Source organism: Lates calcarifer, linkage group LG1, assembly GCF_001640805.2.
Source record: "Lates calcarifer isolate ASB-BC8 linkage group LG1, TLL_Latcal_v3, whole genome shotgun sequence".
In the NCBI taxonomy this organism is placed as follows: domain Eukaryota; kingdom Metazoa; phylum Chordata; class Actinopteri; family Centropomidae; genus Lates; species Lates calcarifer.
In genome coordinates this window covers 190,827-408,756 of record NC_066833.1, presented here as the reverse complement: position 1 = coordinate 408,756, position 217,930 = coordinate 190,827, and the positions used below count along the sequence as shown (strand labels likewise).

Here is a 217,930-nt window from a genome sequence, read left to right as displayed (position 1 = left end):
ACAGAGTACAAAACTCAACTGAATAATCAGCAACACTGCGCATACCTTGGCAAAGGGAGAGTAACCTTTTGGAGACATCCTGGCCACAGGAAAACCCTCCTCATCTCAGCGGTAAAAGGCAGTGTAGGTAGCGGTGACTGGAGACTGTTTCTACCACAGAGCTGTAGCCCAGGCCAAGACCTTTCCACAAAGAAGCCCAATCAGGTAAGCAATTCTCAACTGCTCTGTAGAGTATGAATGAAGCTGTTGAGGGAACACAAGATCACATTGAAATAGGAATGCATGACATAATCCAAAGTCACCTTCAAATTGGACGGGGAAGGAACCCATGGCTCCTTAATGGGTACAGGAGTTGGTGCTGCTGGGATAGGAGATGGGGTCTGAACCTCGGGACTTGGGGGCTGATTAATTTGGTCTCGAATCTCCATAACCTTAGTGGTGAGATCTCTGAGGCCCTCCATAACCCGATCAGTGCCTGGGTGTGCTGGCTGAGCAAGATTCCATGGTGGGAGACAGCCTGGTGGACAGGGTCAGTGTCTGCGGGGTTCTGCATGGCCGGATCATACTGTCACACCTGTGCAAGGAACCCCAAAAAGCAGAGCACGGACTGCAGAACAAATAAAGTTTTATTTAGGAACTTGAGGTAGAGAGCGGAAGGGTGTGTGCTGGTCCAAAGAGGGGTGCGGTGGCAGGTGAAAGAGTCCTGGGGGAAGTTGTGCAGCTGGGGTGCAGGTCCTGATGGGAAAGTTGAGCGGCTGGCAGACTGGAGGGAATGGCAGGCAGGCAGGAACTGAATGGGAGAAACAGGTTAGGTTAAGATCTGACGGGCACAACTGCTAGTGCAGAAGCTGGAGCTAAGATGAGCTGAAACGTCTCTCTTCACAAACCGTGTGCATGGAGTGACGATCCGGCAGGAGCAGGGATTAAGTGCAACCTGGGCGATGAGCTGATGGGAACCAGATGAGCTTGATTGCAGCAGCAAGGCAGATGTGGAGTGGCAAGCAGGCAGACCCAGCAGAAGTGACAGAGTGCAAGGGGAGGGGCAGGCAACACAGAGACAGACACAAACAGACAGACAGACAGACAGACATTGACAGAACAGGTCAAATAACTGACCTTGTGACACAGTGTACAAAATGAAAATAAAAGGCCACCTCAGAGACAATAACCCACAGCAGATGTGGCAGGGAATCCAACAAATTACAAATAATAAAGGTAGCAAAACTCAATCTGTGCACACTGATGTCTCATTAGCAGAGGAACTGAACAGTTTCTTTGCCTGGTTTTAGACAAACAGACCATCAGCGCCTACACCAGCACCTCACTGACCCTCCAACAACACATCAGGTGAGGAGCACACTCAGATCAGTGAACCCCGAGAAGGCAGCTGGTTCTGATGGAGTAAAATCACTGGCACCTCTCTGTCACACTCAGCACTCCCCCTCAGGGCTGTGTGCTAATCCACTCTTATACGCACTGTATACTCATGGCTGCACCCTCGCCCTTCTAACCACATCATAAAATTCACTGATGAAACCCATGGTTGGGCTCATTTCTGGAGGAGATGAGGCAGCCATGACGCAGCAGCTGACAGCAGCTGAACAACCCATAATAGACTTCAGAAGGAAAAGGGTGGGTCATGCTCTCTCTACATCAATGGGGATTGTGTAGAGAGAGTGCCATCATTTAAATTCCTGGGAGTACACATCTCAGAGGAGCTCTCCTGGTCCATCAACACCACTACAGTCATCAAGAAGGCCCAGCAGTGACTACACTTCCTGTGAATACTCAGGAAGATCAATCTCAAACAGGAGCTGCTGACATCCTTCCATCGCTGTGCCATCTCTTGAGAACCTCTCTGCCTCTGGATGCCTCAGCAGGGCCAACTCCATCATCAGAGACGACTCCTATCCAGCAAGTCACATGTTTGTTTCATTGGTGTCTATCACTGATTTTATATATGTTTATTTTTTAGCACTATGAGCCACAGATAATTTGTTATACTTGATACTGAGTATTAATTGCAATGACAATAACGATTCTGTCCATCTATCTGGAAAGGAGACAATATGGACATATTTTGAGAAATATTGAAGGGCAAAGCAACTGATTTTCTAGGTTAATCTTATAACCTGATAAAACACTGTAAGAAACTATACAGTTCAGAACCACTGGAACTGATTTTTCAGAATTTCTAAACTACAAAAGGATGTCATCTGCAAATAAAGAAATTTTCTTCACCCAATCTGATCCCGTTAATGTCAGGGTTAGTCCTGATGGCTTCAGCCAAGGGCTCAATCAAAAATGTAAATAACAGAGGTGACAAAGGCAACCTTGTCTGCAACCTCTGCACACTGGAAATCCTTCAGATAACAAGCCATTTGTATGAATAATAGCTAAATGGTTTAGTGTAGAGAATTTTTATCATATTGATAAAATTTGAACCCAAATCAAATTTTTCTTGGACTGAAAACAAAAAAGACCATTCCACATGATCAAGAGCCTTTTTCAGCGTCTAAAGAAATCATCAGTGCTAGGTTCTTATGAGTATTAAGATAGTGTATGACATTGAGTGCACAATGTGCACTATTTGTGCCATATCTGGATTTCACAAATTCTGCCTGGTCTGGTTTATGATTCTAGGGAGCACTTTGTCAAGCCTACAGACCACATCTTTTGCTAGTATTTTATAGTCCACATTAAGCAGACTAATAGGCCTATATGATGAACAGTTCAGAGAAGACTGATAGAAGCATATCTCCAAGAGGGTGGAATAGTGCCTTTCAAAATAACATTAATGGATCAGAATTTCTTATAGAACTCTGATGGAAACCAGTACAGGCTTGGACAGTTCCCATTGAGTGAATGCAGCATAATAAGAGGAATAATCCTCCTCCACACTAGTAGGTAACAAAATATTATCTAGGTAAGAAACAATGTTAGAGCTAGAATTCTCCAAATTGTAAAGAGACTGTAAGAGAATTGTAAAGAGATATATAAAAATCTTTAAATTCATAAAATCATATTATCGATTGTCAGAGGGTCAGAGATGCAGTCAGTAGGTCCGTCGATGTAATCCTCATGTGACTCACAGAAAACATCCCAGTCTGTGAGGAGAGAGATTCCTCTGCTTCCCGGGACCAACATTTCACCATCCTGGTGGTGACAGGGATCCTTTTAACAACAAGAGTATAGATGGGAGAGAGATGAAGAAGACTGTGGTCAGATCCACCAAGGGGAGCCAGCGCTGTGGATTTATATGCATCCCTAACATTAGCATACAGAAGATCCAGAATCTTTTTCCTCTTGTAGGACAGTCCACAAACTGTTTAAAAGTGGGCAGAGTACTGGTGAGGCGTGATTGAAGTCTCCTGAGAGGAGAATGAATGAGTCCAGGTATCTTGCTTGTAGTCTTGTGATAGTTGTGTGAACTATATCACAAGCAGTTTCAGCGTGTGCAGAGGGAATGTAAACATTAATGGCGATGACCACAGTGAACTCCCACGGCAGATAGTATGGTCTTAAACTAACTGCTAAGAGTTCAATGTCCTTGTTACAGATCTGTTCAGGGATCGTAACATGTCCAGGGTTACACCATCTGTTGTTGATGAGCAGAGCAAGACCCCACCTTTCCTCTTACCGCTCGTTTTGGTGTCTCTGTCCCCCATATCATCAGGAAGCTGAGATGCTGGTGTTGCTTTCCAGAGTGCAGTCCTTAAGCCACGTTTCTGAGAAACACATAAGGCTGTTCTCCCTGTAGGTTCTCTGGCTCCTGATGAGGGTCTCTAGCTCATCCATCTTGTTGTTTGCATATCGAACGTTCCCCATAATAACAGACAGAAGAGCCAGTTTATACGTTTCTCTCCATGCCCTCTCCCTCTGCCTCCTGTTTCTTTTCGCTCTGGCATGCATCCCCGACGTCTCCTTCACAGCAGTTCCACCAGGATGTTGTGTCTTGTAAGTAGATAGATACTTTATTAATCCGCATGGGAAATTCACAGTTCCAGCAGCATCAACACACTTAAGATAAAAGGTCAAAGGCATGCAATAAATACTGGGAATAATAATAAAACACGGCTAATAAAAACACAGTGAAGAAACTTCAAGTCCAGTGCAAAGTCCAGTGCAAACACAAATTGTACACTGTACACCATTTAAGGTGCATGGAAGGTGCATGGTGTACAGTGTGTACGTATGTAGTGTGTATGTTTGTAGTGTGTAGTCCGTCAGAGCGGTTGACATTAACGTTCTCCCCTTCGTGGAATAAAAGAGCCACATGGCGTGGGGGAGGAACGATCTGCAGCAGCTTCTTGCAGATGTTGCAATCCGTGCATCCGGTTTGCAGTCCAGTCCAGTTTATCATCCAGCAGCACTCCTAGGTATTTGTATGTCTGTGGCAAATTCCACACAGTCACCTTAATGCACACAGGTTCCAGGTGAGGCCTGGGCCTCCTGAAGTCCACCACCATCTCCCTGGTCTTGGTGGTGTTGAGGTGCAGGTGGTTGGAGTCACACCATGTGACGAAGTCCTGGATCATATGACCTCAAACATAGTCAGGATACTCCTAAGACCTTTATGATTAAAAGCTATTAAAAGCTGGCAGAACCTCAAATTTCAATGCCTCGCCATGACACAGGAAGTTGCGTTTAACTTGCTGAAACTCAGCCACAAGTTGTCCAATCTACCCCAAATTTCACAGGTTTGATAATGGTCCTGGCTGAACACACCCATGTGTCAATATTAGTATACCATAGTTGCGGCACTAGTGGCAACAGGAAATGACATATTATATATACTTTGAAGTACTGTTACTACTTGACCCAACCCACTTCAAATTTAGTCAGGAGAGCCTTAAGCCCTTCATAATGCCTCAATGTGAAAGAGGAGTCTCGGTGTCTCGGCGCGGTGGAGTTGATGTTTCTCCATGGAGTGATAACTCAGATATACAATGTCCAATCTGGCCAAAACTTATGTTTGATCAGAGTCCAACCCTGAAGACATCTACATGGGTCTTGCTCAAGGGTGTGGCAAAATGGCTCAATAGCACCCCCCTGGAATTTTTCAACAACCCCTTGCCATTGTGCTTAATTTGTCCTAGGTGGATGAAATTAGGTACACATATGTAACATACAGAGACGCATAAAAAAGTCTTTTGAAGTCCTACCCTAAACGAACACAAAGTCTGACATTTTTATTTCAATAAACAAATTCTGCTGATTTTTCACTACTGGAGACGTTGTATTTGAACAAACCCCTAAAAATTTTATCATATCAACCTCAACCTTGGTCAGTACGCCCTTAAAGCCTTTGTGATTAAAAGTTATCAAAAAGATCTACTAGATCCTGAAGGCCTCAATGCCTCACCATAAAACAGGGAGTTGCGTTTAATCCAGCCACTTTGTCCAATCTGCCCCAGTTTTTATAAGACTGATAATAGTCCCGTCCTGCACATTCCCACATATCAATATTCATATGAAGTTACAGCGCCACCTACTGGCAATGAGAAATGACATATTTTATACTTTGACATGCTGGTACTAGCTGGCTGACCCAACCCACTTCAAATTTGACCTTCATGATGCCTTATTGTAAAAGTTGTAGTGATGTGTTAAAGGTGGTGCCTGTAGAGTCTTGGCAAATTTCGATGTTTCACTATGAACCAGGAAGTTGATTTAACTCATGCATACATTGTCCGATCTGCGCCAAACTTCACATTTGACAAGTGTCCTGTCCTGAGTACCTCACCTCTATAAGCCAATATTCAATTATAAACATATGGCCTATATATGAGTCTTCATGACAGACCCTGACTGTGCTACCATGGGGAGTTTTGATGCTTCACCATGAAACAGGAAGTTGGCCCCAAACTTTTTCATGGCCCGAATACATCTATATGACAATACTCAGCTGCAGTTATAGCACCACCTACTTGAAACAGGAAGAGACACATCAGCAGCCTGACACAGATCTATTTCTATCTATTCTATCTATTTCTTCATATCTATTTCATGTGTGGCTAGAAAGTGATGAGGGTACTTGTCAAATATGAGGGAAAAAGGACAGGTTTGTGCATTTGTTTGTGCGTTTGTCTGGTAGCAACCTTACACAAAAAGTTCTGAACAGATTTTGATGAAATTTTCAGAATTGTCAGAAATGACCTTATCGTTGCAAGATAGGACTGTGTTTTAACATTGTTGCATGTAACTCCACAGAGAATGCTCAGGATGTTTGACAGAAAATATAGGAAAAGCTCACAATATCTCTATGTTTGAAAAAGATCTTGGCAATAATCCTACGATCCAGAACAATTAAAATTAGGGGGACTGTGGAATATTTGACACTGTAAGGTAAAAAAATAAAGGTACAGACCTGTAACTAACACCACATTGAAGCTGAAGCTCTGCTGAAGCAGCAAGATGCCAACGGATTTGATGGATCTTCAATAGGTATGGAACTAGATCCAGAAGAAAACCGCCATTAAGGAAATATATATAAAAACTATTAAACTAATGATGATATCAATGTGAATCCAAATGCCAAAGGTACATTTTCATGGTCAAGGAATCTAATAATGTAGATAAAATCAATTTAGTACTATTAATTTTGGGTGAACACTGTACACAACACAATAGAGGGGTTGATGTCAACTGTACGTTTAACTGTAAATTTCAAATACGTGGCTTTATTTAAATCTAAAGCTACTCTAACTTAAGTTTCAATTATTTGGAAACAGATTAGTAACACAATGTTATCATTGCAAGTAACACACCAAAATACAGGCTAATATCAGCAATGCACCTAACACAACAAAGATGCTGACGTCAGCACTGCACTTAACACAATAGAGATGCTTGGATTATTATTATTCATCAATATCAAAAACAAAACAATGCATATGGGGGAAACAAGCTCCCATGGTGCAGGTCTGTGCTCTCTGAGTGCTTTCTAGTTCATTCTGTGTGTGGCGGCCACGCAGTTGTGGAACTGGGGTATGGGGTGTGTGTGTGATTTTATACAGAATACTGAGATATTGCAAATCTCTGTTCAAGTGTAGAATTGTGAAACGGGAGAGAGAGAATCCCCATCCCAAAGTTCTTCTTAGGTGTGAGGTGTTGTGTGTGGTGGGGTCTGAGGGAAAAAAGGAGAGAGGTGGTAGGAACCATTTAGGAGGAAGTAGCATCTCTCCAGCAGACACACATCTAAACAGTGTGTTTTTATATAGATATATCAATGATAAATATTCTCCATTTGTACATATCCCTTGAAGCTTGATATGTACTGTTAAGTTATTCATATATTCCACTACTTTTGGGAAGCTATGACTTTGGTAAACCCATTTCAAGCACCAAAATATTCATTCATGAGCAGAGGTGTGTTTTCATAAAAGATACAACAAATTTTTTAAAAATCAAACTGCAATTTTTCAACATTTGTGTAAAATGATCTCATGCCACAGGACAAAAGGGAGCCTCAGTGTAGATAGAGCTGTGATTGTTCTACAGAGTTTGAGTTTAAACACTTGCATATTATGTGCTTTGCAAGTACCTTTAAAAGGTTTAAATGGTCTTAATCATCTGGTCTGTTTGTTGTGGAGAGTCATTACATTGTGCAGCAACATTAACTTCATAATGATAAGTTTGAGTCTGTTTTGACTTTATGAAATAGTCCTGTAATATCAAAAATATCAAATTCGGTGCAGTATATCAACTAGTTCAATACAAGCAGCAATCTCCTAAATATGCTGAACATATGAAAACAGGAACCATTTCTGTCAGAGAAGAAAAAAAAAAAAAGGTGCACAGAAAAAGAAAATGTTTTGACACACATTTCAATGAACTGGGACACATCATCACTGATAAAACTTGAAATCATCAAGTGTTTTGGCTCTTTAACCATCACACACCCTTTGGCAGCAGCAGTGCTTTTAATTTTAAAATAAACTAACAAACATCTGCACTTTCATTAAAAACCTGCATTCTATCCTTACTTTAACATTAGCAGCAATCAGTCAATTCATGTTGAAGTGGGGCTGGGGGATGTCACTTTAATCTACAGTATGTTGGCCTCAGAGGAGCCAAGCCGCAGAATCTGAAGAGTGACAATGTGTTTTACAGCTTTTCTAAACCAGGGGTAGAAGAAGGCGTAGATGACAGGGTTCAGACAGGAGTTAAAATACATCAGAAAGCTCATAAAGGCCTCAATTGGAGAACCAATTAACATGTTGCTGTCTGTGAGATAGAGAACATAGTATGGACAGCAGCAAATCAGAAACGCAACTACAACAACACCAAGAGTCCTGGCTGCTTTCAGCTCAGACTTCTTCACTGTCACAGTCATTGAATACTGGACTGTGGCTGCAATATGAGAGCGCATGGCACGAGCCTGAGACACTGCCACCACAAACACTCTAATATACAGAGCTGTGGCGATCGTAGTGCAAATGAAGAAGGTCACAAGATCCACTTCTCCTACAACTTCAACCACACACTCCCCATAGCAGGAATTATATCGGCCTGGTTGTTTCAGGTGATCAAATAAAATGAAAATGCCGTAGAAAAAAGCAAAGATCCAACACAGATAAACAGTAATGCTAATGACTTTATCAGTGATCCTGGTGGAGTAATGCAGGGGATGACAAATTGCCACATAGCGATCAACTGATACGAGCACCATACTAAACCCAGAGGCATTGATAAAGGTGTAAGGTAGGAGGAAATACAGAGCACACATGAGGTCACCCAGGACCCAGCACGATGCTGTCATGAAGATAGTAAATGGGATCAGGAGGAAACCCACGAAGAAGTCTGAGACCGCCAGAGAGAGGAGGATGAGGTTGGTGGGGGAGTGGAGCTGCCTGAAACCACAACACATCAACAATATTATCAAGAAGAGAAGAAGAAAAACTCAAAGCCACAGATTATCAGAGTAAGAGGGAGGCTGAAGTCACTGCTATGGACTCTGATCAGGTTTTGTATCAGCCTCTGTAAAATCTCTGCAGGAGAAACTGATGTCTGGAAAAGATTTCTAATTGTAAAATGTCAAATAAAATTTGTGCACAAATAAACCAAGGCTGCACAGAAAGTGAGAGAACATCTGACATTTTCAACTACAACTTTTTTTCTGCAGAATAACAAACTATTTTTCATAAGTTTACAAAAGATCATATCGACACAACCTGTGACACGAAATAACATAATTTCACAAGACCTTCAGGACAGTGTAACAATCAATCTGAGTCTGCTGTCTCTTTCTATCTACCTGTAGTGGGAGATGGAGATGATGACCAGCAGGTTGAGAGCAGCAGTGAGCACAGAGATGAAGAACAGCAGGATGTAAATGAACACAGTCACAGAGTCAGGAGGCTTCGGCTTCTTACAGGAGGTGTTGAGGAGCTGTGGGAAGCAGAGTTCATCTTCTTCCATCATCAGAGAGGAGAAGCTGCTGAGCTCTGACAGCTGTATGACCACAGCTCTGTATACAGCTCATTTATCTCCTCTCTCTCATCTCCTGACACAAACACCCCTCCTCCCTCGCTCCATGAATTCAACTCTTCATCTGCCAATTTCCTATCATGACCTACGTCACCTTTTTTTTTTTAATGATTTTTGAATATAACAACAAAACATACAGAGTAACTTATATATTTAACAACACAAATACAGCAAAAAGAAGAAAAAATAAAAATAATGCTGCAAGCAGCTTTGAACAGGCCTTTGCAAATTCTCATATGTTCTTATTGATAATCTTGATCTCCTGTACTTCAACTGTGCCTTATGAAATATCACATGTTCAGCTCTTTTGCAGCCTGTTCTACAAATCAGCAAGTGGATGGATAGTGGAGACCCCAAATCTGTGAACAAACCATCAGATCATGGGGGCCTCACTCTCTGTACACCAGCGAGGATAAACTGGCAGGGCTCCTCATCCTGTCAAGGACAGGAAGTGATAAAGTGACTGCACAGCTGTGTGGAGGTGTTGGAATATTCCTCTAAGGAATTGCAGAACCTCCTCAGCTTCTCTAGTCCAAATTGTCTGGATGTCATTAAATCTCTTGGACTCTTACGTCGCCCCAAGTACATCCACAGGGGCTCACGGTGCAAGTTTATTTACTCCAGCTCACCCATTCCCTCCATACTGTCTGTCAGCCACTCCGGAGCTCCACAACGTCATCAAAACAAACCCCATGTGCACACCTGCAATCTGTGGCCCTTGGTCTGTGACGTCAACAAAGCTCCTCAAACTGAGCCTGCCTCAGCCAAGGACTATGACGTTTTGTTCATGCTGCTGAATGCACGAGTACAGACGGAAATATTGATATCCTCTGTATTTCAGAGACATGGCTAAATAAACGAGACTTCACTACATTAAATCAAGCAACCCCCCTGGTTATGCTTACATACATAAGCCTCATATCAAGCACACAGCAGGGCAGGACTCCAAATGCAGGACTCAGACACAATCACAGTTCAGGTTCTTTATACCGAGCAAAAGTCCAGTACACAAGTAGGCAGTCCGATCAGGCAACAGTATCAAAAGGCAACAGGCAAAATCCAAAATCCGGTAATCAAGCAACGGTCAAAAACACAAAGAGTCAAAACTGGAAACAATGCTGAAAAGCTGACACGAGGGACAAGACAATCTGGCAACTGGCAAGAGGAAGAGACACTGACTAAATACACCAAGACAAGGCGATAACGAGACACAGGTGAAACACATTAGGGCGGGGACAGTAATCAAGATAAGGAAGTAAAGAGAACTGGAATAACCAAGGAACAGGAAACAGGAAGACAAGACAAAAATACCAAAATAAAACAGGAAAACATTCAAACCCTGACACCTCGCTCACAAACGATCTGTTTATTGCTGCTGATTCCAGCCGCATCAGCATCCTCATACTCTTGGACCTCCCTGCTGCATTTGACACTGTTTCCCACACCATCCTCCTAAATCACCTCTCCATGCACTTTGGTCTCACTGGTACCACTCTCTCCTGGTTTCAGTCCTACCTATCCGACCAGCAACAGTTTATCACCATTGATAGACTCACCTCTAACCCTGGCCCAGTGAACCATGGTGTACCACAAGGCTCTGTCCTTGGCCCCCTCCTCGTCACTATCTACATGCTCCCCCTTGGTAAAATCATCCGCCGCCACGGTCTGCAGTTCCACTGCTATGCAGACGACACCCAGTTGTACCTCAGTACATCACCATCCACTCAGCTTCCTCCACAGTCCCTCATCAACTGTATCCCCGAAATAATCCTTCAGTATGACAACCCCCACCCTCTGGAACTCTCTCCCAATGAAGATTTGCCATGCTACATCTTTGGTCACTTTTAAGTCTGCTCTGAAAAGTCACTTATTCACCCAGGCCTTAATTTTGTTTTGTTTGGACATTGTCTTTGTGAAATGTCGTTGGGTCTCGTGAAAGGCGCTATATAAATTTAAGATAATATTATTATTATTAAGATGTCGTCAGACCAGGACCCTTGTGAAATGTGTGAAGTTTGGTGCAGATCAGACAATGTATGCATGAGGTACATCAACTTCCTGATTCATGGTGAAAGATGTCTCAAGTAAGTTGTTTAAATCAGGAGTGAGAAAAATGCTTAAGTATCTGCAACCTCTTCTCGCTAATGTCAGCCTAGCTCTTTGCCATCTCCATGACACCGTCAGTAAACAACAGCGGGCTCATCCAGAAGGAGCACACATAATAGCTAGAGATTTCAATCAAGCAAGCTTAAAAACTGTTCTTCCAAAATTTAAGTAAGTATTACTATATTATCAGCAGAGGCAGGCAGGCCAGTCACAAAATCCAGGGCAAGGTGCGACCAGGGACGTCAGGGCACAGGCAGGGGGCGCAATAATCTGGCACTAGACTGAGTAGGAGACTTTTTTTGTGCACAAACATGACAAGCAGACGCACATGACATGACATCATAACAACATCCACCTCCATAGATGACCACCAAAAACGTTGCCTAAGAAAGGTAAGTGTTTGATTTACACCTGGATGACAGGTTAGTTTGGATGAATGCAAAACTGAGGACTTAATAAAATCAGGGATTAACAGACAACCTGGGGGGTATTACCTGTATCAGGTTGAGTCTGCTGGGCTACTTTAACCTCCTCTTTAATCCTAAGAGACACCGTCGCAATGATCCAGGAGCCTGGAAGGATGGGTTCCGGGGACTTGATGGGACTATCCTCCCTTCCATACATGCAGGACAGGCTGTTGGGTTTGGTGTTCTTAGAACCGGGCCTGTAGGTCAGAGTGAAGTTAAATCGCCCAAAAATGAGAGCACACCTGGCCTGACAGGCATTAAGCCTCTTGGCAGACTGGGTGTATGCCAGGTTCTTGTGGTCCGTCCACACCGCAAAAGGCTGCTCAGATCCCTCGAGCCAGTGCCGCTATTCCTCAAGAGTCAGCTTCACTGCCAGGAGCTCCCGGTTGTCCACATCATAATTCCTCTCTGTTGGAGATAAGCGGTGAGAAAAATAGGCACAAGGGTGAAGCTTACCATCCTTGGCAGAGCGCTGAGAGAGGACAGCCCCCACTCCAATGTCCGAGGCGTCCACTTCAACTATAAGGACATCATTTACCAGGGCCTGGAAGACAGCGGGGGCGTTGGTGAGCCCAAACGGTATAACCAAATATTCAAAATGGCCCAGAGGAGTATTAAAGAAGATCCAGAATTTTATTTCCTCTTGTAGGACAGTCCACAAACTGTTTAAAAGTGGGCAGAGTACTGGAGAGGCGTGATTGAAGTCTCCCGAGAGGAGAATGAATGAGTCCAGGTATCTTGCTTGTAGTCTCGTGATAGTCGTGTGAACTACATCACAAGCAGTTTCAGCGTGTGCAGAGGGAATGTAAACATTAATGGCGACGACCACAGTGAACTCCACAGCAGATAGTATGGTCTTAAACTAACTAATAAGAGTTCAATGTCCTTGTTACAGATCTGTTCAGGGATCGTAACATGTCCAGGGTTACACCATCTGTTGTTGATGAGCAGAGCAAGACCCCACCTTTCCTCTTACCACTCGTTTTGGTGTCTCTGTCCCCCATATCATCAGGAAGCTGGAGATGCTGGTGTTGCTTTCCAGAGTGCAGTCCTTAAGCCACGTTTCTGAGAAACACATAAGGCTGCTCTCCCTGTAGGTTCTCTGGCTCCTGATGAGGGTCTCTAGCTCCTCCATCTTCTTGTTTACATATCGAATGTTCCCCATAATAACAGAGGGAAGAGCCGGTTTATACGTCTCTCTCCATGCCCTCTCCCTCTGTCTCCTGTTTCTTTTTCGCTCTGGCACACATCCCCCAATGTCTCCTTCACAGCAGTTCCGCTGGGATGTTGTGTCTTGTCTCAACAAATTTGGAGAAAGGAGCAAAGTCCAAGAGCTCCTGTCGAGAGTAAGCAATAGCCGGCCGGTCCTGCTGCTCTCCTAGGAGAAAACGTCCAAGTGAAAAACAAACTAGTAGAGGTATAAACCACTCCATACTGGTAGAACTATTCTGTTTTTGAAGCGAAAGTAATAAATACACACAAGAGACACACTAAGAGGTGAAAAAAGTCAGGAAAATTGAAGAAAAAACACACTAATATAAAAACACACTACAGAGCTGCTGCAACAGGCTGCCACACCACCGGCACCATCTTGGACTATTAAACACTAATAGGCAGGAAACATTTGTAGAGAAGTTGTTGGGAAAGTTGTAGCAAGGTCTCTTGATGCCGCTTCGCCTGAGTATGATGGCAAGAACTTTTCAGTCAAAGACCCCACTGGTAAGTGAGCTGACCAAACACAGTATGTTGCAGGACTAGCAGAATATGATCCTAGCTGCTTGCCTGGTGGCATATCTGACCATGTGTCACAACCACTGCGCTGCAGCCCCACAGTCCATTCCTTCAAGCCCTGCAGTTTCTCTGCTTCTCAGGTGGACAAAAATTATTGAGTGCAAACTGCCCCCACTTGCGTACTGAACTCTGTCTCCACACTCCATACATTCTTGAGCTACCAATTTCTGCCATTAAACAGGTCGGTCTCACCAGCTGTGTGCATTGGGTCATGCTCAGAGGAAGCTGATAATAATGCTCTCTTGTATGTTCAGTTTTCTCTTTTGGAGGGAACCCAGGTTGCCACATCTGAAACTACAAAAGATCCCTATGCTATGGAAGACATCATGCATAGTCCTGGTCCCCAAGAAGAGACTCCCTGCTGATTTTAACGACTATAGGCCTGTAGCTCTCACTTCTCACATCATGAAGACGCTTGAGATCTCTCTTATTTAAGACACAGGATGAGGGTGTACGTGGATCCTCTACAGTTTGCGTATTAGCCCAATATTGGAGTGGATGATGCCCTCACCTACATGCTGCAGAGGACCCATAGTCATCTGGACTCCTCCAACGCGACTGTGAAGATTATGTTTTTTGACTTCTCAAGTGCCTACAATCCAGCCGGGATACAGGTGGAGTCTCCACTGGTTGTCTGAACCATGGACTATCTGACCTGTTGACGACAGTATGTCCGCCTGAAGACCTATGACTCCAGTCAGCTCTTGAGTAGCACAGGGGCCCCTCAAGGAACTGTCCTGTTCTCCCTTTTCCTCTTTACGAGACATCAGACATAGACATCAGACTTCCAGTACAGCTCAGACACCTGCTTTCTTCAGAAATCTTCTAATGACTCAGTGGTTGTCGGTTGTATTGCTACCCCATGAAAATTCACGTCTCATACAGGTGTGCCCTGAGTGGGACCCAGCAGATGCTGATTTAGTTTGTTAAATAAACAGACATGGGGAAAATATCACAGCAGAAATACGACGTGAGGAGTACAGGGGCATGATCATAGACTTTGTGCACTGGGTCAACCTCAATCACCTCCAGCTGAATATCTCCAAAACAAAGGAGATGGTGATTGGTTTCCAGAAGAAGAGATCCACACCGGCTCAGGTCACCATTGGGGGCAAGGAGAAGAAGGATGTTTCCAGCTACAGGTATCTGGGAGTGCAGATGGACAACTAGCTGAACTGGTCCAGTCTTACGGAGGTGGTGTATAAGAAGGGTCAAAGTAGATAGATACTTTATTAATCCGCATAGGAAATTCACAGTTCCAGCAGCATCAACACACGTAAGATAAAAGGTTGAAGGCATGCAATAAATACTGGGAATAATGATAAAAACATTGCTAATAAAAAACACAGTGAAGAAACTTCAAGTCCGGTGCAAAGTCCAGTGCAAACAAAAATTGTACACTGTACACCATTTAAGGTGCATGGTGTACAGTGTGTATGTTTGTAGTGTGTATGTATGTAGTGTGTAGTCCGTCAGAGCAGGTTGACATTAACGTTTCTCAGCAGGACTCCTAGGTATTTGTATGTCTGTGCAAATTCCACACAGTCACCTTTAATGCACACAGGTTCCAGGTGAGGCCTGGGCCTCCTGAAGTCCACCACCATCTCCCTGGTCTTGGTGGTGCTGAGGTGCAGATGGTTGACGATGTGACGAAGTCCTGGATCATACTGACCTCAAACATAGTCAGGATACTCTTAAGACCTTTATGATTAAAAGCTATTAAAAGCTGGCAGAACCTCAAATTTCAATGCCTCACCATAAAACAGGGAGTTGCATTTAATCCAGCCACTTTGTCCAATCTGCCCCAGTTTTTATAAGACTGATAATAGTCCCGTCCTGTACATTCCCACATATCAATATTCATATGAAGTTACAGCGCCACCTACTGGCAATGGGAAATGACATATTTTATACTTTGACATGCTGGTACTAGCTGGCTGACCCAACCCACTTCAAATTTGACCTTCATGATGCCTTATTGTAAAAGTTGTAGTGATGTGTTAAAGGTGGTGCCTGTGGAGTCTTGGCAAATTTCGATGTTTCACTATAAACCAGGAAGTTGATTTAACTCATGCATACATTGTCCGATCTGCGCCAAACTTCACATTTGACAAGTGTCCTGTCCTGAGTACCTCACCTCTATAAGCCAATATTCAATTATAAACATATGGCCTATATATGAGTCTTCATGACAGACCCTGACTGTGCTACCATGGGGAGTTTTGATGCTTCACCATGAAAGGAAGTTGGTTCCAAACTTTTTCATGGCCTGAATACATCTATATGACAATGCTCAGCTGCAGTTATAGCACCACCTACTTGAAACAGGAAGAGACACATCAGCAGCCTGACACAGATCTGTTTCATGTGTGGCTAGAAAGTGATGAGGGTACTTGTCAAATATGAGGGCAAAAGGACAGGTTTGTGCATTTGTTTGTGTGTTTGTGTTAGCAACCTTACACAAAAAGTGTAAATGAATTGTCAGAAATGACCTTATCGTTGCGAGATAGGACTGTTTTTTAACATCGTTGCATGTAACTCCACAGAGAATGCTCAGGATGTTTGACAGAAAATATAGGAAAAGCTCACAATATCTCTATGTTTGATCCGGATCTTGGCAATATTCTGAATCCTACGATCCAGAACAATTAAAATTAGGGGGACTGTGGAATATTTGACACTGTAAGGTAAAAAAATAAAGGTACAGACCTGTACCTAACACCACATTGAAGCTGAAGCTCTGCTGAAGCAGCAACATGCCAACGGATTTGATGGATCTTCAATAGGTATGGAACTAGATCCAGAAGAAAACCGCCATTAAGGAAATATATATAAAAATTATTGAACTAATGATGATATCAATGTGAATCCAAATGCCAAAGGTATATTTTCATGGTCAAGGAATCTAATAATGTAGATAAAATCAATTTAGTACTATTAATTTTAGGTGAACATTGTACACAACACAATAGAGGGGTTGATGTCAACTGTACGTTTAACTGTAAATTTCAAATACGTGGCTTTATTTAAATCTAAAGCTACTCTAACTTAAGTTTCAATTATTTGGAAACAGATTAGTAACACAATGTTATCATTGCAAGTAACACACCAAAATACAGGCTAATATCAGCAATGCACCTAACACAACAAAGATGCTGACGTCAGCACTGCACTTAACACAATAGAGATGCTTGGATTATTATTATTCATCAATATCAAAAACAAAACAATGCATATGGGGGAAACAAGCTCCCATGGTGCAGGTCTGTGCTCTCTGAGTGCTTTCTAGTTCATTCTGTGTGTGGCGGCCACGCAGTTGTGGAACTGGGGTATGGGGTGTGTGTGTGATTTTATACAGAATACTGAGATATTGCAAATCTCTGTTCAAGTGTAGAATTGTGAAACGGGAGAGAGAGAATCCCCATCCCAAAGTTCTTCTTAGGTGTGAGGTGTTGTGTGTGGTGGGGTCTGAGGGAAAAAAGGAGAGAGGTGGTAGGAACCATTTAGGAGGAAGTAGCATCTCTCCAGCAGACACACATCTAAACAGTGTGTTTTTATATAGATATATCAATGATAAATATTCTCCATTTGTACATATCCCTTGAAGCTTGATATGTACTGTTAAGTTATTCATATATTCCACTACTTTTGGGAAGCTATGACTTTGGTAAACCCATTTCAAGCACCAAAATATTCATTCATGAGTAGAGGTGTGTTTTCACAAAAGATACAACAAATTTTTTAAAAAACCAAACTGCAATTTTTCAACATTTGTGCAAAATGATCTCATGGCACAGGACAAAAGGGAGCCTCAGTGTAGATAGAGCTGTGATTGTTCTACAGAGTTTGAGTTTAAACACTTGCATATTATGTGCTTTGCAAGTACCTTTAAAAGGTTTAAATGGTCTTAATCATCTGGTCTGTTTGTTGTGGAGAGTCATTACGTTGTGCAGCAACATTAACATTAACTTCATAATGATACACATTCACATTTCGATGAACTGGGACACATCATCACTGATAAAACTTGAAATCATCAAGTGTTTTGGCTCTTTAACCATCACACACCCTTTGGCAGCAGCAGTGCTTTTAATTTTAAAATAAACTAACAAACATCTGCACTTTCATTAAAAACCTGCATTCTATCCTTACTTTAACATTAGCAGCAATCAGTCAATTCATGTTGAAGTGGGGCTGGGGGATGTCACTTTAATCACAGCACAGTGTCTCTACAGTATGTTGGCCTCAGAGGAGCCAGGCCGCAGAATCTGAAGAGTGACAATGTGTTTTACAGCTTTTCTAAACCAGGGGTAGAAGAAGGCGTAGATGACAGGGTTCAGACAGGAGTTAAAATATATCAGAAAGCTCATAAAGGCCTCAACTGGAGAACCAATTAAGATGTTGCTGCCTGTGAGATAGAGAAGATAGTACGGAGAGTAGCAAATCAGAAATGCAACTACAACAACACCAAGAGTCCTGGCTGCTTTCAGCTCAGACTTCTTCACTGTCACAGTCATTGAATACTGGACTGTGACGGTTGTAACATGAGAGCGCATGGCACGAGCCTGAGACACTGCCACCACAAACACTCTCATATACAGAACTATGATAACTATAGTGCAACTGGTGAAGGCCACAAGTGTTATGGTTTGGGTTAGTTTGTCTTTGTGTTGTGCTTTTTCTCTCTGTTCCCCCTTCCCTTTTTTCTGTTTGGTTGCAGAGCTGGTGTGTTGCTAGGGGTGTGGCTGTCTCCTCCTGCTGGCTGATTACACACACCTGTTTCCACTCCGCTCGTTCTCCCTTCGCCTTCTTAAGCCCGGCCTTCACCCCAGCCCTTTGCCAGAGTATTCCTTGCTGTATCCAGTGTGCAAGCTCTCAGCGCTACCTGTGTTTTGGATTCTCCTGTTCTCTGTGGCTACCTGTGTTCTCCAGTGGCAGCGTTTTCTGTTCCTTGTGTCTTCAGTACTTTCTTTAGTCAGCCAGTCGCCTGCCACGCTGCCTGCCTATTGTTCCTGTGTTTTTCATCGGTGCCTGATTAAAGAGCCATCTGTTGGTACCTACCTGTGTGTGTGTTCTCTGCATTGGGGTCCTATACTAGAGTTCATAACAGAATACTCTGGCCAAGCATGGACCCCGCAGAGATTGAGAGGGTAAAACTCGCTCTCACCTCTCAAGGAGCACGGGTGGGCCAACATGAGGATGCTCTGAAGGATATCACGGACAAGCTGCTCTGCCTGGCCTCCAGCATGACCCAACTCGACGCCCGCCTGGACCAGGTCTCCACGCAGCTTACCTCTCTGGCGGCTCCTGTTCCCTCTTCGGCTCCACCAGTCCATCCTCCAGCCCCGACTACTTCTCCTACCCTGCCCAGCCTTCCTCGTGAGCCCTTTATCCCCACTCCGGTCAGGTATTCAGGAGAAGTAGGGTCTTGTAGTCAGTTTCTCCACCAGTGTTCATTAGTTTTTGACCAGCAGCCCTTATCCTACTCAACCGACAGGTCCAAGATCGCTTTTGTTAGCAGCTTACTTTCAGGGAAGGCGTCAGCATGGGCAGTAGCCACAGCTAATGCTAACTCACCTGCTTGGCAAACATACCATTCTTTTTGCTATGAGTTCCGTAGAGTTTTCGACCACCCACTCCGGGGCAAGGTAGCTGGTAACCGGCTACTCTCCCTACGTCAGGGATCCCTCACGGTAGCTGCTTATTCAGTAGATTTCCGCATTCTCGCTGCCGAGTGTGGGTGGGATGAAGGGGCTTTACAAGGGTTATTTCTGCGAGGGCTCAGTGAGGAACTCAAAGATGAACTTGCTTCTCGGGATGAGACCTCTTCTCTGGAGGAGCTAATCTCCTTGGCTATCCGTTTGGACAATCGCCTTAGCGAGAGACGCAGGGAAAGGGCAGTCAGAATTAGGGCCCCTTCCCTTCGATCAAAGTCCCCTCGACCCTCTGGTCCCATGGTACCTTGCCCTCCTCCGGAGCCACCTTCTGCCTGTACATCTCCCCCAGCTGCCTCTTCCTCCCCCTGCAGAGAGGAGCCTATGCAGTTGGGGAGGATGAGACTCACCCCCACTGAACGTCAACGCCGCTTCCTCCAGAGACTGTGCCTCTACTGTGGTGGTGAGGGTCATGTCCTCGCTCTCTGTCCCTTACGACCAAAAGATTTGGCTCATCAACCTCTAGGGGAACGTTGGTGAGCCGAACTTCTGCTGTTCCCCCATCCTCCAAACGTTTTTCTCTGAAAGGGACTGTTTCCTGGTCTAAAGAGGGCATTCCTCTCCCTGTCCTAGTGGACTCTGGTTCGGACGACAATTTCATAGACTCTGGTATTGTTTCCCGTTTTGACATCCCCTCAGAACCCCTTCCTGAACCCAAGGACGTTTTTGCCCTCGATGGTCGCCTTCTGGCCCATGTCACTCTCCGAACTATTCCTGTGTCCCTGCTCCTCTCTGGCAATCATCGAGAAGATATTTCCTTTTTCATAATCCCCTCACCATCTTCTTCTTTGGTATTAGGCCTTCCCTGGCTCAAGCTCCACAACCCACACATAGACTGGTCCACTCTATCCATTACTAATTGGAGTTTATTTTGTCACTCCCACTGTCTCCACTCGGCCATTCCCACCACCATCTCAGCTCCTGGAACCCCTAAACCCATAGATCTTTCCTCAGTCCCCCAGCAGTATCATGACCTCCAGGAGGTGTTCAGCAGGGACCGGGCTCAATCTCTGCCTCCTCATAGACCTTATGACTGCAGTATTGATCTGCTCCCTGGAGCCCCCTATCCATCCAGCAAGCTCTATAACCTCTCCAAGCCTGAAAGGGAGGCTATGGAGACCTACATCTCTGACTCTCTGGCAGCAGGTCTCATCCGTCCTTCCTCTTCGCCCTTGGGAGCAGGATTTTTTTTTGTAGAAAAGAAGGACAAGACTCTTCGGCCCTGTGTAGACTACAGGGGACTTAATGAGATCACTGTTAAGAATAAGTACCCTCTTCCCCTGATCGATTCTGCCTTCGCTTCCCTCCACCAGGCCACCATCTTCACCAAGTTGGATCTACGTAATGCTTACCACTTGGTGCGGATCAAGGAGGGGGATGAATGGAAGACCGGATTCAACACTCCTCTCGGTCATTTTGAGTACCTTGTCATGCCTTTTGGGTTAACCAACGCACCTGCTGTCTTCCAATGTCTCATCAACGATGTCCTCCGTGATATGCTCAACCGGTTTGTTTTTGTCTACCTGGATGACATTTTGATTTTCTCCCGCACCCCTGATGAACATGTACAACACGTCCGGCTAGTTTTGCAAAGACTTTTGGAGAACCGTCTTTTTGTTAAAGCCGAGAAGTGTGAGTTTCATGTCCCCTCAGTCAGTTTCCTGGGCTTTGTGGTGGAAAAAGGGCAGGTCAGGTCTGACCCTGCCAAGATTAAGGCAGTGGTTGAATGGCCCACTCCCACCGACAGGAAGCAACTACAGCGGTATCTTGGGTTCGCTAATTTCTACCGCAGGTTCATTCGCGATTACAGTAGAGTGGCTGCACCTCTTACTAAGTTAACCTCTGTCAAATCACCTTTTGTTTGGTCCCCTGCGGCTGAGGCCGCTTTTACTAAGTTAAAGAGTTTATTTTCCTCTGCTCCCGTGTTGTGTCACCCTGATCCCTCTGTCCAGTTTGTTGTAGAGGTTGATGCCTCGGACTCTGGTGTGGGAGCGGTCCTGTCTCAACGGTCCACCTCTGACCAGAAACTCCACCCCTGTGCGTTCTTCTCCCGCCGTCTCACACCTGCGGAGAGGAACTATGATGTGGGGAATCGGGAGCTGCTGGCAGTGGTGCTGGCCCTCCAGGAGTGGAGGCACTGGCTGGAGGGTTCTACACACCCTTTTATTGTTTGGACTGACCATAAGAACCTGTCTTACCTCCGTTCTGCCCGCAGACTCAACTCCCGTCAGGCTCGGTGGGCTTTGTTCCTGGGCCGATTTAACTTCACCCTCACCTACCGGCCAGGCTCCAGGAACGCCAAGCCTGATGCCCTCTCTCGCCAGTTCTCTTCCCCCGTTGAAGGTCCTGCGGTGGACACCATTCTGCCTTCCTCCTGTGTGGTGGGAGCTGCCAGGTGGGAGATTGAGCAGCTGGTCCAGGAGGCCCTGTCTGATCATCCTACCCCGGAGGGTGGTCCTCCCAACCGCCTGTTTGTCCCAGAGCCTGTCCGTTCCCCTGTGCTCCAGTGGGGGCACTCCTCCAAGGTGGCATGCCATCCTGGGTTTCACCGGACCCTGGCTCTGCTTCGTCAGCGTTTCTGGTGGCCCTCCATGTCCGCTGACACTAAGGAGTTCGTCTCTGCCTGCTCAGTCTGTGCCCGGAACAAGTCTTCTCATCGTGCTCCTGCTGGTCTCCTACGCCCTCTTCCCATACCCCATCGTCCCTGGTCTCACATTGCCGTGGACTTCGTCACTGGACTGCCACCATCTGATGGTAACAACACCATTCTAACTGTTATTGACCGATTCTCCAAATCTGTCCATTTTATCCCGCTCTCTAAACTTCCCTCTGCCCTAGAGACTGCTAATCTACTCATTCAGCATGTGTTCAGGCTTCATGGAATCCCCCAGGACATTGTCTCCGACAGAGGACCTCAGTTTTCCTCCAGAGTTTGGCAGGCTTTTTGCCGAGCTGTGGGGGCTACAGCCAGTCTATCCTCTGGTTACCATCCCCAGACTAATGGCCAGACTGAGCGGGCCAACCAGGATCTGGAGGCAGCCCTTCGCTGTGTTGCCTCTAATCACCCAGTCTCCTGGTCTTCCCACCTTCCCTGGATCGAATACGCTCACAACTCCCTGGTCAGCTCAGCCACAGGTATGTCTCCTTTTATGGCTGCTAATGGCTTTCAGCCTCCTCTCTTCCCTGCTCAGGAGACCGAAGTGGCAGTTCCCTCGGTGCAGGCGCACCTCCAGCGTGCCCGCCAAGTCTGGCGTGAAGCCCAAGCAGCTCTAGCCCGTACTGCGGCTCGGAACCAGAGGTTGGCTGATCGTCACCGCACTCCTGCTCCCCTGTATCAACCCGGCCAGAAGGTCTGGCTTTCCACCCGTGATCTTCCTCTCAGGTCTGACTCCCGCAAACTCTCCCCCAGATACATCGGCCCATACACTATCGACCGCATCATCAACCCCAGTGTGGTGAGACTCCAGTTGCCCCCCTCCCTCAATATCCACCCGTCTTTTCATGTCTCCCTGCTCAAGCCTGTCTCCACCAGTCCTCTGTGCCCTCCGGCCGAACCCCCTCCACCCCCCCGGATCATCGATGACCACCCTGCGTTCACTGTCCGGCAGCTGTTGGATGTGCGGAAGCGGGGTCGGGGCTTTCAATACCTGGTGGACTGGGAGGGGTACGGGCCAGAGGAACGTTCCTGGATCACTCGCTCACTCATCCTGGACCCTGAACTCATTAATGACTTTTACACCAGGCATCCCGACAAGCCTGGTAGGCCGCCAGGAGGCGTCCGTTGAGGGGGGGGTACTGTTATGGTTTGGGTTAGTTTGTCTTTGTGTTGTGCTTTTTCTCTCTGTTCCCCCTTCCCTTTTTTCTGTTTGGTTGCAGAGCTGGTGTGTTGCTAGGGGTGTGGCTGTCTCCTCCTGCTGGCTGATTACACACACCTGTTTCCACTCCGCTCGTTCTCCCTTCGCCTTCTTAAGCCCGGCCTTCACCCCAGTCCTTTGCCAGAGTATTCCTTGCTGTATCCAGTGTGCAAGCTCTCAGCGCTACCTGTGTTTTGGATTCTCCTGTTCTCTGTGGCTACCTGTGTTCTCCAGTGGCAGCGTTTTCTGTTCCTCGTGTCTTCAGTACTTTCTTTAGTCAGCCAGTCGCCTGCCACGCTGCCTGCCTATTGTTCCTGTGTTTTTCATCGGTGCCTGATTAAAGAGCCATCTGTTGGTACCTACCTGTGTGTGTGTTCTCTGCATTGGGGTCCTATACTAGAGTTCATAACAACAAGATCCACTTCTCCTACAACTTCAACCATACACTCTCCATAGCAGGAATTATATCGGCCTGGTTGTTTCAGGTGATCAAATAAAATGAAAATGCTGTAGAAAACAGAAAAGATCCAACACAGACAAACACTGATAGTAACAACTTTATCAGTGATCCTGGTGGAGTAATGCATGGGGTCACAAATAGCCACATAGCGATCAACTGATATGAGCAACATGTTTAACCCAGAGGCATTGATAAAGGTGTAAGGTAGGAGGAAATACAGAGCACACATGAGGTCACCCAGGACCCAGCACGATGCTGTCATGAAGATAGTAAATGGGATCAGGAGGAAACCCACGAAGAAGTCTGAGACCGCCAGAGAGAGGAGGATGAGGTTGGTGGGGGAGTGGAGCTGCCTGAAACCACAACACATCAACAATATTATCAAGAAGAGAAGAAGAAAAACTCAAAACCACAGAATATCAGAGTAAGAGGGAGGCTGAAGTCACTGCTGTGAAAAAACTCTGCAGGAGATATTGACATCTGTGGATGTGTAAAAAGACAGAGACAATACTTCAACAACTCTTTTCTACAGAATAGCAATTTGTCAAGTTTACAAAAGCTCACATACGACACAAACGGTGAAATTAATTGACATCATTTCACAAGACCTTCAGGACAGTGTAACAATAAATCTGAGTCTGCTGTCTCTTTCTATCTACCTGTAGTGGGAGATGGAGATGATGACCAGCAGGTTGAGAGCAGCAGTCAGCACAGAGATGAAGAACAGCAGGATGTAAATGAACACAGTCACAGAGTCAGGAGGTTTTGGCTTCTTGCAGGAGGTGTTGAGGAGCTGTGGGAAGCAGAGTTCATCTTCTTCCATCATCAGAGAGGAGAAGCAGTTTGACCACAGCTCTGTATACAGCTCATTTATCTCCTCTCTCTCATCTCCTGACACAAACACCCCTCCTCCCTCGCTCCATGAATCCAACTCTTCATCTGCCAATTTCCGATCATGACCTACATCACCTTTTTTTTAATGATTTTTGAAGATAACAACAAACATACAGAGTATTAAAAAAGTAACTTATATATTTAACAACACAAATACAGCAAAAAGAAGAAATAATCTTGATCTCCTGTATTTCAACTGTGCCTTATGAAATATCACATGTTCTACAAATCAGAAAGTGGATGGATAGTGGAGACCCCAAATCTGTGAACAAACCATCAGATCATGGGGGCCTCACTCTCTGTACACCAGCGAGGATAAACTGGCAGGGCTCCTCATCCTGTCAAGGACAGGAAGTGATAAGGTGGCTGCACAGCTGTGTGGAGGTTTTGGAATATTCCTCTAAGGCACATGTGTCAAACACAAGGCCCGCGGGCCACATCTGGCCCATGAATGAATTATCTTTGGCCCGCATGACAAAATCTGTTTACTATTAGAGCTGGCCCACCGGTATATCGCACGCACCACCATAATACTACAAGTCCCATAATGCACTGCCTGTGCGGCGGCACGTCAATCACGGGCCGGGAAAGCGTGCCCCACTCATTCATCAGCAGTTTTATGGTATTACACACTGCTCATGTCAACTCTCAGCTATCCTTCTCCCCCAAAAAATGGCTAAAGGAGTGGACTTTGAAAAAAGGGGTTTTCAAGACAGGTGGGAGGCACAGTATAATGTCCGCGGATGTAAAGGGCAAAGCTGTGTGTCTTCTGTGTAGCTGACATTGTAGCTGTAATGAAACAATACAACATAAGAAGACACTATGAAACGAAGCACCACGACAGATACAAGCATCTGGACACGACACAAAGGCCAGAAGGTAGAAGAGTTCAAAAGAAGTCTGGTTTCACAGCAGGCTATGTTCACTGTAGAAAATATTTTCACTTGAAATTACTGTGGAAAAACTGCAGAGAGAGCCATAAGGAATTAATGAAACTGGTTTTATTTCTTTTATTTTTATTTATTTATTATATGTTGTTTTTATTTCATAATTAATGTTGTTTTATAGGCAGCAATCTATCGGCCTTCTTAGTTCCAGGTTCAATATGCGCAAAAAGGTTGTTTCAATAAGTTTTCAATAAACGTTGAACCCGTCCGGCCCTTGACTTGTAGCAATTTTTTCATTTCGGCCCACTGTGTATTTGAGTTTGACACCCCTGCTCTAAGGAATTGCAGAACCTCCTCAGCTTCTCTAGTCCAAATTGTCTGGATGTTATTAAATCTCTTGGACTCTTACTTCGCCCCAAGTACATCCACAGGGGCTCACGGTGCAAGTTTATTTACTCCAGCTCACCCATTCCCTCCATACTGTCTGTCAGCCACTCCAGAGCTCCACAACTTTTGGACCTCCTCCACCAGCATACCCCTTCATGGAACCTGCGGTCCTCTGACTCAGGCCTTCTATCTATTCCCCGCACCAAAACGTGATCCTTTGGGGACAGGGCCTTCAGTGTTGCAGCCCCCACCCTCTGGGACTCTCTCCCAATGGAGATTCGCCATGCTACATCTTTGGTCACTTTTAAGTCTGCTCTGAAAAGTCACTTATTCACCCAGGCCTTTGGCAGTTGGTCTTAATTTTGTTTTGATTTGACATTGTCTTTGTAAAGTGTCCTTAGGTCTCATGAAAGGCGCTATATAAATTTAAGATAATATTGTTATTATTATTAAGATGTCCTCAGACCAGGACCCTTGTGAAACACGTGAAGGTTGGTGCAGATCAGACAATGTATGCATGAGATACATCAACTTCCTGATTCATGGCGAAGCATTGAAATTCACCACACCTTTCAACAAATCGCTACAATTTTCACAGTAAGGCATCATGAAGACCATAAGGCTTTCCTGACCAAATTTGAAGTAGATCAGGTCAATCTGCTAGTAACAGCATATCAAAGTATAAAATAAGCCATTTCCTGTTGCCACTAGGTGGTGCTATAACTTTATGTGAATATTAACAAGTGGGTGTGATCACGCCCGGACAATTATCAAACCTGTGAAATCTGGGGCAGACTGGACAAAGTATGCCTGCGTTACAGCAAAATAAATGCAACTTCCTGTTTCACGGTGACACATCAAAATATGAGGTGCTGCCATAGCCACAACCTTCGATATTTTGTAAAGCTTTTGATAACTTTTGATCACAAACTCATTATGAGTATCCTGACCAAGTCTGACATTGATATGATAAAAAATGTACTTTTATGTGTTTTTGCATTACATTTATAACAGAGGTTTGAACTATTGGGCAACATTTTCTGGAGGTGAATAGGTGCATAAGAAGTCGTGTGAAAAAAATAGACTTTTTTTCATGAAAATTGGAATGGAAATTGAGGTACATTTTGGAAAAATACTATCGCAAATGTTGGACCAGTCTGCAGGACTAAATGTCAAACCTAGGTCATGCTCCCAAAGTGGCTTCAGGGGAGTACAGCAACAATTTACGAATCTTTGACATTATTCCCTTCAAAGATCTGGCCGAGATCATAATATTTTCAAATTCAGACAATTTCAAATGGATCTCATTTTTCCGCATAAGAGATTCTAAAAAATAACGAATTTGGAGATCTTTAAATAAATCTTTGTGAGAAATATTAATTCTAATTTGTTCAAATGACTGAAACCTATGCTCTTGAATCATCAGCACTGAAGCTCTCCACCACCATGCTTCACAGTTGGTATGACGAGTTTGTGCCGATATCTTGGGTTTGGTTTTCACCAAATGTGGTACTGTGTATTATTACAAACATCTCCATTTGAGTCTTGTTTGTCTAAAGGACATTGTTCCAGAAGTCTTGTGGTTTGTTCAGATGCAACTTAGCAAACCTAAGCCATGCTGCCATGTTCTTTTTAGAGAGAAGAGGCTTTCTCTTGGCAGCCCTTCCAAACAAGCCATACTTGTTCAGTCTTCTTCTATTTGCATGAATTTTAACATTTAACATGCTGACTGAAGCCTGTAGAGTCTGAGATGTAGCTCTTGGGGTTTTTGCAATTTCTCTGAGGATTGCACAGTCTGAACTTGGGGTGAATCTGCTGGGACATCCACTCCTGGGAAGATTGGCAACTGTACTGAGTCTTTTCCACTTGAATTATCTTTCTTACTGTACAATGATGGACTTCAAATTGTGTGAAAATGAACACTGAGCTTTTCTGCTGGATTTAAACACTTGCTCTGTTTATTTTGGAGAGCCATTACATTGTGTAATCAACAGTTACTTCACATTTATGTTTAAGGCTATTTCCCTTTAAGAAATAGCTAGAAACATTCAAAATTTCAAATACTGTGCAGTTTATGAACTAGCTCAATACACGCAATACCTAAATATGCTGCCCATGTGAAAAAAGGAACCAGAGAAGATTCATGGCCAAAAATGAAAGATGCACAGAAGAAATTTCAATGAACTGGGAGACATCATCACTGATAGAACCTGAAGTCATAAAGTGTTTTTGCTCTTTCAACATCATACATCCTCAACAACAGCAGTGTTTTTTTTTAAGTTTCTTTATGTTTCTTTCTTACAATAAACTGACAAACATCTATGTGTGTGTGTGTGTATATATATATATATATATATATATATATATATACACATAATCATTCTAATCTAATACCACTTGGTGTGAGGGGGTTAATCACAGCACAGTGTCTCTACAGTATGTTGGTCTCAGTGGAGTCAGGCCGCAGGATCTGAAGAGTGACAATGTGTTTTACAGCTTTTCTAAACCAGGGGTAGAAGAAGGCGTAGATGACAGGGTTCAGACAGGAGTTAAAATACATCAGAAAGCTCATAAAGGCCTCAGTTGAAGAACCAACCAAGATGTTGCCTGTGAGAATAAAAATGTAGTATGGACAATAGCAAATCAGAAACACAGCTACAACAACACCAAGAGTCCTGGCTGCTTTCAGCTCAGACTTCTTCATTGTCAGGGTCATTGAATACTGGGCTGTGGTTTCAACATGAGAGCGCATGGCACGAGCCTGAGACACTGCCACAAAAAACACTCTCATATACAGAGCTACAATGACTGTAATGGAAATGATGAACGTCACAAGATCCACTTCTCCTACAACGTTAACCAGACACTCTCCATAGCAGGAATTATACCGACCTGGTTGTTTCAGGTGATCATATGAAATGAAAATGCCGTAGAAAATAGAACAGATCCAACACACACAAACACTGATGCTAACAACTTTATCAGTGATCCTGGTGGAGTAATGCATGGGGTCACAAATAGCCACATAACGGTCGACTGATACAAGCACCATGTTTAACCCAGAGGCAACAACAAGGATGTAAGGTAAGAGAAAATACAGAGCACACATGAGGTCACCAAGGACCCAGCAGGTCCCTGATGTGAGGATAGTAAACGGAATCACCAGGAGGCCCACGAAGAAGTCTGAGACCGCCAGAGAGAGGAGGATGAGGTTGGTGGGGGAGTGGAGCTGCCTGAAACCACAACACATCAACAATATTATCAAGAAGAGAAGAAGAAAAACTCAAAACCACAGAATATCAGAGTAAGAGGGAGGCTGAAGCCACTGCTATGGACTCAGATCAGGTTCATAAGACTGAGAGTTTTATATCAGCTTCTGTAAAATCTCTGCTGGAAGAACCGACATCTGTGGATGTGTAGAAAAAACAGAGAAAATCTGACATCTTCAACTACAACAACTCTTTTCTACAGATTAACAAACTGTTTTTCACAAGTTTACGAAAGCTCACAAAACTCACAAGCTGAAAAAATAATCAAAATCATTTCAAAAACTCTTCAGGGCAGTGTAACAGTAATCCAAGTGATAAAAATGAATCAATATCTGTTTTCAAACATTAGTTGTGCTTCAGTGTCTCACACAGTGTGGGATCATTTCACAAACTCACAGTCTTACTGAGCCTCACATGATTTTCAAATGTTAAAAACAGTCAGTTAGTTGCATGAGTTATGAAAGCATCTCTGTGTGATGCAACATAAAACATATTCAAAGAGACATTGCTAAAGACAGTGCTCATGGTTTTCAGACATTCTGACATCTTCAACTTCAGTAACTCACACAGCTCACACATCACACAAGCTCTGAAATTCACTGACATTTCACAGTTGAGAGGTTTCTATCTACCTGTAGTGGGAGATGGAGATGATGACCAGCAGGTTGAGAATGACAGTCAGCACAGAGATGAAGAACAGCAGGATGTAAATGAACACAGCCTCAGAGGGAGGAGGCTTCGGCTTCTTGCAGGAGGTGTTGAGGAGCTGTGGGAAGCAGAGTTCATCTTCTTCCATCATCAGAGAGGAGAAGCTGCTGAGCTCTGACAGCTGTATGACCACAGCTCTGTCTGTGTACACCTCATTTATCTCCTCTCCCGACGTAAACTCTCCTCCCCCCTCGCTCCATGAATCAAATTTGCCAAAGTTGTTCCTGTCATGTGTCACCCCACCACCCTACACTGTGTATAAGTCTACATCATCTTTTTCTCTGCTTTTATGTCTGTCACTTCTTTTCTTCTACTAAAGTTAGCATACTAACCAGCTAGTCCAAGCCCATCTCCTCTTTTTGATAACAACTCACTGCCTAAACTGCCCTTTCACTTGGTACAAGACAAAGTATGGGATATCACAGCCTTGTGTGGCCTGACTAAAGATATCTCTATTCACACCTTTAAGGCAGATGACCTGTGACAGGTCACCTGCATATCAAGTCAAGTCAAGTCAAATTTTATTTATATAGCACCAATTTACAACAGAAGTTATCTGGAGGCTCTGTACATATAGAGCAGGTCTAGACCGTACTTTTTATCTTATAAAATTTACAGAGAGAAACCCAACAGATCCACCATGTGCAGCACTAGGCGACTGTGGCAAGGAAAAACCTCCTTTTAAGAGGCAGAAACCTCGAGCAGAACCGGACTCAAGGTGGGCGGCCATCTGCCTCGACCGGTTGGGTTTAGACAGAGAGGGGGGGTGGGGGGATGGGGTAAAAGAAAGACACCATTGCAGATACACAGACTAGGTCAAAATGTAAATAGTAGTAGTAATAATAATAATAATAGTAATAATGATGATGATTATTATTATTATAGCTAAAGGAATAATAATGACAAGTGAAACATTAGTAGCACTAACTTTATCACTAACACTAGTAAATGTTTAATTATTGTCGCATCATGGGTTGAGCTGGATCATGGGAGCAGCAGGAGACTCTCCAGCTCTGGAGGCAGAACCCTGCAGTAAGAGACAGTAGCAGAGAGCATGATGCATTGAGACTGACCCAACCCGCCAAGGGAAAAATGGTATCCTGAAATAGGAACCAGAATAATGTGCTAGTTAAAAGTTAAGGCATAAAGATGAGTTTTTAGTTTGGATTTAAAGGCCTGAACTGAGTCAGCCTGTCTAATATCACTGGGGAGGTTGTTCCAGAGGAAGGGGGCCCGATAGGAGAAGGCCCTGCAGCTTGCTGACTTCTTTTTAACTCTGGGGACAGACAGCAGCCCTGCACTCTGAGAACGCAGAGCACGGGAGGGAATATAAGGGTTAAGAAGATCAGACAGGTATGAGGGGGCTAGCCCATTTAGAATTTTAGTCATTAAGAGAACTTTAAAGTCTGATCTAACATGAATAGGGAGCCAGTGAAGGGAGGCTAAAACCGGGGTAATATGGTCAAACCTTCTCGATTTGGTCAGCATTCTAGCTGCAGCATTCTGGACCATTTGCAGACTTTTAGTGCTAGCACGTGGTAGTCCTGAAAGCAAAACGTTACAATAATCCAGTCTAGAGGAAACAAAGGCATGAACTACAATTTCAGCATCTGCCATGGAGAGAAAAGACCGAATCCTAGCTATATTGCGTAGGTGAAAAAGGCGGTCTTTGTAATGTCTTTAATATGCTGATCAAAGGAAAGAGCAGGATCAAGTGTGACACCCAGATTTTTGGCTGTTGTACTGAGAAATCACACAGTTGTCAAGGGATATAGTTACTTGATCAAACTGGTGTCTATATCGTGCTGGGCCAGTAACCAGCATTTCAGTTTTGTCTGAGTTAAGAAGCAGGAAGTTTTGAGACATCCAGCTTTTAACAGATGACAAGCAGATCTCTAATTCCCTAATTTGAGAGGCATTGTCAGCCTTTATAGGCACATATAGCTGGGTATCATCAGCATAACAGTGAAAATTAATTCCAGGACTCCAAATAATTTGGCCAAGAGGAGAAATAGAAAGAGAGAAAAGCAGGGGGCCAAGAACAGAACCCTGGTATGGTGTTATTACCACAGACACACTGAGTTCTGTCAGATAAGTAAGATTTTAACCAGTCACCCATGATTAGAATGTCATCACTATATGTGACAAGACATGATAAAAAATTTCCAAATTCATCCGAAAACTGTGAGTAGGGGCCAGGTGGTCTGTAAAGTACCACAAGGTGGAGTGGTGGCAATCTATTTCCCTGGTGATGGAGATCTGAAGCCACTGGAGAAGGTTTCAATACTACAGCCTCAAAGGAGTTAGAATCAACATTAAGAGCTGAGGTTAGACCAAAGAAAGACTTATAAATTAAAGCGACACCCCCACCTTTTTGCGTAGCCCAAGCAACGTGTGCATTTGTATACTCAGGTGGGGAAGCTTCATTTAATGGCAGAAACATATCTGGTTTAAGCCATGTTTCACATAGACCAATCATATCCAGATTATGTTCAAGAATCAAGTCATTTATCAATAATGCCTTGGTAGAAAGTGAAAGTGATTTAAAATGTCAACAGTCTTCTTTCAGTTGTTACACTCTTCACCTCACTAAAAACATCTCAATTGTGTTGGACTGGCTAGCTGTTAGCTAACTAACTCTGTTATTTTGAGCTACTGCCAGCTTGGAGTGATCTTAATTGCCCCCATTGATGTTAGCCTTTGCTGACTTAGATGGTGAGCAAGCAGTGTTTTTGAATGAACACCAAGTTTAGGCAGGTGAAGAAGAAGTCCTTTGTTTGCTCGTGTCCTCTGGAGTGCAGCTTCTCTCTGCACAAAGAGAACCAGCATAAAGTCTGTCTCATCTGTCTGGGCATTTGGGTCAGTGCTAGTCAAATCTGAGCCTTAGTCCTAGTGGTGTTAGCCAGCCACAGCCTGATCTAGCCATTCACCTGTCAGCTTATCTGGCCACATCTCAAGACCCTACTTTCCAAACACTGCAGGTTCTTCACTTCTCAGCTGGACTAAACTGCTCGTGTGCTGAGCTCTGTCACCATGTTACAAACATATCAGACAATGTCTTTGTCATAGCTGGGAACATAAGGTGCCCCCTGACAATTCACTAGATAAGAGTTTCCTTGGACTACATACTTTGTGCCCTACAGCACTCTCTCTGTGCAGAGGGTTGTGTGAGAGGGTAGGTGGAGTATGACAGGCATTTTTAAGACCAGCCAACAGTTGCCAGAAATCAGATTATGGATGGAGGCGTGTCTATCTTACCTGGAAGACACAGTACACAGAGCAGCCTTGGACATAACACTGTCTGCCGTAACAAGGTTGCTCTAAAGCAGCCTCCCAGTTAACAAGATACAAGATACAATGGATGCACTCACCACCTCAAATGGGAATCAGCAAGCACACTGTCCTTCCAACTGACTTGCCGGAATAAACTCCATCACATTAAACAACTGTTTTTGATCTTGCTGTGAAAAACAAGAGGGTTATGATTTACGTATACCACAGAGGTCTGACTGGAAGAGACGTATCAAAACAATCCAGGGCTAGAATAAGGTTCCAAGGCCTCCTTCTCCATGGTGGAATAATGTTTCTGATGCAAGCTTCTGAGAAAACAGAAGGATGTTTAACTGCCACTGAGTCATCCTGAAGAGGAACAGCCCCAACACCAGCATCACTTGCATCAATAGCTAGTTTGAAGGGCCTGAAGGGGCACACCAAAGTTCGCAATGGCCTCTATTTTGGCCTCAATGGAACATACCTTTCCACGTCACCAGGTTCAAGGTCAAATTTGCAGAAACAATCTTATGTAAAACCTCTTCCAACTGAGCTACATGATGAAACCAGGAAGAGTTGTAAATCACCACACCACACTCACTGACCCAATGCTTTACCACTTATGGATGGCTATACTAGCCTGCAAAGCAGATCCTGAGAGTGCCAAAAGCACCAATATTTTGTCCCCTGGAGACAATGCCTGATGCCTTGCCTTTTTATCATACCATCCTTTCAGTGAATTTTCAGGAGCGCTCACTAACCCTGAGCTGGGAACCTGTTGGTTGGGAATGAAGTCATCTGCCATTTGGGCCTGCAGCTTCTGCAGTCATAGAAGCAAAACGCAGATGTGGGAGGAGTTCCAGGAGGCTGTAGAGAAGGACTTTCAGTTGGCCTCAAGGTTCTGGCAAACCATTCAGGGAGGCTGTGTTCAGCTGGGTGGGAGAACTGCTGACCTGGACTGAGCTCCTGAACCTGACCAAGATGGCCTCTGTGTCTAAGGTAGAGTCTCGAGGGAAGTCCTACCCATACCCCTGTTTTGTGGAGTTGGAGAAGGCTTATGACTGTGTTCCCCAAGGGACTTTGTGGGGGACACTGGGGGATTATGGGGTACTGGGGCTGCTGAAGACAATCATCAGGTTCTTGTAAAACCAAAGTGGGAGTCGTGTCTGCATCCTCAGCACAAAGTAAAACATGTTTTCAGTGGGTGTTTGACTCTGTCAAGGTTGCTCCTTATCTCTGATCCTGTTTGTGATGTTCATAGACAGGATTTCAAGGCAAAGCCAAAGTGAGGAGTGTGTCTGTTGTGGGAATATTAGAATTAAGTTGCTGCTCTTTGCAGGTGATGTGGTTCTGTTGGCTTCATCTGACCTAGAACTCCAGTGGAATGGTTTGCAGCCAAGTGCCAAGTGGCCGGGATGAGACTCACCACCCACAAGTCTGAGGCAATGGGTCTCTGCTGGAAAACAAGGGATTGTTCCCACTGGGTGACTGGAGAGTTGCTGTCCTAGGTGAAGGAAGTCAACTATCTTGGGGTCTTATTCACAAGTGAGGGTAGGATGGAGCAGGAGATTGACAGGTGCACTGGTCAGCAGTCATACAGACGTTGTACTGGGCTGTTGTGGTGATGAGGGAGCTAAGCCAGAAGGCAAAGCTCTCAGGAAATGAGAGCATAAACATCATGCAAAGACTCTGCTGGCTATACAAATGTATTTTATTATAACTGAAGTTTATGCATCGAAGATGTATCATTAGATAATTCTTTACAGTGGAAAGCTTTCCATCAAACTCTGCACAACATGTTGTAAACTTTCTTACTGCCCCCTTTGAATTGTCCATGACTGCAGAAAGGCAGCAGAAGGGGTTCGTGCTGACCAGCATGACTTCTCAGACGAGGTAAAGTTGCCTGTTGCACTGATGATGGAGGAAGACAAACTGACAGAGGCTGCACAGCTGTTTGCACAACTTTGGGATGAGGAGACTGGAGAGGACCTGGGTGACATTCACAGAGAACTGATACTGGAGCTATTCAAGTTTGTGTTTGACATCATTGAATACGTGGAAGTTCTGTGAGGGAATCATAGATGTCCGGGGGTATTTGGGGGATTGTGAGTGTGAAAAGGACTATAATGAATAACTTATGAACATAAGCAGTAGCATGGTACTACTGTTGTTGTGATTTGCTGTGAATAAGGGGCAATAGAACGTTTAATCATTTTTCCAGTGTTTTTTGCTTTGTTTACTTTTCAGTAAAGCACTCAATAATTCTCTTTGATTATTTCATGGAAAACAAAGAGCTAAGTCAGTATATGTATGTTAAGATAAAACCCCCAACCCCTTGAGCAAATTTAGGTTTTCCAGCAGCAGAACAACAGAAATTGCACCAAGTAGAGCCAATTATGAAATGAACAGTGGGTAAGAATACAAAATGAAAATGCACAAGAGAAGCTAAAGTGGGGGGAAAAAATCTAAAGTGACGCAGTATACATAAACTTGTGCCAATAATGCAGTACAATCTAAAAGCTAAATGAAAGTAGCAGCAAAGTAAAGTACATGTAGGAGGTGGAAACATCTACTGTAATAGCACACAACAGAGTAGTATATATATAACGTGCTAAATAACATACATAAGATGTCTCATCACATAATCAAGAGTTTTTACTAACTCTTCCTGTCCTCCATGAGTGCCAACATTGCTTGCATGGTTAAAATATTTAATTAGTCTATATTTCCTCCAAAGATCTTCCAGTTTACAGTACAAGTAGACACGTCAGCTTCTCGTGTCATATTAAACATCCGCAGTTGTCAGTACATATTTAATTCAGCTGATTGCAGTAAAATATCGTAGTATTATTCAAAGGGAAATTCTGAATGAAAATATGCGAGAGCAGTAGTGCATGTAATCAGTTAATGGTAAAATTTTTGAATCGATACATGTTGCCACAGTGGCATAGATACCCACATTGTTGTTTACTAATTAAACAAGTCAACAACAAAACTGCTTCCACACACATCTGGCAGCAGCAGTGTTTTTTTTTTTTTTTAAATTGAAATCTCTTTACGTGTCTCTCTTACAATAAACTGATAAACATCTGCACATTAAATAAAAACCTGTATTTGACATTTACACTAACATTAATACCAATGAATCAGTAACTAAAGTGTTGCCAATTTAATTACTGATTATTTTTGGATGTCTTTGGGAGTGTGCATTAACGTAAAAATATCTCAAATACTATAATGGACATAATGGATAAATCATATGTGGACATACATACACCATCAATGCATTAAAATATGTTACCAGCAGTGCCACCATATGGCCACGCCTAAACTCATGAATCCATTACAACAAAAAGGAGGTTGTATTTTCACACATGAACACTCAACAGTTCTAGAAAATTCATTTGACCTGTATGTAAACATGTAATGAGCTGGTTATCAGCTCTCAGAGTACGACAGAGTACGACTGTGGATCCTCAGTGTTTGAATTTGCTGTAAATCTGCTGGATTTTCACCTGAAAACACACATTCTCATTGTTCCTGTCACAATAGTAAAGTTTAGTTATCAAAAAAGAAAAGCACAGCGCAGTGTCTCTACAGTACGTTTGCATCACAGGAACCAGGCTGCAGAATCTGAAGAGTGACAATGTGTTTTACAGCTTTTCTAAACCAGGGGTAGAAGAAGGCGTAGATGACAGGGTTCAGACAGGAGTTAAAATACATCAGTAAGCTCATAAAAGCCTCAGTTGAAGAACCAACCAACATGTTGTCTGTAAGAACGACAATATAATATGGAGAATAGCAAAGCAGAAATGCAATTACAACAACACCAAGAGTCCTGGCTGCTTTCAGCTCAGACTTCTTCATTGTCAGGGTCATTGAATACTGGGCTGTGGCTGCAACATGAGAGCGCATGGCACGAGCCTGAGACACTGCCACAAAAAACACTCTCATATACAGAACTATGGTGATCATAATGGAAATGAAGAAGGCCACAAGATCCACTTCTCCAATAACTTCAACCAGACACTCTCCATAGCAGGAATTATACCGACCTGGTTGTTTCAGGTGATCATAAGACATGAAAATGCCGTAGAAAAAGGAATAGATCCAACACACACCAACACTGATGCTAACAACTTTATCAGTGATCCTGGTGGAGTAATGCATGGGATGACAAATAGCCACATAACGGTCAATGGATACAAATCCCATGTTAACCGCAGAGGCAACAGTGACAATGTAAGGTATAAGAAAATACAGAGCACACAAGAGGTCACCCAGGACCCAGCAGGTCCCTGACGTGAGGATAGTAAACGGAATCACCAGGAGGCCCATGAAGAAGTCTGAGACCGCCAGAGAGAGGAGGATGAGGTTGGTGGGGGAGTGGAGCTGCCTGAAACCACAACACATCAACAATATTATCAAGAAGAGAAGAAGAAAATCTCAAAACTCAAATGCAAAACTCAGAAGGAGAAGTCACAGCTATGAGTTTTATATCAGCCTCTGTAAAATCTCTGCAGGAGAAACTTATGTTTGTGAATGTGTGGAAAAAACAGAGAGAAAATCTGACATCCTCAACTACAACAACTCTTTTCTACAGATTAACAAACTGTTTTTCAGTTTACATAAGATCACATACGACACAAGCTGTGAAACTAACATCATTTCACAACATCTTCAGGACACTGTAACAGTAATCCAAGTGACAAAAATGAATTATGCATATTTTTACAACTGAAATCATCAGTTGTGCTATAACATACACTGATCCTTGTTTTCAGACATTTTGACATCTTCATCATCAACAACTCTTTTCTGCGGATTAACAAGATTTAAGACATTAAATACAGAGGTTTCTATCTACCTGTAGTGGGAGATGGAGATGATGACCAGCAGGTTAAGAATGACAGTCAGCACAGAGATGAAAAACAGGAGGATGTAAAGGAGCATGGCCTCAGAGGCAGGAGGATTTGGCTTCTTGCAGGAGGTGTTGAGGAGCTGTGGGAAGCAGAGTTCATCTTCTTCCATCATCAGAGAGGAGAAGCTGCTGAGCTCTGACAGCTGTATGACCACAGCTCCTGTCTGTGTACAGCTCATTTATCTCCTCTCCTGAACCCCTCTCCACCCTCGCTCTATGAATCAAACTCTCACCATCCCACGCTGTGTCTAAGACTATGTCATCTGTTTCATCTGGTCTTCACCAGGGTCTCGAACTATTCATATCTAACCTCAGATGTAGAAAAAATACACACTGTATCGTTATTTCTTTTTTTAAATGAAGACAAAAAGGAGAAGCCATGTGTGAAAAACTAAAACTACCCCCAATGATTCAATAGCTTGTAGAGCCACCAACTGTAGCAATAACTTTAAATACATGTTTTCTGTATGACTTAATCAGTCTTCAGTTTTTTTTTCTGCAGTTGACCTGGGTGAGAGGCACCAGGAGGCTATGGGGACCCTCACAAGTCCGTGGCCGAGTGCCTCTGTGTCGAAGCCCTGCCCAGGGAACGAGAGGGTCATCTCTATGCAGCTGCAAGTCCACTAAAGGGTCTCTCTAACAGACAAAGGTCTCTGTCTGTTGTGTGTGCATATGCACCAAACAGCAGCTTTTAGAGTCACTGGGCAGTATCCTGGAAGGGGTCCTTCCTGGTGACTCTGTAGTTCTACTGGGGGATCTGAACCCGAGTGGTGTATTGTTATTGGACTAGCCATAATTTTGTGATTGTATCATCAGATCTGCAACTACATGTCTTGGACATTCAGGGGCAGAGCTGTTAACTGAGCATCATTTGGTGGAGAGTTAGATCTGTCAAGCCGAGACTAAAAGGCAGGACTCAGACGCAGAGATGACGTAAATAAAACAGACTTTATTTACAACTAAGGTTCTCTCACTGAGTGACAAAGAAACAGAGGCTATAAAATTATCCTAGGGCAGATAAGAAAACAACAACAAAAAGTCACTCTCAAGAGGAGGAAAAAACAAATGAACGGAGGCTAATAAAGTTGGAACAAATCAAAATCACTCACAGAGGAGGCAAACAAAAGGCTATGAACAGATTTAACAAAAAACGCTCCAACAGGAGGAAAACCAGAAAAGCTCTAAATAAAACTCTTCTAAAAAACAGAGGACCTAAGATAGCTACGAACATAAACGAGTAAAACAAAATCGCTCCAAAAGGAGGAAAACAAACAACTATGAAAGTACTCTAAGGCTAAGGCGGGAAACTAAGGTATCAAAATTTACAAACAAAAAAAATCACTCTTACAGAGGAACAATGGCTTACTGGAGGCAACACTGTGGCTGTGGATACAAGGCTGGAGGTGAGTCGGGTGAACGGACGAAGACACTCTGGCAAAAGACAAAGGAGACACAGACTATTTAAACACGCAGAGGTAATGGGAAACAGGTGGAGACAATGAGTAATCAGGACACACAGGTGACACATGAGGAAGGGCAAGTGCTCTGAAACGAGAGGAGAGTGAATCCTTCAAAATAAAACAGGGAATGACAAGACCAAAATCCCAAGACAAGACAAACCTCACCGCCGTGTGACAAGATCAGGGGAAGGCTGCCAGATAGACCAGGTAAACCTGATAATGTGGGTGAACTTGGATTGTTTAGCAGAGGCCCCTGCCCATAGGGTCTTCAGTACCCACCTCCAGATTTTTTTCATGTATCCCGAGGGAGGTCAGGGACATGGAGTCAGAATGGATGATGTTCAAGGCCTCTATTGTGTAGACAACAGCCAGGAGCTGTGGCTGGAGGGTAGTTGGTGCCTGTTGAGGGGGCAACCTGGGAACCTGTTGGTTGGGAATTAAGTCATCAAGCTGAAAAGCGAGGCCATTTGGGCCTGCAGCTTCTGCAGTCATAGAAGCAAAACACAGATGTGGGAGGAGTTCCAGGAGGCTGTAGAGAAGGACTTTCAGTTGGCCTCAAGGTTCTGGCAAACCATTCAGGGAGGCTGTGTTCAGCTGGGTGGGAGAACTGCTGACCTGGACTGGGGATATTGTCGGGTGGTAGAAAGAGCTCCTGAACCTGGCCAAGATGGCCTCTGTGTCTAAGGTAGAGTCTCGAGGGAAGTCCTACCCTATACTCCCGTTTTGTGGAGTTGGAGAAGGCTTATGACTGTGTTCCCCAAGGGACTTTGTGGGGGGCACTGGGGGATTATGGGGTACTGGGGCTGCTGAAGACAATCATCAGGTTCTTGTAAAACCAAAGTGGGAGTCGTGTCTGCATCCTCAGCACAAAGTAAAACATGTTTTCAGTGGGTGTTTGACTCTGTCAAGGTTGCTCCTTATCTCTGATCCTGTTTGTGATGTTCATAGACAGGATTTCAAGGCAAAGCCAAAGTGAGGAGTGTGTCTGCTACCTCCACAACCCAATCCCAGATAAACAGTAGAAAGTGGATGGATGGATGGATACAATATTATTTAATTTCATTATGATTTCCAGGCATTCATTTATGCACAGCACTCTTATGGTCCCGCCACAGCATTTGGATCGGGTTGAGGTCTGGACTTTGACTCAGCCGTTGCAACACCTTGATTATTTTTTTTTCTAGCCATTCAGTTGTAGACTTGCTGGTGTGTTTGGGATCATTGTCCTGTTGCACAATCAATTTACACCAAGCTTTAGCTGCCGGACAGATGGCCTCATATTTGACTCTAGAATACTTTGGTATACAGAGGAGTTTGAGGTGGACTCAGTGACTGCAATGAGCCCAGGTCCTGTGGCAGCAAAACAAGCCCAAAACATCAGCCCACCACCACAGCACCTGACAGTTGGTATGGGGTGTTTGCTCTGATATGCTGTGTTTGGTTTTCTCCAAATGTGGTAGTGTGTATTATGGCCAAACATCTCCACTTTGGTCTCGTCTGCCCAAAGGACATTGTTCCAGAATTCTCATGGTTTGTTCAGATGCAACTTTGCAAGCCTAAGCCATGCTGCCATGTTTTTTTCAGAGAAAAGAGGCTTTCTCCTGGCAAGCATTCCAAACAAGCCATACTAGTTCAGTCATTTTGTAAATGTACAGTCCTGAACTTTAACATTTAACATGCCAAATGAAGCCTGTAGAGTCTGAGATGTCACTTTTGGTTTTTTTGTTTGGAAATGGCCTTGTAGCTCTTCCAGACTGATGGGCAGCAACAATTGTTTCTCCAAGATCATTGCTGGTGTCTTTCCTCCTTGTTAACACACACCTGAATGCTCCAGACCAACAAACTGCCAAAACTTCTGTTTTTATAGAGGTAGTCACACTCGATGATGATTAGTTGATCAAAGGCATCTGATTAGCAGCACCTGACTGCAACTTACCTATGATAGCAGTTAGGGTGTACTTAACACAGTTTCTGCTGTGTATACAGCACCAGACAAAAGTTTGGACACACTTTCTCATTCAATGACTTTTCTTTGTTTTTGTTACTTTTTACACTGTAGATTAATACACACCACATACATCCATAAACACTGTCAGCAGAGACTCCATGTCATCCGTACACTCAGGTCCCTCTCAGTCAAACCCCACCTTCTGCCTCTTCTGCATCACAGCATTATTGAATCCCTCTTTTTCTACTTTGCCATGTGCTATTTCATTATGCTCCTCAGTAACAATAAAAACAAGCTTTTGAAAATCACTCATACATGCTCCAAAATAATCGGCCTCCGTACCCTTAATCTACCAGCCCTGCTGCCATTGCTCGCAAGACACAGATCATAGCACACGACCCCTGCCACCCCCTGTACCCATGTTTCATACCCGTCCCCTCTGGTATCAGACAAATAACCTGCAAAAAACACATTATGGGAAAAGTTTCATTCCATTTGCCATCACAGATTTAAATAATCTGAGTAGAAGGTAGCAGTGTTCGTTTTTTGTGGTATTTTTTGTCTACATAAATTGGTTTGTTTTTTTTTCTGTTGAATGTTATTTGTTAAATGTGTGTACAGACTGTGAAAACAAATGTCCCCTCAGGGACAATAAAGTATGAATCTGAATATAGTACAGTCATATAGTCATAACATGTCATTATAATCGGTACCAGAATGGTTATAAACAATTTAGAGATGTGCTATAAATGTTGTTGTCCCATTTGTTTCTTGTGATTTTCAAACCTGGAGAAATATGTCATTATAATCAAGGTCATCTGTCACCTGACAATGGTGTCATATTCCTTTTGTTCAGTGTCAGCTTCATGCTTGTCAAAAGCATCAAAATTGACATTTTATTGAGTTTTCAGCCTCATTTTTAAGATACTCTTAAGATTATGATTGTTTTCAACTATATATGTTAACCAGATGAAAACCTTTAGTTATCAGCCATCTGGATCTGAAGTTATCAAAGACACAATTTTGCATCACAATATGTTATTATTAAAGGAAACACACACAGTTCTATCAGACAAGAAGATTGTAACAGATAAGGTCCAGGTAGAGATGTCAATTTGATTTCATTGATTTCATAATGATAAGCTGTAGTCTATTCTCACTTTAAGAAAAAGTCTTGTAGCATTCAGTATTTCAAATACTGTACAGTATGTCAATCATTATGCTGCACATATGAAAACATGAACCATGTGTTTCAGAGAATAGTCATGGCAAAAAAAAAAAAGAGTGAAAAACCCTGCACACATCTGGTAGCAGTTATGTTTTTAATTATTTTAAATCTCTTTACGTGTCTCTCTTACAATAAACTGATAAACATCTGCACATTAAATAAAAACCTGTATTTGACATTTACACTAACATTAATACCAATGAATCAGTAACTAAAGTGTTGCCAATTTAATTACTGATTATTTTTGGATGTCTTTGGGAGTGTGCATTAACGTAAAAATATCTCAAATACTATAATGGACATAATGGATAAATCATTTGTGGACATACATACACCATCAATGCATTAAAATATGTTACCAGCAGTGCCACCATATGGCCACTCCTAAACTCATTTGACCTGTATGTAAACATGTAATGAGCTGGTTATCAGCTCTCAGAGTACGACAGAGTACGACTGTGGATCCTCAGTGTTTGAATTTGCTGTAAATCTGCTGGATTTTCACCTGAAAACACACATTCTCATTGTTCCTGTCACAATAGTAAAGTTTAGTTATCAAAAAAGAAAAGCACAGCGCAGTGTCTCTACAGTACATTTGCATCACAGGAACCAGGCCGCAGGATCTGAAGAGTGACAATGTGTTTTACAGCTTTTCTAAACCAGGGGTAGAAGAAGGCGTAGATGACAGGGTTCAGACAGGAGTTAAAATACATCAGTAAGCTCATAAAGGCCTCAGCTGGAGAACCAACCAACATGTTGCCAGTGAGAAAGACAATATAATATGGAGAATAGCAAATCAGAAATGCAATTACAACAACACCAAGAGTCCTGGCTGCTTTCAGCTCAGACTTCTTCACTGTCAGGGTCATTGAATTCTGGGCTGTGGCTGTAACATGAGAGCGCATGGCACGAGCCTGAGACACTGCCACAAAAAACACTCTCATATACAGGCCTATGATGATTGCAGTGCAAACAATGAAGGTCGCAAGGTCCACTTCTCCTATAACCTTAACCAGACACTCTCCATAGCAGGAATTATACCGGCCTGGTTGTTTCAGATGTTCAGAACAAATGAAAATGCTGTAAAAAAAGGCAGAGATCCAACACACACCAACGCTGATGCTAATGAATTTATCAGTCATCATGGTGGGGTAATGCATGGGATCACAAATAGCCACATAACGATCAACTGATACAAGCACCATGCTAAAGCCAGAGGCAAGAAGGAGGGTGTAAGGGAAGAGAAAATACAGAGCACACATGAGGTCACCAAGGACCCAGCAGGTCCCTGACGTGAGGATAGTAAACGGAATCACCAGGAGGCCCATGCAGAAGTCTGAGACCGCCAGAGAGAGGAGGACAAGGTTGGTGGGGGAGTGGAGCTGCCTGAAACCACAACACATCAACAATATTATCAAGAAGAGCAGAAGAAACACTCAAAACCACAGAATATCAGAGTAAGAGGGAGGCTGAAGTCACTGCTATGGACTCAGATCAGGTTCATAAGACTGAAAGTTTTATATCAGCCTCTGTAAAATCTCTGCTGGAGAAACTGACAATTGTAGATGTGTAGAAAAGACAGAGAGAAAATCTGACATCTTCAACTACAACAACTCTTTTCTACAGATTTCACAACTTGACAAAAGCTCACATACGATGCAAGCTGTGAAATTAGCATCATTTCAAAAAATCTTCAAGTAATTCAAGTGACAAAAATGAATCAATGTCTGTTTTCCAACATAATTTGTGCTATAACTTCAGTGTTTCACACAGTGTGGGATCATTTCACAAACTCACAGTCTTACTGAGCCTCACATGGTTTTCAAGTGTTAAAATTGTTATTATTAGTTGCATGAGATATAAAAGCATACATAATGAAAGAATCATTGTCACTGTTTTCTGCAAATTAAAAACTGTTTTTCACAAGTTCACATATGATACAAGCTCTGAAATTAATCAGCATCATTTCATAAGATTGCCAGAACTGTGTAACAGTAAATCTGAGTCTGCTGAGAGGTTTCTATTTACCTGTAGTGGGAGATGGAGATGATGACCAGCAGGTTGAGAGCAGCAGTGAGCATAGAGATGATTAACAGCAGAATGTAAAGGAGCACTGCCTCAGACGGAGGAGGCTTTGGCTTCTTGCAGGAGGTGTTGAGGAGCTGTGGGAAGCAGAGTTCATCTTCTTCCATCATCAGAGAGGAGAAGCTGCTGAGCTCTGACAGCTGTATGACCACAGCTCTGTCTGGTGTACAGCTCATTTATCTCCTCTCTCTCCCGTGCTGATACAAACACCCCTCCTCCCTCACTCCATCAAACAAATTCTTCATTTGCCAAATTTTGTTCCTGTCACGTGTCACCCCACCACCTACACTGTGCTTAAGACTATGTCATCTTTTTTCTCAGCATCTACAGTATGTCTATCACTTTTTTTCACTGAAGTTAGTAGCATGCTAACAAGCTACCCTGGGCCAGTCATGTCATTTTCCGATAGCAGATCACTGCAGCAACTGTCAGGTGATCAAACAAAACAGGCCGTTACAGTGATTAAAATGACAATTTCTCTAGGTTTGAAATGTACTGGAAACATTTGGGATAATGTAAGAACACAACTCAACAACATATAAAACATGGGTCTAGTTGATTTTGAACGTTTTAAAGTGGAAAAGTTACAAATTATATCAAAATGTTACAACTATAACTTCTGTTCCCTTTCAGTTGATTCACTCAGCACAACAAATAAAGTATAGGATATCACACCCCCTGTGGTCTGACAGAGAGCATCTCTATTAAGTCTTAAAGGCAGATGATCTGTGACGGTGTATGCAAGGCCCCATTGGGACATAAATACAGTTCATCCATCCAAACGGTCATCCTTCAATTCTTATGCTCTTCACCTTGCTAAGACTACATCTACTTGACAGTGCTGGCAGAGACACCTGTGGCTGACCCTCTCTGACAGTCCAGATAGGGACAGGGCAGTGTTTTGGGAAGAGCTAGTGTTGGCTGAGGGATGCAAAACAGAAGCACACAATCCTGAGCACATGCCATCACGTGGTTTCATCCACAGCCCTGGCTGACACCAGTCCCATGAGTGTTGTGGCTGACTCCAGCTCCTCGTCTCCTGTCAGTGGCCTGACTGACACCTGTCCCATCAATGGTCTGGCTGACTCAGACTTCTCATCTTCTGTTGGCAGACCATCTGACACTAATCCTGTCAATGGTCTGGCCAACTTCTGCTCCTTGTCTCCTGTTGGCCATCCAGCTGACAGCAGTTCTTGAGTTCTTGAGAAGATAATTTATGGTCGCGTCTCTCTCTCTGCTTCTTGTTTCACAGTGTGTCTCTGCGTATGCACAGGAGCGAAGAGCCCCAGAGGAGACAGGTAGGTGGACAACACGCCGTTAAGTGCAGGAAAAGAGTATCATATAGTGGTAGAAAAACGTTTTCAAACACCCTTAAAATTTTACACAATCTCAAATATTACCATGAAATATTTGGGGAATTTTTTTTTTATGTTTCAAAAGGTATGGCTGCATTAGACAGACACAAATAAATACAGAGGATACTTTTTTGTTTATTGTTTACAAGAAAAACTAACAAAACTAAATTCTTGACCGTTTCAATACGTCAGTTCTCAACATTGTTGGTATCAAAGTCAACAAATAACAGAATGTGTTCAAAACTGAACAAAAAATAAATAAACATCACATCATCAAATTAATATTTAGTAGTTCTGCCATTAGCACGCAGTAGAGCTCTAATCCTGGCTGGCATGTTCCCCACGAGCCTTTCACACTGTTGAGGGGTAACCTTGTCCCATTCTTCTTGAATTGCTGCTGTTAATTCTTCTAAATTCTTTGGTTTACGCTTTGAAACAGACCTTTTGATAATCCACCACAGATTTTCAATGGGGCTCATGTCCGACGATTGAGCTGGCCACTCTAAGACCTGGATAGCAGTGCTCCTGCAGCCAAGTTCTACTGGCCCTGGATGTTTCGAGAATGGCACAATACTTGGCAGAGTTCAATGTGCCATCACAGACAGTGAGATGACCAACACCAGCAGCACTCATGCATCCCCAAACCATGATACTGCCTCCACCATGCTTGACAGTAGGTACTGTACATGCTGGAGATAAAGCTTCGCCTGGCCTTCTGCGTACCCTCACATTATCAGGAGGAGGATAAAGCTGGAAACTGGACTCATCACCACAGAATCCTCTTCCAATTCCTGGCTGTCCAGTTCTTGTGTGCTTGGGCCCAACGACACCAGGCTAACCTCTGTCTCTCACTGATCAGCGGCTTCTCGACAGCCTTGTATAACACTGGACACCAGTTTGGTTTGACCACTGCTGCTGAAGCTCCTGTGATGACATTTGGTGGTTTTCCCTGCACATGCGTATCAGGATGTGGTCATTTCTTGCTGAAGAAACCCTTGGACGCCCAGATCTTGGTTTGTCTTCCAAGCTGTTGGTTCGTCTGTATTACTGCAGAGTGTATCCAACTGCTGAAGGACTGCATCTGCACTTCCTGACTATCTGGCAGCAGCTGTATCCTTCCTGGCTGAGAATCTGTATCTTCAGGCATGTTTCCTGCGTTAGGTTCCTTGTTTTAGCCATTTTTGTCTCTGAAGAACTTTCTAATGTGCTGGCTTTATATAGACACGAAGCACGGCAACAAAAATTGTGTCTTTTAATAAAAAGCACAACCTTTATTAGTGGCATCACTGGTACCAAAATGACCCAATACTCAAAATTTCTTATGCATTTTTATGGAACCAATCAATTTTTAAGTGTTTAATGGCTTTTTTAGGATTTGTTTGGTATTTTGGCTGTGACTGTACTGAAAGAAATTGCAACTTGAAGACCTAAGAGTGATTCTTAATGCAATATTTCACAATTGCATGGGGTGTCCGAAAACTTTTTTCCACCACTGTAGATGGACAGATGTTGACCATTGACAAACGTCTGAAAGTCAGACCAAATTATTTTTCATTTTTATACGCGCTATCTGCCAACTGTAGCTTTGTTGGCAGGGAGGCTAGCCCTAGTCCTCTCCTCCAACATGTATGTGTAACCGTAATATAACTCCCACCCCACCCCCCACCCCAGTCATTTGAAGGGAAACACTGTGCTCTTCATCTCCTGTCAGAAACCAGGCTGACACCTGTCCTGTCAGCAGTCGGGCACACTCCTGCTCCTTGTTTCCTGTCTGTGACCCGGCTGACACCTGTAACTGTTACAGACTCAGCCCATCTAAAATCAGTTGGGAGGTTATTCCAGAGAAAGGCACTGCATAATTCTGAACCATGTGTCTTTTAGTCTTTTAGTACTAGCAAGTGGCAGGCCCGAAAACAAGACATTACAATAATCAAGTCTCAGCGAGACAAAGGTGTGGATTAGGATTTCAGCATCATAAACCCTGATGACACAGGTAAATTTGAGTTGGAGCACCACCCACGAGGATGGTGGGCCCAGGCATACCGATGCCCGACATTGCAGACTGTCTTTGGGGACATGAGTGTTACAAATTAGATAAAGCTGGCCTCACCTCTACTCATAGCACAGGTTCTGGAACCAAACTCATGGGCTGCGGTCGAAGGAAGGTTCTTAAATGACTGAAATGACCCGGACATATCTCAGTGGCAGCCATGATAAGATGTTAAGTAGCTTCAGTGCTTGGGAAAGGAGAGAATGCCGTCCCATAATTCCTTGCAACAGCAGCATTTAAAGTGATGCACCGTCGTAGTTACACTGTAGCAGATCCACGAACATGTAGATCCAACAGAGCACCTGTTTTATGTCTGTGACATGATCCAAAACTTCTGAAAATCCTTCCCCTCTCTAAAACAAATATTTTCTCTACTACAAATGTATTAAAAACGTAAAAGCGCCCATGAAAGACAACCATACATTTCAAGATACACCGAACCCGTCGCACAATTCCTATTTTAACAGCTCAACTTTCTCAACTTTCTCAATGTTATTTTATTATTAGTGATGGACAGGAAACCTTATTGACTTGTAACTGAGTTTGTCACTGTACATGTCTTCCACATGTTATAAATAAAGTTGGTTTTCTTTTCCTAATTCCTTATCAATCCTTCCTTCACGTCTTTCCTTCACCTCACCTCATTTTGTTGACAGACCTGGAGAGGGAATGGACTCTCCTTTGCCAGAGCTGCCCAGGCTGAGAGGTGCTGGGTGGATGTAGGGAAGCTCACAAGTCCCTGGCTGAGTGCCACCGTGTTGGGAGTTCACCCTTGGTAGCAAGAGGGTCACCTCTACATGACTGCAAGTCACTGAAGGGAGGACTCTGGCTGTTGTGTGTGCATATGCACTAAACATGATGGAGAAACCTGGAAGGGCATGACTGCGAGGAACGACCAATCTAATCTGAGCCTGAGTGGTAAATTGTTATTGAACAAACACTATGTTCAAGCATAAATGTACTTGGTACAAGAACACCTAAGGCCGAAGATCAATGATAGATTTTGTGATCATATCATCAGATCTACGGCCATATGTCTTGGACACTCAGGTGAAGAAAGGGGCAGAGCTGTCAACTCATCAACATGTGGTGGTGAGTTGGATCAGATAGTGGGGCAGACTGCCAGTCTGAGAGTAATCAATGGTCTAGGGTATCAACTTCACAATAAGCTTCTATTTTAACATTTGCACATTGATTAATCACCTGTATTCTGTATTTACAATAACATTAATATCAAATAATTAATAATTAAATAGTTGCCACTTAACTAACTTATTATTTATAGGACGTCTTAGGGACTGGGCATAAAGACTACACATGGTGTAGAAATAAGATAATCCTTTATTAGTCCCACGGCGGGGAAATGTACAAATTTTACATTTTTGGTATATACCTACCCACTTAATTCATTAAAATATGATACCAATAATGTGGCCAGTTATGAAGCACTGCAACTCTTACAGTGAGAAATCAAGTCCAACAAAATGTGGGTTGTTTGTTCGCACATAAACACGAAAAAAGTTTCACTTGTATGTAAACATGTAATGAGTTGGATATGAGCAATCGAATTATGCACTACTGTTTGAATTCAGTTCAATTATCATAAAGAAAATCCCAGCACAGTGTCTCTACAGTACGTTTGCATCACAGGAACCAGGCCGCAGAATCTGAAGAGTGACAATGTGTTTTACAGCTTTTCTAAACCAGGGGTAGAAGAAGGCGTAGATGACAGGGTTCAGACAGGAGTTAAAATACATCAGAAAACTCATAAAGGCCTCAGTTGAAGAACCAACCAAGATGCTGCCGCTTGTGAGTGTGAGACAATAGTATGGAGAGTAGCAAATCAGAAACACAACTACAACAACACCAAGAGTTCTGGCTGCTTTCAGCTCAGACTTCTTTGTCGTCCGAGTCATTGAATACTGGACTGTGGCTGCAACATGAGAGCGCATGGCACGAGCCTGAGACACTGCCACCACAAACACTCTCATATACAGAACTAGGATGATTGTAATAGGAATGATGAAGGCCATAGCAAGGTCCACTTCTCCTACGATGTCAACCACACACTCTCCATAGCAGGAATTATACCGGCCTGGTTGCTTCAGGTGATCATAAAAAATGAAAATGCCGTAGAAAGTAGAAAAGATCCAACACAGACAAACACTGACAGTAACAACTTTATCAGTGATCCTGGTGGAGTAATGCATGGGGTCACAAATAGCCACATAACGGTCGACTGATATGAGCACCATGCTTCCCACAGAGGCAGAGATAAGGATGTAAGGTATAAGAAAATACAGAGCACACAGGAGGTCACCCAGGACCCAGCAGGTCCCTGTCATGAGGGTCTCAATTGGAATTACCAGGAGGCCCACAAAGAAGTCTGAGACCGCCAGAGAGAGGAGGACAAGGTTGGTGGGGGAGTGGAGCTGCCTGAAACCACAACACATCAACAATATTATCAAGGACTCAGATCAGGTTCATAAGAGTTTTATCTCAGCCTCTGTAAAATCTCTGCAGGAGAAACTAACATCTGTGGATGTGTAGAAATATTAACATCCTCATCCATAACAACTGTTTTCTACAGATTAACAAAGTGTTTTTCACAAGTTCACAACAGTAAATCTAAGCCAGTTGAGAGGTTTCTATCTACCTGTAGTGGGAGATGGAGATGATGACCAGCAGGTTGAGAATGACAGTCAGCAGAGACATTATGAAAAGCATGGTGTAAATGAACACAGCCTCAGAGTCAGGAGGTTTTGGCTTCTTGCAGGAGGTGTTGAGGAGCTGTGGGAAGCAGAGTTCATCTTCTTCCATCATCAGAGAGGAGAAGCTGCTGAGCTCTGACAGCTGTATGACCACAGCTCTGTCTGTGTACAGCTCATTTATCTCCTCTCTAACCTCACATGACACAACCTCCCCTCCTCCCTCACTCCATGAATCCAACTCTTAATTTGCCAACTGTTGTTCCTGTCATGTGTCACCCCACCACCTACACTGTGTCTAAGACTACATCATCTTTTTCTTTGCTTCTGTGTCTTTACTTCTTTTCTCCTACTAAAATTAGCATGCTAACCTGCTAGCCCTGACCTGTCTCAACACTTTCTGATAGCAAACTGCTGTAGTGTCCAGACTGCCCTGAAAGTTCCCATTCAGTTTTGCTTATCAATTCCAGTTCTACAGGTTATTGTCAGATTGAAGTTAGCTACTGCTTGCCTTGATGAAAATAGGTGTTGGACATTGGTATGGAAATTCATGGTTTGTTGAGAGGATGACAGGAGGCTTTGTATTTGGGCCAGTATGTTGCCACTGAAGCTTCAGTTAGTGAGGACAACATTCTTCTTCTCACTGTACCGCTGTAGCACTGAAAAAGGTGGAGTGGCCTTTTCCCCCGCTGCTCAGAAACCATCATGAATCACAAGATTTTTTCCTTCCCCCTGAGCCCAAATGGTTATAAACCACTTGCCCATCTTCCTGAACGTTGTCATGAAGTTTACATTGCAATGCCTAGCTATGGACAATATTTGGATTTGGATGGAGTGGAGAAGGCCAGTTTGTTCAAGTACCCACTGATGGAATCATCCCTGGTGGCTTTTCTGGCCCCGTCTCACGTTGCCTTAGTTGGTGAGTGTGGCTGACCACAGAGTGCTAATTTTGAGTTTTCTGTTTGACCACAAGCTTTGTGTTCTGGCAGGGGGGGACCTGCTCACTTCCCGTTAAAACTGTCTTAACCTCTGTTGCTGTGGTGCAGTGTTCATTTCCCGTCTGTCAGAGTCAGGGCTTCCTGAGCCTGGGGGTAGATCTTCCTGTCCAGCGAGGGTCCTCTTTTGAAGGAGCGAAAGCTGCATCCACTGATCATGGCATTCTCTTGCTTTCCATTACAGACCACCATGCACCATTGAGATTGGATACGCTGGTGCACCCATGGCCCAACAAGCTCAAACCAAACATACTACCTGTTCTGAAGAGGGTGCCCTGGCAGGACCAGTTCCTGATCCTGGTGGCTCTGCAGTGGCCAGCAAAGTCGTCGTGCCAGCTTCCCCTTCACAGGGACCTCCTGTCTCAAGCAGGATGGGAAGTGATTCATCCATGCTTAGAACTGTGGCACCTGCATATCTACTTGTTGAGAGATTACTAAAGGTTTGTCCCACAAGTGTGGTGGCTATGATCATGTGGCTATGCAAGAGCATAGTCCACTAGAGGCCTTTACTCCTATAAATGCCAGGCATTTGAACAGTGGTGTACTTTAATTTCAAAGCTCTATTTTTGACATTTAGACGTCTTTTTGGGCGCTGCTGAATAAGGGTCTCTCCTTTGTCATGATGAAGGTCTATTTGGCAGCTCTATCTGCTTGTCACATTGGCTTTGATGAGGTGACATCAGGCCCTCAACCTTTTGCCATATGATTTTTAAAGGGGTCCATTGGCTGAGGCCCGTGCTTAAATTTAGCATCCCCTCTTGGGAAGTGGTTTGGGAGTGTGTGTATTGAAATTTCTTTCATGCAAGAATGTGCTGCTTCTTGCTTTGACCTCTGCAAAGCTGGCTAGCAACCTTCATGCTTTGTCTGGCATCCCTTGAGCACCGAGTTCAGCTCAGATGGCCCCAGGATTGCATTACACCCAAATAAGGCATTTTTGCGGATGATTTTGTTACCCTCTTTGATCTGTGGAGCAGAGGAGGTTGCATTCCTTTTGTCCTGTGCAAGCACTCTACACCTACACAGACCACAGTCACAGTGTGCATTTATGTGATCAGTTGTCTGTTTTGCCAACCCAGCCAGGGGTAAAACTCAGTCTAGACAATACCTCATTCTCATTGGATTGTGGGGGCTATCTCTGGTTTATGACAGTTGGGGCCTCCAGGCGTGAGGGTGCACTTCCCACCGTGGGCTTGGCAACGTCATAGGCATTGTTTCGAGGGGTTTCTGTGGATGATATCTGTGCTGCAGCTAGTTGGTCATTGCCGCACACTTTTGTTTGGTTTTACTGCTTGGATGTGACAGAACTCGGATGGCTCAAGCTGTTCTTTCTACTGGGTCTATGATGCACTACATTGCTGGAGGTTTGACTTCAATTCAGTGACTGTTCTGCAGGGCATGAATTGCACCGAGTGAATCTGTTGACAAGGAAATGAAATGCTATGAAGATAACTTCTGTCCCATGAAGGAGAGGAACAAGAAGTTACAGTACTTGATTGCCCCACTGCCTAGCTGGGATCAGTGAAGAGTGGTTGTTGAACTGAAAGACAAACATGTTGACCGATACTGTAAATACAGTCATGGCCAAAAATATTGGCATCCCTGCATTTCTTCCAGGTATTACATCACTTCTCCCAGAAAACTGATGCAATTAGAAAAGGTCTGATATTCTTTCGTTTGTATTGGAACAACAGGAAAAAAGTGGGGAAAAAAGGCAAATCTGATATCATTCCACACAGAACTCCACAAATGGACTGGAGAATTGACAATCTCAAGGCTGCAAGTCCATCTCCAGAGATCTTAGTGTTCCTGTGTCCACTTTGCACAATGTTATTAATTCAGTCAACTGTAGCTAACCTCCCTGGACTTGGTCAGAAGAGAAAACTTGATGAAAGATATCAATGAAGGATTGTTCAAATGGTGGATAAAAATCCTAGATCATCTTCCAAACAAATTCAAGTTGACCTGCAGACACAGGGTACACCATCCGTCACCATCTAAATGAAATGAGACGCTATGGTGGGACACCCAGGAGGACCCCACTGTTGACACACAGACATAGAAAAGCCAGACTAGAGGTTGCCAAGACAAATACATCCTTTTTTGGTAAAACACATCATTGTTCTGTTTAGAGAAAACAAAATAAGGCCATCAAAGCAAAAAACATGGTCTCTATGGTCAAACATTGTAGAGGTTCCCTGATATTATGGGGTTGCTTCGCTGCTTCCAGCACCAGACATCTGGACTGTGTGCATGGTGTTATGAAATCTGAAGACTACCAAAGAATTTGTAGTTGAGTGAGTGCAATATAGTGTCTGAGAGCTGGGTCTCCAACAGAGGTCATGGGTCTTCCAGCAGGACAATGACCTGAAGCATACTTCAAAAAGCAACCATAAATGGTTGAAGACAAAAAGCTGGAGAGTTCTGAGGCAGCCAACAATGAATCCAGATCTAAATCCCATAGAACTCCTGTGGAGAGAAGGAACCCTCCAAATCTGAGAGACCTGGAGCAGTTGGCAAAAGAGGAGAGGTCCAAAAGTCCAGTAGAGAGATGTAATGAATTTGTTCATGGTTACAGGAAGTGATTGTTATTTTTTCCAAAGGGTGTGCTACCAAATGCTAAGTTGAGGGTGTCAATAATTTTGTCCAGTCCATTTTTGGAGTTCTGTGTGGAATGGTATTAGATTTGACTCTTTTTCTATTTTTTGTATTGTTACAATGCAAAGAAAAGACATAAACATGAATACTGAAACATTTTTAATTGCAACAATTATCTGGGAGAAGTGGCGCGTTATCTGAAAGAATATGTGCTGGTGGTGCCTCATATACACCATCACAGGTCACTTGTCCTAACCGTGTGAATAGAGGGGTCTTCAGTCAGGACATACAGGGCGTGATATCCCATACTTTATGTGTTGTATCTCTTTCCTCTACTTCAGGATATATAAATTATAGTTATAACATTTTGATATAATCTGTAACTTTTCCACATTAAAATGTCTAAAAACAACTAGACCTAAGTTACATATGTTCTCGAGTTGCATTCTTATAGTATCCTAAATGTTTACAGTGATCACCTGTCAATGACGTCATATTCCTTTTGAGCGTGCATAAGCATTGTAGTTGTCAGAAGCATGAAAATAGATTTTTATGATTTTATGATTTTTAGATCTTGGTCGTTTTTAAGTATAAAAATTAACCAGATAAAGGATTTTAGTTATCAGACTAGACCTGCAGTTATCAGAGAAACAAGTGGAGTTACTTTAGCAGTACAAGCACTTTTTTAAATGTGTCCTTACTGGTTTTAATCACCTGGTTTGTTTGTTTTGAAGAGTCACTACAATCAACATTTACTTCATAATAGTAAATTTAAGTCTATTTTTACTTAAAGAAATAATCATAAAATATTCAGTACTTAAAATACTGCACAGTATATCAACCAGCTCAATACATGCAACAATTTCTTAAATATTCTACACATATGAAAACAGGAACCATGAGAGTTGGAGAAGATTCATGGCAAAAAATACAAAGACAAAGACTTGATTTGACATAAATTTCTACGAACACATTATCACTGATATAACCTCATCAGGTGTTTTGGCCCCTTCAACATCACACACCCTCTGATAGCAGCAGTGCTTTCATTTGTAACAGTGCCACATACCACTTGGAAACACTATGAGGTGGGGGTCTCATTTTAATCACAGCAATGTCTCTACAGTACGTTTGCATCACAGGAGCCAGGCTGCAGGATCTGAAGAGTGACAATGTGTTTTACAGCTTTTCTAAACCAGGGGTAGAAGAAGGCGTAGATGACAGGGTTCAGACAGGAGTTGAAATACACCAGAAAACTCATAAAGGCCTCAATTGGAGAACCAATTAAGATGTTGCCACCTGTGAGTGTGAGACAATAGTATGGAGAGTAGCAAATCAGAAACACAGCTACAACAACACCAAGAGTCCTGGCTGCTTTCAGCTCAGACTTCTTTGTCGTCAGAGTCACTGTATTCTGGACTGTGACGGTTCTAACATGAGAGCGCATGGCACGAGCCTGAGACACTGCCACCACAAACACTCTCATATACAGAGCTACAATGACTGTAATAGGAATGATGAAGGCAACAACGAGGTCCACATCTCCTGCAACGTTAACCAGACACTCTCCATAGCAGGAATTATACCGGCCTGGTTGTTTCAGGTGATCATATGAAAGGAAGATGCTGTAGAAAACTGAAAATATCCAGCACAGACAAACAGAGATGTTAATGACTTTATCAGTGATCCTGGTGGAGTAATGCATGGGATCACAAATAGCCACATAACGGTCAACTGATATGAGCACCATGTTAAACGCAGAGGCAGTGATAGGGATGTAAGGTATAAGAAAATAGAGAGCACACACGAGGTCACCCAGGACCCAGCAGAACCCTGTCTTGAGGGTCTCAATTGGGATCACCAGGAGGCCCACAAAGAAGTCTGAGACCGCCAGAGAGAGGAGGAGGAGGTTGGTGGGGGAGTGGAGCTGCCTGAAACCACAACACATCAACAATATTATCAAGAAGAGAAGAAGAAAAACCCAAAACCACAGAATATCAGAGTAAGAGGGAGGCTGAAGTCACTGCTATGGACTCAGATCAGGTTCATAAGACTGAGAGTTTTATGTGAACTTCTGTACATTCTCAACCAAAACAACTCTTTCATCTAAGATTAACAAACAGTTTTTCACAAGTTTACAAAAGCTCACATACGACACAAGCTGTGTGTAACAGTAACAGTGTAACAGTAAATCTAAGCCAGTTGAGAGGTTTCTATCTACCTGTAGTGGGAGATGGAGATGATGACCAGCAGGTTGAGAGCAGCAGTCAGCACAGAGATGAAGAACAGCAGGATGTAAATGAACACAGCTCACAGAGTCAGGAGGCTTTGGCTTCTTACAGGAGGTGTTGAGGAGCTGTGGGAAGCAGAGTTCATCATTCTTCCATCATCAGAGAGGAGAAGCTGCTGAGCTCTGACAGCTGTATGACCACAGCTCTGTCTGTGTACAGCTCATTTATCTCCTCTCCCTCGCTCTATGCATCAAAGTCTTCATTCTTTTGCTCACCAAGAGCTGTCTCCAGGGGAGGAAAGCATCCAATGTTTCTAATTCTATCACTTCTTTTACCAAAGATAGTATTCTAACCAGCTAGCCCAAGCCTGTCTCGTTGCTTTCCGATAGGAACTCACTTTAGTGTCCAGACTGCCCTGAGAGATATAATATGTAACTTTTCCACATCAAAATGTCAAAAACTGTTTAATTTCTTTGCCTGTGAATGGTGTCAAATCCCCTTTGTTCATGTGTCAGCGTTGTGATTGTATTGTATTGTATTTGATTGAATCAAAACTGAATTTTTATCCAGTTTTAAGCCTCATGTTTAAGACACACTTTTTAGATCTTGGTTGTTTTTAACTATGTAGTGTTATGCCCAGCCTAGGGGAAACCTGAGAGTAGAATAAAAGTGACTTTCCCTTCCCCCACTCTCAAGGATGACCAGTGCCACAGCTGATTGCAGTCTAAAACATGACTGATTTATTTGTAAACACAAAGCAATGCTGGCATTAGGGTGAGCACGGCCAAAATAAGAAACTCAACTACTAATGAGTCCATTAACTTGCTTGGATAATGAAAGAAAATAAAATAAATGACTTGCCTTATTCCCTACTATAAACAGGAGAAAACATTTTCAACAAAAAGGGCATCTCAACTCTGTGCTTACCCAAAATTCCTTTGTAGGGAATTATTGGTTACATTTAAAGGGAGCTCTGGACCTCAGGCAGATTTCCCAGGTTGTGGGGACTGGGTGGTCAGGGGGGCACACCAGAGGCCTAACGTAAAGGTGAGACTTCCCTCGATGAGGAACAGGAGGGTGAAGATAAAGGCAGGACTCCACCAGAAGATGAACCGGACAGGCCCCCTTTGGAGGCCAGTCAGGAAAGTGAAGACATTAAGACAGGTCCCTTCAGGAGGCCGAGCAGGGGGGCGACGACAGCAATGAAAACAAAACCCCCAGGACGCCAGGCAGGTGGGTGATGGCAGCAAAGGTGAGTTCCCTCCGGAAGCCTGGCAGGAGGGCAATGACAAAGACAGGTCCCCTCCCAAGGCCGGGCAAGAGTCACTGAGCCACCAACAGGAGAACTAGAGCTTGTGTTCGGCCAAGCTGCCAACTGGAACACAGGGTCTGGTGCCAGCCAGGCCGCAGACAGGAGACAAGGTGACAGATGGTCTGCTGACAGGAGATTCGTTGGTATTGGCCAGGCCATCGACCAGAGATCAGCCAGTGTAAGGTGGCCTGCCAACAGGACATGTGGAGCAGGGGTCAGTCAAGCTGTAAACAGGTGAATAGGAACTGGAGTCAACCGATCCACTGACTGGAGATCTGGATCAGGTGCTGACTGGAGACAAGGAGCAGTGGTCTAACACACTGCTGACTGGATGTCATGGTCAGGCTACAGCTAGGCTGAACCCCAGAAAGCAGACTCAGGACACAGGCACAGATGGAGTTAGGGAGTCAAGCAGATACCAAGGCTTACTAATAGAGTTGGATGAGGGAATAAGAACCGGGCCCGGGTGACAAGGGGGGAGCAAGTCCGGGTTGGCCAGGGTGCCGGGCCGATGTTCCGGGGAAAGTGCGGAGACCAGCCAGGAGACCAGAGAGACTGGCAACCGAGTTGAGTCCGGAGGCAGGGGCAGACGGCAGCGCTGGTCAGGCAAGGCTGAGGCACAAGACAGCAAACAAAAGTAAATACTTTCACCAGGAAAAACTACAAAAAGCTAGTAACTACCCTGAGATTAACTCAGTATGTTAGGCCGGACGTTACCACGTGGAGATCTGTGACGATCTGGCGGCTTGTGGCTGGAGAACTGGGGTAGATATCTGACTGTGATGAGCTGATCAGGTGCGACCAGCACAACTGTCGCGCCCCTGCAGCAAAGCAAAACAAACACACACACATACACACACACACACACACACACACACACACACACACACAGGGAGGCTGCCATAACACTGGAGATCAATTGGTGTCAGCCCACCGATGACAGGAGGCAGGGTGCTGGAGTCAGATGGATCACTAACAGGACTGGTGTCAGCTGGGCTGCCGACAGGAAGAAGGGAATGGGCTGGTCCACTGACAGTAGATCTGATGAGGATGCCGGATGGTCTGTCGACAGGAGATCAGATTGTGCTGGGCGGCCTGCCGACAGGACACAAGGAGCAGGGATCGGCCAAGCTGTAAACAGGTGAAGAGGTACTAGAGTTGACCGAACAACTGACTGGCAATCTGGAGAATTGGCAATGAGGAGCAAGGATCTATCAGACTGCCGATTGAAGATCACCTAGTGTCAGCACGACCATCAATAGGAGACAGGGTGCTGGAGTTGGACAGACTGCTGACAAGACTGGTGCCAACTGGCTGTTGATTGTGGTGCCAGTGGATGGAGATAATAATGGTCGGACTACGACAGATATTCAGCTTTGGACTTTTCCCCCAGTACTTTATAGATTTTTTTATGGTCCACCGTCCTACCGGGATTTGTCCTGTCCTTATGGCCAGTCTGTCCATGGAGAGACTTGAGAGAGTTCAAACCAACAGTCAGTTGTCATTATTTCTACTAGATCAGTAAGTAACAAAACCTGCCTACTTATAAGAACAACCAGGTGTTTTACTCTGCTCTTATCACAGCACTGAGGGTGAGGGTTTCTGGTTCAAACTGGGATTCTCACATTTGTATCTTGGTTGGAAGTTGGGGGGGGGTCATCTGTTTCCACTTTCATCACTGACTGTGTCTTTAGAAGTGGGCATTGATATCTCAAGTACTAAAATGCTGGAGAAATCATGTGTGGTACATACATATCTCCCCAATGTAGTAAAATATGCTCCCAAGAGGACAACCATGTGGCCAGTTATAAAGCTGTTATTTGGACGGCTGTGGCTCAGGAAGTAGAGCGGGTCGCCCACTAATCGGAAGGTCAGTGGTTCAATCCCAGGCTTCTCCAGTCCGTGCCGAAGAATCCTTGGGCAAGACACTGAACACCACATTGCCCCTGATGTTTGTATCATCAGTGTGTGAATGGGTGTGCATGTGTTAGAGCGCTTTGTAGAGTATGAATGTGTGTGTGAATGGGTGAATGTGACACGTAGTGTAAAGCGCTTTGAGTGGTCGATACGACTAGAAAAGTGCTATGTAAGTACAAGTCCATTTACCCCCACATCCATTTATTTAGTTAATGACATTCGCCCCCCTGAGCATGAGCTTAGCATATTACTTACTTAAACTCATTATTCAGTTGCAACAAATTGTATGTTCATACATCAAACAGTTGCTCCTGTATGTAAGCACATAACATGCTCAGTCAATCAGTACTCAGAGTATGTGCCACTGTGAATGTTTAACGTTGCTGTAAAACCACCATTTCTCCTCAAAATGCACATTTTGTCATCTTACTATCCAGTAAAGTTCAATTATCAAAAAGAAAATCCCAGCACAGTGTCTCTACAGTACGTTTGCATCACAGGAGCCAGGCTGCAGAATCTGAAGAGTGACAATGTGTTTTACAGCTTTTCTAAACCAGGGGTAGAAGAAGGCGTAGATGACAGGGTTCAGACAGGAGTTAAAATACATCAGAAAGCTCATAAAAGTCTCAGTTGAAGAACCAACCAAGATGCTGCCGCCTGTGAGAGAAAGATAATAGTATGGAGAGTAGCAAATCAGAAACACAACTACAACAACACCAAGAGTCCTGGCTGCTTTCAGCTCAGACTTCTTTGTCGTCAGAGTCACTGTATTCTGGACTGTGACGGTTCTAACATGAGAGCGCATGGCACGAGCCTGAGACACTGCCACCACAAACACTCTCATATACAGAGCTACAATGACTGTAATAGGAATGATGAAGGCAACAACGAGGTCCACATCTCCTGCAATGTTAACCAGACACTCTCCATAGCAGGAATTATACCGGCCTGGTTGTTTCAGGTGATTAAATAAAATGAAAATGCCGTAGAAAACAGAACAGATCCAACACAGACAAACACTGATAGTAACAACTTTATCAGTGATCCTGGTGGAGTAATGCATGGGGTCACAAATAGCCACATAACGGTCGACTGATATGAGCACCATGCTTCCCACAGAGGCAGAGATAAGGATGTAAGGTATAAGAAAATACAGAGCACACAGGAGGTCACCAAGGACCCAGCAGGTCCCTGTTTTAAGGGTCTCAATTGGGATTAGCAAGAGGCCCACGAAGAAGTCTGAGACCGCCAGAGAGAGGAGGAGGAGGTTGGTGGGGGAGTGGAGCTGCCTGAAACCACAACACATCAACAATATTATCAAGAAGAGAAGAAGAAAAACTCAAAACCACAGAATATCAGAGTAAGAGGGAGGCTGAAGTCACTGCTATGGACTCTGATCAGGTTCATAAGACTGAGAGTTTTATGTCGGCCTCTGTAAAATCTCTGCTGGAAGAACCGACATCTGTGGATATGTAGAAAAAACAGAGAGAAAATCTGACATCCTCAACTACAACAACGTTTTTCACAAGTCTACAAAAGCTCAAATACAGCACAAGCTCTGAAATTCACTGACATCTTTCACAACATCTTCAGGACAGTGTAACAGTAAATCTAAGCCAGTTGAGAGGTTTCTATCTACCTGTAGTGGGAGATGGAGATAATGACCAGCAGGTTTAGAGCAGCAGTGAGCACAGATATGAAGAACAACAAGGTATAAAGGAGCACTGCCCCAGAGTGAGGAGGCTTTGGCTTCTTGCAGGAGGTGTTGAGGAGCTGTGGGAAGCAGAGTTCATCTTCTTCCATCATCAGAGAGGAGAAGCTGCTGAGCTCTGACAGCTGTATGACCACAGCTCTGTCTGTGTACAGCTCTTATCTCCTCTCCCTCCTCTCCTGACACAACCCCCCCTCCTCCCTCGCTCCATGAATCAAACTCTTAATTCGTCAAACTTTGTTCCTGTCATGATGATGGCTATGTCATCTTTTTCTCTGCTTCTATGTCTATCACTCTTTTTTCTACTGAAGTTAGCATGCTAACGAGCCCTGGCCTGTCTTGTCACTTTCTGATAGCAACTCACTGTAGTGTCCAGAATGCCCTGAAAGTTCCCTTTCTGTTGATTCACTCAGGACGCCCACATTTGTCCTGCCTGAAGACATCTCTATTGATGCCTTTAAGGACGAGCGACGGTGTATGTTTGCCCCATCGGCACATATATACATCCATCAGTTCTTAAACTTTTCACCTCACTAAAAACTTCTCAGTTGTGTTAGGCTAGCTAGCTGCTGCTCATTAGCTCCATTTCTTCAGGCTACTGCTATCTTGAAATAAACTTAATCGCCCCTGTTGGTGTTAGCCTGTGCTGCCTTGTGTGTGTGTGTGTGTGTGTGTTGTTGTTACCTGCTCCAGTATTCAACACTGGCAAGGTAGGTAACATTTGTGGAGAAAGGGACCCTGATTCATCTAAGTATGATGGAAAGGAGTTTTTGGTTAAAGTCCCCACTAGCAACTGGGCTGATCACAAGAGGTATGTTGACAGGTTAGCCAAATTTGATCTTGAGCCTGTTGAAAGTGCTATAGCCACAGCCTGAGCTAACCACTCACCTGGTGGCTTTTCTGGCTACATCTCAAAAGTATGGTCTGGGCAGCCCACAAAACTCCCCTCAAGGCACCGCAGGTTCTTCGCTTCTCAGCTTGACAAAACCAAGCACAGGCTGGCGCTACTTGTACGCTGAGCTCCGCCACCATGCTCCAGACATACCAGGTGATGTGTTTGATGAAGCTGGGAACACAGGTGACCCCTGAGTCCGATGGCACCCCTTCTCAACAAGGTTAGAGTTGCCTTGGATTTTGTGTGTCCCAATGCACAGCGCTCTCCCTGGGCAGAGGTCTGGCATCTATGGTGCTGGCACAGAGACACCTGTGGTTGACTCTCTGATGTTCTGGACAGGGCCAGAACTGAGCCAGTGTCCGCAGAGAGTTTGTTTGGCCAATCTCTCGAGGCCATTCAGGCAAAGTTAAGAGTTGAGGAAGAAGCAGATGGAGGCTCTGTGCAGGATTTTCACAAGACCAGATGCAAAACACAAGTCCTCTGTGAGCTCACACAAGCCTGCAGTACCAGCAGCAAGTCACACTCTGTGCCACACGGTTTGGAATACGGGCTCTCTCAATGAGAAGACAAAATCTCAGATCTGGGTTTCTGGTCGCAGGTCCAACCCAGACTATTTTGTTTCCTCTGAGTTGTTAAGTCAAGTACACAGTATGAGGTGGCGGCAGCAGTAATGAGGGAGAAAATAAACACAGTGCTGACCAAGTAAGCAACATGAGACATTCCCACGTTGGAGATATAGGCATTTTGTTGTTGTCCCAAAGAAAGGGGGCAGACTTTGTCCCATTGTGGGCCTGCATTTGTTAAACAGATACTATAGAACTGTACCTGGACCACAAACAATTCCTTAGGGTTAGCATTCAAAGGCACAACCTATGAATACCTGGTGCTGCCGTTCAGCCTGTCGCTCAGTGTTGGCCCCCCTCCAAGAAAAGGGATAGGAGATAGGAGCCTTTCAATGCTGGACTCGGTCTCACCAACACGCCTTCTTGCATGTCAGCTCTTCTCCCTTGAAGGAAACCTGGTTTCCTACATCAGGGCTACCCAATGAGGAGGGTGTCTTTTCACAAAGTGCTATCTAAAAAAGCCTCTATCAAGGAGTTATGTGCAATGGCACTGTAGTGAAAGGGGTCTGGCCATTGGTACACCACCAGCTTTACATCAACCACCTGGAGCTGCTTGTGGTTTTCTTAGCTCTTGAGCACTGTAGTCTGGTTTTAACTTGCCAGCATGTTCTGATCAGGACAGACAATACAACATAAACAGGCAGAGAGGGACCTGCTCACTTCCCCTGTTAAAACTGTCTTGCTCTCTTGTTGCTGTGGTGCAGTGTTCATTTTCTGTCGGTCAGAGCCACCCATGTTCTGAGCCGCCTGAACCTGAGGATGGATCATCTCTCTACGGGGGTCCAGTTGTGAGGGAGTGGAGGCTGCATCCACTGGTGGTGGCTCAAATATGGGATTGTTGTCGATGACCTTTATGTTTTGCCTATACATCCCTCATGCTGTGCCCAGTTTACTTTGGGTGGCTCCAGGGTTACATTATGTCCAAATGCAATGTAATTGCCAAGAGTTATCCCTGCTGCTAGCTCTGTGGCTTTGGAGCTTTAGAGGAGGTTGGATTTCATGTCCTGTGTGTCCACTCCACACCTATGTAGACCACACACTCAGAGTGTGCGTTTATGTGATCAGTTGTTGATCAGTGACTTTCTCATTAGATTGGGGGGGTGTGGGGGGGCAGCAGGGTGTGAGGGCACAATTGACCAGGTGCATGGCGATGTAATGGGTATTGTTTAAAGGAGTTTCTGTGAGTGATATCTGTGCTACAGCTGGTTGGTCATTGCTGCACAGAATTGTTCGAGTTTTACTGCTCGGACGTGACAACCCCTTTCTGCAGAGTCTATGATGCACTAGAGCTCTGGAGGTTTGATCCAGGTTCAGTGGTCTGCTCTGTAGGGGTGTGAGTACATGTCCCTTATTTAATGTGATGTACCAAGTAAATTGGCATGGTAACGGTCTATTTCATTTGGTCATTTTTGAGGTACACTTTTTAGATCTTGGTGGACTTTATATATTTTAAGCTGATTAAGGATTTTAGTCATCAGATATCTGATTTTTATTCAGTGTTGTTTTTTGTTTAAAGTTTTTTTTTTTTTACCAGTTTTAATCACGTTGCTCTCTTTGTTTGTTCTGTCATTACATTGTGCAACCAACATTTAGGCCTATCTACAAGTATTCTACATTTACACTAACATTAATACCACTTGGAAACATAATGGGGGGATACTACAGAGAGTGCCCTTTATAAAGCTGTCATCTAACACCAAATGAATCTATTTGGTTAATATCTCATGGACCTTGAGGCACAGATTAAAAATTCTACACACTTGTTCCCCCTGAGCATGTTCTTAACGTATTCAAACATGGTATTAACCAGGTTACCAGTTACATAGCACTGCAACTCTTGAAGTCACGATTCAGTTGCAACAACATGTGGGTTAAATATCTCACACATGAACACCAAATAATTTCTCCTGTATGTAAACATGTAATGTTCTCTATCAGCACTCAGAGTATGTGTCACTATGGATACTCAAGTGTTTGACTTGACTATATAGATTTTGATTTTCTCTTGACAAATGCATATTACGGTTGTTGGTGTCAGTTCAAGTTTAATTATCAAAAAGAAAATCCAGCACAGTGTCTCTACAGTACGTTTGCATCACAGGAGCCAGGCTGCAGAATCTGAAGAGTGACAATGTGTTTTACAGCTTTTCTAAACCAGGGGTAGAAGAAGGCGTAGATGACAGGGTTCAGACAGGAGTTAAAATACAGCAGAAAGCTCATAAAGGCCTCAATTGGAGAACCAACCAAGATGCTGCCGCCTGTGAGTGTGAGACAATAGTATGGAGAGTAGCAAATCAGAAACACAGCTACAACAACACCAAGAGTCCTGGCTGCTTTCAGCTCAGACTTCTTTCGTCATCAGAGTCACTGTATTACTGGACTGTGACGGTTTTAACATGAGAGCGCATGGCACGAGTCTGAGACACTGCCACCACAAACACTCTCATATACAGAGCTACAATGACTGTAATAGGAATGATGAAGGCAACAACGAGGTCCACATCTCCTGCAAAGTTAACCAGACACTCTCCATAGCAGGAATTATACCGGCCTGGTTGTTTCAGGTGATTAAATAGAAGAAAAATACTGTAGATAACAGAAAATATCCAACACAGACAAACAGAAACGTTAATGACTTTATCAGTGATCCTGGTGGAGTAATGCATGGGGTCACAAATAGCCACATAACGGTCAACTGATATGAGCACCATGTTTACCACAGAGGCAGTAATAAGGATGAAAGGTAGGAGAAAATACAGAGCACACATGTGGTCACCCAGGACCCAGCAGGTCCCTGTCTTAAGGGTCTCAGCTGGGATCAGCAAGAGGCCCACGAAGAAGTCTGAGACCGCCAGAGAGAGGAGGATGAGGTTGGTGGGGGAGTGGAGCTGCCTGAAACCACAACACATCAACAATATTATCAAGAAGAGAAGAAGAAAAACTCAAAACCACAGAATATCAGAGTAACAGGGAGGCTGAAGTCACTGCTATGGACTCAGATCAGGTTCATAAGACTGAGAGTTTTATGTGAACTTCTGTAAAATCTCTGCTGGAAGAACCGACATCTGTGGATGTGTAGAAAAAACAGAGAAATACTGACATCCTGAAGTACTCAAAAACTCTTTTCTACATTTAAAGGAACTGTTTTTCACATCTTCACAAAAGCTCACATACGACACATGGTCCCGAAATTAGCATTTTTCCAAAATATTTTCAGGACAGTGTAACAGTAAAATCTAAGCCAGTTGAGAGGTTTCTATCTACCTGTAGTGGGAGATGGAGATAATGACCAGCAGGTTTAGAGCAGCAGTGAGCACAGAGATGAAGAACAACAAGGTATAAAGGAGCACTGCCCCAGAGTGAGGAGGCTTCGGCCTCCTACAGGAGGTGTTGAGGAGCTGTGGGAAGCAGAGTTCATCTTCTTCCATCATCAGAGAGGAGAAGCTGCTGAGCTCTGACAGCTGTATGACCACAGCTCTGTCTGTGTACAGCTCTTATCTCCTCTCTCTACAAATCAAAGTCTTAATTCACCAAGTTCCTGTCATGTGTCATCCTACCACCCCACACTGTCTAAGACTAAGTCATTTTTTCTCTCCATGTCCATCCCCCGTTCAGCCTAGACTGATGTTTTTTATTCAAACTGTGTCCATAGAATGTAAGCATTATATGGGAGCTTTTTACTATCACTACATCCTGTTCCCCCATAACTGATCAACCATCCAATGTAAATACCTATGAATGGCAGTGAATTACTCAGAGCGAATTTCCAGGCCCTAAATAAACTAGATCTTGCGATCTTTCAACTGGCAGGGTACTAGGTCTCTGGCATTGCACCTGCTGTGCAACGCCTCCAGCAACTCCACCAGATGGCTTCGTTCTCAGGGACATCCTGGGTATTGCTACTGGATGCCCTGTACAATGATAAGACCCCAACCATCCAGAATATTGCCACTGGATAGTGTCCTTGTCAACTGCTCTTACCTTTACCTAACCACAGGGTATTGCCATTGGATGGCAGGTTTCAATGCTTTAAGAGGTTGTCCACTTCAAATACCTTGTGGTAGTGCCCAGAGTATTTAGAGTGAACAGGGCAACATTTTGAAAATGATTTAAGGTAAGAGCATCCACTCCAGTGAAAGTCAAGATGATTGGTGCACCTTTAATTTTTTGCCATTATGTCAATCCAAAGCACAAGATTCAGATTTTGCCAAAAATCTTCCTCTGATCTGCTTCAAATTTGGTATATATAATCAAATTCCAGACTTCTCGCTGGTGCAATAGTGCAATATCCTGGACTGACAGTATAAGGCACTGCCAATGGACAGCATATCATGGCAGGAAGTTACCGCTTCCCAAGAGAAACTAAGGAGACCACTCTATCCAGGATGAACCCTGGCCACCCCACCCCCAATTCAAACTGCCACCAAGGATGTGGGAGCGTATTGATGGTCTGATGGTTGGCACAGTTTGAGATTTGAACTTTTGTCTTCAGATGGGTCTTATATCGTGAGTATCCGTTGACCTTGCGACAGAACAAAAAGTCCAATAGTGCTTATGGACTGCTTTAACCCTCTTGGAGGCAGCTGGCGTGAATTTTGGGGAATGTGTGTCTATTTGAGCATTTTGGGTGAAAAAATTACATAAAACAGTAGGCAGACTGGACAAAAGATTACCATGGGTCAAGGCCATATAAGTTAATATAGAACTGACAAAATCGATACACAAAAACAACAACAGGAGGAGGAGGCATCCACAGGAAAGAACTTTGCGAAAGAACACTGCCATTGTTGAAACGTTTCAACCCATGGCAGGAAGTCACCATTCAAAATGTGAAGCCTAGGCTGTGAGAAAACACCAGATTTTTTACTACAATAACAGTGGTTTTTGGGTTGTTTACTGACCCTAGATTATCATGTCAATTAAACTAATTATTATTTAGTAATGGTTTTGTCATGAATTACCTAAAATAGACATGATGAATGTGGCTTCTGTAGTCGAACAGCTCCTACAATTTAAAACAAATGGACAGTTGTCCACATCAAGGTACGCTGTTGTTTTTGACACTTACAGGAATCCTATCCATAATGTTGTCAGATACATAAAATAACAATCTGAGTCTGTCAGTGGCAGAAACAAGAATTGTAGTGGACATACTCTGACATGGACAATTATCATTGGACTACACTGCTGCAGCTGTTCACAGGTAAAAGCCACATACATTGTGTCTATTTTATTTTCAGCACTCTGGTCATGCAGTCGGATTTCATAGTTTCACTCACCCATTCATAGTCTAGCCATATACTTTCTCTTTTCTTTGTTTTGTTTTGTTTGGAAACTTGTGGATCTGCTTAGTTACTTTCCCCCACTTGTTATTCCCTGTATAAATGACACCTCAGAGTTTCAACTGTTGTGTTGTGGCTGTGAGCATCTCCACAACAAATATTTTCCTCTGGGTGCTGAGTGGCCCATTAGCTGTTGGTGATGACTGTGGACTGTTCACACCTGCCGACCTCAGTGTCTCATGGAGACGTGACTGCAATCAGAGGTGTGAACAGCTAACAAGCTTCAGCAAAAACACATGATGCAACCTGGTCATTAGACGAATCATTCGTTAAACTCTGTTTTAATGTGATGAAACCTCCACCTCTAAACACATGATGCAATCATTGCTACAACAATAACTTTGGTACTTTTGAACTTTATATTTTATATTTGTGGCTGTAAATAATTGACAGGAACAAAAGACCAGCGCAGCATTGATCAAGAACAGTGCACTCTGGACTGTACACTGTGTGTAAAACTATGAAATCCTATCGCATGATTAACTTATAGCTCTACACACATAGATACAGCACTGGTTGCTAGATCATAGCTCAGTGTCAGAGCTGCAGTTTGTCTAAATAGAAAGCATATAAAGTTTACATTTCTCAACCAATTTCAATTAATTCAAAGTGTTTTGATCTATATGGAGTACAAAAAAGTTACTTTATTCTTACACTCCACAACATTTCAAAGGGAAATCATAACGTTCATAGCATTTATTCCCAAATCTATAATCAAAATGACATCACAGAAGCCATTTTACCTGCAGTACAACAAAAAATATATACTTACAAAATACTTTACCTACAGAAGGTAAAGTACCCCCAGACCAATATGGCAGCTGTATAGAGCTCCAGGCGTCACATGTTGGCAGGAAAAGCCTGAGCAAAAATGAATGGTGTCAGGGCCGACTTAAAGCCATTCACATTAAATCTGCAGAAACTAAATGACATATTGCAGTACTTGATGGATTAAACATTACTGACCCTACAGTGACACCGCTGTGGTCAGTGCTTTTCACAAGCACTGAGACAGCCGGAGCAGACAATGCTGCAGATCACCTGATCAACTTCCCCTCGTGTAACAAGTTATCCCTGCAAACAGGTCTATAGTGTCCTTTATGAAAACAGAACTGTGAGAAATCGTGATAGAAGCATGTCAAATAAACATTAAAGTTAGGAAGCCTTGGATTCTGTACCTGATAGGAAGTGATCACTGTAGAAGCAGAATCCATTGCCTGTGGGTTCCCACGCTCTGTTCTCCTCTGCTTACTTCAGTAGGTTTTATTTATGTTCCTATAAAATACTCTCCCTTCTGCTCATCCCTGACTATTCTGGCATCCCGGGCCAGCGATGCACCATGTTCATTTTTTATAAATACAAAAGGCAAAGAGACAAATTAGCTGCTGGCAGTGATATGACTGGCAGTAATTTGAACAGTGAGTTTCCGCTTTAACTGCATACGTTCTCACGACAGGCACGTGAACTCTGCAAACACCTGACACTGGAGCAGAGAGTATCGGAGCGGGTGAACAAAAACAAACAAAACTTTTTGGCGCCAAATCATTTTGACAGAGTGAAGGCCGATGAGAAAAGCCAGCCAACCACTGGTGTAACTGCATCACTCACTCAATCACAGACACTCACATCTCTATGACCACGATGTTGTAGTCCAGCCAAAAATACCAGATCCTGGTGTGGGTTTCCTGACAAACACTTTCAGTTTTTGGTATTATAAATCAAGTTAAATCTGCTAGCTTTCGCCCGCCGACAGCGGTTCAGGTAAGAGAATCTTGAACTCTGTGATTGGACCAACAAATATTCAAGAAATGTCTGACAAAGTTCTACGGCGTCCTTCAGGAAGCTGCAAATATGAGACAAAAGCAACAGAGAGTTAAAGTGCTGTTAGCGCCCCCTGCAGGAGATCGCAACAATCTGAACAAAAATCTGATTTAAAAAAAACTACCTCACATTATAAAAACTTTATTGAACCTTTTACAAACACACAATTGACCTTTGATCTCCACATGAGCCGGACTCACAGCTCAGAATGAAGGATCATGGGAAATGAAGTGTGTCATTCAAACTGACAATTGAAAGCAGAATATAAATACAAGCACAAAACAATAAATAACTCTGTAAACTGATACATAACTTTAATAATGGAACAGGAACTGTCACACCCGGAGTTTGGCGTTGTTAGAAAATCTCTTTCTGCCTGTGTGAAAAAATAAAAGTCTCCACCAATAGGGAACAGGTTATGTTCGGTTTATGCACCTAAATTTGAACCCATTTTATCAAAAATAAATTGGTTCGTAACCCGAAAACTTGGATCCCTGGAACCAAAAAACATCAGGTTTTCAAGTGTGAACAGTGACATCATTAGTGGGCGTGTCCTATTCTACAGGTTGGACAGAGAGGACGGAGAAGTGATGTGAGAAATATCTGTGATAACAGAACAAACTCTCACAGGTAATCAATGAGATCCATTAATGACAGATCACAGATCACACTGGTTCTGATCTAAACTGGAGGAGACCTGGACTGGTTCTCCGGGTAGAACCAAGGTTCCAAGAATCCTGAACACAACAGGTTCAAGAACCAGAGCTAATATGGTGGAGTAGGGGGATCAGAGGAGCTGTGATGTTCTGCAGACGTTCCTGCTTCATCATCTCTGCACCACCTCCTCTGTGGTCTAATGCACGGTGACCACATACATGTGGATCTGTGGATCTGTGGATCTGTGCATCCATTTCTAGAACTTTCTGAAACGGACGATCTGACATTCACGCTGTGACTGATCGGCGGCGTGAAGGCGAGAGAGAAGCCGGGGATTAAACTTCACCTCATCTGTGTCACTTTTTACGTGGACACCCGAGTGCAACACTATGACTGTCCTATGGAGAGCAGGATCTCTGGAACCGTCGACAGCACATCATAAAAACTTCTAAAAGACCATGACCTGGTCCCCTGTGGATCACCTGACATCTGTCTCAGGTCCTACCTAAAAGACTCACGTTTGTTCATCATCTGATTGGCTGCTGACGGCGCTGTCAGTCGAGCACTCAGTCAGACTGGCAGCAGCAGAGGAGGTTCCTGCCCTGACAAATATCTGGATCCATTTTGGATTCAGTTCCAAGTTAGTTAAACACCTGGATTCATTAAGCTGAGCAGCAGACAAACTCATCAAGTCTTTAACGAAACAGATGTGAAATATAATATTCTGAGGGGGGGACTGGGTGACGGAGGGAGGATGAGAAGTTTAAATATTCACCTGTTCAACCTGTTAAAGTCAGAGCTTGTGTTACCTGGACGACTGTTTCTGCTGCTGAAGCAGAGAGAAGAAGAAAAGAAGCTCGTGTCTGATGAGGTTCATCTGTCTGAAATATGTGAGGATTATTTTTTACTTTGTGTTGGTGCAGATGTTGGAGCGTCACCTCCACCTGTGGCAGGAATCTGAATGACATCCTGCGTAGAGACAAAACAGACTGATTTACAGAAAAAAAACTGCTCCACAGCTGCTGCAGGTTAAAACTCCACAGGGAGGTTTAGACCTGTACCTGTTACTGCTGCTAACAGCCAATCAGAGGACAGATCTAAACTCTGTGCTGTGTTTAATGACCTTTAAAAAAAATCTGTGAAATGAGGTTCTGAATAATCAAGCTGTTGTCACAGCAACCAGCAGATTGTCTCCAAGCCTGTAAAGGTTTAACATTTTTTGGTCAGAAGCTTCAGTTAGGAGTTTTTATTTATCAGGCATTACGATTGGCTGAGGGACATCCTAAGCTCCTCCTCCCTCAGGCTGCGATCCAATCGCTGTGTCTCAGACTCCAGGACGGATGGGATTGGATGGCGTGTGACGGCGGCCAGCGAATCACTGAGGTCGTGTCTCAGAGAGAGAAGCCACTGGCTGTTTCTGGAGGACTGCTGGATAAACTCCGCCCTCTGCTGCTGATCCACAGCCAATGAGAGACGGAGCTGACTCACCTGAGGGGATGACACATGGTGACATCAGCAACATCCACCTGGCAACAGGAAACACCTCAAACTCTTCCTCTGTGCTGCTCTCACCTGGTCCTCCAGCTCCCTCACGTGGCTCCTCAGGCGCTCTTCTTCTGTGGTGTCTGTCGACCCCTGAACAAACACACACACGTTTATACACACACACACACACACACACACAAAATGCACTGATACACCTGTGTGTGTGTGTCTCCCACCTGAAATCTCCTACTGTCAGTCAGCTGCTGTCTAAGCCTCGAACGCTCCTCCTCCACCTGAAACACAAACACACATGTGTACCTGTCTCAGTGTGTCTCAGTGTGTGTGTACCTGTCTCAGTGTGTCTCAGTGTGTGTGTACCTGTCTCAGTGTGTCTCAGTGTGTCTCAGTGTGTCTCAGTGTGTGTGTACCTGTCTCACTGTGTCTCACTGTGTCTCAGTGTGTCTCAGTGTGTCTCACTGTGTCTCACTGTGTGTGTACCTGTCTCACTGTGTCTCACTGTGTCTCAGTGTGTCTCAGTGTGTGTGTACCTGTCTCACTGTGTCTCAGTGTGTCTCAGTGTGTCTCAGTGTGTGTGTACCTGTCTCACTGTGTCTCACTGTGTCTCAGTGTGTCTCAGTGTGTGTGTACCTGTCTCACTGTGTCTCAGTGTGTCTCAGTGTGTCTCAGTGTGTGTGTACCTGTCGCAGTGTGTCTCACTGTGTCTCTGTGTGTGTGTACCTGTCTCACTGTGTCTCTCAGTGTGTTTCTGTCTCTCTTCAGTTTTTCCTTCTGATTTTCCAGGTGAGAGTTTTTCTTGTTCAGTCGTTTCTGTTCCAGCTCCAGTTCAGCCACCAGACGCTGCAGGACCACCAGTCTGTCCGCCACACCCTGCTCACACACACACACACACACACATTTAGCTCCACCTCCATCAGGTGCTCAGGACAGCCTTGTGTGTTTGTCGTCTCAGAGTGACTCACTTAAGACCCACTCAGACACACTGACCTTGTCTGTGTTAGACCCCGCCCCCGAGCTCTGCTCCTGTTGGTGGGCTCTCTCCCTGTAGCCAATCATAGCAGCCTCAGTTCGCTCCAGAGCCAATCGAACTCGATCTCTGTCCCTCTCCAGCTCCTCTGTCCTCTGAGTCAGAGTGTACACCTGACAACAGCCGTCAGCGACAACACCACCTCACATCATCAGTCATGTGATCAGTCATGTACGGATCCCAGGAGGGGACATGGACGAAACAAAACCTACTTTTGCAAGATCTCATAAAAGTTTCTTGAGATCTTAAAAAATCTGAGATCTTGCAAATGTGTCTCAAAATCTCAAGAAACTTTCACAAGATCTCGGTGCAGTTTTGGTGAAGTGAAGTTGAGATGTACTTCAGCGAGATCTTAAACACGTCTTTTCTTCAACCCTCAGATTTTTTGTCCCCTCCAGGGCTCCGCAGTCATGTGATCAAACCACAGCAGCAGATAAAAGTTAAAACAACAAAAACATATTTCTTTACCTCTGTTTCTCTCTGCCTCAGCAGCCTCCTGATCTCCTCTTTCTCCTGCAGCAGAGAGGAGATCTGCACCTCCTCCCGGTCCTCCTCCTGATCCTGCTTCCTCTCTCTTGCTCTCTCAGCAGCCAGTGAGGAGATCTGCGTTTTCTGCTCCTCCAACATGGCTGCCGTGGCTCTGACCCGGCTCAGCTCAGCCCGGCTCTCCTCCACCTCCCGCTCTCTCTCCTCCAGTCTGGACCTCCACTCCTTCTCCACCTCCTCCTGTCTTTCTTTCAGTGTCTGGATTTCTCTCAACAGGGCTTTCAGCTTCACTTCCTGCTCCTCTTCAATCTCTTTTACTCTGCTCCTCCACCGCTCCTCGGCCTCCTTCTTCTCCCCCTCAGCCTTCTCCTTAGCCTGTCGAGCCTCCTCCAGTTCCTCCATCACCTCCCTCCTCCTCCTCTCCAGGGCCTTGGCTCTTGCTCTCACTTCCTCTACTTCTACTCGTTCCTTCTCCACCTCCTCCCTCTGTCGCAGCACCTCCTCTCCGACAGTCCTCAGGTTCTCCTCTCTGATCCTCTCTGCCTCCTCCTTCTTTTCCTTCAGAGCGCTCCTCAGATGCTCCCCCTCTGCATGGCTCTCCTGAATGACAGGATGTGGAAATGATGAAACAGCTAGCGTAGCTTAGCACAAAGACTGGAAACAGAGGGAAACAGCTAGCGTTAGCTTAGCATGGGGAACCTGGGTCAATTGGTCATACACCAGTCACATGACAGGAAGTGTTTGTGATGGTTATTCAAGCTACCACACATCAGGCAGAAGTGCGGGGAAGAGGAGGTGCTGTACCTGCAGGAGGAGTTTGAGCTTGGTCATCTCCTCCAGCGCAGCCCTCAGCCCCTCCTTCATCTGCTGCCTCTCCTCCTCCTTCTCCTTCACCTCCTGCCGGGCTCTCTCCCTGCTCTGACTCAGATCAGACACCTGAAACACAGAGAGGAGGAGTTACCCGACAGAAGGAGGAGGTGCCCTCCCACCTATGTCCTGGACTGACTCTACCTGAGTCTGCAGGGAGCTCAGGTTGGCCGACATCGCCTCCACGCTCTGCTGCACTCCTCTCAGCTCCTCCTGCACCTCCTCCCTCCTCCTGCGCTCCTTCTGCACCTCTGTCTCTGTCTTCAGTAACTTCTCCTGTGTCTGCTCCTTCTCCTTTTGTTCCTTGTGCACCTCCTCTGTGATGACTGCCAACTCATCCTTGGTCCTCCTCAGCTCATCATGCACCTCCTCTCTTTGCTTCCACTCCCTTTGCACCTCCTCTCTGAGATCAGTCACTTCCACTCTCCTCTTCATAAGCTCCTGCTGCACCTCTTCACTCTCCTTTTGTAACTCCTCTCTGAGTACAGACACCTCCCTCTCTCTCCTCCTCAGCTCCCCCTGCACCTCCTCCTTCTGCTTCAACTCCCTCTGCACCTCCTCTCTGAGAGCAGTCACCTCTTCTCTCCTCTTCATAAGCTCCTGCTGCACCTCCTTCCTCTCCCTTTGTTCCTCTTGTACCTCCTCTCTAAGTGCAGACACCTCCCTCTCTCGCCTCCTCAGCTCCTCCTGTACTTCCTCCCTCTCCCTCCTCTTCTCCTCCCTCCTCATTTGCTCCTTATGGACTTCCTCCTTCAGGGCTGTCACCTCCTCCTGTGCATCCTTTTTCTCCTTTTGCTCCCTTTTCACTGCCTCTCTGAGAGTTGCCACCTCCTTCTCAGTCCTCCTCAGGCTCTCCTGTATCTCCTCCTTCTCCCTTTGTTCCCTCTGCACCTCCTCTCTGAGTACAGACACCTCATGTCTCCTCCTCAGCTCCTCCTGTGCCCTGTTCCTCTCCCTCTGCACCTCCTCTCTCAGAGCTGTCACCTCCCTCTCCCTCCTCCTCAGCTCAGCTGACAGTCCTGCCTTTTCCTCCTCCAGCTCTCTCAGCCTGGACCTCCCTCTCTCCTCCACCAGGAGGTGCTGATCTCTCTGAGTCTCCACTAGTCTGTCCTGCTCCTCTTTGGCCTTACTCAGTTCATCTTCCAGCCTCCTCTTCTCCTCCTCTTTACTCCTCAGCACCTCCTTCTGTCGATCCATTTCTTTCTCCCTCTCTGTCAGCTTATCCTCCAGTCTAGTCTTCTCCCCCCTCACCCTCCTCAGCTCCTCCTCCTCTCCCTCTCTCCCCTCCTGCATCATCGTCAGTCTGTTCTCCAGCCTCCTCTTCTCCTCCTCTGTCCTCCGCAGCTCCTCTCTTTGCTCCTTTACCTCCTTTTTCATCTCTTCCCATCTGTCCTCCAACTTCCTCCTCTCCTCCCTGACTCTCCTCAGCACCTCCCTCTCTTCCTCCAGCTCCTCCTTTACCTCCCTCACTTTCTCCTCCAGCCTCCTCTTCTCCTCCTCTACCTCCTTTAGCTTGATGTCCAGCCTCCTCCTCCTATCCTCCTCTGTTCTCCTCAGCGTCTCTTTCTCCCTCCCCTCCTCCTCCTCTCTCTCCTCCAGCGTGGCTCTCAGCTGCTGGGCCTCCTCCTCTCCTTCCCTCAGTAGATGTCTGAGCTTTGTCAGCTCCTCTGTGCTGCGCTCTGCCTTCTCCCTCCACTCCTTCACCTCCTCCTCTAGCCTGTCGTTGGCCTCCTCCCTCTGCCTGGCTCTCCTCCTCGCTCCCTCGCTCTCGGCCTGAGCCTCCTGCAGCTCTCTGGCCTGGGAGGAGATCCTGTCGTCTTTTTCTCCTCCCTGCCTCCTCTCCTTCTCCAGGAGCTGCTGGGTTTCTCTCAGCAGCACCTCCAGCTGCTCCTCCTTCACCTCCTTCTGCATCAGTTTCTCCTTCACCTCCTGATGCTCCCTCGCTCCCTCCTCCTCCCGCTCCTCCGCCAGCCTGAGACGCTCGTTCAGATCCTCCACCTCCTCCTCCCTCTCCCTAACGGCGCTCATCTGACGCTCCAGGCTGCGCTCCCTCCGCTCCACCTCCTCCTTCAGCTCCTCACACTCCTCCTTGGCTACGTTCAGCCTCACCCTCAGCAGCTCCAGCTCCCCTACAACCTTCTCCCTCTTACTCCTTTCCTCCTCTCTCTCCCTCTCCACCTCCTCCAGCCTGGCTCTCAATTTCTCCACCTCCTCCTCCCTCTTTTCTCCTCTTCTCCTCTCCCTCGTCTTGCAGTCTCTTCTTCTGTCTCCTCTCCTCCTCTCTGTCCTCCTCTAGTTGGGAGATTTCTTTTCTCAGTCTGTTAATGTCCTCCTCCACCTCCTCCACCCTGATCCTCCATTTCCCCACCTCCTCCTCTCTTTCCTCCTTCTCTCTTTCTAATCTCTCCATCCGGTCACAGAGCGCCTCCATCTCTCCCTCCCTCTGCATCTCCTCCTCCCTCCTCCTGTCCTCCCTCTTCTCCTCCTCCTCTCTCAACCAGACCTTCCATCCTCCTCAGCTCCTCCTCCAGTTTCTCCCTCTCTCCCTCTGCCCGCTGTATTCTCTCCATCATGTGACTGATTTGCACCTCCCTCTCGGTCACCTCCTCCCTCAGTCTCTGCACCTCCCTCTGTCTCTCCTCCCTCTCCTCCGTCAGTCCCTCTATGCGCCTCCTCAGCACCTCCACCTCTCCGTCCCTCGTCCCCAGCTCCTCGCTCAGAGCCTCTCTCTCTCTCTGCCAGGCCTCTCTCTCCTTCTTCATCTCCTCCTCTTCCTCCTCCCTCCTCCTCCTCCTCAGCTCTTCCATCTCCACTGTCAGCGCCTCCTTCTCCTCGTCACTCCTCCCTCTCCTGGCTGTCGCCTGCTCCAGTTCTCCTCTCAGACACTCCATCTCCCCTACAGGACAACAACAACAGTTACAACACAAATACTACTACTACTACTATCACTAGTACTGCTGTTACTGCAATTAATTTGAATACTACTATACTAACAGCACCACTGATGCTACTGCTACTAATGATGGGTCCGGCAACACCGATGCGTCGAGCTCATAGAGCAACACCCCGTGTCGGTGCGCGTATCGCTTTCAAGAAAGTCACGTGACCGATACAGGAACTGTTTCCAACTGACACTGACGCCAAACTATGTTTATAAGGAAGCGCCTCTGTCAGCGGGATGACGGGTTTAGATAACCTTTGACAACGTCTCGACATCGAAGTGGGCCGGCAGACCAACAGTGCCACAGCTGATGCCATCCAGGAGCTGCAGAGATACCTGGCAGAGGGAAATACTGCCAGGTCCCAGGATCCTATGAGATACTGGGTCAACCAAAAGACAATCTGTCCAAACCTCTTCTGGCTTTCCTTATGTCTCTGCACTCCAGCCTCATCTGTGAGCGGGTGTTTTCTACAGCTGGAGAAGTTGTATCAAAAAAGCGTCACAAGACTCAATTTCAAAACGTTGGAAAATCTTATCTTTTTGAATAAAAAAAAAAAATCCCAGTCCACAAGCATCCTCGTTCACAACACGATCACTGAGACTTTCACATTATGATACATGTTCACATTATTTATTGACTGATTCTAAAAATATCAAAGATATTTTAAATTTAAATGAAGATATGAGATAATACAATATAAAATACAATGATTAAATTATATTATTGTTTATACTGGGTCATCAAATCAGTGTCAGTTGAGCCTGTAGGATTTTTAAGGTCCAGCAGGTGTCAGTATTCAGTGACACAGTATCAACACAGTTTGGCGAAACGCTTCATCTACCCATCACTATCTACTACTACTACTACTATCACTAGTACTGCTGTTACTGCAATTAATATTAATACTACTATACTAACAGCACCACTGATGCTACGACTAATACTACTGCAACTACTACATCTGTTATTACGACACCACTGATACACTGACCCAGTAACGTCTGTTTGGCCTGCTGCAGAGTGTGAAGGTGAGTGCTGAGCTGACACCTGTCCACCTCCACCTGTGACAGCTGCTGCTGCTGCTGACTGAGCTGCTGGTGGAGCGACACCGACAGAGACCTGCAGGACAGAGAGAGAGAGGCAACGTCAGAGACCACGTATCCCTGAGTGTGGACTCCACTGTGTCACCTGCTCAGGTGAGTTCAGTACCTGAGCTCCTGCAGCTCGTCCTCCATCTTCTCCCTGTGTCTCTTCAGACTGTCCCGCTCCTCCTGCAGCCGCCTGCTCTCCCTCTGCTGCTCCTCCTGCTGCCTGGCTCTCCTCCTCGCCTCCTCAGCCGCCAGCCGCAGCTGCTCCTGCGCCTCCTTCAGCTCCCCGCGCACCGAGGCATGCTGGGAGGACAGCTGAGGACCGCACACTCACATACATCACATACAGGTCTACAGGTGTTACCGAGTCACGTGATAACATGACGCCTCCTCCTCCTCCTCTCTACCTCCTCCTGCTGTCGTCCATCCCTCTCTCTCTCCTCCACCAGGGACACCAACTCTCTCTCCTTCTCCTCCATTATTCTCTCCATCTCTTTCTCTCTTTCTCTCAGCTGATGGACAACGTCGGCCTCCACCTCCCTCTGAGCTCTGAACAGGACATAAACAAAGGTTTTATGTTCTGGATTAAAGGGATTAGAGTCAGGATTAAAAATTCAAAGTCGAGATTAAAGGGTTTATATTCTGGATTAAAAGATTTAAAGTCAGGATTAAAGGTTTTATGTTCCAGATTAAAGGATTTGTTTAGAGAAGTAAATGGTTATGCTCATAATTCAAGATTTATATCAATAATAAATCGTGTTATATTCAGGATTACTTCTCTTTAGAATTATGGGACCCAGATTAATTGTTGATATTCTAGATTAAAGGAGCTATTTGTACATTTTGCACAGCTAACGTTAGCATTAACAGCTATTTACTCACCAGTCTGGAAGAAACATTAGTATGCTAACCAGCTAGCCCCGGGCCCATCTCGGTACTTTCTGATAGCGACTCACTGTCACTGTCTGCTCTGAAGAAGTTGCTCTGCCACGTTTGCTGACAGAAAAACTTTAAAGGAGCCCCTTTAAGTGTTTGTATTCCTGATTAAATATTTACATTCTGGAATAAGGGATTATTTTTAAGGGATTACAGAATTTATATTTAGATTTATTCTGGATCTGGTTTACATTCTGGAATAAGGCTTAATATTTGTAAATAAAGGTTTATTTTCATGAATCATGGTTTCTATTTGGGATTAAAAGTTTTTACTCAGGGTTAAGGGTCCGGTTCAAACTGACCTGAGCTGGCTGCAGTCCATGTTGAGGGTCTTGACCTCTCTCTGCAGAGAGCTGACCTCTGACCTCAAAGCCTGCAGCTGTGATTGGCTGTCTGACAGCTCACCCTCCAGCTGCAAACAGACACACACATAACCACAGGTCAGGAGCCTTTGAGCCAGGCACCGTCAGAGAGAGAGAGAGAGAGAGAGAGGTAAAGCGAGCAGCAGTACCTGCAGCAGCTGTTTGTTCAGCTCTCTCTTGTCTGCCGCCAAAGCCGAGTTCAGGGCGGCCATCTTGGCCAGAGCGTCCCGTCCCTCATCCACCTCCCGCTTCAGCACACACTCGGAGGAGGAGAGACGCAGCACACACTCTCTGGACTGAAACGGACAGAGAAAAGGAAACATGGCTGTCTTCATCAAGTCACAGCTAATTCTGTGTCGTAGAAAACCCAGACGTGATCCGAACCTTCTGCAGGGCGTCTCTGGCATCAGCCGCCTCTTCCTCTGCTCTCTGTTTGTCCAGCTGCTCCCTCTCCAACGCCCCCTACAGGACATCAGAGGAGAGACAGGAAATGAAACGACATGAAAAGAGACTGATAAGAAACCAGAGCAGTAACTGAGGCCTGGTTTGTTACCTTCAGAGTGTGGATCTCCATACGGTGGAGAGTCTCCCTCTCGGTCAGCTGGACGTTCTCCAACAGCTCCGTCTCAACTCTGAAACAAAAGAAACTCAGCTCCAACATCTGTTCGTTAAGAAGAGGACACGTCTGCTCAGTTACCCAGAGAGAGCATCAATAAACTGCTGTGGACACATGAGACTCAGCTGCTTTATTTATCAACACCTACAAAACACTTCACAAAAACATGAACTGGAAACTACTGTAGGCCCAGTTCGGGGTGTAGACCACTTCCTACAGACCACTGATCAGCTGACTGAGTCACTGTAGTGAGTCGACCCCTCTCTCACTTTTATTCCTCTTGTATAATTATTGACAGTTAATATTGTTCAGACTCATCGTCTGTAACAGCTGAAACTCTCGGCTGTAAAGACACGAGGAGACGCTGTGAACTCGTTTTCACTCGCTGTGAATTTATCTCAATGTTAAAACAAACTCCTGCAGGTTAAACTGAACTAACCAAAGACTTTAACTCTGGAAAACTCACTATACAAGGACCCAGCAACATAATATACCTACAAACAACCCACAGCGCAGCCCTCTAAAATACTGTAGTTGCTCCCTCCATTTAAAAAGAATATCTGGTGTAACGAATGGAAACGTAATTGTATAATCCTAGTAGATAAGACAGCTTCCATTTTCAAACCTGAGTTTCAGGGGAAAAGATCTAGTCTCGTATTACAGGCAGCATGGTTCCTGTCTTTTGGCCTCTCGTCTGCAGAATAAGAGAATAACTGCAAGAACAATCAGATTTTAACTGGAATTTAGTTACAAAAAAGAAAACGCTGTGAGAAACTGGGTTTAGTGAGATCAGAGACTTTATTTTCATCCTTTCTTCATTAAATACACCCTCGTATTGTGAGCGTATTGAACTGTGATGATTGTATTGTTACACCTCGAGGTCCAAACCACCATCAGGTAACAACTTAAACTGTGCTGATCATCTCAGAGTCTGGGAGACTTTCTGTTCCTCTTTGACTGGATCTCACAGCTGCAACACAGTCGATCCATGGTAAATACTAATGGGCAGACTTGAGACAGGGGGTTTGGTCTCTCCAGCACAGTTTCAGTCTGGTTCAGGTCTGAGATGAGGGACCAGATGAAACTAAATTTCATTCAGCTGTGCTCTGTCCGTTTTTTCTGAACGACAATAAAGACGTCTTGAGTTTTGAGTATTTTGTGCTTCACTAAGCTTCAGGTCCATGGAACCTGCTCAAAAGGACCTGAAGCTTAGTGAATTAAAATTCAAAGGAGAGAACAACAGTTTTTAATTTCCCTGCTGACACAGCTGAAGTTTCAAAATGTGGTTTCCTTGTTCTTGAGTGTCTCTAGTTGTGTTTTTCTATCTGCAACTTTAATTCACAGGGATCTATTGGCAGATATATAATATACAGAAACATGTTCTTATTGGTGTGTAAACACCTAAAACTGATCATTGGCATCAACTCCTCTTCCCACCATGTTTCTACAGGAGCCCAGAATGGACAAACTGAACCAAGCACAGGCTCTGCACAGAAGCCTTTCATGTTTTTACGTTGACGCCACAGCCTGGTACGTGTCAGCTGTTACCCATCGTGCTCCAGACAGAACAACGTAATACAACGCAGTGTTTCCTCGAGGGCTGTCCTGTGGGGCGGGTTGGTGTGGTTGTATAATAATTAATACTAATGAACAAACTCACAGGACAGGACTCGGGCTAGCTGCTGTCTGAGAACGTACATCTAACGTACATCCTGGCGTTCAGACGTCTGAGGTCAACATCTGTCCATCTGTGACAGTAACACTCGTGGGAGATTTTCTTGTGCAAGTTTTCAGCCTGAAGTTAAACAAGTTCACATAAATCAGCTCAATAACAAATAAAACATTTTGTTTTCTTGATAGAGCAGTCTTACTGATGTGAGGTGACACCATTTTATCACCTGACGGCCACTGTAGACTCTCCAACATGCTGCAGCTGGCTGTAATTCGTGTTTTCACCACTAGATGGCATTAAAGCCTACACACTGCTGCTCTGAATAAAGGCTGAATAAAATAAAATGTGAAGTTCATCAGGGTTCAGGGTTCTTGGACCTCTATTATTTAATCGCTACATGCTGCCATCAGCCCAAATAATATAAAAATGTAAAGTTGTCGAAGCCAGGTGTAACCATAGCAACAGTGACGAGTTTTCAAACTAAAAGGCGTCAGTAATTCTGATGGACAATAGAACAGAGTAGAGTACCGTCTGTGAGTCTCTGCCTCCAGCTGTCTGTTCCTCTCCTCCTGTCTGTCTCTCTCCCTCCTCAGCCTGTCGTTCTCCCTCTTCACCTCCTCCTCCCTCCTCTGCACCTCCTCCACCTGCAGGCGCAGAGAGGACGCCGCCTCGCGCTCCCTGTCGACACAAACCCATCAGACACACAATGTCAAACCTGCTGCAGTAACACAGGAACACTTCAGCTGTACAAGAATTCAGAATAAAAGCAGGACGTTTTTAAAAGTGTTTGAAAATAACGACACAATAACACACCACATTTACTCCTGAGGCCTGTTCTACGAAGCAAGGTTACTGTCTGATCAGAGTAACTTCAGGAGCAGCATTAATGATGGAAATATGAATGTGAACCACTTTCTAGAAGGTTTCTATTTGATCCAGGTTCAGTTTCCACTGAGGCTGAAATACTGTTAACATGAAGTTCATACTGAACATAACAGCTTTACATTCATACATATACAGCCTGAGTGTTCCAGGCAGAACATCATTAACAGGAACAGCTCATTCTCAGACATGTGACCCACGTGTTGACTGTAATCCAAGTATCTGAGAAATGATCACATATGTTCTGTGTCCTTCCATCTCATATTACAGATGAAGAATCCAGAGAACATGTGACCAGTCTCTCTGTCTTTGTTGGTTTGACATTGTGTCGTTAGAGTCTCTTTAAATTCCTCTAAACCCACAGAATTAACGTGCGCTCTTCATCTGAGAGATACGGTGCACGCCCCTTTAATCAACACGCACTAACACCGACTCAACTGACCCACAACTGAACCACCGTCGTACTGTTTAACACAGATCGAGGCAGTTTTACCCTGAGAACCGGAGTTAAATCAGAGGAGGTTAAACTCCCTTTGTAGTACAGACCTCTGCTGTTAGAAGACTGACGTAGGTTTTAAAAATAAACATGGCAGCAGGGAAATGAAGCGGACTCCTCTCGCTGGGTTGGAATCAAGTCGCTGCAGTTGAGTCTGTTTTATGAGCTGGAAAAGACAACCTGTGCTCTTTATCGATAGATATTATAACGATAGTGATCCAAAACAAAGTGAAAATTCATCGGTTCTGGTCAAATAACATCAAAGTTTCTTGAGGGAGACAAAGACTCTCCAACCCTCTGATCCATAATAAACCAAACTAATTATTACAAATTATTTTATGAAGCTGAATAAATACAAAGCTGTGAGGCACAGACAGGTCATTTAGCTGAATGAATAGCTACATGCCGCTGTGGTGTCACATGACGTTAGAAATCAGAAAAAGTATTTGAAAGAGTCTGCGTCTTTCATTCAGCCTCAGGTAACAAACAGTTTTTACCTGTCGTCGGTCAGACGGGCTGGGCAATGAAACGACCTCGATCTGGCCACCGCGAAAAGGTTCACGTCGATTAAGACGATGAGCTCAGGGTATTTTTATTCTATTTAGTTAAAGGCTAATCCAGTTTCCACTATAACACATAGAGACGGTTCCTGGATTTTGTTTGTGACCCTGCAGTAAAACTGATTCTGTGAATAACACCTGTGGAGCTGAAAACAAGGAGACAGCAGGTGCTCATTTTGGAAAATGGCTGCCATCACTATCAGAACACCAATGTGTGATGAATATAGTCAGCTCCATTATATCACACAGCAGGTTGGACAACAAAGGTCAAAGGTCGCAGCACCTCCATTATTTAGAAGTGTTTTGGTTCCTCAAAGAGACGAAGCTCAGATTAAGAAGTCTGGTTGACACATCTCTGTTTCAGAGGATGAACGGGTCTGAACCAAAACACTAATCTGTTCCCGTCGATCAGAAAGAAGCGTGGGTTTAATTTGTACGTCTACCAGAGTAATCTGTGATGGCAGGCGTCACAGGCTTTAGTTTTAGGCAGACTGAACATGTTTGTTTCTGTTTGTGTTTGTATTCTCAGTCTCTGGGCTTCAGGTCATATTATGATAAATATCATAAAGGTCCCTGTGGTCAGGTGTGTGTACCTGCTCAGGATGTCCAGAGTGTGTGTGAGCTCCAGCTGAGTGTGTTGTGTGTGCGTCTGCAGCCGCTGGTTGTCGTCCTCCAGCTGTTTCAGTCGGAGCTGCAGAGCCGTCTTCTCCTCGCCGTGCCGCCGCAGAGATAGCTCCGCCCCCTGAAACACACACAGCTGATTTATCGACGCCTCCTCCGTGACCTCCGACCTGCAGAGTAACTGCTGTGTGTGTGACTGACCTGCAGCTCCTCGTGTCTCCACTGGAGGGCGCTCTCGGCCTGAGACAGCACAGACAGCAGGGAGGACAGGTCCAGGCTGAGGACGCTGTCTGGGGAGACGCACAGAGACCGACTGCTGCTGCTCAGGACTCTGGACTGAAGAGGAAACACAAGGAAACACTCAGATGGTATCGATGATGGAGAGAGTCCGACGGACAGAAAACAGACAAACACTGATAAGAACATAAGGAAGATGGAAACATTAAAAACATCAGTTTGATCATTAGATCAAAACGTCCAGTGGAAAATACGCCAAAGAAATACACAAATATTATGGGATCAATAAAATATATTCCCAAGACAACTAAACAACCTGGGACTTATTTTCTGTGCTTTCAGGTGTAAATGATTGATAGGCACAAAAATCGTTGCAGTATTGATCAAGAACGTTGAACCTGGCAATCACTACCAGACTCCATTGACAAAAACAGGGATTTAACCAGGAGCTGCTGGAATACCACTGCCTCCATCTGTTAGTGTGTCTGTGTTACTGTGTGACTTTCAGTGCTGGAAGAAGTAATCAGATACTTTACTGAAGTGAAAGTACCACACAGTAACACAGACACACACAGATAACTCCCTCCAGCAGCTGCTGCTCAGTTAAATCTCTGTTTTTGTCAATGGAGTCTGGTAGAGTTTGTTTGCTGACTCCTTTCATTAAAGTACTGCTGTTGTGTTTTATTGTTGATTAAATGTCGGCTGTTTACAACACATGTCTGGTTGGCTGTAAATCAACAGACAGACTGACCTTCAAAATAAAAGTCTGGTAATAAATACTCACCAGTCTGATCACAGCCTGACTGACTGACTGCAGACTTCTCTCTGTTTCTCTGTGTCTCTCTCCCTCTCTCTCTCTCTCCTCCCTCTGACTCCGCTCCGCCTGCAGTGAGCGAGAGAGCTCCACAATCCTGAGGGAGAGAGAGAGAGGAGGAGAGCTTACAGGGTGAACCTGAACCAGCACTGATCCACAGCAGAGTGAGGAGGTGCAGGAGGAGGTGTTGTCGTTTACCGCTCCTTCAGCTGACAAACTTCAGCCTCATGGCGGAGCTCCTTCTCCTCCTCCTCCTCTCTGTGCTCCAGCTCTCCCAAGGAGAAGGTTCCCAGGGTGAAGGAGGAGATGGGAGGAGGCTCAGAGGCCGGGGAGTCCGGAGGAGGGAGGACTTGGGTGGAGGAGAGAGGAGGAGGAGAAGATGAGGGGGGAGGCAGGTCAGAGGGGAGAATAGGGGGAGGCACAGGGGAGGAGGAGGAGAGGGAGGGTGTGATGTGAGGAGCACTGAGCCACAGGGAGGAGGAGACGGAGTCGCAGCTGGAGAGGAGGGAGGAGGAGAGACGAGAAAACTCCGCCCTCAACTGCCACAGATCCCTGCAGACACAGACAGGTTGGTCAACTTTAAACAGGTTGGTCAACTTCAAACAGGTTGGTCAACTTCAAACAGGTTGGTCAACTTCAAACAGGTTGGTCAACTTCAAACAGGTTGGTCAACTTTAAACAGGTTGGTCAACTTCAAACAGGTTGGTCAACTTCAAACAGGTTGGTCAACTTCAAACAGGTTGGTCAACTTTAAACAGGTTGGTCAACTTCAAACAGGTTGGTCAACTTTAAACAGGTTGGTCAACTTCAAACAGGTTGGTCAACTTCAAACAGGTTGGTCAACTTCAAACAGGTTGGTCAACTTTAAACAGGTTGGTCAACCAGCACCGGGGAGCTGCCTCAGTACCGTACCTGTCGGCGGCAGTTTTAACGGTGTGACAGTGTCGTCTCAGAGCAACGACAGATCTCCAAACAGACAGCAACCGAGCCTGCTGCTGACCCACATGACCTGACCGACTCTACACACACACACACACACACACACAGATAAAAAGTAGCAGAGACTACTAAAGTAGAGGACTCAGGTAAATGTACTTAGTTACTCTCCAGAAGTAATAATACAATATGAAAAACTGAAAACCTGCACACCTCCTTCTCTCTCAGCCAATCAGACTCTCTCTGCTCCGCCTCCTCCACAGCTCTCGTCCAATCAGCCGTCAGCTTCTGGAGGTCGTTCCTCAGGGCCTGGTTGGCCTGCTCTGATTGGCTGAGCTGCTCCCGCAGGAGAGTGTTGGTCTCAACCAGACCGACTGACCTGGAGAGACACACACACACACACACACACACCACACACCACCCCACACACACACCACCCCCCCACACCACCACACACACACACACCACACACACACACACACACACACACACACACGCAGGTGAGAGACACACACACACACACCACACAACACACACACACACACACACACACGCAGGTGAGAGACACACACACACACACACACAACACACACACACACCACACACCACACACCACACACACACACACTCACAGGTGAGACACAGACACACACCACACACACCACACACACACACCACACACACACCACCACACACACTCACAGGTGAGACACACACACACACACCACACACACCACCACACACCACAGGTGAGACACACACACACACACACACACACACACACACACACACCACACACACACACACACACCACACACCCCACCACACCACCACCCACCACACCACACACACCACCACCACACCACACACCACCACACCACACCACACACACACACACACTCACAGGTGAGACACACACACACACACACCACCACACACACACACACTCACAGGTGAGACACACACACACACACACACACACACACACACTCACAGGTGAGACACACCTCTGCTGTTCCTCCTCCAGCCTGATGAGGGCGCTCTCCAGAGAGTCACTGTGTTCATGTCTGATCCTCCGCTACACAACAAACACACAACACCTCAGATACTGCAGTACTGTAAACCTGTAGTACTGTATACTGTATCAGTACTGTAAACCTGTAGTACTGCAGTACTGTAACCTGTAGTACTGTAGTACTGTAGTACTGCAGTACTGTAAACCTGTAGTACTGTAGTACTGTACTGTAGTACTGTAGTACTGCAGTACTGCAGTACTGTAAACCTGTAGTAGTACTGTAGTAGTACTGTAGTACTGTAAACCTGTAGTACTGTAGTACTGTAGTACCTGTAGTACTGTAGTACTGCAGTACTCAGTACTGTACCTGTAGTACTGTAGTACTGTAGTACTGCAGTACTGTAAACCTGTAGTACTGTAGTACTGTAGTAGTACTGTAGTACTGTACTGTAAACCTGTAGTACTGTAGTACTGTAAACCTGTAGTACTGTAGTACTGTAGTACTGTAGTACTGCAGTACTGTAAACCTGTAGTACTGCAGTACTGACCTGTAGTACTGTAGTACTGTAAACCTGTAGTACTGTAGTACTGCAGTACTGCAGTACTGTAAACTGTAGTACTGCAGTACTGTAAACCTGTAGTACTGCAGTACTGTAGTACTGTAAACCTGTAGTACTGTAGTACTGCAGTACTGCAGTACTGTAAACCTGTAGTACTGTAGTACTGTACAGTGTAGTAGTATTGTGGTCTGACCTCGGTGTTGAGCAGCTGAGTTCGTTCATCCTGCAGCTGCAGATCCAGACGCTGGCAGCGCTCTCTGTACTCCACCACCTGCAGTAATACTACACTCAGTACTACACTGACAGAGTACTACTGCTGCTCATGGTACTGCTCTGAGGTCTCACCTTGTTCTGCAGTCTGTGGATGAGCAGAGCCTGCCTGGCCTCCCTCTCCCTCCCCTCCCTCACCCTCCTCCTCCACTCCCTCTGCTCACCCTCCACATGCAGAGAGAGGGCGAGCGAGGGACACACTGACTGGCACAGCTGCAGAGAGAGAGAGACACATGTGATGCTTTGATTCACCCTGTTGATCACATGACCTCCACCCTCCCTCCACTCCCCCTCCTCCTCCTCACCCTGTCGTTCAGAGCCCTGCTCCTGGACTCCAGCTCCTCTCTCTCCGCCCGACTCTCAGCCAGCTCCTCCTGCAGCCGACACACTTCCCGTTTGAGCTCCGCCTTCTCCTGCTGCCAGCCAATCAGCAGCTCCGACTCCATGGCAACAGGTGGATAGGATTCCTGCCAGAAACATCACAGTTTATCAGTACCAGACTCCATTGACAAAAACAGAGATTTTACTGAGCAGAGCACAGCAGCTGCTGGAATACCCACTGCCTCCATCTGTTAGTGTGTCTGTGTTACTGTGTGACTCTCAGTGGAGGAAGAAGTAATCAGATACTTTACTGCAAGTAAAAGTACCACACAGTAACACAGACACACAAGTAACTCCCTCCAGCTGCTGCTCGGTAAAATCTCTGTTTTTGTCAATGGAGTCTGGTTGAGAGTGGGGAAAGCTGAAAATTTCACCCACTGGTCGCTATGACAACAGATCCAGATCTGCTGCAGCAGGATTATTTATTGACCAATTAAAAATCAATTGAAGTCACCTGTGTGACTGACCACACGCACACCTGTTGCGATCAGGTGACCAGATGAACCTATCAGGTGTGTGATCGCTAATCCTGCCGTTAAACTGCAGACACAGCACGAGACCCAACGTGAAACAAACGGGCTCAGAACCCGGTGTAAACCGGCTCCGGTTGACACTGTGTATACATTATAAGCCGGTGTTAATTAACCGTAACGGTAACAGTTTAACTGGAACCGGCGGCTAGCCCGTTAGCATGCTAACAGTGGGAAAGTGAGACGAATAAAGTTTTTACCTGAAGCAGCAGCTCGAGCTTTAACCTCACCGGGTCACAGGTAAACACGTCTGAACACGCCACAGACTGACAACCCGCCGGTCTGCTCCGTTCACACCGAAAACACCACCGGAGACCGTCCAAAGATTCAAACCGGGACCCGTCACCTTTCACCCCGGAAACACAATATCACCACCGGAAAAAAACGGAAGTTAAAGTCACACAGCGACACCTACCGACGGGTTTTTATATTAACTTTAACATTAAACACTAATAAACACTAATTAAATGAGCTACAACTAAATATAAACAAAATTAATTAAATTAAAAATATTAATATCATCATCATATTTTCGACTGGAAAGGGTCACAGGTGTGATCATGTTAGGTGTATGGAGCTGTTTTCATCAAAGTCTATCAAACCTGTTTGTTTTTAATCATAAGCTTATATATACTTCAGTTCAACAGTAATACAGTTACAAACAGACACAACCTCCTCTGTCGTATATACAACTTCATAACATCTATAAAAAGGATCAACTACAACAATACAGAATACAACAAAAAGAAAAGAGACATTTCACGCCTCGTTATATATCATTTAATTTACATTTAAACATGATCCAGTATTCAATAATGAGATTCCCAACATCACTGCAGCTTAAATAAAAACTGAAGTTTTCCAGTTTCTTCATTAAAACATTGTTTTCAACTTAAATGTTGTTGTTTTTTACAGTCCCACGCAACGTGTCACATTGCTGACCCAGTATTTCTGTTTTTAAAACACATATCTGTAAATGTATACTATGATTAAATAAAGTCCAGTGTGCGTATGTAAAATACAAATATCTCTTCTAAAGAAACATTTACAAATATTTTTTAGATCATATCAAGAAACAAGAAGAAAAATCCAAAATCAAAATCCTTGTTTTAAAGGGTGTGTTTGTGTTTCATTTGATGTCAGCTCTGTACACATTATATAAATTTCATTACAGATAATATTCAGTCTTAAGCAGAGGCAGTCGACCTGTCGACGTCAAAGGGAGTACAAAGACTTTTAAAAAGCTTTTCTTTGGTTTTACAGAAACATGTTGATAAATTCTGCTACGATTAATCATCAAACAACAGATCTGTTTCTCAGCTTATTTACATATATAAAGCCATTATTCTATTTCTTCCATCTTCAAACATTAAATAATTCTTGACAGGTGTAACCCTGGAAATAAAGTCTGCTCTTATTTTGAAAATACACCACTGTGAGGGTGTGGTCGCAGCAGTATTTAAACGTTTATTTCGAAATAAAATAACTTCAGTTCAAATTTAACCTCTGAGTTCATCGACCGACCGTCAGAGCCCAGAATCCAAACTGGAGGAAGCTGTCGTAGCTTATTACCTGAGCGACACCTTCCAGTTTCATTGAAGCTCCTCAGTCAGAGAATAAAAGAAGCTGACCCCTGTGGGGAAACTGAGTGGTTAGCCTCTGAGCTAAGGAGTGAATCAGGACCAGAGCAGGACACTGCAAGGTGCTTTAAAATGACAGGTGTTCAAGTGCAAAAGGCAAAATGTTAATTCACTGGAGAAAATTCAGTTCTGACATTTTAAGTGGGCTTAAGACTTTTACATATTTATACTGATTAACCAGAACATAATGAGGAGAACAACGTTAATTGTTACGACCCAAAGTTATGTGTTGTTAAGTGACATCTAGTTGCTGTAGTAATTAGTACAGCAACAAATTAGATGATGTTGTATAAACAGGTGCAAAGTCCACATTAGGAGGAGGCCGTAGTGGATGGAGACCTCTGTTCCCGTTTGAACCCAGTAGTCTTTGTTGTTTCTTTAATCCATGGCCGTTCCACAACCAGTTTTAACCCAAACCACAATCTTTTCCTGAACTGAACCAAACTGAGACGATCCACAGTGTTAAACACATATATTTATTGCTGTTACCATGATGACAGAGCACCGGTAACACCTGCCACTGGGTTGTACCTGAGAGTAGGAACAAGCGACCTGTATGGTCATTTATGTTGGAGGACTTGTTGGTCGGTTCTTCTAGTGAACGTGTTGGATGTGGGAAACAAAGACCACTTTGACAGGAGCCAGGTCATTATGTCCAGACGACTGGGTCAGACTGACAGCTGGTGGGGAGCTCTCAGTCAGATGTGGTGAGGACCCACCGACTGCAGTCCAAGGAGAAAAGACCACGAACTGGAGACAAGTCTGATCCACACTGGCTCCTCCTCACAACCTCCACAACTTAAAGGAACTGCTGCTGCTGACATCTTGATACCAGATACCACAGGGACCTTCAGAGGTCTGGTACAGTCCTGGTCTCGGGGTCAGAGCTGTTTTGGCAGGACCAGCAGGTGGTCGCAATGTTTCTCTCTTTGGTCCAGGTAAGTCATCACAGTTCTGTCACACAGGATAGGATCGTGCCTGAAGAAAAACTGAAGAGAACTGGAGCGATCAAAGGGCTGTTCAGGGACAGGAAAAGTCCTGTAGGCAGTCTGGTAAACGTATTGCTGATCAGTTTTTCCAAGTTTCACTTGTCATTACATCCCAGACAAATTTCTTCAAAACAGTTAAGCATGAAAGCCACTTGGAGACAAACCCTCCAAACAAAGATGACAGAACTGCCACTGAAATAAACTGTGTGGAGAAAATGAGCTTCACCTTAGATAATCATAGTCAGGAGAAAGCACACAGATAAAAAAGGAGTTCACGACAGAAGTCATTTTATGTTTCAGGTTCTATTGTGACTGCGTCCTCAGTGACCTTTACCTGACAAGGTGGGTCAGTCTGCATCGTTTCACTGCAGGGCTGAAAGCAAAAACCAGCTCCACCCCCAGTGTTCAGTGTCTGACTGAGAGTTAGATTCAGAGCTTGACCTTTGAGTTGATGTTTGTGATGATGTTAGAAACCTCCCAGCACAACGGTCACATCCTGCGTGACAACATAACCTTCCTAACGTTTGTCACTGGAAACGTTTTCAGGGAGTTTCTTTTTACTTGAGGGCACTGTCGTCACTGATGTGTCTGGTGAGGAAGAGTTCTACATAAAAAGATGAAGGCAACTATTGTTAGCTTTTGAGGCTGTAGAGGCCTGAGGATGAGTAGAGGGAGGCAAAGATACTGTGCAAGGTGAATTAAGAGTCAAACAGTTACCTCCTTGTGGTCATATGCCTCCACCAACCAATCCAGTTTAAGATAATTAGCAGTGACTTATGGCCCAAAATATGTTTTGTGTGGTCCTAACGACCTTTGACCACCAAAATCTAATCAGTTCATCTTTGAGTCCATGTGTACAATTTGAAGAAATTCCCTCCAGATGTTACTGAGATATCGTGTTCAAGAGAATGGGATGGGCAACCTGAAAACATTTTGCCTCCAGCTACAAGGGTCATCGGTGCAGAGGGTTAAAAATCATCCTCCTTCTCAGAGCCCTAGCTGAGTCAGACCTGAACTCACAGACATGACACACATGTTGAGCTGATTCAGTGTGACTTTCACTTCGTGAGGACCTCATTATCTTTGATGTCCATCCAGAATAAACCTCAGAGAAAACAGAGGCTGCAGAACTTCATTCAGAATCCTCCTGTTTTTAAGTTTTCTTCAGTGTCACATGAATCCAATGTTACAATACTTATCTTTGCCCCCCACCAAAACAGAAATACAGTTGCATAAGGTTTAAACTAAATGCCCAAAGTTCTCCAGTTTCAGCTTTTCAAATGTGAACATTTTCTGAAGCTGAAACTTCAGGTTTCTGACTGTTTGGACAAAACGAAACATCTATTGATTAATGCTGACTTTGTACTGTACTAGTCATGAGAAGACCTTGAATTACCCTCACTTTTTTACTGAACTTCAAATCCAAAACTTCACTTTGATGCATTATTACAAACCATGTTTTAATGGATGTGTGCCTGAATGAGTAGCACCACACTGGATTTTGTGCTAAAGCTTTGTGCAATTGTGGATAGTGATTCAAGACCCCACAGAGTCCCATCAGGAGTTCTTGCCTGATCCTTCCTTTTTTTTTCTCTTTACAGTGTTTTTTTTTCTCTTTACAGTGTTTTTCTATGCCCACTCGAGGGTGCTGTCCTTATCAGCAGAGCTTTAAATGACTGAATGAAGTTTTTATAAACTCTGTTTAAGAAAAGTGCTACATAAATAAGTTTAATATTGTTGATTTTTAAGGTTGACCCAAGGAGTTTAAAACTTGAACAGTATCTCAGGTTTTGAAGTCGAAGAGTGTCCCCAGTCCCCAGAGTGTGACAGGTTTAATTCAATAGGTCTTGAGTCTGAAGACTTTACTGAGCCTGGATGTGGCGCTGGAGTAGATGAGGAAGGAGCCTTCATCAGTGCTGAAGTGTTCCCAGTCTCTGCAGCCAAACGTTGGCAGACTGTGGACTGGAACAAAGCCCTCATAACCCTGCCACCTGAAAACACAAAACATACAAAGATGAGATGCTGACACAGGTGACAGACAAACCTCTGACCTTCGACAGAAGTACCCACCTGTAGACGATGCTGTTAAGAGAGTACGAGCTGCCATCATAAGAGTTGGCCACCACCAAGAACTTCTCGTCTCCGATGGTGAAGAACTCCCAGTCCACCGCACTGAACACAACAGTTTCAACAGCAGCAGGGTTAAGTTAAACCTCAGGTAAACCAGGTCTGCAGCAGGGTCTCTGACAGTAAGACAGGTGTACTGGGTGTGATGGGCATGTGGATTACCTGTGTGTGAGGATGTCCTGGAAGCGAATGAAGGTCTGTGTGAGCATGCTGAGCTCGTACACAGTGGAGTTGATGCTGTAGGGACTTGCATCGCGGTCTGAAACCTTTTGACTGTTGGCGACAGCGAGGAAAAACCTGCCGTCAATCTGAAACATCTCCCAGTCGGTTGCTCCCACTGTCTGTGGAGGGAGGAGAGAGTCAGAGAACTTAAGACATCGTCACATAAACAACATGAATAAAGTGAAGTATTTTGGGATCATCCAACAGGGTCTGAGATCCTTTTTCTGATGACGATGAAGAGGGTTTGTGTTTAACAACTGGTCAGGTGTGCGAAGCCAAAGGAACTCAAGACCAACTCAAGACCAAGTCCAAACAGGGGTAGAGTCTGAGGCAAAAACTGAGTCAAGATCAAGACTTTGTATATGATAACATAAGATGGCGTTCACGTTGGAGGTTAGGATTCCTTCAGCGTTCATGATTCAGGAGGTTTTTTATCAGGGGCTGAATTCTCCTCACAGGTCTCCTCCTCTCCAAAACAAACAGAACAGCTGATTAAAACCAGTAAAAACACTGAATAAAGGAGTCTCATCTTAAAAATCAGTGTTTCTCTGTGATGTTCTCGGGTGGACAGGAGGGGCTGTCCAGACATCTAGTTAAAGGTTAGAGATATAAGGTTATAAAAAGTGATGTGACTTGAAACAGTAAGAAAGCAGTCAGATGGAAATGTTCTGACGTCTGACCAATGATAAACAGTCCACAGTTTGAGACCAGCTGGGAATCATTTCAAGTGGGCAAAAATACTTAGAAATGACTTTTAAAAGATTTGGAGAATATACAGAAAAGACTTTTTCACATTTGAAGAGGTTCATTAAACATGAAAATATTATAATATTCACAAAATATCACAATTTTAGCAGCCAATCAAACACCTTTTAGAGACCTCTGAAATCTAAAATCTGACATCTAAGGTCACAAATCAGAGTTTCACTGATAAGAGAAAATGCCAGTGTTTTTGTTCTAGCTGTAATGACTCCTGACACCTGCAGAGGGCACCAGCAGGGCTATAATTTCTGGTATGAACCTTAGCTCCACTGGTGTGAACAGCTCACTGATGTTTACAGAGTTTAACATGTGCCTGTCAGAAGTGGCATTAAAGGTTCAGGTGGTTTTCATGGAGCTTTAACTTGTTTTTTGTGGTTTTAAAATCCAATAAACGTCTTTCTTCAGTCAGATGATCCGCCCTGATGGACGAGTCCAAACAGCAGTCTGCTGCTGGAAACCCCCTCACATCAACAAACACGCACGCACATGCACACACACACACACAAACACACACATATTAATCACACTCCCCTGGTTTCCTGTATTTTAATTGGAGGGTTTCGTTTCCTTTTTAATCTGAACGTCATGAACTAACTGAGCAGATTTTTAAAAAATCATAAATCTACTTTGATGTGAAGGTCTGTCATCATATTAATGTTTTCTTACTGTTTGACCTTTTAACTGCAGGACGTCCTGCCTTCAGGTTTATTATAGGAAACACAGCTCAGATCTGCTGCAGGTTAGTCACCAGGTAAACTCAGGTAAACTTCAAGAAAGTGTGAATATGTTCTTACGTTAAAACAATCAGGTCTGGAGCCAGGGCCACCGAAGCTGACCAGTCCGACCAGAGACCAGATCTCGTCCAGACAGACTCAGCACAATTATCAATTATCTGGAGCTACCACAAGTATCATGAGTAATGAGTCTGTAAATGTGAGGGTGATATGGCAGAGTGACTGAGAGAAGAACCAAATCTGATAAATGGTCTTAGATACTGCAGAATGCAACCACTGACACTCCACAGAATGAGGCTGTTGAACAATTATTTCTGTTGGTAACATAACACTAAAATAGAGACTTTCCTGGTCGAGGCAGATGGCCGCCAACCCTGAGTCTGGTTCTGCTCGAGGTTTCTGTCTCTTAAAGGAAGTTTTTCCTCTCCACTGTCACCTAATGCTGCTCATGGTGGGATTTGTTGGGTCTCTCTCTGTCAGTATAATAATATAAAGAGTACAGTGTAGACCTGCTCTATATGAAAAGTGTCATGAGATAACTTCTGTTGTGATTCAGCGCTATATTAATAAAACCTACTTGACTTGACCACTCCGGATCCAGGTACAAGAAGTTTAAAGTAGCTGGACTGGTCCAAAGTTATGTTTACTGGGGGACCAGTCCCAAATACCAAACATATCCAAGTGTGTTTTCTCTGTTATTAGTGTAGGTGTAACAACAGTCTCCAGTCTGGAAGAAAACAAAGGCTCCAGGACTGAAAGAATGGGTTAATGCAGTGGTGGAAATAGCATCTTATGATTCGGAGTGTGAAGACCAGGTCAACATTTTGGCTCTTTGTCGTGTTCCGCCAGACATTTCTGAGCAGTTTTTGTGGTGTGGTGGGAGCACTGTCCTGCTGGGGGAGGCCCAATAAAACAAACCAAAACAAAACCAATTAACCAAAGAAACAAACATTAATAAGAGCAAGAGGAGTCAGAGTGAAAGCACTAAGGAGACCTAAACAAGATATGACAGACAGCACCATGAAAATAAGACCCAGGATGTTATAAACTCAAGTTAAACTTGAGAAGAAAAACTTCCCATTTCTTCTCATGAGAAGGAAAAAGTGTCAGCTTTCATCTCATCAAACACAGAACAGACTGAACTCCTCAGGTCTATGAAGTCGGACCAAATAAAACAAGAAAAGTGAATCATTTACAACCTGTGGCGAGGCTGGAACCACTGGCTGAGATAATAAAGTTAAACTACAGGTTTGGGTACGTCCTGTTAACATGAAATGGACAGACGTAAGAGGTGATAAAAAACACAGAATTTTCCTTTAACCCAGACAGACTTCAGTTCAGAGCCATGAGCAGTGTTGAGGGTGAAGAAACCCTCAGTGTTTCCCTGCAGCTGTGAGTCAGCAGGTTATTTTTATCTGTGTGATTTGTGGTTAGATGTCGTCACGTCAAGCTGCTGTTAGCGTCTGATTCACAGTGATTACTGTCATCATCCTCTTCATCATGTCTGTCTGCTCTCAACTCTCAATGTCTCACCTGAACAGATAGGTTGGATCAAAGAGAGAAAGAAGAAGAGGGGATGGGCTGAATGTCAGTGACAAGTAACAACCCACAATCTAAGGCTTGTCCTGAGGGTGGCGCCAGATCTCACAACTATTTTATATCCACAAAACAAAAGTCTTCTGATCAAAAAACACTAAATCAATATCATATTCTTATATTAAAAGATCTTAAAGTGGCAGAAACAGAGGAGCTTAGAGATTTTATGTCATAAAAACATTTTGTTTAATAAATGAAATGAATTCTAATGTTGTAAGTTTTTGGAGAAAAACAAATAAAATCTCAGTAAGGTTTGGTGCAGTCGATGTGGTTTGTCATATCTTCTTGGAAGGCAACACTGGATGGCATCCAGGTTGGAAATTTTTCAAATCCTATATAGATGGACTTCAACCAGCCGGAGGGACAGAAACATAACAACAAACACCTCAATCTGGACATCAAGCAAAAAGTACTGATACTGAAACCAGACCAAAGACAACAAATGCTGACCGGGATGTTCTGGAAGGTCTGGAAGCAGCCGTCCAACCAGACGTAGACGGTAGAGCTGATGGCGGTGGTCTGACCGTCAAAGGTGTTGGCGACCACCAGGAAGTGGTATGGTCCGACGGTGAAGAACTCCCAGTCATACGCTCCAGATGTGGACAGAGTCTGGTTCACCTCAAACAGCTGAGATGGACAAGGACAGGGGATGAGTTTGGATGGAACAGGACAGGAAACGACTCCCCATCCCACCCAGAACCTACTCCTGCATCACCCTCTGATGGTTACCTTTGTGTTTGGGTTCCACCTGTAGATCACACTGTTGATGTTGTGGTTGGAGTCTCTGGCTGAGGACACACAGGGAAACGTTTTCATAATCTGAACTAATAATCTAATAATCTAATCTAATAAAACACCTGAAGAAGACAACAGTGACACGTCCGCATCATCACACACAACAGAAAACCAAATCTGATTTCTACAACAACACACAAATAATTTCTCTCAGGTGTGTTGGTCTAAATGATCACGCAGACACACAAACACCCCCACACATGACAGCATCACCATGTTGTATGACTGCCACAACCTGGCCTGGCATGTTTTAACAAGGATCAGTCAAAGATTGATGAGTTTTTTCACTTAGTTTTTGCTGCTGCAGCTGTTGGAAGATGTGATTTTCTTGCTGAACGGACGCAAACAGTGTGTTTGTAATTTAGCCAATAAAACAGTTACACTGAGTTACTTTTTTAATGTAACAAAAACTTTAACAGTGCTGTTATAACCCAGTAAATCGCATGAATCATGATGTTACATGAGCTGTTGGTTTTGTCTGAATCTAAACCTTCAAAAACAGACAGTTTAATACAGGTGGGGTATAAGACAGTAAAATAATAATAATACTATTAATTCTAATAATTATGTACTCCACCACATCCGTTAAAACAAGAGGCTTTCTCTGAGGAAAACATTTGTTATGGTGTCAGGAACAGGCTGCAGTAGTTTCATTTGGTTCCAGTGATATATGATTATAAAACTATTTAAGTCATTTAAACTGTTGAATTTTTAAAACAGGTATCTTTCTAACTTGTGATAACTGAGGTTAGAAATTATATGTTCCTGAATTACAGCGATGCTAACAGGTCCAGTGTTTGTGCTTAGCTCAGCAACACAAAACAAACAGAACTCCATTCAGACAACTGTTAATTTAGTGTCTTTCTGTGTTTATTAGTGACAACAGATGTCGGAAAATAAAACCTGACACATGCTGTAAAACAGCTTGGTGCTTTGGCAAATTCAGCTTCAGCCAATCACTAGTGTGTGTGTTATGTGACCACAGTACACCTGCATCAGCTGGTGTCAGATCACAAACAATGTTTCCTACTTTTCAGCTCAGATCAATGAGTGTGTTTTATCTTCACAGGACACACATGAACAGGTGGAGGTGTGTTTGATGTTAACGGATCAATAAAACTCTCACAGACAGACGGACACAGTCAAACTGACAAGGAGGTATGAGTTCTCTGACCTGCTCAGTGGAAGCTGAATTTAAACTTCCTGTTTACCTCGTCTGTGATTGGCTACGACCAGGAAGCTGTGGTTGTGGATTTGGAAGGCCTCCCAGTCCAGAGCGCCATGAGTCTCCAGAGTCTGATGACGGAGAAAACGCCGCCTCTGCCTGTTCCAGCGGTAGATGATGGACAGTTCTGGCTCCACCTCCCTGGAATTGGCCACCACCAGGAAAATCTGATGGAGGAAAAACACCAGATTTAACATTTCATCTACTGAAAACCACGTGTGATGCACATCACTGACCCCGTGCAGACATAAGTAAATAAAATTACTTGTGAAAAAGACTGAAGAGTTAAGACCTTTCAAAACCCGAGTTACAAAGTGTTTTACAGAAGAATAAAAGGTTAAAAGAACAGAATAAACAGAGAAGCACAATAACGTCCACAAGGGAGAATGACCTTAGTCAGACTTTGAATTATTTTGAATCCCAGGATGCACCTCTGTCTGTAGTGGTCTCTCTATAAAACACCTGCAGAGCTTTATGTTAACACCTGTTTGTGTGTCGGTCCATATGAAGCTCCTATACTGTACAAACACAACCAAAACAATGAGAACAGAAGAGGTCAAACAGCTGCTGAGAAACAACCTCAACTCTGTTTGTTCTCTCTTTCTTCTGGTTCCTCTTGTTTTTCTTTGAACTTCTGAGAACCACTCCTCTGTTTCTACAGTTCATCCTGAGCACATAAAGACCTGAATGCTTCAGAGTCCACCACAGGCCAGAGGTCACATGTTCAAAGGTCAACCAGAGGTCAAAAATGGCTGGAAGAAAGGCAGGTGTTAAAAACCAACCCTGCCCATCCCCAGTCACCTGAGAGGGATTTAGTTATCTATTCTATAAATTACTCTTTGTTTAATCAGAAGTTGATCCATTCAGTCCTTTGAAATCTGTTAAATTATTGGTTGTAAACCAGTATAAACACCATCAGTCCCACCCTCTGTTTAAGTGAGGGTTATTGATCCATCTTTCTGTCAATCAAAATATCAATAGCCCTGATCCGTACAGAAAAAGAGGGCCATCATACTTGGTTGTAACCACTCTTTGCTGCAATGTAATCCAATGGACAAGTGTCCACGTCAAAGTCCGTCCATTAAAGTTCTTGTTTTGTTACTGTGTGGTACTTTAGCGATCACACACCTGATAGGTTCATCTGGTCACCTGATCGCAACAGGTGTGCGTGTGGTCAGTCACACAGGTGACTTCAATTGATTTTTAATTGGTCAATAAATAAACCTGCTGCAGCAGATCTTGATCTGTTGTCATAGCAACCAGTGGGTGAAATTTTCAGCTTTCCCCACTCTCAACCAGACTCCATTGACAAAAACAGGGATTTTACCTAGCAGAAGTTAGAAGGAGTTACTTGTGTGTCTGTGTTACTGTGTGGTACTTTTACTTCAGTAAAGTATCTGATTACTTCTTCCTCCACTGAGAGTCACACAGTAACACAGACACACTAACAGATGGAGGCAGTGGGATTCCAGCAGCTGCTGTGCTCTGCTCAGTAAAATCTCTGTTTTTGTCAGTGGAATCTGGTAAACACTAATGAAGCCTAACTGATGAACAACCTGTAGCTCCACCCTGAACATGAGCTGAACATGAGCAGCAGATATTCTGCTGCTGACCAGCAGAATATCTGAAAGACTGATTAATGATCGGTATTGATTGTTGTGACACAGTGAAATAACAGTTCTCACCTTGTCGTCGATGGTGAAGTGTTTCCAGGCTCGAGCCTCCTGAGTGCTCATGTTCTGGTAGAGCTGAAACGACCCGTTTCTCCATTTGTAGAGACCTGAACCGGACAGAGAGTCCCTGTTGGGGGATGCATGAGGGTTACCATGGAGACACAGAGGACACAGGACACGTAAGAGATCGGTTGCTCCAGAAGTGTCAGTACCTGTTGGCTGCAGCCATGAACAGGCCTTCAGACGGGATGGAGAAGACCTCTACATCGAAGGTTTCTGATCTGGTGTACAGATCCTGGTAGTCCTCCACGTAATCCAAACGCTCCTTATCTGCGGAGGAATGACGCAGTATTTAATTATGGGAAACCTCGGCTCCTTCTTTCATCTGGATGTTACTTTGACTTGTACCACCCACCTAAACATTGTTGTAGACCAAGCATACCCCTCCATAGCATCAGGGTCCTCCCCCAGCAGGACAATGCTCCCACCACACCACAACCACTGCTCAGAAATGTCTCAAGGAAAACAACAAAGAGCTCAAGGTGTTGACCTGGCCTCCAGACTTCCCAGATCCCAATCTGGTCCAGCATCACTTCAACTGTCAGTGGTTGTCAGCTGATAGTCACAGAGACTGATATTAAGACCTACTCCATTTTAATAAGAGGCCAGAACCAGTTCCAGAGCGAGACCCCCCTTCCTCCTGATCACCACTCATTCAGCTTAGCACACATTCATAAGATGCTATTTCCACCACTGCATTAACCCATTCTTTCAGTCCTGGAGCCTTTGTTTTCTTCCAGACTGGAGACTGTTGTTACACCCACACTAATAACAGAGAAAACACACTTGGATATGTTTGGTATTTGGGACTGGTCCCCCAGTAAACATAACTTTGGACCAGTCCAGCTACTTTAAACTTCTTGTACTTGGATCCGGAGTGGTCTGACTGAACTACATACAGCTAAGTTCCTATTCTTATTTTACATAATGTTCAAATCTGCGCAGTGGTTTCTTTGACATATTTGCCACAGTCAGCCGCAATTTTAAACCATTTATCAGGTTCAGTTTCTTCTCCCTCTGCCTGTCATTCTAATTCCATTGGTCCTGTCTGTATTTTGACTCGAGTCTGTCTGGATGAGATCTGGACTCTAGTTGGACTCGGACTAAGGTAGGACTTGCATACCTACGCACAGATGCTGTATTAGATTGGGATCTGGGGAGTTTGGAGGCCAGGTCAACACCTTGGGCTCTTTGTTGTGTTCCTCCAGACATTTCTGAGCAGTTTTTGTGGTGTGGTGGGAACACTGTCCTGCTGGGAGAAGACCCCATCTTCTAATATTGAGCTTTTCTCATAAAATTTTAACATTCCCTCCTCATATGACTTATCTATAAATTACATTATTCTGACAATTCTCATAAATTACACTTATCTCATGACATGACCTTTCTGTAAAATTTCAACTTGATTCTCCGTCTGTTTCTCAAAAACATTACAAAACTTACAAAAGTTTTCTTCAGTCTTTTTCACAATAAATACACACAATGCAACTTTCTTATTGTCGTTGACTTAATTCTCACAAAATTATCACTTCATTTATACTATGACTTATTCCACTTTTTGCCACAAATGTTAAGATGCAGAGGAAACACTGAGGAAATCTGAAGGACTCACTCTGCAGCAGTGTCCTCCACGTGAGTCCGTCACAGATGAACAGACCTTTCCTCTGAGCGTTGAACCACAGCTGGCCTTGTTCTGGTCTCGAACACGGAGGAGGATTTCCCAGGGTCACTCTGGCTTCAGCCTCTAAAAGACAAAAACCAAAACCAAACAGCCAGTCCTCATGAGCTCTGTGTAAAGTGGCGTAAATAAGAGAGGTTCATCGTTAACTGTGATGGAAAGTCCCTTTTCTGTGGGAACAATACTCCCACAGTGACAGAGCTGGAAACCGTTTATTACTTGTCATTCCAGCAGCTGGATTCAAACAGTAACTGTATCTGAGTGTGTGGTTGACAGATGGAGGTGAACTGACAGCTGAAGGTAATGAAGTTCGTACCTTCAACCACACGTCTTCATTACGAACAGACAGAAAAGAGAGATGAGTCTATCATTACACATCAGTCAACATCACCTGAAGGGAGAGGACAGAGACAGAGGCGCTGCTAATGAGCTTTAACCTGCCTGAGGCAACAACAACTACCGATTTACCCCAAAAGATACACAACTGTACGTCAGCATCAGCACAATAATAAACACCACACAACTGAACTGAACTGAACTGAGCAGGAAAGACTTCATTGTACCGACAATATCTCAGCAACACCTCATGGGAATTTCTTCAATTATAGTACAAACGTTCCCTTGTACTCAAAGATGACCTGACTAGATTTTGGTGGTCAGAGGTCAAAGGTCAAGGTCACTGTGGCCTCACAAAATGCATTTTTGGCCATTACCTAAGAATTAACATGCTAATTAACTGGACTGGTTGGCAGAAGCGTACAACCATGATGAGGTAACTCTAGTTTTAGCCTCTAGTTGTTGAAAACCGCAGCACAATCATCTGTGATCAGCTCGTGTTGTCAGTGTTTCCATGGATGTACAGACATCTCTTACTGGATTACTGTGATACTAAAGGGAACTTAAATACAGGAGGATTCTGAATGACATTCTGCAGCCTGTTTTCTCTAAGGTGTATTCTGGATAGACATCAAAGATAGTGAGATACTCAGGAAGTGAAGTCACACTGAATCAGATCAACATGAGTTTCATGTCTGTGAGTTTGGGTCTGACTCAGTTAAACCTTTTAATTGTGTTTATTAATTGTTTGTGTAATTGTGTTCCAGAGAAAATCCATTAATTCTGACCACTTGACAGCTCATGAAGTAAGTTTTTCTTTCAGACTTCATCATGAGTCAAAGCAGAAAGGTTGGGAACCGTTGGTCTAAATGTTTCTCTCAGAAATACTTTAATATGTTTCCTGGAAGTAGAAACACTCGGATGTCAGTGTCTTCAAATGAATCAAAGTCAAGTCTGAAGTCAACTTTTTTGTTTATGCAGTGCATTCAGCTGTGAGCAGGGACGTAAATCAAACACACCAAAGACTGCTCACCTTACGCAGGTTTATATAAACTGTGAGTCACACAGAGTCAGATCTGACTGAAGGGCTCAACACTGATATCCATCAGAGACAGACAGAGTTCAATCTCAACTTTATTAACTCTCTGAGCCTCAGGCAGCTCACAAACTAATCACTCTGTATATTTTTAAATACATTCAGTCATTCATGAAAACCCTCACATTTCAGTTTCAACCCTGTATACCCAATACTGAGATAGGCCCAGACTGTGGTCAGCCTAGCTTAAGTAACAGTGAAATAAAAAGGAACGTGAAAGTATAAATACAGAAAATAAAAAATACTAATGCCAACAGCAGCTAACAAGTTACAAAAATTCTAGGCCAACCATGTCAGATTGTGTTCTGGTTGTTCAAATTATTAATTCCTCAAACATCTGTTAGCTACAGCTAACAAGATACAACAACTTGTTAGGAAACAAGACGGTCACAAAGACGAGACAGAAAGAAAAGATGAAATAAAGAAGGAAGGAAGGAAAGAAGGATGTGAGACAAAGAAGAAGCAAAGGAAAGAATGAAGAAAGAATGACAGGAATTTCAAAAGAAGGAGTGAAAGAAGAATAAAAACAAGATTTGAGCTGAGTAAAAAATGAAATGAATAAAAAAAGGCTTTATACTAAGCTAGGCTAAACCTGACCTGGAATAACATTAGCTTTTTGTCACTACCATAACATCAGCCAGCTACACACTGCTGGCATATTACATAACAAAATAAACTAAGCTCAAAAATCCACTTGCTGGGTTCTGCAGCTTTCAACCACAACTAGTTCCTAATGCTAGCTAAGATCCACTGCTGTCTGTGCTAGCTGTTTCATGGCTACAATGGCTTAAAGATGTGTCAGCATTAGCCTTATAACCAACAGTTCATTAGCAAACACAATCTGTAGTTATAACAGCATATATGCTCTGTGCTAAGCTAAGCTAAACATTTCCTAATAAAACACTGCTTAGCGACAAACAGCTACCATAATGCTAGGTATGCTAACTTTTTGTTGCTCCCTAATATCAACTATATTGTTGTCTGCTGACTGTTTGTGCTACACTGGCTAGTGGTTCCCGCCTGCAAGTCTAATGCTAAGCTAACCATACTCCAAAACAGAGATGAAACTGCTTCTCTGGTGTGAGTTTGCATTACTCAACACATTTAATAGCTAAAAACTGTAGTTTGAAGAATACATATTTTGCATAATAAAGCATGAAAAGGTACTCGTTAGCATGACTTAGGATTTGTTTGACTGATGCTGACAAAATTTGTGGGCTAGCAGTTGAGTGATGAGCTAGATTCCAGCAGAACTCCCTTTACAAATCTGGCAATTTAGTTTGTTGTTTGCAGATCTGTTCATTCGGATCTTAGAGGATAAAAGTTGACACGTTTTTATAGAGCAGTTGGGTGTTTTGGAGAATTTGGCTTGTGTGGAATCATTAAACATTTTAATATTTTCACTTGAATTCAAACTTTTACACCAAGAGGTTTAGTTGAAACACTCATTAGTTTTTTAGCTTTATTGGAGCTAGCTTTCCCTTTATTTTCAGTCTGTATGCTAAGCTAAGCTAAACCCTTCCTGGACCTATCTGTGCACTGATGTCCATATGAAACATCTGATTTATACATGCTCTGATTGTGTTTCACACAGGGGATGGACAACATAATATGAACACACCTGTATGCTGTTTTCAAAACTGAAACTCTGTACCTATCTGACCTCACACTGTTGTCATGGAAACACACATCAAACAGTAGGACAGACACTGGCTATCAGTCAAACTGCTGGCACATACAAACACACTGAAACACAAAACCAGAATCTGTAAAGACCAGCCAATCACAGTCGGAGGCAGGAGGCAGCTCTTCCATCCTGTCAGTCATTTTTCAGCTCAAGTTACTGAATCACTGAAACCATCACAACCTGAAGTTTACAGTCCAAACACACACACACACACACACACATAAAGAAGAAGAGGGAGTATTCGGATCCTGTACTTCAGTCAAAGTACTAATACCACTCTGTAAAAATAGTGATTTTTTCTGCATGATTCTGGATGGACACAGTGCCACATGTAATTTTTTTTTCGTGTTGGTTAACAGGTTGACCGTAAACAAACTGGCCCCGCCTCTCCTCACCGTATGGGTAAACTGGTCCTTGGTGGTCCGGCTGGAGAGGGGTGGACTTTAGGACCTGGGGGACGGACAGCTCAGCCAGACTGGGGTCAGAGGCTGGACACAGCCTGGGCGTGGCATCAGAACCAGGCAGAAGAACCAGCTGACGCAGTAAACCCTGAACACAGACAGACCAGTGTGAACCAGCAGACTGGGTTAAACAGTCAAGAGCACAGCAGGAACCTAAAGGCCTGATCCGGATCACAGACTCACAGAGAAGCGTCCCCTCCACCGCCTCCTGCTGCCGATGAAGAACCTGGACCCTCTGGTGCTCAGAGTGCTGGGGAAGGACTGGACCTGTTTACTGGGAGACAGGAAACCAGTTATGCACTGAAGCATGTTGAAGCTGGTCTTGCTATGTGATCCTGAACCAAAAGTTGAACCAAACCAGACTGCTCCAAACTAAACCAGGCTAAAACCAAGCTGAGCTAGACTAAACTTCATTAAACCATGCTGAGGTGAGCTAAACCCAACTATCAAGGAAATCAGACTAAACCAGGCTAAACTGGACCAAACCAGTTAAAACTGAACTTAACGAAGCCAAGCTGAACCAGGTCAAACACTTCCGAACTGGACTACCAAAGTAAACTAAACTGAACCATGAGTTGAACTAAACCAGGATTAAATCAAAAGAAGCCTGCTAAACTACATCAGGCTAATTACCTACACTGAACCATGTTTACCAAAGTGGACTGGGATGAACCAAACTGAATCGGCACTGAACTGGGACAAACTGGACCAGAAACAATGACTGAAACTACATGAACCAGTCTGAGCTGAGGTAAAACAGTTTGAACTGGCCTGAAGTAGACTGGACCTGAATGAACTAGACTGTGATAAAAGAGAGTGAACCCTGAACTGGACTAAACCAGGCTCAGATAAACAGAACCAGCTTTAACTGAGACTTAAACTGAAACAGACCAAAAAGACTGGACTGGGCTGATGTAGACTGAACTAGTTTGGGCTTAACTAAACAGGACCAGACTGAACACTGAAATGGTCTGAACTGGATTGAACTGGTCTGAAATGGTCTGAAATGGTCTGACAGTGACTCACAGCTCTAAAGGAAGTCCACAGTCGATGGTCAGTGTGGCATACGGTCCAGTTACAGCCAGCACCACCGTGTGCCAGTGGTTATCGTCCAGTCCAACCTCCTTAAAGGTCAACCGGCTCCGCCCACCAGCACCAGGGAGCGTGGCCAGGAAGTGAAGGCGGTTCTCGGAGAGACGTAACCCCAGCAACAGCGAATCAGATCTCTCCTCCACCACTGAGAAGATGTACTCGTTCCTCTGGAAACAGAGAGAGGAACTAGTTAGACCAGATCAGACCAGATGAGACCAGACCTGGTTCTGTTCGGTTCTGCTGGTTCACCTTCTGTTTCAGCCGCGGTATCTTGATGGTGGCAACCAATGAGAACTCAGCGGGGAAGTAGTCACAGTTGGTGAAGACTTGTGAGGCAGGAAAACTTAGCGCTGTCGTCACGGCGCCAGCCAATCGGAGACCTCTAGACCCTCTGGACTGAACCATCTGCACCTGATTGGTCAAATCCTAAGTTTATCGACCATGATCTGGTCTGCAGACATTTCTCGGTTCATACATTCGTCACCCCCTTCACTTCCCCAACTGTGTCCTTACCTGTGGGGGCGGGGCTTGTCCTGGGCGTGGCAGGGCTCTGGCCAGGAGGTCGAGAGGCAGCAGGTCTGAGGAGGAAACACTGATTACTGCATCAGAAACACTTTTCAGACACACACAAGCATTAGTTTTGTTTGTCCTCTGATTTGTTTTCCTCTGACTGTGATTGATAAGAGTGTCATTCAGGTTGTCCTGTAATCAGCCGGATGTTAATCTTTATCAGCTCTCAGATGTAAATGGATTTATTTTTGTCACGTTATCTCCTCAGAGGTTGCTGTATGTCTCTATCTGTGGTTTCTGTAGCGATCTAAAAATAAAACCACAGATACTTCGAGTTTCAGCTGTCAGGTCTGGACAGCCCAGGTTCCTGTCACAGTGATTGTTCCTACTGAAGCTTTTATTTTTGAAGGTAAATGTAAGAGGTTGATCATCACTGTAACAGTCAGTGGCTGTAGTCTGTGCAGACAGTGGAACAATGAAGAATCCTGAGGGTTTTTTGTCCTGAATTCAGTTCATCAGGTGGTTCATCTCAAACCAGCTTTAGAAATCAGTCGTGTGTGACATAATGTACAGTCATGTACAGAGTCACAGAGTAATATAAGAACTAAGATATGAATAAACAGAGTAATGTATGGATTAATAGAGTAATATACAGAGTCACATAATGTGCAGAGTAGCGTACTAAGTCAGGTGAGTTACGTACAGAGTCACGGACAAAGGTACAGAGAAAGGTAACATACAAAGTAACGGGGTAATATATGGAGTAACTTATGAAGCTGAGGAGTAAGGCACCGAGAAATGTAAAAAGTAATGCATGGAGAACAGAGTAAGCAAAATGTGATCCACATGCAGATCAGTTCTCCACATCATGAACCATCCAATCGTGCCTTTGTGTTTCCACTTGGTATTTTTAACATGCTCTCGTTCTCCTCATTGAGATTACACCTGTGTCCTCTGTGTTAACCTGAGGTGGAGACAGATCAGCTGTAGGAGTCAGACATGTCTGTTTCTGTAGGAACTGTCCAGTTTAGCTCCAGCAGCTCTGTCACCACAAAACACCAACAAACATCTGGTTTCCTGAGGCTCCAGGGACGAGAGTCTAACATTTCTACCAGTCACTGTTAGAGCTTCTGTCTTTACATCCTCATCAGGTTAGAGAGCTGCTGATGATAGGAGAGCTCAGCGTTGTTCAGAGGTCAGAGCAAGAATGATGACGTTGTGTTGTTACGGATGTCGGCACGTTGTACAGATTGTGTTTACACCTAAGATCTGAACATGATGGGATCCAGACTACCTCCAGAAGTGGTCCTACAGACCTGATCACAACATGAGATCTTCCTGATGTGGACACAGATCACAGTTTAATACCAGGTGAAAACAGAGTCTAGGAGACACGGGCTGTTTGTTATGGCTATCTGCTTCCGTCACCGGGGGCTCTACCTATCCTATCACTACTGCTAGGGTCCGTACCACAACATCAGTTGCTATGCTAGAAACAGACAGTGCAGACCACAAAGTTATAACACTGATTATAGCAGCAACAGGATGCTATTTATAAAAACGTTAACCAGGTGCTGCAGCATCATGAACAGGTAGTAACACCTGATCAAACTGAGACCACCTCTAGCAGGAGTCAGAAATGACATGTGAGGGAGTCCAAGGGAGTTTAAATCTTAACTGACAGCAGCAGGTTGACGTTAGTTTTTAGCTGGAATTCCCCTTTAAGCTCCTCTGAGGCTCTGTCTGTGTGTTTTGTCGCTGCAGTGGGATCAATGGAAGATGAATGGAAGATGAATGGAGGGAGGGGACGACATGCACAGAAACAGATCTCACATTTCAAAGACACAAAAACATCGAAGCACAAAGCAGCAGAGAAACGTCTGAAACACATGAAACACACCGGTCACGATGGACAGACTGACGGACGGACAGATTTTAAGAACTAGTCACAGGAGTAGAATGAAAGTCACTGAAAGATAAACAGATTATAAAGAAGCTGTTGTTAGTCAATAAAACGCTTGGGTGCTAACTGCTGCTAAAACCACAAACCCTTCTTTTGACATTTCTGTTTCCACACCTGTTAAATAACCAACATGCATTCCTGTAAATCAGAGTGTTTTGGAACTAAAACAAGTTAGCAAATAAGTCCAGTAAGCTAAGCTTGAATACAGTTAGCTTAGCTTTAGCTTCTGGGTTCTGATAGCTTAGAGTTAACTTGTGGTTAATTTCTAGTTCTTTTTCTAGATTCAGACGGGTAAGCCTGAGCTGACTACAGAATGGATTGTGAACTAGCTTGTTAGCTAACAACACACAAAAATTGATGAAGGTGGATTTTCTTTGTTCTCTTTTGATGAACCTAGGCTACCAGTTCAACCTTGCTTGTCTTTGTGCTAAACAAGACTAAACAGCACATATAAAGTGTTCATTTCCCATTTTATTTCAAAGCCAGTAAAAGTCACCTTCCAAAATCTGGCATTTTTGGTTCTTCTTTACAAAAATTAATCACACAAAATAAGCTAGGCTAACACATTCTGGACCGTCTCTGTACTGGACACACAGGGATACATTTTATATCTACTTGAAACATCTGACTCTAGAGTTGAGAACAAGAGGACAGACTGTTCCTTTAATGCTAATAATAAAGCCAATCTGCTCTAAATCCACAAAAAATAAAGGTTCCTGGTGTAGTTTTCTAATATCTCACACCTGTGCCCTCTTACCTGTGCAGGGTCTCCAGCTGTGGCTTTGTACTCTGGCAGCGAGCAGCACCCAGGTGAGCAGCAGGGAGCCACACACCAACATCACGCCTGCGTACCGTCAACAGCTTGGGTTCGATTCCTCCTCACTGGTCTGCTTCTTGACCTGCGTCGCTCACCATCATTTTTCCATCGGTCTGAGGCAGAAGTCCAACTGACAGACGATTAAAGACGACCTGCGTCAGGACAGCATCTGATACCTCTGATCCTCTTCTTCCTCTTCTCTAGTTATTCAAACATCTGATTTGTACAAAGAACGTTGACAGGAACATGACTTAAAGAAAAACCAGGTTTCTGAACTGAACATCTCAGCAAGTATTAGCTGGTTTCAAACAAGTTACCAAATTAGGTTGCACTAAAACTTCCGAAATACCTCGACTAGTAATGGTGTTATGTAAATCTGTTGCTAATAAACATCTATAGCACTGTCCAGTCAAGTTAGTATAATTTCCAAAAACTGCAATTTTATATCTGCATACATAGAGAAACGGGGAAATTCACCAGCGCCAAAGATGTGTAAACTTCGATATAAGACATAAACTGAGTTAGCTTCTAGGTCCTGATATTTTAGAATTAGCTGACAGATCAGATCAGATTATCTTATGAATCCAGTAATCTAAGTTTGGGTACAATTAGATTAGCTTTAGCCTGGAAAAATCTGTCATTTAGAAGTGCAATTCATACAGTTAAGAATGAGATGGAAAATAGCCAATTATGCTAGGCTAACTAACATTAACATTAGTCAAAGGTTATTTACTTAATATTGTGTAATTTAATAATCTACAGTCAGTTAAGTGTCAGGTCACATATGTCGACAGTTCTCATCGTTACATCTTGAATCCAGCAGTTAATTACACTCAAACTCCTGTTGCATAAAAATCACCTTTAACACATTCAGTTCCGCCTTCACATTTCCTTCATCAGCTCACTCAAAGTCAGACACACCAGTTTGTGAAACCTGAAAAAAAAAAAACAGCAAAAAGAAGGTAAAGCACAAAACTGAACAAATGAATTTCACTTCAAACCTCTGGAAAGTTTTGACCCTTTAATGCAGGAAGAAAGAATCTGATCACATCTTGAGTTTTCCTGAGTTTCTCTGTTTCCTGCATCTACACATTTATATCAATATTACAAATAAATACTGTGACGGAATCCCGAACATGAGTTTCATTATAATAGTAAAAGAACAAATACATGAATACATTTGAAATGCCAGTGTGAAGTGCTTCATTGTTAACACACTGTTAGTAATAGTAATATGCGCTGTTCTGTCCTGTCTGATCCTTGAGTGACTTTAATTCTGGCATCTCATCAGTAGAATAATTATTCAAGTAAATAAAAACACTGATTAATTATAGTTTTACCTAAACACATGTAGAGGAGGTGAGAGTGTAGCCCTGTGTTGTATCTGCAGGTCGTCCAACCTTCACCCATAAGACTGGGGAGCCTGTATGTGGCCTGAGAGGTAAAACCCAGGGGAAAACTCGCCTGGCAATCACTGGACTGTCAAAAACGGTTTCTGTCAGAACATCTACCTGAAAATAGAAAAATGAGGGACAGGAAATTAAACTTTCTTTGGCTTGAAAAGAGCCTGAAAGGACTCATCAAAATAGTTGCTGTTTATTCAACTAATTGATCAAGTGACTAATTGTTGTAGCTCTAGAAGACAGTTTTACTGCTCAGTCACAATTTTGCCAAGTTCAACAGGATCTGAATTTAATCATTTAGTTTTTTCTTAAAAATGTGAAATCAAACCTTAGTCAGAGGTCAGATCTGGTCCTGGATCAGCCTGTGGTTCACTACAGAGTTTCAGTTATCTGGTTGTTGTTCAGTGTTTCTCGAGACATTTTCTTTCCTCTTTTGCTAAAACTCAGAGACATCGTCTGCAAATCGTCCTTTTTGTTTCCGTTGTGGAAATCCTCCTGGACTCGAAACTCGGAACAGTCAAAATATTCCAAAAGGTTCTCCGAATCTTGTTCACAAACTTTGGGTCTTTTACTTGTCTGTCTTATAAATTATCAAAAAATGCTAAGAAAATCTCAGACATTCCTTTCTTGTCCTCCACTTTCTTAAATATTTAAAATTTTGCTGTTCAGGCTTAAATTGCCCACAGAGAGGTGATCCACATATATATCAATCATCTTAAACTCCCTCAACTTTTCAGTCTTTAAAAAACAAAATAAAAACATCTTACAGAAGTTGTCTCATCCATTGTTTACTTTAAACCAAATTTCTTTTTTTTAAATGTCTTGGACATTCAGTCTTCTCTCTTTCAAAGCTTGAAGATAACTTTGATTTACTTTTAAAAGTTTATTCTAGATTTTCCTGAAGATGAAGGATTGTTGAAATGGTTGTCTTAATTGTCCATCTTTCTTCAGGGTTTTGTCTCATTCTGCGTTAATGATGCAAATGTCCACCTGTCGTCCACTTTTTCTATTTAAATTATTCAAGGCATTTCCTTTTCGTTCTTTAAAATGATTGGACAAAAACACTGGTCACCCTTTTCTTTAGCTCCACACTCCCTGACATTAACGCCTCTGTCTTTTCAGCTGAAAATCAAAAACTTGAAAAAGCTTCAGAGGTTTTGTGGTTTCCTCCTGGTGGTTAAAGAGCTGCTGTCTGCAGAGACTGGATGTGATTTTCAGGTTCAGGTGAGACTCACTGAGGAGAGAGAGAGTTTACCTGCAGGTGAGACTGGCTCGCTCGTCCGACATTTAAATATAAAAGACTGGGAGGAGCTGGAAAGACACAGAGACAGAGAGAGGGAGAGGGAGAGAGAGAGGGAGAGAGAGACTTCAAATCTAAAAGCATTTTATCTTCAGACAGAAGAGAAACAAGATTAAGCTTCACAGACAAACAATTCATGAAAATATACAAGAAAATATGTAAATATTTTTTCACTCATTTCTTCACTTTTCAAAAAGAAAACCAACAAACTAACTAGGTGGTTTGATACGACCCAGGAGACACAAATGCCCAAGGTAGAAAAGGAAAAAGTTAATGTCACCAAAAGCTGAAGAATTATCTAAATGTGATAGAAAACAGGCCTTTTCAAGCAGTGGAAGTAAATGAAGACTTGAAAGTTAATGTAAACAATTCCTACAGATGATCCAATCAAACTCAGCATTGGAGGAAGTAGTTCTGTATGTTACTGTCAGAATGATAAGAGAAAGACAGTAACAGAGGAAGACTGGTTGGTCAGAGGTTAATGACCCAAAACATCTTCACGATGAAGAGCAACACCTCTGTGGGAACTTCTGCAGCATTGTTGGGACAAAGTTTCTCAACGACATTTAATTTCCATTGTAAAAAGAATGTCACAAGTGTTTGGCTGCTGGGCGACACTGAAACATTATAGTGTGCAAATTTCACTAACAACTGGAAAAATGAACGAGTTTAACTGGAAACGAGCCACAGATTCACAGAGATGACTTTTTGGTCATTATGAGTCTCTCTGTAGTCGTTCTGAACAAGAAACATCAACAGTCAGTTCAGACTGAGACTCTGGTTCAGGGAACCTCTGACCCCTTAATCAGTCCACGTGTTTAGGCACAAAAACAACCTGGTTAGGTTTAGGACATGATCACTGGTTTGTGTTAAACTAAGTAAAACAGGAAACAAATGGCAGTTTCCTGTGTTAAAGTCCACTGTTTTTGTTTGTTTGGCCTTCTTTGCTCCTGACATGATTACTATGCTAGAGAACCAACTAACAACCAAACGTAACTATGGGTCGTAATAAGCTGCTGCATAGACGACCCATGGACTCATGTTCTGACTAAAGGACAATGTGTTTGTCACTCATACCTGTTGTAGAAGATGTATTCATCCATATTCATCCATTTTCTTCCTCTTATCCAGGATCTGGTCGTAGTGGCAGCAGGTTAAGCAGAGTATTCCAGATGTCCCTCTCTCCAGCAACCTTTACCAGCTCCTCACTGAGGGTCCTGAGGTGTTCCCAAGCCAGACGGGATACGTAATCCCTCCGGTGAGTTCTGGGTCTACCCCAATGTCTCTTCCCAGTTGGACATGCCTGGAAAACCTCCAAAGGTGCCCAGGAAGATCCTGATCAGATGCCCGAAGCAGCTCAACTGGCTCGTTTTGACGTGAAGGAACACTGGCTCTACTCCAAGCTTCCTCTCTAAGGCTGAACCCAGACACCCCACAGAGGAAACTCATTTTATCCGTTTGTATCGGTGATCTCATTCTGTTGTCTTTTGGTCACTACTCAAAGCTCATGATCATAGATAAGGGTCAGAATGTAGATTGACTGGTACATTGAGAGCTTTGCCTTCCAGTTCAGCTCCCTCTTCACCACAACGGTCCAATTTGTCAACGTTAATGCTGACACCACACAAATCCACCTGTCAATCTCCTTCTCCATCCAACCTTCACTAATGAACAAGACCCCAAGACACTACTTCTTTACTTGTGGCAGCAACTCAGCCCCAACCCAGAGTGAACAATCCACTGTTTCCTGACTCTGATTTTTTACAGAAATAAAAGTACCACAGTGGAAATAAACTCTGTTACTGTTGACATTTTGCTACATTCTGTCGGGGCTGAACAAGCCCCAGGTGAGATTTAATATTGTCCATTGCGTGAATTGCATGCAGATGTTTGATAAATACCACGTTCATACAGAACGTTCCTACAGCACATTTAGAACTTGTTCTGGGCTTTGATAACTGAGGCCCCTGACGTCTGATCTGAGAGATGAAACAGAAGAGGAAGAAAGATGAAAAGAGATAGAAGAGAGAGATAAAGAGAAGAAATGACTGATCTCTGGTCTGTATCTAAGTCTCTCTCTCAGGTGTGTTGATGATCAGAACAGAGGAATTCCCCAGGTGAAGGAGAGCTCCGCCTCCTACCTGTCTGACCCGCCCTCCTCACATGCTGCCACACCTGAGAGTCCACACACACTTCACACACACTTCTCACACTGCACAGGTGAGTTCATGACATCACACCACAGCTTTACTCAGGTACAAATACTAAAACCATAACACAAAAATACTTGTAAATACTTTTAAAATCCTACTCCAGAATAAGAGCACAAGTATTATTTTCAGCTAAAGTATTATCCAAAGTATTGTCAGCTGTACTTTTATGTATCAGGAGTAAATTTAAATTTGAACAGATCATTGATCATTGATTGGTCTGTTGTTGCTGCTCCAGGTGGACCTGGTGTAAGCTACGTCAGATACAGTTCAATACAGGTTAGTCCAATGGCTCCCAACCTAGGGTCTGGGCCCCTCCAAAGGGTCACCAGATAAATCTGAAGCTGCAGCTGACAGATCAATGCAGTACAGAAATGCGGTGGAGAAGTTCCTCAAAGTGTACCAGTACAATACTTGAGTAGATGTAATTAATTACATAGATGTAAGATGTGTGATGTTTACTCAGACATGAACAGCCGGATCAGGTCTGGTCTGATGTGCAGAGATCAGCTTAAACCCAAGTAATCCAGGTTAAAATCTGAACCTGGATCGAGTCCAGCCCAAACGAACCCAGAAACCTTTCTCATCCATCTATCTAAAGTATAAGTACTAAAAGTACCAAAGAATAAAAGACTCTGTTACAAGAAAAACTCCTGCATTCAATATCCTAAAGTACAGATATTTTCGCATCAAAATATATATGAAGTACTTAAAGTAAAAGTACTAATTATCCTCTAATCAGCTGCTTTGGATGAATATAAAATTTTGTGAGCAATGAGCAAAAATGAGTTTGTGACAATAACTTGCTAAACAAATTTCAACAAAATAAAAAGACTGTCATCTGATACAGAGTAGTGAAATGTCTGCCCAGAGTCTCTGTGGAAGAGGTGCAGAGGCTCAGGTGTATGAAGCGTGGACAGATTAACCTGCTGGGAATCGACACAACAGAAATGAAAATGTCAGCATGCTGTGACTGAAGATATTTCTAAATCTGCGTCTGTAAGCAGAGCTGTGTGCAGCTTCAGGCTGAGACACGACGGGGATAAAACAAATACACTGATATGGAGATTATCCTGCAACTTCAGCTGCCGAACGTTTAACTGAGACTGAAACTCAACACTAAAGTTTCCTCCGTGGATCAATGATAAGAGCTGAAAACATCCAAACACAACCTGTGGGTGAACAGAGGAATGTCAGCAGTGTGTGATGGTGAGAGCTGATAAGATCTCACTAAGTGTTTCTGCAGGAAAATCAACCAAACAGATGCTTTCTACCACAGCCAGCAGGTGTGTTTGTGATCTCGTGAAGATCGGTCATAAAACCTCAAGAGGAGTTTCACAGGAAAACCACAACAAAAACTTCATAAACACACGTATGTGTGTATTGCACCGACTGTTAACCCTGGTTCTCTCAGCCCAGCTGTGACACACTTCCGGCTCCAGATTCTGGGTGCTGACACTGACCCAAAGCTCACTCCAGTGTTGCTAACTGGACCTGGTTTGCACCTAAAATCTGTATACACCCCCCCCCCAAAAAAAAGAATCAAACGCAGAGCCAGATCCTGGGGCAGGCTTGGAAACTTCTGAATCAATTTGTTGTTGTTGTGGTTTTTGGTTTGCATCATTTTATATTTGGTTTGTGTTTCTTTTGAGACCCTATTTAGGCCAGACCTGGGTTCTATCCAAAACCAGAAGATGGCAGAGAACAGTGAGCATCTCATTAGCAGTGGTTTGGTAACAAGCTTTACCCATGGTGATGAGAGTAAAGACATAAAAAGGAAATCATGATGCATTAACGTGATTATTTTGACTATCATTTGGATTTGACTATTCCTGGGAACCGCCCCGGGTAGGGTGTCCCACCTGGTAAGGGGAAACCAGGGCCCCTTCCTGGGCCCAGATCTGAAACGGGAACTTTCTAGTGAATGTCCAATGGGGCCTTCCGTCACAGTGTCCACTCAGAGTCAGCCTGAAAGAGCAACGTGGACCCATCATCCAGAGGGATGGGCATTTTGGTCAGTCCCCTCAACTGAGTGGCACATGGATTTCAAAACACATTTTTACCCCGGAGTCAAAGATTATTTTATGGATTAGAAACTTTGCCCTGCTTCATCTTGTTTGCAGGATCTTTATTTACAAAGTGTACTAGAAACAACAGCGAGACTACGCCTTCTTCTCTAATACTGCAGCTAATGTCCTTTAACCACAGAGAGCAGGTAATAACAGTATCTGTGTAAACACACAGCTTTAACAGCGCTAATGGCCTGTCTGTCTGCACACACTCTGACAGTAACTGATGCTGGTCGTTCTTTCATCTTATTGTGGAGGCAGGTTCAGACAGGAAGCTGCTGAGATCACACTCGTCAACTCACTCGGTTATTCCTCTCATCTCCCTCCTTTTTTTTTTTTTTACAGACTTCATACAGTAGTGACGTGTGAGGAGCTGCTGGTTCAACCCCCCCAACTGTTGAGCTACATTTCAGTTACTACTACTGATTTAGTGGGGGCCCGCCTTTAAAAGGAAATGTGTCCAGTGAAAACAAACGAGGCTTCTGTTACTCTTCCCTCTGTTTATTTCAATGAAGTTCTCTTAAATCAACAGACAAATTAAAAGAAACTTGTCACAACAAAACGTCACAGTCCATTGTCCTTTCTGCCGCAGACAAAGACCATCCTCACTAATTCTGTACAAACAATAACAGAACTAAAACCAGTCGGAGGTCCTCCTCTCAACACCTTCAGGTCCTGATGGGCTGAAAAGTCGTGAAGCCTCCACAGACGTAGATACTCGTCCTTTGGGAAGAGGTAAAGTGCATAAAGTCCCATAGAGAGAAACTGAGGAGCGTCTGTTCGAACGGACAGTGAATACAAAGCCAAATTTATGAACAGCAACAGAGAATCGGGTGAACTGTGGCTCATGACCACCACTGAAACAATTAATTATCCATCCATCTTCTTCCTCTTATCTGGGGTCGGGCCTCCTGGAGGATCCTGAGGTGAGTTTTGGGTCTAACCTAGGGTCTCCTGCCAGTTGGATGTGACCGAAAAACCTCCAAAAGCAGGGGCCCAGGAGGATCCTGATCAGATGGCTGAATTACCGATTAATCAATCAACAGGAAAAGAATTTGAAACATTTACTGAGCAAAAATGATTTCCAAGCTTTTCTCTGTTTTATATCATTAGGTGAATATTTCAGACTATTGCCGAGCACTCTCAAGATGAGAGCTCTGAGGAGCTGTTTTTTTATTGTTTTATGACATTTTATACACTAAACAATTGATTCGTTGACAAAATTAATTGGTAGACTATCAAAATTATTTTTAGTTGGCCTAATCCAGATCCCAAAATGACAGAGATGTCATAATGAGCGATAAGAAGAAAATAACATGATGTTTATCTCGTTGTTGGGTGCAGACGAGGTCGCCTTTCGTTACCACCAAGCTTTTCAGTGCAGGTCTGGGTGTCAAACATCTGAGGTTCCCAGAACTGAAACTGACATTTAGTTCCCTGGGCTGATTTTTTTTTTTCTGATGTGAAACTCGCCCCTTTTCCACCAGATTATCTCTGGTTCAGGTTCCGCTCGGGATCCGTGGAACCTATCTCTATCCAGAGAACCAGCCCACATTTCCACCAGTTTAGGTCAGAACCAGTGTGATCAGTGATGTATCATTAATGGAAGGTGTCGTATCTCATCACCTGTGAATATTTGCTCTGTTATAGATATTTGTAATACAGAGAATCGCATGCCAGGTGTGGGAACATGCACAGCTACCACTGGTTTTATGGAGTTTCACTGACCATGCCGTCAGCAGCCTGACAGGAGGGACACACCGCGGTCGAATATGACACGGACTGATGTTGTCATGGTTCGCACTTGAAAACCTGCTGTTTTCAGTTCCAGCTGGGAACCGACTCTTCAGGTTTTACAATTTATTTTTAGTCAAAATGCTCCAACGCTTCAAATTTACTTGTTGTCAGGTGTCTTTCTGGGAGGATTACCAAACATGAACACAGCGAGGTGATAAAACTGGACTCTGCTCAAACAAACTGACCTGAGAACAGGTGTGCACTCAGTCAGATTCTCACCTGGATTAAACTGGATGAAATCGTCTGCTGTAGGTCTGGGTGATAAAACGAGAAACAATAAACTGAGTATCCGCTCTGGGTCAAACCTCGTCTAGCAGCAGAGCTACGCAGCCGACAGGTGGACGACTGAAACAGGGAAACACGTTATTGGAAACATGAAGATGACGTCCCACAACATCCAAAAGTTCAGATTTCATTCATGGTATCAATATTGATTATTATTGATACTGATCAAAATTAACAAAATATAATAATACTGGTGGTTGTATCATGAGTAACTTCCATGTTGGACCGCTGTGTCCAGGTGTGAATCGGTCCATAGAGGTGGTGATGATGTCATCGAGAGTCACATGACACGAACCCACAGAGCGATTTTGTTTTTCTTCTGTCGACTTGTAGTAATTTTGAGTATGAGTAACATGTAGATGGAAACGTCCTGAAATTTAATCACAAACGTCCGTCTCCTCCATCCATCAGTTTATTGATCTGTCCGTCTCAGCAGCACTCTGTGTGCGTGTGTTGGTTTCCATGGTGACGAGGAGAAAGCTGTGGTTGTTATCCGTGTGAAAAGGTAGCAGAGGCGGGAAAAAGAGGAGTGTTTCTGAAACAAACACATACAAACAGAGTGCTGGGCACCGTCCCGAGGTGATGACATCATCATCTCAGCGTGATGACATCATCGTCTCAGCGTGATGACATCGTCTCTAAAGGCCCAGCGACTTGCGCACAATCTTCTGGGCGAGTTTGTAAAACTGCTCTCTGTCCTCGCGCCACATTTTGGAGGCGTCGACGTTTGCTCCACTTTCATCGTTGGGCTCTGAGAGGAGGAGAGAGGAGGGGAGGGGAAGACGAGAGGAAGATAGGAGGAGGAGAGGAGAGAGGAGGTGAAGAGGACAATAGGAGAGGAGAGAGAAAGAGAGGAAGAAACGAGAGGGGAAGAGCAGAGCAGAGGAGAGGAGGAGGAGGAGGTGAAGGGGGTCAGGAGAGGAGAAGAGAGAATGAGGAGGACAAGAGGAGGAGAGGAGGAGGTGAGATGAGGAGAGAAGTTGAGAAATAACATTTCATCAAGTTTCAGAATCATCACTTTTCTTGTTTAGATGATCTTTAATTCTCTGGTTTATTTCGAGGCTTTTAAACGTGTGAACCATGTTTGTAGATCACGTGTTGTTTATCACACACGTGTCTTTACTGTTGTGAATCATGGGTTGTACCTGCCAACATGCTGACCACAGACAGCAGGATCTTCTCCACACTCTGGACTGGACTCCACCTCTCTGCACTGCTCTCATATCCCATCGGATCGTCACCTGGAGCGTGGAGGATGGAGATACACACCCGACCGTCTGGATAGACTGGAGGAGGAGGAGGACTCATTAGTGTCAGTCTCTGGTTCAGGTTCAGTCACCTCAGACTAACTACAGATTCTGTCCAGACCAGGTTCAACACCAACAGTTTTCAATTAATTAATTAATTAATTAAAGTCACAGTGGAAACACACTGAAAGTTGAGGCTTTTACTAAAAAAAATTCTGCAATTTTTTCCTGAAAACATTTTTTAAAAAAGCTTTCCTGAAAGCTACCTTTATTCCTGAAAGTAAAGACGAGACATTGTTTTTGAAAAATTGTTCACTCTCAAGAGTTACGACTTTTATCTTCAAGAGCAAAGTTTTTTGTCTGTCAATGTTTCTTGTAATTGTTGACTGTGACACATTGAGACTATTATTTGCAGAGCTGCAGATGAAGGTTGAAACCATTATTGTACAATGTGGATATAATTTTGAAAGTTTAATTGTTTCATTTGAAAGTTTTTTTCAGTCAGTACATGTTTTTGTCAAGACTCAGGGTCTGGCGAGACAGTTTCTGATAGTAAAGACTTTTAAACACCATTTTGGAGAGTACGAACGTTTCTGGAATCGTTGAGGCATTTCACACAGTCTTCACTTCCTCAGATGTGGCTTTTGTGTTGGGGACAGGATTAGGTTTATTTCACTGCTGGATGCTCCGTCACTGAGTGTCCTCACAGGTATAGAAGTACAAACATGGATGTGTTTACCTGTCAGGTAAGGCAGGACTCAGAGGAAATCAGGGACTATCAGAGAATCTGGCTCAAACTGAGTTATCAGGGTGTGATAAATGTTTCCTGTTGGCTTCCTGTCATGGAGGCGTTTCATGCTCTGTGACAGCTGCAGGCAACAGCTGCTGTTACAGTGAGAATCGAACCATCAACCTGCTGTCAGTGCTGAAGGTTCATGGCCAGAAATGGCAACAGTTTCTAAACTTCAGAGACAAATGTTGACGCTCAGAATAACCCACGTCCTGACTCTGAATAAAACCTGCAGGGTCTCTGTGATGCTGTTTTCATTTCACACGTTTCATCTTTATCTGCTGCATTTTCTCAAAGTCGAGACTCGATGACGGTGACGACAAAACACGTTCTTCTTTGTGTGTTTTATCTTGACCTGCTGCAGTCTGTTGATGGAGGATCATACGATACAGTTACAGCAGGAACTTCAGCTCAGGGCCATGCTGGTGTGTGTGTGTGTGTGAATGGGAGGGGGTGTGACGATGATGATGATGATGATGATGACGGGTCAACAACGAGCCTCCCGTCCTCTAATCAGTACGGAGCGTGCTCAGACTGTCTCTGACATCATCGCTCAGACTACTGTCCACTAATCACAGTGCTAATGACAGCACGCTAACAACAAGCTAACGGCATGTTGGGACATGTGCATGGTTTACAGTCAGACTGTCAGTCAGGTCTCCATGGTTACCTTGAGCAGACATCACCTGACTCTTGTCACATGACGTCCAACACAAAATCAGAAAGTCACTGTTTAATCTGCAACTGTGAGAATCTACTCTTGGTTTTATAGTAAATTAAATATTCTGGAGGTTGGGCTGTTGGTCGGACAAATTAATAACGAAATAATGACGTTCAGTTTTCAGCCTGTATCAGCAGCATGTGGACTTACTGTTGGGGTGAAACATGTCGCAGGTGAACCTCATCTTCGGAGGACTGAGCGGATAATCAGAGGGAAAACTGAGGACGGCTGGAAACACTCCACCTTCAAAACATGTGTCCTGAGGACCCCTGAAACACAGAGAGAGCAGCGTGAGCTTCTTGTAATGGGCAGTGAACTCCACACAACAGTGGGTCTGGTAGTCGTAGAGGAGGTTCTAGAGATCCATGAAGTGGTTCCACACCTGTGGGAACAAGAATATATGACAAAACTGCATATGCAGTGTATGTTGGGCTTTACTTTCAATCACCAATCTGTACATTACAGAATCCAAATAAGGTTCTAGTGGTTATCTAGGAGAGCCTAGGGTTCCTTCAGGAAGTTCTAACGACCCTGTTTAAGGTTTTAAGGTCTTTTAATCTATCACTCCTGTAGGAAGGTTCTTGTGATTCCAGAGGTGGTTCTAGTAGTCCTTTACAAGTTTGTAGTGTTAATTAGAAACAGTTCTAGAGGTCCTGTAGGTGACTGTCGAGGTCAAAGACCGGATTCTAGCGGTCTTTTAGGAGATTCTTGCTGCCATTCACAAGGATCCTCGGTTTAAATCAGGAAGTAGTTTTAACTGTCCAGGAGGCTCTGGCAGTCAAGCAGTCCTTTGGGAGATGTTAATGGTCTTTCTGGAGATCCTAGGGATCATTTAAGGTTCTAGTGTTCACTAAGTTGGTTCTAGTGGTTAGGACATCCTAGTAGTCATTAAAAATGGTTTTTAGGCCTGTTAGGAGATTCTAGTGGTCATTAAGGATGTTCTAGATGTCCTATAGGTGGTTCTAGAAGCCCTAAAAAAGGTGGTCACTGAGTCTAGATCTAAACCTCTTTTACATAGTTTTAGTGGTCAAAGAAGAAGTTCTAGTGGTCCTAGAGGATACATAGAGGGTCCATTTCCTTAAGTTCTTTAAGAGGCTCAGGATCAGTCCTTTAGGTCATTAGGTAACAGTTCTTGAGGGAGTTCTAGTGATCACTGGGTGATTTTAGTGGTCAAAGTAGTGTTTCTAGTGGTTCTTTAGGAAGTTCTACTGGTCTTTTGCAAAGCTCTTCTAATGTCCTTTTAGACGGTTCCAATAGTCTCTGATGAGGTTCTAAGGGTCCTTTGAGGTTTAGCAGGTGTAGCAGTCACTACGGTAGCTTTAGATGTCCTAGTGATGGTTTTAATGAACAAAAGGAGCTTTAGTTGTCCTTAAAGATGTTCTAGGAGTCCTCTATGTGGCTGAACACATAGACAGGTTAAAACCACTTGCTCATGCTGCATCATGAGGTCTACTATGTGGAAGTGAAGTGTTGATAAAATGATGAGTATCAGTCGGCTCTCAGACCTCTGGACTCAGTATCAGGACCAGAGTGAAAACTGTTTTTATCCTTATGGTGTGCTGAGAGTCACAGAGCTGTTTGGAGATTATCAGAGCTCAAATGGATGTTTGAATATCATCAGTTATCTGGACTCCCTCCTGCTGCTGATCTGATCTGTCTACGCAGGTCTGAGGCAGGTGAGGTGAGTGTTTTAACAGCAACACAACAAACATCTGATATAAAAACCAGGACACAGAGTTCACGGACTGGTTGATAAAGTCTTTGACATCCTGCTGAGTTTAATCACAAATATAATCCATCAGAAATCTTTATTTACATCAGATAGCTTCAGTCAGAACTGACCACATACAAGATGAAGAAAACATCCTGTAACACTGCAGAGATCAGTTAGACCTGAGGACTGCCCCAGGAAATGATGGGATGTGGTGTCGTGCCGGGGGTGGAGGTGGTGGTGGTGGAGGGGCAGAACAGGAATGTGGACTGTGAATGAGCTGCTGGTTAAATTGAAGGGCAGACTGAAGCTGCTGGCACGCTGACAACAACAACAACAGGAGGCTCAGTTACACCTAATGATGATGCCTTCACTGACATCAGCCCTCTGCAAGAAGACACAGGACAATCACAAGCTGTTAACACCCCACCGCTAAAGACTAGAAGAGACTGAGAGCAGTAACCTCTCCTTCTTAGAGATATACGCTAAACAGGAAGTCGGCCATTTTGAATTAGCTGTGCATTGTTGGTGCAGTTTTTGTACTTTAACAAACTACTCCTCCAGAATTCATCAGATCGAAAAATGTTAGAAAATTGTGAATGCAAGACTTTCAGGGTTTTCCACAAGTGCATACAGTGTCCAGCTGGGTGAAAGATGTAATCAGCTTGAGGTTTTAGAGATGGTTTCAGGTGGGTGGTAGGACATCATGAATTTAGCATGAGTTATTGTTTTACTGTTAAATAAAACTGGGAAAAACACTGAATAAAGTTGTCTCATGTTCAAAATCAGTGCTTTTCTGACACTCTTCGGCAGACAAAGGACATTAGTAAGGGACTGTAAGCTGCCGCTAACATTAACTTAGCTTGTTTCCAACTAGCTCATGCTTGGCTTGTTTTTGGATTAAGATCCCCTCAGTGTTCATGGTTCAGGAGGCTTTTACTGGGAGCTGAATTCTCCTCACAGGTCTCCTCCTCTCCAGAACAGATCAGATGATTAAAATCAGTAAAAACACTGAATAAAACAGTATCACATTAAAAATGTTTCTCTGTGACACTCTTGGATGGACACAGGACGTGGAGAGCAGCTATTTGTTCAGCTTGTTTCTCTGATTACTGAAGATCCAGATGTCTGAGGATGAAAATCCTTCATCTGTTTTTTTTAACGTTTGTAAAAGTGACTAGAACACTGAGAAAGTAGTCGATTGAAAATGTCCCGCTGACAGTCGGTGCTTAAGGAAAACCTTATTTTTGTACACATTGGTATTACACACACCGTATTTGTACACATTGGTATTACAGTGTTACTGGTGAATATTAATATTCTCATTGATAAATAAATAAAAACTCAGAAATGAATGCATCAACAAATAAATATTTCAATTAATGTTTCAATCTAACTTTATAACTGGAGAATGAAAAATGACCCCGCACCACTGTGTCAACATGGTGTAGTGATCTGTTGGTGTGTGAACACTGCCCCCTGCTGGTCACTACAGCAGCTGGGGATGTGACTGTAGCTGGTTTAATACGGACTCACTGCTCTGTTATTGATGTTCACGTTTCCACTGATCTGTTCATCATTTTGGTCGAATAAGAAGAAGACATGTAGCCTTATAACCTGGACTTGATGTTGATCCTCTGGGATGATGCTGAGATAATAAAAACAGACCTGAGAACTGTGGCTGTTCAATATGACGATCCAACAGTTCGTGACCAGTGAACGACGGCTGATAAAGACGTAATGGATTTTCTTGTCAGTCCATCGACTAATAAAAATCTAAATTAATAACCCCCCCAATCTGTTTACTCACATGATGAGAGCCTCCCACTCAAAGAAGTTCTCCTCATTGGCTGGACCTGTGGAAAAACAGAAACGCGAAGTTTACTGTTTCTACTTCCTGTTCACAATCACTCGCCTCGTTGATGTTTCATTTTATCGCCCAGATTTAATTTTAATGAGCTAATAAATCATTTTAATCTCTTTACTCTCCATGTGAACGTGCTGTATGAATAAAGTTTATTGCTATTAATTGGTGGAACTGGAGGCATACTGATTAACCGTATCAGAAACCATGAGAGGCCCACCAGTCATTTTAGACCTTACAGATGGCCCCTGTACTAGCATGGAGAGGGGGCTGCTATGGTCATTGTGGTGGTTTTACGATCCCCTCAGTGTTCATGGTTCAGGAGGCTTTTACTGGGAGCTGAATTCTCCTCAGAGGTCTCCTCCTCTCAAAACAAACAGAGCAGCTGATTCAAACCAGTAAAACTCTGAATAAAACAGTTTCACTTTATAAATCTGTGTTTCTCTGATACAGGCTGTGGTTCAACAGTCCTTCTTGTTGAGGAAGGTTCAAACTGAGACAAATGAGTCTGAAGTCTCTGAGTATCAGCCGTGATCAGAGCTGGTCCAAGGTCTCTGAATGATCAGGAATGACTTCCTGTTCGTCTCCTCAGCAGAGGAGACAGTGGAGCTTCCTTTACCAAAGGAGAGAAAGACGTCCCATGATTCCTTGCAGCAGCAGTGTTTAGAGGGACGCACAGCGACAGATCCACAAACATGTCGACACAACAGAGCTCCAGGTTTATGTTTGAGACTCGATCAGAAACTGATGAGATCCTTCCTGATTGGCTGAGCTCCAGATTTCTTCTCTGTCAGATCCAGTCATGAAGAACAGACTGATTTACAGTTATTATCATCATCACAGCTAAATACTATGCAGACGTCCCCTCGTCCCCGTTGTGGAATAAAGTAAAAACTTAATTTTCTCTTCTTAACAAATGTATTTTAAGGCCCATGACAGGAAACTCTGTAAACTTCAGTCTGAGTAGAATTTCCTCTGGATTCTTGCTCAGTTCCTTATTTTTATTTCATCATTATTTTAATGGCTCAACTTTCTCTCCTTGTATTTTCCTTTCATATTATTATATTAAAGCAACATTTCAATCCTGTTCCTTCGTTTTTATTTTGAACCGTATCTATGCTGCTGTTGTTTCCTCTGAGTGACTGATGGTTAAATGTTCCTGTGTAGAAACAGCAGCAGCTCTGACTCTGTGTTGAACAGGAAACTTTATTGAACTGCAGCCTAAAGCTTTGAGTCTGTCACTGTACATGTCTCCATGTGTTATAAATAAAGTTAGTTTTAAAAATCGCCCAGTGTAAGTGCAGTCGGATTCTCTTTGTTCCTACGTCTTTTTCAGTTCTCCTTCACATCTTTCCTTCACCTCATGATGTTTTCCCTCAAGGTCAAGGAAAAGTGGTTAGGGAAGGAGATTTTATTGACAGTTCAACTGCAGCCACACTCATGGGTGGACAGGAGCTGCTGTTTGCTCAGCTTGTTCCTCTGATTACTGAAGATCCAGACGTCTGGTTGAAGGTTATAAGAGGTGACGTAGTTGTCTGGAAATGTTAGAATGTCCGGCCGACAGTCTGTGCTACTGAAAAACTCTGTGCCAGTGACCTTTGACCGTTGTTGTGTTTCATCTGTTGTGTTTCAGTAACTCTTGTTTTATATGTATAGTTTCTTAAGTTAACGTCTCTGTCGCTGATCACAAAGGAAAATAAATGTACAATTAGTGTGTCAGAAAGTCTCACCTGCGACGATCCCCTCAGGTGGGTTCAGAGTCAGCTCTGAAACACAAAACACATACAGGTTAGCATTAGCATCAGGCCGTGACCTCTGACCTTCAGTTCACCGATAAAAACACAAACACTGATGTCGGTTTCTGATACAAGACTTCAGGGAATCTTTATTCATATCTAGAACACATCGACCAGTCCAGATCAGGTCTCCGGTTTGAGTCAACCCTGACACCTGTGCTAACATGCTAACAGCCGCTAACACTGGTTACAGTCAACAGTAAACTGTTAAAAGTGGACTGAATATTGATCTGATACTGAGATTAATCTCCCAGCTCCTCTGGCTGCAGCTGAACCAAACTCCATTTAAAAAACAGAGTTTTGACAAACAGCTCTCAGGCTGATTTATGACCTCTGTTTATTTCTGTTTACAACTAACGGCAGCAGTAAACACTGTTCGGCTTTAATCCATCTTAAAGTTTCAGGAAGAGGTCGACTGTTCGTGAAGGTGAATTGTTTCAGTCTGAAGAACATTCTGGACGCTGCTGACGAGCTACACAAGCATAGTTACATAATGTGTTATTTCATCGTTGCATCGTTGTGAATGTTACCGTGTGAAGGAAAATGACACGGAATTAAACGGACATCCCGTCTACTTAACATAATCACACGTTTATGTCTCAATAAATTCGCCCCAAAGCCGCGGAGCAGAGAAATCCTTAAATTGGCCTTTATTTGAATGGAGTTCGGTGCAGCAGGACTACAAGCGCTACCGGGGTTGTTAGCGAAGCCTGTTTGCTAACATTATAAGTTGTCCCCCCGGTAGCGGGCGGTGTTAGGACACAGTGGGTCGGTTCACTCACGTTTATACTCCGCCATGAGTCTCTTCAGCGCGGTACCGGCCATCGTGTTTTACCGGACACAAATAAAAGCAAAAATAAAAACCTGTTTCACTCCTTTCCCCCAGAAACCAAACTGTTCCCCACAGCTGAGCGACCTGCGCGTGCGCAGGTCTTCTTCGTGTTGAGGTTTACCGGCAGCTGTCCGCCTCAGCGCTGCCACCTGCTGGGCTCACTTCAGTCCTGCAGGATCCGGTAAGACAAAAGTCTCCACTAATGCATCACCGTTATATGATCATAAGTCATTAAAGTATTTATTTACAAAATATAGAATAAACAGACCAGCTGCTGTTTAAAAATAAATTTAAATATCAATTTCTCAGTGTTTAAACATTTAATTTAAATTATTAGAACACGCATTGAACATGACTAAGGTGAAGAAGGAGCTAGGAAGTATTGGGCCTGGATTTATTTTCCAAGAGGACAATGACCCTAAACATTCTTCTAACTATTGCCGGAACTACCTGTAACTGTGACTGAAAATAATGGACTGGACCCTCAAAGTCCAGACCTCAATCCCATCGAGCAAATTTGGGCTGAGCAGGAAAATAAACTGGACAGATCTATTGTACATTCAAAGGAAAGCCTTAGGCTTGAGTTGCAGAAGGCGTGGGATAACATTAGTGTTGAAGTTCTCAGGTACTGACACTATGCCAGAGACGTGTGCTGCTGCAAAAGGTGGACATACCAAATATTAAAGTGGGCAAAAACATCATCTGATATTTGTTGTGCTCAGAGCAACCACCTGCATATTTCATGAACATTATGAAATGAAATCATGTTTTAGAGACAAAAAAGGTCAACCTTTTCTGATCTGTCAAGTGTTTTAATAATGTTGGTCACCACTGAACATATTATTTTATTTGATTCATTATGATAAAGCAGTATTGTGCCATGTTCAGATTGATATTTGAATGGGATTTTATTCAGTGTTCAGATGGAGCAGTTCAGCTAATACTCAAATACACTGTGTGACCTTTTTGTAACTTGTGCAACTAACTTTTGCTGATGCTGTTACAAGGAAACTGCAGCAACATGCAGATTTAGTTCCCTGCACAGAGTTTCATTATGTGTTGTCTTCACTGAAACTTTGTATTTAAGACCTCAGTGTTGGTGTCAGTGTGGCTGATGGCATTAAAGTTCCTGAGGGATCCATTCTTAGGCCTCTTCTGTTCAACATCTACTTTGTCCCTGCTCAGATTATGGAACATTATAACATTTCTTACCTTCATTATGCCAATGACACACAGCTCTACATAAGAGTTACACCAGTGCTTTACATTCGCTGAGTGAGTGCTGAGTGGATGTGAACTGAACTGATGAACACCTTTGGCTACAAAGAGGAGGGATTCAAATTCAGTGCTCACCTTGAATCCATGACACTAAAATCTACAGATCAGGCCAGAAATCTTGGTTTAGTCTTGGACTTTTGTGATATCAGTCAGGTAGGAAGCACAGAAAGAGAGCCTTGTGTGCACCCTCTGATGATAAATGCTGACCATTATGGATTCTCACAGATGCAGAGGGTATACCGTGTGAATCAGTCTAAAGAAACCAGTGCACTCTAACCACAGTTCCATATATATCAATATTCAACCTTTATGCTTAGAATGAGTCACTCAAACTCGTTCCTCCAGTTGTTTCTAAGTTGTCAGACTTTACAGCAGTGATAGTGGATGTTGTTATCACTGACTCACTGTCATGTCTACAGTCAAAGAGATATTGGGCTGTTTTACTGACATGATTTTGCAGCTGTGGATGTTGCAGGCGATGTTGTTGAGCGTAGATTATCCACTCTGCCACCCCCGCTAACACACACACACACACACACACACACACACACACACACACACACACACACACATACACTACACTTCCTTACTGAAAGTGAAAGGGTACGTTTGTGCTTCCTCATGCAGCAGTATCTGTGATTTTTAAAAAGTGGTGGCATTTCATGTAAATGCTAAGAGAAGGGGAACTTGCAAAGGAGAGGTCAGATGATTTAATGTAGCCAAATGAAACTTAGTTCTTATCTGATAAGCCTCTCATATAACTGGGCCATAAAATAAGTAATTATCATAAATGTATATGTAGTTAATTACTGACTTTGAGTCCAACCACATCATGTAGGAAAAGGTTCAAGGTTTTAAAAGGTTTTATGGTAGGACTCTGTGCAGATGCACCTTTGTGAACACAATGATTCAAAATTTTATGCAACACGGGACAAATATAAAATATTCCTCCATCCATTAGACTTAGACTTAGACAGACTTTATTGATCCCTTTGGGATAACTCCCTCGGGGAAATTACGTTTCCAGCAGCAAATACAGACAGAACACATCACACAGGGCAGTACAACAACAGTTTGCGAACGAAAGACAGGGCAGCATGCAGGACAGTTAGCAAACGACACAGAATATTATCTATATCTTTATCATTATCTATACCGCTTTTCCATTAAGGGTCACAGGGGGCTGAAGCCTATCCCAGCTGTCACTGGGCGAGAGGCGGGGTACACCCTGTACAGATTACCAGTCCATCGCAGGACCAACGCAGAGTCACCAGGTAACCTGCATGTGTTTGGACTGTGGGAGGAAGTAGGAGAACCTGGAGAGAACCCACATGCAAACTCCACACGGAGAAGCCCTAGGCAAACTGGGCAGCCCGGAACCTTCTTGCTGTGAGGTGACAGTGCTACCCACTAGACCACCTTGCCGCCCTAAATGTGAAATATGAAACTAGAATAAATTAAGTTGTTGGATATCAGAGGTCTAGATATTTAGATATTTATTGAGATAAAACTTAGTGGGGTATATGACAAAATATCTTTAACTAATGCAACATCTTGTTAAATTAATTGAGACTGACTGAATAAATGGTTTATAAATAAAATGGACTGAATTCCTGTTTTTTTTTTTTTCTTGTTTAAGCAAAACAAGAAGAAAAAGTTTTACTTGCACTTTTACTGTGCCAGTCCACATATTTGAGGAAGTGGGTTGGTGCTTGGGGCCATATTAAAAGAGGTCTTAAAAGAACTCTTCCAACTCCTCATTCTTCAGCTGCTGGATCAGCTCTTCAGACATGACCAGCACCTCAGGTAAGTCATGTTACTGTATATGCATCATTACTGTGGCACAGTGTGATGATTTCCACATGTTGGTGAATGCTAAAAAACAGAGGGGATGGTGTTTGACCCTGGGGAAGTGGGTAACCACAGGTCTGTGGTCACCCACAGTGAAACCATCTCACAGGTCAGCTCGTATAAATACCTTGGTGTTTTTGTTGATAGTTCTGGAGCAGACATGTTGACGATCTCTGTAGCAGACTACAGCAATGTCTGCACTTCCTAGCAGCGACTCAGAGTTCATGGTGTATATCAGGAGTTTATGGTCGTCTTTAATCAGGCAGTCTTTCAGAGCCTAGATAGATACAGCACTACAGCTCGGTTTGAAATCTTCTCCGTGTAACTAAAGTCAAAAATAGTCTGACTCACACAAACTGCATGGAAAAGGTTTAAAGCAGCATCCATCCCTGCAGTCGGTCTATGAGCAGGCTGTACGAAGGCAAGCCAACAAGACAATAACTGAGTATCAGCTGCTGCCATCAGGGAGAGGTTTCAAACACCATACTGTACTCTTTACCTCTGCCAAGGAGGTAATGTTTTTGCGAGCATTTGTTGTGCATTTCTACGATCTGGATGATTGTCTGGATCCAGGAATTTTTTAAAGAATTCTTCTTCCATGGTCAAGGAATCTAATAATGTAGATAAAATCAATTTAGTACTATTAATTTTGGGTGAACACTGTACACAACACAATAGAGGGGTTGATGTCAACTGTACGTTTAACTGTAAATTTCAAATACGTGGCTTTATTTAAATCTAGAGCTACTCTAACTTAAGTTTCAATTATTTGGAAACAGATTAGTAACACAACGTTATCATTGCAAGTAACACACCAAAATACAGGCTAATATCAGCAATGCACCTAACACAATAGAGATGCTTGAATTATTATTATTCATCAATATCAAATACAAAACAATGCATATGGGGGAAACAAGCTTCCAGGTCTGCGCTCTCTGAGTGCTTTCTAGTTTATTTCTGTTTCTGTCAATGTTTGAATTGGTGGCAGATATCAGAGATCAACAATCAGTCAGTAGCTTTCTTCTGTTTATTACACCTCAGTGTAAGTTTTTATCTGTCTTTAAATAAATTCATGAATAAATTCATGATGTGTTTATTTTGGGCGACAGAAGAGCAGGAACTATCAGGACAAACTCTGCCTGATAAACCTGGTAACAGGGTCTTCAAGATCAGGTTGTTTCAGCACCATCTCAGATTTCATTAAGTTTGTCTGGGTCATGTTTGGGTCCAAACACTATATGTTGAACAGTTGTTATCAGTTCGTTCTCAGTTTGACTGAATCATTAATAGTGTGTTCTGCAGCCTGTTCATTTTCTCCAAGAACCTACATTTGAAAAAAGTGTAAAACTCCTGAACCACAGTGACTGAAGGTGTCATATAACATCATTCATCATTTTCTTCTTCAGATACAGTCTGTTATTAATGTTGTGTCACTGACTGAGGTCTCCGTCACTGATGGACGTGAAGATATTAAGAATAAAACCAGGTCATTTTCAGAGGCCCATGAATGTCTACATGGCTATGGGAACATGACAATGTATGTGGCATCAGTGTCATGTGTTATTTAGCGCAGCCCACTTCCTCATATTTTAGAGTAAACAAAACCACATTAACCTACTAAAAATGAATTTTTAATGCCCTCAATCTCACTCTTGTTTAGGATTTTTTTTCAAATGTAGGTCCTTATAGAAAATCAACAGGCTCAGTACTTCATCATTTAATGGCTCAGTCAAACTGAGAACATGTTTGCCTTCCATCTTCAGCTGTCTGTCAACATGTGTGGTTTTTGGTTTTTGTTTTTTTTTTTGCAGTGAAGTTTTTGAAGTGTCTCTGTTGTTAATATCGATATTGGTATTTTTTCCACCATGTCAGTCTGTGTGTGTTTGTGTCATCATGGTACAATGTGATGCTGGAGACACCTACTGTGCTGAACTATCACAGAGGCCGTTCTTACTAATTTGACAGGTGATGCACAAGATGTTCTGCTCTGTGGTTCTCTGATGGAGGAACCAGCTCTCAGATCCTATCAGAGCAGGAGGGTCCCTCTCTATCTCTGAAGACTCATCTGTTCTGAGAGCTCTTCCTCTCCTAACACCTCTAACACCCCGACATGCTGACTGTCAACCTCTTTACTTTATCTTCTGCACTTTGTGTTACAGACTTAGCTCTTTCTTCAAGCTCTCCAACTGCAGTGAAGCTTAAATGTTGTCTGTCACCTGTAAATCACATTGGATGAAGGCGTCTGCCAAATCAGTAAATATACAGTGCATTCAGTTTCTGCTTTATGCTAAAAAGATTCCCTCAGTAATCAACACTTCATAGTGACAAAGTGAAAACAGAATTCAGCAAATTTATCAAATAGGAAAAACCTCAATATTGATGTAAGTATTCTGACCCTTCACTATGACACTTGAAGTTTAGCTCAGGTTCCTCTTGACAGGAGTCTACTTGTGGTAAATTCAATTGATTGGACACGATTTGGTGTGCACCTGTCTATAAAAGGTCGCACAGCTGATGATGCATGTCAGAGCAAAGACCAAATCATTAGTTCAGAATTTGTCTGCAGAGCTCAGAGACAGTCAAGTCAAATTTTATTTATATAGCTCCAATTCACAATAGAAGTTATCTCGAGGCAGGTCTAGATCATACTCTTTATCTTACTTAATTACTTAATTTACAGAGAGAAACCCAACAGATCCCACCATGAGCAAGCACTAGGCAACTGTGGCAAGGAACCTCCTTTAAGAGGCAGAAACCTTGAGCAGAACCGGACTCAAGGTGGGCGGCCATCTGCCTCGACCGGTTGGGTTTAGACAGAAAGAGAGGGGGGTGGGGGAATAGGGTAGGAGAAAGACAACATTGCAGATACACAGACTAAGTCAAAATGTAAATAGTAGTAATAATAATAATTATAGCTAAAGGAATAATAATGACAAGTGAAACATTAGTAGCACTAACACTACCACTAACACTAATAAATTTTTAAATGTTGCATCGTGGGTTGAGCTGGATCATGGGAGCAGCAGGAAACTCTCCAGCTCTGGAGGCAGAACCCTGCAGTGAGAGACAGTAGAAGAAAAAGAGAGAAACACAGCCTGGGCAGTAATGTGCTTGAGGGAAGAAACACAGTTAAAGTGATGCAGCGATATTAAGACGGTTTATAGTAATCTCATCAGCAGGACAACATGGACAACATTTAATAACTACTAAGCTTAACTGATGCATTGAGACTAAGGATTATGTTGAGGCACAGATTAGGCTGTAAACCGTGCAAACTATTCTGGATAAAAGAGACTACTAAAAGTAGCAGTTTTCATCACATCACGAAAACTGAAATTGTTGTTGCAAGTCATTAGATTTTATTCATCTTGTTGTGTATTTTTTTAATCTTTCAGGAAAACACAGGTCAAACATCACTGCTTAGCTACTGAAGAGTATAGTAAAAATGGGGAATCAAGTACCATCAGAAAGCAACATGGGCGACGAGCTCAGGTGCTATAAATGCGGTAGAGTCCTGAATCCATGCACAACCTTTGATAATTTATACCAAACTACTATTCACGGACGGACTGTACATGTTTTCAATGGAGGAGAATACTACAGACCAGTTGACGAGTGGTTGCATGAATGCAACGATTGTTTTTATAAGCCAATCAGAGATTACGAAGAAAACATGAGGAGGGAGGAAGAGAGAAGAAGAGAGGAGGAGAGAAGGAGACAGGAAGAAAGAAGGAGAGAGGAGGAGAGGAGAAGAGAAGAGGAGAGAAGGAGAGAAGAGGAGAGGAGAGAAGAGGAGAGAAAGATGAAAGAACAACAAAAAGCAAAAGAGGCTGAAGAGAAGAGGAGACAAGAAGAGCTGAATCAAAGACTCGAAGAATCAAAACAGCGAGCTCAAGAGCAGTTCGAGGATCAACTGAACAGCGACATTTCAGAGGAACACGAGTCCAGGAGACGAGTTTTAATCAGCCACCTGGATGAGTTTGAGGCAAACATTGATTCAGACAGTGATGGGCTTCTGGAAATCCTCTCATCAAAATGCAGCATCCCAGTTCAGAACCTCAGTCTCGGTGAGCTGACTGCTGATCAGCTGGGGAGCGTCCTGTCAGCCCTGGACCAGCTCCTGTTTGACGAGTGGATCAGTGATCCTCCAACCCTTAGCACTCTGCAGCACTCACAGGTGTTCATCACTGAGCTCTGTGTCCTGTCTCTGGAGATATCTGAGGGACTTTCCCTCCAAGGCATCTCCAATCATCTGCAGTCCCTGGTGGAGTCCATCAGCCAATCAGCAAGCAATGTTTCTGAGAGTTTCCTGCTGACTCAAGCCCTGTACCTGAACCTGACGCACTTCTTCACCGACCACGGCAGCTGTGATCCTGATGCAGTTCTCATAGCCAAACAGTGGGCTGAGGGGGACCTTTCCACTGAGGATCTCTTTCTCATAGACTTCCTCTGCACCCTCACAACATCCCTACAGAACGTGGTTGGAAGAGCCTCTGTGTTCATTTTGAAGATGGAAATCAAGTGTCTGAAGCTTCTCCTGTTCACACTCACTCATCTAAATAACAAGGAAATCCACTCAGAATCCACTGAAAGGCTCCTCAGACTTGTGAAAACAAACCAATGGACACCAACAGAGGCTCTGACTCTGCTCAAAGCACTGTCAGAGAAATATCCAGAGGATGCTCCAATAACTGAAGTGCTCACAATGGTACGAGTGTACGACATATCACCAGAGTGGACAGATGACTCTGGACACTCTCTCATCCAGGCTCTGGACGTCGTTGGTCCTGAGAGATTCCAACAAGACTTCAGAAAAACTCTCAGAGAGCAAGATGAGCGTGGTCTAGATTCAGCTCTAGCTGAAATAAAAATGTCCAGGAATTTGGACGATTCTGTCGTTGATATGATAAAGAACATTACCACTGGTGTCCTTCAATATTCAGAAAATGCTCCAAAAGATGAACCATTTACAAAAGATTCCTTTAAATGTTCAAACCTGAACACAGATGACATCCAGAACTCTCTGTCTCAGCTCTGCAGAGCAGTTTCTGACACAAAAGGCTGGTGGCCCACAGTGCAGCAGATGCTGAGGTGGTGTGTGCTGGTGCTGACTGAGAACAGCGAAGCACTAGAACTGGTTGGTGAGGGAGAGGACCCGTGTGTCAGAGCCATGTTTGCAGCCACACAAGTCTTCATGGGGAACAAACTGGACATTGTCCTCGGCTCTGACGTTCACTCACATGAACAAACTAAGGAGTGGTTTGACTTCTACAAGCACCTTGGAATTTCTGTCGACACAAACATGAACAAAACTAGCACATCACCAAGGGAAGTCTATGAAGCAGACATTGTGTATGGTACCATGGATGACTTCGTCTCTGATTACCTTCAATATGGCCTGGAGCTGATGGAAACAGGGAACCCTCTCCTCATCCGAGGATTCATCATTGAACAGAGAAGTCTCAGTGCTTCCCCTGACCTAGACCTTTCAAGGCTCAAGAAAAACAAGGCCTTGGTGTTTGCTGCAGAGATCCTGCAAAACCTTGTGGGTAATTTTCACACTGAGGATATGGAGCTGAGACACAGGTTTATCAAGGCTCTTTTTCAGGTGCTCCACATGAACCTAAACAAACGAGCAGATGCTGACAGTAAAATCATAACCATCTCAAAGAAATGTACTGGAAAAGAACTGCCTCCCAATGAGGTCTACATTCTGACCATTCTTGAGAATCTCCTTAAAGAGTTTACTGGAGAAACAGAATGTGAGAAGAACAGAGCATCTCTGGGGGGCAAACTGTGTTTGGAGAGTTTATTTGCCTGTGCATTGCGGTTGCAAGCCCCAAAAGAACAAATCAAAGAACTCTTCCAGATGGTGTCAAATCTTGTACGACAACAACTGTGGTCACCAGTAGAAGCTTTAAACCTCCTTGGTGTGTTGACTGACCACCATCACGATGAAGACTGTGTTTCCATCGTGAAGATTTTACATCTGATACAAACATATCAGGTGTCTTCTCAGTGGACAGATGAGGATAACCAGTCTCTCCTCGAGCTCTTGAACTCATCTGAAACTGACAATCTGATCCAGCATTTAGAAAAAAGCTTCACAGATGAGAAAGGAAAAAGCGTTGACTGTCTCTTTGATGAAATACGGCAGATGAAAAACATTGATGAACAAACACTGGAGAAATCATACTGTGTAGTAAAGACTGTGATAAATCTGATTGAATCTGGTGAAATTAAAAACCACAGAGACGTACAGCAAGCTAAGAATCGGAGTCGTAGCACAGACACAGTAGACCTTCAGGAGATCCTGGCAGTCTTATGCAATGCTGTACACGAGTGCAATGCTAAAGGGAAGTGGTGGCCCAGAGCCACTCAGATGATAAGCTGGTGCCTCTTGGCCTTGTCTGACACTGGAAAGCTCCTGGAGATGGGAACTGGAGAAGGGAAGTCTTGCGTCATTGCAATGTTTGCTGTGCTGCGTGCACTTAGGGGTGAAAACGTAGATGTGGTGTCCAGCTCCTCCGTGTTGTGTCAAAGAGATGCAGAAGAATGGACCGACTTCTACAAATACTTTGGCATCACAGTCGACACAAACACAAATAAAACTGAAGATAAAGACAGGAAACAATGTTACCAGAAGGACGTGGTCTACGGAACAATCGAAGCCTTCGCTGCAGATCACCTTCGCCAGATATTTGAGATGAAGGATGTGAGGACTGATCGCAAATATCAGTGCATCATCATCGATGAAGTGGACTCACTGCTGCTGGATCAGGGAGTACAGATGACTTACCTCTCCAGCCCCATGGTCTCCATGCAGCACCTGAATGTTATTCTGGCCATGATCTGGAGCCATGTCAGCCAGTATGGCTTCCTGTCAACAGGACACCGGACATTTGTCCAGGCCCCCCCTGCTTCATTCTTCAAGGCCATTTTTGATTCAATTTACACAGAGGAAATTAATGATCCCATGGACATTTTACGTATTGCTGAAGAATCAAAGATTGTACCAGAAGGATTTACAGAGGACATCTTCAACAGTAAAAAAGATGAACTCCTGAGGAAACTGAAAACTGTGAGTCAAGATGCAGTGGTAGATTTTTTCCAAGTAATGGAGCAATATGTCCCCTATGGGTTTAGTGCATACACTTTAGATGAAAATGGACTGCTCTGTCTTAGAAAGACCAGCACATACAACAACCAGGACATTCCAGACCTTGCATTTCTTGTTTTGGAGGACGGCTTGTGTTGTCCTCTCTATGATTCTGAAGAGAGCGTTGTCAAGACCATTGCAGAATTAATCTCAGAGAAGATTCAGTACACCCCGTGCACAAATAATAAAGACAAAACCAGCATCCCTGGATTCCTGAGAAAGCTGATAGAGAAGAAACTGTCAGTGTGGGTTCAGAATGCCTTTCTGGCAAAGAGACTGAGGCAAGGACGGGAGTATGTTGTGGAGAATGACAGTGTCTGTCCAGTGGACTTCAAATCCACTGGTATCATAGAACTGAGTAAGAAATGGGGTGATGGCCTGCAGCAGTTTGTTGAGATCAAACACCAAATCAAACTGAGCACCATTTCTACAGTGACAAACTACATCTCTAACATTTCCTTCTTTGAAAAATACCAAGGGAAGATATATGGAACAACTGGGACCCTTGGGAGTGAAACAGACATGCTGTTTTTGCAGGAACTATATCCAAATCTCTCAGCCTGCAGGAATGCCACCTTTCAACCGGAAGAAGTTATTTGAGGTCAAAGGGATTCTGAAAACTTCTGCTGAAGAGTGGAAATCTGAAATAAAACGTGTGGTCAAGGCTCAGATTTCCCCAAATTCCTACAGAGAGGGAAGAGCAGCCTTGGTGATCTGTGAAACTATCAACAAAGCCAAAGAGCTCTATGAGGAGCTGAAAAGCATTGTCCCAGGTCAAATTGTTCTCTACATCCGCAATGACAAAGACAGTTTGAGCAAAATAGATAAGATACTGAATCCTGGTGATGTCATTGTTGCCACAAATCTTGCTGGGCGTGGTACAGACATAAAAATCTCTGGCAAGGTGAACAAAAATGGAGGATTATTTGTGATCCTCTCCTTCCTTGCTGAGAACACAAGAGTGGAACGCCAGGCATTTGGCCGAACGGCTCGCAAAGGTAAACCTGGATCTGCACAGGTAATCATGACCACTGATCATCTGGAGGAGTCGGTGTCTTCTCTGGAGGAGGCAAAGGAAACAAGGGACAGACTTGCAGCAGAAAGGATAAAGGACACGATGAACGATATCACTGAGATGAAACTGAGGGAGGACCTGTTTTCACAGTACTGCAAGACCCTTCAGGAAATTTACAGAAACACAGATGGAGATGAGGAGAGAGCTGTTGTTGCTGTCATGAATGAGTTCTGGGGGATTTGGTTGCAAACTAAATCCGAAGAAATTGACCAGCTGAAAAGAAATGAACTACAGGAGAGCTTGAATGCTGATTTGTCTCAGGCAAAAAGTCAGTCTCAAAGTCAGACTTCACCGTGTTCTAGCATTTACCACTACATCAAGTTTGGGAATATCGCACTGGATAAAAAACAGTGGGATACCAGCATGAAGCTCTTTGAGAAAGCTATGGTACAAGATGAAAGTTGGGCAGCCATAGCCTTTTACAGTCATGCATACTGCACTATAAAGCAGAAGAAGGAGGATTACCTCACTAAGGCCAGAGATGATCTCAACAAAGCACAGGAGTCTCTGAAGTACCTCAGTGAGGAATGCATGGTCTGCCTCCAGTTTGTAAAAATGTCCTCTGCTGAATCAGCTAACAGCAACCCAACCAGCCTGGAGAAACAGCTAACAACCAGGTGCAAGATGTTAGGTTTCTTTGATAAAAACATTGATGAAGCAATTAAAAAGCTGGAGGAGATAAAAGACAAGGATGGGGGAGCAATAGCCAAAAAATCACCCACGTTCTCCCTGGTGTCAGGCGACGATGAAGAGCTCCAAGTGGAGGCCTACAATCTGTTCAGTCGAGGTCTGAAATATGTCTTTGCTGTGGAAGAGGAGCCTCGTTTCCCGTGGGGAGCTCTGGCAGTGTTCTTCTTAGGAATTCTGCAGATTATTGGAGGAGCACTGCTCACTGTATTCACATGTGGAACATTAGCCTCGGTTGGCATGGGGCTGATCACAGAGGGAATATCAGACTGTATTACCGGCATCGAGTCCATGGTGACTGGAGAATTCAGTTGGAAATCGTGGGCTATAGGAAAAGCCATTTCTATCGGTGTATCTCTCATTGGCTTTGGAGTTGGAAAGTTGATTGCAAAGGGCTTCAAAATGTCTAAACTGTTGATCAAGAGATTTGGCAAAGAACTGAAGTCACTGCCAAAGTTTCTCTCCAAACAGGCTAAAGATGGACTTTGTGCTGTTGCAAAGACTAACATGGTGAATGTAGTGAAGCACACTGCCAAAAAAGTGGTAGAGGAGGTCATTTCCTATGGATTTGGGAAGGCAGAGCAGGCATTACTGACACAAATATTAGATGGCATTAAGGACGAGGTGAAAAGGGGAGTAGTAAATGATGTGAAATCCAACATGGAGAAAGAGCCCATGGCTGAATTAGTAGACTCCATCATACTCTCACACGTTGAAGATAAACAACAACTGGCTGATCTCATGCAGAACGAGGAAAGAAAGAACAGGCTTCTGGATATTTTCAAAAATCTGAGCAACACAGCAATACAGCCATTCTACGCCGACCTCGGCTGGCAGAACAAGCTTAACTCATCCATCTCTGCTGTGATTAACAAAGCTAAATCAGAGGCCAAAGGAAAAGCAAATGTAATTCTGTCAACCATCCAAGCCATCCAAGTGGGTGCAATGGCAGGAGATGCCATCAGTACAATCCTCAGCCTCTCAAACAAGTTTTTCTCAAACCTTCAGGAACAAATGAACACATTTAAAAAGAAAATCCATGAGAAACCAGAGAAAGTGAAGCAAAATGATCTGAGTGCATCAGAAACCGAGATGCTGAAAAAATTCAAGCAGGAGTTAGCTGACAACATCAGTGCTTCATTAGCCGACGCTCTGGTAGAAGTGTTCCACCAAAAGTTCTCCGGTCACCTTGTTTCTTATGCCCAAAGTAAAGTAAATGGCTTCATAGGCAATTATGTAAGAAGTGGCTTAAAGAGTGGCAGAACAGAGGAAAAACTCAGAGCTGGACAAAACAACAGATACATTGCATACATGCCAGTAGAACTGAGTTCAAAACAGAAACTTGCAGGTAAACACTCACAGTCACAGTCACATGCTGAAAAGATCAAGAACCCTGCGACAGCAGGCACCATTCTCGATGCCAGAGTCCTGTCGGAAACCACTGGCACTAAGGTTGTCATCCTAACAGAGGACAAACATGGCAAGCTTACCAAGATGCAGGAGCTGAAGCCAGGCACTAAACGTGCCAGTCAAACTGTGACACTGATCTACAGACCAAAGAGTCCCCAGTACCCAGACGGCCATTACGACGTGCGCATCGATAATAAGACAGTGACTGTAACCAGCCAAGGTAAGAACTGTCTGTTTCACGCTTTAGCACGAGGCATGAAACCACAGGCCAGTGAAGAGGAGATCACTTTGGAAGCAGGACGCCTCCGATCTGCAGAGGCAGAGACTCTCAAGGAACATCCGAACCGATGGGAGCCTTTTGTCAGACGCAAAGAGTGGACAGACAAAATAAGAGGAGGAGACTGGTACATGGCAGAGGGAGCTGGACCAGGAAAGCCCGTAACAGAAAACAAAAGGGTGCTCAAAAGAGAGGTTGGAAAAGTAAAAAAGTACAAAGATTGGTTAAAGTATAGTAAAAACAAGCCCAAAATTGGACAGTTCATCAATGCTGATCACCAACCACCAGTGAATAGTATACTGCAAGCCAGATCATTGAACCAGAACAGCAAATTAGCTGGAGCCATGCTTGAGGTGGCAACAAACTCTGGTTCTCTGGATTCCAATCAGATTCGTGATGTGAAAAAATATCATGGGCGTGAACTTCCAACTGTTTATGTGCCAGCAGAAATACATCGTGAGTTTCCTAGTACAAAAACAAAAGCATTCAGGAAGTTACTCGCTGACAACATGAGTCAGGATGATGTTGTGGGCACCTTCAAACTGACCGTTCTAGGTGCAATGCCCAGATTCAAGTTAGACAGCACCAAGAACTTCAACGACTTCACAAACAGCCCAATGAGCAAAACCAGGCTTGATGTGTTTGAACAAAGTTTTGAACAACACTCCAAGGATATGTTACAAAACTGGTACAACCACCTTAACAGCAAGGGCGTCATGACCCAGGCCGATCTCAACACCCTCACTGCGTGGATCGACAACAAGGGCTACGAGGATCAAAATGACCCATACAGGAACAAAGTCTCCAGGCTCCTATGAAGCAAAGGTAACATGACATTTAATATAAAACAGCAGTGTTTGTAGTATGTGTAAGTATAAAGGGGTGGGTGGTAAATGAGGTAGAGCCACATGTTCATAGAGCAGATCTGCATCCTATATTCTGGCCAAGGTTTTCACCATCACCAGGGAAAAATCTCATTACCTCATGACTCTCTAGTGAGTTTTTCCTGAGTCTGTAGGAGGAGTTAGCTGTGGGTGGGGTTAATAATGTAGCTCAGTTCACTCAATGTACACATTAAAATAAGAGCTGAGTTACACTGAATTGTCTGCATTATGATTAGAAGTTGATCTGAGTGAAAAAGTTACCAATTTGTTTTCCTTTTGCAGTGAAATATTGACACCGGATGATCTGATTGGCTCAGAAGGACAAGGGGAACCACACAGATCTACCTGCCTGATGTTCATCTGGACACCTGTCTGGATATTTGTAATGAGGATGGCTTTTTTAAATTCAAAATAATTACATTTTAGATTGAGGAACCTCATCATAGAAAATGTATTAGTTGCATATTCAAAGTTTATTCTACTTTTACTACCTTTCATATTTTACTTTAATTATTTCAGACATCTATTAAGATATTCATGTCAACATACAGCTGGTTACTTAAGTCATGTACACGCTGCACATGAGATCACTTCTATTGTCTAGTACATTAGTTTTACTGTTAACAACTCAACCAAAGGCATCATCAACTGAAACAAAAACGTGTGGTTATTAAGACATGTTCCACTTGTTTTTCTTTTGTTTTTAATTGCTGTTTTTAAATTCTCTTTTTGTCTTTTTGTTCTGCTATACAAAGTTTATTATTTTATTATTATTACTCAGTGTTAATGAAACATAATCAATGAAATCAGTGACAAATTTATCAGATGTATGATTTTAAAGCCTCACATATTTTGTGGTTGTGCTGAACTGATTGTTCTTTTTTTCATTGTTTTAAATAAAATAGTGATGACATGGTAGAAGACAGAGAGGCTGTTATACTTGTATTTGTACTTTTTGTACTTCTATCCTCACAACTTTATGAGAGGTTGATGTAAGTTATCTGACATACGTTAAACACATTCAACATTTTGTCCTCACACTTGACAGATGTTTGTTCTTTCTGCAGTTTTATCTTTATAGCTTTAAGTGAAACTTAAAACCCTGTTCAACCAATTATCCAATGACAGTTGTCGACTGTAACAGTTTGTCTCATGTCTTTGTTCACTTTGATCATGACAGTAGTGTCAAAAACATCTGTTTGCACCATTAAATGCTTTAAACTGATGAAGAGCTTTGGTCCTGTTTGTCCTTTGAAAGACTATTATAGTTACATCTCTCTGACAGACATTCATTTGTGAGGACAGTAAAATGTTAATGATTGCCTCGTAGCCTAGTCCTCAGTCAGTGGAGTGAGCCAGAGAATAGCTGAATAGCTAACATTAGCCACCTCTCAAGTCAAGGTCACATGTTCTCAGTTCTACAAGTAGCAAGTAGTAATCTGAGCTCCAGATTTCTTCTCTGTCAGGAGTGGTCATGAAGAACAGACTGATTTAGTTTCTAGTTATCATCATCGTCACAGCTCATTTCTACATAAATGTAATCTGAATGTAATTGTGGAATGCACTAAAAATTACGTCTCAACTTTCTACTGAACAAATGTAAGAAAACGTCAAAGCACCCATGACGGGATTTGATATAATCCTTTATTTAATTAAATTATTATTTTAATGGAACAACTTTCTGAACTTGTGTATTCCTTTCACACATATTATTTCAACATTTCAATCCTGGTTGTTTTGTTTGGACAGGAAATCTTAACCTGCAGCAGTTTGTCACTGTACATATATATCAATATTCAACTTTGCTTAGAATGAGTCACAGCTGGTTGAACTTTACTCATGAACTCCCTCAAACTCATTCCTCCAGTTGTTTCTAAGTTGTCAGACTTTACAGCAGTGATAGTGGATGTTGTTATCACTGACTGACTGTGATGTCTACAGTCGAAGAGATATTGGGCTGTTTTACTGACATGGTTTTGCAGCTGTGGATGTTGCAGGCAACAGTGTTGAGAGTAGAGTGCTGGACCCCCACTACACTTCCTGATAGTAATACTGAAACTGAAAGTGTGTGTGTTGGGGGGATCTTTCTCTTTGTGCTTCCTCATGCAGCAGTATATGTGGTTTTAAGGAAGGTTTGAGGTGCACAGTCAAAGAAATATAGCAGCTGTGGAAACAAATTCCAGATAAACAGGAGCTGAACTATCACACTGAACACAGAACACATGACCTGACAGAGCTGAACAGACTCATACACAAAATAAAATGGGAACTAGCAAAGGAGAGGTCAGATGATTTAATGTAGCCAAATGAAACTTAGTTCTTATCTGATAAATCTCACATATAACTGGGCCATAAAATAAGTCATTATCATGAATGTATATGTAGTTAATTACTGGCTTTGAGTCCAATTACGTCATGTAGGAAAAGGTTCAAGGTTTTAAAAGGTTTTATTGTAAAAATTTTTATGAAAACACCTCAATATGACACTGTCAGCTCTGACTGAATAAATGGTTAATAATTAAATGGACTGTATTCCTGGTTCTTTCTGTTATCTATTAATAAACCTTGTTTAAGCAAAACAAAAAGATAAAGCTTTGCTTGCACTTTCATTGTGAGGCCAGGTCACATATTGAGGATGTGGGTTGGTGCTTGGGGCCATATTAAAAGAACTCTGAACTCTTCAACTCTTCACTCTTCAGCTGTTGAATCAGCTCTTCAGACATGACCAGCACCTCAGGTAAGTCATGTTACTGTATATGCATCATTATTTTACTATGGCATAGCTTTTCTTTTTAAAATGTATTTATTAGGTGCTTATTTTGGATGACAGCACAACAGGATGGTCATTCTGTATCTGATCAGATTGGGTTGTTTCAGCTCAATCTCAAATTTAGTTTATATAATATTTCAGTCCCAAAACTATGGATCATTTTAATTCCTGTCCTCTTTAAACTCTGTAGAATGAAAAACAAATGTGTTCTCAGTTTGACAGAACCATTAACAGTCTTTACTGCAGCATGTTCATTTTCTATTAGAAGCTAGATTTGGGGGAAAAAAGGTACAAAAAAGGTATAAAACTGTTCTGTTTGTTTGTTTTTTTAACTGCCATGTGATTTCAACCATAATTTTTTCTTCAGATCCAATCTGTTATTTATGTCAATATGTGAGTTCTCTGCCCCTGATGGATGTGAAGATATTAAGAATTAAATCAGGTCATTTTCAGAGTGTGGGAGCTGCAGGAACATGAAAAAGTAAGAAAAATAAATTTAAAAAGAAAAGAAAGGAAGAAAAAAATTTTGTATGGTCATTTAGTCGACTTCCTCATTATTTAGAGGAAGTTTCTCATAATTACTACTGAGATGTCTTTATATGTGAACATTACCATATTAAGCTATTGAAAAACACTTTAAATGTCACTCTCATTTAGACATTCTGCACTTTTTTCCAAATCAAGTTCCTTATAGAAAATCAAACTGAGTCAGACTGAGAAGATATTTGTCTACCATCCCAAGCTGTCTGTCAAAACATGTGGAAATTTCATTGTTTCATTGTTACCAGTGATATGGCTACCTTATTTTTTTTCATTGGCTGCTGTCCTCAGAATGGCAGAAAAAGTCTCTGTTAGTGTGGTATAATGGCTAAGGAGCTGGATATAAAACTGCAAGGTTGCTGGTTCAATTCCTAGGTTTGCTCAGCCCTGCTCAGGACAGGAACAATAAACCAGTTTTGTCACTTCTATCCTTATCTCAGGATACTGACAGGGCATTTCTCAAACAGGTCTAGAAGTCCTCTCACTGAACGCCTCCTTGACCCAGATCAATGTCTCTGTTCTGGGAACAGAAGCCTTGAAGGCAGCCAGAGCTGCAGCTCAGCCCTTTCTTCTTATCTTTCTGGACTTATCAGGCTTTGATACATATGGGCATCTCCAGCAAAGTGTTTCCTTGGTTTGAATCTTATCTCATTGGGCGTTCCTTCAGTGTGTTCCCCATGGGGGTACCCAGTACTGGTTCCTCTTCTCTTGCAATATACAGCATGCTCGTGGGTCAAGTTACTGGCTTGTATAGCTTCTTATATCACTGCTATGCAGACGACACCGAGCTATACCTGTTGTTCCCACCAGATGATCCCATGGTCGCTACATGGATCTCAGCTTGTCTTTCAGACACATGGATGAAGGAACGCCAACTTCAACTAAACCTCTCTAAGACTCTCTAATTCTGAGTCACCCCAGCCAACATAACATCAACACAAACCTCAACCAAGGGCATGAGAAACCTGATGTCATGTTTGATGACCAGCTCTCTTTCTCTGACCAGTCTCTGACTTAACACAATGAAGCCGTTTACTGATAAAGCTGCAAAAGAATAACTTTGATCAATAAAATAGCGTGCTTTACAAAATAGTCAGACAATTATTTCATATAGTTTAAAGCTGAGGAGAAATGTGGTTCTGGTCTGAATACATTGGAATGTGATATAATTTATGGCCAGAGATCTGGTGTGGAGAAAGATAAACAAGGAGAAGACCCTGGTTAGGTCTGTGGATCTGAGAGAGTCCAATCTGCACGGTTCTTTTTCAGGTTACTTTCTTGATAAAGTAACAGCTGAATGTTTAATGCAGAGACAAAGTTTGCTGCACAGGATGAAGATTGTGTTGAGTGTTTATTCGTAAGTTCCACATGGACTGCTATTTTTTTGTTCTATGAAATCTGTGATAGCCTGATCATAGGTGCCAGGCTGACATCAGGCTGATGCCAGATGTGGCCAAATATAAATAGTGCACTGCTATTCAATCCTTGAGCACTTGCTTCAGTAAATATCCAGCCTTATAATGTAAACTGTGTGAGAGTCTGCTAAAAGTAGCATGTTTCATCATATCATTAATATTTTTTAATCAAAAAAACAGGAATGGAATTGATGCGCAGGCATTAAATGTATTCATTTTTGTGTTTTTTAATCTTTCAGGAAAACACAGGTCAAACATCACTGCTTAGCTACTGAAGAATAAAGTGAAAATGGGGAATGCACCATCAGAAAGTAACATGGGCGACCATCTGAGGTGCATTAAATGCTATAAAGTCCTGAATCCATGCACATCCTTTGACAATTACCAACAAACTAATATTAAAAGGCAGGAGGTATATGTTTTCAATGGAGGAGAATACTACAGACCAGTTGGCGAACACGGGTCATACAAGTGTAGACGATTGTTTTATGAATGAAATAAGAGAGGAAGAGTGGAGAAGAGAGGAGGAAAGAAGGAGAGAGGAGGAGAGGAGAGAAGAGGAGAGGAGAGAAGAGGAGAGAAGGAGAGAAGAGGAGAGGAGAGAAGAGGAGAGAAAGATGAAAGAACAACAAAAAGCAAAAGAGGCTGAAGAGAAGAGGAGACAAGAAGAGCTGAATCAAAGACTGGAAGAATCAAAACAACGAGCTCAAGAGCAGTTCGAGGATCAACTGAACAGCGACATTTCAGAGGAACACGAGTCCAGGAGACGAGTTTTAATCAGCCACCTGGATGAGTTTGAGGCAAACATTGATTCAGACAGTGATGGGCTTCTGGAAATCCTCTCATCAAAATGCAGCATCCCAGTTCAGAACCTCAGTCTCGGTGAGCTGACTGCTGATCAGCTGGGGAGCGTCCTGTCAGCCCTGGACCAGCTCCTGTTTGACGAGTGGATCAGTGATCCTCCAACCCTTAGCACTCTGCAGCACTCACAGGTGTTCATCACTGAGCTCTGTGTCCTGTCTCTGGAGATATCTGAGGGACTTTCCCTCCAAGGCATCTCCAATCATCTGCAGTCCCTGGTGGAGTCCATCAGCCAATCAGCAAGCAATGTTTCTGAGAGTTTCCTGCTGACTCAAGCCCTGTACCTGAACCTGACGCACTTCTTCACCGACCACGGCAGCTGTGATCCTGATGCAGTTCTCATAGCCAAACAGTGGGCTGAGGGGGACCTTTCCACTGAGGATCTCTTTCTCATAGACTTCCTCGGCACCCTCACAACATCCCTACAGAACGTGGTTGGAAGAGCCTCTGTGTTCATTTTGAAGATGGAAATCAAGTGTCTGAAGCTTCTCCTGTTCACACTCACTCATCTAAATAACAAGGAAATCCACTCAGAATCCACTGAAAGGCTCCTCAGACTTGTGAAAACAAACCAATGGACACCAACAGAGGCTCTGACTCTGCTCAAAGCACTGTCAGAGAAATATCCAGAGGATGCTCCAATAACTGAAGTGCTCACAATGGTACGAGTGTACGACATATCACCAGAGTGGACAGATGACTCTGGACACTCTCTCATCCAGGCTCTGGACGTCGTTGGTCCTGAGAGATTCCAACAAGACTTCAGAAAAACTCTCAGAGAGCAAGATGAGCGTGGTCTAGATTCAGCTCTAGCTGAAATAAAAATGTCCAGGAATTTGGACGATTCTGTCGTTGATATGATAAAGAACATTACCACTGGTGTCCTTCAATATTCAGAAAATGCTCCAAAAGATGAACCATTTACAAAAGATTCCTTTAAATGTTCAAACCTGAACACAGATGACATCCAGAACTCTCTGTCTCAGCTCTGCAGAGCAGTTTCTGACACAAAAGGCTGGTGGCCCACAGTGCAGCAGATGCTGAGGTGGTGTGTGCTGGTGCTGACTGAGAAGAGCGAAGCACTAGAACTGGTTGGTGAGGGAGAGGACCCGTGTGTCAGAGCCATGTTTGCAGCCACACAAGTCTTCATGGGGAACAAACTGGACATTGTCCTCGGCTCTGACGTTCACTCACATGAACAAACTAAGGAGTGGTTTGACTTCTACAAGCACCTTGGAATTTCTGTCAACACAAACATGAACAAAACTAGCACATCACCAAGGGAAGTCTATGAAGCAGACATTGTGTATGGTACCATGGATGACTTCGTCTCTGATTACCTTCAATATGGCCTGGAGCTGATGGAAACAGGGAACCCTCTCCTCATCCGAGGATTCATCATTGAACAGAGAAGTCTCAGTGCTTCCCCTGACCTAGACCTTTCAAGGCTCAAGAAAAACAAGGCCTTGGTGTTTGCTGCAGAGATCCTGCAAAACCTTGTGGGTAATTTTCACACTGAGGATATGGAGCTGAGACACAGGTTTATCAAGGCTCTTTTTCAGGTGCTCCACATGAACCTAAACAAACAAGCAGATGCTGACAGTAAAATCATAACCATCTCAAAGAAATGTACTGGAAAAGAACTGCCTCCCAATGAGGTCTACATTCTGACCATTCTTGAGAATCTCCTTAAAGAGTTTACTGGAGAAACAGAATGTGAGAAGAACAGAGCATCTCTGGGAGGCAAACTGTGTTTGGAGAGTTTATTTGCCTGTGCATTGCGGTTGCAAGCCCCAAAAGAACAAATCAAAGAACTCTTCCAGATGGTGTCAAATCTTGTACGACAACAACTGTGGTCACCAGTAGAAGCTTTAAACCTCCTTGGTGCGTTGACTGACCACCATCACGATGAAGACTGTGTTTCCATCATGAAGATTTTACATCTGATACAAACATATCAGGTGTCTTCTCAGTGGACAGATGAGGATAACCAGTCTCTCCTCGAGCTCTTGAACTCATCTGAAACTGACAATCTGATCCAGCATTTAGAAAAAAGCTTCACAGATGAGAAAGGAAAAAGCGTTGACTGTCTCTTTGATGAAATACGGCAGATGAAAAACATTGATGAACAAACACTGGAGAAATCATACTGTGTAGTAAAGACTGTGATAAATCTGATTGAATCTGGTGAAATTAAAAACCACAGAGACGTACAGCAAGCTAAGCATCGGAGTCGTAGCACAGACACAGTAGACCTTCAGGAGATCCTGGCAGTCTTATGCAATGCTGTACACGAGTGCAATGCTAAAGGGAAGTGGTGGCCCAGAGCCACTCAGATGATAAGCTGGTGCCTCTTGGCCTTGTCTGACACTGGAAAGCTCCTGGAGATGGGAACTGGAGAAGGGAAGTCTTGCGTCATTGCAATGTTTGCTGTGCTGCGTGCACTTAGGGGTGAAAACGTAGATGTGGTGTCCAGCTCCTCCGTGTTGTGTCAAAGAGATGCAGAAGAATGGGCCGACTTCTACAAATACTTTGGCTTCACAGTTGACACAAACACAGATAAAACTGAAAGATGAAGACAGGAAACAATGCTACCAGAAGGACGTGGTCTACGGAACAATCGAAGCCTTCGCTGCAGATCACCTTCGCCAGATATTTGAGATGAAGGATGTGAGGACTGATCGCAAATATCAGTGCATCATCATCGATGAAGTGGACTCACTGCTGCTGGATCAGGGAGTACAGATGACTTACCTCTCCAGCCCCATGGTCTCCATGCAGCACCTGAATGTTATTCTGGCCTATGATCTGGAGCCATGTCAGCCAGTATGGCTTCCTGTCAACAGGACACCGGACATTTGTCCAGGCCCCCCCTGCTTCATTCTTCAAGGCCATTTTTGATTCAATTTACACAGAGGAAATTAATGATCCCATGGACATTTTACGTATTGCTGAAGAATCAAAGATTGTACCAGAAGGATTTACAGAGGACATCTTCAACAGTAAAAAAGATGAACTCCTGAGGAAACTGAAAACTGTGAGTCAAGATGCAGTGGTAGATTTTTTCCAAGTAATGGAGCAATATGTCCCCTATGGGTTTAGTGCATACACTTTAGATGAAAATGGACTGCTCTGTCTTAGAAAGACCAGCACATACAACAACCAGGACATTCCAGACCTTGCATTTCTTGTTTTGGAGGACGGCTTGTGTTGTCCTCTCTATGATTCTGAAGAGAGCGTTGTCAAGACCATTGCAGAATTAATCTCAGAGAAGATTCAGTACACCCCGTGCACAAATAATAAAGACAAAATCAGCATCCCTGGATTCCTGAGAAAGCTGATAGAGAAGAAACTGTCAGTGTGGGTTCAGAATGCCTTTCTGGCAAAGAGACTGAGGCAAGGACGGGAGTATGTTGTGGAGAATGACAGTGTCTGTCCAGTGGACTTCAAATCCACTGGTATCATAGAACTGAGTAAGAAATGGGGTGATGGCCTGCAGCAGTTTGTTGAGATCAAACACCAAATCAAACTGAGCACCATTTCTACAGTGACAAACTACATCTCTAACATTTCCTTCTTTGAAAAATACCAAGGGAAGATATATGGAACAACTGGGACCCTTGGGAGTGAAACAGACATGCTGTTTTTGCAGGAACTATATCCAAATCTCTCAGCCTGCAGGATGCCACCTTTCAACCGGAAGAAGTTATTTGAGGTCAAAGGGATTCTGAAAACTTCTGCTGAAGAGTGGAAATCTGAAATAAAACGTGTGGTCAAGGCTCAGATTTCCCCAAATTCCTACAGAGAGGGAAGAGCAGCCTTGGTGATCTGTGAAACTATCAACAAAGCCAAAGAGCTCTATGAGGAGCTGAAAAGCATTGTCCCAGGTCAAATTGTTCTCTACATCCGCAATGACAAAGACAGTTTGAGCAAAATAGATAAGATACTGAATCCTGGTGATGTCATTGTTGCCACAAATCTTGCTGGGCGTGGTACAGACATAAAAATCTCTGGCAAGGTGAACGAAAATGGAGGATTATTTGTGATCCTCTCCTTCCTTGCTGAGAACACAAGAGTGGAACGCCAGGCATTTGGCCGAACGGCTCGCAAAGGTAAACCTGGATCTGCGCAGGTAATCATGACCACTGATCATCTGGAGGAGTCCTTCAGGACAGTGTCTTCTCTGGAGGAAGCAAAGGAAACAAGGGACAGACTTGCAGCAGAAAGGATAAAGGACACGATGAATGATATCACTGAGATGAAACTGAGGGAGGACCTGTTTTCACAGTACTGCAAGACCCTTCAGGAAATTTACAGAAACACAGATGGAGATGAGGAGAGAGCTGTTGTTGCTGTCATGAATGAGTTCTGGGGGATTTGGTTGCAAACTAAATCCTGAAGAAATTGACCAGCTGAAAAGAAATGAACTACAGGAGAGCTTGAATGCTGATTTGTCTCAGGCAAAAAGTCAGTCTCAAAGTCAGACTTCACCGTGTTCTAGCATTTACCACTACATCAAGTTTGGGAATATCGCACTGGATAAAAAACAGTGGGATACCAGCATGAAAGCTCTTTGAGAAAGCTATGGTACAAGATGAAAGTTGGGCAGCCATAGCCTTTTACAGTCATGCATACTGCACTATAAAGCAGAAGGAGGAGGATTACCTCACTAAGGCCAGAGATGATCTCAACAAAGCACAGGAGTCTCTGAAGTACCTCAGTGAGGAATGCATGGTCTGCCTCCAGTTTGTAAAAATGTCCTCTGCTGAATCAGCTAACAGCAACCCAACCAACCTGGAGAAACAGCTAACAACCAGGTGCAAGATGTTAGGTTTCTTTGATAGAAACATTGATGAAGCAATTAAAAAGCTGGAGGAGATAAAAGACAAGAATGGAGGAGCAATAGCCAAAAAATCACCCACGTTCTCCCTGGTGTCAGGCGACGATGAAGAGCTCCAAGTGGAGGCCTACAATCTGTTCAGTCAAGGTCTGAAATATGTCTTTGCTGTGGAAGAGGAGCCTCGTTTCCCGTGGGGAGCTCTGGCAGTGTTCTTCTTAGGAATTCTGCAGATTATTGGAGGAGCACTGATCACTGTATTCACATGTGGAACATTAGCCTTCGGTTGGCATGGGGCTGATCACAGAGGGAATATCAGACTGTATTACCGGCATCGAGTCCATGGTGACTGGAGAATTCAGTTGGAAATCGTGGGCTATAGGAAAAGCCATTTCTATCGGTGTATCTCTCATTGGCTTTGGAGTTGGAAAGTTGATTGCAAAGGGCTTCAAAATGTCTAAACTGTTGATCAAGAGATTTGGCAAAGAACTGAAGTCACTGCCAAAGTTTCTCTCCAAACAAGCTAAAGATGGATTTAGTGCTGTTGCAAAGACTAACATGGTGAATGTAGTGAAGCACACTGCCAAAAAAGTGGTAGAGGAGGTCATTTCCTATGGATTTGGGAAGGCAGAGCAGGCATTACTGACAAATATTAGATGGCATTAAGGACGAGGTGAAAAGGGGAGTAGTAAATGATGTGAAATCCAACATGGAGAAAGAGCCCATGGCTGAATTAGTAGACTCCATCATACTCTCACACGTTGAAGATAAACAACAACTGGCTGATCTCCATGCAGAACGAGGAAAGAAAGAACAGGCTTCTGGATATTTTCAAAAATCTGAGCAACACAGCAATACAGCCATTCTACGCCGACCTCGGCTGGCAGAACAAGCTTAACTCATCCATCTCTGCTGTGATTAACAAAGCTAAATCAGAGGCCAAAGGAAAAGCAAATGTAATTCTGGTCACCCATCCAAGCCATCCAAGTGGGTGCAATGGCAGGAGATGCCATCAGTACAATCCTCAGCCTCTCAAACAAGTTTTTCTCAAACCTTCAGGAACAAATGAACACATTTAAAAAGAAAATCCATGAGAAACCAGAGAAAGTGAAGCAAAATGATCTGAGTGCATCAGAAACCGAGATGCTGAAAAAATTCAAGCAGGAGTTAGCTGACAACATCAGTGCTTCATTAGCCGACGCTCTGGTAGAAGTGTTCCACCAAAAGTTCTCCGGTCACCTTGTTTCTTATGCCCAAAGTAAAGTAAATGGCTTCATAGGCAATTATGTAAGAAGTGGCTTAAAGAGTGGCAGAACAGAGGAAAAACTCAGAGCTGGACAAAACAACAGATACATTGCATACATGCCAGTAGAACTGAGTTCAAAACAGAAACTTGCAGGTAAACACTCACAGTCACAGTCACATGCTGAAAAGATCAAGAACCCTGCGACAGCAGGCACCATTCTCGATGCCAGAGTCCTGTCGGAAACCACTGGCACTAAGGTTGTCATCCTAACAGAGGACAAACATGGCAAGCTTACCAAGATGCAGGAGCTGAAGCCAGGCACTAAACGTGCCAGTCAAACTGTGACACTGATCTACAGACCAAAGAGTCCCCAGTACCCAGACGGCCATTACGACGTGCGCATCGATAATAAGACAGTGACTGTAACCAGCCAAGGTAAGAACTGTCTGTTTCACGCTTTAGCACGAGGCATGAAACCACAGGCCAGTGAAGAGGAGATCACTTTGGAAGCAGGACGCCTCCGATCTGCAGAGGCAGAGACTCTCAAGGAACATCCGGACCGATGGGAGCCTTTTGTCAGACGCAAAGAGTGGACAGACAAAATAAGAGGAGGAGACTGGTACATGGCAGAGGGAGCTGGACCAGGAAAGCCCGTAACAGAAAACAAAAGGGTGCTCAAAAGAGAGGTTGGAAAAGTAAAAAAGTACAAAGATTGGTTAAAGTATAGTAAAAACAAGCCCAAAATTGGACAGTTCATCAATGCTGATCACCAACCACCAGTGAATAGTATACTGCAAGCCAGATCATTGAACCAGAACAGCAAATTAGCTGGAGCCATGCTTGAGGTGGCAACAAACTCTGGTTCTCTGGATTCCAATCAGATTCGTGATGTGAAAAAATATCATGGGCGTGAACTTCCAACTGTTTATGTGCCAGCAGAAATACATCATGAGTTTCCTAGTACAAAAACAAAAGCATTCAGGAAGTTACTCGCTGACAACATGAGTCAGGATGATGTTGTGGGCACCTTCAAACTGACCGTTCTAGGTGCAATGCCCAGATTCAAGTTAGACAGCACCAAGAACTTCAACGACTTCACAAACAGCCCAATGAGCAAAACCAGGCTTGATGTGTTTGAACAAAGTTTTGAACAACACTCCAAGGATATGTTACAAAACTGGTACAACCACCTTAACAGCAAGGGCGTCATGACCCAGGCCGATCTCAACACCCTCACTGCGTGGATCGACAACAAGGGCTACGAGGATCAAAATGACCCATACAGGAACAAAGTCTCCAGGCTCCTATGAAGCAAAGGTAACATGACATTTAATATAAAACAGCAGTGTTTGTAGTATGTGTAAGTATAAAGGGGTGGGTGGTAAATGAGGTAGAGCCACATGTTCATAGAGCAGATCTGCATCCTATATTCTGGCCAAGGTTTTCACCATCACCAGGGAAAAATCTCATTACCTCATGACTCTCTAGTGAGTTTTTCCTGAGTCTGTAGGAGGAGTTAGCTGTGGGTGGGGTTAATAATGTAGCTCAGTTCACTCAATGTACACATTAAAATAAGAGCTGAGTTACACTGAATTGTCTGCATTATGATTAGAAGTTGATCTGAGTGAAAAAGTTACCAATTTGTTTTCCTTTTGCAGTGAAATATTGACACCGGATGATCTGATTGGCTCAGAAGGACAAGGGGAACCACACAGATCTACCTGCCTGATGTTCATCTGGACACCTGTCTGGATATTTGTAATGAGGATGGCTTTTTTAAAATTCAAAATAATTACATTTTAGATTGAGGAACCTCATCATAGAAAATGTATTAGTTGCATATTCAAAGTTTATTCTATTTTACTACCTTTCATATTTTACTTTAATTATTTCAGACATCTATTAAGATATTCATGTCAACATACAGCTGGTTACTTAAGTCATGTACACGCTGCACATGAGATCACTTCTATTGTCTAGTACATTAGTTTTACTGTTAACAACTCAACCAAAGGCATCATCAACTGAAACAAAAACGTGTGGTTATTAAGACATGTTCCACTTGTTTTTCTTTTGTTTTTAATTGCTGTTTTTAAATCCTCTTTTTGTCTTTTTGTTCTGCTATACAAAGTTTATTATTTTATTATTATTACTCAGTGTTAATGAAACATAATCAATGAAATCAGTGACAAATTTATCAGATGTATGATTTTAAAGCCTCACATAATTTGTGGTTGTGCTGAACTGATTGTTCTTTTTTTCATTGTTTTAAATAAAATAGTGATGACATGGTAGAAGACAGAGAGGCTGTTATACTTGTATTTGTACTTTTTGTACTTCTATCCTCACAACTTTATGAGAGGTTGATGTAAGTTATCTGACATACGTTAAACACTTAATTCAACATTTTGTCCTCACACTTGACAGATGTTTGTTCTTTCTGCAGTTTTATCTTTATAGCTTTAAGTGAAACTTAAAACCCTGTTCAACCAATTATCCAATGACAGTTGTCGACTGTAACAGTTTGTCTCATGTCTTTGTTCACTTTGATCATGACAGTAGTGTCAAAAACATCTGTTTGCACCATTAAATGCTTTAAACTGATGAAGAGCTTTGGTCCTGTTTGTCCTTTGAAAGACTATTATAGTTACATCTCTCTGACAGACATTCATTTGTGAGGACAGTAAAATGTTAATGATTGCCTCGTAGCCTAGTCCTCAGTCAGTGGAGTGAGCCAGAGAATAGCTGAATAGCTAACATTAGCCACCTCTCAAGTCAAGGTCACATGTTCTCAGTTCTACAAGTAGCAAGTAGTAATCTGAGCTCCAGATTTCTTCTCTGTCAGGAGTGGTCATGAAGAACAGACTGATTTAGTTTCTAGTTATCATCATCGTCACAGCTCATTTCTACATAAATGTAATCTGAATGTAATTGTGGAATGCACTAAAAATTACGTCTCAACTTTCTACTGAACAAATGTAAGAAAACGTCAAAGCACCCATGACGGGATTTGATATAATCCTTTATTTAATTAAATTATTATTTTAATGGAACAACTTTCTGAACTTGTGTATTCCTTTCACACATATTATTTCAACATTTCAATCCTGGTTGTTTTGTTTGAAATAAAGCCGAGTGTCAGTGCAGTCAGACTCTTTTCTTGAGTCCTTATCACTTCTCCATCACCTCATGATGTTTAATCGAGAAGATGTTGTTAGGGGAGGAGATTTTTTTGGACTATTCAACCGCAGATCAGGTCTCTGTGGTCTGAATCAACTCTGACACCTGTGGACTGAATATTGATCTGATATTGAGCTCTGGCTGAACCAAACTCCATTTAAAAACTAACAGAGTTTTGACAAACAGCTCTACAGCTCTCAGGCTGATTTATGACCTCTGTTTATTTCTGTTTACAACTAACGGCAGCAGTAAACACTGTTCGGCTTTAATCCATCTTAAAGTTTCAGGAAGAGGTCGACTGTTCGTGAAGGTGAATTGTTTCAGTCTGAAGAACATTCTGGACGCTGCTGACGAGCTACACAAGCATAGTTACATAATGTGTTATTTCATCGTTGCATCGTTGTGAATGTTACCGTGTGAAGGAAAATGACACGGAATTAAACGGACATCCCGTCTACTTAACATAATCACACGTTTATGTCTCAATAAATTCGCCCCAAAGCCGCGGAGCAGAAAAATCCTTAAATTGGCCTTTATTTGAATGGAGTTTGGTTCACTCACGTTTACACTCCGCCACGAGCGTCCTCAGCACTGCACCAGCAGTCATTGTGTTTAACCGGCAGCTGTCCGCCTCAGTGCTGCCACCTGCTGGACTGAGTCCAGTCCTGCAGGATCCGGTAAAACTACACAGTAAGAGTACAGATACATCAACGTACAAATACTGTATTATCCGGTAGTATTACAAGTATTGTGACTTTGTCAGTGACCAGTTTTAGACATTTTATTGGACAGTGGTGTTGTAGCACTGTATCGTATCAGCATCATCTTTTTCTCTTTTGTAAAAAGAAACTGATGTGCTCATAATTAAAACTGTTAAATATATTTTCCCTCTGACCCGCAGAAAATAAAAGTGCTGAAGTCCAAATATCTCAAAATTATACTAAAGCACAAAACATGATGAACACAGACAGTAAACTAGTGATTAATAATAGTAATTATTAGAGTAAGAATTAATTTACACATGGGAAAATAAACAGCATGTCAGGCAAATCTGATGTAACTTTTTATATCTTATTTATTTTCTTTCATTAAAACATCAGTTTTTTAAAATGTACGTTATTGTATTTGATTTATGCCATCATTTTATATTATCATTATATTTACATGTACTTAAACCTGCATGAAGTGAATTGAATTGGATTTTTTTTACATAATGTCAAACATTTAGTCACTTGTGAGTTTTTGCACATTTAATGACATTATCAAACAAACCTACATTAAAGAAAAAGTGAAGAACATGATTATAATATTATTTCTTCTCAAACATTACTCAATACTGACATGTGATATTTAAGTATTAATGACTTCGTCTTGTTTCGATGAGAAATGTTTTTGGAGAGAAAACAAATAACACATTTGACTGATTTAAATTTAAGGAGAACATTTTATATTATCATATGATTTTTTGACAGTGTTGACACAAGAAAAAAACATTTAAAATAATCAAATAAATAAAAACATAAATAATAAAAATAAATAGACAAATAAATCTGTAATACTGATTTATGTTTCTGCCAGAAAGAGGTCAGAATAGATGAAATGTTAGAGATGAAATATATAAAACTTACAGTCACTTATTATTTCAGTCTGTTTACTAAACATTTGTATTTTCTATTTATCAGTTTTGTTTCTGGCACTAGTGATCCTCCATAGCTCACAGTGAGACAGCTGCAGACTCCAGATGTTTTCTACAACTTCAATCATTTCAATTAGCTACAGTCAAAAATCTGTTGACACGTTTATCGATCATTTTGATCAGACTGTCTGCGATCAGCTGATTAACCGGGCGCGCGGCAGCTCAGCAGCCTCCTCACGTGCCTGAACACCTCCTGCACCTTCAGGCCGTAAACCACCGGGTTGAACACGGTCGGAACCACCAGCACCAGGACGGAGGGGAGGATGGAGACGGCGGGCGCGCCCCCGGCCTGCAGCCGGCGCTGCAGCAGCTCCGCTCCGGCGCTCAGAGAGTAGTTGAGGAAGACGAGCAGGTGCGGCAGACAGGTGCGCAGCGCTTTGCTGCTGAAGGCGCGCGAGCGGCGCAGACAGATGAAGAGGATTCTGCCGTAGGTGAAGAGCACGAAGGCGGCGGGCAGGAAGACGGTGGTGGCGGCGCACAAGAGGCCGTACACCTCGAACAGCAGCACCGCGCCGCCGCCGCCGCAGCTCAGGCGGACGAAGCTGTAGATGTCGCAATAAATCCTGCTGATGCGCGAGCGGCAGAGCGGCAGGCGGCTGGCGAGCAGCACCGCGCCGCCCACCAGGCCCGCGGGCAGCAGCCAGCACAGAAGCAGCAGCGCCGCCACCGCGGCAGGAGTCACCAGCGCGGCGTAGCGCAGCGGGCGGCAGATGGACAGGTAGCGGTCGAAGGCCATGGCCGCGAGGAGCACGAAGCTCGAGCTGCCCAGAGAGTAAACCACGAAGCCCTGACTCAGACACGCGGCACGGGAAACCTCCGCCACGTGGCGGCCCAACGCCAGGTCCGACAGCAGCCCGGGATAGACCGCCGCGCTGGCGACGAGAGAGTTCATCAGGACCGCGGCTACGAACATGAACATGGGACGGTGCAGGCTCCGCTGAGACCAGATCACATAGACCACCAGACTGTCAGAGACCAACACGAACAGGTAGGCCGACAGAAACAGGACGAAGAAGAGCCACCTGTGGTCAGACAGCTGCACGAGACCGTCCAGCGTCACAGAGGTCACATTTGACCCTGGTGACCTCATACTGGACAGAGCAGCGGAAACTACCGACAACAACCGAGAACAACCGACAACAACCGAGAGCAGGAGGAGAGCAGAGGTCAGAGAAGCAGCGTGAGATCAACAGTCATTCAGAGTCAACAGTTCATCATCATCATCATCATCATCATCATCAGTTCATGTTAAACAGTGTGAACAGCTTCATGTTTCCTCTGCTGCTTTTATCAGATGCTCTTCGTCCTCTGTGGAGCTCATTAACCTCCTCCTCCTTCATCATCATCATCATCATCATCATCAGCAGCAGCAGCAGCAGCAGCTCTGTTTGGATGAAGCTTCACTTTAACACATGAAGTCATTAATTATCAGTTTTATTCTGGTTTCTGTCACAGAAAGTTTATTGATATTTACAGACTGTAAAATAAAATATTGAATGGTTTTAATTTAATTTTTCTCAGTTAATAACAAACAGTTTTTACTTTAACACAGACTGAATTCTTCAGATTAGGATCAAATTAAAGGCTGTTTTCATGTTATCAGCTACATTTGACATTTACTGCACTTTAATCCTGCTACAGCTGCTCTCACTGTAACACTGATATTTCAAACTGTAATATCAGTGTTTACAGTCCTGTTTATATCGTTCATATATTTTATATATATTGTCTTGTTTATATTTTGTATTTAGGAACATTCATCATCTTTTCTATTTGTGCTGCTTCGACACTGTGAATTTGTGTAAATGTAAACTGCTGTGGGACTAATCGAGGATTATCTGATCTCATTCTATTTTATATTGAATCCTCAGACGTGGCCTCAACCGAGCAGGTGAGTAAAACCAGCGAAAACACTGAGGAAGAAGTCAGACACATGAACAAAGGGGATTAATGAAACATTACCTTGATTAGTTTTTAGTGCAAATAGTTTTCTTGGAGACTGAAAGGCTTCATCAGTTCTAAGGTCTGATCAGGGGGTCCCAGGTTTTTAACCTTTGGTGTTTAACCCTTGGTGGGGCTGTGACATACATTAAACCACCTGGGTAAGGATTTCAAGACTGTGTTATAGGTGGCTGATAGTTGGTGTTGTAGACCACCACCTCTGTTTAAAGATGGCCTCCTTCACTGCTCTCTGTCCACAGACAGTGTCCCTTCTTCTTAACTGTAGATCTTCATCTGTTGTGCCGTCTGTGCTGTCTGATAAACACCACAGAGGTGGTGGTCTACGACACCATCCTTACCCAGAGACTAATACTGCCTCCCCTTCACATCAGAGGTCTGAACCAGAAGTGACGTCTTCTCTGAGTCGACGTCGTTATGAGTCTTTACAGCTGCTCGGTCAGAATTTAGACGACTTCAGATCAGATCTGCTCCTGAAGAACAGCTGAGCTGTTCACGTCAGAGTTTAATACTAACTCTTCAGATTTCAAACCTGGAACATTAAACCATGAAGGTGAACTGATTCAGACGTATCTCAGACTAGCTGTTGTTAGCAACAGTTGCTAACATGCGCTCTACAAACAGCGTAGCAACATGTCCACAGATAAACCTGAACAGTTCTCTGTGTCTGACTGACTTCATGTGAAACTAATGAGACTGAGCTGCTATAAACAGGAACATTAGCAGAGAGTTCACTGCTGCTGATGAGGAGCAGCCATCTTGGATTCTGATGTCAGGGGTTGGTGGGGCTGCTCTGACTTCAGGAGGCGTTCAGGTTCAAACTTAAGACTAGGAACTGGAATGTACCATTAGCCACCATTCAAACCAGGTGAAATACCTGGGACTCCCTGACCAGCCCTTAGAACTGATGAAGCCTTGGAAACTAAAGGTCCAGTTGCCTTCAACTGTAGCACTGAAGATGACCATGACCTGGCTGACTGAGAACCTACACAGATGTTAGCTTGATTAAAATGACTCAACAACATAACAGTGATATGTTATCAGTAACACTGATCATCCAGTGTTCTGCTGGGAAGCCATTGGCTCCTTCATTCATCTGGATGTTACTTTGTTGATCAGTGTGAGGGGTCAGAGGTCACAGAGAGGATCAGGTCTGATAAACAACATGATGTAACAATGTCCATGTTTGTCCTGAGAGGACTGGACTAACGAGCTGCCAGGTCTTAATGAGAGGTGATTAACGAGCTGCTCTCGGGTGACCTAATTAACTCTGCTGATACACACTGACCAGCTGCTGTCGTTACACTAACACACACACACACAGACACACACCAACACCTGACTCATCTGTCACTCTTTACTCTGAAATTACGATATCAACAAAGATGACTGGTGATCTGTACAAGTCGCGTTTACTGCATCACTTTAAATTAAATCTTCAGCATGTTCTTAGATCTGGTCACAAAGGTCCTCTTTACACAACAGTTACTGTATAAAACAGCAAACCTTTGTTGTGGGTTTTGGATTATTCCAGAAAATAAACAGTGAGCAGCTAAAGTTTCTGATTCTTCAGGTTTAGTTGATCAGATCATCTTCACAGATGAACACCACTGTTCTGATGTTTGAAGTAAGAAGCTAATGTTAGGCTATAAACCAACTACACCACGGTCACATGACGTCAACGTCTCCACCGCTAAACTTCCAACTGGTCATTTCATTTAGCTCTGAGCTCTTCTACAAAAGCCTTTCTTCTTAGAAAGTTAGTGAGAGTTTGAAAGAGCGTGAGTAGAAACACAACGAGGCTGTAAAGGTGGACTGGTGAGTAGATGGGTTTTCATGTTAACGTCCCCGACAACCTCTGTAGTCTCATTTAGACACTCGTTAGCAACCGCCTTTTTTAAGACACGTAAAAGCTTCAAACATCAGGAGTGGGGGATTTACTGACCCATTTTATGTCGGAGAATAAAACCTGAAAATGTCTTGAGCTTGTGTTAAAACCACAGACCTTATTTCAGACATTTAACCAGAAACACACTGACTCTGGGACGAGGGAACAGGAAGAGCTAACATGCTAACATGCTAACCTACTTCTGGGTTGTAGGACTCAATTGCTTAATCATCAAGTTACAACACCACCTACTGGCACAGCACACTACTGCATTTACAATTGTTTTTGCAGATGAGTAGGAATGAAGATTGTTTTCACAACCTTGTTGAATTTTTTTAAATCGTAAAGGAAAAACTTTTCCTTTAAAAGGAAAACTCTGGTTTAACCCTATGTCTTCTGCTCCCTGCAGGCAGAGAGCAGTAACTACAGAAGCAGTGGTGTTGAGGAAAACAAGTGTAGTTTTCAGGCTGGACATCAAACTCTAAAACAAAGTTGTAATGGTTGTAATGTGATTTTAACGTTGCAGCTGATCAGAGTATAATTATTTATTTTACATGTTAAAATATCTCAATATATATTTGAGTTACCAATAGATATTTGTAGTATTTAAATACTGTGAACACCACAGTTTTACAGTCTTAATATTTTTGTTCATTGAGTTGAGTTTCATTGAGTGCTGTTTCAGTGAAACACCACACACAGTCTGATTTAGTGATAAAAATTTATTTGGTATCTGTGAGTAACTACAGTCGTAGTGTTCTCATACAAGTCATCTGCCGTTCATCAAACTGATATATATTTATAAAAATTAGAGAAATATAATCTACATACATCTAATACAAAAACAAATCAGTCTAGGAGTGAGTCCACTGCTTGGTTTAGTAGGGGAAGGGGGACGGGGTGTTGTAATAACTGTGACAAATTAAGTGCTGGCGAGAAGATCTCCAGGAAGACAGATGCTCAAATGATAATATTATAATTATGAATCTGTGCATTAAATAAGTCTAAAAATAAAACATTCTTAAAAACAAAAAATCACCAAACACACAAACAGGCCCAGGTAAAGTTTAAACACGAACACGGCGTAATGCAGATGGATCACACGCAAACACACACCTGTGAGGTTTTAAAGAAGCTTCTTTGGTTTTTTGGTTGAAAACTGAATCAGCCCATAAAGCCTTTAAATAATAAATGGTTTAAAGCACAAACAAACAGCTGGAATGTGGCAAAAACATGTTCAAAGATACGACTTCGACATCAGTGTGGACACGTTAAAACACGCTGCAGACACGTTTAAATCACAGCTGGTTTCTACTAAACACACTGCGGCGACGAAGGCTCAGTTCAGGCACTTGAAGTTGCTGTGAGAAAGATTTTAATTTATTCAATAAATTCTAAAAAGTTGTTTTCAAAGAACAACACAGACGCGAGCCAAATCTGTTTAAATGCAAAATCCTAAAATCTAATTTAATTTCTTTCTGCTTTATGTCAAGAGAAAAGAAGAATATGATAAATTGTCCTTTTTCTTCAAAATCAAGAATAAAATATTTAAAAGTAAATAAGTGACAAGTTTTTCTTGTTCATCTAATGTGTTATGTGTTATATTAGCGGAGGCATATTCAAAAATCTTATATTTTTTTCCTGGCATTCACCCCCCCAAAAAAACGTAATTTAAAATAAGATGTATGGATGTTGTCACTATGACATACTAAGTCAGAACTACGGGAGTTTTCAGATAAATTCTAGTAATTATGAGCTAACAGACACTGTAACTACAGAATAAGAAAGATGAGACAGGGATATCATGATCAGGCAGTCCTTGTACAGTTTCTAAAGGTCAGATGAAAAGGAATAATGAATCATGGATTTCATCATTCTGATTCAGTAAGTTGTCATCTTGTCATTATGAGACAAATCTTGAATTCTGAATCAGAATTTTGATTTTGAATTCTGATTTAATTTAGTGGGATTTTACACAAATGATTGTCATTCATTGACTTAAATTTTGTAGTAAGTTTAGGAGGCAATTCCTGATAGCTTGAAGAAAACCTGGGCATGCTAACTCTGTAAACACTTTTTTAAGGCAGCCGAAGGAAAATGACTCGCTTCATCGCAGTGTGACAAATGGCTGGTAGAAAAACTAAAAATTACCCAGACTGTCATTTAAAGTGTTGCTGTGTTGCTGAAAGGCTAACGTCTTAAGGCAGGTGCTGTTAACTGCAGATGTTTTTGGGGTAAAACTGCTGTCGAAGTCAAAAATACGAACAAGACAGAAAGAAAAGTGCTCAAACAGAAGGAAAGAGCCAAGCTGAGCGATTCGGACATTTCTCAGCTAAAAAACATCAAATGCAAAAGGGGGAGCAGCTAGGTCATAAACAAAAACAATGGGTTATCGTTATAATTTATCATCATTATGGACGTCATTCTGGTACTTATACCGCCTTATATTGACAGAGGCTGGGTCATCATCAGCATTAAGGCATTTGGTGGCAGGTGTCATTACCCAGAAATCCTGTGTGGTGAAGTAAACTTTGTTGCTACAAGCTAACGAATTTACTCCTCACATTAGCTAATGTTTGTTATCTATTGAGCAAACATCATTAGGTGACATTAGCTCTGATATAGCTCTAAACTAAGTGAAATGATTATAGTGATGTTTAATATCAGTAAAATTTGGATCATCTTTAGGTTGTAGTGTTAGCAGCAATGCTAACACAATAAACTTCTTCTGTCTTTTTCCTAGTTGTGTGGAGCTTTTTAACTTTGACCACAGTAAACCACTTTATTGTTAGGTGACCTAACTCTGTGAATATAGGGCTCTGTTCAACTCTGCCTCCCTCGTACCTTCCTCTTCCTCACCTGGACTCCCACAGGGACCAGGTCTGGGTCACATACAGTACATTTTTCATGGTTTAGTTAAACACAAAGGTCCGACACCCCGCAACAATGACAACAACTACAGCTCCTATGAGTCTCTGACAGAGGGCCTTATAGGAGCTGCAACTCAGTGTTATTTATTAACATATTCATGACTCTTTAGCATTAGACTGTACTTCAGCACTAGCATGTGTTCCACTGCCAAGTCTTCATCAATGTATTTTCTCAGAAAGTTTTTTGTCAAGGTCTTTCTATGGTTGAAACATGACACTGGGATTTTCTCTCCACCACCAAATAACCATGATTACTTGCAACAACTACACCTCTGACAATTCTTTGACACTGTCACATTTTAAAGCTCCCTGTGGAGTTTGGTGAAATGGTATCTCTAAAATTCAAAGCTTCATATGTCTTTGACAAAGAACTGTGAGAGGAAATAGATTGATGAACAGAGGCTCGTCTGAGAGGGGTGGGGTTTCAGCTCTCCAGCTATCAGGTGGGTGGAGTTTAGCACACATCATGGAGCAGGCTAGACTGTCACTAAAAAAGATGGAGTTTACAGGGAATATAACTGCAGCACTAAATGAGAGATTGTGAGACGAAAATATGAAAAAATCTAGAAACCTGTGAAACCTGTTTTCCTCTGAACCAGTCCTGTCCTGGTGTGTCAAACCCCACCCTCCTGCTCATCCAATCACAATCTGTTATTCGTGGTAAGTTTTCTCTGCTCAGGTCTGGCAGGTTGATGATTGAGTGATGAGCTCATCTGAACCCGAGTCACCTCCTCTTCCCGTGGGAGTCCTGACAGTCACTTCTTTACTCCTCCTCCTCCTCTTCCTCCTCCTCTTCTTCCTCTCCAGCCATCACCTCCACCAGCAGCTCGGCGGTGCAGGTTGCCTCCCCTAAACTGTTGACCGCCTTCACCGTGTACTTAGCGTCATCGTCGCCCGACACCTGCAGGTTTATGTCAGTATAGGAGTGAAGTAATATTAGGTTTACCTGCAGTTTCAGACAGTGGTATGAGTGCCAAATACACCTGGACGAGTCATAACAGCAGTAACCACAGAGGCACGTTTTCACTGTAGTCGCCATGTTAGAGGCCACTGTCACAGCAGTTAAAGACACATTTACTATCATTACTATCACCTGTGATATGATGTCTAAACTCCATGAGAGGATGTTAGACACTCATTCACTTCTTCCTGTATAACAGACACTCAGGAGATCACTCATTGGTGAGCAGTAAATTCTGATTTCTTTCTAATCATCAAATCAGTAGTTTTCCTATATGGTGCACTTTTTTGTTCCCAATGTGGATTTTTTTACACATTGGAAACAAAAAATATAGATCAACAGAACAGCGTCAATGCTCCTGGATTCTAAGTGCATAAAAACAGATTTGAGTTCTGACCTCTGAAATGACCAGACTGCAGTTTCCATCTTCGTCGTAGTCAATCTGAAAGTGTCGGGTCTCTTTGATCGGTTGGTCGTCTTTGTACCACACCACCTCGGGGTCAGGGTAACCTGGAGACACAGAGAGATGATGATGTGGGTCTCTTATAGAAACCATGGGGTTCTGTTCTTGGATCTATACTTTTCTTCCTTTAGGCAATATTATCAGAGAGCATCACATTAATTTACATTACTACGCAGATGACACCCCACTGTTTATCTATGAAGCCACATGAAACCAATCAGGTCGTCAAACTTCAGATGTGTCTTAAAGGCCTGGATAATCTGTAATGTTTTACTTCTGAATTCAGACAAAACTGAAGTTGTTGTACGTGGCCCTAAACAAAGGAACATTATCTGATCATATAGTTACTTTGGATGGCATTAGCTTACCCTCCAGCTCTACTGTGAGGTACCTTGGAGTCACTTTGATCAGGACGTGTCCTTTGCCTCACACAGAAAACAAGTCTCTAGGACAGAAAATTATGCTGAAAAACTAGTCTAAACATTTGTCACCTCCAGAATGAACTACTGCAATTTCTTATCATCAGGATGTCCCAATAAATGTGTAAAAAAAAAAAAAAAACTCCACTAGAGCACTGTTCTCCCAGAGTAATGGTTTACTGGTGGTTCCTAGAGTTTCCAGAAGTAGAATGGGAGGCAGAACCTTCAGCTATCAGGCTCCTCTACTGAGGAACCTTCTCCTAGTTTGGGTCCAGGAGGCAGAAACACCCTCTGCACTTTCCTCTTAGAAAAATCTTATAGTATAGAGCTGGATCAGGCCTGAACTGTCCCCTAGTTATACTGCTATAGGCCTAGACTGCTGGAGGAGTTCTGCAGGTTAAAGTGGACTAATCAAACACTGTCAGTGCCGAGTGACTCTAACAGGCTCAGTATAAACAGACTGGAAACACTCAGTACACTGTGTTACACTGGTTCTCTCTCCATTCAAAAACAATATCTGATGTTTTTGTCCTTGAATATCAGATGTAAAATCCAGGTTTTACTACCTTCTATCTTGCAGTCGAAACGGGCAGCGCTGCCCTCCACCACCTCCACGTCTTTGATGACCATGCTAAAACTCGGCTTACACTCCGTCTTCTGCTCATACTCCAAACACTCCAGGAACTGGTTATCCTCTGAACACACACACACACAATTTTGTTTGTAGTTTTAGTTTAAAATCTAATGCTCCAACACACTGAGCAGCTGGTATTCTGTTTGTTCTGTCCAGTGCTGGTGTTGCTCAGACCTTCAGTGGGCGAGCCTTTTTTGGCGCTGACTCCGGCCATCATGGCCATAGACGACAGTCTGCCGATGGCTCGGACAGCGATGACCCGTTTTCTGCCACAGAAGAAGAAACAGTCACATCAATGACAAACCACCACTTCAAGGAGGTTTTTTTTTCAGTCTCTCAGTGTGTCACATCCCTCCTGTATCATTTCTCATTACACTGTGTGGTGTGTTCAGGGAGTTTACCTGCCACTTCCTCCTCAGGATGTACTTCTTCATCCTCTCCTTGGAGAGCTTCTTGGCCTTCATGGTGTTGGTGTCCTGCTTCAGCCAGGGGTGTTCGAAACACTGAGCACAGGTCAGTCGAGCCCTGAGAAACAACCACAGTCAGTCTGGTGATTCAGGCCAACCGGCTGTCGACTTCATATAATTCCTTATTATCACTGTTATTATTATTACTGTCATCAATGAAAGCACTTGGACAGAGGAAGAGACACACTATTTTAACAGACATTTTACAACAGACAGATTACTTAAAACATACATAAAAAGTTCTGATCTTCAAATCGCTTCAGATTACAGGCCACCAAATTTCTCTTTCTAAAATATGTGTTGGTATTTTGAGTTTGCACTGTTGTGTACTTCATGTCTTTCTTCAGCAGTTTCGTGATGAAAGTCTTTGGCGTTGTCAGAAATTTCGTCAAAGGCCTCGTCCTCAAAGTCCCAGGAGGCCGAGGTGACATTGGAAAGAGTCTCATTGTCATTGTCGCCCATAAAGGGAGACAGACCGCTCAGCCTGAGAAGACAAACACAAGGCAAACTCAGCCAGGCTAAAGCTAACTGAGCTACATTTAACTAGAACACAGTCATCACACACAAGTGAAAATAAAGGACAACTCACTCAACACTGCTGCTAAATTAGAAAGACTACACTGCATTAGTTGTATTGCTGTTAGCAGTTATACTTTAATTATCACTACTATCATACTATGCTGTATTACTGCTCATTTAATCTGATATGACTGTTTATGCTATGTTTTCTTTCGTATTCTTATTTTTTTCTTCTTACCAACGTCGAGCAGATGCACCTGATCGTTTGTCGAGTTTCTGCTCTTAAAAAGTTTTTCTTGCATGTCGCTAGTGCTTTTTGTATTTGTTGGTCTCTCTCTGTAATACTATTTTAAAGTATGTCTAGACTGCTCTATATGAAAGTCTTGAATGACTGTTTTGTGATACGCTATATAAATAAAATGAATGAATGAATGAATGAAAACAATCTGATATGAGAGGCTAAGTTAAACTACAGTGAAATGAAAAAAATAAAGCAAAACAAAAAGCCAAGCTAAGCTAAAAAAAAATATGCTACAATGAAATAATAGAAGAGAGGCAAAAAAAACTAAATCAACCCTCAACTAAGCTAAGTAAAACTAAAGCTTAAACAAAGAAACACTAAGAAATGTTCAAATACAGTACACAGAAATAAATAAAACAAAATGAGGCCAAGCTAAGCTAAGCTAAGATAGGATAAACTAAAAGTAAAAAGACAGTCTACAGTGTAAGACTGCCGTCTCAAGGGACTTCTTGGTTAAATAAAGGTTAAACAAAAGTATCTGTAAATACTCACAGTATATAACAGATGACTCCTATACTCCACATGTCTGTGGGATAACTGATGGCTTCATAGTTGATCACCTCTGGAGCCACAAACTCTGGAGTGCCAAACAAAACCTTCAGAGTTCCTGCATTTTCTGTTGAAGACAGAAAGAGAGAAAAGGTTCAAATTATGGTCTAATTCATCATCTTATAACTCCACACGTTTAATCCAGATGACTGAATCTGATCCTCCAGTTGTGTCAAACAAGAATCTGGTTCCAGGAAGTCTCCTCCTTTAGAAACTTTATCATAGTCGTACTAAACAATAAGACCTACACTTATTTAATAAGCACAGTACATGACTTTATTGATATTTCCCAGCTGTATATACCAACATGTATGGATCACTGAACAGGTCTACAAGGCCCAGGTTCAGAGGCCCTGAGGGGTGTTTCCATACCTAGTCGTCTGGCGAGGCCGAAGTCGATGAGTTTGATCTTGCTGCCGGTCTTGTTGACGCACATGATGTTCTCAGGTTTGAGGTCGAGGTGGACGATGCCCTGTTTGTGGATGAAGCTGACTCCGTCGATGATCTGGAGCATGTATTTGATCACCTCCCTCTCGGTCAGCTCAAAGTCCTCGTCGATGATCCGCTCAAACAGCTCGCCGCCCGAGATCCTACAACGACACAGAAGACTTTGTTTGAGCCCAACAACACAAAAAAATCCTTTTACTAGAAAATGTGGTCATACATGCCTCTCTGGATCACTGTCTCAAAAAGTGTAAAGTCTACAACATAATCTAAAAATAACACCAACAGCGTCACCATGTGACCAGTTAAAGAAAAACAACTTTTTGGTTATGATTTAATTTTCCTGTGGATTCTGTTTTCCATGCACTGTGACATCTGATGGATTCAGCTGCTATCACAGCTGAGGGGACAGATGGACAGAAATATCAAAATAAGAGCCTGAATGCAAAAAGCTGTCTTCCTGTTCTCCATCAGCGTACATGGTTTTCCCATTTTTATCAGATATTTACTGCGACTTTCTTGGACTCAGTTGTTTATCAGAAACAAACACTGTAAATGTGAGCAGGTACCTCACTGATTATCTCCTAATGCAAAGAAATGATAAATTATTACAAAATAAAAGCAGCTGGAGTTTCTTGGCTTTCTGGTTCTGTTCAATGAAGAATGATAACGAGACATTTGAATCAAAGTAAAGAACAGATGGAGAAAGTTTGAGTGTTTTCGGTGCCATGGGTCCATCACTGCCTTTAGCTCTAAAATTAGCAGAGAGGAAATAGCTGCTCTCAAATTCCTCTCATAGTTGGCCAGATAATTATTTTCCGTCATTCTCTGAAGCAAAAACATCTCGTCTCTGTTTCCAGATCAGACTCAGAGATCAGCAGCAGCTGTACGTTTATATTTCTACAGTAAAAAAAATATGAATATTCTTTAGGCAGCCATCAGTTTCCAGATCATTACACCTTGATGTAGATCCTGGAGATGATGCATCACAATCAGCTGAAGTTTACAGTGAAGATACATTATCATCCTTTTGTATTTCAGTTTAAAGCAGAGACTAAAACCACCTCTGACATCGTCACTGCATCGAGTGTCTGCAGAGAAAAATCTTGGATTAATTATAGCGTGCATTATATATATTACATATCAATCTATATTTTGGACCTTGAACTCTTACCCCTGACCACCATAATCTACCAATATCAAGAGATTCCCTCAAGATGTTACAGAGATATTGCGTTCATGAGAATGTGATGGATGGAAAAGAGATTAAAAAAAAGAGATAAAAAAGATCTTTGAGAGTTGTCAGCACTGGAGTTTAGAGAATCTGAATATTATATTCCCGTAAAATCTGAAAATGGAAGCTGCTGTGAAAAGTCAACACTAAAATAAACCAAAGTTCTGTTGAAAAGAGCACTGTGAGTTTTGATCATTTCGAAGTTCTTCGTCGGTGTCTGAGTGAACGTTACGTACATCTCCAGGACCATGACAATGTCGGACTTGCCCTCGAAGGCGTCGATACACTGGACCAGTTTGGGGTGATGGAGGCTGTTCATGATGCCGATCTCCTGCCGGACGTTCTCCTTCTCCTTCGCTGAGTACGCCTTGATGAACTTTCCCGCCCAAACCTTCTTGGTGGCTTTCTCCACTAGTTTAAAGACCTGACCGAACTTTCCCCTGCAACACAAACAACATTTAACAGAACCACTCTTAACACAGCTCCAGGGCTGTAAAAAAAAAATAAAATCTCAGATTTTCACAGGAGAACAGGTGCATTGTGGGTGAGGTGTGAGTGGGCGGAGCCTTACGTTCCCAGCCTCTCCTCCACGTCGTACAGCTCCTTCACCTTTGTGTCTGTTCTGATGGTCACGTCTCTGTAGTCCGGCTCCTTCTCTGAGTCTGAAACACAGAGAGGTCAGAGGTCACTGATACTGAGTCATGTACTGTCACATCATGTTGTGTTGTGAATAAACTGAAGACCAGCTGAGATCAGTGAATGTAAACAGGAGGTCATGCCTTCATCGTCCTCCTCGGCCTCGGCCTCCTCCTGGTTCTCTGTCAGATGAACCAAACAGCAGCAGAGTTAGTTCAGTTAGTTGGTTTAGTTCAGTCACGTTAGTTCAGTTTAACTGTCAGTAACAGTTTAGTTGAATTTAATGTAATTTAGTTTAGTCTACTGACCGTCATCATCCACCAGTCCAACAGTAACAGGTTCAGACTCGGCGCTCGGCTCTCCGACGCCATAGATGTTCTCCGCCCGGACACGAAACTTATACTGACGCTCTGGAAGAAGGTTCTGGAGATGACAGAAACTTTATTCAAACAAGAACTCTCTTTTCCTTTTATGAGACGTGCAGACCAGCGGTATCACAGACGTGAAAAGAAACACCTGTGCACACCTGTACGTTGTAGGAGGTGCTGTTGCAGGACACCAGGTGTTTCCACTGCTTCTCCACAGAGTCCCAGATCTCCAGGTTGTAAGACTGGACGGCGCTGCCTCCGTCGTAGGTTGGCCCGTACCATGAAAGAGTCAGACTGGACCGCCGGATATCTGAGGCCGCAGGGACCTTCGCTGGGGGGTCAGGTTTATCTGAGGAGGTGGTTAATAAAAGACTGCATTGTTATTCAGATAAGGAGACTGTAATACTGACCCCTGCAGGCTGCAGAGGTCATTACAGTCACAAAATGAACACACGTCCCGATGATTTCTATTGATTCTCAACAGGTTCATCCTCTGAGGACATGATGGTTGATCTTCTCCTGGTTCCTGGTGATGACGTCTGACGACACCAGAAGTCTCAGCAGTTTGAAGAGTCTCTTATCTGGCAGATGGAGTTTTTATACAGTCCTCAGACCAGATCACAGCCCGTTGAATTCATTTATACTATTCAGTTCAGCCCTTAACTCATTCAAAGTGGCAAAACTGTTTTAAGTCTTTGTTTTTCTAACAATGTTTTAAACAGAGGTGGAAGGTAGGGATGTAACAGTATGGTCAATTTCACGATATTGCAAGAACAAAAGTGTCTGGACACTTTTGAGGACTTGGACTGTAACAACCGATAGGTCTTCTGGGTAAAATTGTAGTTTTGTTACAGCTGAAACTGGGGATGCTCCAGTGTCTTTTAGATCTGACACATGGAAACATTTTTTCCCCGAGGCACGAAATGAGAGAGACAGATAAAGAAAAAACAAAATGCAGATACTGTCAGATTGCGGTTACCTACATGTCAGGGAATACCACTGACTGTTTTTGTACTTCAAAATTTAGTCCTTGTTTATTGCTCAATAAATAGATTGTTGTCTCCAAGTCTTCATTTGCCTTTTTAAAAAATATCACAATAAATATCTTATTGTGGACTTGTTACTGAGGTATTATTGTATCATGAAATTTTGATGTTGTTACATCCCTAGTGAAAAGTAATAAAGTACATCTCCTTAACTCCTGTATATTATTTGAGTATTTTCTTTTAATGCAACTTGAGGTCGACATTATTTTGGGAATCCCGTGGGCCTCGTGATGATGGGAATCAAGTTCACTACTCATCACGTGACTGGGACAGGAATAAAAGTCAAGGCCTGTGAATAATAATTTCAACAGTCAAGTTTTGAATGAATGAATAAACATGATTATATTGTGCAGATAAACAACAACAGAGTCTCAGGATTTGGGGAAGATGGCCTTACAATGCAGAGTAAATAGGAATGATCCACATATGACCCTGACAAACAGCTGACAGACTCCAGCCAAAAACACAACATGAGAACAGGATGGGCCTGGAGTGAAAATCCATTCCCATGCCTCAACTCTGTAATCCTACTCCACTACATTTAGACCAGTTACTGTATAGTTACTTTACCAGTAAGATTTTTACACACAAAACATATTAAGTTTATGAAATACTATGTGTTATTATAGATTAGACTAACCACAGGTTTATAGTTTTAATGTTTCCAACTATTTTTATTGATTTATTTTATCAATCAATGAATCAATCAGCAGATTAATTCACAATAAAATAATCTTTATTCACAGCCTGATGTATAGACGTTAAAATCAGCTTCACCTCAATGAACTACAACAGTAAAATGCTGTTCACACATGAATGCATCAGTGATGTTACTGCATTGTGTATTTTTACTTTTAATACTTTCACTGAATCAGGAGCTTTTATTCAGTCTGGACCACCTGGGCCCCATAGTGGGTTAATGTGTCCATGTCTGGAGCAAAGTGGTGCTGACATGGACCTTAACGTAGACCGGTATGACTGCACAGAACCCCTGAAACCAGCAGGAACCGTCTCAGCTGACTGAAGGTTTCTGGTTCAACGTGAGTCTGATGTGAACAAGTCCAACAAAAACACACCAGAGGTCACCTGAGGTCAAACCGAGTGGAAACAATCCACTGACGGTAGAGACACACTGCTGCATTAACACTGAGTGTGTGTGTGTGTGTGTGTTTACACACTGCAGCAGCAGAGTTTATAAGTCCACACACAGACAGATCACTGCCATAAAAGGCTTCAAACTGCAGCTGAGAGGCTGAACTCAGTTCAGTGTTAATACAGAGCTGAGGAGGAGACGTCCACACTCAAACCTCTCTTCGTCTCTGTCCTTCTGTCTGTTTAACTGGGCTCCATTTTATTTCACTAGACAAGTAAAAACTGTTGTGGACAATTCATGATGATTTGGACAATTTAAAGGTCCATTTTCTATTGGCAGAACAATACACGCGTTATCACTGGTCACTGTTGTGTTTTCATTTGCTTAAAATGAGTTTAAAAAAAAGAGTTGCCATGAACGGACAAACTGAAACAAACAGTGGCTCTATACAGGGCCTTTACATGTCAGACAACTAAATACAATATCTGAATATACAGTGTTTCTCCTGGGGTGACTGTTATGGGTTGGGGGTTGTCCTGCAGGGTGGAGTTGATGTGGTTGAATAATAATTAAAAATAATCAGCAAACTCACGGGAGAGGACTCTGGTTAGCTCCCCTGCCATCAGCAGCAGAGACACTGCCGTCAGACAGAAACGCTGATATTTTGTCCTGACTTTCAGCTGTTTGGGATTGATGTCTGTCCATCTTTGATTTTAAAGACACTTATAATAACAATTGTGGGAGATGAACGCAACGAGTTGTCAGCCTGAAATTAAACGACTTCACATAAACCAGGTGAATAACATCAATAAAATATTTCGTTGATGTGGAAGTTGATGACATTTTATCACCTGACGGCCTCCGTAGACTCTCAGACACTCAGAGAGGAAGAGTTCAGGAGAAAGGTGTTCAGTGAGCTGCAATCTGCCGTCTCACCTCTAAATCTTACACACTGCTCCTAAGTTGGGGGATTTCCTCTGATCAACAGTTTTCTAATCAACCAGCTGAACTAGTTTCTGTGGTGATCGTCTGATTGGATCATTAAGGCAGCATCTGATCCGCCACAACATTAAAACCACTGACAGGTGAACTCAATAACATTATCTCATTGACGTGAACAGTCAGTTCTTGTCACCTGATTAGGACCACCTCCAAGGTGACCGCCCCACCAGAGGTTAAATACCTGGGACTCCCCAACCAGCCTCTAGAACTGATGAAGCCTTTCAGATGAGAGGTGCAGCGTCTTCAAGGAAACTAAAAGTCCAGTTGCCCTCAACTCTAGCACTTGACCTTGACCATGACCTGGATGACTGAGAACCTACACAGACATATTTCCAAGTTAGGACAACCGGTCTGAGCATCCGTGGGACCTTTCTAATGTTGCGTAGGTCCCCCTCTCTGACCCACTGTAGTATGGACATGGGACCTCTGGGGTGATCTGTGGTGTCTGGCACTGGGACACTGCAGCAGCAGATCCCTGCACCCACAGGATGTGGCTGTCTGGTCATCCACACATGCTGGATCAGATGCTTGGTCTACACAATGTTAGGGGCGGTATGTGTCAAATAAATCCAGATGAAAAAGAAGCAAGTTTCAGCAGACATTGATGATCAATGTTATCACTTCACCTGTCACATGTGTTTCCAACAGAAGTCAGTCTGTGGATCAGTCACAGTCAGGTGGACAGGAGAACTGATCTGTCTAGTTTAAGGTGATCTCCTTTACATGACAGTATCTTCTTCAGCAGGAAACTGAGCCCAAATGAAACCTTCTCCTTTTCAGCTCCTGTTGTTAATAACTCTGTAAAAACAGATGCTGCAGATGTTTCTTACCGACGATGGTGAGGTTGAGGGCGGCCTGTCGGAGGCCATAGCTGTTCCTCAGCTCGATGGTGTAACACCCACAGTGTTCCTGCTGACCACTGGAGATGGTGAGTTTACTGCTGCTGTCGCTGCTCTCGATGGAGATGTCGGTTAAGCCCTCCTGGATCTGAGCGCAGAGTTAAACGCATGAAGACATTAGATGAATGCTGGAAAGTACATTTACTCAAATACACACATATTTTGAGAACATGTAGATTATTTGACTCCATAACATCTCTATAGTAATCTCTCTACAGCGCCTCCTGGTGTGTAAAACAAGCTGCTCTAATATCTTTAACAAACACAATCCAGGTTTCAAAATTATTAACATCTTATAAGCTACAAATATGTGAAAGTTTATAGGTGCAACTGTTTTGTGATTTATAAAAGTATTTTTATTACATCCTAATGTGAACATTTAAAAACCATTTAAACATTTTTCTTTTACCATAAAAATCTTATTCTCTCATAGCAACAAGAAAAAGCACTGAATACATGCCATTAAAATGTTTCAATAAACAATAAAAATGTGTATTCAATGTCCTCTATTAGCATGGAGATTAATAAATAAAAACATTTATTTTGAAGTACTTGTACTCGCTGCTACTTAATACTTCTGCTGCTCCACATCTCAGAGGGAAATACTGGACTTTTCACGGCTCTACTTCTATATGACAACTGCAATAACTTTGCAGCAGCTTCGACACAGAGCAGCTGTGTCAAAGCTGCGTCTCTGAGTTTTAGATAGTTTCAGTTACCTGCAGGTCTTCAGGCTGAACCTGTGTAAACTAAATATTTTCACATTTTCTTGAATAAAATAAGAAATTTGAATACATCATCTTTGGCTTTAAGAAATTATAGTGAACATCTTTCATTGTTTTCTGACATTTTAGAGACAAAATGGTCGATGCATTAATGGAGAAAATGATCAGCAGGTTAATTGATAATGAAAATAATTGTTAGTTGTAGCTTTAAATCAGTGGTTCTGATAAGAGTTAGTTCTTTTTGACTTTTTACTGAACATTTTTAACATTTCACCTCATGAAACATCAGCTGTCATTTGATTTTATATTTTCAAATATTGTGTTTAATGAACAAAATCAAATGCATTTCATGTTTGTTCAGTGTTTGTTTGACGTTTCAGTATGTTTCTCTACCACACATTACATCACTCTGCATTTTATAAACTACCTCTCCTTCTCAGCCTTTTCCAGCATGAAAGTACCTGCTGATCAATAATCAATAACCCCAACCCCAAGAGGTGTGTGTGAGTGTGTGTCTCACTGGTTTCCTGAACTTGAGCCAGGTGCAGTTGATGGGTGGAGCTCCAGAGAACTTGCAGAGGATCTCCACCTTCTCCCCCGCCAGGATCTTCATGTCCTCCGGGAACTGCAGGATCTGAGGAGGCAGGGCTGCCAATACACATCAATAATCAGTAATCAATACACTGGAGACTGCTGCTTCCAGGAACTACTTTATTGTTTTTGCCTTCTTTTGTTCATTTCTTATCATTGATTACTGTCTGACCCAGATTAAAGGAGCACTCCAAACACTAATGGCAGCTGTTGTGAGACAGTTTTTAAATCAGTAAAAATCAACATGGAGTCTGGTGCTGGAGACAGAACAGCTGTTTTTGTCTCTTGATATTTGTGTGTCACCTTGTTTCGGGGGAGTCTTGGGAGTCGGTTTCTTTATCCTGGCTTCACCTGATGGAAACACAAACACAAACAGACGGACACCAGCTGTGATGACCAGATGTTACCTGATATGACAGAAATACACAGTAGATGCTGTGCATGTATGTGTTTATGTGTTGTGTCTTTTAATTAATATTTTTTATTATTACTTTCCAACCAACCGACCAACCAACCGACCAACCAACCAACCAACCAACAACCAACCAAACAACCAACCAACCAACCAAACAACCAACCAAACAACCAACAACAACCAACCAACCAACCAACCAACCAACCAACAACCAACCAACCAACCAACCAACAACCAACAACAACCAACCAAACAACCAACCAACCAACCAACAACAACCAAACAACCAACCAACCAACCAACAACCCCAACAACAACCAACCAACAACCAACCAACAACAACAACCAACCAACAATCAACCAACCAAAACAACCAACCAACCAACCAACCAACCAACCAACCAACAACCAACCAACAACAACCAACCAACCAACCAACCCAACAACCAACAACCAACCAACAAACAAACAACCAACCAAGCAAACAACCAACCAAGCAATCAATGAAACCAACCAACCAAACTATCAATCAATCAATCAAATCAACCAACCACACAACCAACCAACCAGTCTATCAACCCATCAATCCCTTTGTAGTCTGCCAGAACCTGAGGCTGCTTCTTGGCTTCCTCATGTGCCAGAACTAAAGATTAGTTGCAGTGCAGAGGGAGAAGCAGCAGCCTGTAGTACACAGAAGAAGAAGAATGTGAGACGGAGTGAGGACTCGTGTGGACGGAGAGCATCTCTGATGACCATATATGGACAATCTAAAAATAGTTCCTCAGGATGCAGGAAATTGTTCCTGGAGGTTTTTATTTACTCTGACGGCTGCACAGGAAGAAACAGATGAAACTTAACAGTCTGTAAATGTTGTCAAATGTACAGTTAGAGTAGTGGAAAACCTATGAAATTATGTTTTCTTCGTCTTTTACTCCCTCTTCCCTCAGTCCTTTCTTTAACCCCCCTCCGCCCCCCTTCCGCCATCGGAAACACAAACATGAGGTTTTTTCCAACACAAAGTTATTTCTGTCGTCAGAGAAACGGACAGAAAAATAACTGGTGTGGAGGGAACCTGTTACATTACAACATCAAATCAATCGCTACTGAACATGACAAGTTTCTCCTGCAGGAGGGAGTTCATCCTCTGGAGAGCAGGAACATTTACTGATCTCTCTCAAATCATAGAAATCCCCAAAACTGCCTTATAAAGGGTTTTAACCTTTCCTCTGCAGCGCCCCCTGGTGTGTGGACACCAGCGTCTACAGCATTGTCACATGTGAAACAAGCTGCTCATTAACTCTGAATCAAACAACTGCAGATCTCACAATTATTAACATTAAAAGTGTATTCAATATCGTATATTTTCATGGAGGTAAATAAATGAAGTAATGTATTCTACATTTAAAGTTTCAAGTGTCTTCTTTGTCACTTTAATCCATTAACCGTGGCTGTGTGATGTTATTAAGCAGTAAATTACAGGAAGTAAAATCAGATGGAAACAGACGGATATTCTGCTGCTGCTGTTAAATAACAATCATACTGAAAAAGTTTACAACAGGTTTTCTTGGAAAGATCCTGGTAATTTTACAGCTAAATATCAGCTCATTTCAGGAGCGCTGATATTTAGCATGTCTCACCTTTTCAGTTAACATGGTGTCGCCGTAAATAGGAAGACTTTGTGTTTACAAAAATAACATCCACTCAAATGTATTTTAAATGTATCACATCACAGCTTCACTTTGATGGGCACTGAACACTGGATCCTAGAGAGACAACCAAGACACTAACAGATGGAGGCAGTGGTATTCCAGCAGCTCCCAGTAAAATCCCTGTTTTTGTCAGTGGAGTCTGGTAGAGATATATAGAGATGTTTCTGGTTAAACTAAAAGGATCTGACTCTTTAATAAAAAGCTCTGTCTCTGTAGGAATCCTATCATCATGTTGTCAGACACTGAGAATAACTTTAGTGGACAGACCAATACTGATGATCAATACTGCACCGATTCCAGAATATTTGTCCTTATCAATGGTTTACACCTAAAAACATCGGGGGATTCAGGAAAAGAGCAGGTGATGGATGACACCTGGACCCAGCAGAGGATGGCCACCTGAAGAGGTTCTGGTATTTCATAGGTGTATTTCAGACCTGTAATATGAACCCACAATCATCGACTTAACTCTGAACACAAACACTTGTTTCCTAAGTGGTCTGGGGAGGTCCAGAGCTGGACCAGGTCCTGGATCACAGCAGAGGCAATATATAAATATACATACAGGCTAGAGTTTCAGTCCTGGTTGAGCTGCTGTCAGTGAGCCACAGTCTTTAGCTCTGAGCCTTTTATTTGTTGTGGAGGCTGAAACCAAAGACAAAGGTTTATGTGGACACTCACTTATCATGCAATCACCATCTGAGCCAATCAGAAACCAGATCCAGTGACAAGTTAAAGGTCGTGGCGTCTGTCTGTGCAGCTGCTGATGTGGTTACAGTCGCATTGTGTTTTGGTCTGAGGGAAAGGTCAGAGGTCACCAAAGTATTTTCACTGGGACTCATCGTCCCAGGCCAGTTAGTGTAAGCTGTAAGTTTGGATCTGGGTCCAGGTTTACAAAATAAGTGGACTCACTGCTACCCTGTGGAGTTCCCTTGTAAACACTGATCACTGCATCACATCCTCCATATGAGACCTGGTTTCAGACTCAGAGAGACCGACCAGGATCATCCTGGTTCCAGCACAAACAGAAGCACAGAGCTGTTTACTCTGAACTGAACACGAAAACAAATAAACTAAGACAAGAGTTTAATCAACGGAACAGCTATGACTTATATTTCACAGTGCAGAGACGAGGCGTTCACTGTCGCCACAAACGTCTGGAAATGTGTTAATCTGTGTCACTGCAGGCGGAGAAAAGGTCAGCGTGTTGATGGAGAAGGTGTGGGGATGGTTGAGGGGGTGGGAAGAGCAGAATATGAGAGCAACATCTTAAATAAAGCTGCTGTAATGAAGGATTGATGGTCGACTGTTCGCTCCCCCCACCTCCCTGTGTGTATGATGTATGGCCGTCACATCATCACCTCCTCTCTGGAGCCACACCAACTATGTGCTAACAGCTTAAGGAGCGTTTGATTTGTGAACTGCTGCGAGCCAGGCGGGCTGAGAGTTAGCCTCTGTCCTGCAGGGTCGCTCAGTGCGCCTGGCTGTCAGAGCTGCACTCTGATTGGCTCTATGAGGTGTCAATCACAGGAGGAGCCATCAACCTTTATAGACTGAATGATTACTACAGTGATCATTTAAGAGTATTATCCCAATTCTCACAGCAACAAGTATCTAAAGTACAAGTACCCAGTAAGAGTTATACTCATTTGTATATGTTATATTACTGGATTATTAATACTGATGCATTCAAGTGAAGGCAGTGTTTTATTGAGATGGAACCATCTCAAACACTGCACTATGTAAACATGAATCTGTAAAAAACAAACAAACATCTTGCAGCATAATGTTGATTAAAACAACCAGATTAATGTAAATTCAAGTCAGTTTGGATCAGATTACTGAGCTCAATATATTTGACCTTGAAATATTTCCAAAATTCCTCAACTTCCCATTAAAAGTTCTTGGAAATTAACCAGATATTTTTCAACCCTAAAAGTAACTACAACTGTAGTGCAGGAAAAGGAACTACAAGTACTACCCCCTGTGTGTGTCTGAACTCCAGCTGAATAGAAACAGAAAATAAAAACCATGTGACTCCATCAAGGTCACGTCAGGTCACAGTTTTCCAGCTGATGGAGAGAAACAAACAAACAGAACTGATGAAACTCTTCTGTTTAGGTGAAGAGGATCAGCTGTTTTCACTCTCATTAAAGCTGCTTTAAAACTCAAACTTCAGGAAGTGATGCTGTTTTTGTTTCATATAACCTCTGACCTCAAGAGACGTCTAAGGTTTCAGGTCCATCCATCCATTTTCTAAACGGTTATAAACAGATGTGAGAATGAGTCTGTTTACTGATGCTCAGTGCTTGTTCTAACTATGAAGACATATGTTGTTGCTCCATCTGTGTTTTAATATATTGTCTCACATTATCTGTCACAGTTTGTTTTTCTTGTCATCAACAAATCACGTGAAACAGTGACTCCCCCACTCAATCAGACAAATATCACCAGATTTAAACATTCAAAGTAAAAGGTTTTGATCAGACAGAGGCTGGTTTGACTGAAATGCTCCACAGATAACAATCAGAGGCTCTTATTGTGACGGTGTATCTATCTCTTCCTGGTGTTTTTGTTTGGATGGAGATGGTCCTGAGGGGCAGTGGTCTGGGTGGAGTCTGACCACAGACTCTAAAACACTGATAAACACTCAAACAACCTGCAGCACATCACATTCTTCACAGACTGATTTAGTCATTTGGTCCTGCTCGGTATCAAACTGTCATCTCCAATTCAACAAAACCTTCCTGGATCAGGAACTATCCCAATTCTGCAGGACTGACTTCAGGACATTCCTGATAAATACTGAACACTGTTGATGAAAGCAACACTGTGATGCAGAACACCAAGCAACAGAACCTTTTTAGTCTAAAACACAGTTTAATAATCTCATTATCTGTGGATATCAGTCAGTCATCTTTTTTCTTGTGGTCTGAACCCATTAATACTGAGTAACTGTCGATACCAACACTGAGTCCGGTCCAATCTTTTTAAACAGATCACAGTGAGCCATCTTTGATGTGGAAAAAACAACAACAACAACAACAAATCAGTAATGGTAATCTCACTTTGTAAAGCCAATACTAATTTCTCTACACACTCCTGGATCAGACCTGATCCTGATCTTGCTGATTGTCTCGGGACGTCTTGAGAGAAACTGAAAGTTGCTGACAACATTAAATATAAAAGCTCTTTTTCATCTAAAACACACTTTAATAATCTCACTGCTCTGATCACACCATGAATTTGGGTTCAACAGACCAGCAGGTGTTCTCAACTCAAACACAGGATTGGGGGACGGATCAGACTTTCATTTTGTTCATGTTTAAATGCTCATGTATATATTAACAAAACCCCACCAGCCACAATATAACACTGAAACTGTGTTTTACAGGGTACATCTAATCCTGTGTTTTGCCCCAGAACCTTAAATATCCACACTGAGCCTGATTTGACTCTGAACGTATCTTTATCCATGGGGACAACGTGGCTCCAGTCAGTCCAACACTTTGATCCAGATTGAAATGTTTCATCAACTACTGGATGGATTGTGATGAACTGTGGTTGAGACGTTCATGTTCCCCTCAGGATAAACTGTAATAACTCTGATGACCCTCTGACTTTGGTTTATGACCAAACACCTGCAGAACTAATGATGACTGCAATGATTAGCTGACATAATCAACAGTGTTGATTATATAAATGTGTAGATTTTCAGTGTCAGTGCATCGACTTGTTACTGCAGTGAACTACAGGAAGTGCTGGAGGCAGCGTCGCTTCCATTGTCTGTCATGACTGCATCACTAATGAAGAAGAAACGCCTGAAACTTTGTAAAGTCTGGGAGCATTAAAATAAACCAATGAAAGAAGCTGAATCAGACTCTGTAAAGCAGAGTTTTCATTTCACAGCAGCTCTATGGTGACGCATGAACATCTGAGACACAATCAGCCTGAAGCCGTGACGACTAACGTTACTCTGGACGGGTCAGTTTTAGTGTTGCGGTGAAACCTTCTACAATTCTTCGTACTTTAGGCTGTAATGATACTATCGTAATGTTTGTTAGTTTACCTGAGGAGCCGACCCTAGAGTTCCTCTGTTTTTTGACACCAGCATTTGTTCTGAACCTCCTCCACCCAACACAGGTGAGGTAAAACATGCACCAGAACCTGGAACAGGTGCAGCACCCACAGGAAGCAGAGGTGCAGGGTGTGACAGAAATAATCGTTGACTAATTGAAAAAACATGTTAGCATGCTAACATGCTAAAGTGATGGAAGGACAGTCTCACAAAGCTGCTGTAATTCCTCACCACAATGTTATGTGTCTTTATAAAGACATAAATGTGTGATCAGAGCAGTCCAGTGATGGTTGGGCTTTAACCAAAAATACACAAAGTATGTGGACAAGCAGAACCAGAACAGTAACATCAACCAGGACCCAAAACCACAACAGGACATCTGAAGCCAAAACCAAAATGTTTTCTACACTAATCATGAAACTGGTAAATCATCTTTCTCTTTGCTTTATCAGAAACTCTTCATTTGAAAGTGGTTTTCTGTGACGGTCTCCAGGACACTGTGTGTTTTTGTCCAAATCAGGGACAGTCGGTTCTGAGACCAGGAGCTTCTTAAAAGGAGCTGCTTCACTGGAGAGTTTCAGAGTTTTAATCTGTGGTGTGAAGTGAAACAAAGTCTGAGAGAGGAGGCCGAGTCAGGGAAACCAGGCCTTAAATGGAAGTGTGGGAGAGGGGCCACGAAGAGCTCTGAACCGTTTTATACCAGAACATCCTCCCTCCACCTCCCCCGTCCTCCCCCCATCATTCCTGTGCTGTCAGCTCAGATCTGTTGGTAAAACTCTGCAGAGGACTCAGTGTGTCCCTGTTATATTCGGTTCAGTCTGATAAATGAGCATTGCTCATTTGCAGGGGGATGAAAGTGGTAAATACCAGTTTAGTGAAGCTTGAAATATGTTTTTTTTTGTCTTCTTGAAGATGTAAGGAATGTTCAGACTCCTCTTTTCTTCCCTTCAGTTTCTGTCAGGTTTCCCATTTACACATCATGGATGCATGTGCAGCAGGGGAGAAGAAAACAAGCAGCCATGACAGTTTACAGACATCTGTCAGCTCTAACACTTAACACCGACCACAGGTAACTCACCTGTGAGTGTCACACCAGGCTTCATCAGAGCCACAGTTCTAGATGAGCACTGATCCAGCTATCAAATCTACCAGCCATTAACCCAGTCATACCGTGTTACCATGGCATGGTCAACCAGTTGGTTATCGGGACAGGTCAGCAGTTACCATAATGACCAGTTCCCCACCAAGATCTGGGTCTTTCTCAGTCTGTGTTCTGCCAAAGTTCAGTTCTATTTCCAAGTCCACATCCAGCCAAGCCAAGTACAGATCAAATATCTGAAGTGTTCTCACTCCATCCGTTTTATCCAGACTCCATCAGGAGCTGACTCTTTTCATTCTGGACTCTGGACTATAATTATTACACAGGTTTAGATATTTCAGGAGAGAAAGTGACATTTAGATGTTGCTGCCTGTGTGTGGTTAAATCCACAGATATGACTCCACACTTCAGTCGATCTGATATGAACATCGCTGCTGTTCCAACTGCAGATTAGCTAAGCCCCGCCCCCCTTAGTTACTGTTGCTATCACGTCAAACTTAACATTCTAGAATGTTCCAGTGACACAGCAGCGTGGGTTCTTCAGACACAAGTAAACAACCCAGCTGTTCATTTTATTGGCTGAAATAACAACTGTCACTGGTAGATTTTAGCTAGTTAGCTAATTAACATCGTGAACTGACTGACTCTATGTCTGGCTGAGTTTTATTGTTTCCAGCATCCTGCAGTTGTTTGAGTGTAAACTCCACCAAATCCAATAAAGACCAGCCCAGAGATGCTAACATGAGTCTAACCTCAGATAGAGCTAACGTAATGTAGTATAATGAGCGGGTTAGCCTGTTAGCATCGCAGGTTTCCTGCTCACAATGAATAAATCCTCACATTAAACAGTTAATTAATCAGCTAACTGCCAACTGCTAACAGCTGTTGTCCGACCTTCTGTTGTTGGGAAGCATCAAGTTGACAGCAACTACATCAACATTTCAGCCAGGTGCCTCAGAATAAAGTGATTTCATTCTGACAGTGCTTCATTGCTTTATTTACTAACCAGTAGAGGATGTCTGTATTAGCCTCACTGACCTCTTCAGTGGGATTCCTGATGACTTTAAGTCAGATCCATGGGGTTAATGTGATGTGAGTGATCTCAATCATTTGAAATATCATTGTATCGAATTGGGAAATGAGCATATCATCTCAGCCGTACTGTGGGTTGTAGGGTTGTGAGTCAAGATGCTAACATTAGCAGCTCACATTCACACTCGACCCTCACAGCTCCATGGGAACCACTTCAACAGGTGGACAAATACACCTGCTGTGTTTCTGATTGGACAATCACTGTTCAGGTTAGAGATTAGCAAAGCTCTGATACATGTGCATCACATCATCCATCACTAACATCACCATCCATCCTACAGAACCCAAAGATTATCAGGCTCACTGTGTCCCTGAACGCCCCGTCCACAGTGTTGTCTTGTCTTTTTCTCCTGGTCATTTCCAAACCAAACACTGTTCACTGTCCCAAGACAAGAGGACAGCAGTCCTCATCCAAAAGCTCATCAGACTTTATTGTGTCTGACTTTGTGTTTCCAACCCGTTGGATCAGATTAATGGAAATCTCTCCCTGTGTGCTGCAGAGCATGTGTAGGTGTGAGCTTTATGCTTTATGTGGTGTCTTCAATAATCCCAGTTTCATGCCTCAGATACCTGATGGTACCTGATCATGACCGGGACACTGCAGTGCATGTAAACATGCTGAGTGAACTAACAGACCATCCACAGCCATAAATCCTACACTGAGGTATGCAGAGGACATTTACAGCACACACAGGAAGGATTTAGAGTCCGATCATAAAGATAAGAGCAGATTTTCCACTGAGGGCTGAGGACAGAGAGAAAACATGAAGCTGCTGCAGCAACAGTCCTCATGTTGTTCTGTCCAGATATACTGTGTGATGAACTGCTGCCTTCATGTATGAAACACATCCATCAGGGGAATATCTCTACCTGAAAACACTGAGCAGACAGAGCTTGATTTAAACTCTGAACAGAGGAGAGAAGCCTGATGTCCCTGACTGGTGGTCCAACGTCTCACTGAGAAACTCTGAGGACTGATTTAAAGTTCTGAGGACTACAAACAACCTGAAGCCAAATTAGGGCGACCAACAAATACAAACCAACCAACCAATCCTAATTTGATGGCAAACCAACAAACCACTGAGAATACGTCTAAGAACCAACTAACTAATCTGAATACGTCAACAAACCAGCCAATGAGAATACATCAGAAACCGACCAACCAATGAGATTGTGTGTACAAACCAATTAACCAATCAGAATTTAACTAAAAACAAACAAACAAATTAGATTACAACTAGAAACCAGCCAATGGAATGAGGGGCTGGACAGTCAGTGTGAGATGTCTGACATTTGAAGAGGATCCTGCACCAGAAACAGATAAGCTCCCACCATCACAAGGTCAGAGTGAACAGCACCAATCAGCTCATTCTCATTTGGGGGGGGGGGGGGGGCAGAGGGGCTGATGGGAAACGTTGTCTCAGTGTGGAGCAGAGAGCAATGGTTTACTGTGATGGAGGTAGGAATAATAACATGACAGTGATGAACGCACTGATGTTTCCAATGATACACAGAGACGCTTTAAATAGAAACCACCACCACCCCCACCCCACTGTGTGTGTGGTGTGTGTGTGTGTGTGCGGTGTGTGTGTGGTGTGTGTGGTGTGTGTGTGTGGGAACCAGTGCTCCCAGGCTGCCGCTCCTTATTGGGACAAAAGGAAAGAGGCTGCTGCTGCTGCATATTTTGGAAACTCACTCTCTGAGGTCGGAGCCGACTTCTTGGACTTCTTGTCTGCCGGAGAGTTTTCAGCCGGGTCTGCAGGAGGACGACCGAGAGACAGAGACAGAGACAGAGAGAGAGAGATGTATTAACTTCTTTAGCTCCTCGCCTAAATTCCCATCAGCCTCTGCTGCACTTTAAAAACGAACACACTCGTTTCCAGGAACGACTCAGAGATGTTTGATAAATAACGACTGTGTTTGTGTTGATTTGTTCTAATTACAGGAAACTGCAGCCAGAGGCTGAGGAATCCTGCAGGGGGGAGGAGGGGGGAGGAGGGGGTGATGAAGACGAGTGTTTCAGGAAAAAAATGTTTCATGGTTTAGAGCTGAATCAAAGAGAAAATGTTCAAAAACAAGAAAACACTGAAAAGCAGTTTCCCTTTTCACATTTAATGAGAATCAAGTGATGAGAAAAATTAAAGCACCAGACTTTTAAAGGGAGTTTTGTGATGATTATGAACCAACTTCTCTCTTTCTGTTCTTTGGATTCAAAGAGAAAGAGGCAGGTTTTTAAAAGGAGTCTGAACCTTTCTTCCATCACCTGTTTTACTACACTGCAGGAACCAGAATTATAGAAACCTGATGGCTTGATTAGCTTGATTCAGATGACAGGTCAGTGCACAGCAAGGAAAATTAAAATGCCACGTTTTTTAAGGGAGTTTTGTAAATTTCTCCTTTAATGACATCAGCTGTTTATTTCATCTTCGGATTCACACACATTTATAAAGAACCTAACTCAAAGTCTTGATGCTGAATTAAAAAGGAGACAATTAAGTAAAAGTGAAGAACCAGTTTCATTATTTAAATCTAATGCAGTTTTACTGCAGAACGAATGAATGTTTTAGTCTTTGAAAACAAAACAAATAAGCTGCATGAGGAGTGATTAGTCAGGGGGAAAAACTGAATTAGAAACAAAAAGATGATAATTATCAGCGAGTAAAGATGGAGTTTCGCTGTGACTGTGTGAAGTTAAATGTCAGATTTTTTAAAGGGAGTTTTGTACGTTTCTTCAGAATGAAAAATGAACATTAAAAGGTGTAAATATTTCTGAGTTTTAGACACAGCAGAGACTGACGGAGACATTTCAGCTGCAGCTGGAAACAGGACGATGAAGTGAAGTTCTCACCGTCTACGAGAACCGTGCAGGAACATTCAGCTTTTCCTGCCGAGGTCTCAGCTCTGCATTTATACAGACCCTCATCCTCCGGCAGAGCTTTGTCTATGGTCAGAGAGCAGAGGCCGCCTGCAACACAACAACAACAACATCAGTGTTTGTGTCCTGTGAGACTACAGCTGTCTGAGTGACCTCTGACCTTTAACATGTCTCTCACACACACACACACACACACACACAGAGCTGGATCAGGGGCTGTCCTGCAGACTGAAATAACAGAAGGGAGGATTACTGCTGTCTCACACACACACACACACACACATAGGGAATCCTCAGGCCGTGGCCTCATTTGTTCAGAAACACACACATGTGTGTTCAGATATAGCAGCAGGTCTCTGTGTGTGAGTTCCTGTCTCTGTGAGGACGTTCTGGCTGCGTTAAAGGATCATCAACACCAGCACCAGGGTTTTTCAAATTAAAAGCAGCTAATGTAACATCCTGTGGTGGGAGTTTACTGCATCATTTAGAGGCTTCCTCTACATCAGTCTGACTGTGACATGAGCTTCTTTACTCAAAACAAAACAACATGCTGTTTAAAAACCTTCTCTGCTCCCTGAACACCTGCTGTTGCTCTGTGTACCTGAGCAGGTTCCATCTCCCTCTGACTGAGTGAGAGTCAGCAGCTCAAACTGCTGGAATCAGACCCAGAGAGTTCAGACTGATGCTGAACTGTAGATCAGTTAAAGAGACTTAGAGTCATTAAAACCAGAGTTCATCTCTGAGATCCAGGAAACTGACGCAGAGACCAAGAGTTAGAGACAGAGTTTGGAGTTGATGGAGTCTCAGTCCAGTGTTCCCTCTCTTTCAGCTCTGTGTTTGGTCTCCTCCACCTCCTGAGGGAAACATCTGGCTCTTTAGCTGCTAAACGCTCCTCTGTGTTTGCCTGTTTGGGTTGTGGATGGTGGGTTTTCACAGCAGCTGAAAATGAGACTATGAGAGGGGAGAGAGTACAGTAACAGGAACAGCAGAGTTCTGGTCTGTAAAGCTGAGGACGGCTGTTCATTTACATATTTGAAATTTCAGTAAAATGTTCACAGACAACGTGTTTGTTTATTGGTTTGTTCGTCTGGTCTCTCAGCATGATATCAACTTGTAGTGAGTCCAGCTTTATGAACCAGTTTTCTGGTTCTGGTTCAGGTTCAGGGAAAGATCCTGGTCTGGTTTAATCCTGAAAATGTTTACAGTGACTTCTGTTAATCTGTCCACGTCTGGAACCAGATGAACAGCTGATTAAAAGACTCATGATGAACTGGTATCTCCTCATGCTAGCAACTGTTAGCAACTGTTGCTAACAGCTGCTAGTCTGAGATACGACTGAATCAGTTCACCTTCATGGTTTAATGTTCCAGGTCTGAAATGTGAAGAGTTAGTATTAAACTCTGACGTGAACAGTTCAGCTGTTCTTCAGGAGCAGATCTGATCTGATTCTCTGACAGAGAAACAACAACAAACACTTCCTGTGAGCGGCCATGTTTCTCTGAGGAGACGTCGCCTCCGTTCAGACTCTGATGGAAATGAAATGCAGCATCAGTCAAACTCTACAAAGTGAGTTAATGTGAAGCACTGTGATTGGCTGTTTGTCAGTGAAATGCACTCTAGGAGATGCAGTCGACTTCTCCAAAGGACCGGTGTTTCTGTTTTCAAATGGTCAACGTCAGATAACAGTGAAAACAGTCAGAGGGGACGACTTCAGATGTTTTGTCCAACCAACTGTTAAAACTCTTTGAGTTGCTGTGTTTCTGTTGACAAACTGGTTTATGAGCAGATCTAAGGAAACGTTCAAATGTTCAGTAATGACTAGTTCCATCATCTCTAATAAGAACATATTCTATATCATTACGTTACATTGCTGCAGTTAACACATCTCTACAGACTGATGGACTGATTGATGGTTGACAAGGGACAATAATCTGCATCCATCTGTTAGTGTGTTTGTGTTATGTGTAGTGAAACAAGTAATCAGATACTTTTTCTGAAGTACCACACAGTAACACAGACACACTAACAGATGGAGGCAGTGGTATTCCAGCAGCTTCCAGGTTAAAATCCCTGTTTTTGTCAGTGGAGTCTGGTAGAGATATATAGAGATGTTTCTGGATACTAAAGATCTGACTCTTTGAATAAAAAGCTCTGTGTCTGTAGGAATCCTATCATCATGTTGTCAGACACTGAGAAGAACAATCTGAGTCTGTCAGTGGTAAAAACACCAGAGTTTTCCTTTAAGTCCTCATGTTATATAATCATGTAATGAATACAGAGACGTCTCTGATGTTCCAACAACATTTAAGATGTGATTTAATAACTAATGACAGTTTATATTCAGACAATCATGATGCCATTTGCCCCAAATATAAAAGGCTTGAAGGCAACAACACATATAAACTGACAGATCGAGTGTCCTGGTCTTTGTTTAGACGAGACAGATTCACACCGAGGTCCAACTTTATGACTCTGGACAAAGAAATACTTCAAACTTTAAGATCTACTACAACACAAGTTCTCTGGGTGAACCATTCCATGTTTTATCATTTCAAAACTACAATAATGAAATAGATTCTCAAAATGCTCTGAAACTCGACAATATGAAAAGGAAAAGACTGTAACATAGCTGAAAACAGCTCACTAATGCATAAAACAAAAACCGTCTGGTTACACACCAGTTACAGTTATTATAACCAGTTACAAGTGTTTTTGTAAACTGAAAATGTTGGTTGGACAAAACAAAACTTCTTCAACAGTTTTTAGACCAAATCATTGACAATTTATCAAAGAATCACTTCAAAAACTGGTGAATTGTCCCTTTAACTGATGAACAACTGAAGTGAATGAGTCAGAGCTGGTCCTCACAAGTCAGGTTAACAGCTGTGTGAGTGTGTGTGTGTCCTATGTAAAGTGATCTGTTCCCATATGAAATACCAGTAATAGTCACACATCACATCCTGCCTCTCTCTATTGTTTCAGATCTGGATTCTATTAATAGAGTCTGAGCTCCATCAACAGTTGGTTTCACCTCCTCCTGCTGCTGCCTCCATCTTTATAAACTGACGTCCTGTCGCAGCTTCAGACTCACAAAACTTTATTGTTTCAGTTTACACAAACATGTGACTTCACTCTGAGTGTGTGTGTGTATGTGTGTGTGACCTCTGACCTTCGTTGGCGAGGACGATAAACTTGGACGGTTTGATGACCTTCCCGTCCAGCGTCCAGGTGATGTTGACGCTGCCCGCAGGTTCGGACGTGGCGGTGAGGCGGCACTGTAGCCGAAGCCGCTGCCCGTCCACCACCGTCACGTCGCTCAGCTTCTCCACAAACTCCGGTGCCTTCCCTCCTCCTCCTCCTCCTCCTCCTCCACTCTTCTTCTCATTAATCCCTCCATCCACACAGTTGTTCACCACCGTCTTCCCGGTCTCCCCGTTCTTCTCGGGGCTCGACGGCTTCTTCTTGTTGGCGAGGACGGAGCGGAAGTCGGCAGCGGCGTTCTTCCCAGGTGTCTCGGTCACTTTGTTGCCGTTGCTGCCGGCAGTGGCGGCGGCGCCCTTCTTCCCCAGCACAGCTCTGAAGTCAACCTGCTGCGGGGAGTTCACCTTGCGGTCCTCCTCTGCCTTGGGTTTGACACCCTTGAGGTTGGCCTTAAAATCCATCTGGTGGTGGTGGTGGTGCTCAGCGGCAGTGGCAAGGCCAGCCTCCCTCGGCTCCTCTCCCTGGTTGTTCTTGGACTGAAAAGCTCGGCGTCCCAGCAGCGAGCGGAAGTCCAGCTGCTGCGCCTCCCTCTGTCGCAGCTCCTCTTCGCCACGCTCCCTGGTTTCAACACAGTGTTTGAGGAGGCCTCGGGGAGCGGCGGGAGAGTCCTGGTCGCCCTCCTCCTGCTGCTTCTTCTTCTTCTTCTTCTTCTCCTCCTTGTGCAGGTGCAGGAGCGCCTGGTTCTCCTTCTGCTCCTGGTTGGCCTCCTGCCACTGCAGACTGACACCACCGCTGCTGCTGCTGCCTCCTCCTCCTCTGGCACCTCCTCTCAGCGCCGCGGTCCCACCAGCTGCTCCTCCTCCTCCTCCTCTTACTCCTGCTGCTGCTGCTGCTGCTGCTGCTGCTGCTGCTGCTGCTGCGGAGCTGGGCGAACGAGCACAGGGACAGATGGAGTGGAAGAGAGAGAGAGAGAGAGAGAATAAACAGAGCTTGGTTAAAGCCCCCCCGGAAACAAGAGGACAGGCCCCTCCCCCTTACATCTGGGGGGAATGGGGGGAGTGAGGGGTGAGAGAGAGAGAGAGAGAGAGGGGAGGGTAGGAAACAGACCTCGACTCAAAATGTCCATGTTACATCACAAGTGACTCGACGGTCCTTATAAGGGCATACACCCAGAACTGACACACACACACACACACACACACACACACACACACACACACACACACACACACAGATGTAAACACAAGTGAAACCGGACTCTGAGGACACACACTCCTCCTCTTCCTCCTCCTTCCTCTGAGTTCACTTAATTCCCAGTTGGCCCAGTTACTTTATTTGACTGGGAGTTCATTCTTCTTCTTCTTCTCTTCTTTATTTCCTGTCACTTCTGCTCATTCTACTGTTTAAAGTTTGTAAACGTGATGTTGAACGTGAACAGCAGAGACAGACAGAGAGAGAGGAAACACTGACTGTGACTGGTTTGGTTGATGTGGACGGATTAGAGAAGCTTTAGGGAATTTCAGACAGACGGGCGGACGGATGGACGGATGGAGGGATGGAGGGATGATGGGTGGGAGAAAACAGAGGGATGGAGGGCTGGGAATCAAATGAGCGAATGAGTGAGAGTTCACTGGATGATGGAGTGAAATCAACTTCAGGATGGAGAGGAGGATGAGAGGATAGAGAGCAGAGCAATAGGTCTGAAGGGGGACAGATCAGGACCCAGAGACCAGGACCTGGAGACAGGCTGATGGGGGTCTCCTGTGATCCATTATCCAGGTAATAAATGATCCAATCTCATCTAAACTAGGTCTGAATGATTCATCGATGTGATTTGTCTCTGTGTGACAGACGGTCACGCTCACCGTTCAGAAGAGGCCCGAGTCAGAGCGACTGTGGAAACACCCGCTAACAAAAAACAGGAAAATGGCCGCCACCTCAGAGGAGACAGGTTGATGACTCACTAGATGGACAGACATCGACCACGAACGCCCCAAAGTCAGAACAAATTTCTCCAGCTCTACGGTTTTCAAGTGCTGCTCATGGTCTGATCCTGCTCTATATGAGAAGTGCCCTGAGAAACATGTGTATATTAATAAAACTGACTTGACTTGTTTGTTCTTGAAGGCATTTGTTTCTGTTATTCTGTTATAATGTTGTTTTGTTGGAGGGTTGTTGGGGTACTGATGCAGGTTTTGATTTGTTTGCTGGTTCCACCAGGATAAAAGCTGACCGAATGTAAAAATAAATACATTAAAAAAAAGAAATGACAGGAAACATCAGAGATAACGACATTAAACGAGCTCAGGTGATGACGTCTCACCTGTCGTCCTCTGCTCCTCGTCCTCCTCTTCCTCTTGTCCTGTCTGTCTCCCATCAGTGACTGACAGACTGGCCACAGACACACACTCACCAACAGTGTTCCTGACACACAGGTGGACACACAACATTACAACCTTTCCTAACATCCTATCTTAAGCTGCCGCCTAAGACTCGGCTGTTCGATGCATTCAAAGCCACTGATTCGACTCAAAAATGCAGAAGTCACAGAACTTTTATTTTCTATAAAACATCATCTTCAGTCGTGTTTAAACCTCTAACATAAACCGGTTCCCATCAGTCCTTCAGCCTGGAAACTCAGCTTGTGTCTTCATTGTATCTTGATACTGTACCAAGTATTTTACTCAGTACCTGAGTACATGACCTCAAACTCCCAGGAACTAGACATGACAACATTTCAATATTTGAACTGAACAAGTAAAAACATGGTGATAAATCTGATGGAGGACGGCATCATGTGAAGAGTTGGATTTATAGATTATGGATGGATTTATGGATGGGGGAGGGGGTGGATCTGCCTCTTTGGGTTTAATCCTCAGTTCAGTTCCACACTGTAGATCATAGAGGATTATTTTAGCATGTTACTGTCGACTAACTCCTGCTTCTATTTATGGGTTTGTCAATATATGTTGACGACAGCTTTATTTATATACAGGACAGAGAGTTTTTGTCTCACCTCAGGCTGATCAGGTAGTCGCCAGCGTGATGCTTCTTAACTCTCCTGAGAAGGAAGACAGATTTATTGCAGTAAATCTAGGTCCTTGTTGGTTCAGGATCTAAAGGTTTAGAAACACCAGAAACAGTCGACCTGATCAGCAGCGAGATGACGTCCTCTTTCTGCAGCAGCTCGTAGTCTCCTCCGGAGGTCAGAGGTCGGCTCAGGTCTGCTCTGGTCCAGGTGTACTGGGGGAAGGGGTCTCCAGCGATGGCACACGACAGGAGGACGTGTTGACCCACGACGGCGCTCACTGGTTTAGGTTTGGTGATGAACCATGGCTGGACGCCGTCCTGAGGCTCTGTCAAAAGAACACAACCATAAATAAAACCAGAACTTAACCACAACCCCAAGTCGATCCTAGACTCACAGGGTTCACATCTAAAGATTACCCTCCACGGTGAGGCGGGCCTGGGTGTGGTCCTCCCCGTACTGGTTCCAGGCCTGGCAGCTGTAGGTCCCGGTGTCCTCGGGGAAAACCTCCTGGATCAGCAGAGTGCAGCGGTTTTCCTCCCTGAGGAGGTGGAAGTCCTCTGACTCTGTCACCTCCTGCCCGTCATGGAGCCACACCACCTCTGGAGGGGGGTGACCTGAGGACCACAATGACTTCATCAATACCATCAATCAATACTCATCAATAAATCAACACAATCACCAGTCAAGTCGTCTCGGATGATTTAGGTTTACACTCAAATTCAAACTAGAGTTACCTCCTCGTGGTTGTGCACCTCCACCAACCAGTGCAGCCACAGTAACTGGTGAATGTGTTTGTTCAAGGCTCCAGACCCACATGTTTCATTTGTAGTCACTGGTGGCTCTTATGGCAAATTATAGGAACACCACTTAAATCGACATTCAACGCAAACACATTCATATTTTCTCCATCTTATCTGTGTTACTAATAAATGCTTTGGTAATAAATAGACGATTTTCAGATATAACAATGTGCTGTTTCATTTTGAAGGAACGTTTTATCAAAATCTACATGAATGGTTTAAGTTACACTTTAATATGGAAGAAAATGAAGTAATCCTTCACATTTTTGTGAGTGATCACAATGTGCACCTAAAAAATAATAACAAGATCCTTCCCTTTGGGAATTTCAGGAAATTGTTACAAGGTATGCATTGGCCAGGAATCAAACCCAGGCCAACTGCTCAGAAAGCAGCTGTGCTAACCACTGTACCACCAAGGCCAACACCAAATATCAAACAGGACTTATAGTTAAGAGACTTCAACTGTGAGCTGCTCATCCTCCCAAAGTCAGGGCAAATCCAACAATCAGCTGTTCATGGCAAACTAAGATTTGAGGCCTCAGAATAAATGTCTGTGTCTTTATCAGAAGGGTTTATCATGTGTCTATAAAAGTGTTTCACTTTAAGTTGTGGTCATTGCTGATGTTGCCACACATTAGCATGTTAGCATTCTGGCATTTAGCTCAGAATAAAACCTCACAGACTCTACTGGCTGCACTGAGCTTCACTTCCTAAAAGTATCTTGAGGTTAAGTTGGAAATCCATCATATGACCATTTAATTTAAATCTAAGATGTTTCCCAAAAGCATCGCAACTGAACATGTTTGTAAAAATGGCAGTAGATTAATGAGTGACTAACGACTACTGTCCCCACACTGTGGGTAAAACCTTCAACCACAGGTCTGATAAGCAGCAGAGACCAGCAAAACCTGATCCTCACACAGCTTATATGGAGAAAAGCCTCTGTGGAAAATCATTATGTAACACACACACACACACACACACACACACACACACACACACATACACACCCTATAATATGGAGTCTTCAGCCATATTTCACTTCTATAGTAACTGATGATCAACTCATCAACTCACCTTAACCTCAAATCCTCATGCAAACACTTATTGATCTACGTTATGGGGACAAGGTCGAATATTTCACTGATGTCCCCACAACATGAGCAATACAAGTCCTCACACACACACAGACACACAGAGGAAATGAAGAGTTAACTCTGTCCTCATCTCATCTCCAGCATCTCCCTGGAGATCTGACAGGAAATACCACCGCTAATGCTAACGGTAACACACACACACACACACACACACACACACACACAGAGAGAGAGTGTGGTCATACCGCTCAGCTCCACCGTCATGGCGACTCTGCTGCCGTCCATCACCTTCAGGTCGCTCAGTCGGCTGATGAAGCGCGGAGCCTCAAATGCTCCTCTGACCTCCATGACCTCTGACCTGTGACCCTGCAGTCTGCCTGCAACGACACCACAACACACCGAGAAGAAAACCACATTCCTCAAAACTTTATTGAGATCAGACCTGAATCCCTGTGAAAGTCCAGGAGTTTTGTCAATGATTAAGTTATAAATAAAGATTCAGCTCAGATCTCAGATCAGCTGTTGTTGGACAGAAATGTCAGCTACTAAATAAATCAACATTAACACTAATGAAGCCTAATTAATGTTGACAACCTGTAGCTCAACATGAGCTGAAATATTGATTATTGATTGACAGCTCAGACTCTTCAGGGGAGTTTAAATGATAGTCAGTGCTGATGCTGTTTATCTCAGGCTTCATTTACACTGATACATCTTAGTTTCTCTCCAGAGACTTTAGGAAACTCTGCTGGACCTGTGTTAGTCTGAAAACTCCAGGGCTGTGTTTTAGTCAGGACGCCCACGTTCACTTCCTGATTGGCTCTTATCAGTCATGATGTGTCCTCACGCTCCGATCATGTGACCCACTGCAGCTTTGACCACCGGTGAGTTAATTAATCTGACATGGAACACCAGTTCTGGGTGATAACTGAGGATAATTTTATCAATGAAGTCATAAGTTGGGAAAACGTATGAATGTCCAGATCGACTCTGATCGACCTTGTTCTCGCTGTTCTTCATTCATAGGTGTGTTCGTATTGGTGCGTTCCAGTTCCTCTCTGAAGTTGGAATTTCTGAGTTCCTAGTCTGAAGTTTGAACCTGAACACCTCCTGAAGTCGGAGCAACCCCGACATCAGAATCCAAGATGGCTGCTCCTCACATCAACAGCAGTGAACTCTCTGCTAATGTTCCTGTTTATAGCAGCTCAGTCTCATTAGTTTCACATCAAGTCAGTTTTGTGTTTTGGTAACAGAACGACACAATTAACGTGATCCAAATGTTTTTTTACACAATGAAATATTCAAAGTTACGGGCAACAACAACAAAGTCTTTCCTGTGAATGTCCATGTTTTCCTGATGTCTCGGCTGGAACGCCGTCGACTCAGAGACGACCTGACTCCTGTGAAGGAAACGCATCAAGAACAGAGATTATTTCTCATACGGAGCTGATGCTGCGTACCATTTCCATCAGAAGTCAGAACCAGGAGTGACGTCTCCTCTGAGAAACATGGACGCTCTTTGTTGTTGTTTCTCTCGTCCTCCTTCTTCAGTTAAGAGTTTAACACAAACTCTTCAGATCGTTGTTAAAAAGACGTTCACATTTCAAACCTGGAACATTAAACCATGAAGGTGAACTGATTCAGACGTATCTCAGACTAGCTGTTGTTAGCAACTGTTGCTAACAACGCTCTACAAACAGCGTAGCAACATGTTCACAGATAAAAACGAACAGAAGACTGAACTTCTATAAACAGCGTAAAATAAAATGATGATAAAAACTCGAGCGCCAGATTATTTTAGTTTTAAAATGAAAACAAATCAGTGTGGACGGAGCCTGGGTTATCTAATGTTTGTTGTTTGTCTGATGATGAATGTTTTCTTGTTCTCAGGTTTCTGTTAAATAAAGATTCAAAAAGAAGACGTCAGATTTTACTCATCAGCAGAAAACATTCAGTGTATCTGCACACAGTCTGTCTCCTCTTGCTTCTGTAAAGTGAGAATTTGTGTGTACATTAGCTCATAACACACACACTGAGAGTGAGTGTGTGTGTGTGTGTGTGTGTGTGTGTGTGTGTGTGTGTGTGTGTGTGTGTGTGTCCTCTCTGGCATGTCTGATATGTACACAGAGTGAAGCCTGTTTACCACACACTCTCTCTTACAGAGCAGACATACTGTATATTCATACTCATGTGCACACACACGTTAACACACACACACACACACACATTACACACTGTTACACACAGACACACACACACGTTAGTGTTGATGCTGGAAGAGAGGGGAAAAGGAAATCCAGATTCCTTATATGGAAAAAGACGAGTGAAGATCAGATTGATGACCTCTCTCTAACACACACACACACACACACACACTCTTCCCTCCTCTGTCCAGATGTTCGTGCAGCTGTAGTGTTTCTGTCTGAGTGGCCCTGGATCCACAGACCTCTGATGGTCTCTGATGGTCTCTGATGGTCTCTGATGGTCTCTGTGGTATCAGATCTGGAGCATCTTTGTCTTTCAGCCTGTTTCAGTTATAAACAGGAACATTAGCAGAGAGTTCACTGCTGTTGATGTGAGGAGCAGCCATCTTGGATTCTGATGTCGGGGTTGCTTCGACTTCAGGAGGCGTTCAGGTTCAAACTTCAGACTGGGAACTCAGAAATTCAGACTTCTGAGAAGAATTGGAACGCACCAATGCGAACACACCTGAAAACACAGATCACGTGACCATTCACCTGGCACTGGGCACGTGCAGGTGTAAACAGGAAGTAGATTGTCTGATCTCCAGTTGGTTGCTTAGTTGCAAAAAATGGAACAAACGAGAAACAGCGATGATGAGGTTGATCAGGGCCGATCTGGACCATGAACAGGAACCGTGACTTCATTAATAAAACGTACCGCTGCAGGACTGGGGATTGTTGCAGGTCTTGGGAATAAGATCAACAGGTGCCGAAACACCTATAATTAATTCTCCATGTTACATGTTAGTTTAACCAGAAACATCTCTATATATCACTACCAGACTCCATTGACAAAAACAGGGATTTTACCAAACAGAAGCTGGATGGAGTTACTTGTTTGTCTGTGTTACTGTGTGGTACCTTTACTTCAGTAAAGGTATCTGATTACTTCTTCCACCACTGAGAGTCACACCCAGAAACATGGTGAAATAAGACCCAGGTTCAAAAACACCAGAGCCACTTTAATGGAAGAGAAACATTAATGAAGCTGTTGTAAACAAACTGACTCTTCTCAGAAACTTTATTGTCCACACATGGACACTTGACACTCTGCAGGTCGAGCAGGTCAGTCCGTGGGAACCTCCTGATATTTCTCTGTCTGTGTGTGTGTTTGTGTGTTATCTGTTGTTGTGTGTGGTCAGTCGGGGGATTTCCTGCTGCAGGAGGGTTTTCTGATTTTCCTTATAAAGCCGCAATGATGGTTTCTGTCCAACGCTCTGATGAACGACCCGCTGTGTTTCCATGGACATGAGGATCCTGGTTATGAAAACATGTACACATGAACTGATGAAGAAGCTGAATGACCTCTGACCTTTGACCTGGATGTGGGCGCTGCTCTCCGCTCTGCCGTGGTTGTTCTCGGCCACACACACGTACACGCCCTCATCGCGCGGCGTCGCATTCTGGACGGTCAGCGTGGCCACGCCCCCGACGAATGAGGCCTGAGCCCCGGCTGGATGAGGGCGTCCTGATGGAGGAAGAGGAGACATTATCATTATGTTGTTGTGCTGAAGCAACAAGAATCAATCAAATACCAAATGATGACGTCTATAAACAGTAGAGGACTCAGTGTGGACGACTGCACATCAGCCAATTTACAGACCAAACCAGTGCTCACTGCTTCAACTCCAAAGGCATGAGGAAGAAAATTAAAATGTGGTTGTTTGTAAACCTCAGCAGCTCTCAGGTCGACCAAATAAACAAGCTCAAACACTGCAGAACGTCAGACCATCTGCACGAAGAATCTGGACTACGTCATCTGAAATTCTGCAGCACTAACAGATGTGCATTTGTTCGTTTTATTACTTGCTTTTTAGCTCTTAGTCTTATGCTATTTTGTTCTGACAATTCTGTTGATCATGTGGAGTTTAATCAACCTCGGATCTACGGGGTTGTGTCGCGAGTCTTGAAGCAATGTAATGATTTTTTTCTGTGTGGCAGCGACCAGCAGGAGGCGCTCTTAAAATGTGAGCAAGAAAACTGAGCTGCCTCCAAGCTGTCGTAGAAATTGAAGGAGAAGTTTGGTGTGGGAACATTTCCAGCTCAGAGATAAAGGAGCTCATTGTAGACAGTGTGATGTTAGTGAGAACTTGTTTGTATTGTGCGTAAAAGCCTCTCAGTTGTGTTTCGTAGGTTTGGTTTGTTAGTGTGTGTCTTTGACTCGCTCTTTGTTGTTTTACTTCCTGTTAGTTCAACTTTGAAGGCTGTTTCAGAGGACTGTTGTTGGACTGTCATTTCTTCACTGAGGAAAAACACACTTCTTTGTCGCCTATTTTCAGTATAAAAAATAACAATCAATCAATAACTGAGTGTTAATCTCCCTGATGATTGAGCAAGGACACCTCCTCCCTATTAAGAAGACATGTCTCAATGTCCAGGATGAACAGGAGTTCACAGCTCATCTGTGTCAAGGCCTTAAACAGTATTCACACATGAAGGACTTTTGCTCTTTGTTGACCATCATGGTCCTCTGAAAATCATTTGGTTTTATTCTCAATATCTTCACATCCATCAGTGACAGAGACCTCAGACACTGACACATTAATAAGAGATTTTATCTGAAGAAAAAATAACAGGTGAGCTCATATGTCACACCTCCAGTCTGTGTTAGAAGCTACAGAATAATCTGTCTGTGGAGCTCCTCTACATGGTTTTAATCAGCTGTTTGTTCCTTTCAACAAGACTTCACTTTAACTTTGAGCCATTTTCTGGAGGTTAAGGTTTGAGCTGTGGACGTCTCTTGTTACAGACTCAAGAGTTTTATTTTTACACATCATGAGTCAAAGGAAAAACAACTTCTTAAAAACCTCTGCCTGTGTGTGTCTGTTTGTTTGTCCGCAGGGTTACACAAAAGCTACTGAACTGATTTGTGGTGGTGGGACGTGGGTCATGGAGGATCCTGTTAAAGGGGCAGATCCAGGACTTTCTTATCACCTCCCTGAACACTGTGAGATTTCGTCATTGTGGTCAGGTCCTGGCAGAGGTTCACATCTCTAACGTTTCCACTCGTGCAGTTCCCGACAGGTTCGGACTAAACATCAGCACAGACACACACAGTCCTCTCCTCACCAAACTAAAAATATGCTCCGCTCTGCTCTGAGGACGATGATCTGCTGATCTGAGGCCAGCTGTAAAACATCTGGTGGTGGAGTCCCCACAAAGTGATGAACGCACAGACTGGATTCCCCCGCTTGATGCCCTTCTTGGGTCGGCTTCAGCCTTTCTGTGTGTGTGTGTGTGTGTGTGTGGCGTTCACTGCAGCAGCATGTTTTGTCTTTATATGGTTTCCAGCTCTCATATTTGTTTAACGGTCGTACGACACCAGAGAGCCCTCTCCCTCTCCCTCTCTCTGCTGTTTCTATTTTTTCACTCTTCACTTTTTCTACTGACTCTACTGTTTTTCAGATCAGCTGTTTTTATTCTCCTGCAGAATTTCTACTGGTTTCATTTTAATTTTCTGGGTTTTCTGTGTCTGATTAGCCACAACATTTAAACCAGGGGGTAGTGGATCCTTTGGGTCCTGTGGGTTGTGGAGTGGGGCCTCCAGTGGACCTGGCTTGTTCCAGATCATTCAACAGATGCTTGGAGACCAGGTCAACACCTTGGGCTCTTTGTTTCTCAAGACATTTCTGAGCAGTTTTTGTGGGGTGGTGGGAGCACTGTCCTGCTGGGGGAGGACTCTATTGCTATGGTGGTGTACTTGGTCTCCAACAATGTTTAGGTGGGTGGTACAAGTCAAAGTATCACCCAGATGAATAAAGGAGCCAAGGTTTCTCAGCAGAACACTGGATTGTAAGTGATTTTAAAGGAGCTATATGTACGTTTTTTCTGTTGCTACATAGCCATTAGCATGTTTACAGCTGTTTACTCACCAGTTTACAAGAAACATGAGTTCAGCATCAAACATCCATTTCTTTTCTCACCAAGAGCTGTGTCTAGAGGTGGATCACATTTCTTTTTCTTTCCACCCCTTTTCTGCTACTGGAGCTAGCGTGCTAACCAGGTAGCTCTGGCTCCTAATGAGTCACAGGAGTGTCGAGTCTCAGTCCAATGTGAGAGGATGGAATAGTAGCTGTGCTCAGAAGGCGTGTTACAATCTCTTGTCATGTGAATGCAACAATGGCTAAAACTCTTGGTGCAGTAAACAGCTGTTAATGCTAATGTTAGCTAGGTAGTCAAAGCAAAAACATATACATAGCACCTTTAATATTATGGCAGATCAGTGTAAAGTTCACTTACATGTGAAGTGTTTTTACTGAAAATCAGGAGCGGCGTTAACGAGAACAAAGGTGTGAATCAGAGAAATAAAAAGTTATTTTCTGAATGTTTCACGGCGGTTACGTTCTAAACTACAAATAAACACAACACCACCTCCACACAACCTCCTCAGGATGGTGCCACGCAACCGGGTTTTGAATGAATGCAACCTGAGTTCAGGCATGCCCCTTGGTAAAACAGACACACAGCCCTGCAGCTCTTTAAACGTCCATGACACCAACAGAGAGCGATGTAACCTGGTCACTATGTTTTTATAGTCCTGCCCTTTCACCCCACACTGTGATTGGCTGGGAACTACACACCCATGGCCCAAAGGTTGATACCCTGAAACTTCCTGAACAGCAACATAAGACAAAAATCTGAAATGTAGGTAGAGGACAGAGTCCCTGCAGATAAATACACCAACACACACACTTCTACTGGGTCGTACCTGACGACTTAGAGGAATTATTTTGTATGTTTTCTTGGGGGAAAATCCTGCTTTTTAACCCTTTATATGACAAGTTTCAAACATGTTTACAGTCTCCAGATAGAAGCAGAGTTCAGTGTGTGAAGCTCCACATCAGCTGGTTCTCTCAGCTTGTCTCTGCATGATGTATCAATAAAGTTATGTTACTGTAAATAAAGCAGAGGGTTCAAATAAATTTCCCTCAGTTTGTTTTTTTTTTCCTCTCTGGTGTTTCATGACGGTCAGGATGGACAGGAAGCATCAGAGTCTGTGCTGCCCCCGTCTGGACGTTTCAGTCCAACACTTTTTCTCATCTATTTCATTTATAAATGATCCTAATTTTAATTACCAGCTGTGATGAGACATGAATAAATAAATGCAGCAGCAGGAAGTAAAGGTTAAATAAAGTCACTGACCGTTGATCAGCCAGCGGACTGTTGGGGCAGGTTTTCCCTCCACAGAGACCTGAAGGCTGAAGACCTGACCTTCTGTTACTGAGCAGTCCTGCAGCCTGCTGACGAAGGCTGGGGGTCGGGACACACCTGAGGGAGAGAGGGGGAGCAGACAGATGGATGGATGGTTAGATAAAGATGGGACAGACAGACAGATAGACAGGTCTTACCGTGGACACTGAGCGCCCATGTTCTGGACTCGACCGTCAGTCCGTCGGCTGTGGTCAGCTGACACCGGTATGTCCCCTGGTCCAGCTGTCTCACTCTCTCCATGGAGAAGGTGAGACGGGTCCCGTCCTTTCTCTGCTGCAGACCTGGTCCCATCCTCACTGGTCGGTCGTCCTTTAGCCAGGTAACCATGGCGACGGCAACGGACGAGACTGAGAGCAGGCGAGAGTTCAGGATGTTTCACTTCAGGGTGAAGTGTAAAGTCGACCTCTACAGGCTGAAAATGGTCATTACACCTGATGATGGTGGTTTTTCCTTTGATTTGTCGTTCGAATAGTTTCCATTATTACTGGATATGTTGTAAGTTTGAATACTGATGTTCTGATTGTGTGTAGGATCCTGTCCTTTGAGTGTATTAAACACCTGAACAACTGAACAGCATGAGCACTTTCAACAGTAACTGATTTTTATCTTAATCTAACTTACATTAGTTCAGAGTGTCCTGTTCATAGGCTGATCGGCAGCTTTAACATATCATTTCAGATTTAAGGATTTATTTACCTTGGCAGGTGAATGTCACCTGTCCTCCCTCTGTGGCCTCCTGGTCCAGAGGAACGGCCTCGAACCGCAAGTTGGGCCCCGACACCGACCTCCTGACAGCTCTGAAACACAGCACATAGCTGAACAGCTCAGACACGTTTGCATTATCAGGGACGAATGATGTGTATTTCCAGCTCGCTTACCATGATTCACAGTTCAAAACGAGAATTACCACATTCACAAGAACATGAGGTCACTGTGATCTCAAACTTTGACCTTTGACCACCAAATTCTAATCAGTTCGTCTTTAATTCCAAGTAATAAACACTTGTACCAAATTTATAGAAGCTCCCTCATGTTGTTGTTGAAATGGACAACCCGAAAACATATTTTAAAAAAGACTGTTCAATATAACAGCTGCTATAACGCTATGCTAACATTAGTTAGTGAGCTAACTAGTTTTAGCTTCATCATTGTGTACACATTGTATTTGATTTTTGGTTTAAATCATTAGTTACCATTCATTAACTAGTGATATTAGTTAGCTAACTTAACAACAGCTAACATTAGGTTTGTGTTTAAAGAGGTCTGATTTGTTTCTGTACCTGCTGCTGTCTGAAACAGCTGATGACTGCTGGACTGATCCGGTCTGGACTGGACCAGGACTGAGGACTGACAGGACCTGCAGACAGACAGAAAACAACTTCAGAAATGCATCCAGTCAAATGTGGATTGAGGGTTTTGTCTCAGAATGACAAAAAAAAAAGTTGTTTAATGCATTTTAACATTAGCACTGAAATGACCACATTATCGATTTAACATAGCATTTAAACACTGGAGCAGATATAAGTAAACATGTTTGACATTACCATTGATCTTGATTGATTAGCAGGGTGAGGAAGATGTTTCAGATGAACTTGTTGTTGATGAAGTAACGTTACCATCCTGGTTTTAGGGAAGAGTTAAAAATACATTCTATATGTTTTTAAATGTCTGTATTTGATGTTTAAAAGGCAGTATGAGTGTAGGTAAACACTGTCTATGGGGAAAAATCGGGAGGACTTTTATATGAAACAACTCCAATGTCACAACTCTATTGTGTTTGATTTATTGTGTATGTTTACTAAATTAATTCATCTGTGTCACAGTCTCAGCAGTTTGACAGCAGGTTTCCTTGTTACTGGTTTAATTTGTTTGTTTTGCTTTGAAGAACACATAACATTATCATAATATCTATCATTACTGTAGCTGGAGCAGCTGCAGTTCTTCTCTCAGCCACTGGGGGGAGCTGTTTGGAAGGGCTGCTTCTCGAGGAGGCTGCCTGTCCAGACTGAGGGAGGGGGCTCTGCTGCTGCTGCTGCTTCTCCCTGAGTCTGGGCTGCCCTGCCTCGGTGCTGGGATCAGCTCTTTCCACCATCCTGGTCTGTGTGGTCTCAGGAGGATCAGTCCTGCAGGAGGAGGCATCAGTATCAGAAACCTTCCTTTCATTTAAATGTAGACCAAAGTGTTTGTTGTCGTCTTTGCTGTTGATCCAGTGCTCACATGTTTGTGGGACAGCCTTAACGCTTGGTCATATTTCTGTTTTTTGGCAGGAAGAAAAAGCAGCTCTAACCCTCCGATGGATCTCTGATGTCCATCCAGAAAAAAGCTCAGAGAAATCAGAGGCTGCAGAACTCCATTCAGAATCCTCCCGTTTTTAATTTCCCTTCAGTATCACAGTGATCCAGTGAGAGTTGTCTGAACATCCATGATACACTGACACCTGGAGCTGATCACAGAGAGTTCTGCTGCTGTTAAAGGGACAGTTTGACTAAATGTGAATATTCCTATTAGTAAAGACCGTCTTTATATCCAAAGCTTGTTTTAAGGAGTTCGATAAAAACCTAATGGAATAAAACTGCCGGGGGGGGGCGTCCACATCTGATTTCCAGAGGAGACAAACATGGAAAAGTCTGAGCTCCACTGCCTCTGAATCTGAGTCTGCAGGAAGTCCTGGTCCTAACAGGCACAGTGTAGGACCCTGCCCTTCACAAACAGGCCTTTACCTCAGAGCTGGTCCAGACAGACTGGGTCAAAGATTTTCTTTTATCCAGACAGTCCCTCTACCCAGCCCCCCAGACTCACTGTGTTCATTCATTCAGACTCACTGAGCTTCATATCTCAGATTTATGATGTCTCACCCTCCATCTTAAATCAACATGGGAGGACGATCCTAATGAAAAAATCTCACGTTAAATCTGGAAATCATCCACTGAAACGTGTCAGACAGTTTAATCCAGGTTAAAATATTTCTGTCTGGATCAGGGTCTGATCAACTTTAGCCAGAACTGAATCCAACCTGTTGGCGGTGTAACTGATATGGAAGTATTAAAAAAACAATAAGAGTTTTTAACCTCTTCTGACAAAAAAACGTTTTTACAGACTGATCAGATTTTCTTTGTATTCAGGTCATTTAGTGACTCTGGTATTTTTGAACCTCTGTCTTATTTTCCAAGTGTTTAGGTGTAAATGATTGATAGGGACAAAAATCTCTGGAATCAGTGCAGAACTGATGAATCGTCCACGTCAAAGTCTGTCCACTAAAGTTGTTGTTTCTTCCACTGACAGACTCAGACTGTTATTCTAAGTGTCTGACAACATTATGGATAGGATTCCTACAGAGACAGAGCTTTTTTATTAAAGAGGAAGATCCTTTTAGTTTAACCAGTAACATCTCTATATATCACTACCAGACTCCATTGATGAAAACAGGGATTTTACTGAGCAGAACTAGAATACCACTGCTTTGATCTCTTAGTTAGTCTGTGTTACTGTGTGGTACTTTTACTCCAGTAAAGTATCTGATTACTTCTTCCACCACTGAAAGTCACACAGTAACACAGACACACTAACAGATGGAGGCAGTGGTATTTCAGCAGCTGCTGTGTTCTGCTCAGTAAAATTCATGTTTTTGTCAAAGAAGTCTGGTAGTGATTGACAGTACACTTTTCTTAATCAGACTATTAATTTAATTAATATGTATTGTATTTCAATCAGAACAGAAAAATACAAATATTCTAAAAAGTCTGAATTAATGAAATTTTAAATATTTGTTATTGACTGTGTGGTTCAGAGTTTGTCTCTCAGTGTATAAAGACACATTTAGCTGCATTTAAACACTGTAAAACATCTGTACAGTCACTCAGTTTACCTCAGACATCATGGGGTAGGTAAACGAAAGAACTCACCTGGAGGAGTCATCAGGAGCACCTGAGGAGGCGAAACAGCAGGAGAAACATTAACTCCTCTGTCATTTATTATCAGACAACTTTCAGATAAAGCGATGGAAGAAGATCCCGACCTCTGATCCGTCAACTCACCCTGGATGTGGAGCTCGGCAGTGGCGGTGGCTGTACCAGCGGCGTTGGTGACCGAACACGTGTAACTTCCGCCATCGTCCATGCACACTTCCTTTATCTCCAGGAAATGAAGGCCAGAGCGCTCGTACATACTGACTCGCCCACAGGACTGGACCTCGGTGCCCCCCTTAGACAAACAGAAACATAGTTTCCAGGACAGAGTTTTAAGCATCAGTGCGTAGAATCTTTTATTTCCACGCAGACTTATAGACATTTATTTGCAGTTCAGAGATATTATATCCTCAGGAAGTGTGGGTTACATTAAATCATGTTTCATGTCAGTGAGTTGTGATTTGACTGAGTTGTAACTCTCTGAATAAGAGCGATTTTTGAGTTTTTTAATTATTGTTTATGTGCTGTTCAACAGGATAAACTGATGACTTCCTGTTTTCTGAGTTAAGCTCCTCCCACCTTATACCATGTGACCCGGGGCTGTGGACGTCCCGTTGTCTTGGCGGAGAACTTCCCACTCTGTCCCAGCTTGGCGAACACTCGGCTCGGTTTTGTGATGAACTTTGGCGGACTCTCGCCCCAAATACTGGGCCTGTTCTCCACCGCTGGGACCGCAGGCCGACACCTGGAATCATGGGAAACGCGACAGTCACTCAGAGGAAACTACTCCCCTGGTTATGGGAATGAAAACACAGGACTGGCTCTTTAAACTGCTGATTTCCCTCCTCAGAGAAAAGAGGTCACGTCCTGACACGTGCTCCAGTTTTATTATGAAAATAACTGAGAGCAACAACAGTGTATATCTGCTAATGTGATCAGGGCAGGAGCATCAACTGGGGGAAGGGGGGCCAGTGAGACAGATTTAAGGATCCTCGATCATCCTCATGACTGTTTTAAAGAGCAGGAGGTCTCCTCCCCCAACACACTGACGAGGAGTTACGACTCTTCGATCTGTCTGGGTTTCTATTCAGCACAGAGGACAGGTACAGGACAAGAGGAGCTCACCCTGTTTTCACCGAGGATCGGAGGCCATATTTCTTCCCAGAATCCTCTGCAGGTGGAAAAACATGAGAGCATTAGAGAAGCAGCAGAGCAGTTTCCATCTTAATCCAAACAAGATTTCAGCAGAAGGCAACTTCATTTGGACAGAACTGTTCAACAACACATCAGAGACAAGAAAGTGGCAACAGACAACTTTCCCCCACCACAACAGTCGCTGGCATGGACGAATAAAAACTGTTAATGACAGATTTGACTGATGATTTCAGGATAAGGTTCAGGAGGTAGCTGATGATGTTTGAGCAGGGGATTAGCTCAGTAAATGTGAGTTTGTTTAACCACAGGTGTGGGGCACTAAGGTCCATTACATCCCAGGAGTCAGTAATATTCACTGTGGAGGGCTTGATCCAGTTTGGTGGCTCATGTGAGTCCAGTTTACTGACAGTAAAAACCTGCCCACCAGCTCAGCCTGGATGTGTTTAACAAAGAGGAAGTTCCTGTGGAGCTGTTTACGATGCCGTTAAGTTCAGATGCAAACACACAGTAGGTTTAATGGGGAAAATCACTGAGGTCATGTTTGGAAAAACTGCAGCATTAATGGTGGTGTTAAAATTACCGGAAATATTTTACAGTGTAAAACTAACTACCCTGTTAGAAGTAAATGTATTGTTGGGAGTACTATGGTTAGAAGTAGAGGTATTGTTGGAAGTAGTACTGTTAGAAGCAGTAGTGTTAGAAGTAGAAGTGTAGCTTTAGCAGTAGTATCTGTCACTGTGTTAGTACCACGGCTATTCGTTACCTTCCAGAAGGATCTCCACGGTAACCTGTCGACTGCCCGCCTGATTGGTGGCCTGACAGGTATATCGTCCCAGGTCATCCTCTGTGACTCCGCCCACCACCAGACTGAAGGTGCCACGTCCACCTTGCTCCACAACACGGCGCTCTCCACCAATCACAGCCCTCCCCTCTCTGTACCATGTGACCTGAGGCTCAGGATGACCACGCACCTGAAAGACACAGCACAGGTGTTTGATTAGTAGTGGACTAACCCCTGTTCGGGGTCAGAGGTCTCAGGGTTCAGTGTATTACGTCCCAGCTCAGACTCAGTCATAATAATTCTTTCATAACAACCATGACACGAAGGGTCCAATCACAGCACCTGAAACAATCATGTGTCTTCTTATTTATACAGGAACTACTACAGTAACGTACAGTAAGTGTTTCAGTGCAGGCACAGGTTAGAGGTCTTCATGGGTTCAAATGAATGTCTGAACTCACAAAGACCCAGAAATGCATTACCTGAATCTGAACCGGACTGAAAGCTTGTCCCTAATCAATTGTTATGACCCTGGGTCATAATTTGTATTTGTGCGAGGGGTGAAGGTAGAAAGTGATAAGTTCAACAGCTTCTGTTACATCAACCTACAGTTCAACTGTGATTCTCCAGAAAGTTGGAAACTGACAACCTTTGTGTTTTTTCTGTTTAAGCTCTGTCTGCGTTGATGTCATCATCACCACTGTCCAAATGATGACCACTGACCTTCTTCTTCTTGGAGAAGAGGTAGTAGTCTGAGGGGCCAGATCAGGTGTTCAGGGAGGCTGTCCTACATTTGGAGGATGACTGCATGAAGGTCGATGTTGTCCATGGTCGAGTCTTCTTGGATCCACTCTGGTATTATCCATAGTGTTAAACAGACCCGGGACTCATGGTAATAGAACAAAACCCGACCTGCACCTGTTCATGTTCATGGGTCAGGTGGATCCATGGAGACCTTCTTCCTGTCCAGGGTCAGGTCATGGTTACAGCAGGCTGGGTATTTCAGACATCCCTGTTTTCAGCTCCTTCTGGTTCTCCAGTGAGTTCTGGGTCTACCCCAGGGTCTCCTTCCAGTTGTCCAAGTCCAGAGGGACTAAACACATGCCCAAACCACCTCAACTGACTGGAGGGTACTGGGGCATCCCCCTGGAGCCTTGGGGCAATGGGGTCAGGTGCTTTGTCTACCAAGCAGCAGGAAAAGGCAGAGTCATCTGACTCTAAAAACTCCACTGACAAACTAAGTTCCATCAGTGGCCTTAATAACCCCACAGAGGTCAAACACCTCGGACTCCCCACCAGCCAGTCAGAACTGAGGAAGACTCGTGGACGAGAGGTGAAATGTCAAGTATCTACAGCCAAAGAACAGCTGAACTTAGACGACTTTAACGATGATCTGATCTTTGATGTGGACAGGAGCTGAGAGTCGGACTTCCCCTCAGCTCAGGTTTAACAAACTCAGAGTTCTCATCGAGTCGGACTCGGATCTTCCAGTCGAGCGAGACAGAAACAAAACAGAGTGAGGGTCATGTCAGCGCTGGAGAAATGTGAAATATGTTGAGTGTTTCAGGAAAAAAGCCTGAAACTCACTGCATCTGCTCTCAGCGTGTGTGTGTGTGTGTACATGTCTTACTATGTTTGTGTGGACACATTTCATCAATGTGTAGAGTCCTATCAACCTTCAAAGAGTCGTCTGAGGGCTCAGACCTGGTTCCATGGTTCAGGTCAGAATCAGGTTTAGGTCAAGTTTAAGGTTTAGGGGGTCATGGAACGGATTATGTCAACGAGGGTCCTCACAACTATAGAAAGAGCAGCATGTTGTGTGTGTGTGTGCAGCATGTGGCGGACAGATGTTTTGACTGCTTGATGACTTTAAGCTCGACTCCCATGAGGCCTTGCAGAGCCATCAGCCTCCCTGCTTCAGCTACGACGGTGCATTCAGGCGCTGTGGGATCATAAATATATAACGCTCTTCTCGCCAGCAAGTGGAGCCTGACTCAGAGACGTGTTGCCTTCAGGTCAAACTGTGAAATAAAAGTTTGTGTTTTCAGACTAATAGTGTGAGAATTGTTATTTGGTTTTTAACGGGTTAAAACTGTGAAACCAGAATAAAACACACATCAAAGACATAATACAACAATGAAAAACAGAACAATGAACAATGTGTGTGTGTGTCTGTGTGTGTGTTTGTGGTTGACTGCTTCACATCAGGATGCAGTCAGTCACAAGACTGAAGAAATGTTAATCCCTCTCTTCACATCCTCCTCAGTAAATGTCTGGATTCGATCTCGTTGATCTTTTAAGTCCATCCACTAAAGTTCTTGTTTTTGTCTCTGACAGACTTAGATTGTTATTCTCAATGTCTGAAAACATGATGAGAGGATTCCTACAGAGACAGAGGTTATTATTAAAGAGGAAGATCCAGAAACATCTCTATATATCACTACTAGACTCCATTGACAAAAACAGGGATTTTACTGAGCAGAAGCTGGATGGAGTTACTTGTTTGTCTGTGTGACTGTGTGGTACTTTTACTTCAGTAAAGTATCTGATTACTTCTTCCAGCACTAAAAGTCACACAGTAACACAGACACACTAACAGATGGAGGCAGTGGTATTCCAGCAGCTCCTGGTTAAATCCCTGTTTTTGTTAATGGAGTCTGGTAGTGATATATCATGATAACCATTCCTAAAACAGAGCGTCCCCCACCTTCCCCTCCAGTCGGGCGTCTCCCCCCAGGGTGACCCGGGCATTGCGAGGAGGGAGGACAAAGGCTGGGGGTTCGCTGCCGTGGGAACTGCATCCTGGAGACAGGCCGGTTACCTTGGAGACAGGGGAGGAGGCTGAAGCCAAGCGGACGTCACTCATCCTGCTGTCAGGAAGAAACAAAGACTGATATTAAAATGACACTCAGCTGAAGTCACGTGAAGAAATGAGTCAGTTATTTATTAGTAAAATGTTAAACAGATGATTTTTAAACATCACTGACATAAAAACAACTGATTTAAAAGTGATGATCTTCAGACATGAAGACAAAAATACCATGTGTGTTTGAACACGCCAACATGTGACTGTCTGCATGTCTGACCTGATCAGGACGAAACACAGACTCTGCCAGAGTCAAGATTATTTTCACCTTCTGATGCTCAGTTTAGTTTTCAGAGGTGAGTTTAGTTTAGTTGTGGTTTTATTTCAGGCTCAACTTTCATTTACTGGAACGACCTACAGTTTCCATGATGCTTTGGGGTAAACAGTGTGAGCTAAAACCCGATCAGTGTTCTATATCAATATCAATTCATATTGAAAGTCTGAACCAGGCTTCATGCTTTTGTTTTGCTTTTGTTTCGTGTTGTAGTTTTCTGAGCAAACTAAAGAACGTCGCCTGAAAAATCTGCGACCTGTCGTCACCTACCTGAGCTGTGTCTCTCTGTGCTCTGATTGGTTCATAGACGGCACGTTGTCAGTTCAAATAACTTGAATGTTTCAGCAATTTTATTCTTTTTTTTTTTCAAGTTGACTTTTGATCAGAGTTAAATATTTCATCTCCTCGTTTTCTCCCTCGGCTCAGTTTTGCTTCACTTCCTGTTGTTTTTCTTCTTCTGTTTTTAAATGTTTGATGAGCCTCAACTTCCTGTAACTGGTCTGAATCATCTAAGAACTGTTTTCACTCTGCAAATGAACCGATCCATGGTTCAGTTTGATCCACACCGAGACCACTTCTTTAGGTTGGACCAGATTTTAGTCCTTTGGTGAAGACCATGGTCCAAGGAACCTTTCACACCTGAAAGTTAGAATGGGGAGGATTGTGAATGAAGTTCTGCAGCTTCAGTTTCCTCCGGTTTCTCAGTGGATTTCTGGAGCTTCCAGGACACTGACAGTGACACTTATATTACCACACAGATGGACTGTGTCCCTGTCACTGAGCATGCTCGGTGTGAACTCTCAGTCAGCCATCAGTGATTCCAGACTCAGAGTCCACGTTGTGTTTAATCGGTGTTTTCAGAGCAAACAGCAGCAGTCTGCTGTCACACGTCAACTATGCTGCTCACTCACTCACTGCTGCCTTACATGGCTGTGAACCTGCTCCACACGCTGCACCCTCCCTGTTATAAAACACAACTTTTTATCTCAAACTCAACTTTGCTTCCTATTACGTCCACATTAGTGTTTCTGTCGCTCATGGTTTGATTGTTTCCAGACACATTTCTCACAGACGTCGCAGCAGACCCCGCACACAACCACGTCAAATACCTCCACCACACTTTACATCAGCCGGTCGATACCGTGTGATCCAAATATAAACGGCCAAAATGTCTGATGGAAAATAAATAGTCAATATGTTGCCAAGACAACTTAAGATAATGCTGATATTTTTGGGCTGAGCCTCATTTTCTAATGTGTTCGGGAATAAATGGTTGATGGAGACAAAAACCTTTGGAATCGTTCAAGAAAAGTGTACTCTCATTTACCACCAGACTCCATTGACAAAAACAGGGATTTAACCAGGAGCTGCTGGAATACCACTGCCTCCATCTGTTAGTGTGTCTGTGTTACTGTGTAGTGAAACAAGTAATCAGATACTTTACTGAAGTAAAAGTACCACACAGTAACACAGAGGTAATTCAATTCAATTTTTATTTATATAGCGCCATATCACAACAACAGTCATCTCAAGGCACTTTTCATATAGAGCAGGTCTAGACCGTACTCTTTAAAACAGGTATTTACAGAGAGAGTGGTACATATAGAGATAGTGATAATGTTTCCTGGTTAAACTAAAAGGATCTTTCTCTTTAATAAAAAGCTCTGTCTCTGTTGGTGATGGCTTGGTTCCCTGTTCTGCACTGATTCCAGATATTTTTTCTTTTACACCCAAAAACATCAGTAAATAAGACCCAGGTTCACAAGTACTAGAGTCCTTCCTTTTAAAATAAACGTATATTATTGTAAAGGTCTGACATGGGACTGCTGACGTTCAGGTAAACTGAAATGCTGTTTACACTCTCAGGTGAAATAAAATGTTCCCAGTGCGACTGAGACAGAAAACAAGCAGAGGTGAGTTTCCCAGCAGAGAGCCACTGATAGAAGATCAATAAAAGCCTGGGCTGACAGCACACAGATACCAGGCCGCTGACACAGTCTGATGTGAATGTTTCCAGTCAGCAGCTTCAGTCAGTATCAGCCAAAACACAACAGAGAGAGAGAGAGAGAGACAGAGGTCAGTGAAGCTCTCTCACCCGTTAACAGAGCTGATTCTCACTGTTTCCTGCTGTTCTCACTCTGACAGAAACGTTATCCAGGAAACGTTCAGGAAACGTCACATCTGCTGCCTGTGGAGACTCTCTGCACCATGAATCAAACACTGATCATGATTCTGGTTTCGAACATTTAAATGAACACAGTGTTTTAAATGATCCACTCACAGAAAACTCTGCTTCATCAAATCAAACACTTCCTAACCCAACAGCCAGCGACAGACGCTAAAACTAAAACCGAATGTC

The 217,930-nt window shown here is 43.3% G+C and overlaps 11 protein-coding genes, 1 long non-coding RNA gene and 1 other non-coding gene across 13 annotated transcripts; 2 read left to right on the top strand and 11 right to left on the bottom strand.

The window, feature by feature from the left end:
* Window positions 1–49,785: 49,785 nt before the first annotated feature.
* Window positions 49,786–51,166, bottom strand: LOC108895216 (trace amine-associated receptor 4-like). Its single transcript, XM_018693878.2, has 2 exons — window positions 51,003–51,166; window positions 49,786–50,782 (listed from the first exon to the last, which is right to left on the bottom strand). Exons 1-2 carry the CDS (start codon window positions 51,164–51,166, stop codon window positions 49,975–49,977), a joined length of 972 nt encoding a protein of 323 aa, XP_018549394.2. The 3' UTR covers window positions 49,786–49,974.
* A 4,598-nt stretch (window positions 51,167–55,764) lies between these two features.
* LOC108895181 (trace amine-associated receptor 1-like) lies at window positions 55,765–59,651 on the bottom strand. The gene is made up of 6 exons (XM_018693818.2): window positions 59,616–59,651; window positions 59,222–59,318; window positions 58,617–58,799; window positions 56,866–56,953; window positions 56,460–56,575; window positions 55,765–56,279 (listed from the first exon to the last, which is right to left on the bottom strand). Exons 1-6 carry the CDS (start codon window positions 59,649–59,651, stop codon window positions 55,765–55,767), a joined length of 1,035 nt encoding a protein of 344 aa, XP_018549334.2.
* An 898-nt stretch (window positions 59,652–60,549) lies between these two features.
* On the bottom strand, window positions 60,550–62,237 carry LOC108895225 (trace amine-associated receptor 4-like). Its single transcript, XM_018693890.2, has 2 exons — window positions 61,744–62,237; window positions 60,550–61,393 (listed from the first exon to the last, which is right to left on the bottom strand). Exons 1-2 carry the CDS (start codon window positions 61,908–61,910, stop codon window positions 60,583–60,585), a joined length of 978 nt encoding a protein of 325 aa, XP_018549406.1. The 5' UTR covers window positions 61,911–62,237; the 3' UTR covers window positions 60,550–60,582.
* A 2,995-nt stretch (window positions 62,238–65,232) lies between these two features.
* On the bottom strand, window positions 65,233–70,486 carry LOC108895245 (trace amine-associated receptor 4-like). The gene is given in 2 exon segments (XM_051072558.1): window positions 65,233–65,688; window positions 65,691–70,486. Coding segments are annotated over 2 exon segments (828 nt in total). The 5' UTR covers window positions 66,243–70,486; the 3' UTR covers window positions 65,233–65,412.
* Window positions 70,487–70,621: 135 nt separating this feature from the next.
* LOC108895190 (trichohyalin-like) lies at window positions 70,622–90,409 on the bottom strand. Its single transcript, XM_051072575.1, is given in 29 exon segments — window positions 70,622–72,641; window positions 72,726–72,788; window positions 72,875–72,931; window positions 73,377–73,526; window positions 73,644–73,796; window positions 74,152–74,769; window positions 74,974–75,105; window positions 75,181–77,186; window positions 77,188–77,451; window positions 77,453–77,932; window positions 78,970–79,097; window positions 79,188–79,381; window positions 79,474–79,615; window positions 80,305–80,414; window positions 80,514–80,660; window positions 80,749–80,826; window positions 80,918–80,996; window positions 83,181–83,330; window positions 85,184–85,332; window positions 85,413–85,547; window positions 86,233–86,359; window positions 86,461–86,814; window positions 87,175–87,281; window positions 87,412–87,577; window positions 88,206–88,276; window positions 88,967–89,044; window positions 89,119–89,256; window positions 89,349–89,510; window positions 90,155–90,409. Coding segments are annotated over 28 exon segments (6,645 nt in total). The 5' UTR covers window positions 89,490–89,510; window positions 90,155–90,409; the 3' UTR covers window positions 70,622–72,413.
* A 383-nt stretch (window positions 90,410–90,792) lies between these two features.
* LOC108895253 (thrombospondin-type laminin G domain and EAR repeat-containing protein) lies at window positions 90,793–112,922 on the bottom strand. Its single transcript, XM_018693944.2, has 17 exons — window positions 112,758–112,922; window positions 112,277–112,351; window positions 111,358–111,633; window positions 108,641–108,705; window positions 108,377–108,538; window positions 108,062–108,294; window positions 107,219–107,309; window positions 106,970–107,123; window positions 103,390–103,521; window positions 101,930–102,047; window positions 101,730–101,844; window positions 100,031–100,211; window positions 98,754–98,812; window positions 98,475–98,651; window positions 94,873–95,051; window positions 94,654–94,755; window positions 90,793–94,574 (listed from the first exon to the last, which is right to left on the bottom strand). Exons 3-17 carry the CDS (start codon window positions 111,437–111,439, stop codon window positions 94,421–94,423), a joined length of 2,004 nt encoding a protein of 667 aa, XP_018549460.1. The 5' UTR covers window positions 111,440–111,633; window positions 112,277–112,351; window positions 112,758–112,922; the 3' UTR covers window positions 90,793–94,420.
* Window positions 112,923–118,879: 5,957 nt separating this feature from the next.
* On the bottom strand, window positions 118,880–129,558 carry ube2g2 (ubiquitin-conjugating enzyme E2G 2 (UBC7 homolog, yeast)). The gene is made up of 6 exons (XM_018693973.2): window positions 129,393–129,558; window positions 128,545–128,580; window positions 126,761–126,806; window positions 123,390–123,508; window positions 121,627–121,767; window positions 118,880–121,232 (listed from the first exon to the last, which is right to left on the bottom strand). Exons 1-6 carry the CDS (start codon window positions 129,433–129,435, stop codon window positions 121,120–121,122), a joined length of 498 nt encoding a protein of 165 aa, XP_018549489.1. The 5' UTR covers window positions 129,436–129,558; the 3' UTR covers window positions 118,880–121,119.
* On the bottom strand, window positions 124,986–126,752 carry LOC127142718 (uncharacterized). Its single transcript, XR_007813696.1, has 2 exons — window positions 126,487–126,752; window positions 124,986–125,337 (listed from the first exon to the last, which is right to left on the bottom strand). It is a non-coding gene; the product is annotated as an uncharacterized LOC127142718 (long non-coding RNA).
* Window positions 129,559–132,388: 2,830 nt separating the features above from the next.
* On the top strand, window positions 132,389–140,333 carry LOC127142704 (uncharacterized). Its single transcript, XM_051072363.1, has 2 exons — window positions 132,389–132,526; window positions 135,970–140,333. The coding sequence occupies exon 2, from the start codon at window positions 136,020–136,022 to the stop codon at window positions 140,331–140,333; it is 4,314 nt and encodes a 1,437-aa protein (XP_050928320.1). The 5' UTR covers window positions 132,389–132,526; window positions 135,970–136,019.
* On the top strand, window positions 140,306–158,339 carry LOC108895197 (uncharacterized). The gene is made up of 2 exons (XM_051072413.1): window positions 140,306–144,007; window positions 157,394–158,339. Exon 1 carries the CDS (start codon window positions 140,758–140,760, stop codon window positions 143,998–144,000), a length of 3,243 nt encoding a protein of 1,080 aa, XP_050928370.1. The 5' UTR covers window positions 140,306–140,757; the 3' UTR covers window positions 144,001–144,007; window positions 157,394–158,339.
* A 1,707-nt stretch (window positions 158,340–160,046) lies between these two features.
* Window positions 160,047–161,797, bottom strand: LOC108895227 (olfactory receptor 11A1-like; the record flags this gene model as incomplete). Its single annotated transcript, XM_018693905.2, has 1 exon — window positions 160,047–161,797. A coding segment is annotated over one exon (1,044 nt), but the record flags the coding sequence as incomplete, so codon positions are not given.
* Window positions 161,798–165,165: 3,368 nt separating this feature from the next.
* On the bottom strand, window positions 165,166–216,288 carry LOC108895289 (myosin light chain kinase, smooth muscle). The gene is given in 40 exon segments (XM_051072464.1): window positions 165,166–168,289; window positions 168,747–168,859; window positions 169,798–169,926; window positions 170,040–170,118; window positions 170,120–170,131; window positions 170,267–170,390; window positions 170,663–170,694; window positions 170,696–170,816; window positions 171,645–171,768; window positions 172,074–172,291; window positions 173,616–173,819; window positions 173,951–174,041; window positions 174,159–174,197; window positions 174,324–174,438; window positions 174,542–174,732; window positions 178,355–178,511; window positions 179,669–179,796; window positions 180,043–180,090; window positions 189,829–189,888; window positions 190,981–191,097; window positions 194,177–195,095; window positions 195,098–195,132; window positions 196,532–196,632; window positions 197,225–197,269; window positions 197,357–197,564; window positions 197,656–197,853; window positions 199,382–199,513; window positions 202,692–202,847; window positions 206,522–206,647; window positions 206,728–206,937; window positions 207,287–207,387; window positions 207,871–207,947; window positions 208,509–208,713; window positions 210,493–210,514; window positions 210,625–210,790; window positions 211,075–211,240; window positions 211,621–211,666; window positions 212,414–212,621; window positions 215,139–215,301; window positions 215,842–216,288. Coding segments are annotated over 40 exon segments (5,559 nt in total). The 5' UTR covers window positions 215,877–216,288; the 3' UTR covers window positions 165,166–168,151.
* trnar-ucu (transfer RNA arginine (anticodon UCU)) lies at window positions 198,387–198,458 on the bottom strand. Its single transcript has one exon. It is a non-coding gene; the product is annotated as a tRNA-Arg (tRNA).
* Window positions 216,289–217,930: the final 1,642 nt, after the last annotated feature.

Excerpts from the sequence above, each read along its gene's own strand:
- LOC108895216 (XM_018693878.2), bottom strand. The coding sequence starts at position 51,166 with ATGGAAGAAGATGAACTCTGCTTCCCACAGCTCCTCAACACCTCCTGC. Across the intron at positions 50,783-51,002 it reads ATCTCCATCTCCCACTACAG|GCAGCTCCACTCCCCCACCA; the intron begins GTAGATAGAAAC and ends TTGTGGTTTCAG.
- LOC108895181 (XM_018693818.2), bottom strand. The coding sequence starts at position 59,651 with ATGGACAGACTGGCCATAAGGACAGGACAAATCCCG. Across the intron at positions 56,954-58,616 it reads TCCCTCATCCAACTCTATTA|CTGTGTTCATTTACATCCTG; the intron begins GTAAGCCTTGGT and ends TGACTCTGTGAG. Across the intron at positions 56,280-56,459 it reads AGGGTTCTGCTGGGTCCTGG|TTTTCTACAGCATCTTCCTT; the intron begins GTGACCTCGTGT and ends GGATATTTTCAG.
- LOC108895225 (XM_018693890.2), bottom strand. The coding sequence starts at position 61,910 with ATGATGGAAGAAGATGAACTCTGCTTCCCACAGCTCCTCAACACCTCC. Across the intron at positions 61,394-61,743 it reads ATCTCCATCTCCCACTACAG|GCAGCTCCACTCCCCCACCA; the intron begins GTAGATAGAAAC and ends TTGTGGTTTCAG.
- LOC108895253 (XM_018693944.2), bottom strand. The coding sequence starts at position 111,439 with ATGTTGGTGTGTGGCTCCCTGCTGCTCACCTGGGTGCTGCTCGCTGCC. Across the intron at positions 108,706-111,357 it reads CAGCTGGAGACCCTGCACAG|ACCTGCTGCCTCTCGACCTC; the intron begins GTAAGAGGGCAC and ends TTTCCTCCTCAG. Across the intron at positions 107,124-107,218 it reads GGTGGAGGGGACGCTTCTCT|GGTTTACTGCGTCAGCTGGT; the intron begins GTGAGTCTGTGA and ends GTCTGTGTTCAG.
- ube2g2 (XM_018693973.2), bottom strand. The coding sequence starts at position 129,435 with ATGGCCGGTACCGCGCTGAAGAGACTCATGGCGGAGTATAAAC. Across the intron at positions 128,581-129,392 it reads ACTCATGGCGGAGTATAAAC|AGCTGACTCTGAACCCACCT; the intron begins GTGAGTGAACCG and ends TTTGTGTTTCAG. Across the intron at positions 123,509-126,760 it reads GAGTGGGAGGCTCTCATCAT|GGGTCCTCAGGACACATGTT; the intron begins GTGAGTAAACAG and ends TCTGTGTTTCAG.
- LOC127142704 (XM_051072363.1), top strand. The coding sequence starts at position 136,020 with ATGGGGAATCAAGTACCATCAGAAAGCAACATGGGCGACGAGCTCAGG.
- LOC108895197 (XM_051072413.1), top strand. The coding sequence starts at position 140,758 with ATGACCACTGATCATCTGGAGGAGTCGGTGTCTTCTCTGGAGGAGGCA.